Source organism: Epinephelus fuscoguttatus, linkage group LG16 (assembly GCF_011397635.1).
Source record: "Epinephelus fuscoguttatus linkage group LG16, E.fuscoguttatus.final_Chr_v1".
Lineage (NCBI taxonomy): Eukaryota > Metazoa > Chordata > Actinopteri > Perciformes > Serranidae > Epinephelus > Epinephelus fuscoguttatus.
The window spans coordinates 3,797,408-4,085,765 of NC_064767.1; the positions used below are offsets into that span (position 1 = coordinate 3,797,408).

Consider the following 288,358-nt stretch of genomic DNA (forward strand, 5'->3'; position numbering starts at 1 on the left):
ACCACAGTTAATGAACACAAATCGAGCGCCCTGCACAGCAGCCTCACGTCTCCCTGACCTGCCTTCTTTAGCAGCCAGGTAACGATAGTGAATGCCATTTCAATACAGCCAGCCTGATTTAGGCAATAACCCACCATTAAGCTTTTCAACAGGTAAGCTAGCCTGGCACAAAACCACAACGTCTCCCTCCAACTCTCTGGCAGATTCGGGTTCAACAGCTGCTCATGGCGAGTGGAGACAGACGCTGAATTGCTTTCCCGCTTCATGTCTTTTTAAACCAAAAGTCAACTGGAAATATAGTTTACATCTTCTATACCCCAGCTTTCGTAATTAATTTAAATAATTCTGACATGTGTTTTGGTGCTGCACGAACATGCCGTATGCAGAGTGCAGAGGAGCATGAAGCTGCAGCAGCTGCACGATTAGGTTCTCGAGGATTATTTAGTTAAAGCTTATTCATTCATTCATTCATTCATCTTCTAACCGCTTCATCCTCTTGAGGGTCATGGGGGGGCTGGAGCCTATCCCAGCTGACATCGGGCGAGAGGCAGGGTACACCCTGGACAGGTCACCAAACAACCATTCACACCTATGGACAATTTAGAGTCACCAATTAACCTGCATGTCTTTGGACTGTGGGAGGAAGCCGGAGTGCCCGGAGAGAACCCACGCTGACACGGGGAGAACATGCAAACTCCGCACAGAAGGGCTCCCACGTCCGGGATTGAACCGGCAACCCTCTTGCTGTGAGGCGAGAGTGCTAACCACCACACCACCGTGTCACCCCTAGTTAAAGCTTATTTTGAAGATAATTTTAAGAACCAGTATATGACTATTTAAAAAGGAAAGAGGAGGAGAAGAAAATGAGGAGGGGAGTGTAAAGGAAAGCAGGGGAGAATTAAGTGAGGAGAGGAGGGCAGAACGTACTTTAAGCCTGATTGTTGTAATTGAACATAGGCTGACTTGAAGGGAGAAATTTTCCCTGCTCATGTCTGTCCTGTGCACAAATATACTGCATGTATCTCAGCCTCAAGAGCTCTTCTGATGCTGGAGGACACATACAAACCTCCCGGTCGCAGGAGGGCATGCTTTGCAAGAGAACAAAAAAAATTCCTCATGGCCAGATGCAGAATTTTCTCTACTTGAGCACCTGTTCCTCAAAATGTCTGTGCACCGACTGCCAGTCAAGTATGGTCGCAGTGGTGCTGTACGGTATGTTTTCCAAAGTTGTGTAGCTATTAACAGAGTACTGCTGCTGTATTTGTTCTCAGTTCTATCCATTCCATTGATCCCTTAAGCCATCCACCCCCAAACTTCTCTTTCCACAAAAGACAAAAAATATATCACTATGCTGTTATTGCTAAAGTTGTCTCTTCATCTTGTTCTTATACATCACTCTGAGAGTGGCTCCACAGACACAGCGCCCGCTCTGCTCATCCATCAGCCCATCCATCCGTCTCCTCCCTTCCTCATTCTCACCTCCCCGTGTCCTCAGTGACACCTGAAAAAACCGACACAGCTGACAAATCCCCTGACGAAGTGAGAAAGAAAATAGTGACCGCCTGGAATAAAGTGGAAGTCTCAGCAGGCTAACCCACTCAGAATCTACCTATCTAATAAAAACTCTCATGTGTCTAATAATATATGATGTACCCTCACTGTTTTGAGGCAGTGTGTCCTGCAGGGCTGGATGGTGACACACGCCTGAACTGAGAAAATAAATAAATAAAATAAGGTGCAGAGGAAAGTGATACAAGACTGCAGAAAATAACCAAAAGTAGTCACCCCCTGACTTTGGATTGAAACTTGCACGCGTGCCTCTGTTTCAATTTTTAAGGTGGCGTGAATTTATTTTTAGGGAGCATATGCTTCTAAAATGTAGAGGCCTGTCTCATGCCAGGACTTCTCACTTAAGTGCATTTCAGAGTTTCTGTGCGTGCACGGACCTCCACGGGCCCCACAGGGAGGTTAAAAGCATCTGGGTCTGCTGAGTAACCCACAGTGCAGTCAGTGTTTGGCTTTGTCCACCCTGCTGCTGTTCAGACAATACAGACAGGAGAACTCAGGGCCACAATGGATGGTTGAAACTTCTCGGTTCAAAGGGAGAAATGTTTGGGACAGTCACATGTGCAGACAGTTTAGTTCCTAGCTCTTCTGTCATCATGTATGGAGTATGGATTGATGCCTATTGGAGTCTCGCCGTGAATAAATTACCAGGTCCAAATTCAAAACAAACTTTTCTCCAATCTAATTAAAAGCGCCAACACTAACGACGCACTGTCACACTTACCTGTGCACACCTGACACAGGTGAGGCAGGCAGGTGAGTTTTACAAACTTTTCTTTTTTATTTATTTATTATTTATGACTGGAAATAAAATGAATGCAAATAAATTCACTTTATAATCTTAGATTTCTTTTTTCATATCAGTGCTGCACTGCTCCAACAGTGTGGTCTTGAAATCATGACTGAGAGGTAGGAAGCTACTTCAAATCCTTATTCTTCATGTTGTTATTTTTCTTATTATCCCCGGTGGATGCAACAACTTTTCAGGAGTTCCTCTGTAGTTGCTTTCTCTGATTCGTCCAGGTCCTGCATGTGTGAAACTATTGTTCCCCCTGATCGTAAGATATATGACTGTCACAAAATGTTCAGATGAATTGTTTACTATAAAAATAAGACTCTGTAACATTTGAACATGTCCTCCAATAACATGACATCATCAGTCAGCCTATTGCACTCTCTCCTCCTCTCTCCTCTTCCTTCTTGCATGCCCTTCTTTGTCTCAGCCTCTGTCAGTCGGCTCTCTGGCTCTGTCAGTGATTCAAAACCAGAATTTCAAATTACATTTTTCACTCAATAAAACCATAATATATAAAAATTAATATCAACAATAAAAATAACAGACCTGAATTAAAACGTTTCTTGTTTTGGCACATTAGAACGTGAACATGTCCTGCAGATAACACATGACATCAGTATGTCTCTGTCTCCTCTCTTCATACTGTCCTCTGTCTCTCAGCTCGTCTCTCAGCCCTTGTTGTGTCTATTTCTCTGGTGTCCACTGCAAATCCATTGAATATAGTCTGTGGGCAAGACATGTGAGAGACACGTCAAGACGTGCAGTGTAGCCAATCAGAGGCAGAGTAGGGCGGGACTTGCCAAGAAAAGCCAGTAGCAAAAGCAGCGAGAAGAATAAACTGAAGAATTAGTATGTGATGTCACACAAAGTGCTACTCTCGTCGACATGCCTCAGTGTGGCGCTGGCGTCAGTCACATGACTTATCATCAGTTTTATTGTCCTTACTTTTATCCAGACCTCTGCAGAAAAAAGTCTGCTGCACGTCAGAACTTCTCCTGACAAAAAAGAGCTTGTAACAAATAATCAACTTGATGCTACCGCCCAACACTGCCTGAAACACACATTAAACACACATTAAACATGACTCAACAGAGACGCTTTCAAACACAAGTACACACATCAACTTCATTAAAGCTCACAAGGTTCACAGACATATCCCTTGTCTCTTGCTCCACAAATACAACATGCTAATGTTATTAGCACAAGGATATGGCATTTTACACTGTATAAATTAGCCTAGTGGCAACAGCAACAGCAACTTTTAACAAAGGTAACATTACAAAATTTGGCTCCATTACAACTCACAAGGTTCACTGACAAATTAACCGTTTTATATTAGACATGTTTTTCCCATTAATACAACATGCATATATTAGCATACACCTATGGCATTTTACAGTGCATAAATTAGCATAGCAGCCAGCAAAGTTTTTCTCTACTCATAAGAAGCCAGGATAAATTGCACACTAGAAGCACTGCAGTTAACGTCTTTGGCAATGCGGCTGCCTGCTGACATCAGTCTGATTAGCTGCACCTGTATGCGTTGCTCAAATTCAAAGTCGCACCATAATAATGCGGTTAACAAAAAATTACGCGTTATGTGCGTACCTTAAACGCATCGCAATTAACGTGTCAACGCTGACAGCCCTAAAGTAAACATAATGCATGAAGCTTATAGTATTAAATGGCTCATAATAAACGGTGGCTACAGTGAAAGATGACAATAAACTGTGTATTTCAATAAGTTTTTAAACACACCGAGGAACAAACAGATGTCTCCGCCTGAGGCTTTTATCAATGAAATGTCAGCTCTTGTGCTGAAAGCTTGACACTGAAACATTATTTGTAATGTGTTTACAAAACAGGCGCAGAGAGGCGACACATCCACTCTGAAGCGTAGCTGAGAGCTTCAGTGTCCCACAGCTGATTACATTTTCAGCAATAAAGCCGTTCACTTAGGAGACTTCAATCACTCTATATATAAAGGTTTTTAATGTCACAACAGCAATCGTGTGTTTATGATGAGGTGTACATAATACGTTTTTTATTTGGAAAAAATAATAGAATAAAATTGAAAACCTGCTGCAGGCTGTCAGTCACAGCTCTGCTGCAGGGATCTGCATTGCCAAACTTTTTTGTTTGTTTGTTTGTTTTCTTTTACTAACTTTATCTAGTTTTGGTGACATCGGTCAACTTAATTCACTGGTTATTGATCGTGTTATCTGTACTCCATACATCTGTTATAATGCTTCTGGACTTAAAATAATTATCAGGGGAGATTATCTGATGTAATTTATTATAGAGCTTATCCAAATGCTTTATTATTTATGTCTTCAGACTCCTCGAACAGGAAGTATAGGAAGGATTTCTATCCCAAAGGAATCTGATAGAACAGATCACTTGTTCACTCACACGTCACTGTATGTACATAATGTATTTTTACACTTAAGAGCTATTTTCTGTAGTTTTGTGAACATAACTGTAGTAATCTTTTACTTGTCTGTGAGCATTGCAGGTGACCTACACTTGTTTGATCCCATTCAGGCTATACGTGACTCAGAATTATGTTAGTTGAATCAGATTCATCTGTTTCATGTGAATATTTGAAGATTTGTACTTAAAGTTTTATGTATTATTACATATCTGCAAGCTGTAAATTCACCACTTCCAAGCAGAAGACAGCAGATAATGTTATCTCAGAGCCTTATAGTGGAAAGCTTCTCCTCCTCTGTGCTGCCGAATCACATCTGCAGCTTTCTGTACTAAAAATCAGCGTGAAAGTCAAGAGCGCTCACTTCGGAGAAATCTGGCAGCCAAAACGTCCCCAGGAGTACACTGCACAGCAATCTTAATCGACTGAGGGGTCTCTGACTGACAATTCAAATCTCCGACTTTCAAGGGGCATTCCTTGAATGCATCAGGTGTGGATATTGATCTGCTAATGGTTAGCTTTCCTGAGGAACGTCAGGCTTTTCTCATGAACTGTTTGTTTTTGCCTGAGTGTTCTGAACTCCTCAAGTTGAAAAAACTTCAACTCAGAGCAGAAACGTGCCCCATGTCATCTCTGCTTTTCCATTGTCTAATCAGATGATTTGAGAGGCGGGCCTTCTGTGGTGGTCATGAGAACAAGTTTACAGTTGGTAAACAACGGAGGAGAAACTGGTGGTAGTGGTTGCTGGATACCCAGAGCTATACGGCCTGATGATAGACAGCAGGTTGTCAAACTGCCCCTGAGTCATCCTAAAATCTGCCTGGAAACGTCCATGATGGAGGAGAAGCTCCTGGACCAACTGGTGGTACTCCCCATGATCCAGCCTCTTTTTTAGGGTCTCATGTACCCACACAGATCTCTGTTTATCTGCTGACAGCCTCTCACCCTCAACCAGAGCTACAGACAGTACCCTCTGCCTCAGCATGGCAGCAGCTACACACTGATTACTGCAGGATACACACAATAAATAAATAAATGGTAGAAGTTTAGGGTAAGGAGGTGACAGGGTAGTTTCTTGGCAACAATAAAAAAGGCGCAGAAAGTGTTTTTTTTTACCAGTGGCATTCAAAAAATACAAACAAAAAAAAGTAGTGCGGTGTGATTGAGGCCTACGTCTGCTAAAGAAAGCAGGTTGGGGTGGTGGATGGTCAAACACACACAGAACTTTCCCTGTGGAGACTGGTATTAGGGACCTTCTGAAACAAAGTGAACTTAGGTACGTCGTCACCATGTTTCTTTTCCCAAACCTAACCTATGTAACTTCACATTAAAGCCGCTACAAGGAACTTTTAACTGGATATGCAAAAGTCTCTTGTTTCTGCTGATGTCTGTGCGTGACCTACAACAGCAAATGAGACCATCGGTGTGAAGATAAGCTATTTCAATATAGTGTATATCCATACCTTTAGGAAACTGTCTCCGGGTCCGCGAGTCCGCTACATATATATATATATATATATATATATATAGATATAGATATATATATAGATATATATAGATATATATAGATAGATATTAGAGTGATGCATACTGTACTAGTTAAGTATTACAACACACAAAAGCATCCTCAATGAATCACAGTGTCCTTTGGCCCTATCTACTGAATGCTAACATAATGGACCTGAGTGATAAACCACTTCCATTTTCTCTCTGAGCTTGTTTAGTGAAGTCTGTGAGGAAAAAGAGGACAGAGCGACAGCGAGGAGAGAAGAGAGACTGTGATTGAGTGAGTGAAGATGAGAGAGGAGAGGCAGAGAATAGGGGATCAGGAGAGGTGAGACACTGAGGAAAAGCATGTTTATATTGCTGAAAGGAGAATGGTTATTAGATACAAATTATTCATGTGGTGCTTACGCCAATCCACATCTCATGAGAAGGGTCCATTTGTACCTTGAAGACAACATCAGGACCGAAACAAAGAAAAGGAGGACGGAGTGAGGAGCTTGCTGAGCAGAGTTAGATCATGGAAAATCTGTATATTATGAAAGTTAACATTAAATGTCAACAATGTTATTGTTGCTGAAATGAAGTGAAATGAAGAAGACAAATGAATACACAGTGCAACTAATGTGATCATATCATGGCTGTTGGAACAAACTACCACCATGGTGATATAAGTTGTACTAATAGTCTTTTTAAAGAACCATAAAAAGATCAGAAGTCTGCCACAGAGACATAAAAATCATATTTTGAGCTCCTGACTAAAGGAAACCTATGCCATGTCTTTGCTAAGTGGTTAAGTGTCTGTCTATGATCGAGTAATAAAAGCCTGCCTATAGCAATGCACCGTCTATCAGCACACTTCATTCTTTCCCATCTGAGTTGCCTTCCATCGAAACATTAGCAGCATACTGGAAGGGTCCTGAAATTATTACTCATAAAAATTTTTTTAGCATTACAAAATCAAGCAGGGCTGTAAAATGTGGGTATTTCCACTCAGTGTGCAAATGTGAAATTGTATTTGGGCACAGCGGTGCAGGTGACACCTGGATTGGCAAAATAGCCGGATTAGCTGAGCTCCCAATGAGTTCTGTCTTATCTTATCTCATTTTCAAGTTATAGCTGCAGGTTTTGAGCATTAATTAGGCTGCCACTCAAAACTGTTTCTCTTCTCTCACCCTGCAGATTTCAGCTGGATCTTTTCACTTATGGTTATTTATAACTTTGGTTGCCTCAAATGTTGGATGCTAGACCTAAATGGATACAGTAAGATTGTACAAAGTGCTGTGAAACCACAACCCTAACTGCAAAAGAATTAGCAGCATCTGTGCTGTTTGAAAAGGGATGCATTAACGAGCCACAATGCCGTTGTGTCTTCTGTCAGGTCCCAAGTACATCCTATAGTTTGGAATTATCCAGTCAACCTGATTGCAAGAGAAAAAAATGTATTGTACATTGTACATTGGTGCAAACCATGTATACATTATATTTGTGTGTCATTATGAGGCGGACACACTGACACCTTAGGTTTCAACATCGCTTAGGTTTCAACGTGTCGTCACACATCGACATTTGGTCATGGACTTTCCATGTCCACATATGACGTCCAAGGTACCCTGGGTGTGTTTGTCTTTGACAATCTGGGACGCTGAGTCAACTTCAGCCTGTTACATGCATTGTCTGTTTTCTAATACACGTCCGGGAAATGTGCAGTTTACATACAGTCTCTTTCAAAATAAAAGCACTACGTCGGTACAACACCGTGAGCTGATGTATTAATCCTTCAACAACAAACGCACGGGTTGAGTTTTTCAAACACAGGAACATGGTTGTGTTTAGGAAAGAAGAACAAGGTTTGGCTTTATCTTAATCTTACGGGAAGCAAACTCCTGCCTCCTGGGTGACAGCCAGTGGATGTTGGACCCTTCCACCACCCCTCCTACCCACCCTACTCAGACATTTGCTGCCTTAACTTTTGTTGTTGTCCCTTTGCGTTTCCCATCACGTGACTTCATTTTTCACATCCAAATGTTGCATCAGAATCAATGCTAGTTTGTAACTTATCGTGCCTCAAAACTACGTTCTCATCCCGAGTCGTCAAATACCGCTGCTTAGTCAGTGGACCTACGTGTCTAAATATAATGTGCTACGTACCATCCTGCATCTGTTTTAGACATTCAGCGACATGCCTTCCCAAAACATGCAGTATTCTCACTCTGACCTTGTCACATACTGATGTTTGGTCATGGAAACATCATCAAACTTTCCATGTCAAGATATGATGTCCAAGGTACCCTGGGTTGGTTTGTTGTTGGCGTTCTGGGACGCTGTGTCAATTTGCTGATACATGCATTGTCTGTTTTCAAAATACACTTCTGTTTTCACAGGAAATGTTCAGTTTGCATACAGTCTCTTTCAAAATAAAATCCCTACACTGGTATGACACTGCAAATTGATGTTTCTTTCCTTCAATAACAAAAGTTATATGGTTGGGTTTAGAAAAAGAAAACAGGGTTTGGCTTTATAATCTTACGGGAAGTGAACACTGACCTCCAGGGGGAAAGTTGATAGTTATTAGACCCATCCAGCTGTCTTCCAGTTGTCGTCTAGCTGTGTTTCACCCTGACGCCACCAGGCACTGTTAAACAATGACAGTGTCAGGCCACGTACAATGCTGACTCCAGAGTGAGACTGGGTTGTAGGTTTTGGCTTTCAATACACAGTCTTGGAAATGCAGCAATGTTTCATTAAAAACCAACTGCTTTTTGTAGCACTATCCCGGCTATGATCACATTGACAGGTTGCTCAAAAACACCCACATTTGGTGACTAAAAAGCCACTGAAAAACAGCGAGGACTCGCTAAACACAACCATGTTTGGTGTGTATTGGTCTGGAACAATGGTCTGCAGTGCTCTGCAGCTTCGTAGGCGTCGTGATGAGGGTGTCATGTCATACACCACCTCCCTACCTACAGATGACAAAGTCAGCTCACGACGTGATGGACGTCACTTTAGAAATGCTGATATGATACTTTATTTAACATACAAATGTAACGTATTTCTGGTTTGCAAAAACATACCATGCCAACAGTTCTTTCTGGCCACTGGGCTGCTTTAGTAACCTCTCACTTAAATCCCTTGTCCACCTTAATTGTGTCTGTACTACTAAATTAAAATGTTAGTATGGAGATACACAAGCCTGTGATCACCACTGTGTAGTGATGATTGTGCCCGTTGCTCTATATCCAAACCTCTTTTTTTGTTGATGAAATGTTCCTGAGAAATTGATGAGCTCTAAAAGTAAAAAAAAATCCCAGAGTCTTCTCCATTCCCACTTAAACGAGGCCTTATCAGAGTTGTCTAATAAAAGTTTTATTTAGCATGATCTCAACCTTTCCCTCACATTAACCACCCTGTTTCTAAAGGAGAGTCAAGCCGCTGCAGTACCCATGATGTCATGTGACCACAGTTTAGGGCTGGAAGGCAGATTTTATCACCTGAGAGATTAGCCTTTAGACTCCACTCCCTCATCAATAACCTCCCCCAGTAATCTATCAGCGTTGAAAGTGCATCAACCCCCCGTCTTACCCTCACTCATGAACAAGACATCAAGATATCCAGATTTCATTTGGGGGAGTGACTCACTCAACACAAAGCAGGCAATCCAGTGTTTCTAGGAGAGAACCGTAGCATTAACCCTACAGGGTCTGATCCCTATCCTGGTTACTTAGCTGGCAAACCACAACCCAGTAGGAAGGAGGTTGTGGTCTGATAAAGGTAGCAGGACTACATCAGGCATACAGCCAGGCTTTTGGTGGAAGCTAATCTTTTTAAACATCCTTTATTTCAGAAACAGTAAAAGCTGTAGGTGAGTTTTTACTGAGCGCGAGGTGCCAGGAGAGAAGGAGAGACACATGCTAGCTCAGCTGACAGATGTGAAACCGAAACCATGTTAACGTCCAAGAAATAGAGAGGTGGAGCGATGGATAGACAGAGACGGATGGGAGACCTAAGTTAAGCTGGCGCTGAAGGGCAAATGCAGCAGGCAGCTGATCAATGTGAGATGACTAATAAAGACTCACATCGTACGTGTGTGTTTGTGTGCTTCTGTCTGTTTGTGTTACCACACACAATGAGCGAGGTCTCATATATGTGAGATTGAGGGGTGACGCATGTGTGTGTACGTGTTTGTGTGTGTGCACATGTGTGTAATGTAACCTGAGAGATCAATGCAGCTCTCATTAATGAAGAGCGAATAGTTTCTTCGGATCTCACAAACTCAGTGGGGGAAACACACACACACACACACACACACACCTGGTTCCCTCTACACACACTCAGCATACAAATCTACATATGCGCATGATAGTGGTGCATGCACACACACACACACACACACACACACACACACACATGGAGGAGGAGGCGAAAGAAGTGCTCCAATGGTCCTTCCAGCTTCAGAGTCAGTTGAATAATTCAACACAATTAATGGTGGCTCAGGCCCCATCTCTCTCTCTCTCTTTCATTTTTTTTCTGTGTATTCATCTCCCCTCTTTTGTTTTCAACCACTCTCTCCTCCAGTCGTCCTTTCTTCCTCCTTCTCTAACTCTCTTTGTCAAGGGCAAGGATTTCTTGTACGTCACCACCGCAGGATGAGTTTTATATTTCAACCCAAGCTCCAGGAAAGAATGCTGGCTTTGTATGTATCTGCGGTCCACAGATACGTTACATTTGCATAATATTAGGCAGCAGAAACTCTACATTTCAGCAGCACTGTGGTTAACATGTAGTTATGCTCAGGCACAAAGAGCAGAGATGCAAATGTAAGATACTCGTGGTTTGCAGAAATGAACTGTGTCAACATTTCCGTCCGGCAACTGGGATGTATAGTCCTCGAAGCAGCAACAGCAGTCTGACTTATGTGTACAATTTTTGATACTTAACATTTATACGAAACAGAGAAAGAGTGTGCAGAGGCTCAAACTTTTTTCAAACATAAATCAAGTACGTCGGCATTTCTCACAAGCCGCCGCTACTCTTTTCTGTCCTGTCCATATCAGGTTCTCTCAGCAGTTCATAATGGCCCTAAATAAACTGCATCAGCCAGGAGCACTGTGGGCACCACTTGATTCTCACCTGGTCTTGTTCTTGCCTGCCTGCTTTTCCAACTTGGTCTCACTCTGAAGTTGCCAATACCAGCACTTCGTCAGTGACTTCCGCTGTCAGACACTGACGAAAAAAAGCTGTCCTTTAACGACAGCGTGATACGTGGCCAGTTGCTGTTATTGTCGAACGGCGCCTGGCAGCATCGGGGGGAATGGCGGCGGGAGAACAACATCAGTCAAGGTGGTGAAAGTCCAGGTAGGGTGGGTGGTAGGGGTGGCGGACAGGTCCAACAAACACAGACTTTTACTTGGGAGTCTGGTGTTTTCTTCCTGTAAGACTGCAAACCTAAACCCTCTTTTTTCTATACCAAACCACATGCATTTGTTGTTGAACGATGTCAACATGCCGTGTTGTACCGATGTAGTTCGTGTTTGAAAGAGACTGTTTGCAAACTGTACATTTCCTGTGAAAACAGAAGTGTATGTTGAAAACAGACAATGCATGTAACAGGCTGAAGTTGACACAGCATCCCAGAACATCAACAACCAACACACCCAGGGTACTTTGCACATTGTATCCGGACATTGAAAGTCCATGACCAAATGTCGGTATGTGATGAGGTCGCAGTGAGAATATGTTGGCTTTTCTCTGTCAGTAGATGTCGTCAGGTCCGGACTCTTATCCACAAGTGAAATTTGGAACAATTTGGACTAGAAACCACACTGTTCAACAAAAACTCGTCTATGTAAGTCTGCATCACATTACATTACAAGAATGTTAGCCTGGCTTCAAACCGGCAACATAAAGAGAACACAAACTGAGTCAGAAGATGACGCAACAGAGCTTTAAAAGTCAAAACCTATGTTACTAAATGCAGAGCTAATGTTCGTGCCACTCCAAGCGGGAAGAGCGTGTTGATGTAACTTCAGCATCAGTAAAGCTACCTGTGGCTATGCTAGTGATGAGAGGACAGGTTCTTGTGTGGGTGTGTGGGTTTGTGTCACCTGCCATGAGCAAAATGAGTCATGAAACGACTCTTTTGGTTCACCAACCCCCGACACACATGTCGACGTGTAAATAAGTTGAATCATGGCACGTACTTTTTCCGATTTCAAACACTGACTGTCAGGAAATGTGTGGGAAATGTAGAGCAAAGCTAACAAAATCAAGATGACTGTGTGCCAAAGGTGTCACCACAGTTGAAAAGAATATCTTGCACTTTCCATCACATTTTATGCAGTGCTAACAGGGTCGTAGCAACAATTACCAATGCAGATTTATGCATCTCTAATAATTCCATTTGTGCCATTAGGCTCTGGCAAAGAAAATCCTTGAGCTCTGTCAGTGTCAGCATTCAGCAGAAACCTTGGACCTATAAAGCGAAATCTTTTTCTTCTCTGAGTGGTGTGATTGATGCCAAGGTCTGTTTTTCTTTAAATGTTCTTCAGTGGCTTGACTTGGATCAGGGGTCAGGAATTGCATTTTGTACAGGTGAGAGTAAAGGCCAGCTGTCAGGCTAAAATCCAAAATTGGAGATACAAGTGAACTGTGGATAACACTGGCATTGGATCTGTGTGTATTCGTTTTGACTCACCTTCATCTTCTATCTCTTCCTCCCTCTCGCTCTGTCTCTATATCTATGGTGGCCCTGAAAGGTCGAACTTTGCCAGACTGTAGCGGCTGGCTGACTGGCTGAAGCGTAATCAAGCGTGCCAGACTATTTCCCCAAACTGAGACACACACACACAAACACACACACACACACAGGCCCAGCTAAGCTATTTCCTAGTGCTGACACTTTGTCATTTGTTACACAGACATCTCCTCTCCTTCACTGGCCCGGCTGGACCATGGCCAGAGTTTGTTTTGTTGTGTCTGCTGGCTAAATAGCAAAGGAGACTGGGGCTAGTGTGGGAGACAGAGGTGGATAGAGGGGGAGAGAGGTAGAGATACAGGGATAGATAAAGTATTATGTTTAGCAGTATCTCCAGGATAACGTGATGACTGTTTGTGATTTGAACAGAGTGAAAACTGCTGAAGTTGCAGCAAAGATGCACAAAAATCTGTCACCTTTTTTTTGCAACTGTTAAAAGAACTTACTGTCAGTACTCTTGTGTCATAAGTTCAGTAGTTGGGCAGGAAATTGAATGCAAATCTGTATAATTTTTTCTGAGGTATCCTTAGGGCTTTCTGCTTTATTATAATGTGTTGAAAACAAATAAGTTCCCACACCAAGCAGCCCCCATTTAGAATAATTTTAATGCAGAGTGATGTTTTGAGCCCACGGCTCTTTCTCAGACTTCTGATAAATGACAGAATGTCGCCACCTTAAGTACCCACAGTGCCTCAGCAAGTCATGTGACATGCCACACCTGTTGCCCATAGTCACAATAAAGATAAACCAAGGAAAAAAAAAAGATAGATAGATAGATAGATCTAGCTGTATACCCCAATATGGTACCAGAGCTACTTTTGAAAAACATATAAGGAGAAAATACCAGCATGTACACATTTTATATCTCACACACACATATTAAAAGTTACGTGGCTGTTGTACATTCATCTAAAAAGCACATCCTGATATGTCCCAGTTGCTGCTCACCAGCAGCAGAATGCATTACAATGTGAGCATGCATATTGTAGCGAGCTGGGGTTTCTTGCTAACAAGACGGCAACAGAGAGATGAACTCTGAACTGACCTATGGCTAAGCCCCGCCCTCAAACGCGATGAGCCAATCACAGTGCGTATAGCCATTCCCATACACTGGGACATTCTCTGCCTGGACGTCCATTGAAATGCATTACAGAAAGTCAGTTTGTTGGGTTTTATGAGCTTTTTCTGAGATTTGAAGTTTAAAAATGGTCAAACGGTGTGCATGGGGTACATGCAACTCTGACACAAGGTATCCTGAGAGGCTGGGCGACCAGGTGTATTTTTACACTTTAAACCACATCTCAACCGAGAAAAGTGTCTCCTTTGGATAAAGTTGTGTGGTAACGTTAGACCACAACATCAACTCAACGTGAATAAGATTAACAATGATGTCTACATCTGTTCTAAGGTAAGTCAACATTGTGTTTGAGGCAACATATTGTCACTTTGCTGGAAAGAAATATAAAGTTATCTTTAACATCTCTAGCTAACGTTAGCTAAAGTTAGCCTAACGTTAGCTCCTAGCTGCGTTGTTCATCATGTCACCTTGTTTGCTGGGAGTTCATTAGCCTATTTTGTTCTAGTTTTGTACTTTGGTGATGGTACATCATTGTTAGCTGTTGTCCAAAGGGCTCTAGTTAAGCTAACGTTAACTTCTGGAGCTTAGCTTCATTAACTTATCTGTAATGGCAGAGATAACAAAGGTTGGCAAACGTTATGCTGAATGATTCAGTGTAAATACTGTAGCACCAAACTAACGGAGAGACACTCTTGGTAAAGATGGTAAAAAGGCCGTTATCCTTTTCTCATATTCTGAGCCAAAAACCTTAACTTCAGTGGCACTTTAACTTGTTGTCTTTGATGGTGACGGCAACCAGATGCGGTTCACAAGCGTACACTGTGACCTGTAAATTTTGGCTTGTAATTTAAGCTTTTCATCGACCTTCTCAACAATAAAATGATGAATATATCCCTCCAATGCGTAGTTTAGGTCCAAAAATCATCAGTTGCCTCCTGTGAAATGCCGTGTACTGTGACACCTGCCATAGCGCCGGTCACTGAATGTTGATATTTTGTCTGAGTGAGTGGAGGGGGCGTGGCTTAGCCATAGGTCAATTAGGAAGTGCTCTTTAACCATGCCACACCTTCCCACTTGACTTTCATATATCCACACAGGCGGGAGGTCACCAACCATGTGCACAACTTAACACATTCTACAGTATGTCTCAACATTAACTGTAACCCACTACAGCCACCTTGAAATGCATCAACATCAGTCACTGCACAATAGGCAACATGAGTGATTCAGAACACATCCAAGTTTCCCTCGGCCCATGGCCCCAAACAGATTGTCTCACAGCCTGCTGAGAAACTCCACCCATTAAGCCCCCCACTGATTTGAAAAACATGAAAAGACAATGTTAGCCACACCAGCCATGTTAATGTGAGCAACATGACAGACATGACAATACAAAATGACAAAATTACAAAAATGGTCTAATGTCAGATTCCACATTGAGGCCTTTAGGGACCAAAGTGCCCAATGTACGTATCCAGAACAGTTCACGTTTAAGGAACATGGTACTTATATCTCCCCATCTGCATACGTATATGTTTGATTTCTTCACTTCCTACAAATCTGACAGAGGGAATGTTGTGTTTCATCTAGAGATGTACTGATACCACTTTTTCCTTCCCGATACCGATTCCGATCCCTGAACCTTAGGTATCTGCCGATACTGAGTACTGATCCGATACCAGCGCGTAAAATAAAAATGGATGGGATATGAATTGTTGTACGTCTCAACTCCTAAAACTCTATGTAAAATATTAAGAAATAAATACATAATAGTAGAATGAATGTCATAAAACTTTTTTTTATTATTATTATCCAGTGTTGACACAGATCAAGACACAGGTTAAAGTGCAGCCACACAATTTGGTAAGACAGACATTTTAAAGGCTACAGTAGAATGCTTTTTAAACTCCGCTCTGTTTCCATTGCGTTTGCCTGTAGTGTGTGCATGTGTAATGACATGAGGCATTACATGGTATCGGACTGGTCATAGGCTGTAATCGCCGATACCCGATACCGCATTTTAGGCAGTATCGGAGGCGTTTCCGATACTGGTATCAGTATCGGTACAGCTCTAGTTTCATCTGAGAGAGGCGCACAGTCACAGAGCTCGATGTTACAAAGTTGGGGATCGTACTAAAGCCAGGCCACACGGGCAATTAAGCATGTATATGACATGAGCAGTAGCACATGAAATTATACTCTTGATGTTGTATCTTTATCCCGTGTGGGGATGGGTGTGGACTTCTTTGTTTTGTACTTTGCCAGATGATTCTTTAGTCCAGCACCCACTCCATCGGACACTCGGGTAGGCCTGTCTTTCGTACTCTTTTATCATAATGAGTTACCAACGAGGGCGGCACGGTGGTGTGGTGGTTAGCACTGTCGCCTCACAGCAAGAGGGTTCCCGGTTCGATCCTGGGTGTGGGAGCTCTTCTGTGGGGAGTTTGCATGTTCTCCCCGTGTCAGCGTGGGTTCTCTCCGGCTTCCTCCCACAGTCCAAAGACATGCAGATTGGGGATTAGGAACTCTAAATTGTCCGTAGGTGTGAATGTGAGTGTGAATGGTTGTCTATCTCTATGTGTCAGCCCTGTGATAGTCTGGTGACCTGTCCAGGGTGAACTCTGCCTCTCACCCAGTGTAAGCTGGGATAGGCTCCAGCCCCCCCGTGACCCTCAAGAGGATGAAGCAGTTAGAAGATGGATGGATGAAGTTACCAACAAGCTCAGTTCATGGTATTACGTACATTGGAAACTGATCAGTTTAGGGGATGATTTAATGACCTTGGAAGTCAAGTTAACGATGTTCCATTGCAAGTCAGAAAACTTGAACTGGAACCATTTCTAGCCAGGTTAGCCGTCGTTAGCAACACCAGTTGATAGCAATGCATAAAAATAAAAAGAAAGAAACACTGTGGCAGCATTTCCACAGACAGTACTGTGTGTATAACAGTTTTGGTGAAACGCAAATATGACCATGCTGATAAATAGTGTATTTAATAGTATATCTCTCGACTGTTGGAGCAGTCATCTTGAACTGAGTCAAAAATCTGACTTCAGGGGGCGTTCCTACTGGGGACTTGGAAATTCTGACTTCCCAGTGCAAATGGAACACACCAATAGTCTGGGGGAAGTCTTGTTCATCCCGGAAGACTGCTAGTGGGGATTTAAGCTTCCTGACTTTGGCTCAAAAAAGTGTCTCAGAATTACTTACTTTATTTTCTCTCCTTGTGTGACTTTTTGTACTTTTCTTTGTTAACAGAATGGAGAAGGGATGGATGAATGGAGGTAGAGAATTCAGAAAAAAAAAGTCTTGATCTGACAAATTCAAGCAGGGATGGAAAACTAGTGATACATACAGCAGTAGTCAAATAAGATACATAGGTTGTTGAGCATTTCCTTGATTGTCGCCACACCAGCTCCTGCTATCAACCAAAAGATAAAATGGAAGCGGGGGAAGAAGGGAAGATGGGAGTTAAGGAGATAAAGTGGAATTTAGAAGGAAAAGAAGGAAGGAGAGAGAGATGAGTGGACAAGTGATGCATGGAGAGAGGGTTGGAAAAGGCTCGGCTGAGAGATGGAGATGGGGGGAGGTGGATGGAGTGAGGTGCAGATGAAGTAAATGAGGGAGGGAAAGGATAGAGGACTGTATGGCAGAGAGAGACACAGTCCATCATGCACCCTGTCTCGCTGTGAAAAGAGGAAGGACAAAGTTTAACCAAGATTTATCGCCTGTGTCTCAGCTCGAGATATAGATCATTATGGAGGACACATATAGACTTACATGCACCTGAGCTGGGGTCAGTCCACTTTCTTTTTAGAACATCCAACCACTGGAGCCAGTCCTGCTGAAACTGGGAGGGACAGTTATGGATGTCAATCATAGTTTCAATCATGATTGGCAGACATAATACAGCTCAACCAAAGTACTGTTTATCATTGAAGTCTGGATTTCCCATATTGTTTCGCAAAATTGCACTATGTTCTACCTTATATATTATTCTATTTATTCATACATTTATTGCCATTTCTTGTATTTTTGTACATTTGTTTGCATGCCTAGTTTTTAAGTTTTTAAATTTTGAAATTTTTAATCTGACTCTTTCCCCTTGACTGCTGTAAACACTGGAATTTCTCAATTGTGGGATCAAGAAAGGTGTATCTTATCTTATCTTATCTTCCACAGCTTTATTTAAACTTAATATGACAAGAGTTCATTCTGTTTTTAATCAGAAAAAACAACCTGTTTTCATTCCTAATACAATACTGACACCCCTCAAGGTCTCAAAGCAATGGCAAGGGCACCCCTGAGCATAGTGGTTCCCAACTGGTGGGTCACAGGTCCATTCTGAGTGGACTGCAAGTGACTCGAGAACGTGTCAAGTTTGTAAAAAACACACACTTTATTTTGAAGTACAGAGAATTTCTGGCACAGAGCTTATATTTTGAAGTGCAATTTCCTGCTGTAGACTGAGTGACTTAACAGAGACAGCAAAGTAGCTTGACGACATGGCCAAACGCGAGTATGACTGTGAAGATATTAAACTGAGTGAACCTGGAACTAATGACTAAGGAGAAATCTGGACCAGGTGGGAACCACTGCCTTAGCGTTTGTATGTGACGCACAGGTGAAACACATTGTAACACATGGTCAATGTTGTGAAACGGTCGCAATTGGGTTAGGTTAAGGTGACAAAACTACTTGGTGAGTTTCGGGAAAAAAAAAATGGTTTGGGTTCAAACTATACATTTGTTAAAGAACCGTAACACGTGTCAGTGCACGAAAACAATGCGTAAATTACGTAATTTAATGTTCATTTTCTGAATTTCATGAAAGGTTGCTTTTGGCGCCAGATGTCTGACGCCAAGATCACTGACAAAGCCGCAGTATTCAACACATTGTTTTTTGTTTTTTTTTTTGACAGAAGTGAGGCGGAACTTTTGTTTTCATTTTGTTGTTCCAGAGAACCTGTATGGGGGGCGTTGTTCCGCTGTTTTCCTCAGAAGCAATCTGGAAGGAAACGCAGCACACCTTGTCCTCATTGCCTCTGTTCTACCTGCTTCATACAGGTCGGTAAACTGTTGATAAACCACAACTACCTGTGTTAAAATGTCAGGCTTTATTAACATGACTGTTTGCTGGAAGAATGGAGCGTTTGTGGCGACTTTTACATGCATAAAAGAGCCGTGAAAACAGTTAGTGTATAGGAGTTTTGGGGGTGATGCCATTTTGTGCCACAAGCATGGCTGGGAGGTGTTAAGTGTTCAAAAGCTCACCGAGTGCACTGTGAATATTTAAAAAATATACTGTTTGTAATGAATATGCACTTTACTTAAAGGCACTACAAGGAACTTTTAACTGGATATGCAAAAGTCTCTGGTTTCTGCTGATGTCTGTGCGTGACCTACAACAGCAAATGAGACCATCGGTGTGAAGATAAGCTATTTCTATATAGTGTATATCCATACCTTTAGGAAACTGTCTCCAGGTCCGCCCCAGGTCGCTTCCAGGACAAAACGATTTACGACACTCAGACGGCACACGTCATCTTACCTAGCTGCTTACGTTTATAGTGACTCTTATAAATAGTCGCTATTCCTCCTCCTCAACCCAATGTCCGCGGGGAGTTAAAATAGCAGCAATCATCAGGTAAAAGTTCTGTGAAAGCACTGGACTCACCAACAGTCAGCCACGTCTCAGTCACACAGAGAAAATCCAATCCTCGGGAAGTCAGGAAATCCTTCAGGATAAACGTTTTGTTCGCTAGCGATCTAGCATTTACCAGCCCAATCCTGGCAGGAGCCGGCGGGTCCACGGCGTTAGCTGTCCGGGGAGCCACACACAGAGGCCGCAGGTTGCGCAGATTCACCCCGTGCCAGCGGGGACGAGGAGAGCAGGGGCCACGGGGCTGGAACACCTCATCCGGGCCGATGACAGGTACCAGCCAGGCGTCGACAGGGTCCAGCGAGTGCTGAGAAATAAAGAGGCGAGGCACCGCTCCATACTCAGTCCAGGAAGCCGTGGAAGTGCTCAACAAACAGGCCTTCAGCCTTACCAGCCGACCGCTGCGTTTACCCTGGCGGCGGTGGCACTGCCAGAGAGGTGGAGCTGGGGCGCAGCAGAGGTGAGCTGGGATCCCCGATAAGAGCGGGGGCAAAGTTTTCCCGTCTTGTTGTTTCATTCATCCCCAAAACAAACACATGCGCGAGCCAGGTAAGCATCTTTGCGACAATACGCACTAGAGCTCATGGGAAATGTAGGCTTCATTCTGGCAAAACACTACCGCTTTTGTCCACAGGGTCGCCAAAATCAACTCAAAATGAAAGTTCTACCTGCTTCATACAGGTTTACATATTTGTTACCGTGGCACTCATTCCTGAGACCCGTAACACATACATTTGTTACTCAACAATAACATAACATGCTGTAAATACATCTTGTGAGCAATGTCAGTGCACAACACCCGTACGTAAGTTACGTAAAAATTCAGACTTGGGTTTCACACAGGACTTGGATAAGAGTCTGGTTTTGTTTGGCTCATCCATCCCTCTTCCTCTTGTCCTATACAGACTTTATTGCTCTTTATACTATGTTAGCATCAAGTCGTGTCATAGATAGGTTTAAATCGGAGCTAGAAAGCCTGGTGTGATTTAAAAAATGTGAAAGGATGCATTTGCCATCACTAGTGTTGATATTTGACAACCTGGGGATGAGAAAGGGCTGAATAACCTTTATTGGAGATCTTGTTTTAAATATTTAATTACTACCAGATATAAAGGTCTTTAAATTCATGTTCTTTTTTTGGATCATTACTTTTCATCCTCAAATGTATATTTCAAAACTTCATCAGGAATCTCACAACACACAAAGAACAGAGTGAAGAACAGGTTCAGAGTGAGAACAACACAAATTGTCTGCAGAACAAGTTTCAAAGTCTTCACTGAAACATTTTGTTTTACTTCTGCGTCTGCCGACATGGAACAAGCTATGTGGAGGAAAGCTACGACTGGCCAAAAGATGGCACAGACTGCACAACAGGCTGCGAGAAGGATGAGAGTTGACACAATCCACTCTGACAGGTATTTGGATGAAGACCTCCAACAGTCAGCCAACTCATCAAAGATGTGACGGCAGCTAAAGGAAGCAGTTCATGTTCACACCATCATTTACTGTTGGCAAATTTAAATAAAACACACTGTTTAATATTCATTAGAGCAATTTAGAAGTGGTAAAATATTAATACAGTAAAAACATCAACAGGACTTAGGCAATACATGAATAATTATTACAAAGTAAAAACCCATTAAATTTACAGTATTTGCTGAAATTTAGGCTTTTGCTTGGAATGGATGCTGGGTACTTCTAATTTCAAGGGCAACATTAAACAATAACACCTTTTAGGATTCAAGTTTGGGTCCAAGGGTTAAAAGAATTTAGAAATATACAGTTTAACAGTTTGACAACATATCCCAAGTTAAACCAAACTCCTGCAAATGCCCAAGGTAACCAGTTCAGGAGAACACTTTGGATTCATGAAAGAGGCTGGAGGGTACAAACAAGGCCTTGCCGGATTCCTCAGTACTTTGTATGATTTTGAAGCAGGTGTTTTTAACCTTCGTTTACCCACTCAATAGGTATTCAAAATCATTTTTGCTCTACATAAACCATGGCATATTTCTGCCATGTTTTCAGGGTTGGTCACAAGGGGGATAAACAAGTCTGTGCAGTCATAATTTGTCTTAATATCCCTGGAGAACTTGAAGGTACTGTGACATTATGGGCCAGTAACTATTTCAGGACACTTACATCTGGAAGGACAGAGGAGGTACTGTGTGTGTGTGTGTGTATAAACAGTGGCTTTCTTGTGCCTAAGTAAGTGAAAAATCTAATTATGGCACTTCCTAGATGCACACTGGAAGGTAATGTGAGACTGACCTTATTCCCATGGTGGACTTTTTAAACTGTGTCACATGGGATTAAAATGCTCAAGCTACAGACACTGAAAAATGGGTGTTGGAATCAAGCCAACAAGCTCACGTATATGTAAGTAAACAGCTACTTTTCAGTAAAGTTTAAGGAGTCACAGAACAACACTGCATCATCATACCAACCCGTTCTCATTCCCAGGTCATCAGATACAAACACTCAACAGTCACAGTTTGGTTTAGGTAACAAAAGTACTTGGTGAGGTTTGGTCTTGGTGAAAATAAGTATGTGATGGGACATAAACACGACCAGCCCATTCTGCTCCCCACTCATCAAGTACTGCTGCTGTGTCAGTGATGTAGGCTTCAAATACCAACGCACAGAGGCCCCTTTCAGAGTGATATGATATGCACTGAGCGGTGGCAGTTTGTAATGCCATCAGCCACTACTGAATATAAAGAGCGAGAAAGTCCGTATGGGAAGGGTGGGAGGGGAGGTGGATGGATCAGACAAACTCCAGACTTTCAACCAGAAGTGCGCTCTTTATTTAAACCTAAACCTTACCAATTTTTGTGGAAGAAATAAACCAAAAAACTAAGTGTTCTATCTATACATCAAGTGTATTTTGAAACAAACATTAAATTACATGGCAGGTCTGAACGTCCAAAACACATGCAGGAGGGTACCCTGCGTGTCATATTTAGATGTGTGGGTCCACTGAGACTGCTCCACTAGAGAGAGGGTGAGGAGCTCGGACATCCGGAGGGAGCTTGGAGTAGAGCTGCTGCTCCCTCGCATCGAAAGGGGTCAGTTGAGGTGGTTTGGGCATCTGATCAGGATCCTCTTGGATGCCTCCAGTTGGAGGTGTTGTGGGCACATCCTACTGGCAATAGGCCCCGGGGCAGACCCAGAACATGATGGAGGGATTGCTTATCTCGTCTGGTCTGGGAATGCCTCATGATCGCCCAGTAGGAGCTGGGAAGCATTGCAGGGGAAAGGGATGTCTGCGGTGCTTTGCTAAGCCTGCTGCCCCCGCGACCTGGCCCCAGATAAGCAGATGAAAATGGATGGAGTTCAGATGAGAACATGCTGACACGTCATGTGAGTGACATAAGAATGTCACATACCTATATAAGTTACACAATGCTACGTTAGAATAACAGTGACTTTTGGTTTCACACGGGACATGAACAACAGTTTCCCGGGTGAAAGTCCATGTTTGTAAGACCCACCCATCCTATGTTGAGTTTCTCGCTCTTTATACCACGTCAGTTGCTCTGAGTATCAAGTACTGCCACGGATGGGTTTACATTGGAGTTAGTTAAAAGCCCGGTGCATCTCATGGACATGTCAAAGGGTACCGTTGGTGGTGGTATCACACGCTGAGGGGGCATGACAAAGTGCTGGTGTACGCCAAACTGGGAATGAGAACAGGCTCGTCATACCCTGCTGTGGCAACACAAGTCTTCTCAATTAGGGTTTTGCCTATTTTGGCATTAAATCACATTTTAGTATTCAAATAGATCAGTACTTTTTTTAAGCCACCATGCTGGCATTAGCTGCTGATGGTCCGTCCATCTGTCTGTCCCATTCTTGTGAACGCGTTATCTCCAAAACACCCTGGGGGAATTTCTTCAGATTTGACACAAACGTCCACTTGGATGGAAGAATAAACTGATTAGATTTCGTGGTCAAAGGTCAAAGGTAACTGTGACCTCACAAAACATGTTATTGACCATAACTCAATGACTCTTATGCTAATTATGACAAAACTTCACACAAATATCAAATAGGATAAAATGATGAAGTGATGGCATTTTATATCCAAAAGGTCAAAGTTCAGCCTCCCTGTGACATCATAATATTCTGCATAAAACACTTTTTTTTGGCCATCACTCAGCGTCTTAACGTCTATACGATTGTATAGATCTTCTGTGCTTTTGGGGGACAGTGGGTGTGGAGCGTCCATGTTTTCACAGACATAAATGTAAACTGTAAATGCAACTTGACTGCTGTGCAGAGGCACACAACCGCAAGATGGTAATTGTAGTTTTTAAATGTTTTTCTCCATCAATATGTGCTGGTCTTTATATTGTGTGAAGATAGTTCAGGTACATCCTTAACCATGCCTCATGTCTTGAATTAAAGCTAGTTTTATGCAAATGAACCACAATGAAGAGCATGCATTTATAAACCATTTGTAAATAGGGCCCAGGTAATCCTCTCAACTGCTGTCAACTACTGTCTGATGTTGTTTAGCTCTTTGCTAAAATCATTGCTAAGCCACAGCTTACCGGCCTGCGAAACCAAATAAGTTGTTCATCACTATCCAATTAGATGAAGCTGAAAATCTGCTGTATGTTCTTAATGAAGATTCTGAATGTATATATTCTAAGTAATGAGCTGCATATGTGTGTTTTCTGGGAACAAAACGGTGTGGGACTATTTTTAGAACTCAGCAACAACTGCTCCCTAATTAGTTTGTCTAAGTTGTCCCACTGACATGATGTGGAACATTTACATAAACTGCAGTGTTTCTCGGTTTCTACTTGTGGTCCCTTGTGTTGCCTCTGTGTCAACATACTGTGAAGCTAAAGGGTAAACAGTGTAAGCAATGCTATAGCTTTGCAGTGATTTTTTTTTTCCAGTGACAGAGAAAGTGAGACCTCGTCGAGCAGCATCGCAGCAGCAGCGAGTGACTGGCAATTTTATTTGGATGAGGACCAGTGAATTAAAGAGTGAAAGCCATTGTCGATGGGTTCAGTATGTTAAGGATTGTACATCAGACTCCATTATCATTATGGTGATTCACAACAGATGGCTGTGGAGAAACAGAAAACGGGAGGCAGAGCAGCGAGAGATGCAGAGTGAATGAGGAAGTATGGACGCTAGACAGAAAGAGAGAAAGGAAGAGGGGTGGAGGGAAATGGAGGTAGTGTGTGTGAGAGAAAGAGGATGTCTAGACGGCGGAGAGTGTGTGTGTGTTGCTCTGTGGGAGGGTTTCTGATTGTAATGACTGCAGTAAGGTTACAGGTCTAATTAGTGGAGGGGCTGCACAATCAGGCACCATTACTGTACAAATACTTTGGATAAAGTCAGTGAGGTTAAGAAGTTCTCTGTGTCTGACTTTAACTGCATCGGAGTCTGGCTTTCATTACGTCTCATTATTTGTTGCTATGACTGCATATATAAAATGAGGCAGCAACTTGCCATACGCTCTGGGTAGGGTCTTGTTTCCTTTAAGATGTTTACATGACCCTTGATACCCTGCGTTTGAACATAGCTGTGGATAAACTCATTAACAGTTCTCTCAGATTTCTTCCAATATGTGTGAAAATGATGACCCAAACTGTAATCTGAGCAACATTCACAACTTACCATGCTGAAATGTTACAGAACTGTTTGTGTAGGCAGCAGGAACTGTGTGCAGAGTTTGTTGATTTCATGACACAGCAACATTTTTATTAAAGTAAAAAATCTTGTTGAAAGGTTTTGCATTGTGTTGTAAATCATTTTTTGGTGAAAGCTACCCGTCAAGCTGTATTCCTCATATGAAGTACTACTGAAAACAGCTGTGTGATGTCTTCCACCGCCCCTGAGGGAGCTTTTTAACATTTGAAACAAGAGTAGGTTTAAAACCTAGTAAACTAGTCCATAGCCATTGAGTGCACAGTTGCCCACGTACAGTTTCACATGGTGTGTGTTTGGGACACAGGTCATAGGAAATTGCAGATTAAAAAGTCAACTGAATCCATTAAGAAGAGCAATGTATTCAGACAGAGTTTTTGTGGATTTGATAGCACGATTGCTTTATTGAAAGTACAGTAGTACCATTGCCAATAGTGGGATAGTTAGTTGAGGTAGCACGTTGAAAGGCAGATAGTTAAAGTGTTTATATGTTGTATTGACTTAAAAGTGGGGCACACTGGTAGTTCACATGGGAAAGGTGTGGCTAGCCGTGTTGCAGCAGTGGGGGTTGGAATCCGGCCTTTGCTCTTTGCTGCATGTCTTCCTTGCTCTCTCTCCCATCCTTTCCGTCATGCTTCACTGTCCTGTCAAATATAGGCAAAAAGTTTCATGCAGATCGCTCAAACTTCCTAGGAAGAGATTGATTTTAAGTGTTTTTCAAAAAAAAATCAAAATGGAGCAAAATCTATATAAGCGGAAGTTATGGGTTCTTGAGGCAAATGTGTTCCTCATGAGGAGAGGCATCTCTGTGCAAAGTTTCATGTCTGTACGACATACGGGGCATGAGATATGCCCATTCAAAGTTTGCAGTTTCAATCGGTTGCTATAGCGCCCCCCTTTGGCCAATTGATGTAATATTGCGGTCATGGACTTTTGCAGGACTTTCACTTAGAGCGCTGGTCCCGGTGTTATGATGCAGCTCAAAACTTCATGGAAATACATCTGTAGCCGTATTCACTGATCATTTATTACAACCCTCCCCTCTTCAGCTCTGGTCAGGGACATACATCCCTGCATGATTGGTGGAGGCTGTGTAGCCATCAGGCACCATTAGGGTCTAGTTCCACTGATAGATCAGCGAGATCAGATCAGACATCCTGTCTCACTCCCAACTCTTCAAATAGTGGCTCAGTGGATCTCAGATCAAACAGATGTGGGAATTTCACCTGGGAGCCCACAGTTCCTGTGTGAAACCAGAGGGCAATGGAGTTATTTTAATAACAACAGTGTGCTAGTATGTGTAGCATGCTATGCCAATGACATATGATACGTGAGGTATCTCATAATTTTTTTTTTCTAAATTTAGCCACGTTTTTGTTGCCTGTATGTAAGGAAATGAACCTAAAAACAAATGTTACCTATGTTGTGAGTGTATTTAGAAAGAGATGCATTTAACAAGCAGAAACTGCACGCTTCCTGTGAAAACAGAAGTGTGTAATGTAACAAGCAAAATTAACATGATGTCCCTGATTGTCCAAAACAGATGCAGGAGGGTCATCCAGCACATCGTAGTTTGACGTGTTGGGCCACTGAAAAAGTGGCGGTATTTCACGAGTTGGGATGAGAACATGTTAGATCAGAAATGCTTCTATGAGTAGAGGACGCGTTTATTTTTTTTTCCAACCCACTGCCGCTGCCGGTAACAACATAAGGCCCGTTTCCACTGAAGAAGTTCCTGGTACTATTTGGGGGGCAGGAACTACTACAGGAACGTCCTCTCGCTCGGACCTCTCAACCGCCATGTCTCCACTGAGAGAGAGGAGTAGGAGGAAGGTTCCTGTAAAGTTACCGGGCTCTGTATGTGACGTAATCGTTGAGCGACCATTTTGACCGGGGTGATGTAGTGGCGTAGGGACGCTGTTAGCTGTTAGCCGATAGCGGTGTCTGTAATAACTCACTAGACTCACAAAGTGGCCCATGAAAAAAATATTTTTTTCCAGCGGATGTCTTAGTTACAACATGATTGAGCTAACTGGAGTAGTTTCATGTCGTATCCGACAACGGGAGGCTTTTAACAGATGACGTCCTGATGTTAGCTTTGCTGCTGCTGTTAGCTGTCCCTGACAGCTGATGCTTTCTAGACATCGTGATTTCCCAAAACTGAATAAATACCACACATAACAACACAAAACTGCTTTGCTAGCTCAATCATGTTGTAACTAAGATATCTGCTGGAAAAAATATGTTTTTCACGGACCGGTTATTGAGTTTGTTTACATGGCGATGGAAGCTATATGAACGAGCTAACCCTCGTCTGCTGAGTTTTAAAAATGCCAGCTATTTTGTTGCTTTCTGTTGACATCACATCCCGCCTTGAGTATATCCAATCAGCACCAAGTAATCCCCAAGCCCCAGCCAGGAGTTTTTTGGGGCCGTTCTAAGTACCTACTCCGAGGCAGGGACTTGTTTAGCCCCTGTAAAAGTTCCGGAACTCTGTCCTTCGGGGGTGGTTCCTGCGGTGGAGACACACACCAACGGCCCCGGCCCCGAATTTACCCCGAAGATCCTGCGGTGGAAATGGGCCTATAATATAAGGGGCTGGAAAGTCCCTATAGGATGGACAGGAGGGGTGGTGGATGGGTCCAAACAAGGAGCACGGTGTTCACTTCCTGCATGAATGCAGAGCCAAACCATTATGTTTTTTTCTAAACCTGACCACGTGCTTCTGTTGCACAAGGAAACAGAGTGAAGTATATGTGTTTTACCAATGTTGTAAGTTTATTTTGAAAACTGTCCTCTGGAAACAGAAGTCTATTTTGAAAAGACTGCATGCATTAAACAACAAATGCAGGAGGACATATCTATATGTAGACATGAACGGTACTGACAAAGTGGTGATATTTGACGAGTTTGGATAAGAACGTGTTGTAGATACATGAAGTCAGAGTCAATCAGAGGGGCTTCAAACCCAAAGTCCAGCCTCTAATGGGAGGAATGAGAGCGAGTAGAGTTCCTCAATGTTTTTGGCAAAGATGGTGTTTAAAGCCACTGATGAACTCAAGCTGTGCCGTGTCACAGGGTACCCCGCTACAAGACATCTCTATGAGCCAGCACCCAACTTCCTGCGTGCCAGAGCAGACGGCTGGCAGCCAGTCACTGGGCCTGATGTCTGGCAGCCAGCTTTCATGATGCAGAAGTGGTTTTAACTAAAGTGGGTTTTTAAAATAATAGGACGACTTGTTGCTAAGGACAGAAAAGCCTGGTACCTCCATGTACTGCAAAAAATAACAGTGCCAAGTATCACAGAGCCAAAAGAACTTTCACAGATTATCAGTTTATAAATAGAAGTCTCCATGTAAACCCAGCCTCATGTCTGTATTACTCCCTTCCTTTTCTTCTACTCTTTTTTTCCTGACTTTGAGATTTTTTTCAGACAGCCTTCTTTACACAATCAAATGCTTTCAGGGCAGACTGAGAGCACCAAGTAATTCCTGCCGAACGAGACAGCCACAGCTGCACATCCCTGGCCTGATTTCCCTTCTGCACAGGTGAACTAAATTTTGACCGAGGTTGTGACTGGTGACGGTAATCATACATCATTTCGTGGATATGGACTGTTTTCAGGGAAGCTTGAACGAGGTCAGGAGGTCACTGGAGGGAGGTTTAATGAATGCCAAATTATCCTCTCTGCCACCGCCGCCCTCAGGGAGGCTGCACACACACACACACACCAATGATAACTGTGTCTGTTCTTCATTGTCCTCTCTGCTCTCTGCCCTGTGGGTGCAAACCTTGTGCATATGGTGGTGTTCCTGTTGTGTTTCCACTTAGGAAGGCTTTGTGTGCATGTGCGTATGGTTCTGGTTAGGGAGGAGGCCTGCATGGGTTATTCAGGGCAAGCACAAGGGCTGCTCTGATTTATGAAGAAATGCATTTTAGCAGTCAGCACGCCCAGGTCCCTGCTCCTGCCTGCCACCCAGCACACAATGCACCTGATGCCAGTCCCTATAGGTGGCATCAAATTAAATCAAACCCCATGGCCCAAGGCTCTGGCCGACGCTCAATGGCCAGCTACACCCCCCCCCCCCCCCCCCCCCAGGTCTGGCTCCCCTGTATCCCCATACTGGGCGAGGTACTCTTTTCCCCAGTGTGCCCTTTCATCAAGGTCTTCATGAACCACTCTTAGTCTGGCCCCTCCCCCTGGGACCACTTTGCCTTGGGAGACCCCACCAGAGGCTGTTAGCCCCAGACAACACAGCTCCCAGGATCACGGGGGCACAGAAACCCCTCCACCACGTAAAGGTGGCGATTCTTGGAGGAGATAAGGTAAGAATCTCGGACATCAGAGGGAGCTCGGAGTAGAGCCACTGCTCGTTCACGTCAAAACGTTGAGGTGGCTCGGGAATCTGATTGGGATGCATCCTTGGTGCCTCCCGTTAGAGATGTTCCGGGCATGTCCAACTAATAGGAGGCCCAGGGGCAGACCCATAATACACTGGAGGGATAACATATCTGGTCTCGCCTGGAAACGCCCCAGGAGAAGGTAGAAAACATTGATGGGGAGAGTAGCATCTGGAATACTTTGCTCAGTCTGCTGCCCCTGCAACCCGGCTTTGGATAAGCGGTTGAAAATGGGTGGATGCATTTTAGCAGGTTGGCTGGAGTAAAGAAATACTAAAATACAAAACCATTTCATATAATATCTTACAGCTGAGGGAGCTGCAAGGATGCAGGGCAGGTAGAGTCCTGGAAGTTCACTTACAAAGTATGAAATGTCTAAAAAATATTGGAGAAATATCCCCATTATATTCTATAAAACAGAACATAAATAACAACAGATTTGTAGCTCATAATGAAAAGTAAAACCTATGGTATTAATATTTGGATGTTAAGAAGCAACTGCATCATGATAAATCCTCAAACTACAATTCCCTTTCAGTTTGATTTACTGCGGCCGTAACCTGTCACACACCATTTAATGACACTTAACTGAGAATGAATGTGTTCTTACCAACACACCAGAGTTCCTGTTTACATTCTGAATTGATTATGAATGAAAGTGATTGACTCCGGGGATGGCTGGAGCTAGCGTGACTTGATCCAATACAAGGATTTGCTGATGATGTAATATGATGTCTGTGGGGTGGAAGGAATGAAACATTGCCCCAGCTGGCTCAGCATATTTCATTATTCACTTCTTATTTCATCATTTTATGTTTCAGCAGATTTCAGCAGCAGCAGTAGAATAACCATCTCTGCCTCAACAGAACGCTATAAAATGTTTCCCTTTGTTTCCCTGTCAGCGGAGGTCCTGTGGGCCAGCATACATTTACATTTATTCCTCACTGTGCTTCCTGTGTGGGTTAAAACACTGAACTGTAATTTATATGGTCGTATAAATATTTAAGAATATCTATAGATTTATTTTCAAAAATGTTGCTGGTGTTAAACATGTTGATGATCTGCCATAACTCAGCTGGGAGGTATGTTTCATTTGAACACTAAGTATCATGAATTAATCACTTTATATAGAAGTCAGGCTCACTCTGTTTACACACTAGACTTGCTGACTCACTGCCATGAACCATTTTACTTTACCTCATAACTGTGTCTTTACTTCTATTCTTATACTATTTGTGTGTGATCCCTGCGGAGATCAGTGAGAGCTTCTCTTATTTTATCTTAAATATTATGTCACCAAATCAACCTCAGAAACAGAAATACAAAAAGATTCATTCATATAATGCTAATTTCCAATTATTTCAGTCTTACATAGAGCTTTAAGACGTAGCTCATAAACTTTATGGTCAGTAATATCAGATAAATGATAAATAAATGTTTCTCGGGAAGTGAATGAAAAAAATGACTGTAGCTTCTGAACTGCTCTGACTACATGCATGCATGAGGTCTTGCCAGAAAGAAAACTCCCTCAAGTTTCTTGTGAAAGTGTCAGAAACACTCTAGGTGACACAGTGACAGAGTAATGGGCCTCTGAAGTCAGTAAAAATTGAAGATTGTGCCTAAAATAAAATAAAAAAAATGATTTTCAGGATGAATAACTGTCTGTGGCTTCATCTGAGCAGGTAAATGACACTGTGGGGCTGTAGGCACATTATCGATGAACACCTATTTCAAATTTGAAGACGATTGCTCAAAGTATGACCATTCTACAGTGTTTTTACCAGGAAAAGATCCAGGCGGAGCTCCAAATGACAAGTCGGTCACTCTGCTTCAAAACAGTACTATCAGTGATCAAACAACACTCAGCCAGCTTCAAACATTGTACCTTATTGAAATCAGGTGTGATTATGACAGCTGATGTTGTTCATGATGCAGAAACACCATAAAATATCACCAAATAAAGCCATAAGAAACGTGAAAGTCATGATCCCACTTTCTAGACGGTGTATCTCAGCCAAAAATAGTGGTAGAAGTGAGACTCTTACCTTTTATAAACCAGCTAAGTCCCTGCTAACGGCTCCACATAAGATCGCAAGTAATCCTTTAACTTTTCCCATCAAAGAATGGCATGACATGACTTGTCACCACTCATCGCGATTTTGGACTTTGTGTGTTTAGGCTGCTCTGGTGTGGTATGTTATTTTTGAAAAGTCGAGAGCTTCCTGAAATTGGCAATACCAAACATCACATGGTTTGATGACGCAGTGCGCCTGGGAGATACCATTTAACAGAGGAGGGGGGGAGCGTTGCCGTCCACTATGAAGTGACTTTTTTTTTTTCCTTCAGCAACATAAGTACATGGTTATGTTTGGCATGGTTGGGTTTACACAAAAAGAACAGGGTTTGGCTTTACAATCTTATAGGAAGCACACACCGGTCTCCTGGGTGAACGTCAGTGGTTGTTGGACCCACCCACCCTACTTCTGCCATCTTTACTTTGGTTGTTGTCCCGCTGCATTTCCCCCTGACTCCAAAGGACGGCTTGTTTTCATCCGAGTCTGACACTGGAAGTCACTAACCAAGCGCTGGATTTCGACAACTTTGAGGTGAGACTGGGTTGCCCAGTTCCCTCTCTAATATCTATTTTATATTGCTGTGACAACTTCAATACATTTCTCCTTTAAACAACTGTATTTATTTGTCTCTCATGCAATGTGCAACCATCAGCTGTTAGGTCCAGCTACCAGCTGCTAACAGCTAACAGCTAACGTAAACTAGCTCTTCTTCTGCATATGTCAACATGGATTTGTTGTTCACAATGTATCAGGGAAAACAAAGGGTGCGTCCCCTGACGTATCAGTAGTGAGTTTACTATGCCCTTTCTTCCCGAAGGCATCTCAGCGAAGATCTCTGTTCATCTCAAACACATTTTCTGATCTCCCCTGGATGACGGGACACCATTTGGAGCTGTGCTTTTTACCCAACACAAAACTGATGCGACACAACAGATAAACATTGGCCACTGCTATCGGCTAATGTCTTATTTGCAGAAAGGCCGATGGCAGTCAACGAGACAAATATTGGCTGATACCGATGTTCAGCATCCCTACTCAAAGTCCTAATTAATAATATGAAAAACAACTGATAAATGTCAACCAATCCCATTGAGGAAGAACATTAAATCCAAAATTGAATAAAACTATGATGTTAAAAAGCCAGATATTGAATAAAGGGTATGTGAAGCCTTTTTGGCCGAAGAGAAGAGCTAACATGGTTAATCATTTAGGAATACCTTGGTACATTTTAAGAGGCAAAGTTGCATCATCTGCAGTATTGATTCACCTGCTTCCACTCCTGCTGAGAGAAACACTGTCCATAATATAAAAACACAGCCAACCCACCCAGGGAATGTCTCAGTTCACTACTGCATCAGGACAGGAAAATAAACATCATAACACAATGAAAAGGAGTTCTTGTGACCTTTTTAAAAAATCTATTTAATTTCCTTTCTGCCACGCTGCTTTGCAGTTTTATATTTCATCTTGTCAGCGGAGCTTTATGGGACATTTCCATTAAGACGTCTTGACATTTGGTGTCAGTAGAAGCTAATCGCTGCACAGCATTAAAAAAGTTTCCACAGGCTGTTAGCAAAGCCCTCGCAGTCAGACAGGTAATTAGATAAGCAGGCAACTTTGCGAGAACAGTGTGAACAGGTGTTGTTGTGTCCCGGGCACAGATGTAAGCAGTTAATGACATTCGGATATCAGATGTGCTCTGTGAGATGTGCAGTGTTCACGCTGTGTGGAATCCACAGCCTCTTATTTCAGGATACTGCAACAGTGGAAATCCACCCGGTCTCTCTGGAGGGTTAATTTAAGTTTAAATGCCACGATTATGTACGTGTTTGAGGAGAGACACGATGACGGATTTTCAGCTGAGAGGGAGAAGCAGGCATTGTACATGGCAACATACCTCCTGTAGAAAAGGACACAGGGTCACAGTACACTTTTCATGAGGGAACCATGTCTCCATGAATGTTTTTAAAGCAAAGGTCAAAGGTATTTTCAGTGTTTGTCATTTATTGAAGTGAAAGTGAAAGTAACCTGAGCCCCTGCCTGTGTGCATGGTGAGATATAAATTGCATTATCCTATAATCGGTTTATTCAGTGTACCTGCTGTGTAAAGCACAAGGGTACACTGATTGTTATTTGTCATACCTATTAATGTCAATGCTGCTGAGTCAGCATTCACACTGTTGTTATCTTTGCTTTTTATGAGTGTAATCGCTCGCTATCATAATTGCTGTGACTTCTTCTGTAAGTTTTTCAGTCACCTACATCTGCAAACTCTCAGCTGCAATAACCATTGAAATGTCAAAATATTAAAATGGCAGTTCATGATATTTTGTGGTTGAATTCAACTTTTTTTCTACTTTCCGCACTTTCTGAAAATATTGAGCTTTTTCTGCTGGGATGGGAGAAATCCTTACATCCTCTTCAACCTGCTCCACTTTAAAATTCTATTACTTCAGTTTACTTTCAGCTACAGAAAACCTTGAAATGTCAGAATATTAACATGGGAAGTTATGACATTTCAACAAATTCTCACTGCGACCTCTTCACATATCGACGTTTGGTCATGGACTATCCATAGTGAGATATGACGTCCAAGGTACCCTGGGTGTGTTGGTTGTTGACGTTCTAGGACGCCGTGTCAACTTCAGCCTGTTACATGCATTGTCTGTTTTCAAAATACACTTCTGTTTTCACAGGAAATGTACAGTCTCTATACAGTCTTTTCCATAATTAAAGCACTATGTCGGTACAACACCGACTTGACTTTTTTTTTTTTGATTGACAGCTGGGTGCTGTTAAAGGACAGCTTTTTTGTCGGTGTCTGGCGCTGGCAGTCACTGACCAAGTGTCTGATGTTGACGACTTTGGAGTGAGACTGGATCAAATACTTTTGTTTGAATTCAACTTTTTTTAACCCCTTCCTTTTTTTAAAGCAGCTGTGCGGAACCTTACATTTTTGTTGATTATAGCGCCCCCTTTGGACGAAGCAGTATGACACCCACAGCCTGGTGTCGTAAAATCTCGACTGCAACCGGCAATTACCGCATGCATTTGTTTTGGAGAGCGAGAGGAAAATCATAAATGTTCTGGTGTAGCTCTGAATTTCTTATAAACTGAGGACAACTGCCTGCTGTGTATTTGTGTTGTGTGGTCACAGTCACAGATAATTTTGTGGTGTTTGTTGTAACGTTACTAGACAAAAGCGGTTCACATTAGCTAACGTTACATTTAGCTTGCGTTTAACTTCCATGTCGTCATATATTGAAGTGAAACAACGTCTAACAAGTTGCGGTATATTCTATAAATAAAAACAAAAATGACATGCCTGTCAATTAGGAAAAGGGCCGACTCGGGATCAGTTTTAAAACCTTTCAAATCTCTCAGCTCTCTCCACTTGGTGAATGCCCGAACGAGGTTTACACGTGTTTGGGCTTGAGCCCTATCACTGTCCCGTTTAGCCTTCTTCTGTTCTTTTTCTTTTAGATGCCGTATTCTGGTTTGCTGACTTCCGCTGTGTCCGACCCGAGCCAGGCGACGCTAAATAGCCATATAGAGAAAGGCTTTTTTGTCGCTGTTGGGTTCAAATAAATATGCGGATCTTCAAGGGGAGGTGATACGAACTAGGGACAGTTTTATAAATGGTAAAAAGTTTCGCACAGCTGCTTTAAAAAATATTATAGTCTTTTTTCTCTTCTTGTTTCACTTGGATGGGCGAAGTCTTTACTTCTGTGGTTTTATTATGTAAAACTATTTGTTTTTTATATATATTAAGAAATAAGTGAATCTAGGCATGTCAGCACAAGTGTTTTAATGTACGATATCTACGTGTGTGCATGTTGTATGATGCAGCAGCTCTGAGGCAGAAATTAATCTAACTATCTAACTAATCTTACTCCACTTTAAAATTCTACTACTTCACCTACAGACTTTATTTGAACTTTAAACAGGTCATATGACTTTAAACTATTACATTTTAATTCAGCTTTTTAATAATCTCAACTTTATAATTATAACAGTTTACGTGAATGCTATTGTCAGTCATTTTCTGAGTTTATAAGGTGTGTGCACTCTGAGTGTTACATGACCTGTAACATGTCCTGTGAGTCTCTTCTGCTGCTCTGCTTTTTCAAATTTTGATGATGACAGCTCTTGTTACTCCCACAACTTTTAATTCTCATACATAATTTATACATCAGAATGTAGACATTTTTCCAACTTTCACAAAATGTTACGACTCCTGTTTTAAATTTAAAATCTCAGTGAGCTTCCTCCTATCTTACTTCCCATCTTACTTTCTCTCCAACTTGTCCCCTCTCCTTGTCACCTTCCCTCCTCTCCTCTCTTTGTCACTCTGTCTTCTCTTTTTTTAAACTATTTAATTTCAAACCCTTTACACTTTTCACTTCAACTGACCCTTCAGTCTATTTTACCTGACACACTAAAAAGACCTAAATGCTCTTATGAAATCATTCACCACAACATGACTGTGCTTCCAGTGAGCAGTTCACCACCAGCTCTTACGGTAAAACCTCATGACTCAACCGCTGAGGCTCAGATTTGAGCCAAATACTCGACTCCTCACATCACTTTCACGTGTGATGACAGGGTTGGATAAATATTGAACTATAACTTAAAAGGCAGAAAACTGAAAAGTGCTATCAAATCGAGTGGAAAGTGAACTTTATTCAGCGCCACAACAGAGTCTGATTTTAATTTAAAGATCACATTTGTTGGTGCATTTAGGCAATGTCACTCATTCTGCTGAGCTGAATGGATGACTGTCTGCCACAGTCAGGTTCTGTGGCAGACAGTCTGGCCAGTTTATTGTCACCACTTGTGCAGAATATAACTTTGGTGCTTTAGTTTGATGCTGCACTTAAATTAAGTCAAGTTTAAATATTCTTATCTCCCTCTGCCAAACAAACTTCTGATATCACCTGGAGCTGGTCGAGGAACAGATACTGTATTTAAAATGAAAGTCAAATGTGATGGATCTTAGTTGGTTCTCAAACTGATATCCAACAGTTCAACATCAGGACTTTAAGTTTAAATAGCGAGTTTGCAATCATATGACGAAAATCAGATGGAGGGTAGGAGGTGATAAATCCACATACTGTCTGAACTAGAAATACAGGAATATGACTACATGAAAGAGTTGGATGAACCTGCACACAGCAGGTGTCATCAGAAAATTGAAACTGATGTTGGATGTGATCCATACAAAACAAAGACAAGAACTACCGCCTCGAATTTGTGTGACTCTGCACACCAGTCACGTTTCTCTTACAGTTTAGATCCATGTCTGTGAAAACATGGACCCTTCAACACATCTTCCCCCTCAACAGCACAGGAGATCTATATCAGCACAGTTTCAAGATGGACACCCAAAATTAGAGTCTCCCATCCAGGATCTGATCAAATGTCTCCCCTCCTGTTCCTGAGTTATGACGCTGAAGAATGACCAGAAAAGTGTTTTTGCAGAACATGATGATGTCATAGTGAAGTTGATCTTTGACCTTTTGGATATTAAATGTCATTGCTTCATCATTTTGGTGTTTGAATTCTTAAAGGGATAGTGCACCCAAAAATGAAAATTCAGCCATTATCTACTCACCCATATGCCGACGGAGGCCCTGGTGAAGTCCTCACATCACTTGCGGAGATCGGCGAGCGGAGCAGCTAGCACACCTAATGGCAGACGGCGCCCCAGACTAACGTCCAAGAACACAAAATTGAATCCACAAAGTATTTCTATACTGCTCATCCATAGTGATCCAAGTGTGCTGCAGCCCCGACATAAAAAGTTGTTTGGAAAAACGTCATATGAACTCTGTTTTTAGCCTCACTGTAGCCTGTAGCTCTGACTGCTTCTCTGTGCTCCGCGCTCACGTGTGCGCGCTCAGGGTGATCGGTGATGCACGGTCTCTGAAGAGCAGCAGTCTCGTCAGTACTGATGTCCAGATTCTCAAGTGCAGGCATCGCCAATTCCCAGTCTGAGCAGCAAAGACTTTCCTCATCCATTGGCACTGCTTTGCATTTGAAACAACTACACCACCAGGTTTCCAGTGCTCCACTCCGGTATTCTGCGGCTGGCTGAGGGTTAGGCTCATGAGCTGCGGCGGCTGCTTCGTCCAATAGCCTGAGTTCCGTCCGTATACTCGGGCTCAAACAAATATGGCTCAACAAAGAAATGCTGTTCCTCCTCAGTTTCAAAGTCTTCAGACATGTTGGGCTGTCCTTTGCTAAAAGACCGTAGTGCAAATTATCTTTTAGCTCTGTGGTTACTGTTGTCTCCCCCTGCGGTGCACATGTCACGTGATGTAAACACGGGTAAGCAAAGCTCACGCTTTCGCTGGTCTCGCGCAAGCACACACACGTGAACACGGAGCACAGAGAAGCAGTCAGAGCTACATGCTACAATGAGGCTAAAAACAGAGTTCATACGATGTTTTTCGAAACAACTTTTTATGTCGGGGCTGCAGCACACTTGGATCACTACAGATGAGCAGTATGGAGATACTTTGTGGATTCAATTTTGTGTTCTTGGACGTTAATCTGGGGCGCCGTCTGCCATTAGGTGTGCTAGCCGCTCCCTCCCCCCGCCGATCTCCACAAGTGATGTGAGGACTCTAAAACTTCACCAGGGCCTCCGTCGGCATATGGGTGAGTAGATAATGGCTGAATTTTCATTTGGGGTGCACTATCCCTTTAAGGTATGGCCACAAACATGTTTTGTGAGGTCACAGTGATATTGACCTTTGACCACCAAATTTGAATCAGTTTATTCTTGAGTCCAGGTGGATGTTTATGGCAAATTTGAGGAAACTCCCTCACGGTCTTCCTGAGTTATTGCATTTATGAGAATGAGATGGATGTAAGGTCACAGTGACCCTGACCTTTGATCACCCAAATCTAATCACTTAATTGTTGAGTCCAAATAAATGTTTGTGCCAAATTTGAAAACAAAAACAAGGTCACAGTGACCTTGACCTTTGACTGTATGAGTTCATCACTGTGTACAAGTGGATGTTGGTGCCAAAATTAAAGAAACTTCCTCAAGGCATGAGGTATCACATTCACAAGAATGGGACAGATGAACAGACAACCTGAACACATAATGCCTTCAGCCGTGGCTGTCACCAGTGCAGAAACATGAAAAGTGTTGCTTTCCACAACTTGACTGATGTTCCCAGTATGCCCACGATCATCTTTCCAAATTACCTCGTCCTCCCGACCTCCTAATTTTACCAACGTTACACAGCGAGCAGAAGAAAATGTTCAAGAGTCTGGTGGACTGTCTTGTTTTTGGTCGGGTGTGTGAATGTGCTTGAGTATAACATTTATATTTCAGCTCTGAACACGGATGCACTGCTGTCAGGCTAACATTACGAGGTAACGTTAGCTAACTTTATTAGCTAATTAGCTATTTTCTACCTACTAGATCAAACATTCCCAGTAGTCTGGTTAAAGATCTGGGGCTGGTTGCACAAAACACCTTTGTTAGTTTGTTCCTTCAGCATGACACTTAAAACTTAAATGAAATACCTCACCAATTACTGACTGGAAAGATCCCACTGCATATAACCACAGAGCAATCATGAATTGTAAAGAGACTGGATGACCACAGCTTTGCAAAGTTGAGTGATCAAAAACCAGACAGTCACAATCATAAATTGACTTCTGGTCAAATGTATAGCACAAAATCATTTGCTCATCATTAAGCGTGTCCATCGGGTTCTTCTGATCAAACCAACAGTTTAAAAAACTTGAAGCAATTCCTTAAGTACAGGACCAAGATACTGAGGAAAACTTAAATTGTCCATTAAATATTTTATGGAAACCTTAAGGAGAAGACTTCATGATGTTTTGTGTAACCAATTTTACCTTAAGGAAACCTGTATTTGGACTTTTAGGAAAATCTTAGCTTCAAGTGCTTTATGCAACTTGCCCCTGGGTCGGTTCTCATGATGTGGAGATGTAGCAGCAGACTGTGATTGCATTCAACTCAAGACATGTTTCACACAAAGCTTTAATGTTTGACATTAGCTGAATTCGCTCCTCCAGACTGAAGATGGAGTTTTTGATTCACATCTGCCACTGTCTCTCAGGGACTTCCATCCCACTATTTTGGGACTTAAGATAGTCTTTGTTTTCTTCTCCTAATCTGACTGATTGGAACAGCAATGAAAAGCACAAATCAAAGGCATTTGTGGAGTATTGGTAGTTTTTGCCTCCAGCTGCTCTCCATCTGGACAGCACAATGATGTATGACGTTATTTGCAAAGAAGCTGTACTACAGTTTTTCTGTTTTAGTTTCACTGTATTCGCTGAAAAGACTAAAAACCTTGCAAATTAGCGACTTTAATAGAGATAGCTGGCATTTTGCGTAGGCTGCCATGTTTGGATGAGCTTAATCACCAGAGAAGAAGATGAGTTTTGTCCTCTGGCTAGTAATTGGAGTACTAAGGATCATAATTGTCACACGTTTACCAGCAGCTATTCTAGTAGTCTCAGTTAATTAGGCCTAAAGAAGAGATAATGAAAAGCTCGGACAGTACACAGAGTGGATAACAGCAGTTACAAATTCACTTTTAATTAACTTTTGTTCTTGTGATGAACCCGGCAACGTAATCAGGCCACCTCTTGCCCAATGCGTACTGGGAATCTCAAACATGAGCAAGCTAATCAGTTTAGAGGTGCGTGAGCGAATAAATAATGTTTTTAGTCACTGTGTCAATCATTATGACGACACTGTAGCTGCAGTGCAATCTGAGACGTGTTCTGAAGGACGAGGAAGAATTGAAAATATTGCTGAGTGCTCAAAAACGGAGGAACAGCTGGAGTGTGGCTCTCTTGTTTACTTATAGGTGAAAACCGATTGTCTGAGCTTTCAGTCGGCGGGCTGACAGCGTGCTGCAATCAAATGTGTTAAATGCACTCACAGGCTACAGAACATGCACTTACACCGACTGTACCTGTAAACACTCCGGTAAAGTAGCAAAACAAAAGAAACCTCTGCAGCACTTAAGCTTTATGAGCTAAAATACTGCCGTGTGAATATATGTGATTATAACAGTGCTACTTAGCCAGTTGATTGATGTGCAGAGACTACCTCTCTCTTACAACACACACCCCCACCACACACACACACGGACAGCGAGAGGGGAGGGCTGTCTGTTTCAGTCTGTCCTCCTCCGTAGCCACCGTGTCCCTTTGTGTCATATTTCTGGGTTTCCAATGCGAACAGGCAGCCTGCGGGCAAACAGCGGCTCGGCCTGAACATACCTGCTGTTGCTACCAGCTATTTAACATGACAGCGGGCCGCAGAGAAGGAAAGGTCAAACATGTAAGTGTGTGCCTGAAAAACTGGGAATATATGTGTGTGTGAGATAAAAGCACAGGATAAATAACCTGTGCAAGTGTGTGTGTGTGTGTGTGTGTGTGTGCAAGGGGGAAAATACTCTGGTTTATGAGAGGATGGCGAGGTGTGTGTGTGTGTGTGTGTGTGTGTGTGCATAGATGGGTGTTTGGCTGTAAACATCTTGAGGCAATCTACATTCAACTTTTTGTATTGCCAGTATCATTAAAGTGTGTGTGTGTATGTGTGTGTGTGTGTGTTCGAGGTCTTCAAAGCAGCTTGATTTTCCAGTTAATGACTGTTCACTTCAAAGCCACACACTCACACACAGACACACACGCTGTCTTATATGTCCCCATCTGTGTTTCATCTCTTGTGCCTCTAAAAGCCACCACTCACATTTCTGGTGAACTCTCCAGCTGCGTGTGTGTTTGTACTCATATGTGCCTTTATGCATGTGTTCATGCATATTGGACGAATGAGTTTGTGTGTGTGTGTGTGTGTGTGTGTGTGTGTGTGTGTGTGTGTGTATGTGTGACAGAGACAGAGCGAGACGGAGCAAGACAGCTGCAGATGTTGTAGGACTGCTGAATCCACAATTTAAGCGCACACAGACAGACACAGACACAAACACACACCCACACACACACACACAATACAACTGAAATGATTAGTCATTCGAAGGGATGAAACAGATGTATGTGACTGGTGAGCAGTGTTTCAGTCCTTTAATGAAAGAATATACATCATGTATCTTTGGTCACATTTACTCATTCCATTTATGTTCGTTTTAAGCCACAAAAACTAAAAACATAACAACCTTTTATTGTTATTGTTTTTTTTTTCCTCTGTGAAATTTTAGTCTTTGTGTTTTTTGGGGGAAATAAGTGTCTCCATCTTTGTTGTGTTCAGTGGTGGAAGAAGCACTCAGATATTTGACTTAACCTTCTTAGAACCAAATAATGTTTGTTATGTCGATTGAAAAAAAGTCCTGACTAAAAGCTTAAAATCTTCCACATGATTTTTTTGACATGGATAAGTATAACATCTCATATTCACTTTAAACACCGTTTAAATACAAATTATATACTTTAACAAAATGACTCAAAGACTGAAACATGCCATGCATATTGAAATAAGGAGGCGTGGCTCCACAGCAGTCCACTTGAGATGATGTAGAACACTGTGATTGGTTGATAAACATCCTGTCAAATAAGTGCGTGCATTTGGGTGGAGTCTGATTACAGTAATCATAAATCTATACATCCAAGAAAATTTGTGTCCATTGAAACGGACGGGGGATCTGAACGGCTTACGTAAAAGTAACAATACCACAGCGTATAAATACTTTGTTACAGGTATGAGTCACGCATTAAAACTTAACTTAGATAAAAAAATATTTGCATCAAAATGTTCAATCACCAAAAGTAAAACTACTCATTATGCAGACTGACCCATTTCAGAATTTTATTTATTTATTTATTTATTTGGACTATAACTATCGAGGCATCAATGTGTTCATCACTTCAGGCTGTTCTTGTAGACTGTTTGTACTGTTAGTTTGTTTCCTGTAAGTAATGTCCCAAGGCGTCCCCCAGGGTTCTGTGCTTGGTCCTCTCCTTTTCATCCTTTACATCCTCCCCCTTGGTAACATCATCCGCCGATATGGCCTCCATTTCCACTGCTATGCCGACGACGTCCAGATCTACATCACCACCAAATCCATCACTACAGCAATCTGCTCCACATTTGCCTCACTGAAATAAAATCCTGGATGCAAACTAAGTTTCTACAACTCAGCTGTGACAAATCAGACATGATCCTAATCGGCCCCAGTTCCCCTACTAAAACCATCCATAATTTCAGCCTTAATGTTACAAATTCTACACTTTCTCCATCTCCACATCTACACAACCTCGGAGTCACTTTTGACAGCAACCTTTAATTTGAACCGCACATTAATCATATCACCAAAACGCTTTCTTCCATCTAAAAAACATAGCTGGGCTCCGCCCCTCACTCACCTTCTCCACTGCAGAAACTTTGATTCACGCATTCATAACATCCAGACTCGACTACTGCAATAGCATTCTGTATGGTTCATCTTCTAAAGTCCTCAACAAACTACAGTACATCCAGAACTCTGCTGCCGTCTCCTCACCCAGTCCCACTCCCGCGACCATATCAGGCCTGTCCTCCAGAGCCTCCACTGGCTCCCAATTCCTCAACACATTCAGTTCAAAGTCCTTCTCCTCACCTTCAAAGCCCTCCATAACCAGGCCCCATCTTACCTCACTGACCTGTTGCACCATCACACCACCTCCCACAGTCTCTGCTCCTCTTATGCAAATCTCCCCTCTCTACCACACAGGACCAAGCACAAAACCTGGGGGGACAAAGCCTTCTCCACTGCTGCCCCCTCCCTCTGGAACTCTCTCTCCCAACTGTACAGACTTAAACTCCTTCAAATCTTTGGTCAAAACCCACCTGTTCAGGCCCGATTCCTTCTCTTAACTGTGGTTTACTGCTCTTATGTTGTTTTTAGTGTCTTTGAGTGTTTTGAAAAGCGCTACACAAATAAAATGTATTATTATTATTATTAACTACGAGGCAACCCACATGTTTTGGAAGGCTACGATCATGTGACGAATGCACTGGTGGGATGAAAGAAGAAAACAGTATCCTATGGCAGCAGATTGGGGCAATGGATGGGTCAGAAAACACAGGACTTTCCCCGGGAGACCGGTGTTCAGAACCGTGTGAACTCTGAGTCATTTTGAGGTACATCATCACTGTTTCTTTTCCTACACCAACTAACTTTAACTGCCTAAACCTAACCTCCATAACTTTACGATGGGAACATAACATCATTTGTGGGGATTTGTAGGACATCATATGAACCGCTGTGAAGACATGCTGATTAGTTGGAGCTCACTCATCTCTGACTGCTTCCCACTGGAACATAATTTGGAGATCGGCTTTGAGGTCCTCTAAATGTGTGAGATTTAGCATTGTACTATATACGAGTCTGTGCAGAGCATATACTACTCCTGTTAGATTGTCCAAGATGGATGACAAACATCATGATACATGCTGACACAACCGTCACAACAGAGGATCTTTATTCCACCTGCTCTGGGACCGTCCAGCTGTTAAAACACTGGTTAGAAGCGATATCTCTTATGTCACAGTTTTTCAGTGTTAATTTCCCCCTAAAGCACGCCTGCTGGCCTTGAAATTGGACAATAATGCCACAGTCACTGTCGACTGACTGTGGACGTTGGGTTGCTTATCTACTAAAAGACTAATTCTTTTAAATTGGAAGGAGTGTAAAACAGCCTGCTTCACCAGGGACTCCAGCTGAAGGAATACATGGACTTGCTAAACATGGAGCGGCCTGCCTGTTGAATGACTTTGATAAGGGCCTGGAGGACCACTGGGACACTGTCTGTACACGTTTAAAACAGAAGCCTCCGATTTAAAACAGCTGTATGAGATCCAATGTATGTTACATGACATTATTAATGTCACCCTTGCACCCCCCGCACCCTTATCTTTTTTTTCCAGTCCTTCTTGTTTTAAGAAGTGTCTTTTTTTACCTGAGTTTCCTTTGGTAAATGTGTGTGAAGTCTTAAAGGGAATAAATAAATAAATAAATAAAAATAAATACACATTTAAAAAAGTTACTTAAAGAAAAAACAATTGGAGCATTTTAATGACTTTATGTTGGCTAAATGCATTGTTAAACATACTAATTTATAAGTTGGGTATTTTTTAATAATAATCAAATTAATAACATAGTAGCTGCTGTCAGATAAATGCAGTGCAGTAAATATTTAAAGTACTTCTATAACATTTAAGATATAATGCAGTTCAAGTATAGAATAATAGAAAATGGAAATGTTCTTCCTCTTGTTCTCTCTCCCTCCCTTTCCTCTTTCGTACAGTCATTGTCATGGTATGAATTATTAACTAATTGTCCTGGTTATATGAGTGGTATGCGATGCAGCGTGTGTCGGGCATATTGTCTGGCTAATGTTGCAGCTTCAAAGCAGTCTTGAAATTCAATAATGAGCTCACACTCCCTTTGTAGCTTCCCTATTTGGTATCATCAATCGTCTGTTAAATCCGATGCTTCCATGTACACAGACACAGTTACAAGTTACAAAAGCATGACTCTGTACATTTAATAAAAACAGCTTCTTTTATATCTACAGAATCATCACTAAATGATGAAGTTAATGTGTTGATGTTTTCATATTCCAGGACAGCGCTGTCTGCTAGAAACTACATTTCTATAGCACATATCCGTTGCTTTGTTTCAATGCTGTAGTCACTATAAATGGATATTATATTGTAAGACAGGATATGGTGACAGAACGCAGATTGCATATTATGTTCAGTATCAACATTTCTGATTTATGGGTTAGCAGAGAAGTAATGCGTCTGACATTATGTTTCCTTCAGAATATATTTCCTGCTGCATATTAGTAGTATGTAAACGCACTTTCCAGGATACACTCCAGGAAGTAGTTTGTGTAATAAATGCCTCATTACTATCTACTATAACTTCCACACAGAATGAGTTATGGTTGCTGTGTATCTTCTTCTTTGTTATTCCACAGTATCTCACAGTTATCTTCATGCAGAACGAAGCTGAGCGTCCATGTAACGAGCAGCCCATTGGTTTTTCTCGTTGGCTGCTCTTGCAGGTGGTGCTTTCCATTCAGCTAATTACTTTTATGCTCCTCCTCGCTCCTCCATCCTATAACCTGTAACGCACAAATCAATTGAGGTCCGCCATCATTGAGGCTGTTGCTATCACTCAAAAGAATCTCAGGGGAGATGAGGCAACCGGTTCTCATTCAGAAGTCATCAAATACCATCGCTTGTTCAGTGATTTCTGCGCAGACACAGATGAAAGGATCCTTTAATGCCGGGGCGGAGTCAGTTTATAACGCCAGTGGATGCTGTCAGCTTGAAACACAAGGACAACAACTTAACCTCAGAGACTGTAAAGTGCATTGAGTGTATAGGACGGGGTGAAGGGGCAAACCCTGGACCTGGTGTTCACTTCCTGTATGAATGTAGAGCCGAACCATGATGGTTTTGTTGCACAAGGAAATAAATGTACAAACAAGTTTTACTGACACAAGTTTGAAAAACAAATAGACATTTCTGAGATAATACATCAGAGATCAAATTTATTTTTCACTTGAGGCACTCAGTTTGCATGAACGTAGAGTTTACTTCGCCGGGCAAGTATCAATGCGGACAACCCAGCCTCACTCCAAAGTCATCAACAACCTAAACGTAGGTAGTGACTTTCAGTGTCAGACACTGATGACAAAAGTCATCCTTTCGTGTCAGCATGATATGGGGCCGGTTGCTGTTATTATTTAACGGTGTTCAGCGGCATCAGGGGGAAATGCGGCGGGACAAGAATGATAGTTAAGGCGGCGAAAGTCTGATGAGGGCAGGAGATAAGAGTGTTGGATGGGTCCAGCAAGCAATGGTCGCTTTCCATATGATTGTCAAGCCAAACCCTGTTATTTTTCCAAAACCAAACCACACGTGTGTGTTCACTAAACGTAACAAAATGAGTTTTTGTTTAAGAAAAAAAAATCAATTTGTGGTGTTGCACCGACGTAGTGCATTTATTTTGAAAGAGACTGCATGCAAACTGTACATTTCCTGTGAAAACAGAAGTGTAATTTGAAACAGACAATGAACATAACAGGTGTAAATTGACTTGAGTAATAAGATATGTACGACAGGGGACTTAACCAGCTAACATTACGAGGCAGCATAGTTATACTAGCTGGCGTGTTATCGTAATGTAAAAAATCCAACAATTTTGAAGAATAGAACAGATGACAGACGCCAGATAGTGCGAGCTAGCTAGCTAGCTAACAGGCAACCTGGCGACAGTAACGTTAGCTAGCTGGCTAGCTTTCTGTCAACTCCAATCTAGACGTTGTGAATAGCAATACAAACTTTTTTTTCCCGTCTTTTGCTTGGTGGTAGCCATGGCAACATCTACCCCTCCCTGGCATGTCAGCATCTGAAATCCCTCACTCCAAATGGTTAGTTTCATACCCACTACCCCTCGTTATGCCCCCTACCCCTACACACAAAAAGGAATTGGGACACCACTAGCCCTCGCGGGAACGTGCAAATCTAGGGGTAGGGCCAAGAGGCTAGGGGGGGGGTATCGGGACGGGCCCTTAGTATGTCATATGTAGACATCAAAGTCCACTGACTAAGCTGATATGTGATGAGTTTGGGAGTGATAATAAGTTGGACGAGGAGAAAATAGAGAGAGCAAGCTTCAAGAGAAGCAAGAACCACACGTGCATTCTATTATGAAAGTTTTTACACCTTTGATTATATTCAGCTCAATGATTGTTCAGCTGATCTGATGGGATAGCAAAAGGAACAGCTGAGCTGATGTGGAAAAACAAATATCAGAATCATTGTATGATTGCTGTACTGCTGATCAGGCTCACTAACTGTGGGAGCAGGAACAACCGCACCAACCACAGCTCTAACATTATCCATGTTTATTCATAAAAGAAACATTATTATTGAATCATAAAAGCACTCATGCACTCTTTGTCTGCTTCTTCTCCAGTAGCCAAAAGGCTTTTTATTTTCTTCTACTCTGTTTCAAGTGCATCTTGACTCATTCAGGAAAATCCACACTTATACAGCTAAACAGTCACAGTTATTATTAGACGAACAATATTTATCCAGGTGCTAACTAGTAGCTACTACACAAAAAATAAAATGCAACACCTCCATTCTTCTGTTACTTGCATCTCTCTCTCGTGTCCCCATTGGGAGGAGCAAAGACACAATGAAGGGAGCAAGTGAGAGGAGTGAGGGTGTCTTCAGCCGCACTGATCACCTTTGGCTGTTAGTTCAGTGTATCTGAGCTGCTGCTTTGCAGAACCCTAATTTGCTGCTTCTTGCAGTAGCAGAAAAGAGTTTAAAGGACACAGACTGCCAAATGTTGGACCTGATGCCAGGTCAGGGCTTTTAATAAGTGAGTTTTGGCAAGACACTTTTGGCTGTAGGTCGCTTGTATTTCCTACTTGCAGCTGTTCTAAATCATGCCTTGTCTTTAATAATCCCTTCTGGCTCACTGTTTTTTTTCTGTGAAGCCAACTGAATGCAAAGCTGGGAACAAACCTGGAGATTACTGAGACCTATAGTCAGGCTTAAAACAGCACTTCAACATAATTTCCACTGACATATCAGATTTTTTTCATATTCACATAATGAACAAGTGAGTAAATGTGGCGGCAAAACATTGCACTTTAGACAGACTATGATGGGAGTCCTGTGAGAGCACAAATGAATGTGAATGGAGAAACCGGTTGCCAGAAGAAAATCAGGGCTGTATTCAACCAAAAAAAAAAAAAAAAAAAAAATCTACATGTCTACATTAACACTTACACCAGGGCACGTAAACCCCCATGTCCATGCAAATAGAATGCCTTGTGTGAGAAGTAAATGTGATCCAAATTAACCATGCACTACAACACTTTTCCCTCTGAGCTCCCAGCATGAGTCCATCTCACCATGAAGTGGGACTGATGAGAACAATCTAACACTATAGACGTTATTTCTTGGGTTGATATCATATACAACAAAAAGTCACTAACCTTAATTATCTCTGTAACACTGCATGCCAGAGACGTTCTATATTTAGCCCAAATGCTAATGTTAGCCACCCTGCTGCTCAAACAAGCGCAACGGTGTGATCAAATCCCGTTCAGCAGTTTTATAATCCAACTTTGCACTGCAGTGTCTTTTTGGAGACTAAATAAATCCATCATGACAAAATCCAACCTGTTGTTATTTATTCATTTTCCACTCAAAAATAAGAGCTGAAAAATGTTTGAGTTTGGATAAAACACTGCGATGAACAACAAGTCCTGTTTTCAGCTGGGGAAAGAAACTTTGGCGGACACACAGCCTTTTTAAAGTCACACCAGCAACTGTCCAGCCATTGAGAATTCGGTCAGACCATAGCATATCAACCACGAAATCGGCTAACCAACCAGATGTTTACAGCCCTGAAGACAATGTTGGCATTGTACATTTCTGCAAACCCAAATTACATTACATTTGTACATTTCCTATGTATAATATCAGTGTTTCTAAAGTGACTTAGTGTTTGAGCTGAACTTGTCATTAGGGAGGTGGAGAGGATGGTGGACGGTGTGACACCTTGAAAACTCACCTGCCAAGCTGCAGACCAACAAACAAACAAACATGGTTGTTTTTTAGCAACTCATTGCTGTGTTCCCAGCAACTTTTAAGGCCCTGTTTAGACGACAACGGTTTCTCTAAAAATGGAAAAGTCTGTCCTTTACGTTTTAGAAAACTTCCGTGTTTATATGACAACGTTATTGAAACGATCTCCGTTCACACGGAGCCGCAAAATTGAGTAAGGTAAAGCTGCAGTACCGGAGGCTGCAGTTTTAGGACTGTTTAATTTTCCGGGCGGAGGCTGCAACCTGAAGTTTTTTTTTTTTTTTTTTGCCATACCCAAATACTACTTTCTTATTAAATAGTTATAATCAGTGTTGGGCAGTAACGCATAATTTGATTGATGAAGCCCAGGTAACTATACATTACCATTGCTGGTTCTATCCGCTCTTCTCACCCACACCTAAACGCCCGTTATTGGATACACAGTGCCGGCCCGCTTTGCCTGACCTCTGCGGTCCCTCTCCGCTCCTCTCACCCACACTTGAGCATCCGTCCAGGGAGGGCCGACACTGTGTATCCAATAACGGGTGTTTAGGTGTGGGTGAGAAGAGCAGAGAGGGCGGCACTTTGCTGGAGAAGCATTGATAAAATCAACAGGGTGAGCAGCACAAACAGAGCTCGGCACTGTTGTTGTGATGGTCGACTTTCTCGCGCGTGCCTAGTGACTGGAACCGTAACGTGCATGTGCAAAAAGTCTCCGTTTTCAGAGGAACTGCATATGGGAAGTTTACATGACAATGGATACGGTGTCGTTTCCAAAAAATTGCACTCTGGAACCCGTTTTCAAAAAGTTGCGTTTTCAGGCACCCAAAACGCAGCTGTTGTGTAAACGATCGGCCAAACTGCAACTAAGGTTTACTGTTTTCAGTTGAAATGGTTGTCGTATAAATGGGAACTAAGACACCAAACATGGGTGTTTTTTACACTGACACATTGCTGCATTTCCAGCACGGCTTGTGCTCTGAAGTGGTTTTTGTGCCTGAACCACGAGGTAACCACAGTGGTGTTGAAACGTGAAGTATAAATGAATCCATTACATAATAATGTGCAAATATAAAGAATCCATGGTTTGCTGAAATGTACAAGGTCAACATCTTTTTTTTTAAGACTTCCATCATTCCAGTTGTAAAAATTAAACACGTTCAAAATAATCTGAATGACAACAACAGGCACCGACTGGATCAGAAGATTAGAATCATTAAACACTACACACACTCAATGATTTTATTTCCCGGCTGTCCTCCCATTAAGCCTCCATTGAGGCACTAATTGAGGTTTAGGGTGATGGGAGCCTATCATTGTTGCTCCATTAAATAATTTAATCCAGCTTCTTTATTACTTCTCCTGCTACATACTTTTCAGATTCCTCCCTCCGCAATGCTTAAGGCAAAAGAAAAAAATCCTTTAACCCAACTTCTTGCTCCCATCGTACCACTGTTTCCCATGGGTGCTCCTTTGTTTCTTGTGAGCCTTCACACCTGCTCTTTTTGATTATTCCTATCAATCGATTATAAGTTTGCATAAAAACACAGCTACCGGTCTCTGCTGTGCTTTCGTCCTCTCTTCCACTCCCCCCCCCAACAGCCAGACTTTTCATGCATAACAATGAGAGCCATGTTTCTGTTCCCACCACTAACCCCTTTCTAAAATTTATTCAGCCTTTTTTTTTTTCTCCTCTCATTCACCAAATCCCCACACTGTATGGGTATTAAAATATGCCAGCCAGAGAGCGAGAGTTTGTAAAAGAAAGAAAGGGAATGACACAAGAATGTGCGCTTGCGTATGAGCGTGTGCAAGAGACAGGAAGGATGTTAGAGCGTGAAAAGAAGAAGGAGAGAGACAGACAGTGTGTGTCCTTAAGAGAGGATGTTCGAGTGGAGGAGGCAGAGGGAGGAGAGTCGAAAGCTCAGTCCTCCCTCACTAGCTTGTTAATCTCCCCGGACTTGACATTTGAAAACCTCCACCCTTCTCTCCTCCTCCTCCTCCCCCTCCTCCCTCTCACCCCTTACCCGACACCCTCCTCACACCTCCCCATACTCCCAGCGCAGTGATGTGTGTAAATCCAGCGCTGCCACTGAATAGACTAAACTTCTCCTTGGTTCTAAATCCCCTCTGAAACCTGGTAGGACGACTATTTCTCAGTGGTAAAATTCACCTTGAACAAATGACTCTGGCTTTACACAGAGACCATAATACTGGAAGAGGGCAAATTATGGGCAATGACATGCAGGTAATTTTTGGACATGAGCACAGTTGCCTTCAAGCCCAGTGTCCCTAGGAATTACGTTCGTAATGCAGATTCTGCAGGAACTGGTGTGTCATTGGTGTGGAGAGGGTGTGGAGGTCAGGGTGGTGCATGGGAATGTACCGCACTCAACTTTCACACTGACGATCAGAGTTTGCATCTGCCAAGGATGAATAATTAACTGTATTTTCACATGTGCTTGTAACACCTAAAACTTGGATCACACTGACTTAATTTGACGATCTCACTTTGCTAAGCTGAGGTTCTTCTTCTGTTTATTTCATTTATGCATTTATAATTGACACTGACTGTGACATGTGCAGTTTTCTGTGACACACCAGAGGAAATCTACCATAAGTTAAGTGTCTTGCAAAGTTTGGCTGTGAGGAAATTTTCGGTTTCGCAGAAAAACACAGGTATTGAAACCCAAATCTGAGAATGGAAAAGGTCTGTTTTCTAGGTAGGCTGTTCTCAAAAACCGTTTGTACATTTTCGTACAAAAAAAGTAATGCACCAGTATTCGTACATATCCCACGAAATCATGAGCATATAAATCATGCATAACCCACATATTTCAGGAGGCTGTGGTCACGTGACCAATATGCTGACAGGAGTAAATGGTACCGAGCGGTCTCGTGAGGAGGCAGGTAAGGATGGTGGATGGGTCACAAAACTCTAATTCATACATATCCCATGTATTTGAAAGGCTGTGATAACATGACCAATGCGCTTATGGCAGAAAACAAGACAGCAGTCCCAAGCAGTTGTAAGGAGGCAGGTGTGGGTGGTGGATGGGTCACAAAATAACTGACCTTTGCATCTGGACTTTCCCCTGAAGTTGTGTTTGGATCTGTGTGAACTCTGAGTGAACACTGGGTAATTTTAGGGTACGTCCTCACCATGTTTCTTTTCCGAGACTGAACTTCTGTGACTTTACCTGCCTAAACCTAACCTCCGTAGCTTCATTTTGTAACTGTACGTTAAGGACATAATGTCATTTGTGGGCGCAAGTTGGTGGGATATCTGGTGTGCGTGCATTATTTGTAGGATATCATACGAACATTTCTATGAGAATATGTTGTTCTAAGAGATCCCTTTGATCATCAAATAAAGGTCTACTAATTGTTCCTAAAATCAACTCTTGATCAGCTCATGGTGCTTTTAGTCATTATGGTCCAACTCTCTAGAATTCTCTTCCAACTAAACTACGGTTGCTACAACAGTGTCTACGTTTACTAAGCAAACTAAAAACATATCTTTTTCGCAAGCTTTTAGTTAGGTCTTTTCGTGTATTTTTATTTGTTTAAAGGAGCTATATGTAAGAAATCTAAAGCAAGTAGTCGTAAAATCCTCCTAATATGTCACAGAGACTAAGGAATAATGTTAATATAATAATACATTTTATTTATAAAGCGCCTTTCAAAGTTCTCAAAGTCACTTTACAGAGACGGTTCAAACACATCAAAAAACAATTTTCAGCAAAAGACATCGAAGACAAAGAGGAATAGCAATGGGAGTGAGAAAACAAATAAATGAATAAAAGTAGCTAAACATTAAAAGCAGAATGGAACAGGTGAGTTTTGAGTAGTGATTTGAATGATGGGAGGTCAGTGCAGTCACGGATGTGTTTTGGGAGGGAGTTGCAAAGGGTGGGGGCAGCAACGGAGAAGGCTCTGTCCTACCAGGTTCTGTGCTTGGTCTTGGGGACGGTGAGAAGGTTGGCACTGGAAGAGCGGAGGCTGCAGGAAGGGGTGTAAGGGTGGAGCAGGTCTGTGAGGTAAGAGGGGGCCTGGTTGTGGAGGGCTTTATGGGTGAGTAGGAGGAGTCTGAAGTGGATGCGTTGTGGAACAGGGAGCCAGTGGAGGTTCTGAAGGACAGGGGTGATGTGGTAAATATAAAAAAAATAAATATAACATACTGATCTCACCGACAACAATAGTACAGCCAGAATATTCGCATTTTTTAAAAAAAATTACGGTCTGCAAATCATGTTTATGTTTTGAATTTGTGTTTTGGTCTGTTGCGCCACCCACCGCCGTCTACCAGTCACGCAGTCAGTAGAGTCTCAGCATCAGTTACAGTTACGACTGAGCTACAATGGCTGACGGTGCCACTAAACCCAAACGACCTCGTTATGATTCCCAAAAACGCCAAGTTACGTTACCTGAATAAACCTAAAGATGCCCAACGATGCTTCTTTTCCCAAACCTAACCTCCCGAACTTTTAGTTTATTATGTAACATTAGGGAGGTGATGTATGTATGCTACAAATGCTAATTTGTAGAGTATCATACGAACCGTTCTATGAGGATACGTTGTTACAGGTTAGTCTCTTGCTTCTTGTACTAACAGAGGCGTACTGGGTATAAAGTATGACTCGTGCATGATGTGAGCATTTCATCTAAAAAAAATGTCTGATAGAGGATGAATTTTGTAATCAAAGAAACCCAGTTGCCATGATCCACAAATGGGTTACTGGGACGAACAGATCCGAACCTGATGACTTGTATTATGTTGTTCCAGATGACACTTATTCCATCTTTATTTACGTTTTTAATCTGTCAGTGTCTCAGTTACAAACACGATATGATCCCTGCAACTGCAAGTGCATTATACTCCATAGAATTTTACTTTGTAATTTTCATAACTGTCAAAATGCTGCACAGCTTTCCATTTCTTCCACTGCTCTCTAGTGAATTTGGCACAGCTGAATTAAAGTTTCATGGTGCTCTAGACAAAGTCAATGCTTTAGGAATCACGTGGGTTGAAAATAAAAACAAATAAAGTCTTGAAAAATGACAAGAGAAGGATTTCAGGAGAGAAATGATGTGCCATTTCTAAAAGAACGCAACCATTTGTAAATCTGTGCTTAAATGACACGTCATTGGTTTCATCTAAAGCCGGCTTTGGGGACCTGAAAGAAAAATTCCAATCCAAACAGCATTTTATTTCAGGATTTTATAAAACAAATATTGTAGGTTTAGCTTGGTCTGGAGATAATAAAACATTTTTTATATGTCTATGTGGAAGACAATATTGGTTTTCCTTGCCAATACAAACACAATATTGGTATACAGAATTGAGAACATGAACTTTGTGCAGAACTCTGCGGATATATAATGCATTTTCCAAATATACCATAAGTCATCTGCGCGGGGGGAAAAGCATGAAGGGTTTGGATGTGAATGGAATTTAAAGAATCGCTGATCAGAGTTCTGCTGTAGATTCAATCAGCTCAAAGCTGTGATGTGTTATAAGAAGTGGCAGTCAGACTAAATTGATTCCATAGATTGTATCTGTAGCAGGTGTGTGTGTGTGTGTGTGTGTGTGTGTGTGTGTGTATTTCACTATTCAATCTTCAACTTGCACTGGCCTGGTTACATAAGCAGCATAATGATGCCCATGGATGTAGAAGGGACAGACTGACTGACTGAGGGACTGAATGTACAGTATGCACTGATTGCAATCGTGACTGCTCACATGACACACACACACACACACACACAGCATACACAACTGACAAGGCAAGGCCAGACACCAGGTGAAGGACTCTAGATTTAACGTTGTTATTGAGGAGTCAATCACATCATTTGGGAATTTATTACATTAAAAGGCTGACTTATTAAAAAGATGACAGTATCTATGGTCACACTATTGATATCTGTGCCTTCTGGGTTCACAGAATAAAGTTCCATATCAAATCTCATCAAAATAAATGAAAATAAATGAAATTTTAGTTCAAATTCCATCAATTTTCCTGAAAATGAAGCGTAAAAAATGTCCCGACTTACAAACTGTGATGTTATTCACGTATAAACAGATACTTAGGCAGATTAAGTGGTGTCTAGCGGTGAGGATTGCAGGTCTCCTCCTCTCCAAACAAACAAACCAGCTGATTTAAACCAGTAAAGGCCAAAACACACCGGCAGCGAACATGGCACGTAAAAAAAAAATGCCCCTATTTATTTTCGATGTACAACCACACATCAGCAGTGGCTTGATGCATGCCGGCGCTCCTGGACAGACCACCTTGGACACTTCACGTCTTCTTTCCAGCTACGCCACCCCCAAAATTAAAAGCACTTTCCCCCCACTCTCTCCCTCTGGTTGTACATACTGGCTCTTGTACCAGCTCCTTTTCTCTGCCCCTATGGCAGCTCCACTCCTCTCCTCCCCACGGATGTGTTACGAGAGCTTGGAGAACGGATGAAGAGAGACTTGTTGAGTTCGAGATATATCCCAAGTTAAACAACCTATGATCCCATCATTGAAAAATGGCCAAAAAGATATTTCTAAGCGAGCCATAGCTCTGGAGATCGGCTCTTCAGGTGAGAAATCAACTTTAATTAGTGGCTGTCCACACATGATTTTAAGTCAATGCAGAGGTGGAGGAAGTACAGATCCTTTAGTAGAAGTGGTAATAACTTTGTGTGGTGGCCTGTTGACGAGCTGCAGCGCAACATGTCTGCGGGTCCATGTCACTGGTCCGACAGCCCATTGGTCCGATGGTCTGCGGTGCTGAACGGCTCCCGGCGGGCGTATTTCTACCTTGATGGTGCGCCGTGACCGGCTCTGGGTCAGCTGGGAAAGGCTTGAGGCAGAGCAGGCTCACGGCTTATGTGTTTGTCACTTTCTTTTTCATTTTAACCCACACCATGATCTTTTCCTGACCCTAACCAAGTGGTTTTTGTGCCTAAACCTAACCAGACCTTAACCACAGGGCATCATGATGATTTCGGAACAACGGGACTTCGGAACAATGGGTTTAATATGGTCGGAACAATGGGTTTAATATGGTCGGAACAATGGGATGTCGGACCAATGGGCAGTTCCCCATGTCCGCGGTGTGCTTGGGGCAGCACTTGATGTTTATGATGTGACATGACACGCCATGTTGGTGCTGGTGTGTTTTCAGCTTGGAAACACTGAATAAAGCAGTTTCATGTAAAAATAAATAAATAAAATAAAATAAATAAAATAAAAATACAATGTTTCTGCAACACTGTCCTGCATGTCGGAGACGGGCTGTTAGCCATGCACTTGCTATGTGTGCTCACCTCTTTTCTTTGGTTACTAAAGATCCAGGCGTTCAGGAGGTTTTTCTCTCCAACACAAACAGACCCCAGGATTTAAACTGGTAGACACACTGAATAAAACAGTCCATTGCTGCTAGTCGAAATGGTGGCTGATGCAAAAATGCAAGCTGCAAATGACCCTGTCTAGAGTCAGTGTCAGGGTTTGTCTATTTTGGGCAACTGTAGAAACACAGCGGTGACAACATGGTGATCTCTGTAGACAAGGACCTGCTCCCTATGTAGACATAAACAGGTCATTCTAAGGTAACACAAACACAATGATTCTTATTTTCAGGTGATTATACATTATTTATTATTATATCCTGCACACTGGACCCTGAATAAAGTTGGGTAAGTGAGTGAGTCTCACTGTCTCAGTCTGTGTATGGTTTATATCAAAGACAGCTGGATGCCAGCTGTCAATCACAGAGATAACTGGCCTTAGTACAAACACACACACAGGACCACCCAAGGGCCAATCTGTCAGAGTGTGTGTGTGTGTGTGTGTGTGTGTGTGTGTGTGTGTGTGTGTGAGTGAGAGAGAGAGAGAGAGAGAGTGAAGTCAGTTGTTTTCTGTCCAGCTAAAGTCACTGGCCCTCACCCTGAGCCATCCATCACTAGACAGAGAACGATGGAGATAAAGCCAAACATAGAAAGAGAGGGAGAGTCGAGGGCTAAATGGTTGGACAGAGGGAGACAGTAAAAGGGGGAGAGGCTGCGAGATGGGGGGAGACACACACACACACACACACACACACACACACACACACACACACACACACATGTACACACACAGCCAACAGTGAGAGTGAATGTACTCAAGGGTTCAGCAGACGAAGACACTAAAAGGGGGGATTGAGACAGACAAACAGAAAACAGTTTGTTTACACTGTGCTTCTTCTTTTTTAGGATCTGCATTTCTCACTAAGTTCCTCTGTTTGTAACTGAGCATCGAGAATGTTTATTTCATTTTAAAAAAAAAAGTCAAATACGAAGATTCCTTCCAAGGCCAGACGGGAAGATGTCTCTCATTTGTGTTCCAGCTGGTGTCTGCAGAACAAAATGTGATTCTGTAAATAAATACAAAAAACAGTGACAGTGTGTTGTATTTTCTTTCCTTCAAAGTTTTCAAAATTAAGGATCAAACATATTTGTAGATGATAAAACTTTGGTATGGTAACTGTGGTACCAAAGCACAAAACCAAGGACTTTAATTTGGTGCCAGACAAAGACACACAGCTGGAAAACTCTTGTCTGTACTGAGAGACAGAAAACAAACAGGGTTACTAAAGTGATTAGTGATTCTCTGCTTTAGTCAGACAGCAGCACACATTCAGCTGCTTTCACACATGCATTGTGAGCCTGAACTTACCCAGACATCACTCAGAGGAGCTGTACATGAGCACGCCAGTGTCTGAATTAGTTGGGTCAGAAAATAAACAGATTTTATCCTTTCAGCTCCTAGTACAAACTCTGTGTAACGTCCGACTGAGCCCACGTGTGAAGAGCAGGTCATTGACGGTGAGTGAGTGGGCATGTTGATCATGTTTCTGTCCTGCGACTGGCATGAAACCAGAAGACTACAAACATCTGGGGGTGAAGAGGAAGCAAACAACAGTGGAGAGACAACGAACTTTGGGAACTTCTGTCAGTGAGGGCTGTCTCTGAAATCATCAGACAAATTCAAGGAACGGCAAAATACTCTGGTTGTTTGTGACCAAATTACAAACCAGCTACAAAAATAAAACACTGTGATTTCCACTTGCGCTAGCAGCACTTTCCAGCTCCCTCAGTTTGGCTGGTGACGTATCATAACATCATAAATGGATGGCTTTTTTTGCCACTGCCTGGCGTGAAAATCACAAACCAAGCGGCAGTATTTGACGACTTCAGAATACGAACAGGTTGCACTTTCTGCGTCATGTCCTGTCACTTGCACACTCTAACGAGGCACCACCATTCGCCTAAACCACGCTACATGCTACATGTGTCAAAGGGCAACTTTGGACGTTAGCTGGTGTTCATATGAGAAAACGACTTGAGTCATACTTACGTGAGAGGTCATGGAATAGGGAGCTGGAAAGTCTGTACAGGGCGTGAGGAAGGGGGTGGTGGATGGGTCCAACAAACCCCAGACTTTAACCCAGGAGCCTGGTCCACTTCCAGCATGAATTTAGTGCCAAACCATTATGTTTTGTTCTGTTTTTAAACCTAACCACGTGCTTTTGTTGCCTAAATCATCAGGGCGGAAATCACCAGAGGATCCACGATACGATATTATCACAATACTTAAGTCACAATACAGTATTGTTGCGGTTTTAAATATGCTGCAATATGCTGAGTTTTGCGATAACATTTATTGCAATTTATTACCTTTTTGTCGACTGTAAATTATGTCCCCAAAAGAAAACTTTGTCAACATCTGTTTTATCAAGTAAGTTTTCAGTCCGATCATCTCACTTAAGCCATTTTTTTCAATTTTTCCCCACCCCTACTGAATCCAACCCTTTTGTCGACATCCTCACATTAGTTGGGGCGTCAACAGCAGATGCAGGAGGATGCCAAGTGCGTAATATGTAGACTCGAAGGTCCATTGACAAAGTAGTGACGGGCAAAGCAGTTTTTTAGATGTTACTGAATCACCAGAATCAGTTCATTAAAAAGAGACTAACATTTTAAGTCTGTTTATCTGGAAACTAAGTCTGTTAAAACAATGGGGAGGTGTGTGATTGTGTTTGTGTGGCTTGACTTCTGGTTACATTAGCCGTTAGCTTGGAGAAAACGGTCCCTATGAAAGTGTATCGCTGAGAAGAAATGATTTGAATCCCTCAGGGATTGGGGTTACGTTGTTCACCGAGTGATTGGTCACGCAGTAGGCAGTCCCTCCCTGCACCCTGGCTGCCTCGCGACTCACTAGTGATTCATCGTTCGCACGGACCGAATCGACAGTTCCACTCCCGGCGAACTGAGAAATGAATGAATCAGTTCTGGAAGTGATTCAGTTCAGTATGTTCACTCAACAGATTTGTTCTTCTGAACGATTCGTTCGTGAATGACACAACACTATGACAAAGCGGCAATATGTGATGACTTGGGATGAGAATGTGTTGACCATACCGCCGCAAACGGTGGCATTTGACATCAGTGTCTGACGCTGAAATCACTGACCAAGCGACGGACTGTATCAACACATGGTATATTTTATATGCTTTCTACCAATCCACTCTAAAATGTGGATTTTAGTTTGAATCACTTTCCAACAGAAAAGTTTGTTTTGTTGCTGTTGTAGCCTTGGCAGCTTGTTTGTACTCAAAGCCATCAAGTTAGCACATTTGCTCAGGAAGTACCCGAAAAAGTCAAGGCATTTAATCAAAACCAAGCAAGGTGAGGCAGCATTCAGTTATTATGCTCCTCACCTGTGGGACAAACTTCCTGTAGATCTGAGGTCTGCTCAAACTGTCAGCTCCTTTAAATCAGGGCTAAAAACACTATTGTTTACTGAAGCGTACTCTTAGATTAAATACTTACCTGCTGTATTCTACTGCCCGTACTTTTTAACTACACACTGCTGATTTATGCCTTTTATTATTCTACTTCTTTTCTTATCCTGACTGTTCAATGTATTGAGCCTGTTTTTTTTTTTATGTTACTGTATTTTATTATTATCACTATCATTCTCAATTTCTATTTCCCTTTTTAATCGACTGTTTTTATTGTTTTAAATTGTGTCTTGTTGCTTTTAATGTCTCTGTAAAGCACTTTGAATTACCTTGTGTTGAATTGTGCCATACAAATAAACTTGCCTTGCCTTGCCATAAAAGACAAAATACCAACACACACAGCTGTATTTTTACTGGGTGTCAGTCTAAGCAGGAACAAAGTTAACATGCAGGAGGCAGAGGTACGGCAAATTTTCACTGCCAAAATCTGTAATACTTGACATTTGCATTCATTTAAAACATGTAAGCTGCTGTGAAATTGTTTTGTCTCTGCCGTATTTTTACTGAGCTACGATTCCTGCCGAGGTGTTTCCACGGTCTGCAAACAAACAATGTGCGACGGAATTTGTGTTTCATTACATATTTAAACAAAAATTCCTAAAAGGTTACCTGAATCCTGCTGATGGCAAAGTCACTTGTGCAGCTTTACTGTGGTATTTCCTCCACCCATCTGCCGCTGTATACACTGTGCTTGTGAAGCAGACAACGGTGGTTTGAGTAACACGTGTAAAAACTGCTCGCTGAAGATAAGCCCTGAGCTTATCAGACAAGCGTTGACTTCAGGTAAATGGGAGACATATGCATCATGTTTCCGCTGCCTCTCTCACACCTCATGAGACTTGAAAACAATATCAACTTCGGATTCGATTTTCCAATTGACACCCGTGCAATTCTGGCATTTTACCTTTAGCAGTGGCTGTCTGACATTTTCTCACAGTCGCTGGCTGTGGTGAGAGGGATGAATGCTAATCGTTTCTACACCATGTTGCATGTCTTACAGAAAACATCCACACAAAGATGAGTCTTAATGGGAAAAAATATAATAGAAAAAGCTGATTCATACCTACAGCCCACATGTCTCTCTCTATTCATGCTTATGAAAGCATTCTGAGGGTCTGGACGTCCGCACAGAGGAGTACTCTAATGATTTTGAATTGGCTTGTCATCTGATCAGTGGCCTGTAGCAGCCTCATGTACCCGACTTGGCTATTTTTATTTATATACTTATTTGTGTGTGTGTGTGTGTGTCAGAAAAAAGAGAAGGGGGGAGAGCCTGCGCCTGCTTATGAGGATCTACATGGCAGCTTCATAACTCAAACAACTCCACAGTGGGTGGTTGTGTTGTGCTATTGTGTTACAAACATGACAAATCTCTAACTCACTGCTCGCTAATTGTCCCTCGGGCCCAGAATACAAGCGCCTGTTGTGAGCTAATTGTCACCCAAAGGGAATGCACAAATCCACTACAGTGAGGAGAAACAATATGCACATGGTTGAACCTCTTGTTATTAGAAAAAAAAACAAATCCATAATAGATTACTGATCACCTGAAGACAAATCTTACCCGGGAATCCACGAGGGATCCAACAGCTTCTTCAAAGCTGTTAACATAATGCCATCAGCTTGGATGTACTGACCCTCAAAAATTCATTGAAGTTGAGGTCAGCTCAACAGTTTCATTTAATTTGCACTCTCATTTGAGTCATCTAAAGTGGCAATTAACTGCGTCCCATTGGGAGCTGCCTTATTGGAACTAGGAACAGTTGACTTAAATACTCTGAGCAAACAGAAGCATCTTGTCCTCAAGAGGACCTTCAATATGCTGCTGGGAACATGCAGGAATGTGCATGTTTCTATACCTTTATTTACTTACTGTACACCTGTCTACCACAATTATATTTATTTTGTATTTTATATGTCATATTTTAGCCATTTATTTGTTTGTAACTTACTGTTATCTAGTTAAATATTTAATTTATATTTGCTATACATTTATACCTTTTTGCTATGTTACTTAAAGTAACTCTTAACTTTCTTGCATTTCACACAGCACTTACAAACATCCACAACTCCACCTCCCTCCAAAGGCCTACTCCCCCCTCCTCCATTTCGTCCTCATTACGTAGTCTGGGGCCGTTAGTGGCTGTTTTGGTAAGGAGCCAGAACCAGGGCAAGTGAGACAGGATCAGGAATTCGATGGATGCGCCTTTCCGTCAAAATAAAAGCACCAAGCTAATAAAAATGCAGTGAAACTTTAATTTAAAGAATATAATTTACAAGAAAAGCCCCAAGCCATTAAGTTAATCGATTTTCTTACACCCCTCATCACCCCAAATCAATGGTGCGCCAGAATTTAAAGTTTTACTTTGGTGAATTTGGTAAATTCCGCATCCGCTCTCTAGACCGGAACCAGAATCCAGACAAAATTCAGAGTGAACAGAAACCAGGCTCTTCACTTTACGTCAAGAGCCTAGTGACGCAAAGCTATCATTACGTCTATGACAGACGTAGGCGTTGGCAAGGTAACGTAAGATACACGGAAGAGGAGAGCGAGTGTAACGTTACAACCAAGACAGTCAGACGCAAACCCGGAGCTTTAAAACTCAACTGGAGTCAGTGATGACTGATGAGTAAGAAGAATAAGGTCAGATAGATAACATTAATGTTTCAGAGGCTACGCTACAGTAGGCTAACATTAGCCATTAGCAACTGGATGCTGTGTTGTCATATAACGTTATATGTTGTATTAGAAGCAAACTAAACATCACGTTACCTGTCCTGCACAGTCAAACGCAACCCCGGAGTTTTTACACGAGCAGTATGTCAGTCGATTGGTCGGAGTTTTCTTAGAACCATATGAGAATGGTACAATTATGAGTTTTTATCTCTGGTGGAATTCACTTACATTTTAGTGTGCCATCAGCTTATTAATAGCATTTTAATCTAAACAAAAAAATGCGTAAAATTTCCAGAAAGGTAAGTGTTGCTGTAAGAACTTGGACATTGCATGCTTTTTATTTGTACACCTCTTTGTTTTGCAACTGCTGCACAGCAATTTCTCTTGGAATCGATGACATTCTATCTTATCTGTTTAATCTTATTGGATGTTGGTGTGGTCCATTTGTACTGTGAAGCTGAAATTTCTAAGTTCCCAGTCAGAAATTTTAACTGGAATGCCCCCTTAAGTTAGATTTCCAACTGGGAAACTCAGTAGTACCTCATCAACCTGGACCTCAAAATCCAATATGGCCGCTCCACGCATCAACCGTAGTGAAAGTTGTGGTAATAAACAGTTTATTGGCACTTCTCTCATCTAATCTCATCTAAAATGTTGCTGCATTGTTTGTATGCACAAACTACAGCATAATGCATCGTTATCAACAGGTACTGCTAATAACGGCCGACCTGGCTTGAACTGGTGTCGCTAACCACATCTTGGTTTCCTGACGTGTTGTATTGGAACACAGTTAACTCAGGTGTAATGTCGTTCCCAGCCCCTGCTTCCTTGGTAAACTGAACACAGCATGTGTGCAGATGTACAACATTAACACCGACTATAAACATCAGGGAAGCTAGTTCACTACATTTTTTTTAAAGAAAGGTATCTTGTCACTCTTCAACCAGCCCTGACTCTCCCAATACAGGTCTGACGAATGTTTCACGCTGTTGCAATACCTTCATGTTGTATCTTACATGATTTCATGATTCACTGTTTTACACTTCATGTCATGATTTATGACTTTTTATGATTTATCTCTCTTTGCACTCTTTGCATCTTAAGGAGATGCACCAGGATACGTTGCAATACTTGATGCCGAGAAAAAGTGACGCAGAGTACAAAGAGCGAGGAAGTCCATGTAGGGTGGGAGAGGGTGGATGGGTCAAACAAAATAAGACTTTCACCCAGGAGACCACAGTTTGTGTCCTGTGTGAAACCAACACTCGTTGTTTTAGCGTAAAGTAATTTAACTCAAAACATGATATTTTTTCTGAACTTAACCAAATAATTTTGTTGCCAAAAAGTAGCTGCAAACGTTTGACAACATTAACTACATGTTACAGTTCAGCCATGCTTCACGTGGAGAGACTAAAGGGTGCCCTGTGCGTCACTATCAGATGCTGTGGGGAGTGACAAAGCGTTGGTATGTGACAATCTGGGAATGGTAGTGTGTTGTCATTTCTTATCTTAAAGACGAAAAGATAACATGGGTCCTGATGTAGGACGAACCAAATGCAATTGATCTTTGAGATGAGACCTCTGCTCTCTTCGCTGACGTGTATCCCTCCTTCCTTCAAAGACAGATGTACTTTAATGTTCACATATTAAACTGAATCCTCCAGTTTCTCTCCTGGATGTAACTGTGATCGATTATGAGTCATGAGTCACAGGGATGACCTTCTTCCACTGAATTATACATCTATTAAAATTGCAGCACACATCGAAAACAAGCACATAAACAGTCACACACACAGACATATGCAAATGCAAACACAGTGCAACATCCATTATATTCTCATCCTTTAAACAAAATAACAAATGAATGTAAAGCAGTTTTTATCTCTTGTTGCGTTTGTGTTTTTCTCATATTCCTGCCTGAGTGTTTCTCTCCTCCTCACTCTGTCTCTCCGCTGCCCTTCTGAGAGTAAATGTTGATTTTGACCCTGAGATGTCTTGCTGTTTGTTGTTCTTAATAAGTGTGTGTATCTCTATGCATGTGTGAGTGAGTACAATTTGGTGGTGTCTTGCTGTTAGTTGCTCTAGTTGTGAACCTCAGAGCGTCCGTCTGATTCATCACCTCATTAATTATTCGTTGCCATGGCATCCCACACAGAAGCTCTTCTTGATAAAGGCGCAATTCTCTAATTAAAGAATAAACAAAACAATGGGGCTAGATCCAGATGAATCCTGTATGTGCAGGGGCAGAGTTTGCCACACAAGTTTGCAGCGTTGCCTCTTCAGAGCAGACACAGAGTACCGTCTTGATGCAAATGTATGTTGATTGCTAAAGCTGCATTTTAACAGAGAAGTTGATTTGTCTAATTTCTAGTTTCCTCAGAAGATCAAATGTGCGACACTGCATGCTTTTTTTCTTTCTTCTACGGTGCAATTATTCCCCGCTGGTGATGAACTACTATATTGAGAACATCCGATCCCACTTCCTTTCTCGTCTGCTTCACACTCCCTGTAAGTGGCTGGGATGCCCACGCTGAGCCACGCTGTGAGCAATCATAATCGGAGCTCATATGATGCAAGAACGGCAGCGAAAATAAAATGAACAGATGAACAGACTTTTATAAATGGCTCTCTCGCTCTCCCTCTCTCTGGCCGCCTGCATGACCACGCTTGTGTTGCAGAACACATGGCACAAAACACGGATTTACTGAGGGAGGAATTTGTAACAGGCAGCAGTTATCCTCTGCTGCAAGACTGCAATCAAAATGCATGAGATCACGGCTCGGTGTGACACTGAGAGGCTTAAAGGAGCTGAAAATGTTTATTCTCAACCGTGTTCTTACCGTAAGTGATGGAAACCTATATGAACACACTATTTACTGCCACAGTGAGACCAGTTTCGGTCTTTTCACATGAGAGATGTCAGTGTTTCTGTTGGATTTGGCAACATTTGAAGGAGAATCTGATGACAGTTGGTGGATTGTTCAGTTGTTTTCTATCACATCTGATCAAATCAAAGTTTTTGAGTAACTTTCTTAAAAAAATTATATTAAAACTTAATGCAACATGAGCATTTAATGTTATGGAGAATGCTGCACCAGGCCTGTGGCATAAGACCATTACATTCTAAACTATTTTATCTTTAATTGTTCATTCATTTAATTTAATATTTTATATTAAGTGCTGGTTTGCAGGACATCCCTTTGTCAAGAGAACGAGAACCAACTGCAAGATGTTCTTCATGTCAACTATAACATTTTTTGCGAAACACAAAGGTCTCTAGCACAGCTTAAAAAAATAAATAAAAATGATGCCGTATCTACAGTTTAGGCTCTACGTAGACGCATACATGACGCTATGGCCCAATCCCATTTCTACCCTTAAATCTTCCACTTGGTATTGAGTGCCCTCGTTTGTGAGATAACCCTTGATGAGGGAAGTCAGAAATATTAGGGTCGAGATCTTTCCCTAAAAAATGAGACACCACTTTATACACGAGAGGATCGAACTGCAGACCTCCAGCGTGAAGCCGCTTCCGGTGCAGGCTCCCATCTCAAGCCTACCTCCAGTGTGAGGCCGGTTGGGACAGGAAGTGTGCACAAGAAACTTCAAAATAAAAGAAACTTCAAAATAAAATCACGTTATCGATTTTGGAAGAGGCAACTTCGTCGTGGATTCATATTTAATTAATCAACATTGTAATGTGAAAACCATTAGTTTCTTAAATGTAGAACACTTTTGATGTTGTCTATCCTTTATTTGTGGAAATTCCAAAATAACCTTTAACCTGCTGCATCTAGTTATAAACCTTTAACCTAAGAAAGACATGTGTTCGGTCAACCTGGAGTCCCTCTGAAGAGGAGTAGTTACATGAAAACATCAATCAACATGCTAACACTATGTACATTTGTTCAGAGCCTTAACAGCTCATGTATAACATTTATTTAAGGTAAATGCCTTTTTTTTTTTTTATCTCTATTGAATTAAATGATTCCACTCAGGTCTTCAATGATATACTTTACACCAGAAGATCTTAAGAAGATTGAAGCCAATCAGATTTTCAACTATGCTTAAATATAAAAATGTCAGCATTTAGGGAGGAGAGGAATAGATAAAACTGTAGTCATTTTCTTGAAATGCACTAACTCACTTGTGATCTTCATGGTATAATGAAAGGAAATTATTATGGCAGGCCTAAAAGCAATTAGGAAAACAGATAAAATTACACCTTTTCACTCTGTTCTATTCAGCCTTTTATTGAACATCATACAATACTGATATATTGCCCATCCTTATTATCCTACTCCATTTCACATTCAGTGTAGGTCATGTATCCTCTCTTGTCATTGACCTCTTCGCAAAAGATCCATGTCTTCCATTTTGTGGAATTTGAAATGGTCCAGGATTTCTTCTGTCTCCTGGTCATCGAGATGGCAACGTTCGTTTTCAACCCAAAGCCTTCTGTACTGCCTCACAACCTCTGCCAGTTCTTCCTCTCCCATAGTGAGGACACAGGGAAACTCCACCTTTCAATACACAAAGGCAAATTATACAAAACAATACAGTACGATACAATACTACAATAATGTTTGCAGTTTAACTTGATTGGATACTGCATGTTTTTTTTATGGAAGGCAATTAAGATAAGTGTTAAATTTTTATAGCAAGGTTTGTGGTTTGACTATATCTGTGCTTTTAATTATTTTACATGCAATATTGCCTTTGCTAGTGTGGGATAAAATGAAGTGGTGCATCTACATAACACAAAAAAGAAATGTTAAGTTCAATGTATATTTTTATTTCAGTTGGTAAAAGTGTAGACCATGTGAAGTGAATTATTAAACAGCTTTGGACTAATTGTGATGTTAGATGCTGTAACTATGTGACGTAACTTTGGAGAGAGTGAAACGTGTCGTCTCAGTAACACCGCAGCACAAATGCGCCTCGTAAAACGTAATGCCTTGTTTATGACAGATAACACTACACAAATACAAACATCGTAACACCTATATGATAACCAATCGACCCACTGTTTGATTTATCAATGGCTTCGTTAGATATAATGCACACGACCAGGAGGAGGGTCAGCAAAACAGCAGAGAAGTGACCGGACTTGCAGATACGCTAAATGATGCAATTTAGCCTATAAATTGATAAAAGTCGTATTTTGATCAACATTAGGCTATGTCTCAAATAAATTAAGAAATAAACCCCTTTGCGTCGGGTTTCCATTTATCCTGTCAGGGTTTATTTCTCCACAACAACCTCCTCACTCAACATTATCCCGTTCTTAACACAGCTCACCAACATACTGGTATGTAATGTATTTGGTAGTTTGGGTGCAGAGGGCAGCTAGTTCAACTGCAAACATAACTTGTGCATCGTCATTTTTTGGACTTACCGTCACAACTGTAGGTCGTCCATGTGTTTTACACAGGTTTCACAAAATGTCGGCGTCTCCTTCTTCTTCTTCTTATTCTTCTGTTAAAATCCCGGAGTCCCTCAGGAGGCGTAAAAAAAGTTTGTTATTTCCGGGCCTCACACTGGAGGTAGGCTTGAGACTGGAGCCTGCACCGGAAGCGGCTTCACGCTGGAGGTCTGCAGTTAGACCCCCCTCACTTTATGCAAATCGGCGTGGCCGATGTGCAGGCATACGTCACACGTAGTAGCGACGCAAGATACTGGTAGTCATTCAGGTTTGAAAATGCTGGCTCCAGCACTTGTGTTGTGGCGTGTGCTATGTTTATTCTTCTCCATCTGATGAATCAACGGAGAAAAAATGCTGAAACCAGACGGCGCCTATGACGTCTTCTAGTTCTGATCGATTTTGTTCGAGTAAGTTGATTTGTTTAAATATTTTGACGCTGGGTTCAGCTGAGTTGCTGATGAGTTTACGCTAGTCCAACCATCTGTTGTTTGTATAGCCTACATTCCGATTATACAGTAACAAATTGTTTTCCAAAACTTGCCGAAGGTGTTCTGGGAAATTTCATCTTCCACTTTGTTGAAAGTGTGGGTCAGGGCTCCCGTGGAATCTAGGGCTGGTTTTTAGTGTTGGAAACCACTTCCACTACCTCGACTCTGTTTCGGGACACCACTAGCCTAAACGTGAACGTGCACAACCAAGTGCAAGTGGGTATTTCTAGGAGAAGTGTGGGTATTGGGACAGGCCCTATAGCTTGACGTGCACCTCTCCAGAAATGTAATTACACGTCACCGTGACGCAAACACCCTGTATATTTTTGTAAGCTGAAAAACATTTCCCTCAGTGGAAACAAAGATTTTACTTACTTTTTTTTAACAAATAAGAAAATTGTTTAGACAATAAAGTCCCCACAAAAAAGCACTTTAAGTCCCATGTGTAAATGATCCTGACTTCATATGAGTAAAGAAAAGCTTCGCTAACTGCTCGGCTAATTTATGCACTGTAAAATGTTACAGGCTCATGCTGATAATGTTAGCATGTTATATTTGTTGGAAAAAAGTGGCTAGTAGAAGACAGATGTTTATTCGGTAAACCTTGTGAGCTCTAAGGCCTCATCTACGCCACAAGCGATGCGTTCGCATAGCGCTCGCAAACGGTCGCTGTTTACTCGCGTTTTCATTTTGGCAAGCATGTTAACAGGTTAGAGCATTCACACTGCATCCATTCTATGCTAGAGTGACCATATTTTGATTTCCAAAAAAGAGGACACTCGGCCCGGCCACGAGATAGCCTACTTAAACTACTCGCAGTTCACTCAAAGATGACTTATCATTTTAATATATTTAAAGTTTATATGTATGGATAGAAAATTCAGTTATATTACAAAATAATATCTCTCAAAGACAGAAATTCAGATAGACTCCTATAGATAGGACACACACACACACACACACACACACTAGAGTGTGGCTACCCGATCCGAGCCCGACGGGTCCAGACGGTAGCCTACCTGACGGGTCGGGCCGGGTTTGGTCAAAAATGTAAAAATTGTGTTCGGTCTCGGGTCGGATTCGGTCAGCTTTCAGTGAAAATGTAGTGTAAAAATAAATAAAATCCTATTGTCTGTCCTGTTTATTGCTTGGGCACTGTTATTTACGTGACAACACCTGAACACAACACACACACACATTGGCTGTTTGTTTCTACCTCTCCTCTCGCTGGAAGCCTCGGACCTCCCGCCACCCACTCCCGTCTCAAACACGGAGGTCTCCCTCTCCGCGGAGCACCCACGGTGCATGCCCGGCCTGTTAAATAGCCTGTCGGGTTTGGACAGAAATATGCGGCCCGTGCCGCACTCTAACACACACACACACACACACACACAAGGAAAACCGGACATTATCAATTTATAAAAAACTCAGCTAGCCACCAGGCTAATTTAACGTAAACGTCATGGGCCTATGCTAACCTGTGAACCTTGTGTATTATAATGGAGCCAAATCCCTTACGTGTGTGTAATGCTGTCACTATTAAGACGGGTTTTCGGTGTGTTTTGAATCACAGAAACTCAGCAGAATGGCACAGAAACCCCACCTCCAACTAGCATTGTGGAGGTGTGAGTGCAGAGCAACGGATACACCGATGCCCAAGTGGAAATGCTCACAACAGAATGTCACGTGCCACAGTGCAGGTTCAGCATAGAGCCGACACACGACTATAAACCCGCCTTAATACTGAGCAGTTCAATTTTCACACTGAAGTTACAGAAGTGAAATAACAGATAAGTTTGGGGGTTGAAGCGCTCTGTGGTCGCAGGGTTGAATGTGATCCATCTTCTTTGTTCCATGATCGTCCTTATCGTTCACTTTTAGCAGTAGCAGAGGTTTAGTCTTCTTGGCCATTATTAGCCTCCCTCGCCAGGCGGGGAAAATGTGGTGGGGAAACTGAACAATTACCATTTAAGTACCTTTGAGCAAGGCAACGCTCCAGTGCAGTTGCTTAGTGACCAGAAGGAGAAAGCTGTGGTTGCACTGGGAAGCCCAGAGGGTAGAGGACTGAAACTCGACCCACTGCCTGGAAAATAAGCTTCTAGCAGAAAAGAAAAGGCATAAATATGCTATAAACTAAGTGTTGATGAAGCAGCTGTGTGAACAGAACCAGGGAATGACAGAAGTTACATGTAGCAGCTCTGACGGACATTAACAGGGAGAGGGATCACAGTGTCTGTGTTTACTCTCTCATCTGCTTTATCGCTCCCTCACACACACACATGCAGGCATGCTCCACTCAGTCATCAGTGAGGGATAAGATAATGACAGGTGATGGACGAAGAGAGGAGTCCCGCTGAGAGAGGACATGCAGGAAAAACACAGGAGTGTGTGAGAGAGCGAGTGTGTGTACTGGTTGTGCCTGTGCTCAACGGGGGGTTACAGCTAAAGAAAACAGAAGTGGTTTTCACACATTAGCGGGCAACTAACAACACACACACACACAAGGAGAACGCAGGAGGCTTTCACACGTTAACCAGCCTAGTGGAAAACCTGACCAAAACTTGATTTAAAGGGACATTCTGCCACAGAAAAGGGCACTGCCAGGAGAAACATTCAGTAAAATATTGCTATTTCTTTCCCGAAACAGATCCAAATAAATTCAACCACAGCCGTAAAAATACACTGTGGGGCTGTTGTTCTAATTTATCTGTGCAACAATACCAACATAAATCTGTGTGGGACTAAATCGGCCTAAACGCGGTGATGCATGAACGCCTGTGTGTGTGTTCACATGTGGACAATTGATTAAATCTTTAATTACCTGTGCCGTTTTTTTAAGGAGGGCTAAAGTCTCAACGCAAACAAAATGGTGTCTCCCCCCCCCACTGGAAACCAAAACACACCTTTCACCCTTGAATTGATTGACTGAGAGGCTGATATGAGACCTGTGGGGTGTGTGACAGCTGAGGGGCAGGTCTGCTGGGTTTCAAAGCTGGCTCACGAGTGTTGGCGACGGCTGCAACGTTTGAATTTAGCTTGTTGTTATTTATTGATGAAAATGTGTGTGTGAGAGTGTCGAGGTCTTAGCATGAAGCTCTTTGTCTCCGGGCTATTTGTGATGGTGTGATTCATAAATACTGACTTGCACTTATCCGAAGTGATTTACAGTGTCAGCTGAATGCTTGAAGAGAAAATTTGCTTACCATAAGCTGAAGCAGAGCACATTCTTAGTAAGCATTGTTTTGGCTTGAACAGTGTGCTGCACTGATGCCCCCAAAAGCTGTTTTGACACCACAGGACAGTGACATAGCATTGTGCAAAATCAGAAGTTATGTTTCCATTAAAACACTGCCTATATTTTAAAGTTGAGAAATGTCAGCAAATAAAATGTGTTTCCATGATTAATGGAGCAGCAGTGACTCTGATGCATCATGGCATTTCATTGTTGCTTCCCACCTAAGATGGCATTTGTGCTTTTTTTGTTAATTAATTTGTCTCTTGGTGAACCACATGCACCCCGCCGTGTGTTTTTATCTCTGCTATGGTGCTGCAGAGGTGGGGGTTGACATGCAGCAAACCCCCCGTCTGGAATCGAATCAGGCTTTCTGCTGTAGTGGAGGCCTGTAACGATTAGTGGCAGCGTGACATGAATGTTTTGTCTGCTCGAAAAGAAAAGGTAGGTAGGTAGGCAGGTAGCACGACATCAAAGTCCATTCCAAAAATCTATTTGTCAGCTTTTGTCACATCTTTTCTGTTTGTGATGAGCCAACTTTTCTGCCTCAGTCATGAAAACTTTCTATGGAATATTTTTTGTTTCCGTGTCAGTGTTTTTTTCCATCCATCCATCTATTTTCATCCGCCTAACCCGGGCCAAGTCGCAGGGGCAGCAGACCACACAAATCACCCCAGACGTCCCTCTCCCCTGCGATGCTTTCCAGCTCCTCCTGGAGGACCCCGAGGCGTTCCCAGGCCAGATGAGATATGTAAATCCTCCAGCATGTTCTGGGTCTGCCCCGGGGCCTCCTACCAGCAGGACGTGCCCAAAACCTGGTTGCCTTCCCCGTCCCTAGAGCCAGTCCACAATGCCAGGGATCAGCATGCGCTGGGCCACACCCCTGCCTGGTGCCCAGCACACGATGCACCAAATCCTGATTCATCACCCATCGGGTAGTGAGCCCAAATGGGCCCCATGGCCCAAAGGGGAAAGGGTGAAGAGAGCTCGGAATAGAGCCGCTGCTCCTTCGCATCAAAAGGGGTCAGTTGAGGTGGTTCGGGCATCTGATCAGGATCCTCCTGGGCACCTTCTGTTAGAGGTGTTCTGGGCACATCGCACTGGCAGGAGGTCCCGGGGCAGACCCAAAACATGCAGGAGGGACTACATATCTCACCTGGCCTGGAAACGCCTCAGGATCCCCCAGGGGGAGCTGGAAAGCGTCACTGGGAGGAGGGATGTCTGGGGTGCTTTGCTCGGCCTGCGGCCCCTGCGTTCTGGCCCGCAATTCTTTCCTGTATCTACATCTCTTGTTTTTCTTTTTCTTTCCGTCTTTTTTTAAAATTTAATTTCTCTTACCATGTTTTCATTGTGCACCAACACACCAAAGCTAATTCACTTTGTATGAAAACCAGTTTGGCAATAAACCTGCTTCTGATCCCAAAATTAGCTTAAATAATGTATAGAAACAGAAAAGAATTGGTATTCACAATGACTTCAAGCCACTGGCAAAAGTTTGTTTCCAAGGATGTGCAAAGTATCAGCAGCAATTATCACTGCAGCATGAATTAGGAGCAGGCAACTGTGACTCGATCAATTTGGAAAACATTTACATCTGGTTTGGTAAAATGTGTTTGGATCTCCATTGACTTTCACTAGAAAAATGCCAGTCTCCTGCAGAAAGCCGGTCTCCATTAAATAAGTTAACCTTTGTCAGAGTAATGGAACAATTGAAGAGAGACTGAAGAGTGCAAACTTAACAGCTTGCATGCCGTTTAAAGAGTGAAATACTTTGGTTCCCCATTGACTGTGACTAGCGAATGCAAATAGGCCACGGCTGCCAGTTTGTCAAGCACAACAGCATGAAAACACTTTGGATGTCTTGAAGAAAAGTGTGGTTTTAGTGAGGAAAAAAAACACCTCATCGTGGCTAGGGATCTTTTGCAGGGACTTCTAAAAAAGCCCCGACCCATTCCTTAACTGCAGCGTGTAGCAGCAAGCCCTGTCAATATTTTCTAATTGGAATGAATTGAGGTAGAAAGTGGTAAAGGACATGCTGCGTCTGTGTATGTGAGAGGAGGGAGAAAAAGCCAGAGATGGTTAGACTGAGAGAAGGATGGAGGAAGACAGAAAGAGTTGCTATGCACAGAATGACACTTATACTGTGAAATCCAATAGTCAATATTTTGTCAGAAGCCTGATCTCCCATGTCTGCTGAGCGTGTGAGAATGCCATTTTGTATGACGTGGTGTGCTCTGCTCACTGTGTGTGTTTCTGTGTGTGTGCATTGCCTCTTCTCTCAGTCTCAGATGTCAGCTTTAAGAAAGACGGCGCTGGTCGGGAAATCTTGAGAAACAGTTTTACATTCCTCGAAGAAATGTTATTTCTGCATTCATAACATTGTGTCATTTTGAATAATTTGGCATCCAAAGTGCTCTATGTGGTAAATGCTGAAATTGGTACCACTGTATGGTACTTTGATCTGTGTGTGTGTGTGTGTGTGTGTGTGTGTGTGTGTGTGTGTTAGGATATGTATGTAAATTATAGGGCTGCTTCCCGCTGTTTGAATCAGAAAGCACTGGCCTAGTTCCCATCACTGTCTAACCAGCCATGACGTGCTATCAGAGATAAGAAGAGGAGAGGAAAGAGAAACAGATAGAGGAGAGATTGAAATCGAAAGGGTGGAGCAAAACAACAGGGGGATAGCCAGAAACAAGTACACATAGTGTTACACACATGGTGGAGATCCAAAGTGCTGTATAGGTTTGTGTGTGGAACCAAACCCCTGAGCACCCCGCCAGACTTGAACTGAGTGCAGACTTTCTACTCATTTCTGGTTTCCTGTTGGGCTTCAGTTTGTATTGATGAAGGCTCTGTACAACACTTTGACGAGCACTGACAGAACGGTTCTGACAACATGGAGCCTCATAGTTCAGCAGCACAAGTCACACACTGTCATGTGTATCCTGTATGTCCAAAACGTATTTGCTTGCATACAACAATAAGCTCTGCAGCTTCGTCTCTGATGTCAGCATTTAGTCGTACGTGAGTTAGAATTCTAAACGTGCCATTACACACGGGGCTTGTTCAGTTTGTTTTCATCACATGAGCCAAGCCACACCGCCAAATCAACCCAGTCTCCCTCCGAAGTTGTCAAAATCCAGCACTTGGTCAGATTGCTGTCCTTTCACTTTGGCATGATATGCACCAGGTCACCATTATTGTTTAACGCCACCCGGCAGCATCAGGGGCAAACGCTGCACAACAACAATGAAAGTTAACGAGGTGGAAGTCCAACTAGGGTGAGTGTGAGGGGAGGCGGATGGGTCCAACAACCACGGACTTTCACCCAGGACACAAGTGCTTGCTTCCTGAAAAATTGTAAAGCCAAACCCTGTTATTTTTTCCCTAAACCCAAACAAGTGCATTAGTTGTCAAAACATAACCACATGCATTTGTTGGTGAAGGGGAAAAAAGTCAATTTGCAGTGTTGAACTGACGCAACACTTTTATTTTGAAAGAGACTGTATCAAACTGTACATTTCCTGTGAAAACAGAAGTGTATTTTGAAAACAGACAATGCATGTAACAGGCTGAAGTTGACACGGCGTCCCAGAACGTCAACAACCAACACACCCAGGGTACCTGGGACGTCATATCTTAACTTGAATGTCTTGTGTGAATGTGAATTTCTTAAATCAAAGACATGATTATCAATACCATCAAAAATACAGATGCTGCTCCCTCTATTAAACTGATACGGAGATGCTGTATTGAGGTGATGCAGTGCACAGTATACGCCACCAGAGGTCACTCTCTGCCGTTGCAGAGCAGCCATAACCATTTGTTACAAGTGATTTAGAGTAAAATAAAGTCTGTTGAGCAGTAGTGTCGCTGCTGACTTTAACTTGACTACAGTGGTGGTAACGTCACTACTTTCTGAGTCAAAAAGCTTTTAAGTAACAAAGTTGATTAATTGACAGAGTAGCGTGGTAGCTTCCACAAAAGTTACAAGCTCTTTTCTGAGGAAAAGCTCTGAAGTGCAGCCGACTTTTTTTCTGCTGACCTCGGCATAAAAACTGAGGATAGTAAAACTGAAGGTAAATAATGTGACTGACGCCATTTTCTTGTAGCTTACTTTGATGCATTTCTCCGGGGATATCTTCAGAGTGGTGAAACTGGTAGCTTAGCTCACTACATTTTCCAAGTAGCCTACCCAACACTGAATAAAATCCAAACCCAGCCAAAAAAAACAGAGTGGAATGGAAAATGGAGTGTTGATGAAAGTTTACAGTCAGTTCATGATGAAGTCTAATGAATATCTTACAACCTTAATTAGAATTTTCAGATTTTATTGTTCTATATCCTCTACTGTTTACACGTCTGCCTACATTTCTATTTTTGTCTTCCATTTTTAAGTATCTCTATGCTGCCCCTTTGTGCTGCCCCTTTCAGCCGTTTTCATTTGCATCATAAACAAAATGTGTTTACTTCATGTCATAAGCAGCAATTGATTGGCAGAGGTGTCTGTTCGGTCCGGCCGCAACTAAAACATCCTCCCTCTTTTTATTTGGCTTCAAAGTCCCGAGTCCTCCCCGGCCCCTCATGTTTACTGCATCTCTGCTGCGCCATAACAAGTCGCCTGTCCTTCCCTTTAACTTCTAACTCTCTTTATTATCTAGCAGTGGACATGTTTTAATAAACATGTCAGCCGGTAAAAGTCTTTTCTCTCTGGCTCCATCCCTTCCATTCTTTCTCAATTGTATCCACTGAAAGCCGACTTTCTCCCTGCCCTTGCACTGCTGCACACACTAACGTATAAAGAGGAGGCTAATGCACGGAGTTAGGACGCTGATTAAATGAGTCTAGAATGTAGGAGGCGAGCTAATGTTTAGCATTGTCTGGCTGATTAAAGCATAGCAAACAAGTGATTGCTATGCAGCTCTGCTCCTCACTGCTAACTCATACACAAGGCTGCCCTCTGTTCTCCCTCTCCACAGCTCGACATCTCTCGATCTCTCTCTTTAATTCTCTATCTTTGCCTCACTGAATCGCTCAATCTCCCCTTCTCTCTGTGTCACTCTGATTTGCTTTCTCTCTCAATATCCCTAAATAAAGAACGCTTCAGTTCCATCCCCACATCCTCGCTTGTTTTTGCTCAGACCATTTATTTTATTAGGATGGCATCCAGCTTCACTATAAACTTGAATCAGACTAAACAGATATAGAATATGGATGCATGGACGGGCGGTTGAATGTCTTTCCTCCCCTCCTCGCCGTCCCTGCTTCCTGGCTTCATGTCCCTATTTCTCTATCTCCCTGCGTTTCTTGGTCTATCTCCAAATGAAACTCCATCCCTCTCCCATTCTCTGTCCCTCTAAGACGGTCCCAGCTCCCTCAATTTGCCCAGCTCAGTTACCGTGCCGACAGCCCAAATTCAATTATCGCAGACTGTGTGATAATCCCAGGCCACTGATTGGTCACTGCAGCCCTCCATTAAGTGGACACAGCGGAGACAAGGATGCTGGCAGAGAAAGAGGAATGAGCGGAGAGAGGGTTAATACGTATAAATAGTAAGAGTGGAAGAAAAGAAGGGAAGAAAGGAAGGAGGGGAACTTTAGACGTGGGTTAAAGGCATAAAACCAAACATGTGCCCTGCTCTTTTTATCCCCTCAAAGCCCCTGGTATCCTTCAGGCTCAGGCTAAAACAAACAACCTTGCCCTTAAAAGCCCAGTCCATAATCCCTGTGTAATCACTCAGACAGCCTCACCACACATAACCAAAACACGAGAATGAAGACAGATATATCTGTGTTTTTTGTTTAAAGTGAATTGGCTGGATTCCACATCAAAGGTATTTAAATGGAGCTCATGTAAGCGAGTGAGTGGTGGGCGAGGCGGAAGAGCATGACGGCAATAAAACACAAAGATGCTGCTGAGAACTTTATCTTTACGACTGAGGAGCAACAAATTGGTACAAGATTCTTGTTCGTTTCTTTATTAAATGTGTTTATAAACTACAGTTGGAGGGTTTCATCCAAATGCCATATTCAATACTGAATAAAACTTTAACATAAAAGGATCATGCTGTTTTCTAGATTTGTTTTTAAAGGGAAGCCCCTCTAAAAGAAAATCGCTAAAATGCCTTTTGTGTGATCAAAAAGCCATCAAGCATTTTGTTTCTGTTTCCTCAGTAGTTCCTTTTAGACTGCCTGCTCAAGGCAGGAATAACACGCCATTATTCCGCTTAGATGTTCTGTGTAAACTGTGCGATCGCTGAATGGGGGACAGATTTGTCTTGCCTCTGAGCCGGGAACAGAGGTAGCAACAGCTCCGAAATTATGTCTGCAGGACGGGACCGTGTGTGTGACATTTTGACACTGTGTTACACATGTGGCCCACTGCAGGTGATTTGAAAAGCAGCTGTTAGCAGTTAGCGGCTATGTCAAAGAAGACGAACCACTGCCAGGAATGTTTGCAAATTGGGAAAACAACGAGGTCCAGGAGCTCCTCACCCTCCTCTGAAATCAGTTGCCATAACAGAGATGGTAAATGATTGTTGTTGCCATGTTATGGCATTGTTATTCGTTAGAATGCACCACCGACATGTATGTTACGTATGAAAGTCCAGTTTTTGTTGGACCCATCCACCACCTCTCCCACCCACCCTTTCGGGACTTTCCAGTCCAACTTACGCTGTTATCATGCCGCATTTCAATGTGTTATAAACTGATGCAGGTCGGTGGCGAATCATACTGCTGCTACATATTTTTTTTTGTCAGTGTCTGACGCAGAAATCACTCTGCAAGTGGCGGTTTGACGACTTTGGAATGGGAATAAGTTGCGAAATATTCTTCTCTTTCCTCCTCATCCCTTTTTTAGTTTAGGTTGATTTTTAGCTTGTGTCTCTATTGTTTTCCTGATGTCCTACTGTCACGTACAGTGTATAATTTTGTGTGCGTGTGTGTGTGTGTGAGTGCATCCTGTGTGTGGCCCGGCTCACACTGAATCCTCCCTTACTGTTTGGGGTTTGTGGGTCAGCATGTTCAACAACAGAATCGTCTCTCTCGACTTCAGAGCTGCTGCCTCAGCTGAATGTCGACAACATGAGACTGCAGACTCCGCTGTGGCCACTGGATCCTCTAATGTGCACTGTTTCACTTTCAAATGCTCCTCGTGACATATGTTAATGTAAACACTGTGCATGACCGAGGAAATCAGTTGTGGTTAGAATTTTTTCTCGGTCATTCCAGGACTGAAAATATGCTGACTAAAGTCATATCACTGTTAACCACAGAGATGTTTTTACACATGGTTTTGGGATTCTATAAAGGCCCCAAAGGCATCCAAAGCATCCTAATGACACTCCAACAAGTCATGTCTGTACTTCATGTTCAGCTCACCCATGACCTGACAGCCCTCAGTTCATATTTTGCAGCACTTTACTCCAGAGCGCATGTTGACAGCTCGCCAGTTAGCAGAGTAAACAAGCACATGTCAAAGCAACAGTGAAGGCAGCATGAAAACTGTACGAGACACATGACTTCACAGCTTCTCACAAACACGTGTCATGACGGGGTGAATACACGTCATGAAAAATCGATCCTGATGAGATGATTTGGAACAAAAACAAAATCTTTGACGGATAGAAAATAAGGTCCATGATGAAAATGGTCAGAGGTTAAAGAGGTTTACAGTCATGTGGAATTTATTTGAGAATTAAATTATCTGTCATACCACACACTTATTATAAAACATGCCAGAATATGAATACCAAAAATGATCTGTCTCATTAATCATAGATACAAAATGCACAACACCAGAAAACAGCTCACTGTATATTTGCTCACTTGACTGTTTACACTGACAAATAAAGAAATAAATGAAGCTTATTCAAATCATAATTTTTACACCTCAGAAACGTAGTTAAGGTACGACCATTTCTAAATGAATAGGATGCTGAGAAATTGATTTATGCCTTAATTTCATGCTGAATCGACGACTGTAACACACTTTTTACTGGCCTCCCAAAAAACACCTTGATAGACATCAGCTCATACAGAACTCTGCAGCTCGGCTATGAACCAGAACCAAGAGAAGAGAGCACATCAAGCCAGTCTGAGCTGCTCTGCAATGACTTCCTGTTACATTTAAAATTGATTTTAAGCTCCTCCTCCTTGTATACAAAGCCCTACATGGGCTTGCACCGAGCTACATCGCTAACTACCTTGTTAACTATTTGCCTCCGAGAACACTGCGATCATCTGCTGCTGGTTTATTGGAGGTTCCCAGCAACAAGGTCGAAGAAGAAGAGGGTCAGGGGTGTGACCTTTGTCAGTCACGCCCTAAAGCTATAGAACACAGTACCTTTAGATATCAAAGAAGCCAGGTTACTTTAGCATTTAACTCGCTCTGATTTCCCTGATACAGGTCTAACAATCTGTTTTCACTTCTCGCTGCTGCAACTCTTTTAAAAATGTTATGTCTTACTTGATTTTATGATTTATTGCTTTACAATTCTATGACTTTATGATGTCATGATATAAGGCTTTTTTTATTTATTTCATCTCTGATCTTTTTAACACCCTGTTTAGTTAAAACAATTAAGAATTCCAAAATGTGTACAAGAGATTTGGCAGCTATCTAACAGGGTCGCACCAACACAGCTTCATAATGATCCTGCTGGGACACCACACTGACCATTTTTTCATCCAACCTGATCTCACTCCCAATTCATCAAATACCGACACTTGGTCAGCGACCCGTAGGCGTCAAACATCAATTAACAGACATAGCCTGTTGCAGCATTATGAGATGCTCAGGGCGGAGGTATTGTTGAAGCTTCGAGCAACTACCATACTTAAGAGTGAAAAAGTCTGCAAGGGTAGAGGAGGTGGACGTGTCAATCAATCTCCGGACTGTCCAGTGTAAAACCCAAAGTCAGCTGAGTTGTTTTAATGCTGACACAGTGTGCTAGTCCGTGTAGCATTCAATGCTTTTGATGCTGAGTTACGCTCGTAACAAACATAGTTATTTTAGCCAAACTAGAATGTTTTGTTGTTGTTGTTTTTTTCGGAAACCTAACTACAAGCTTTTCTTGCCGAAACCCAAGGCAGTTAACCTGACAAAATGTTTTTGTTTTGTTTTGGGTTTTTTGTTTTTATTTTCTTTTAAAAAGAGAGCGAGAGAGAGACCATGCACGTATAAATTGATATGCCATCCCTGATCATCCAAAGCTGATGCAGGAGGGTCCCTTCTGCATCATATTTTCATATGACGGACTACTGACCAAGCAACCGTGTTGATATTTGACAAGTTGAGAGTCACAATGTGGTGTCTTTGTGTTCAGTAAATCTGATTATTTCAAATCACTGCTCCAATGGAGATGTTCAGTTGACACTGGCACGAAGTCATGACATAGGAAAGAAATGTCTCAGGTTTCTGTTTATGTTTGTTGTAATACATAGGTAGGTAGGTAAATATAGACATAAATAAAAAAAGGCTGTTGGTTAAAAAGAAAGAAAGAAGCAGTTTAAAAATCCAGAGGTTTTTTTGGTCCAGACATTTTCTGGGTTGAAAATTGGTGGAACAGTTTCATCCTCACTCAGCACCAGCCAGAAAGGTAAGAGTGCGTACAAGCTTCAAAAAACCATGAAACTTCTGTCTTTGAAGAGAAGAAAAAAATCAATTCCTCTTTTAGTTCTTAGCGTTGCCTCGCTGCTCCTTCGCTTCGGCACTGAATATAAAAAAGAAAAAAAAAAGGTGGGGGATATGGAGAGATTGGGTTATGGACCAGGAGTCAATGTGCATTAAGAATTTTAAACACATACAAAGAGCGACTAATTTATTGTAACTCATGTTAATGTATCTGCATGCCAGACATCCTGAAATGCAGAGACTGTGGGCAAAAAAGGGGCTGCAGTTGTTTACATGTTCATTCATTATGGCCAAAAATACCCTCTAATTACATTTGACAACCTGCCCTTTATCTTAATCTAATTATGTCATTTTGCATCCAAAGTAATAAAGGCCTGCTGAATGCCATAATGAAAATCTGTGTTATCATCTACGGTTCCCCATTGAATGAAAGCCCCTGCTGTCCCTCTTGCAAATGAGCACGGAGCTTTCAAACCTCTGCCATTAACGCCCAGATACAGACACAAATGTACAAAGAGGACAGCTTTGAGTCATTCAAAATGCTTCTACTTCTTCTTTTAATTTTCCTAAAATATTTTAATGTGGCACAGAAGTGAGCCTCAGTGAGAGTTTTACAGAAGGTAAAAACTGATGATTTATTAACCACTGACATGTTGCATTGCTGGTTGATAAACTTGTCAGCAGCTCCTCCGAGAGTAGATTCTCTTCGTAGATTTGAAACTGGGCCCAGCCATTCATTTTAAAGAAGTTTAAAGAGTTTGTCCATGCCTGATACAACCAGACGTTTTCAGATCTGACGCCCCTTTAGGCAGGACGACAGCTTCATCATGTGACAACTCTTTGGTTAGCTTTAGGGGAACGTTACGAAAAGGATAATATTCTTGCTAAGTTGTTCACATGGCTAGTGAGAATTAATATCCCTGTGTACATGCAGCCATGCATACTCTGATTAACGTGCCCTAACATGTCGATTATCATCTCAAAATATAGAAAAGTGGAACAGCTGAAGCCGCTGATAGTATTTCGGTTCTTCGCATCAAAATAGAATTGAAACAGGAAGTTTCCTACCAGTGGTGGACTTGTTGAACCGTGCAAACACAGCCTCCCTCTGTCTTTCTTTCAGCCACCTACTTGAAAAGGTCAGCGATGCGATATCTGCGCATGTACGAATACCTGTTGATATTAAAGTCTTTCACAATGTTAAAAGTAAGTGTGTTTCTTCTTCTGACCAGAAATGTGGGCTTTTCTTTTGGGCAGGCATCTCGACTCCATCCTTACAAACTTGGGGAGTTGGTTTGTGTACAGCATATCCATGACAACGCACTGAGTTGACGGTTACCAGACAGAAGGCTGTGTGACACAAATGGTGGTAAAAGCCTGAAGTTAGAAGCGTGCTCAGCATATTTTGAATGTGCTGAATACACGTCAAAAGACTGCTACTACAATCAAGATAATAACGGCACATCCCATGTCTTAATTGGAAAGTGCTAAATTCAGAAAAAGGCCTAATTTGGAATATCCAGATATCCATCATTGTTTATCATATAATAATTATATATTACTGTATAATGTTGAAATATTAGCATGCATGTAAACATAGTCAGTTTGAACTGAAATATTTAGGTTAGGAGTAAGCCGGTCTCACACGCCACGTCTTGTTCCCTGTCCAGAACCAGCCCTGCCTGGCTGAAGCTGCCCAACAATTTCCTAGTGCTTCAGACGACTGATGGCATGGTCTCCAGTCTGTGTTGCATTCCACTTGTGTCCTGGCGTCTTGGACAGGCAGGTCAGGTGAGTCTCTCAGCTCCAACACAAGCCTGGCCTTCATAGCCCAAGCTAATGGACGTCAGTGGAAGCTGCAGGATGCTTCTCCCGGACAGTGCCATGTTGGAAAGACTTCCGTAATGGCTCAACCATTGCTGGCTTTTGAGTCTATCTTCAGAGCTGTTGTTGAAGTGATGTCACACAACTTCAGGGGCCACATCAGACGTTGGCATGAGGTGAGCTGGTGAAACCAGGCCCTGAATTTTCCCTGTAGGAAGCTTTGGTTGATTTTGCTCAGACTGTCCGAGAGCTGGGATGTGACATGTGTTTGTCAGACAGGTGGGTCACGTCAAGCCTTCGCACAGGTTGGTGCACCAAAAGCAGGATTTTCTCAACATCGACTGAGAAGGAGATGTGGTCGACTGAGAGACTGGGGGCCCTGGCTAGATTTATTTTCAACCCCAATGAATCCCCCATGAATCATTTTTTAGAGTGTATAAAATATAATCATATCACGTTATTATCGATACACACTTGACAAAACAGGCTGTTTGCTCCTGCTTTCAGTTTTTGTGATACGTCAGCTAAAACACCAAACTGAACTCCCTCTGTGTGGAACGCACATAAATCAAAGTCTTCCAATAAAGATAAAAAATATTGGAAATTCTCTGTCAGTAAAATTCTGGACTTTTAAAGTATTTTTTTTATCTATTGTAAATGGAAACAGCAACAAAAGGCGACAGAAGTTCCATCTGCAGCACACAGCAAACACTTATCGTCACTTAACTGATACTGTAAGAGACTCTGGTGGATAATCAGCAGCTGATTTGCTTTTAACCCCCGTTACCCTCTTAATTTTATGGGAGCATTTTCTGAGCTCTGCTCGCCAAAAGAGGGGCAGCTCACTGTGGTGAGCACTGTCTTCTGGCAGCAGCAAACGCCACAACTCTTGGACGTCAGAATGGCTTTAATCTGATCTGCTCGTTTGGAGAAATCTGGGTATTTTTCTGTGAAAATCTGGAATATATCCACATAATCCACGTAATCCACATGAAAGCTTTAAATGTCTCTGCCGCAGATCTGCGAAGATAAATTTAGGCACTCGAATTCTGACCCACAAGATTCCACGGAGAGTAATAACAAGTGTTGCTTTGCTGAACACTCCTACAAGACATAGTTGGAGAGAGTCATAAACCATCAGTTTCACCTGACTGACATGACGATGAGATTTTCTTTTTTTCCAGGAGTTTATTCCTCCTGTTTTTTCATTGGCTAGGAGACATTTTAAATGGGACTTTTATTCAGCCAATCGTCTCTCGGACAGAAGGGTCTTCCACAGCCGGCCCGCCCTCCGCACTCCCCTGCTCTCCTCTCATTGGCTGCCTGCGAGATTCTAAATCTGCTCTGGTGGTGGTTGGACGCTGCGATCAGCCAATCAGGACAAAGCAACTGTTGCATTCAGGGCCCCCCTCCTCCTGCAGGGCTCCTTCTGCTGCAGCCTCTCAGTCTGGGTTCTGATCTGGAGCTGTGAGCAGGGGCGCAATCACAGTAACATGATGTGATCTAAACATGTGTGCATCATGTGCAACACATCTCACTCAGCACAGGTGCTCTTTGTGCAGACCCTCAGAAACATACTTTAAAATCAATTTTGGAGATTCAGATCCCTGAAAGTCAAAAGGGGACCATCTTTGAGTTTATTGCATTCAGTTATTTTATATATGGTGCTGCCACTTCTTCCCACAATCCCATGACACGGTGTTTAAATATCGTCTTAATAACAAAACATCATATGATTACAGGACTGAATACACGGAGAGGAGAAAGTGAGAGGAGAGAGAGGATTACTCTAGTTTCCAACGCCCTCCATCGGCAGCGACATCCCTCTCTCTCCCTCCCTCCCTCTCTTTCTCCCTCACCCTCCCTCCCCCTCTCTCTCTCTCTCTCTCTCTCTCTCTCTCTCTCTCTCGCTGCTGCTGCTGCTGCGCTCCTGTTCACTTTCCCTCACACCGCTTCCGAGGCTCTTGGAGGGAGGACGGATAAACGGCGCTGACGGTACCGGATTTGATACTCGAAGGAGGGGAGGGATGCTACGGTGATTTCCCTTCTTTTCTCTCCCGACACACACCACCATCACCACTCCTCTTCATCACTTCAATCTCGGAACCTTAATCCAGACGCACTACTGCTCTTTTATTATTATTATCATTATTATTATTATTATTATTAATACTCATCTTTGAACCCATTTGGTTGGTTTTTGCCTCTGCGCTCCAGCGGATAAAAAAAAAAAAAAAAAAAAAAACAGAACATTTTGGGTTTTTTCTCCCACCTCTTCTCCAAGCGCACACAAACAGAAAAAAACTGGGTTTTCAATCAGTGGATGTGTTGGACATCTGATACAAGAAGCAATACTTGCTAAGAGAAGTGATCGTTTTCGGCTGGCTTGTATGTATTGGGGGAATTTCCTTGGAGAGACGGACTGCGCACGGAGTCTCTCACTTCCACTTCCACTTCCAAGGTAAGGACCGCTTGAGTAAAAAGGGCTGGGATTTTTGCTGTTGTTACCTCAACACAGTTCCATTCATCTCTTTTCTCCCCCGGTCTGCCCCTCTGCCTCTCTCCCCCCTCAGTGTCCGCGCGTCTCTCTCTGCAGAGGCTTTTAATGAGCGTAAAACAGGCGAGAGAGAGCGAAGGGAAATGTCTCGGTTCCCGGGATGCTGGGGAGATTCTGGTTCGACTCTGGATTAATCCACACACAGGGCTGCCACACAGACATTACACATATAAAAAGGTCACTGTGAGAGGATGTCGGACGTCCTTATGTTTGAGCAAATACGGAGTGAGCTAAGAGAATCCCACAGAGCCTTTGCGCATTAGCGATGGTAAAATATGAGGACTTGGGTGGATTTGTGGCGCTGCTGGCTGTGACAGTGCAGACTTTCTTCAGGTCCTCGGGGCCACAGGATGACGGTTGGATTTGTGCGGTTTTCACACAACACAGGCTGCATTTTCCCCCCTCTCACATATCCAGCGCAGTGTGTATCGGTGTGTGTCTGCATTTTTTTGCGCTCGTTTTGGTGTGTGCGTGCGCGTCTGGGTTTGTGCAGTTGTGTGCGCGTCCGACAGTGTGTGTACATGCGAGTGTGTCTGGCCACGTATAGAGGCTAATCTCGGTGTAGGCTCTCTATCCTTGTCTTCGGTGCCTCCCGGCGCCTCCGCGTAACGGCGACGCACAACTTTTCTTTGGCTCACCGTCAACACAGGCTCAGCGTGTGTGTGTGTGTGTGTGTGTGTTTCACGGTCTGATCGCATCATTCATAACGAATGGGATGCGCTTCAATAATTCAAGAGATGAACAGTCATTACTTTTTTTGGAGTGACAGATGTATTTGAATTGACTCATAAAGGCCCATCTCTCACCGCCATCTCCCGCTCAGCTAATAAAGACATTTTTACAGTTTAAATCATCAACTTCATCCTCTTTTATTTCGCAGCTGTTCTCTGGTGGACCTCTCTTCGCAGGGCTCATTATCGTTTGTGGAATTAAGATCTTGAAACGTGAATCCCTAAAGACTCCACACCATTTAGTATTCAGTCCGTTTGAATACTTCAGCCAGAGCTGCGTCCTTGCCCTTTCCGTGTGCGCCAGCTCTGGTGAAACTGCATAAAAATTGCATACAGATCACTTGCCCCAAGGGTCATTCAGGCTCCTTCTGCACTCAATTAGGTCCGTGCGTTTGGCTTATCGTCCCCGTTGGGCCACATTAGATCATTTCTTTAATTGTTGCACATACATCTACTGAATCCACTGCTGGTTTGAGTGTCAGTGTGAGTGCCGGTCTGATATGAATAATTATGGCTGCATGGAGTGCTGAGCTGCTGCTGAGTCGTTTTCAATGAAGAGTAAATGAGATATCGGTGTATAATTTGGGCAGCTGCAATTCCACTGCGTTTTCAAGGGGGGAGCAGAGAGAGGAGAGGGAGAGAGGCGTTGACTGTAGGGCTGTACAGTCTTTGGTATTCATGGCACAGCTCAAGATTGCTGCTCTCAAGCAGGCAATAATCTCTCTCCCTCTCACTCTCCACCTCTCTCTCCTTCTGTCTCCCACACTGTTGCGCTATGAAATGTCTCCCCTACCTCTCTCCTTCTTTTGCATTTCATCTCCCCCCTCTTCATCCCACTCCTCACCCCTGTCTCTGTCCAGTCTTGTGGGAGCCATTGAGAAAATCATGTTGTATTTTGTTCGACAGGGGGTTCTCACCAGGCTGGTTTGCAGGGCTGTTTCTTGCAGTGCCTTAAAAAAAAAAGTCTGCAGTCAACAATAGAGAGAGATATGCACAGAGAGCGACCCCTCAGAGGTGCTGGCTCCAGCTTGTTGAGGCTTTGCTCCAGTCTCACAGGCAAAAAGCTTTTTTTTTTTGACTCCTCTCTTGTTTCCAGTGTTGCAACAGTGTTGTTGTGGTTTTCCTCCACATCTCCTTATTATGTGGTTTCAGACAGCGCTGTGCTGTTTATTTTCGCCCCCTGCATTTTGTTAATTAGCCTACAGACCGGTCGACACTGTCGAGAAGAAACACAGAATTCCCCCTTTTCTTTGGTTCTCTGAGTTTACTTTGTGGTTCAGTGGCCATTCAGAAGACACATCACAAGAAAAGAATGTCCCTAATTTTACTTGTGTTGAATTGCTGCTTCTTGTATTCGCTCTGCGACTGGGCTTAACATCAGAGCCTACTCACTGTGGCTCCACTGAAGGGCTTCTGTAAAAAGCACCACAGTATTGGCCAATTTGTGCTTTAGGATGTTTGCTTAATTCACTAATTAATTCTTCTCGCAACAGTATTTCAGTTTGGATAGAGGAAAGAAGAACAGCAAGAGAGAGGAAACAAGGGGAGAGACAGCCGGGCAGGCGATCGGAGGAGCATAGCCAGATGAAAAAAAAAAGAGCATGACTCCTATCAGAATATGAAGAGGAGGCGGGGGAGAAGAGGAGGACAGCGTGACTTCTATCCGCACTGTATTTCGTCTCACTCTTTGAGAGCCACTGCCATCTGAGCTGAAACAAGACCTGCAGCCAGTCACTACTTGTCTTCACTCAGTTTTTCTCGGGAGCGAACATCTCACGGCTCCTTTTCCAGTTCCCACAAAAGTGCGGTTTTGTGTCTGGGAAAGCGATTGTATACTTTAAAAGCAGGACAGAAACACAGAATCCCCTTGTGCCGGTACATCTTTGTGCTATTTAGGGTGAGCGGTATACAGAAACCTGGCTTGGATGACAGATGAAAGCGGGGTGGGTGAGGTATCAGATATTTCACTGATGTTCAGCCAAGAAATGGCACAGAAAGTGACACAGACATGTCGTCAGATTTGTTGGATTCATCTAAGTGCTTTCAGGACCTGGCAATGAACATCTGCAGCTTCTAGTTTGTAGAGATAAAATTAAACCTGTGAAGGTGTACCTCCCTCCAGCAACATCTGAAAAGACACAACTAGGCCAGAGCAAGTTAAGCTGCACACTCTGATTACATTGTTTGTGGGGAGTACAGTAAGAGCACAATAGTACCGAGTCAACATATCCTTTAATTAAAGCCCTGGTGAGGTTAACAGCTTCATCTTGATTTGAGTTGCAGTCCTTATTCTCTTTTCCTCGTTGTTTCATCTTCGAGCAAAGGGACTATTTTCTGACTTTGCAGATGAATCATTTGCAAATTATCTTCTAAATCTGACTCTGGCTGGCTGTGAGCTACAAAGATGTCACGGTCAAAGTTGTGTTGATTTTTCCACATTCCTCAAATTTGCAAGACTAAATTTTAAAGAAAAGAAAAAAGCCTCGCCGACTGCAAAGAGTTTAAAGGCAACTGAGTGCAAACACTACTGACGTAGCTCACCAGGAGGCAGCGAGATAGAGGGATTAATTTATTACACTGTAATCGTTGTATTTATATTTAATTAGGCGCCAGCTGCTCCATTCTCGTGAATCGTGGCATTGTAAACTTGTGTCTTTGAAACTGTGAAAGAAGGGAGGAAAAGAAGAGAGGCTGGAGAGAGAGAGAGAGAGACAGAGGGAGATGTTGAAGATGAGGAGACAGAATTCAAAGAGGAGATAGAAAGAGGGGAATGAATGAGAGCGGACCTTCTCTTGGTGACGACAGAGGGAGCTGTTGGGCTTTGCTGCAGCGACGGCTGCTCTGCTCTCTTTTCTCTTTTTTCCTCTCTTTCTTTCTAATTCTTTCCAAATCTCTTTCTCTCTGTTTTTCCAGCACTCCCTCCTTTTCTCTGAGAGGGCCAGTCAGAGAGATGGAGAGGTAGTTAGGCTCCCCAGGGATGCAGGATTCAATCTGCACACCCCAAACACACACACACACACACACACACACACACACACACACACACACACACACAAAAGTCTAGTCTGTCTGGATAAGCATGTCCACCGTGACTGGCTTCTGTTACCTTCAGATTCACATTACCTCCCAGAGAGAGGGGGAGAGAGGGGGAGCGGCAGTGAAGGGGGGGGGGGGCTGAGGGAATCAGCTCAGTTTTGTTTTGCTTTCCCCGGCCGGTCTCTCAGTCCGTGAGTTCGAGAGAAAGCAAAGTCAGAAAACAGACGACTGGTTAAACCCCAGCTCTTCACTTTCTTTTTTATATCCGTCTCAACCCCTTCCTGCACTGACGTCTCCCTCAGCTCCTCACTTCCTGTCCTCCTCTCCCTCCCTGTTCAACATACCGGGAGGTCAGGTAGATGGTACACTGATTTATAATTTCCTGTGGCAGTGTGATGGGATTATAACTCCGGCCTCAACCAGATTAAATGACAGAGGCAGTAATTAGTGTCTTCGACCTCTAATCTCTTTACTTTCTCTCAGGAGGAGAAAGAAAAAAAAGACAGTGGCTGATTTGTTTGCATTAAAAGAGGGAGGACGGTGAGCAGAGGGTGGAGGGGGGGTTGGTTTCCTGGGTATGGGTGCACGTGAGCAGGACTGAAAGCACAGGTGGTTCGCTGTTGTTGACACAGTTTCCTGGCAGAATAATGTCCTGGGTTTAGTTTCCGAGGCCTTTAAGCGTGGGCTTTGTATGTTTCTTTTTCTTGTGGTCATGTGGTTTCAGTTAGTCCGCCAGCGCTCTGCAGTCCAGCGACATGAAAGTACATGAACTAGAGAAACTCAATTACCCACACATTCAGACAAGTCGGCCCATTATTTCTATTCCTGGCCTTTAAAGGGTGTCTTATTGTCCAAGCTTTGTCTCCTGGTGGACATTTGAAGTCATCTTCAGTCCCTCTTATTGTTTATCAATTGAGATAGTTTTGGTGTGAGTTGCTGTGAGTCGGCGCTATCGGCCATAGAGATGTCTACCTTCTCTCCAATTTAAATCAGATGTCACTCAGCATGAGGTTCTCAAAGCGCACAAAAAACATACCAGAAAAACTCAACTGCAATGTCTCTTTCCAGAAATCATAATAATTTTGTCTATATATCACCTTTCAAAACACAGTTATAAATGCTCTACAACAAAAACAATAATAAATTGAGAGAAAAAGCAGGTACAAGTGGGGCTGGGCTGTCCCAGACAAAATATGAAATAAACGTAGTGATATCTTTGGTACTGGCTCTAAAATGGTGGCCCTGTGTCGCACAATGAGAAAGGCACAAGGATGGCTGTTGTCACGGTCTGTGATCAAAGACAGCCTGGGATAAAATTCTGTCAGAAATTTGGGATGACCATCTCACTGTGTGACTGCTGTTACCACCTACGTCTGGGGCTGGGCGATATGACCAAAATCTCATATCACGATATAGGTCATTTCATATCCCGATAACGATACATATCACGATATAGGTCATTTTAATCCAATGAATAAAAAGTTGCACCACACCCCTACACACCTCCACTCTACACTGAGGCTGCACTCCACACCACCTGATTTGGTCTGAATATTTTCGCTGTCTCACTTGTCTGCTCTTTCAGACTGCGGAGTTATATAAACTCGTTATATTACTGGAAGTGCCGTAAAAGCTTTGCGAATTAAAAAGCCAAGAAGAGTAATTTATCAATGTGATCCATGCAAAAGATGGACAGACTCCAAATGACGAAAAATATTGCTGTAAAAACGATAATGCAAAAATAGAAACGACAGAGCAAAATATTGAACCACAGACATTTTTCTCTTGTCACACGATATATATCGTCATATCGCACAGCCCTACCTACGTCTACTAACCAACCAATAGAAATGCAGCCTGAAGTGACTAAATGTTAGCAGATCCTAATGATTACACTTCGAGCTCTCGTTGCAAAATTGGCATGTAAATTTGGCTTCTTTTCCCCGGCCACAACAGTAGCATGAACATGGCAGCTGCCTCAGCTGAGCTGTAGCGTTGGTTAGCTCAGTAGTGCTAGGTGAGCTAGCAATAGATGCACACTTCCTTCTGTGCAGTGATGCAGTTGGCAGGTGTAGTTGGGTAGAAAGAAAATAGTTCCTAAATTGAAGGAAAAAAGAATCACCATTAAGGATGCCAGCTGCCTCGTTCATGCTCAGCTCTTGCTCCTTTCATCTAAAAAAAGCAAACATTACAGAAGCATTAAACCACACAGCACTGTCTCAGTAACAGCTTCTTTTGGTTGTCTCAGGATGTGTGCCCCTTGTGTAAGGTGCAGAGTGCCGCTGAGCACAAGCATTTCACTGCGTTTTCAATACCGAGGACAATAAAGTTGAGTTTGAACACGGGGCAAGTCACACTGAAAACAATCCAGGTTGATAAACAGCACTACAGGTAAGCAGGAAACTAAGTATTTTTGATTTGGGGTGAACTGTCCCTTTGAAATATGAGAGAATAACCTATCTGTGTTTTCTTCCCCTGCTTTAAACATACTGCATGCTGGGATTCAATCCAGCCCCTGTAACCCTGGAAAGGACAGAGAACATGAATAAAATTAAACATCAAGCTAAAGTCAGTAAGCTGGAAAATGCTTTTCAGTCTCGGGCACAGAAACAAACGAGTGACAGCGTAATTCATGAATACGTCCCGTGCTCTCATTATTTGATGAGGAAAGTCACATTGAAGTCATTTTAAGTAGCACAAGCATGAGCTGGATGGATGCACAGAAGGAGTCGGAGACAGGAAACATCGCCACAAATAATACCAGAAAACAACAAGGACACCACTTAGAGCAATTAAACACAAAAAAAGAGAGAAGCGTGGCGGCACACAAACACTCCAGCATCAATTAAATGTCGACTTTTAAAACTGATTCGCTTTTTATCGCCTCTCATCCTCAGAACATAACGCCTGGAGCTGCAGCAGAGATGCATTGGCTTTTAATGTTGGAGCTCTGCCGGTTGTTCTCCAGGAGCAGCTGAATATTGCTCTTCAGTTAGTGTGACCTTTCCTACGGGACGTGAGGGAGTGCAGCTCGTGCAGAACAAGGCTGTGTGGATTTACTGCCACATGATGAGGCTGTGGTGTAATTGTGATAACGGTGGAGCCCAGATCGATGTTAATTCAGGATTAACGAGCGATTTCATCGATCTCGCTATTGATGATCGGAATACGCCGTTGACGGGGATATTGATCTGACCAGAATGAGAATTGATTACATCAGATACAGAGCCATATTGACCAGAGCACCTCGTGGTTGTATATGTGTGCCTAAGCTATCTCTTCCACGTGCCTGTGTGCGGAAGCAAATGTGATTTTTGCAGGTGTATATACTGTGTCGATTTTTGCTTGTGTGTGAGTGTGAGGGAGAGAGAGAGAGAGAGAGAGAGAGAGAGCATATCTGTGTAATCCAGTGTAATTTGTTTTCTGTGACAGTCGTTAGGTGCAGTCAGGTGGTTTGTGGTCTCATGACGCCGGTCACATGAGAGAAAGAAAAGCAAGGTTGTTTTTTTTTACTACCAATTTTAACTGCATATTTTATTCCTTTTTGCTTCGCTAGACAGAATTCAGCAGGGAGAGACACCGACACACAGCGAAGGAGAGAGAGAGAGCGCGGAGGGATATGTGATGAAGGTCAACAACAAAGTTCATCTCACATATGAAATTCAGGAGCTTTTTAATTTTTTTATTCCATCAGTTTGATACAAACGTGCTCCAGCACTAGGGTCAGTGATTTTGGGGGGCTTTTGTTTTAATGCCAATTAATAATTCACAGCTGAAAGGCTTCTGGTTTGACAGATTCTCTGCAGTCGAGTCAGTGAGAAAGAAAGGAAGGAGGAAACAGAGGCTGGTTTCCGCGTGCAGGTCAAGGAGAGATTTAATGAGTCGTTTGCTTCTCATTATTCAGGATAATAATTAACAGTGTGTTTTTTTTCTCCCCTTTGGATCCACCAGTGAAGCGGTCATTCATAACTGTCTGTCTTTCTACTGTCTTACTCCTCTCATCCTCTCCCCCCTTTTTTTTCTCTGCAACCAAAGATTCATTTCATTATTGATTAATCTCTTGGGACACTTTTTTTCAACCATTGCAACAGCAAAAATGTCCATCACAACTTCCGAGGACTCAAAGTGATGTCCTCAAATTGCTCTTTGATGAATGACATGAACAAACTAAAGGATTCCAACACATTTCCATGGAGACTGTTTCAAAACTTTTCCATGACTTCTCAAGGACCTGGCGTTTTTCCAAACGTATCAGATTCAGACGTAATTTCAGCTAGCACGCATTCAGGACAGGAGTGACACACCAAAGGGAGAAAATGACGAAACATACGTGATGGTAACCAACATGTTGTCACATATTAGAGCTAGATTAAGTCGACAGCTACAGAGCAAAGGTTGTCCATAGATGATTATTGTATCAATGTCATTAAACAAAACAATATTCAATGACTTCCCCAAAACTTGCAATGAATTTGACTTATTCCGAGACTTTTTCAACCCTGGAAAATGTGATTGTGAAATTCCATGACTTTTCCATGACAGTGGCAACCCTTATATTATTAATTATAATTTTTAAAACTGTATTTTCTGTCCATCATCTCACCTCTTACGTCTACTTTTTCTTTTTCTCTCGATCACCTCCATCCTTCTTCCTTTCTCTCCACTAAGCTTGCCAGTATGTGTATCTCTCTTTCTCTCTTTCTCTCTCTCTCACACACACACACACACACACACACACAATTAAGTGTGTGTCTTTCCAGGCGGTGTGTTGTTGATTATCATAATTAACATGGTTATGTTAATTGTACTGAGTTAATTTTGCTGATGGAACACATTCGTAAAGGTGAACTCTATGGACAGACGGCTATAGCCTCAAGTTACAGTGTGTGTGTGTGTGTGTGTGTGTGTCTTTCTGTTTGCATAGTGTCTACACATGCATGCATTCATACTGCACATGTGTGTGAATGTGTGTGCGTTCTCTCCCTGCTGGTGGCTGATAGATCGGCTCCAAACAGGTGTGTATCACCTGTAAACGGAATTTATTTTGCAGCACACACACACACACACACACACACACACACACACACACACACAGCCTCAGTGGTCAGCCAAAAGAGCAAATGCTGCATGGAGCTTATCTGATTATGAGCAGGGTTAGACAGAGGACTCTGCATCATCGGGGTGGATGAGGAGACAAGTAGACAAACACGCTGATAGATAGTTTAAATTTTTTAAAATGGCGTCCTGTTGGCTCAAAAGAAAACATTCGAGTGTGACCTCCGTCTGCTCATGAACATTCGTCATGCCTGTATGTATTCCCTTTGTTTCTCCACAGTGTCGACTAACAAGAAAGTGAGAAATTAAATTGAGTGACGCGGAGCACTGAGGACAGGAATAGCTGCATAATGAACACTAACATACAGCTTGAGGGCAGAACGCACGACAAATTGCTATGATGTGTGGTGTCCGATGTCATGGTGAGAGGAGGGGCCCTGGCGCCTGTTTGTGAAAACTTTCTCTCTGGAAACAAATGGCCTAATCTCCATGCTTACCATCTCTGCTTTGTGTTGTCGCTACATTATTTATTTTGCATCTTTAGCTTCCCATTGTGAGAGAGGCGTTCTTGAATATTTCCTACAGTGTTTGCTGCAGAGAAAAGCCTTCAGTGTTTCCTGTAGTGCTTCCAAGGAGGCACAAGAGTTATGGCAATAACATGTGGACTGATTTACCTGTAAAATAATTTTAGTGGTGGGATTATTTTGAGAAATGTCACAAACATTGAGTCACAGCAACCAATTTTTCAAGACAGAAAACAGTTTGTTTGTCCTTCCTGCCGGTGTACGGAGCTTGTTATGACAGTCCGACTGAGAGAAGTAGATCATGGTATAGTAGGAGTGGGTGTGAAGTAATGGGATTTTTACCCATGATTCACCTGTGTTGAAAGCAAATGAATTTCACGGGATGGAGACGATCACAATTCATGTTTTTGTCCAGTTATGAGACCAAACCGTGGGGAGGAAACTGTTTTTAGAAATGCAGTCTATCTTTCTGTGTGCATCACTTGGATGGATATGAGAAGAGACTTCTTAGTCACACATATTCCAATGTTTCAGAGTGTGTATGTGCATTTCTAGCATTAACCACTCAGCATGCTGGCAAGGCCCGCTCTTGATGTCAAAGTAATGCTTTGATCATGCTGGGACTTATCGAGTAGTTCTCATCCTTTCCCATCTCGTCCTCTCCCTCCTTCCCTCTCTCCTATTTCCTCCCTCGCCTATCCTCTCTTCTTATCTCCCCTCCCGTCCTCTTTCTTCATCTTTCCTCCGCCCGTCCTCTTCAGTATGCCTCGCTCATCTTCATCTCCCCTCTCTCGTCTTCATTTATCCCCAGCACAGTTTCTGGAAGAAAATGTTGGCATTGTGTGTTTCTGCAAACCATAAATACTGACACCTGGGCAAAACACCTGCCAAACTCTAGACCACTGTTTAAAACCAATATACAACAAAATCAATTGTGATTTAGCCAGCTGCATTTCCTTCCTGCGCATTTTTAGGCACCAAACATGGCTGTTTTGTCACGAACTGCTGTTGTGTTTCCAGCAGGCATAGTGCCACAAAAGTGGTTGTCGTGTACTTAGCCATCGCTCTGTTTCCTGCTCGAAAGTAGCACATAAACTTGTCGATTTCACTGCTTTTCCAGCGGGCTTATGTCCCCCAAAACTGGGTATTTTAAGCCAAAACATGATCTTGTCCTACCCACAACCAAGTGGTCTTGTGCCTAAACCTAACCACACATTAACCACAGTGTTGTTCCAGTGTAAAGTTTAAAAGTCTCCATGACATCACAACTTGGAAATTAAACAAATTGTTGGTTTGCACAAACATTCAAAGCCCACTTTTCTCTGCAGAGGGTTGTTAAAATTCCAAATAAAATTGCATTGCTTGTTTTTAGGGCATTAAGTGGTGGTCAGGCACCCCGATATCCCTCTGATATGCTTGTGAGCTATGTGCCGGCTCGACCACTAAAGGTCATCAGGAACAGGTTGCCTGGTTATTCCCCAAGTCCCTACGAATACTGGTGAAGGTGCCTTTAGCCTTTATGCTCCAAGCCGCTGGAACATGTTCCCTGGTGAGATCAGTAATGCCCCAACAAGATTATCTGTTAGTTAAATTAAAGACATTCCTTTTTAGCCATGCATTGATTTTATTTTATAGTTTATTTATCCATTTATTGTTGGTTTTAACTCAGATGTGTCTTTACTTTTACTGATTCATCGGTTTATCTTTCATTTTATCTTGTTGTGTTGTTTACTGTGTGTTACCATCTTTTATTTACCATATTTTATTTTGTTTCTAGTTCTTTTATTTATTTTTATCCATGTGTACTATCTTCTTTTAGTGGTCTACTTTTAGTACTATTATTTTATTTAATTTCAACATTGTTTTTATCTGCGCTGGCTCCCGTGCCTTTGTATCTTTTATTGGTTTATTTTTCAACTTAATTAATATTTCAGAAAGATTTTACTCTTCATTTCAACAGATTTTATTCACTGTTGAGGTCAGCTGCTGCCTTTGTTCTGTGCCTGCCACCTCTACCTTGCACTTTGCTCAGCACATTGTGATTCCACCTTGAATGAAATATGCTGTATAAATTAAGTTTTGCTCTGCTGTCAACAGACAGAACATAGTTACTCATGTAAAAAAAAATCCAAAAATAAACTTTATGACAGATATACTAAATAGTTTATTTAATTTAGTCATAAATACACAGCATGGCATAGTTACTAATAGCTATTTTATGGCACTATCATTTAATATGATGTTTGCTAAATTAAGCATCAGACAGGTACCAGAATCATCTATTTTCTCACCACATAATAAGTGTATTTACTAACGAGCCACTCTCCAAACACTATTTCAGCTCTGCAGATTGGACGGTGTGCTCTGAAAGACAATGTCGCCTCATTGTCTTCTGTGTACCTTCGCACGCTCTGTGACCACAGAAGAGGCCTTGAGATTATATAACCAACCGCTGTCGTAGTTCTCCACTAAACACACAAACAAGAGTGCGCACTTTATGATGTGATGGTGTAGTGGCAGATGATGAGTCATGCACATACGCGGGGAGAGAAATCGAGATAACAGTGCACTCTGACAAACACGCACACACACATAGCTCACACACAAAAGGCATGTTTTCTTTTCTACAAGACAGAGCATTACTGCGAGGTTGACCTCTTTACCATAATAACTTCTCTCTCCGTTCGCCTCCCTCCGTCTCTCAGTGTATATATGTGTTTCTGTATTTTTCTGCTGTCCCATCGCTCTCCCTGCTATCACTCTCACTAACTCCCACACTGCCTTTCAGCATCTGTCCTCCTCTTTCTGTCCCTCTGATGCTTTTCCGTCTCCCTCTGTAGCCATGCTTCATTGACCGTGACACTTGTAATGGTGTAATATGATTGAATGTGACTGCTGCTTCTTCATTGAACAGTATTAATTTCACTTTTTCCATGCGGACGGATTGACTCTTTGCCGGCTCTGTGCCTTAATCCTTGACCATGACTCAGAGACTTGTAGAGCAGCACGCATTTAAAGCAGCCTCTTTATTCTTCCTTTTGATCCGTCCTGTAAGTTTTACTTGGTATATCTCTCCTCTCTATCTTTTCCGTGTCACTTCTTCAGAATCGTCTCAATTTCTCATTCTCTGTCCGCCTTTATCTCCCGCTTCCACCGTCTCTTTAGGTTTCAGTTGCAGCTGTGACAGCGTTGACCTTTTCAGTGAAAGCAGAAGCGGTGAATGACAGATACAGCCTCCTTCAGGACCGGCTAATTGTTATTTCCTAATAGAAGGCTCCAGCTGTAAATACAGAGAAGTGGAATACAAAGCAGATCTTGACACTGACACTTTTTCTTGACTCAGCTTTTAATCGACACATGAAATATAATCAAAGGCTGAAATTCAAAGGGAAGGATTTTGAAAACAGAGTTGATTCTGCTCTTTAAATCTCGAGTATGTGAGTGAGTGGTGAAAGATGTGGTGTCAGTCTTTTTGTATTTTAGCAGGTGTGAATATGAGTAACACCTTAACACCTTCACTCAACTGTGACAGGTAGTATTTTTTATGATTCTGGATAACACTAACAAATCCATGCCGGCTGTAGAGTGCTTATCATCAGATACAATGCAGTGCAAAAGGGTTTTTCCTATTTCACTGCATTACAACCTTGTTTTTGTGATGTGCCTGCACAAAACAGTCAAATTGGTGAAGTTTAAATTAAATATTTGTTGTTAAATGTTAAAAAAATAGACTGAAAAGTGGTGCATGCAAATGCATTCAATCCCTTTGCTATGAAGCCCCTAAAAAAGACCTAGTGATACCAATTCAACGCCCCGTGAATGATGTTACATCCTTATGGTTACATAATTTAAGTTGTGGAGGTCAAGTATAGGCATTAAAAGTTACTGTGGTTAGTTCTAGGAAAAGAAACATGGTGAGGACATACATTAAGATGACTCAAAGTTCAAATGGGCAAGAAGTCTCAGGCGAAAGTCTGTTTATTTGTGACCCATCCACCACCCTAACCTGCCTCCTTACAAGCACTCTAACTGCTTCATTGTTTACTGCCATCAGCGCATGGGTCACATGATTATAGCCTTTCAAAGTACATGGGATATGTATGTATTTGGGGACCATTGCTTTTCATAGGAAAACATACAGAGAATTTGTGAGAACAGCCTGATATAGTAAATAGGAGGGGACCCAGATGTGACCCCTGGGGGACGCCACAAAAGAGAGGTGCATGAGAGGAGTACGCATCTCAAAGCAAAACAGAGAAGGGACTGTTGACAAAGACGAGATAAACAAATCTAAAGCCACATCACCGTTACTAATTACGTTTTTTAGACCCAGTTACTCGATATAATATAAGCTATGTTGTAAGTAGTTTCATGTCGGAACTTCTTTCTCCAGGGGACAGTCCCGGGCGAAAGTCACTTTTTTGTGACCCGTCCACAACCTCAACCTGCCACCTTACAAGTGCTCCGGACTGCTTCCTTGTTTACCGCCGTCAGCGCATTGGTCACTTAATTGCAGAATTGCAAAAATATGTGGGATATGTATGAATTTGGGTGCTTTTTGTCAGAAAACAGCCTGATATTGTAAATAGAAGGGGACTCAGATTTGACCCTTGGGGGACCCCACAAAAGAGAGGTGCATGAGAGAGGGGGCATCTCCAGCAAAAGCGAAGGAAATTAAATAAAGTCCAACATTCTGAGTGATCTGTGTATATATGTATATATATATATATATATATATATATATATACCTGTTCTGAAAGGAACCAAGTTGTTGTTTTTTTTAATTTATTTCCCAGTATTTATAAAACATTTTTTTTTATTATTGTTTTCTTTGTTTGTTTTCCCCCTTCATTTCACTTCACCAAATGTATTACCAATTTATTAGGTCTGTTACAAAAAATAATCTAAATAAAAATCCATTGAAATTGCCAGTTGTAATGCAGCAAAATAGGAAAAACACCATGGGTGGTGAACACTTGTTCAAGGCACTGCATTCTTTACCATGCTCTACATGTCTCTGCTGTTAATGAACTATAATATGGCAGTGGCTGTCAGTACAATTCATTAGAAATGCATGCAGAGAGTCGAGTCAGAGTTATTTTTAAATCTAGTCAAGTTGCTTTGAGCCATTTTCATACATTGTATGTGTTTTCAGTGTTTATGTGGAGTGACATCAAATTTGTCGCCACCATGTTTACTTTCATTGTGATGTTATGAAAGCAAGTGCCATCAACACTGTTTATTTTCTGCTGGCAAGGTTGAACAAACAAGGTCAGTGTGTGTGTGTTTGTGTGTGTGTGTGTGTATGCACATGTCACTCCAATGTGCCCGTGCATGTGTTGTCACACACTGGTGCTAAAGCTGACCACGCAAGGTCAGTGTGTAGTCTGTGTGTTTGTGCACACATGCCCGTGCACCTGAGCATGAGCATCACCACGGCGACAAATAAAAGTCGTTTCAGGCAGTCTGTCTGCATGTGTACGCGTCACCTAAAGGTGAGATGTGCAACTTCACCCTGGGCTCTGTGTGTGTGTGTGTGTGTGTGTGTGTGTGTTTGTGTGCGCATGTGTGAGTAAGTTTAATCGAGCATCTCACCTTGTGTTCTTATCTTCATGAGAACCAGATGTTTTCAGAACCAGACAAAGATGTAGAATTTACTCCAAAGATCAGACAAGGTGTTTTTAAGTTAGATGAAGCATCAAGTTGAGTTTAAGTTTGGTGCAGAAGGATCGAGTGTGGATTAGGAGTTTGTGAAGTGAGCAAAGTCCTTACAAATTTACTGTTATAGTCGTACTAAGGTGTGTGGATTGTGTGTGTGTGCGCGCACGCAGGTAAATACATCACCGCTTGTCTAGACAGTTGTTTTGACCTTTTTCATATGAGAAAATCGTCCTTATGTTTTATTCACAGAGAATGCTAATATTTTATTCAACAAGGCAACGCACCGATCTTTAAGAGCAGATTAGAGCAATAAGAGCTGCGTGTCATCAGGTTTCACTCTCCACATGAAAAGAAATATATCAAAGAAAATATCTCGCTGTGACATTTGGAGGCGAGAAAACTCCTCTCATTTGTGAGGGTTTCCATTTTGTGTTTATCCTTCAGACACAGTATATGTCTGCTGCACTCATTCCCAGCTACTTACAGAGTGGAGAGGGACAGGTTCGCTCTCCTAAGGACATTTTACCACACAGTGCTGCTGCTGTTGTTGAGAACTCAGGTCTGAAATATTAACTCTCAACTGCAAGATGAAGCTTCAATGTCTTTTTTCCCCCTTTTTTTCTTTGGCCTTGCACATATTCTTGTAAAGGTTTTGGGATCCTCATGGGATGCAGTGCAGCTCATGGTATAATAAAGAATAAATTGTTTTAAGCCATTTTACACGTTGCTAATTTGATATATCAAAATGTGTTTTACTGCTAACTCTTAAGCATTAGGCCCAATCAAATTTAAAAAATAAAAAAATAAAATAAGGGCACAAACACTGTTTTTGCATCAGTTTGGGGACCTTTGTCAAGATATGTGATTCATATGAGGGTCTTTGGTTCGAGGAAAGTTTGAGAACAACAGAGGTTTACTGAGGTATGTGATTGCAGCTCAGGACAACAAAGGGCCCTCTGTGTCAACCTGGAGAAAGAAAGGAGGGGATCTGGCTTCAACAGCCATGCAGTGGAGGAAGAGGGGGGTTATTATCAAGTATCCAGCACGTCCCTGCATTGGTTCGGAGCGGGATGAGGGGGAAAGGAGAATGGAGGCGGTGAGGAGAGGGTATCGTTTTGCAGGGGAGGAGGTTTTGGCACAATGACCCTTGTGTCCTCCAGTTTGTCACTGAGTGGAGTGTTTGTCGGGGGGGTGGGGGTGAGGGGGGGGGGGGGAGGACAATTCAGAGCGGTAATCAGGATCATTACACATGCATGGCAGGTGTAATGATCCGCAACATTGCTGATCAATTCCTCCCTCTTACTTCAACCCCCTGTTCCCGTCAACTCACTGGAAGCCATTCATCTCTGTGTATCAGTTTAGCTCAAGATAAGTTTCTCACCACTTTTCTGGTACAACTCATGAAACTGAACATGTTGTGTCAAAAGTTGCCGAGACATTTGCTTCAAATACACATGTCCCATACGGATCAATACCATGTTGAAGTGAAGCCCTTCAAGCGAGCATTATATGAAGCTGTGTACTTGGTGTGTCAGTGACAGGATCAAAGGTCAAATCAATCGAGGATCCAATCATATTGCTGAACATATGCTTGTTCCTTGTACAACCACAAAACAAGACCTCTATGTCTTTCTGTCCCTTTTTTTCTTTATTTTCTCATTCCTAATTTTATATTCTATTCCATGATAAGATGTCCAACATTGAACAGCTGACATGAGAGAAGAACTATTAAGTATTTATGAAGTTATTAGCGGTCCCGCGGTCTTGACTTTCAAAGGAATAAAGCGTTTGATGATGCACATACTGCTTTGAAATCAAACCCATCATTGCACTTTATCATTCTGAATAAAAACTGCTTTGGAGCCATAAAACCACTAATGACGTCTAGGTGAGCAGATCATGACCTGACTGCGAGCCTTAATGTTCGGCCACTAAGGTCTCCATGGGCTAATGTGAATGTAAATGGTGTGTGTCAGTTACTGGATAAATGGTGGGGGGGGGGGGGGTACATCCCAGGCTGAAGGGAGGTCTTTAAAGGCTTAGTGGCATCCACTAAGACCTTGTGTTCTGCCCCTTGCCTCCTCAATAGAGCAAAGCTAATCTGGGTCTGCTTAGGGCTGCTTCTGTCATCTCTTGGGCGACCGTCTCCCTCCTTCTCTCTTCCTCCTCCACTCCTTTCCATCTCACCCTAAGCGACTCACTGTCTCGCTCAAGGACACTTTGACTGGACACGTGGTTGTTGATGCACATATATTGCAGTTGAGGAAGCGCTGACCTTTGAGCCAGATCCGTCTGTCAAAGCACTTGATGAAAACCTGCTGCCAAAGGTACAGAGGTCTCCATCAACCTCAGTCTCTCCAACTCTGACATACCTCTCTACTCACTCTACCCCCCACCACCTTCATTTTAGTAGTTGGCTGCCATGTTTAAAGGCAAACACAGACTGTTTTGACTTCATACTACATGAAATTAACATCAAAAATACTGTGTAGAAGCAAAAATGTTCAAAGTTCCTTTGGAAACTAGCTTCCTCCAGCTCTTGATGTTGTTCTCTGCAATTGTTAGCATGGAACACTAATAACAGCTTCATGATTTATTGACCAAGATGTATTAACTCTTTGAAAATGGATCTCCTGTGGACGCCTGCAGGAGATCACTGTTTGCATGATCCTGTTCAAATCAATCTAAAGAAAGAACCATAATGGTTACAGCATTCATTCTTTTTGCAGCAGAAAGCTAAGGCCTTTGTCTTCCTTTTTATCAGACCATGACCTCACATTACCTCATCTTATGTGTGGTGCAAACAAGGTACTTCACCTTGATTACACTCGTATTTCCAATAATGGCCAAGGTCGATCGTTGTTTGCATATCCCTGTATGGATCTAAAATAAAAACCATGATAGCTGTAACATTTATTCTTTTCGCAGCACAAAGCTTCTGTCCTCTGTGTCATCACATTGTGCTTGTGATGACGTCATTACGCTTTTTTAAGTATGGTGCCAAATCGCAGGAATGGACGATTAATCTAACTTCATTTTGTAAAATCTGATCATATTTTTTATTCACAATATTTTTTAAGGACACATTTTCAATACTTTTCTCACTTATTATGGTTTATTGACACACATAACCTTTTAGCTCAGGCTGTACAGATTTTAGGGATATGAAGCATTTGAGGATACTCCAAGAAATGACATCACAACAAGCAAAAATACTAACGTATGCACTGGTGGACCATTTCCATTGCTGAGTTCAAAGGGTTAAAACTATCTTCAACTTGTTGAAATCATGCCTTTCTACTTAAATGTGACCGTCAGGAATATGTTATTCCAACAAAGATAAAAGTTGTGTCTTAAAAATGAATGCATCTCCCTCTCTCCATCTCACTATCTCTTCTCTCTGTGTCCCTCCGTGGCTCCCGAGGGTCATGGTGTCAGCTGTTGGACAATGGGACAGCTGTATCCAGATCAGCCAGAGAGCTACGAGCCCCCGGGGGTGGGATTAAGCCAATTAGTAGCTGTCAATCACAGTGACATATCACTGGACAGTTTGATCAATACTTGGATGAATGGAGGGAGGCTGGGACAGACAGACGGGTGGATGCTGGCAGGGAGGGGAGACTGGGTAGACTGAGGAACAAGTTGGCCGGATAGATGGATAAAGAGATGGAGAAAGGAAGTCTGAAGGATGCAGAATGGACACTGAGGATGGATGAGGGATGGTTGGAACATGAAGGGGACGCTAATGAAGGGGACGCTAATGAAGGGGACGCTAATGAGTAGAGATCTGATGGGTTTCAGAATGGTTCAGGGGATGAAATGAAGTATAAGAAAGACGTGCTGAGAGACAATGTGCAATATTGCCTTTTATGAAGTCACTGTGAAGAAATGACTAAAATAGTATGAAAAATTTAGCTTCAGGAAAAGAAAATGCAAAAAGAAAAGATGGTTCGATGGGAGCGGGAGAGGTAAAAAGGCATTTGGGGGGCAAAAATAGAAAAAAAGAAAGAGATGCGGAGAGATAAATAAAGTCTGCTGCCATAATAAAGCCTCCGCTCGCAACCCCAGGAGACGTTAAAAATGAATAGGTGTGCAAATCAGTTCCCCCTCTCTCTTCCTCCATCACTCTCTCCTGATCATCTCTCCCTGTCTCCCATCTGTTTTCCATTTAAGTATATGTGGGTGTGTGCTTTGTCTCCCAAAGAGTTTTGTGGGGGACATAGAATTTGTTTATCGTGGTTGGAGACATCAGAGGATCCCATCTCCTTCTGACAGCTACGAGAGCCCCAGTGGCGAATCAATAGGCCTCTAGAGAGAATGACAGGGAGGGAGGGAGGGAGGGAGGGTGGAGGAGGGAGGAGGAGGATGTGGGGGTACTTTGGAGGGAAGGGAAAGCAAGAAAAGATGCAAAAGAAAGGAGAGGAAATGAGAAAAAAGGAGGGGGATAGGGATGCAGATGGTTAATAAAGAAACACGCCATCAAATTAAAGCATGAAAGAAAGGAGTCTTAAGTAATTTAAATCAAGAAAGACCCACAGAATGAGCATGAATGATAGATTTATGGAATAGCACGAGGGGGAAGACATGGAATAGAGTGGAAAAGGAAGGATGTGGATGTTAAAAAACTTTGGCACATCTGTCATATCCAGACTATTAGGAAATAATTGAGAACGAATGTGCCTTCGACTGTTCCTTTTAATGTTTGGAGCTGATTGAGCCGCCAGTGAATGGACTGTACAGAATGCAGAGCTGCGCTGACAGTAAAGGGATGGGAGAGGACGGGAAAGAGAGGAGGAACTGGGAAGAAGAGGGAGAGGGAAAAAGAAGGGTGGCGTACAAACATCCAAACAAATTAAGGAAGGGGGAGAAAAGTGGAGGATGCAAGTGACAAAGAGTACAATGGAGACAAAATGGAAGAGGAATAAATGAGGAGGTTTTAAAAGCAATAAAAGATGAATACAAGGACGAGAGAGGGAGAAGAGGTTCTATAAAAAGTAGGAAAAACTGAATAAAAGGCCAGATGAGTGAGAAAAAGTAGGAAACGGGACAAAATAGCAGCAAACGGAGACAGGGGAGGAAAAAAGAGGAGGAGAGGATGTTGTTGTATGAATATAAAGCTTGGAACATCTGGCATGACTCTCAAAAAGTTCTTCGGCCTTTAGAAATTGTGTCTTTAAGTGTGTGTGTGTGTGAGAGAGAGAGTGAGAGAGAGAAAGGAGGGTACTGGGTGGGGGTTTGTTAGTCTAAAGCAGTGATGCACAAAGACACCAACCAGGCCTGCCACACTAACTTATATACGCCTGGATGGATACAGAGAGAGGGATCGAAGGTTTGAGGAAGAGAAGGGATGGAGATGAAAAAAAAAATGATGGGGAGAGGTGGATGGAAAGAGGGTGGAGAAGGACAGATGGGGGAAGGGGGGAGAGCAGGACGAGGAGGGAGGGAGTCGGAGGAGGGATTTGTTTTTGATTGATTTACGTTTTTCTCCAAGGCCAGTGAGTCATGTAATCATCAGGAGGATTTTTGATCTGCGCTCTTTATGGAAGGCATGTAACATTTCTTCAACACACCCGTGTGACTGCTGTGACATCAAATATATTTTCCTTCTGACATGTAAATCGTCCTCAGCGGGACTCTCATACCCCCTTTCTCAAACCAAGCTGCACCGATTCGTGTTTGTCAGTTTTACCATGCCGAGCTGCACCGGGGTACGGCCCAAAGCGCGCCCGCCTGCTTCCAGGCAGGTAGGGTTAATGTCTCGCAGACTGCCATGGCCAACCCCCTCAACAAGTAAACTAATAATGCAAGGAGGAAGAGTCAAAGCAGAAACAGCCACAGTGAGATGTTGATGAAGATAACAAACTCTTACTGCGCCTCTGCAAACAGCTCACCTCCAGCAGGTAAACGTCTTTTACCTGCCCTGCTGCGTGATTAAAAAAGAGGAAGCAAAAACACTTGCAACAGAATAATGGGAGACTTTTTAGTCATGGGTCACTTGAGACAAACCATCACACCTTCAAGTGGGTAGCCCTGTTGTAATGGAAATGCAGCTCCCTGCTGTGCTGGCCTGACGTGCCGAGTCAAAACAAACCAAGCCAGCACATGAGTATGGGAAAAGGGTGTCAGATGTCCATAGAAAAAGCTGTAAACAACATATAACCCAAACAGAAACATATTTTCTACATTAGGCTTTAAATTATTCATTGTTTTCTAGTAAATAATCTTTTTTTCTTCTATTTTTCATCAGACCTTTTGTGTTATTTAAATGTAAAGAAATGTATTTTGTCCCTTTAGTATTTTTTATTTATTTTTTCAAATCTTTTAACAAGTGTATTTTCCGCATGTTTTCACTCTTAAGGAGGCTCTGAATAATTCATGATGTTTCGTCAGTAACATATTGTTCTATCTTTTGGAGGAGAAATTATTCTTTTGTTGCTCTGTCTTTGAAATGTGTACTCGTATACCGCCGTATGTTTTACAATTCATAGTTTCTCTTTTACAGAAGAAACTCAGAATATTTACTTTTTCTTAAAATTGCAGCAACTTTCTTTTTCTCCTCTTTTCTCGTTGTATTTTTCACCTCTTTAAAAGTGTATTCTGTCGGCTCTTTGAGATCTTAACAAGCATATTTTCCGCCTGTTTTAACCCTTAAGGAGGTGCTGAATAATTCATTGGGTTGTGCTCCCACTAGTTTTGCTAATGGGTCAGTCACAAAGCCATACATTTGTAAATGAGGGTAATCCACCTTTATGAGCCCCTGTGTGTGTGTGTGTGTGTGTGTGTGTTTGGACGGGTCAGACTCTCAGGTTTTTAAAACAAGGAGCGTTTTGTCCGACAAGAATTTTGTGTTGTGTGTGTGCATGTGTGTGTTTTAGCTGTTGAGTGCTGCCAGGATTTGTGGCTGTGCTACCACAATGACCCTTTCATCCAAAGAACCATCTGATGGTGTGTGTGTGTGTGTGTGTGTGTGTGTGTGTGTGTGTGTGTGTGTGTGTGTGTGTGTGCGTGGTCTTTCATGCATCCGTGTGTGTGTGAGTGATTTTGTAGGCCTCTTTTCTGTGCGACCCAATCTCTTTATCTGTCCAGAACAATGAAAGACGGAAGCCTGAAGGCACAGACACAAACCAACAGAGGACAGACAGCTGGAAGATAAGCAGACAGACAGACAGAAACGGACTCAGACAAACAGACAGGGCTGTATAATTCAGGTCACCAGCATGGCCTCAACACACAAACACACCATCTTCAATCACAATCTGTCAATACAGGCACCGTCTCAATACCTGCCTCCCTGTCAAACCATTGAAATGTGCATGAGTCCCTTTAACACTTCCTGTTCAAGGCAGGAACATCACGCTGTTATGCTGCCTCACTGTTCTGTATAAAAGGTGCGATTGCGGAAAAGGGAGCCATGGACAGAAGTTGTAACAGAGCCGAAACGATGTCTGTATAAACAGGACAGCTGGCAGGATGGCATCATGGGCGGCACAGGTGTGACGTTTTGATGACGCGTTGTGTGTGACCCACCGCGGTAGACGTAAAAAGCAATGGTTAGCAGTTAGCAGCTAACTAAAAGAAGAACAGCAGCTGGAAACATCTGCAAATTAGGAAAACAATGAGGTCTGTGTGCTCCTTACCCTCCGAGCACAGGACGAGATCAGCCGCCATTTAACAGGGATGGTGAATGATTGTTACTGACGTGTTAATGCCATTGGTATTGTTTAAAAAACAGTGCTGACACATATGTTATATGTCACACTAGAGCCTGATGCTGTTGTGTTACATATCATGCCCGCAATGCCTCTTTTAACTCCGTGAATGCCAGCACGCTGTCTTAAATTACACGCGGGAGTGGACTGATGCCGGTGTGGTTCTGGCGGCGTAAAGACAGGACTTTATAGCGGCCCTATAGCGCCACCTCAGTATACAAACTCTTATGGACTATATCTTGCTCAATACTATGAAAATGATTTCTTGTCCAACGTGTGTGTTACTGCTCACCTTCTAAACATGCAACCAACACTCTTCCAGCAACAGCAGAATGTGGTAAATTTCCTAGATTACAACCGTCAGCAGCACGCAGCAGCAAGGAGTGCAAGAGTGAGAGCTGCAGGAGAGAAATGAGAGCAAAGCAGTGAAGTGGAAAAGCTTTTTAGCTGCAAGATAAGAGCATATTAGGGCAAGTACAGGTGGGGGGACCTGAGACGCTTTATTAGGTCTTGATGAGACGAGTTTTCGGCCTACAAGAACAAGCAGCGCTGTTTTACACAGAGATTCTGCAACTCTGCCGTAAACCAGATCCTCTAATACGCCAGCTTTGCTTTTTCTAACCTAAACCAAACAACGGCGGCAGGCCGCTGCCCGTCAGGGGTTCCAGAAGAAGAAGAAGCATGACGTGCTGTCCAGTCATGCCAGCTGTCCCTTTTACACAGACATTGATTCGGCTCTGTTAACTACTGCAGCTGCCTGCTTCACGGCAGAACAACTCTGCCCCCATTCTGTGTTTGTACATTTTATACAAAACAGCAAAGCAGAATAACAGAACATGAACAGGCTGTATCAAGGGGCTGAGTGAAGACTGGAGTTGTGATTGGAAAGGTTGTTTCCACCTCTGGGAAGCTGACAGACGGATCAGACTTAGATTATATCCACTTAAAATAATGTGTGTAACGCAGCGTTTTGTGGCTCTTTTGGTTCACTGCATATGAAAAATAAATGTTTTAACAGGAAGAGGAAGAGAGAAACAAAAAAAGGAGACAAAATGAGGCAGGAAGTGTTCAAAAATGGGAGATGAGGAAGACAAAGAATAGAAAGAAGAAATGAGGCAAAAGGAGAACAAGGAGTGGAAACTCTGGTGATGCAGACCTCGCTTGTTCATTCCAGCAGGGACATCTTTGTGTGTGTGTGTGTGTGCCAGTTTCCCAGCTGTGAATAGCTCTGTTGAGACAAACCTAGTCTGACAGCAATCACATACTCACACACACTACCTGCTTTGAGGGGATGCCACTTCGACTTCTTTCTCTCTTTCGTTGCAAACGTTTTTTTGTTGTTTTTTGTTTTGTTTTGTTTTTTTGGCCATCTCAGACCCCTAATTTGATGAGTTTTCCATGGCTGTGGCCCCCAGTTCTTCAGTGTGCATGAGCCTGTGTGTGGGTTTGGCAAAAGGTCCCAACTATTTCTGGCATCCTTGATTGGTTGGACATGCTAAGCAAAGTCTGGGTTGATTCCCCACCACTGCTTCTCAAATTTCACATATTCATTTGTTTTGTTTTTTTACTCTTTTTCCCCCCCGACTTCTTTCCTGTCGTCACTCACCCTTTGACTCCTTCTCTCCACTCCTTTTCTCTTTCTCCTCATCTTACCTCTCCACTAAACCACCTCTACACTATGCATTGTGTGTACGGAGGAAGTGACTCATTGTTCTCTTAAATGACCGATTATACCAAATCAAAATAAATATGCTGTGAGTCACTAAAGATATCTGGAGTTCTCGGTTAAAACCTTTACAAACAAGCATTTAAACTTTGTGGAGGAACTGAATCATTTTGATTTAAACATTACTACTTAAGGTAAAGTTGGAAATTGTATGTTTGTTCAAAAGAATCATTACACCCATCCACAGTCACTGAATCGAGCCCTTTTTTTTCATTTGTAGTGAATGTACTCAGTCATGTTTGCTTTCTGGGAGCTTCATACACAGTTTAACATTCACCTTGCTATCTCTGTTTATCAATTGCAACGTCTTTATATGCACCGAGAAACACCCCTCTTTAGCACTGTCCTCATTTCCACCGTATTATCATTGGAAAGGTCACACTGATGTGCAGTGCAGTGCAAAGAGAACCCTGTGCACAGACAGTCGGGGCAGAATCACAAGATTTTGGCAAAAGAGCAGCATGAAGAGTGGCAGTGCGAGCCTTAACCAGAAGCTTTCCAAACACATTGACAAGCTAATGAAGAGCATGCCGTGTGGTTGCAGTCGAGGCCAACTCTGATTTCATCTAATGGGTTCAAATTAGATTTCTGTCCTCAGCAGGACATTTGCCTTTTCAAAAGAAACACAGGAGCATTGTGACCAACTGGTCGCCTGTGTTAGAGCAACAAAATCCCCGGTGTGTCTCCATTTGACAGTTCACAGTATAGATCCATGCAAACACACCAGAAACGCCATGAATTAACTGCAGTTGATAACACAAGGTTTATATTAAGAACTGTTTCAAATTAGCATCCAAGGATAAATCAGCTGCAGTGTTTTTGTATGCACTCTTTAATTATGTACTTCTTTCGATCTGATTTGATTTGATTTAACTTTGATTACTTTAAATATGTGTTTAGATGCTTTCCAAGTGCATATAACTTTATGCTTGCTTCAGCTCTTTGCATGGTGTCTGTAGCTCTATTTGCGCAGGACTAGTCTTTCCTGGGGAGCACTGGTATTTTGTAACAATTGCGGGGGTTGTCTGTGATCTGTATCCTGTGTGAATCGGCCATGTCCTTAATTTGTCAAGACAAAAATCCACAGCAAATTACGGTCCTTATTTCACCAAACACAGAGGTCTTATAAAATTATTAGTCTTGTGCCAATGGAATCTTAGTCATTAGGGGCTGTATTAAGATTTTATCTTTTCTCTGCGCCCCATTTCTGCCTTTTTCCTGGTTGAGAGTTAGAATAAAAAACATTCCCCTTTCACACTGCCCGTTCAAGGCAGGAATATCACATCGGTACGCTGACCCTTGACGTGCTGTATATAAGGTACAATTGCGGAATGGGGGGACAGAGTTGTCCCGTCTCTCAGCCACAAAGGGAGGTATTAACAGCCCCAAAATGAGGTCAGCCGGCAGACTTGACCATGGCCAGGACAGGTGTGACATTTTGACAGCGTTTTATGCATGCAACCCACGGTGGAAGATGTAAAAAGTAGCTGTTGGCAGTTAGCAGCTAACTCTAAGAGGAAGAACAGTGGCTGTAAATTTTCGTAAATTAGCTGGACAATTACGCAATTGTTGTTGTTTATAAAGCGCTGCCAACGCGTATGTTATATGTCACACTAGAGGCCGACACTGGGGTGTTACATGTCATGCCCGCCATGCGTCTTTTGATTCTGTGATGCCAGCACGCTGCCTTAAATCACCCACTGGAGCACAGTGATGCCACTGTCATCTGGTTCTGTGTAAAAATGCGAAGGCAGTGTAAAGAAAGGACTTCATTTGGCCCTACAGCACCATCTCTGTGTAAAAGGGCTTTAGTCAGTAGTGACAGTGTCGTCTGGGTGGTCCTGGAGGAGGCAGGGCTATTGTTATGGAAACACGGGTTGGTAATAACTTTTAACAATTCCATATTAGTGGAGGGTGTGTGTGTGTGTGTGTGTGTGAGAGAGACAGTGTAGTAAAGTGTTTTGTGTTGGAGAAACGTCACTCATTTACATAACAGCACGGTGAACTGCAGTAGAAGGGACACTGATTGTAATGGTGTGTGTGCTGGGCCCACAGGGTGACACAGCAGGAGGGTAGAGAAGACACCACACACACACACACACACACACGCAGTAAACAGCTAACAAACGAGTTGAGTGTGATGTAAATGGTTGGTCTTTTTACGGTCTGCTGTTTGTTCCTGTTGAACAGTGAGTGGCAGCTCACACTGCTCAACCCTTTCACCCTAAACTTTAACCTCCCTGGTGTCTGACAGGAAGCCACACAGGCTGCTTTCTGATGCATTAAGATGAACGTGAATGTGTGTCTAAACGCGAATGGTCTTTTCTGCCTTTTTAAATTCAGTGTCTGTTTAACCTAGCATGTTGTGACACACCAAGAAAGGGCTCTTCCTGGTGTATCACAATACGCAGAGATGCTGACTTGAATGGAGGTGGACTGTTTGTTCCACTTAGTCTTTGCTTTCCCAAACAGATACAGAAAAGGACAAGTCTTGCTATCCTGCAGGGTGCAACTAGATGCTGAATTCAACAATAAAGACTTTTTTTTTCTTTTATTTGACTAGCTATCTACACAAAGTGGAAGACAGCAGATGTCACCTTAACTTATACAAGTGTTGAGATCATTTCAGAGCTGCATCTGAGGCTGTTTATGATCTTGTGTAGCTACACCCAAACTCAGGAGCCTCATTTCCACCAAGAAGTTAAGTTCACTTTGTTATACATTAGAATGATTATGTTTGTTTTTCAATTGTCAAAAAATGTGGACAGTATCAATGGAACTGCCCCTCTCCATCCTGTTATTTCATCAGCCCTCCGCTGAGGTACCTTGCACAGTGATTCAACACTAAAAAATACAGCTGGGAACACTCAGGTCTGTTGATTGGTCAAGACAATATCTTGGTACCCCACCAATGGTGACCAGCCTGTTCCTTTTTTGTTCTGAAAACGTTGGTGCACAACCTCGTTCCATGGACGATCAACAAGGATGTAGACGTTTCTTTGTGTCAAACTTGAAGAGGAAATACAGCAAGACCTGGACAGAGCAGTGAGTAACAACTAAGGCTGGGTACAAAATTCTGTACCTTGAAGGGTATTGACTGAATTATGCCGGTAGTACTGAGTGCTGATTCACATTAAATCCATAAGTGCCAAATTATAGTAACTAAGAGCGTGGGTGACAACGCCAGGTGTTGACAAGCAGTGAAAGTGCCACAAAATGTCCCAAAGCCTGGAACCAGCCACTGAGCTCCGAGGCCGCCAATGGAGCTCTGCGGAGCCACTCCATCGGCTTCCCAGTGAGCCATAACTGTCGCTGCAGCGCCAATCTGCCATGACAGTTTCAGTGTCTGGTCTGTGCTTTTCTAGTATCACTGCTAGACAAGCATTCGCACAAACATACCCAGACAGAGAGATATGAAGAATAGGCATAGGTGTGATCTGAAAAGAGCAGAGAGGCAGAATTGCTCTTTAGTCTACTACGTCACCCCTGAAGCTTGTTATATCATTACAGAAAAAGTAAAAAGGTACCATTATGTGCCGCTACTGAATTCCAGGTACTGAAACTGGTACCAGCATTAGTTCAAATGTGACCGCGCCAAGCCTGGTAACAACCCCGCCTACATTTTATACTGTCTACAGTGGAAACACAAAACAGATTAAGGGTCTACGCACATGTCCGTGTGGATGTAATCACTTCATTGAATGATCAACTAATCATTTCAGTGCTACATAATTCAATTATTGATGCTTGGAGATGCTGCTTTGTTGAGTTGTTGCCAAAGCTCTGTCTACTTTTCCAAAAGAGAGTTTGATATTAATATATAAATTAGCACCGGTGTATATACAGAGATCAGGAGAGGCAGACACAGATAGGATGTTGAATGGCTTGGTGTTGCATATGGATGTCATCATACCCCACTTGTGCTCACAGGTAATGATGCCTCTGCCTTTATCTTTGTCTTTGTGTGTGTAGACGTGTCTGTGTGTGTCAGGAAAGTACGACACAGGCAGAGAGAGTAGCCTTGTTCTACACATACAAAACGTTTCAAACAGCGTCTGTACACCCGACCACAAAGGGACTGGAGAAAGCAGGGAGGTGTGTGTGTGTGTGTGTGTGTGTCTGGGTGTTTGGGTGGCACAGATAGAAAGTTGGAGATGTGAGTCACATTGAGAAGTGAATGGCTGTCATTACAGTACCCTTGAAGAAGCCACTCAATGTTTCTCTTTTCCTTTTACTCTTTCTATACATGCATCACACCTGCAGATGTAAACAAAGCAACACTTCACTGTAATTTCCAGTTTTCTGTCATCAAGACTAAAATACGGCAAATGAAAAAGATAGAGTTCACGTGTGCTGTGATGCAATGTCTTGTTCCCACGTCAGTCTGACGTTAGATAAATGTAGGTCACCAACATTAAAAAAGCAAAAGTGGGTAAACAGTTTTAGAAAGTGGATAAATTGACTGTATGTGATTTTGTTCTGTATTTCACCTGTTCCTGCCTCACTCTGTTTCCCTGTCTGTCCGTCTCTCACACACAACCAACACAAACGTCTGAATGCTGAGCATGACCTCCAGTTGTTCGCTACTATAGAGCCTACAAGCTGTCCACTTGCTGGATTGATTAAACTGGAAGAGAACTGCCCTCAGCTCTGCTTTTCAGACCGCAGTGTAAAAGCAAGAACAGCTTGAGGAATTTAAATTACTGCAAGTTGCTCCAAACACTAAAATAGCTCAAAAAACAATCAGCAGGTTTCTCTGGAAATTGTGTGGGATTGCTGAAAGATGGAGAGCTCAATATAAAGCGAAAACTTGTCTCCTCAAGAAATACTGCAAGTCCCAGTGAATCAAATCTTCCTTGTCTTGCTCCAATACAGTCTGTGTGTACTGAAACAATTTCCTTTTCCTTTTTTCCAATTCTCCCCTTTGACTTTCATTTATTTCCAGTGTTTTTATAGCGTTTGTTGATCTGTCAGGCTGATGTTCCATCTGTTCTCAGGTATGTCTTGCTAAAAGGCTTATTAAGCCATAACCAACAAGTATGCTGGACCTGCCTACAGGAGGAACAATCTTACCTTAAGCCAAAATGTTTGGTTGCCTTATATTTGCTATAAAAGCCTGAGCTTTAATGAGCTTTATAAGCATTTGACTGCTTTTTATTGTGTGGGTTTTGGAGCCCTACTGCCAGACAAACTTCATGCATATTAGATCATTAGATAAAAATGGAAAACAGAATGAATTTTTAAGCATGAGATTGTTGACCCTGACTGTATTTCAACTCCAAAAGTGGGTGTTTTGTAGCAACCTGTCAGTGTTTATCCAGTGGCTTTTGAGGCTGAAAACAAGGGTGTTTTGTATCTGTGTTTTTCTGGCAGCTTTTAAAGCTCCAAACATGGATGTTTTGTAGCTGCCCATCTTTTTTGGCACCAAACATGAGTGTTTTGTAGCAACCTGTCACTGTTTTTCCAGCAGTTCTTAGGCTCCAAACATGGATGTTTTGTAGCTGCCCATCTTTTTAGGCTCCAAACATGAGTGTTTTGTAGCAACCTGTAAGTGTTTTTCTAGCGGTTTTAGGTTCCAAACATGGATGTTTTGTAGCCGCCCATCTGTCTATCTTTTTTTAGGCTCCAAACATGGGTGTTTTGTAGCTGCCCATCTGTGATATCCAGTGGCTTTTAGGCTCAATATCTGGGTGTTCTGTCAAGTGGTTTTTGTGCCTAAACCTAACCACAGGTCAACCGTTTTTTACATATCTGCTACATTATCACGTAGAAAAGAAACATGCCTGTGGTTTGCAGAAATGTACAATGCCAACATTCATGCCGGTGATTGCACTGTGTATTTTGTAACTGGCAGTATCTGTAAAACAGGACTTGTTTGTAAAGCATCTAAAAGTCCTCATTCCCCCTACCCAACTGATCTAAATTAGCAGGACTGACACAAATAAATCAAAGCCTTTGATTTCACTCAACACCTTGAAAATGCCTGAATACGTATTACTGTGAATGTGCTTTGAACTGTTGGATTGGTTTGACCTCTGCTCATGTTTCTAATCAACCTCCAACACTTAACCTCAATCGATTGCTGGAAGGGCTTCATTTCAAAAGGCCGTAGATCCACACAAGCCATCAGGCATCCTGGAGGCCACTGCAAACCTGCTAATGGCATCACCAGTGTCTCTTAAAGCCTGCTGGCTTTACAAATGATTCTGACTGTAGCCAGCTAATGTCACCACCGGCTATCAAAAGCACAAAAGATTCAGTTTAACATCACACTAAAAATAGGTGGTTTGCCAGAAAATCTGTGAGTGTGGGGGGGAACAGGTGTTTACCATCCCTAGTGAGTTTTGTCCTGCTTTTCGTTTCCTTAGCGCTGCCTCTCTCTCTGCTTATCTACAGCCCAGGACACACCCAGCGTCTCCGCTCTCCCTCCTCTCTTTATCTCGCCCTGGATCCCCTGAGGCTGTTTAGAAGGGATCTGTGACAGATTCGCCAGCGTGTGCGTGTAGCACTAGTAGCTCTAGTAGTAATGACAGGCAGATGGGGTTATTCATCACCAGCCAAGTCTCTGCAAGCAACACAGCCATCCTCTCTCTCTCTGTCTTTCCATCTATTTATCTTTCTATCTCAGTGATGCATCTGAATAATGGCAGATAAAAGAAAATCCTCTTTACTTCACTCCTAACGTAAGCTCTTTAAAATCTTTTTGTCTTCCTCCGTCTTGCGTGACCTTCTGCAGTCACAGGGGTATCGTCCGTGTCTCCACAGCTCTGCCCGCTGCATTGTGCTTTTTGTTGCTGATAACGTTAATGATCAATGAATTAAACATTTCTCTGCTGTTGCTCTCATTAGAAGTCGTTCTGGATAACACTTTCACTTGGATGTAAAAATGTAAATTAATTTGTCCATATGTGAAATCCATATGGGAAGACATTAAAACCAATTACAGCCTCATTTGGGAGATCATTTTTTGCACGTGTGCAAATGCAAATCACAGCTCACACCCTGTCTCTCGCTTTCCCCCTTTAAACACACACACACACACACACATACACACACACACACACACACACACACACACACACACACACACACAGGTACATTCAAAGTCACATCCGTCTTTGCATATAGGTCAGATCCCTCTGACCACAACCATTCAGAAATCCATTTACGCATCCGGGCTTAAAGACTACAGCGATGCACACTTTCCTACACAAACACAAGCACATACAAAAACACTCTTAGGAACACACACCCGCACATACAAACACACACATACATGCTGCAGGGCTGCACACACACAGCTCCATTATTTTTCTGAAGTGGCTTTTCAATTCCATGGCTGATGCTTGAGGGAGTGTGTGTGCACGTGTGTGTGTGTGTGTGTGTGTGTTTGTTCGTGCTATACTGTGATGGGTGGTGGGGGTGCTTGACAAAGATTGTGACATAAACCATTTATAGTGCCGCCCTAGTGTGAGAGTGCAGGCTCGTGTGTGTATGCGTATGTGTGTGCGCTGTTGACATTAAATACATGTCCAGTCCAGTTTGGCACAGGGCACATCCTGTGGTGAGAAAAATAAAAATGAGGGAGGAAAAGAGAGAGGAGAGGAAATTGTGGTTTATTATATTTTGCTCCAATCAGTAAAACGTGTCTCCTGTGCGCTCTTTACATTAATGCTTAATCAGTGCCTGAAAAAAAGGAACAGAATTACCCAACAGCGACAACACTTAATGACAAAAACAACCACGGTGCATTTTTCATACACAAACAGCTAATGAGCTGAATCAGCTGCCGTGTGGAGAGACGAGACGTGAGGTTTTAAATTTAAAGCACGCTCACTAATTTACACAGAGGTGGTCTAACCTGCTGTGTCACCACATGGGGAAGGCTTCGGGTTTACATCGACGTTACGGATGGTTAACAGGTAGTTTAACACCCAGGCAGGAGAGGAAAGTGAAGAAAAACTGTTTGGAGAAGAGGCTATGTGCACAGACAGCATAACAGGCAGCCAATTAAGGAAATAATATTTGACACTTGCAGCTTGGACCCGGCTTGTTGGCAAATCAGGAAAATCACAGAAAGCAGAGAAGCAGGGCAGAGTAAAAGTGGAGGGCACAAACAGATTGAAGGGAAATTGATTCAACTTTGTCCACAAAGCCTCGATCTGTGCTGCTCATACGGTAATTTTTTTTATTTTGAATCACCTTACTGCTGTCTAGGTGTACACAACCCGATCACCAGGAAGAATGTCAGCATTATACATTTCTGATATGCTAAAACTTTACATAATATGTGGTTAAGATTAGGCACAAAATACACCTTGTTATGGTTCAGAGGAACATCATGTGTTGCCTGGAAATACTCAGTTTTGGTGTCACAGTCCCCATGAGGAAAGCCACCAGGTCTGTGTAAAAATCATCTATTTTCGTGCCACTATCCCCGAGGGACAACAGCGACATGTCAGGGAAAAATACCCATGTTTGTTGGGTAAAAAGCTGCTGGAAAAACAGCAATGACTCGCTGAAACACAACCAATTCTGTTGTTTGTTTGTCACGAAAAGTGCTCTGTAGCAACCTGGAATCACTCCAAAGTCGCTGAAATCATCCGGCGTCTGATCAGTGACTTCTGACATCAGACAGTGACGAAAAAAGCTGTCCTTTCACGTCAGCATGATAGGCCGCCGGTCACTAGGCACGGTGTCAAGGGGGACAATTTGGCAGGACAATAATGAAAGTAAAGGAGGCAGAAGTCCGCGGTTGGAGGGGTGGTGGGATCCAATAACAACCAACTTTCACCCAGGAGGACGGGAAATTCTTATTTCCGAAACCCAAACACATGCTTTTGGGGCCTTAACCCAACTACATGACCACTTGAATTTGTTGTTGAAGGGATGAGACTGTGTGCAAACTGTACATTTCCTGTGCAAACAGGAGAACAAATTTTGAAAACAGATAATAAATGTAACAGGCTGAAGTTGACACAGCATCCCAGAACGTCAACAGCCAACACACCCAGGGTACCTTGGACGTTGTATGTTAAAACTCCATGACCTCCTGATGACAAAGGTACTATGTCACTTTAATAACCTGAAACGTGGGCTACAAATATAATGTGTCTGTGGTTTGCATAAATGTGTAATGCCAGCATTTGCTTGTCAGTCATGTAAATGGGAGCAATAAAAGTTCACGCTAAAATTGTAATAATTAAAAGCAAAAAAATTCAACTTATGATGGCACAACCAATGAAGTGTCAGAATGTGTGAAGGAGAAACAACCACAGTTAAGAAAGCAGGAAAGTGACAGAGATTCTCCACCAGCTGTTGTTTTGCCATTCCAGCGGCAGTTAGGCGTCTAATTGATTACGGCGACCCCTATTTTCTAAGTGCAGTCTCTTCATTGATCCAGTTACTGCTGCCGCTGCTCAGCTCTCTCCAAGTGATTCTCCAAGTCATTAGCGCCAAGACGAGGGCCGCGTCTTGCTGTGGCCTCAAAACCACTTTAATGCAAAACCTCAGTCAACTCTGGGAAAGAGTAAAACAGGTTAGCAGACCTGTGGTTGGTCTCTAAATCTAGATTTAAAGCCAAGTGGCAATTTAACCAAAGCTAATCTTGGAGCTGACATTTAACTGACAGCTGATTTTTCCCCTGTGACACAAAGATATACTCTTAAACTGAAGGAGTTAATAGATTAACCCTTTAAAAGCAAAGCTCCTGCAGACAGCCACGGGAAGTCGTTGTTTGCATGACTCTGTTTAAATAGCTACAGCATTCATTCCTTTCGTAGCAGAAAGCTAAACCGTCTATCATGCTGGTACCTTACATTACCTGCCATGCAAATGTGGTTTTTCACCATAATTACACCTGTAATGGCTGCAGGAGGTCACAGTCTGCATAATCCCATATATAGATCTAAATAAAGAACCACAATAGCTAAAGCATTAATTCCTTTAACAGCAGAAAGCTCAGGCCTCTGTCCACCCCGTCATCATGTCATTACCTTATGTGCAGTGCAAGAGTAGTACTTTGCTGTAACTACGCCAGAATTTCTCCACAGATTTCTCCATAATGGCTGCGTGAGATCGCTGTTTCATAAAAGAGTCTCAAATATATGGATTTAAAATAAAAACCATAATAGCAAGAACATCTTTTTGTAGAAGAACATCAAGGCTTCTGTCCTCCATGTCATCATGTTGTATGATCATAATGACGTCATTGCACTGCCTCACCTGGGATGTAAAAATGCGAGGTGGCACTCGAGGAATAAACGATATATCTATCAGAAGAAAAAATGAGCATGTCTCAAAAACTAAATAATGTGCACAATTAAAATAACTTACAGAGGGTTAAGACATATTTTGTTTATGTTTCTACAGTTAAAAAAATATCTTGTGTTTTTATTTTGTAAAATCTGATTAAAGAAAGTCATGCATAGTTTCTTTTAATGACACAATTTCAATATCTTTACTATGGTCTATTGTCTTACATTAGCCTACCTTTCAGATTAGGTAAGGTAAGGTAAACTTTAATGGGCCTGTGGGACAATTTCAGATACAGACAGTAGTACAACAAAACAGACAGTACAATACAAACACACAGAATCCAGTATCACACGCTGTCGGGGGTAAATCATGAACGTTAATGGTCACTGCAGGTTAAGATAAGCGATGGACAGAACAAAAGATGACCTGTAACACTTAGGCCATGTTTACATGAAAACGATCCACTGAAAACAGAATCGCTTCTCATTTTCGTTTTGAAAAAACTTCCGTGTTTAGACGACAACATTTTGATAACAATCGTCGTGCACATAGACCCGCAAAAATGATCAAAAACGCTGCAGTATACATGCCAGGCCAGTAGTTAGCGGTGTGACGCTTACGCTTCCAGACAAAATGGCAACCACACGAACGTTTGTCTGGACGGACGACAAGGTGGAGTTGCTACAGTAAATCTACACTATGATGGGGAAGTGTTGATAAATTCAACGGGGTGAGCAGCACAAACAGAGCTCGGCAGTCCGCCATTGTTGTTGTGATGGTCTTCAGAGGAATTGCATATTGCAAGTTTACATGACAACGGAGACGGTGCCACTTCCAAAAAATTGCACTCTGGAACCCGTTTTCAAAACATTGCGTTTTCAGGCACCCAAAACGCCGCTGTCATGTAAACGATCAGCCAAAACGTAACTAAAGTTTACCATTTGAGGTTGAAATCGGTGTCGTATAAACGGGACCTTGGTGCTACATTTTGGGAGGCAAAACCTGCGTCCTGATGGAAGCATCTGAAACTCAACATGGAGGGGATGTTGAGAGTCTGAGGCTATAGACCGAACTCTAGAGGTGACCCTCTCTTCATACAGATGCTGTGAGCTATTGAAAGTAACACCAGTGATCTTACAGCACAGCTTCACCACTTTATCCAACTTGTTCCTTTTTTAAGTTTCAGATTACCAAACCAACAGATGAAAGAAAGAACGGCCTCAATAAAAGCAGAATAGAACAATTTCATGACTGTACAGATTTTAGCGGTATGAAGCATTTAAAGATACTCAAATAAATGATATCCCAGTAAGCAGAAATACCAACATAGGTGCTAGTGGACCATTCAGAGTTCAAAGGATAAAAGAAGTGACGTGTTCCTTTGAGAGACTCTGACATCAGGAAGCCAAAGTCGAGGGAATGAAAAATGTTGAATCACTGAAAACATCAATGAATTTCATTGATTGTCTGAGTTAGCTTTTGTCTGCCACACCATGATGGAGAATATTTCTCCTCTCATACAATATACAAACCTACAACAGTAGCCAGACGCTCCACCAGCTGCAGCCTCATATGTTCTGCTACTTTACCTTGAAATCAATTTCATGTTAGGTTACAGTGTGTGTCCTCTAGCAGAGGTCACAACCTCTACCTGCTGACTGTGTCTCCTTTCCTAAATTAAAAGACTGCATCACATTACACACAGCACACACACACACTCACCCACAGCACATCGTATTACCTACATAAGGCAAAGCTATTGCAGCTCATGCAAAGAAACTCAATAGGCTTTTAACATTCATTTAGCCTGCGCGGCGGGGCTGACTTAAGCTATAGCAACTGGATCTGATAGCATGTACATAAAGAGAGAGGGGGAACGGAGATGGATGGAGGCTGACTTTACATTACAAACCCTCTGATAGCGCTGTGAGAGAGAGACGAAGTGCTGAGAGCGAGTGGGAGAGATGCAGAAACAAAGAGAGCGTACAGGAAAAGGAGGGCTGAGGAAGGAGAAATGGCTAAATATAAAACAGCTAGCTTCCAAAAAAGAGAGACCTGAAAAGGATCGTTGTGTTGGAGGTGTAGATCAATTCAGCACACACTCGCAGAGCCAATAAAAGTAACAGTAAATGGTCCAACGAGGTGCATTTGTTTCCAGGTTTACTGTATTGTAACACAGTAAACTGTCTTGTTTTAGGCTTTGATGGCCGCAGTGTGGGCAGGCCGGCGAGTGCACACAGCCTCTTTTAGCATCTTTCAGTGCGTCCTTGCCTACAACATGATATATACTGTAATTGGTGGTTTTTATTTTCAGCCTTTTGTTTTTTCTTTTTGGCTTACTTTCATTGAATATCCCGACTCTAATATCTATCTTTGAGGATCTGGCGAGTCATGTTAGGTCCCACAGCAACTTCCAAGCTGTTTCATGTGGCACGGACATCATTATATGAAAAGATCCACGACCAAGAATACTGGCGTTCGCTCGCGGTGCTATATTCGACAGCAGTTTGAGGACGTGCCAAATTCAATTTATTTTGGAGTTTACAGTCTGCCTCAGGTGAGGAGAAAGAGAGGGGGAGAAGTGGGGGAGTGATGGAGGAGAGAGGGAGACAGGTAAAGGTAGAGAGGGGAGATTGAGAGTAAACGAGAGAGATGAATGAACATCTGTAAATGCAACGCGACTCAGCTGTGCAGCGCGGAGAGGCTGGATGATAAAACAAACATCCTCATTTTTAATGGACTCCCATTTCTACTCCTGCTCCAGATTAGGGCCAAACATAACTCAAAAACATCAGTGTGTGTGTGTGTGTGTGTGTGTGTGTGTGTGTGTGTGTGTGTGTAGCTTTGGATATCAGTCCCAATCTATATCAGCTTGTCTTCAAGTAGAAACTAGAAAATTAGATGAGAGGAGATTAAAGGGGCGATGGCAGGGAATGTTATAAACCCAGAATATTAAAAACTACTTTGCATATATCCCATTTGTGTGTGTATGTGTGTGTATGTGTGTGTCTAAGCATAATTCAAGCCGATATCTCATATGTTTAGGAAACTGTGATGCGTACAGCATGATTGACAAATCCCTGGGTACAGCAGAGGACAAGTGAAGTGCAAAGGTTGTGTATGTTTGATATAAAGAGACAGAACACGTGGAATGTAAAGGTCATGAGGTCACACTGCTTGATTAACCCTCTGAAAATGGATGTCCCTCAGGCGGCCCCGCGGGGGTTGTTGTTTTCTTGATCCTGTTTAAAATGGATCTATAATAACAGCAGAAAGCTATGAGAACTAGAGCACTCGTTCTTTTTGCAACAGGAAGCTAAGACCTGCCTTTTGCACCATCACTTTACCTGTGTGTGATGATGTCATTCTGTCGTGCAAGCGATCCAAAAGATGGTGGAAACACGCAGTGACACCACAGTATTGTTCGTCATGGCTGCAGGAGATTGTTGTTAACGTGATCCTATTTGTAATCAATCGAAAATAAAAACTGTAACAGCGAGAGCATTCATTTCTTGCGGCAGAAACCAAAGAGGCCGTACACATGCCACGTCTTTCACCACCTTGAAAACACAAGGTCAGGCGCTGGGTGCTAATCTTGGGCCTCTTGAGCAACGGCAGGTTGCATCTGACATTGCTAAACAACCTCAACAAGCATTGCATCATAGTCTATTTACCTGAAATCCTGAGTGCAGAGCTGATCTTCTCCCAGGTGTTTTTTTGTAAGTGGCCAAAAAATATTGTCCATGGGACAGACATAAAACTTTGGCAACCCTTCTTCTTCTCCATATTTATCACAGACTGATATTTATAGAAGAAGGGAAAGATGTCTGTCAGCTGTGATTGGTTGGTACTCATCACATGTCACGTACTGCTGCATTCCAGAAGTTGAACCCTGTTAATCTCAGGGCGCTGCGTCACTCTGGCATTTGAGTGTGCCAGCTGTGCGTCTACGTTGAAAACAATACTTCTGAAGGTGCAAAACAGCGCCATGTTTACGGTCCCTTGGGCTTCAATCTTTTTGGCACCATGTCGTCCACTTGCGATGATGTCATTGCTACATGTGGTCCCAGAGATGGTGAAGAGAAGCAGGTCGATAGAGTGTCTGCTTTTAAATTTATGGCACAATTTCAATATTTTCTTATCAAGTATTCTGGTTGATTGACTTTCATAACCTTTTAGCTTTCAGACTGTAGATTTAGGGATATGAAGCTTTGCAGTCTACTCATATAAATTTGCATATTAAAACACTAACAAAAATGTACAGTTCAGTTAACTTACTGGAGTGTTAAGAAATATTTTGATCATGTTTCTACATTTAGAAATCTTTTGAATCAATATGTTTTGTGAGTTTATTTTTAAAATTCCATCAAAAACATGTCCGATTTTTGTAATTCTTTTTAAATTTGTGACATAATTTCAATACTTTTATTAATAATTATGGTTCATTGGCTTACATTACCTTTTAGCTGAGGTTGTACAGATTGTAGCGATATGAAGCATTTGAAAATGCTCCAAGAAATGACGTCACAATAAGCAAAAATATAAACAGCACTGGTGGACCGTTTCTATGAGTTCAAAGGGTCACTGTTCATCTGTCAGAGGACATGTCCTTCCTGTCATGTTTCACATTACTCATAATCTCGTGATCATGACAAGCACCTCATTTTGTTTAAGCAGTTCCGGGATTGACGTTGGCATGCATCCAGTCACGCACCCACCCACCGCTCCTGTAACCTCCAGGTCTCCTCTCATGCTATATAATGTTCCTATTTATGGATGTTTACAGGATGAAAATCATCCATCTGAGACACTCTGATTCTCCGTGACTTTTGGTTGATGGTCAGCTGATGTTTTGAGGGATGGCTGGCAGGAAGCATGTTTCTCAGTCAGGATCAAAGCATGAAAACTGAGCTAAAATCTTTCAGAAACATGAAAATAGACTTGCGGGCATGTTCGGTATAAATTAAACATCTTTAAGTGTTGCCTTTTTATCTTGGCCTCCAGATGAAAGTGCACCAAAACAACACTGCCAGCATGTAAAAAATGAGGACAGACTATTTCTGTGGCACAAAAATGACAAAAGGGTACAAAAGGTACAAATTCCATCTCGCATTGATAAGAGTTAATGCTGCTCACTGTTGCTCAGCTTAACTTTCCATTACTCAGGCATATGGTGGATATTTTTTGCTGATTTATCATTGCCACAGGCTTTCAGTGGATCTTAAAATAAACGGCTAAGACGCTGTGAGCCCAGAAAATCACCAGATGTACAGTAACTTTCATATCAAGCTACTTATTAAGTCTGCATGTTTTCATGGTCTCAGCTTAGAGCAGAAATCCATCGACTGTTTTGCAGCAGCTCTCCGCTCTCCCTCTTCCCTTTTTTTCCTCCTCCTCTCCCCAGATGCCTTTTAGAGTTGTCATTGGAGAGTGACCTGTATTATCTATCTCTGACTCTCTCTCCCCAGCTCTGTCTCTTTCTGCGTCTGAATGGAGATTTAGATAAGAGAGTCTGAGCTGCAAGAGAGCAGCCGCTGAATACCAAGAGACAGACCAAAAGAAAGCGAGAGGAGGCCAGAGAGGAGCAGGGAGTCAGGGCCAGATTTACTGAGCCATTTGCACCTTGTTTCAGACTCATCCTGCGGCTGGAGAGGTTCCTGGTATTTATCAAACAGGTGCAGCAGGCTCAAAGGGCAGTTTGACTGTCATCTGCAGCTCATCTTTGCCTGCCATGAGCGAGCTTCATCGTCTCTTTGAAGCATGCAAGGGAGGATTGTACACAGCGGGCTGTGGTCAGTTCCTTGTGCAGATTTATCTGCATCCTCCAGTTAATCTGTATCATATATAAATCTCAGTGACAAGAGATCAATGAGTACGCAGCAACAAAGTGTGCAAGCGAGCTGCACTGTCAATTAGCTCAAAACAGAAATAAAACAGCTCCTTTGGAAGAAAATAGAGATTTCATAAAAGATGAAAGGGCGAGTTGTAGTTTTATGGTTTAATACTCTTGTTAGGAATAAAAACTTACAACTTCATAGCCCGCAGTTCACCCTGTGTGTATGTGTGTATGTGTGTGCATCATCTCCCCGTCGTCTCCTGTTTTTGTTTTTCCTTTGCATGTGTTGGAGAGCTGTTCTCATCTGCCTGATTCTGCATATGACACACACACACACACACACACACACACACACACACACACACACGGTCCACCATTTAAAATGTCCCCAAGGTGATCGATGAGGTGGTGATGGAAATGTCATCTAGTGCTAATACATTTATCATCGCTCATCCAGCCTCATGAATTTCTCCTTTGGTTTTCAATCATTTTTTGCTCTTTTACCATGAGGCCGTTTGAATGCCGTGATTCATCGGACTGCCAGCGGTTTTCTCTGAGGAGGCAGACCGGCCGTGCAGGCATCCAGCGCTCTGACTGGACTCATTAATTAGCGGGCAGGACAATGATAGCCTGTGTTTACATGGACTCATGTGATGGGCCGGTAAATAAAGAGCGGGGAGATCTCCAGTCAGCGATCGTCACACAGAAAACAAATGCCTACATAACCGCAGAGCAGCTTCATATTCTAACACGATTTCTTGGGGAAAGTTTTTTTCATTAAAGTTTAACATCTGTGACCAAAGTCAAACTTTACTCAGTCTTTAATTTAGCTTCAGCTGTTTATTACTGGCTGCACGCTGGTCGTCCAAAATAAGTTTCTCACTGTTGGTTTGGGAGCAGTCAGATAATATGTTATTGATCCCTGGAGCAGAGAGAGCACGGCGTCTGGTAGGGATGAGTTTCTAAATATTGGGTCACAACGAGGCACGTGAAGAGAGGGAGGCTGAGGGTGCTTTGTCAAGGCTTTTCTTTTGATGAAGTCCTGCCTGAGGTCCGTATCAAGAAGAGCATTTAACAAATAATAATTTAGCTTTAAATAAAATGACGTGACTGCCCTCAGTCACTTTATGTCACACGATGACCCTCACCTGCAGCAGGTGAAAGCTCAGCTGTGACATACCAACACTTTGCCATACCAAATCGTCACGTCACTGCTAACGTGTGCATGTTAGGCGGTAGGTACCATGCTGCATCTGTTATTGACATTCTGGGATGCCGCAACCAATGCTGGGACATCAACAAAAGCACATGGTCAGGTTTGGCTCTACATTCATGCCAGGAGTGAACGCTGGGCTCCCAGGATTTGTTGGACCCATCCACCATCCCTCCCGCCCGCCATATGGGGACTTTCCAGCTCCTTATATTACGTTGTTACCGGCAGTGTTTAAACCTGTCGCCATGCAGGTGCCATCTGGCTGTGTTATGAACCGGCGCCGCCCACAGCACATCATAAAACAGCAAAAGGAGGCTTTTGGCGCCTGATGCCGAAATTACTGACAAAGCGGCGGTATTTGACGACTTTAAAATCAGAACAGGCTGCTTTACTTTCAAGTTTTCAAGAGCAAAAAAAGGTAAAGCCACCTTAAATGGCTCAAACACCAGAGCGACATCATCACGGTGCCCACGCATTCCCGTGCGTCTATTTTTCAGGGCACCGCCGTATTTTTGAAAGCTGGCACAAGACAAAACACAAGAGCAGCACCCAGCCTTGTGTCTTCCAGGTGGTTAAAGACACCGCGCGTGTACGGCCCCTGATAGGTTATATAAAGTTTTAAAGGATTCTTGTTCAGGGTGGTCCTGACTATATCTATGAAAAAAATTCATGTGACACTGTTGATAGATTTAAAGGGAAAGTCACCTCAAATTATTTCATTATGCAGGGGACAATGATGATATTATGATGCGGTTTGTTGTAAGGTTTCATGTTACATCCCATTTGAATATGGCTTGATTTAATTCCACAGGTTATGTTGTAAATTATGTTGGTGTTTTGAATTATTGTTCTACGTGCCCTCTTTAACTTGGAGCGCCTCCCCCTCTAAAGGTCTCTGCACAGCTGTGGTCACGACCCCACAGAGGGTCACGCATACGCTAATGGAGTCACATGTGGTTATTTAACTGATGTACATGATAATAATGTGATCATAAATAAACAGGAAGTGGAGCGAGGAAAGGTTTAGTGACTCAGTGTGCTGCTGGAGGACACTGAAGCACAAAATGATGCTCGCCACTTTCCAGGCTCTGAATGTTCGGCGTGTCCTCCAGCTGAAGGACTTTCTCACTACTTATCCAACCGGGAGCGCATAAAAATGGAAATCAAAATTAAAAAGAACATTTCTAGGCTAATATTCCAGAGATGGTGATGATATTCACTCCTAAATATGTAATTGATGGAAATTATCTCTTCATCTATTCGTGATGTGGTGTCAGTGGGAGCAGCGTCCTGATCTGATTGAAGGGTTTTATTTTCATCGCAGACGCGAGGTTGGTTTTATGCTCTAAACAGACATTAAAGAGAAGCGTCACAGTGCCGAGCCTGTGTCAAGATACAGTTGTGAGAGATCATTACATATTCATGTGAGTGTGTACTTGTGTGTGTGTGTGTGTGTGTGTGTGTGTGTGTGTGTGAAGTGCTGGCTGAACGGCTCTATGAGTAAGAGAGCGTGTCATACAATAACAAACTATCTAAATGAAAATCATCGACAAGTGAGGCGAGTCATAACTGAGTGTGCACGTACATAGAGAAGCAGCGCCGCCATGCAGAACTGAATATGTAAAAAGCATATTTACTCTCTGCCCCTGCCCTCCGCCTCCTCCTCTCCCTCTCCCCTCCTTTCTATCCATCATCTCATCTCTCCCTCTCCTCGCTCTTTATTCCCCCTCCCCACCCTGTCAGTTAAATGACTCTTGCTCGTTTTTCTCTGTCTCTCTAAGTCAACATGTCAACTCGAATATATCTCTTCCTTCGGTCACGTCTTCGGTAACACACGCCGTCATTATTTGTTTATATAAGTACTGGCTGCATGCACGCTGGCGTCTCTGTATCAAAGCATGGTGAAGTCTGTACGTGACTTTGTGCGAAGTGTATTTTTATCAGATTTTGATTAGTGTGTGTGCGCATTACCTGTTTGTTGTATTTGCAGTATCTGTGACCCAGTCACCAGAAAACATGGTATGTGACATTTGCACGTTATTATGTAGCAGAGACGTACAGACCCAGTCTTAGGGGCGTTCTGGGACGCCTGTTACATGCATCGTGTCTTTAGAAAATACACTTAGATTTCACAGGAAATACAGTCTTTTTCAAGATAAACTTAAAGGTAAAACACCCCATAATTACGTTTATTTCCTTGCGCAACTAACGCACATGGTTAGATTTAGAAAAGAAGCATCATGGTTTGGCTCAACATTTATACAAGAGGCGAACACAGGGCTCTTGGGTGAAAGTCCGGTGTTTAACGGACCCATCCATCACCCCTCTCACTTGCCCTTTGAGGACTTTCCAACTCCTTAAGTTGTTCTCTAACACCGCCTGGCAATGCATCATATTGCCACAAAAGAATGGCTTTTCTCTACAACGTCTGACATGGAAATCACTGACCAAGCAGCAGTATTTCACGCTTAAGAATGGTAAATGGACTGCACTTGAATAGTGCCTTTCTAGTCTTCCAACTACTCAAAGTGCTTTTACAGTATGAGTCACTTTCACCCACTGACACACACATCCATACACTGGTGGCCGAGGCTACCATACAAGGTGCCAAATGCTACTCCGTTTTAACATACTCACACAGTGATGGAACATCAGGAGCATTTTGGGGTTCAGTATATTGCTCAAGGATACTTCAACATGCAGACCTTAGGAGCCAGGGATGGAAGCACCAATCTTCCGATTAGTGGACGACACACTCTACCTTCTGAACCACAGCCGCCCAGTGACAACAGGTTGAATGGTTCCAGGATTTAATTTCAGCCAGACAGGACATAATACAGACAGCATCAGAGGAACCAGGCTTTAACGGGACATATAATTTGTCCGAGAGGTAGCATGTATAAGATGAATAGAAGGGGTCCCAAAATAGACCCCTGGGGGACCCGCAGATGAGTGGAGCACAGGAGGACAGCTCAGATACTACGTCACTTTAGTAACATTGATATGACACGTATGAAATGTACAATGTATTTGTGGTTTACAGAAACACACAACAACATGAACCATTTCTTCTGGCATCTTGGCTAGAAAATGTGTATTTGTGTCTGGAGGGCTGTGTAGTAAAGTGTCTGCCTTAGATGTCACAGTTTTATTTTCCTCTCGCGCTTCCCACCTCTTTATGTCTCTCCATCAGCCTTTCACCTATGGCACGCAGAGCATTTATTGCTGGCTCCCTCTGTCTCCTCTTGTTGTTCACACCAAGTTACACATTATTGGAGAAGCGAATAGTGACACAGAATACAGTGTCATTGCTCTGTAGTTTTCATACAGCAGGCAGCACACAGACTGCTTGTGGAAACAACAGAAAAAAGCAGCCTGAGATCCATAAGAGACAATCTCAGCAAATGAAAGTCTCCTATTGCACCAGTTGGGTGCACCGCCCTTCACATTTATACTCCCAACTCCAAATGAGCTTTGCATTGCATCCTCAAAATGAGTTTTTCTTTGAATCCCACAATGAGGAGTTTTTGGTTTGCTTATTTTATTCACGCAGTGACAAACAGGGGAAGGAGAAATTAGTGATTGAATTGAATGTGAACACACAATGAATATACGAGATGCAAATGACTCGTTTGTGCAGATAAGAACCTCGAGGGGCTAATAAAAGCTCCTCACCTTAAAGCAATAAAGAAGTCTGTGGCCGTGGGAACGCCGAGGGTGAAGACTTGAGTTTTAAATTACGACTCCCGTTTTAAAACATGAGCAGCTTTTTGTAAATGAGCAGCATCTCCTTCTCCAGGGACAGAGCCAAATTAAGAAGAAATCAATGTGGAAAATATAATGAGCTCCAATTTACAATAGCATCACCAAAGGGCAATACTGATGGCTCACAGTCAAGTTGCTCATCTACAGTATGTTGCTTTTAAATAGTTCCCTGAGTCCTGTGGTCTGAAGATGTCACCGCAAAGTCTGGACAGTCAGTATGTTTACATGACCTCAGAGAAATCTATTTGTGGTGTTAGTCCGACTGAAATCCTACAAATTTCTCAAAGTCAGACTAACACATCCAGATAATGCAGTTGGGAGTCAAATTACTCCTGCATGTATACAGTCAAAAAGGTCCAATACAAACAAGTCAAAAGGGAGCATATCGCCACCGATCATGGCGGAGTCGGACATACTTTGCTCAATCAATCACTTCCCCTCTTGTGCTTGTATACTGGAACAAGGACAGGAGTCTAATTAAATGGCCTGATCGAGCTGTAACCATAGCTCAACTTAACTGTGTGTGTAAACATCCTGACTGAAATCATATCAAAAGCATCCGGCTGGACTTTCAATGACACATTGTCAACTAAAGTCCCTTCTGCAGAGTTGTCTCACCTTTAAGCCAGCATCGGAGGTAGTAACAGCTGAAACGACGTGTGTATAAACAGGCCAGCCAGCGTTTTGACATTTTGACGATGTATTATGAGTGCGACCCACCACTGAAGATTTTAAAAGTAGCTGTTAGCAGCTAACTCAAAGAAGAAAAACAGTGGCTGAAAATGTTTTCAACGTGGGAAAACAATGAGGTCCAGGACTTTCTTACCCTCTGAGCAGAAGACGAGATCAGCTGCATATGACAGAGACAGTAAATGATGTTATTGCCATGTTATGCTATTGTTATTGTTTATAAAGCGCAGCCGACACATGTTCTGTCACACTAGAGGACAACTCTGTTGTGTTACATGTCTTGCCTCTTTTGATTTCATGATACCGCCATGCTGTCTAAACTGACACGCTGGAGCAGCGTGATCATGCTGATGTTTGGTTCTGTGTAAAAATGCAAAGGCAGCATGTGTCACCATGTTGGCAGAGCAGCGGATTAGCAGTTTGCAGACGTCTGTAGCAACCTATGCTAACAATATACTTCATGCACTTATGGTCATAAAACTTTGGATGAAAGTGTTCAAGCATGTTATATTTGGGCCTCATGGTTTGCTCTGATGACTCTTGCAGTACGAACTGTTTCATCAGAACCATCACTGGTTCACATCAGTGCCTGAGAAGGACAGGGGAGCAACACAAAAGTTCAAACTCTTCCAGCTAGCCGCGGCTGTTCAGATCAAACTCCGCTTTAAAAGGCAGACAGCAACAACATGTCAGCCGGCGACCTTACACCCACGCCTGCTGTTCACATTTCTGCAGATTTAGCAGTAGTGCCGAGTGCTTTCAAGTGACTGCAGCTTACTTCAACAGTTAAAAGTACATTTAAATATCCATTGGACTTCATGTGTGTTTGCATTTCTCAACAGTATCTTTTCGTGCTTACAATTAATAGATTGATTGATTGATTCAGTGTTTGCCGATTGAGTCAATCGATTCTGACAATCAAGGAATAGTGATCAAGGAATATTGAAAATCTGTAGATTGTTAGACATTGTTGTTCAGACACAACAAACAACCTAATCTTAGTTTGATTTGGAAAAACAGAAGGAAGTCATCAGCAGCACTATCAGCACTTTGATTTTTCAGTATTGCACACTGCCTGGTGGACGGGAAAAAAAAGTGTGGGGGAATATTCGTTTCTTTCCTCAAATATAAACTTTAAAGCTGTATGCACGTCACTGGACTGCGGCCACAGGCTTAAAGAAGGTGTACGTCACACAGTTATTTGTCTTTCCATGATTGCAATGTGTCTATTTCAGTATGTATAAGTTTTCAAGGGTAGACAGAAAGTTATTGCCAGCCACTTGAGATGGAGGGGAAAAAATCATACTGACTTCTATCTCTCAGGCTTATCTAACCACATGCAGCTATTTCAGAGCATCTGACAGAAGCTTGGCTTATATTTTCAGATGAGGAAGTGGAAAAACACTCGGCTGTCTAGAGCAAGTGTTGTAGGAGTAGCACTATTGTGGGAGCAGGACGTCTGAGCTCAAAGATAAAAAAAAATAAAATAAAAAAAGGCCTATAGTTACCAGCCAATCCCCTGTAAAATAACTGCCCGCCACTTGCACCTGCATCTCCTGAGTAGCAATTTATTTTAAACTCAGCAATGAGTCAGAAAGGAGGTGAGAGGAGGAGGAGGAGGAGGAGGATGCTTGCCTACAGATAAAATATATGAAAGGAACTGTGCACCAAAAATAAGTTAAAAGAGTGCAGATAAAGAAGAGTCACGTGGTGAAAACTGTCATTTTACAGACCACTGCCAAATTTAGACAGGTCTAATAAATTGCTGACCCATCGCTTGGCTCACGCTGAAGTTGCCACTTTTTTCCACAAAGCATGCCAACCTGACTCGCCTCATGGAGGGAAACTTAAGCAAGGCGTGTGTGCATGTGCATGGACCGGTACATGGTAACACCTGAGCAGCCTGTATATACTCATACAATGAAATGCGACTGTGTGTGTTTGTCTATGTGCCCATGCACCTGTGAATGCATACTGGCGCATGAATAATACTGACACAGCTGGGATCCACCAGTCCCTGCCAGCCAATATGTGTGCGTGTGTGTGTGCGGCTGCCAGCTGCGCCCACTGTGCTGATCCTCAAAGCCGCTATCACATTCTGCTTGCATCATTTCACCGCAGTGGTACCGAGAGCATCAAACTCATGAACACATGCTCACAGTTACCGGGCCATATTCACGCTCACACTCATGCGTATAATCACTTTCTTACATAAACACTCCTTCTGTGACATGAGATATCATGATCACATATCATGGGTGTTTTAAGTGGCTGGCTATCAAACATACGGTTTATAAATTTGATTTTTGTAGTACATGGTTTCACAGCAGTCACCATTCAACTGAGCCACACACACACAAAAAAAAGACAAATCTCATTTTAAACTTTAAAGGGGTCGATTTCAACAGTCATGCATCACATGTTGTATATTCAACTGCTGTGGTCAGTCAGGGTGTGTGTCCATATGGCAGGAAAGAGGTGGCAGGGTGCCGGGGAGCGCTTCGTCCCAGCACTTCATAAAGAAAAGTGCTCCCTGCTGCTTTCTTGATGAACACGGGTTCATCTCAGTACCTGATCTCGCATCCACATTTGCACACTTGCATCTTTGCTCCGCCGTCGTAAGACACAGGGGAAACATTCGAAGATGATATGTGAGGAGAGACGGAGGAAATATGCCTTCAGAGAAATGAGACGTCTTTTCTTGTGAGGCGTCAGGTGAAGCGACGTCCATTTCTGATGATGGTGGCAGCTGCTTACAGCTGGATCAGCCATCAGTAGGCTTTATTACCAGCTACAGAAACGTTTACTGGAGTTTGTGTCTGTGTTGTGTTTGTGCTGTGAATGATCAGCCTCACGTGTCACTGAATGGACTCATGTTAAAGTGTTTCTTGCTGACAGAAACTAGATGGTGGTGGATTAGAATGAAATAGAAAGTGAGTGGGAGTGATAAACTTCATTTTCATCTCTTATCTGTCTTCCCTTTGGTGTAAAACTCTGAAGCTGTGATAGGATCAGCCTGATCAGTGTCAAATCAATAACTGATATCCAATTGGGGGGGGTGTCGGTCAATAAAAGACTTTCGCAAAGGCTGCACTCGTGTATCCTCGCTTCCCTTTCCTCTGAACGCCTCCTCGACTCCTCTGAACACATTTAGTGAATCGGGACGTCCTACAAGATGGCGGTCTTGATCAATTTCCAGGTCAAGTGATCGAGATCGGAGGGATGTTGGATGAATCCCGTGAAATGCTATGACATCAATACCTTGACATTAACATTGGCTAGGTAGCTAACATAATGCTACACAAACGGTGAATAAGCACAACACTTAAAAGCAGCATTCAGTGTCCAGCCGATCTGTTTCCACAAATGGGCTTTCTGTCTTTACTGTTATTGTTTCATACAGCTCAGACAGACAGTAGCTAAAGTAGCGGTAGTGACAACACCGGCACCTTTCTAAAAAGTTCGGAGATTTTCAACTTGAAGCGCCAGAAGCAGCCTCAGGGTGGCCACATATAAACGCATATGTCTTCTCCTTATTGGGAACAGCTGATGCTGGGGAAAAAAAAACAAGTACTATATGGAAACAGACCTTTGTGCTGGAGAGGTTTTTTTTTAGGACAATCCTAGATGACTAACGCTTCCCAAAAACCAACCAAATCAGCAGAAAAACTTGTCTATGTACCTTTTTAGCAAACCACAATTCTGTTTCATTTGCATGCTATTGTATAGCGGAGACTTTTCAACAGTGATGCCGTTAACATAGTTAGCTTAGCCACAAAAAACACTTGGTTACAGTTGGAAAAGATTATGTTTTGGCTTAAAATACCCAATTTAGGGGACACTTTCCTGAATGCTAACACAGTGAGGTGTCGGTACAACATCAACCTCTGGAAAAATAGCAGCGGGACATTAGAAAACAGCCACATTTGGTGCCTAGACAGCTGCTTGAAACACAGCAATAACTTGCTTAATTTTATTTTTTTTTGTTGATGATTGCTGGTCTTTAACAGTGGTCTGCAGCTTGGCAGGCATCTCGCCAAGTTCACCACCACTGCCCAATGGCAACGTAAGCTCATATACAGCGCTACTTTCGGAACACTGATATGATGCATAAAAAAATGAGTCATAAATGTACATTATCAACATTTCCTTCTCGCGGCCAGACTGCAAAAAACATCCATTACTTTCAAAAAGGTCAGCAGAGGTCAAAAAGCTTCTTAAACTCAGGGTCAGGACTGACTTCAGGGATGCTGCCAACTTCCCTCATGTAAAGGTCAACTGCTATACTGCCCTATCAAGCCAGAGAGCAGTACCTGTATGAGGAGGAAAGAAAAAGCTTCAGAGTTCGTCTCCGGTCCAGACAAACTATTAAAATTTGGTGTTTTCCTTAAACGATTGAATAACGTTAGGCTTTCCTCCAGCTTTTGTTTTCAGTGTTGAGATTCCAATTGGCTGCTATCATGGAATAAATCCCAGCATCTTGATTTAGAAACTAGATGAAACACCAGATTTTAATCTGAGAGAGTGTAATGTGTTTGGATAGAGCTCAGCTAGAGGACTATAATCAGAATAATTATTCTGGTCTCACTCCAGCTTCGGGCCTTTTAGCTAATGACAGATGCAACACTAATGGCTGCATTTCAAGCTGTCTATTTGCATGTGTACATGAAATGTGTGTGCAAATATTGTGTCTGTGTGTGCGTGTGTGTGTTTGAGCAGGTCGGCTTGCCTACAAAATTTGCAGGCTGGTCCAGAAATATTAAAAAAATAAAAGAAAATGTGATTATTTTCTGCAGTGATGGGTAGCTAAGCTGAGAGATGATGGCAGTCTGTATCCTTAAATGACCTTGCTCCTGCAGCTGCAGCCAAATATCATTTCATACCTGCTTTTAGTCTTTTGCTGAGCAGAAGAGAACAGAACTAATACAACAAGCTGAGGGCTAAGTGCTGGTGTTTTGCCACTGAATGCTTGTTGTGCAGTGTAATGGAGGACAATAGCAGGGGTGTGCAGTGCTTTGGATGTATAGATCCACATGATATGACAGTCTGACACATGCAGCAGTCCTATTAGGGACACACACTGCAACCAGAACAACAATCTGAACGGCCGGTCCTCTGTTGGAGTGTAGTCATACATCATAGCATCTTTCAAATGTTTTTATCTTGATTGTTATTTATTGTTGAAACACAACACGAGATCCGAGGGTTCTCACCATGTAAATAAAATCACTCTTCAGATATGAGTGCAATTCATCAAAATAAATCAATACAAAATATCATCACTTTCTGAAAGCCTGTGTGCAAGCGCCCAAATGTGTGCGCGACAGAGTCGTTTGCAGTGGACTGCCGATCAATAGGCCTTTATTCATGCAATGCACATTTCACACAAGAACCAATTCAAACAGCGCTTTATAATATTGACAGTATTGTCTCAGGGTCTCTTGCAACACCACAACATGGTGAAATCCATTTTCCCTCTCATAATGAGCTGTCATTTTCTGGTTGGAATGCACTCAGTCGTCTCTGCATACAAAGCAGGCAGATTTAGCTGCAGAATGATAATAACAATAGCACAATAGTGATTGGTATAGTTCCACAGCGACATTGCCGATATCACACAATAATGATTAGCGCAGGGCTTCAAAAAGCATGCCTCTGTGTAGTAACGTACTGTTGCTATAAACCCACGTGTGCTGCGTCAGCACGTGCTGCTTCACGTACTCTGATAAGAATCTATTTCTTCTTCTTTAACAAGGTGAGCAGAGTCAGTGTTCCCTGCATACAAAACAGGCCGATCTGCTATGTGATAATAATGATAGCATGATGATGATTGGTGTTATACAGGAGGGATATTACCAACACTGAATAATAATGATCTGATATAATGTCCCACTGATGATGAAGGTGTTTGTGGCACTCAGAGTTATGCCCATGATACTGATGGGGTTGTAAATTTCATCCCACTGCTGCTGTCACTTGCTTACAATGCAAACAACTTAATACTTATTTTTAATACACCCAGACATACATACACCCACATCACATGTTGACGTGGAAGTCCATGACCAAACGTCGTTATGTTAAGAGGTCAGAGTGAGATCATGTTGCACCTTCTGTTCCTGGGATATGACACTGAACAATGGCCAGAAAAGTGTTTTATGCAAAAAAGTTATGATGTCACAGTGAAGTTGACCTTTGGCCTTTTGGAAAAACAATGACATCACTTCATTATTTTATCTTGTTTGACATTTGCATTGAGTTTTGTCATAATTAGCATGTGAATTATTGAGCTGTGGCCAAAAACAGGGTTAGGGTTAATGCATGTTTTGTGAGGTCACACTGACCTTGACCTCTGAACTTTGACCACACAAGTCTAATCAGTTTATCCTTCAGTTCCAGTGGATGTTTGCATCAAATGTAAAGAAATTCCCTGAAGGTATTCTTGAGATGTTGTGTTCATTTGAGACCGATTCAAGGTCACATTGACCTTGACCTTTGACCACCAAAATCCAATCAGTTCATCGATGAGTCAAAGTGACCGTTTGTGCCAAATTTGAAGAAGTTCCCCCAAGGTATTCTTGAGGTGTCATGTTCACAAGAATGAGACAGACAAGGTCACATGGATCTTGACCTTTGACCTCCAAAATTTAGTCAGTTCATTCTTGAGTCCAAGGGCACAATTTCCTCATGGCGTTCTTGAGATATGGCGTTCATAAGCATTGCACAGATGCACAACAGGACAACATAACGCCTCCGGCCACAGCTTTCGCCAGTGCGTCGGAGTACCGAAGGAAACACTGACTTCCTTCTTGATTTATATATGAGCAGTAATTATGTTTTTAAGTGTTTGAGCAACTTATTAAAATTGTTCCAGTCTGTTCACAACATTTGCACAGAACAGAATAAAATGTCTACAAACATAATTTCCCCAAGAAAAACGTGGGTTGAAGCAAATTAAACACAACAGATGAGATATTAATTCACCATGTGCATATCTGGAGTCATATTATGAACTGCTTTCATCTATGTCAGAGATGAAAGCTGCACTTTTCAAGGCACTGACTTAATGTCTAAATGTTGGAGAAATGTAAAAATCGTCTTTCTGTTCTGGTTGTTGGTGTGGGGAAAAAAGGAACATAAAACAGACACATTAAATTTCCTACAAAAGCCTGTTTCGTTAAAGCTACTGGTGCCGATCTTTAGTTCCTGCTAAAAATGGAGGGGAGGTTAATTATTGCAGCGTCTCGGTCCTCGGAGCTGTGTGATCTCTCGCTGCACATTTATAAAGACGTGGATAAAAGAAATGTGGCACAGAGGATAAAGGCAGTTTTTGGCCTTTTGATATTTAGCCATTACGACGTTATAAAATATCTCCCGCGCAGTATTTTTCCTCATCTCTTCACTCATGCACCATCACACCCACATAATTGCTAGATGGAAGGGAACTTTTAGAAAAATCTCATGTTGCCAGACTGCTTCCTTCTGTTTTTTTTCCACCCTTATTCACCCACTGAATTTTGTACGAATCACAAATTTTCATTTTCAGTGAACGCCCCGCTTCACACTCACGCAGGGGAGCTGCACTGTACAACCACTGAGCACCAGCACAGGCCCTGAGCTGCTCCACCGGGACAGGCCAGGGTTAAGTGGCTTGCTTGGGGGCTTCTCACTGGTAGTTACTGATGGAGGCGAGAGCATGTCCTGTTCATTTCAGGTAACAGCTCAGGTGAACTGGGAATGCAATGGAAGCATAAAGGCAGCTGCCTCCTTTACAAACCTGACCAATTCTAATCTTCTGTCATCCCATCTTTGGACCCTGACCCAGACATCAGTTGTGTTTTCACACCATCAGTCACCATTATATAACAGTAACTGGCTATTTAAAGCTGAGATTTAGCCGCTTGGCTTTGGGTTACAGACAGTCTGATAAACAAAGTGTCTCGGCTGCGTATTGAAGCGTCCTTGAGCACACTTCACCTCTGCTCATCTTTGAAGTGCCACTTCAAATGTAAGTGTGCAGCATGTAAGCAGTAACACGTTAGATGTCCTGATATATGAAAATAATGCATGAGGTGGAAGAAAAGAACAAATGTCTGACATTTTCTTGGTCTGCACGATATCTTGTTATACGATCACTGAAGGAAAAGGTTCAAAGCCTTTTTTGAAAGTTTGTTTATAGTCTAGAAGATTCATCCCACCACAGTGAGTTAAGAAGATACTTTGCCAACTTTCAACCGGCTGTGTGTCATAACAGTGTGGTTCGTATGTGTAAATAAACTGTGCTAAACTCCCCTCCATGTTGCCAGCGCCCAAACCTCCCAGCTCTGATGTGTCATCGGGTGGATTTTTGCTGGCTATGGGACTGTTGCTGCAACTACAGATTGTTGTACCACATTTTTGTACACCTGCCAACACCACAGACGGAGAAAAGACGTGGAGTGAGAGAGAGCCGCCCATCTTATTAGTGGGTTTACCTGTGTTTAATGTACTCCACCCCCACTTTGTAGCAAAAACGCCTAAAATGACATACCCAAATAAAAATGACTGTAGCTTCTGAACCGCTCTGACTACATGCATGCATGAGGTCTTGCCGGAAAGAAAACTCCCTGAAGTTTCTTGTGAAAGTGTCAGAAACACTCTAGGTGACACAGAGACAGAGTAATGGGCCTCTGAAGTCAGTAAAAATTGATTCGCCTAAAATAAAAAAAAAAATAAAAAATGTGTTTCAGGATGAATAACTGTCTGTGGCTTCATCTGAGCAGGTAAATGACACTGTGGGGCTGTAGGCACACTATCAATGAACACTTGTTTCAAATTTGAAGAAGACTGCTCAAAGTATGACCATTCTACAGTGTTTTTACCATGGAAAGATCCAGGCGGAGCTCCAAATGACAAGTCGGTCACTCGGCTTCAAAACAGTACTATCAGTGATCAAACAACACTCAGCCAGCTTCAAACATTGTACCTTATTGAAATCAGGTGTGATTATGATAGCTGATGTTGTTTATGACACAGAAACACCATAAAATATCACCAAATAAAGCCATATGAAACGTGAAAGTCATGATCCCACTTTCTAGATGGTGTATCTCAGCCAAAAATAGTGGTAGGAGTGAGACTCTTAACTTTTATAAAACAGCTAAGTCCCCGCTAATAGCTCCACATAAGATCGCGAGTAATCCTTTAACTTTTCCCGTCGAAAAACAACATGATATGACTTGTCACCACTCATCGCGATTTTGGACTTTGTGTGTTTAGGCTGCTCTGGTGCGAAATACATAATAAATAAAAGAAAAACGATGTTATTTTTGAAAAGTCGAGAGCTTCCTGAATCCGGCAATACCAAACATCACATGGTTTGATGACGTAGTGCGCCTGGGAGATACCATTCAACAGAGGAGGGGGGAAACGCGGAGGTCAGCGTCCTGGCGGAGTTAGAGAGGTTAAAACCTGCTTACATGCACTAATTTTGGTGGAAAAGGCCTATTACTGGTCTTAAAATCTTTCTGAATTCTGGTCTTTTTATGATGATATTAAATAAAAAGTTGACATGACACCAATGATGTTCTTTATGCTGAAACCAATGCCTCACATTAACATTTAATATCTGTAGCAACTTTCATATGTTATGCTTTAACCCACAGTGTGCACATGAAAATGAAATGCAGAAGTCGGACCCAGTTTATCAAAACCACAGGTTTGACAGCTCTGGTTCAGATGTGCAATTTTTGAAGACACCCTCTGGCCAATCGAAGAGTTGACAGGGTGTGATGTAAACTGTAATGAATCAGGACAACAACAGCAAAAGCTGAGTTTTGAGTTGGTATATATAATGTTAGGACACTCTGAGCTCTCACATCAGGCTGTATGGTGAAAGTCTTAACAAGCAGAAAGTAGCTGCAGGCTGGTGCACTGTACATCCAGGAAGTGGCTCGGTGAATGTAGAGCAGCGCCGGCTAAGTCAACACATGAATTAAATATCTTTTATTTATATTTTACTCGCTCCATTCATGCTTTACTACAGTGCGGTTGTTTTGATACAAGAGCGTGGAATGCAATAAATTCGAGAGGGCAATGTGAATACTGTTTGAAAATGCCAAATCTCTACAGTATCTCTGCTGGAGTGCTGTCAGCCTGCTGCTCTCTTTGTTGACGTAATTCTTTAATGGCTTGGAAGCATTTTTTTTCAAACTCCGATATTTATTGTAGGAGCCAAAGAAAGGCGGATTAGAAAGAGTATCTGACAGCTTCACAAGCATCGGGGGGTTAAAAGAGGTTTGTTTGTTAAGTTGCTAATGTTTAAATTTGCATATGCATATCTTAAGCTTTCTCAGAAAGCTTAGTCTACATCTACACGCCCTTGCTTCATATTTGTTTATGATTCATTTACTTTCATTTTTGTCCTTCTCATAAATATTCTGACATAAACAAGCCGCGCGTCTCTCCTCTTACTGTCCCTGCACTACACGCACAACACGAGAAATACAGAACATTCAATTAACATGTATATAATCATAATCCTATAATATACAATGTCTTTGAACCCTTTCCTCCTCCATGAATGACAGTTCTTGCATGTGATTAATCTAAATTCGCCCTCTCCTCTTTCTCTCAGGCAGATCTGTGTCGCCGTGCAGAGGAGAAAACCCTCAACGTATCCGACACCAGTAATGAGCTAAAGGTGCGTTCAGCTATTTTTTTTCTTCTTGTGGTGTGCGTGCATGTGTGTGTGTGTGTGAAATCAAAAGGCCTGTGGATTGGCTTTGACACATCAGGCCCCTCTTGCCTGTTTAGCATTCTGTTTAACTGGCTCCCTCTCTTTCAGAGATATAGAGAGCAAGTGAGAGTGATGGCTGAAAGCACACACAGAGCGTTATCTCTAATTCTTTCATTTGGGATTTTATGCTTCATTCCTTCATTATATTTCTCTGTTTGTTTGTTCTTTCTTTCGCTTTCTTTCTTTTTTTTTTTCTGAAGACTTTTTCCTGTTGCCGTCTCTCTCAGTGAAGACCTTTGTCCTTCATGGTTAATAGAAAATTATTCTGAATTGTTTAGCTTGTATTTGCCTACAGCAGCTTGTTAAAGAGGACTTGTAAAAGTGCATACTTAATATGATCTAATGCCTGAAAATGCGGCTTACAATGCATTTGCCCTCTGGGCACGTGTTCCCAAAGTCACCGTATCGTGCACCTCGCATCTCCCATACTAAGCATTTTTTTTTTTTTCATTCGCCTGGAAAAGTTGAATAGATTAAAGGCAGATCTAATCAATCCTGAGTGTGCTTATCAGTGGCTGGCAGGCTGACGAGCCGATTTCAGAACAGCACATTCTAATCCTTCAACTGCAGGCTGGAAACTGGAGAAAGACTAATAGGTTGGAAGAGTCGGAGACAGTGGGTCAGACAGAAAGCACGGGGAAAAACAAATCTTTGAATATTTAGGTCTGAAAGAGCTGTTTGGGTGTATAAGACGACAGACAAGTAGATTATTGCACTGATATGTTCACGCAGCCCAGTCGCCAGAAGTAAATGTTGGCAATGTGTGTTTCTGTAAACAATGGATAACTTGCATTTGCACATTTAATACATATCAAATTTTGACATTGTATATGAGCTGACTTTGTAATCTAGTGGTGGACGGGATGGTGGATGATGTGTCACCAACACATTCACACTCCAAACTTTCACAAATAATGCACTCGGTATCCTCGCTGCGTTTGTTGTTGACGTTCAAGACGCTGTGTAAATTTATGCTCCTTACATGCATTGTGTCTTTTTTTTAAATAAACTTACAGCACTGTAAAGCACATATTTCCCTGTGAAAAAACATAATTTGGTTAGGTTTTGAAAAAACATCATGGTCTGACTCAACATTTATTTGGGAAGCAAACACCAGGCTCCTCACTGAAAGTCCAATGTTGTTGGACTCATCCACCACCCCTCACGCCCTATGAGGACTTTCAAGCCCCTTAAATTATGTCATATTCCGGTGGCGTTTCATACTGACGCCATCCGTCTGTGTTACAAACTGACGCTGCCCAACAGGGTATCATACCACCGCAAAATTATGGCTTTTTCGTTAGTTTCTGATGGATATATCAAAGACAAAGGGGCAATATTTGATTACTTAGGAAAGAGAAGAGGTTGTTTCAGCCCTCAGAGGTGTGTGATTTTGAGCAGCTTGTGCCACGAAAAGCTGTTGGTTTTTACCGAGACATTGCTGCTTTTCCAGTGAGACTTGTGTCCCCAGATCTGGGTATATGATCTTAACCAAGTGTTTTTATAGATTAAACCTACTGTGAAGTATTAGGGCTGCTGTGAAACTCTGCAAGTGTAACGTACCCATGATTTGCAGAAATGTACGATGCCACCTTTGTTTTTGTTTTTTTTTTCTTTCTGGCGATTGGTTTAGTTTAAGCACTTCAAATGAAAAATGGAATATAATGATTGACAGTACTAATATAAGCAATTTAAATGACCAAGTATCAGTGCGCTACTCGTGATTCTGTGTGTGCACACACTGATTTTGTTGATGCATTTCTTATGTATAAGCATACTGTAATGTGACTTGAACTGTGGCCAAAGAGGAAAACCAACACATTGAGCTAACATTCATTCCAACAGATGAAACACACAGTAAACTGCCAGTGCAACTGTTATTAAAAAACAGACATCAGTCAATGGGAAAATCAGCCGTTGGGGAAACACCGACTGTATTAAGTGTCAAGAATGATCACATTTATAGCGACTGAATGCAGAAAAAGTATCAGTTATTGGAGGCTTAAATGCTGTCCTTTAAAAACTCTTATCAGTCAGACATAAATGAAGACTTAAGCTCTTCCTCCATCTGGATTATTCTTATGAAATGTGTCCTCATCGACATCTATTGATTCCGCCTGTAACTTATTAGGATTCTTGGTTTCAAAGGTTTAGCTACGCCACGTGCTGATTGGATGTTTAACCTTTTGACCTCCAAGCCGAGATCTGAGCACATATCCCATAATAGCAGGCATTCATCCAGATGACCTCCTCTGTCACCGTGACAACTCGGCGGCAGGCAAACTGACAAAGAGTTTCTGTGTGTGTGCGTGTCCTTAGATTTGTAGAAAAAGAGATAGAGACGGAACAAAAGTGCTTATCTGAACCAGTCTCAGGTCACATCACCCCCTCCTCTCTCTCCGATTAGTGCCTTCTCCTCTGCTGCTGAAAGGAAGCAACAGATTTATTGTTCTGTGTGTGTTTGTGTGGCTGTACGTGCATGCATGTGGCAGCCCTGGGCCACATTTCTCAGTAATTTCAGTCTATAGCAGTTTCACACAGAGAGACAGCAGGAGGATATTAGCACAAGCATCCATTCTCTCTCTCCGCTTGTTGTGTTTTCATGATATGGGGAGATAGTTTCTAAATTGCGCTCTATTTCAGCTTACAGGCAGTTCACCACAGATTTCTGCCTCAACTAATGCCTTGAAGCTCAGTAAAATCACTTTTGTCTGGTGGCAGAACTGCAAACTTTAGCTGCACAATCCTCCACACACCAGTTTCCATACTGGTCACCACGGTATTTATGGCAAAATGTCAAGAGTTTCACACTGAAAGCCGTGTTGCTGCTACAGTACATTACTGCTTTGGCTTTGTCTGCATGCTGATCATGTATCCAGTGCATTTATTTGACTTGCTTGCTGATTTTGCATGCATTAACTCCAGCAAATGTAATGCTTACAGCAGCATCATTGCAGATTAAGTGTAGCTGCAGTGTAACGATTCCAAAATGAGATTTTGAAGTGAGAATTCCCCTGGAACCGCAGCGTGCTGCTGCCAAAGGTTTATACCAACAAACATAAAAACTCAAAAGGCTTGTTTTCTGATCTGCTAATGATCTGATCTGCTGTGTATAAGACACTTGTGCCGCAAAAAGTGGGTCAATCAGGTCATGATTGCTCCTCTCAGCATCTGTGCCTCATCGCTTGTGCATTTGTGGATACTTGTTCCAAGTGTGGAGCACACTGGAATCTGGCAGTGGATGTGACTTCATTAAATAATGTATAATAAATGTGTTGATTGTGTAAGAATGAGGAAAATATCAACTTGAGAGACCAAGCTGTGATGGCAGATGCATGGTGAACCATCAAGGATGTAGATACCAGGAGCATCTTTACTCAGCTGTATCCCTCTGCGGACCAGTCAAGTTTCTTTGACAGTTTACATCCACGTCTGTGAAAACATGGACGCTTCACACACAGAAGATCCATACAATCAGCACAGTTTCTGTTCCTGAGATTTGATGTTGCTAGAAAAGTGTTGTGTAGAATATTATGATGTCACAGTCAAGTTGACCTTTGACCTTTTCAAAATAAAATGTCACCAGTTCATCATTTTATCCTTTTGAGTAAATTTGTGTTATCGTAAGTGTATGAGTTCTTGAGTTATAACATTTTTTTTTTTTTGAAAGGTCACACTGACTTTGACATTTGACCTTCGACCACAAAATTGTAATCATTTTATTCTTCAGTCCAAGTGGACGTTTGCGTCAAATAAGGTATTCTTGAGATATTGCCTTCACCAGAATGATGCAAATGCAGGGTCACATGGACCTTGACCTTTGACCATCGAAATCCAATAGTTTATTCTTGAGTCCGAGTGAACATTTGTGCCAAATTTGAACTATCGTGTTCATGAGAATGAGATGAATGCAAGGTAACAGTGACCTTGACCTTTGACCCTTGACAAACAAACTCTAATTCGTTCATTCTTGAGTCCAACTCAACCTTTGTGCCAAGTCTGAAGTAGTTCCTTTAAGGTGTTCTCGAGATATCACGTTCACAAGAATGAGATGGATCCAATGTCATATTGACCTTGACCACGAAAATCTAATCAGTTTGTCACTGAGTCCGAGTCAATGTTTGTGCCAAATTTGAAGACATTTCCTCAAGGCGAGATATCACGCTCACAAGAATAAGATAGATCCAAGGTTAAAGTGGACATTTGTGCCAAATTTGAAGGAATTCCTTGAATGCATTCTTCACATAGGACGGATGGACAGACTAACCAAAAACACAATGCCTCCGGACATGGTTATAGCGTCTGCTTAAAGTTCTGTTTAACGCTACACCGGCAGTTAGAAATTATTCCCTTAATGACATTTGCAAAACATGACAAACTTGCAACAATGAATGTTAACACAACAAGCAGAACATGCAAAGTGCAGCTGTGTGCATATACAGTACTAACACAAGGTCACTGGAGAGGGCAACTTGGTCCTGATAAGCCTTCTTTGAGTGTGAAGTAGGAAAATGCTGTTAAAACTCATTAACTATCAGGCTCATATATCTTCAAAAACCTGACACTGATGGGTGTCTGGGAGGACAGATAAGGGCCAGGAATTAGGGAGAAGAAGATTCCTTTTCCAGGGATTTACACAAACACACACAGAGTGAGTTTTAATGCCCTCTACCAGTATTGATTACCCAGCAGTCTGACTGATTGAGAGCTAGATATAAAAAAGCACACATCAATAAAATACTCTGGAAAACCCGTGGAGACTTTTAAAGACACTGCCCTTTCCCACCCACTCACACAAACACAAACAGTTGCCGTGTGAATCCAGAGGTCCGACAGTGACAGTTTGGGAGGTTGTTTCTCCTGCTAGCTGCTAGTAAATAAATGTTAACGTCAGAAGTTCAAAAGCAGGCAGATAAAAAATAAATTAAGCCATTTGAAAAGACAAGCTCACCACCTGCTCGGTTGTGATTGGTCTGTTTATAACTCAATTATAGGTTTTGCTTGTTTTCCATATCCTCGCTGCTTCCACCCCCATCCATCATCTGACGCCATCCTACTGGGATATGGAGGCTGGAGTTTGTGTTTGTGTGTTATTGGTTGTGTAGTTGTGGATGTGCAGTGATGAATCAGTTGTGTGTTATTACCCAGTTTAGTCACCAGAAGAAAAATGCTGGCATTGTACACTCTTGCAAACCACGAATGTTACACCTGCACGTTTCATAGTATCATATCAGAAAGTGATGTAGTATATGAGCTGATTTTGTCATCTGAAGGTGGACGGAATGGTGCGACACCTCAGTGAGACGCCTGTCAAGCTGCAAACTACTTTAGGCAACAAATGTGAGTGTTTTAAAGCAACCTGTCCAACCTGGTCTCACACGGAAGTTGCTGCAAACCAGGGCTTGGGCAATGACTTCCAGCGTTTGTCAATGACGAAGAAAAAACAGTCGGCCAGTCAAAGTTGTTGTTTAACAGCGCCCAGTGGCATCAGGGGGAAACGTGGTGGGACAACAACAAAAGTTAAGGCAGTAGAAGTCCAAGTAGGGCAGGAGGGATGGGTGGTGGATGAGTCCAACAACCACCAACTCTCACCCCGAAGGCTGGTGTTCACCTCCTGTACAATTGTAAAGCCAAACCCTGTTCTTTGTTCCTAAACCCAACCACGTGTGTGTTGACAAAAAGTAACCACGTGTGTTTGCGCGTATTATAAACCAAAACCTTAGCACACTTTAACAACAGTGTTGTTGAAACATAGTTTGCAATCACGTACGATGCCAATATTGTTTTTGGCATGCAGTTTGTAGTACCTGTTGACAGGCTTAGCTGTTGGTGCTGACGACAGCTGGGTGGATGAATCACCAGAAAATACTGAGGCATCTTTGGAACATCAGTCCGTCCTGCTGCCATCACTTCTCTGGGATCATTTGAGGGTAACAGAAGCGTGTCACTACAAATGCCGTCTGGACGCTGACCGCGGCTTTGATGCCTCTTCGGATGTCTTTTGTAATATTTGCAATGCCGTGGTTTAAGCTTACACAGCTCTTGCACTCAGCCTTTCACCATCCTGAATAAGAGCATCAGCTTAATGCGTAGAAATGAGTGCGAGGTGCATTGACACTGAGGCAGAAGTTTTGGAGACAGACTATTTCAGCTTTAGATCATTTTCAACTGCGCAAAAAAAAAAAAGAGTGAAAGGCTTCTCTTTCTGGACGGCGCAGTAGTCTTTAAGTGAGCAATAATGAAACTATTGTGAGGATTGACACACTTACAAAATGGTATAATTGCAGTCTCATTTCATTAAATATCTGGCAATTTGAAATCCTCCCTCTGACAGAGCTAACACTGGCAATAAATTAAAACTTACAATTGAATGCCACTGACATTTTTTCTGCTTTTTTGTGCCCAGGGCACCTTCAGTTGAGTGCTGAATTCAAATAGCAGCTGAAAACTGTGAACCTCAACCTGTAGAATTTTCAAGCAACCAAAAAAGATTAGAAAAACACCTGACGTGGTAATCCAGCTTTCTCTGGAAGCATTGATGAGCTGCTTTTCAGAAACCGTTCATATTAAACTCCCTCATTACCTGTGGGCAGAGAAGTGCAGATACCTGACTCCAGAGTTCCAGTTGGCAAACAGGGTGATGCTAACAGCGTCTTATTTAGGGGCTTTGGGAAGCTCTTCTCTGTCGCAGCCTGATTTTGTGTGGAAAGCTGCCCCGGATGTTCGCTCCTGAAACAGCGACACAGGTGATGATGTAATCATGAGAGCTTTGGGAACACTGAGTGATGAGATCAGGTGACAATGTTTAATTTGGAAGCTTAAGGGATGTACTATCAGGAGAAAATGGCATTTCAGAATGGAGGGAAATTGCTTTTTGGGGGCTCAAAGGATGCAAGATATGGAGTTATCCTCCAATATGAGATTACAGGCTTGGCTTGATCAACCAAGCTTACCGTCACAGAGCCACCTGCACTGGATTTCCACTAGAACTGGGGAGGAAGACAATACTTTGTGACCCAATTGTTTTTTGCTTTTTAACCCTCTGAAATCAGATCTCCCACAAACAGCTGAGGGATACCATTGTTTGCATGATCCTGTTTAATTCGATCTAAAATAAGAGCTCTCACTCTGCTGTAGAAAGGAGCATGAGATGGATTTGTGTGTGATGCGGGCGCTGTGCCAGACCGTCATGGTGAAGAGCCGGAAGGCAAAGCTTTCAATTTCCTGGTCCAGCTGCGTTCCAACCCTCACCTATGGTCATGAGCTCTGGGTAGTGACAGAGAGAATGAGGTCGCAGATGCAAGCGGCCAAAATGAGTTTCCTCAGAAGGCTGGCTGGGCTCAGCCTTAGAGATAGGGTGAGGAGCTCGGACATCCAGAGGGAGCTCGAAGTAGAGCTGCTGCTCCTTCACATCCATAGGGGTCAGTTGAGGTGGTTCAGGCATCTGATCAGGATCCTCCTGGTCACTTCCCATTGGAGGTGTTCCGGGCATGTACCACTGGTAGGAGGCCGTGGGGCAGACCCAGAACACCTGGTCTGTGAACGCCTTTTCAGGAGGAGCTGGAGCTTTCTTTGATATCTCCCGTCTGCTGCCCCTGCGAACCAACTTCGGATAACCGGTTGAAAATGGATGGATGGATGGATGGATGGATGAAATATGAACTGTAACAGCGAGAGCACTCACTCTTTTTAGAGCTGAAAGCTAAGGCTTCTGTCTTCCCCATCATCACCTCATTACCTTATGTGACCTCACCTTACATGTGGTGCAAATGTAGTATTTCGCTGTAATTCTGGAATAATTTCACCAGGAATTTCCCAGTTATGTCCATGACAGTGGCACATAGATATATATTGATCTAAAATAAAATCCATAATGGCTACATTCAACATTCATTTTTTTTGCAGCTGAAAGCGAAGGCACCTGTCTTCATCATTGTGCTACGTGACGTGCGGTGCAAACCATGCGAAAATATGCAGAGGAATGAATGACAAATCCTTCAAAATAACTTTGCACTCTGATCCTACAAACAAGTGTTCAAAAATCTTTTATATATCAATAAGTTTTATTTTGTAAAATCCAATGGAAAAAATTCCATTTTTGTACTTTTTTAGTGATGTAATTTTAATACTTATATTAATTATTATGCTTTACTGACTTACATAACCTTTCAGCTTAGGTTTAGCAGATTTAAGGGATATGAAGCATTTGAAGATACTCCAAGAAATGACATCACAATAAGCAAAAATACCTGGTAAAATACTTGTAAACCATTTCTATTACAGAGTTGAAATGGATGAACACAGATAAACCACTACACATGGATGGATGGATGGATGGATGGATGAGTTTTTCTCATATTTTTAGAGATCAGATGAGACATACCCCTGCATGGGGGCCTCAGACAGGTTTCATTTTAATTCTGCTCTGCTCTGCATTGGCCTTTATCTGTGGCGTTGTGCTCTGAATCTGTATTCACCGCTCTCCTTCGTCTCCTTCATCTTGTCCGGCTCTTCTTTGCTCTTTTCTGTCCTGGATTTCACGGCTCCATTCTTTGCTGTCCCCCCCGCCTATATGTTCTGCGCAGCATGCACAAATCAAATGTAAATATCCCATAAGCATCATCACACAGCTCGCAGCCCTGCCGAGCAACAAGACGAAGAAAAGAGAAGGAAAGGAAGAGAAAGAATGAGCAGATAAATGTGTTTGCCGTGAGATTACCATGCATCATAAACCCATAAACCCTGCAAGGAATCAGAGGGATGGAGGGGAGAGAGCGAGAGATGGGGGATTCGGGGACAGAGGGAATTCAACAAGAGAAGGACATGAGGGAGAGAAAGAAGAGATGCAAATATGGATGATGGTTAACAGCAGAATGAGAGCAGAGAAACACAAAGGCAGAATGAGAGGGAGGAAAAGCCAAGATCAGGAGGGAGCAGAGAGAATGTCAGAAGGCAGAGATACTGAAATACAGAGAGATAGAGAGAGAAAAAACAAATGTAAGCCCCTGAGGATTAACTCTCTCATTTCTCTATGGGGAAGAATGGAAAAAAAGAGGATTTCCACCTCCTATCCTCTCAGCCTCTCTTTGATATCTCCCTCTCTCCCTCTTTCTCTCTCATATTCTAATATCTTTAGTCTCTATTCATCATGTTGGAACAGACTTGCTGAGCTCGCTAAAGCATGAACACACATGGCTAACCTAGCTGGACACAAATCCCTCTCTGCTGGTCTCTTTCTTCCTCTCTTCCCCCTACCGCTCCCCATTTCCAGTTGATCTCTTCATTCCTCTGTCGACATCATCCGCTATTTGTTCCCTCGTAATTTCCCTTGTTTGCGGTGGACCTGAAGGCAGCATAAATTCTTTTTTACCTGCCTCTGTTTTCTCCATCTGCGGCCGTTTGGCAGCTGCACAACTGTTGCACGGGGGCCAATAACACACAACAGCGCTCATCATTGTTGTGGTCGGTTTAACGAGCTTTGCTAATAAGATGAACGGGCTTCCTGCTGATCAGTTAATGGTGCATTCACTCGTCCTCCACAGTGTGGTGATTCACAGTTTTCACGGTTTCTACATGAAAAACGCTGGACTGAAGGACGATTTAATTACTAAAGTCAAAGAATTTAAAAAGTGCAGTTTTACAGCAGAGGTGCTCTGGCAAGGCAACACATGACATTGAGCTGGAGAAGAAGGGTTTCCATAAGAAGCCTCACACACACACACACACACACACACACACACATCTGTTTCTTTGTTTATTGTCAGTTTGATTGACTGCATTCACTGTAGAAGTTAGAGGGAACTCACACTGAAAGTCGTAAGCTTAAAAAAGAATAAATACATTAAAAAAAATAATAAACAGCACATAAACCCAGACCAGTTACAGTTGATTGAATTGCACGGTTTGATTTGATTTTTTAACCACTCTTATCTGAGTTTAGAGACTCTCTAAACAAAGTTAATAACATTGAAAGTAATTAAAAAAGACACCAAGAAAACTTTGTTTCCTGCATGCTGCCACAGTGAACGAAGGAGTTTAAAGCCCCTTTTACACCCACCGAATGTTGGGCCGTTTTGCCAGCAAGCTGCGAGCGTTTAGACACACAGAGCCGGATTGGCGAGTTGATCCGAGGTGCCCAGTTTTCCGCCTCGTAGGGTAGACATATTGGTGGAACCTTTTAAGTTTAAACAGAGCGAGGTGCCCTTCCGCCACGGGAGGGGCTGTTGAAGACTTGTGGGAAGAGCTGTTGATGACACAGCATGTGCGACCCACTGGCGGTGGATAAACAGGAAACAGCTGATAGCAGGAATTAGCGAGCAGCTAGTAGCAAGAGGGAAACACAAACCTGACAGACACTGTAAAAATGAGCAACTGGGGAGACAAGGAATTGCGCACCCTCCTTGTCCTCACAAACGAAGAGGCCATTAACCGTCAGATGACGGGGACGGTGAAGGACGGGCCGACTTACGAGAGAATCACCGAAGGACTGACCAGCTGTGGCTTCCCTCCCACGTCACTGTTTACGTCACACGCTGAGCTACACATTTTGTTACTTGCTCACGCCCCCCATTGCCCCGAAAAAGGCACATTCTGTATAAACAAAAGTAGGTAGGCGGCATTTTGCTGCACTCCCTGATTTTGTTTTTATACTGCCAATGCTGAAAAAAGACTGATTGGGCTTTCCTGCAAATTTGCACCATTCCTGTCTAAAAAGGGCTACAGGCTCAATGAATTGAAAAAAAGGCAACCATGTTTAACAAAACTATATCAACACATCTGTTTGGAAACTCTCATACAACTCTTGCAGTGTGATCCAAGTCTTATTTATCAGGTCATATGCTCAGCACTAAAACCTCACAACAAAAGACTCTACACTCGTACATATGAGTGGTGCGCCCTGAGCAGGGTGAGTAACTGATGTACAAATGGTCATTTCAGGGGGAGGAATTCCTTTAAGAGGACACTTTAGTACCTAGTGTCAAAAAAAGCAATGTTTCAGTGTGACCATATAGTCATGTATGTTTTCTGTGTGTTTCATTAGATTATGTTAAATTTTTGCCATTTTGCAGCGTCTGTGGTTCAGCTTCGTTTGGATCCCCTTATCCCGGTACATTTCCTCCACGTGTGGGGAACACGGTGCGAAGTTGGACACGCGCACACTGCTGTTGAAATGGGATAGAAAATAAACAGTTTCACAGCTGCAGTGTGAAAAGGGTTTTAAAGTGAATCTCAAGCCACTGCTGCAGCGTCTCAAGTTACTCTCTGCTCGACTCCCTTTTTCCCTCATCCTCCCTTCACTCCAGTTCTCCACTGTCGTTGCTCTACGTCTGTCCTTTTTCTTCTCTTCGTTGTCTCATGTATTTTCTTATTCTCCCCTCTGAGTTCATGGTCTTTTGTTCATGCCTACACTAAACCTGAATTATGCTTCTGCATTGTGGTGTTGCTGTAGCTACTCTGCAGGTGACTACAACAAAGTGAATCATTCATATTGCTGCGTATTGCTTTGTGCATTGACTGGCACGTGTTTTTTTTTTTTTTGTTGTTGTTGTTGTTTTTCTACATCAGCGGACACAAGGAAATACAAATCAGCCCATTCTTACCATGTCCACGTCAGGGATGCTGCAGTGAGGAAATATCAACGTCGCTGTTACAGATTAAAATGGACATTTTTCAAGAGAAGTTACTGCTAATGCAAACTCACAACTTTCCTACTGCTGCAGCTGTTGAAAGCGTTTAACTGGTTAACTTTGAGTTAACTTTATCAGGAAGTAGTACGCAGAATGTGTTTGTCAGTGAGATTAGCACTACCACTACTACTTTAAACAAATAAGTGTTAGCAAACCAAGATGAGAGTCATTTTCGGTATTTTTTCACAACGGATCAGTTTGAAATATTGCAGGTAGCAAAGGAACGAGAAAAGGCTGCAGTGGTGTGAACTGGCCCGTCTGAGTTGACTCACATCGGCTAATGGTGTCACCTGCAACTCAGCTAGTAAAATTGCTGGCAACTGGTTTTACAACGTAAAGCTGTAAACCTGTTTCAACAGTCAATCAGCTTGTAGTGAAGTCTGCTGGTCAATTCAAAATGACCACAGACAGTGTGTTTGCTTGCTGCAACAGGCACTCCGTCTCCGCCGAGCCCTCTGTTTCTGTCCTCACGGTGTGCCAGTGTGTTTATATTATTGTGGCATACTGACTATGAATACAGTCCATCTGATGCTTGCTTGTTTCATCACTAATACCAATGCAGCTGTAGCAGTGTCTCACTATCACTATCCTCATCCATATTTTAGGAAGCTACAAATTAAATTCAGCCACCAAAGTACAGAGCAAAGTACATCGTTGTTGCAGAATGGGACATCGCAAGTTGTTGCCTGTTTCGACTCGTCTCGTCGCAAATCTTTGATCTCAGTTGGGCTTTAGATGAAGAACTGCAGGTGACAGGCACCTCCAACTTCTTAGCCATGTAACTAACTAGTTTTCACTCACTGATTAGGGTCTCGATTAGCATTTGATTTAAATCCAAAATATTGCCAAGTAGGCGCTTTTGCTTTTCACCTCAACACCAAATCTTCCGCTGTCATCTTGTTGGTGAACACTTCTTAGTGAAATCTGACCCCCGCTTCCTTGTGCTGTAACTCTGCTGCTGTGCAAATCAGACACTTTCAGTTTCGAATTTTAGCATCCCAAAAAAGCGACATAATGGCAGGCAAGTAATATAATCGGTATATCATCCACTGGAAGCACAGACTACCTCATCAGGCCTCATCCTCATCTGTATAACCCTTTTATTTTTGAAGAGCTTTACATAAGATCCGGCCACAGTGCACTCATGGCGACCTCACAGACTTTATTGCAGAAATATAAATCCTTCTATACGTCTGCTTTATACCACTCTTATTTCTTTTTCTCTTTTGTGGTTATGTGGCCTCTCTTTTTCTCTCTCCTACCTTTCTTCATTTCTTTGTGGTCGTCTGTCCCCGCTCCCCGAGCCTTTAAGAATCTGAAGTATTTTATTTTTCCTTTAGCCTCAAATCAATTCCAGACGCCACTGTTTCCTGCCCCCCCCCTCCACCCCACCTCTCCTTTTCTCGCCCTCCCTCAGGGGCTATAGACCAAAACCACACACACACACACACACACACACACACACACACACACACACACACACACACACACACACAGAAATGGAGTGAGAAAGACAGAGTGAGCAGCATCGAGAGTCTCGGGTTTTGCTTTCTTTTCCATAGCATAAATTCCTCAAACTTTCCTCCCTCCCCCATTTCTATTCCAGGAATTGTGTATTTGTGTACGTCTCTTTTTTCTGTGATTGAGCAGCATCTCTTCCACAAGATAATCCCCCCTTTTTCCTCTGTGTTTGTCTTGGCATGTACGCTGTCATACTCATCAGTCTTTTTCTCTTTCTCCAAGATTAAAAAGGTGCAGTGACAGTTTCCTGACTCCCTTGTGATGGAGAGAGTGTGTGTGTGTGTGTATGTGACTGAACTCTGAACCTCTACAGATGTCCTCAATGAGTTGCTCTTGAAGTGCTTCATTCATTAACCATATGTGGATGTGTACACACACACAAGAAGAAGAAGAAGAAGAAGAAGAAGAAGAAGAAGAAGAAGAAGCCTGGATGATTGATTCTGGACATTTTTTGAAAGCAGTGTCGGAAAATGTCTGGCAGCTTTTGAGGGTCAGGAGCCGCTCTCTCAAAGCGGGAGATAATAAGCAAAATGAGATAAACAAGGACGGGAAAAAAGAAAAACCTGTGATGTTCTGCAGCACCATGTGATTATCCATATTCATTTTCCATTCCTAAGTATATTCTAAATGTCTCCCACAGTAATTACAGTGTCACTCTAAAGCTGTAATGCAAAGCTATAATTGCTAAGATGGATCCTACTGGACTGTCGAGTGAGGAAGGAAAAAGAGGGAAAGCAGGAGGAAGAAAAACAGATGATATAACCAACAGAAAGGGAGAGGGAGAAGGACAGAGGGAAAATTAAAGTGCTGGTTAATTAAGGACGCCCACCACATTGTGAGGTTTCCGTTTAAGACAGTGACAAGTCAGTTCTAGCATAGTTTTTAGTACAAGGCCCTGAAACAACATGGCCTCCTTTGTTTTTTTATTCCTCTGCACCGGCGAAAGCTGTGACCAGAGCCATTATGTTTCTCGGTTGTCCATTGCAGTATTGTGAGCGCATCCCTCAAGACAGCCCTGAGGCATTTTGTTCAAATTTGGCGCAACTGTCGACTTAAAGCCCAACTTGCAGGTTGGAGACCATGGTGAATAAATGTGTAGGAAAATGATGTAGAAACTCAATTAAAACAAAAAACAAAAACATAAACACACTACAGTGACTTTTGGGGTCGTTTTTGTGAGAGAATTTTGCTTCTGCATCTAAAAACCCACTAACCGGAAGTGACGTAGCGTAAGGGAGTCCAGCCGAGTTCAACTGAGTGTAACATTAATAAACATGGATCCCAGTACTAGTTTTGAGACTGAAGAGGTTGAAAATGTACATTCATATGCATATGACGGCCCACAGGCTTATAATTGTGAGCCTGCTAGGCGTCCAAGAGACCAGGAACAGATCAGGGTTAGGAGAAATAATGGCCACAGGAGAGAAATAGAGCTGTGGTGCGAGGAGAACCAGTGGAGAACTGGGCAGGTGTCTTGGTGAGCGACCAGCGTTAGCTAACGACAGCTAACGATGTCTAACGCTGTGTTCACATCACAACATTAAGTTTGCCAACGCGTATTAGGTTATAACAAAGCTACCAATAGTTCTGACACTATTAGATAACTAAAGCTACTTACCCAGAACAGAAACTAATGCGCAAATATCAGCTTGTATCAGACATATCTTGCTATGCGTGTTATAACTCTGCATTATGGTGTATTGACGTCCGCAGGGGAGAGAGAGAGAGAGAGAGAGAGAGAGAGAGAGAGAGATATGACGATTTCCTGATAATGTTTTGTATGATAGGTGCTTGTGTTGGAACTGCCAGCCCATGTCCTCAGCTGTGGAGAGTATGTGCTGCAGGGAGGTGGATGCCTTCTGGGCTCTGGTGGAGAATCTGACCCCCAGACCAGACATAACATGCCTCACACTGCCCATCAAGCCTCACGCCGCCCGCTCCCGTCTCAAACACGGAGGTCTCCCTCTCCGCGGAGCCTGCCCACCCATTGCCCATTGCGCCTCTTCACCTGCACAATACGCAGGTGAAGTCTGTCCTGACAGACTCGAGTTTGTGCAACCTGCACAAACACAACAATTCGGCATAATCACAAATGGTGAAATGCACTGTTAACAACCAAAAAAATACTAACTCACAAGTTTACCACCACTCAGACTCACTACCACCTACTACTGCGCGTTGGACAGAGGCAGGGCCAAGGACGCAGAGTCCCTCTCGTGACGTAGTATCAGGCGATGTTGAAAAAAAAAAAAAGCGTTTTTAGAAGAGGAGCTAAAAAGAGCCACTTTCTCCTCTGAATTTGTGCCCTTATGTCATGTAAACCATAATAAATTCTGAATTAACTTCTCATATGGTAATTTTCAGACAAGGTTATGTATATATTTAAAAAAAAAAAAAATTAACCTGCAAGTTGCACTTTAAACTCAGGAATGAACTGATTTGATTTTGGTGGTCAGAGATCAAAGGTCAACGTGATCATACGTTCGTCTTTATCTCATGAACACAGTATCTCAAGAAAGCCTCTGGGGAATTTCTTCACATTTGGCACAAATGTCGAAATGAGTATTTGGTAGTTAAACAGCAAAAACTGCAGCGTTAGTGGTGACAGTAGACAAATCTCTCCACTCACTATGACTGTATTTTCCTACGAGACGTTTCTTTGTCAGATTTAGAATCAATAGCCAGACTCACGAAGGAGATTTAAGCTCAGCCATTGCTCTTGAGATTTGGGAAAAACTCAAGTATTCACACAATTTCATAGAAATGCCTAAAAGGATAAAATTATGAAGTAATAACATTTTATATCCCAAATGTCAAAGGTCAGCTTCACTGTAACATCATGATGTTCTGCAAAACACTTTTGTGTATTCAACGTCACATCTCAGGAACAGAAGGGGAGACATTTGGTCAGATACTGAATTTGTGACTCTAATCTTGAAACTGTGCTGACTGCATAGATCTTGTGTGCTGTCAGTTGAAGATAGGTGTGAAGCATCCATGTTTTCACAGACATGGATGTAAACTGTGAACGCAGCATGCAACTGCAAAGTGATAATTCTGGGCTGTTTTTGTTTCTCTTTAATTTCCACATATTTAATCTGACATTGGGCATTTCGGAGATTGCTCCTCATAATTAACTGCAAATGTGGAGTTCGTCTGTCCAATTATCAGAAGTGAAAAGCCTAATAGTCACAAAGTTAAAGTCAAGCAAGAGGGCATTCCCATGCAAGCCAATAAACAGCGGTCAGCGGGCTAATTGGAGCTACATTGTTTTGCCTCAAGCTTAACTGCAGCTCATCAGCCCGCCCGTTGTTTTACTGTCTATTTTGGCCGCTCATTTGGAGGAACACAGAGAGAAAGCTGACTGGTTCGGTCATCAGCCCAGAGGATTTCCTTCCAAATTTAAAGGCCAAATCAGGAACAGGGGAGTGACGCACCCAGCTGAAACATTCACCAGCATTGTTTATGTTTTCATTATGTCTCACTGCAATGAAAACATATTTTCTTCCCCACATTCATTGTCAGAGCTTTTATTTCCAAGGAGGAGGTTTTTGTGAGTGCTAAAATGGAGCAGACCTTAACTTTGTGCAACAGTACAAGTTACCAAAAGCATCCATTTAAAACCATTCTTTGGTGACGAGTGGTACTTGAATTGGTTTAACCATGCAGAGAAAATAACCTGTCTCTCCATGAGGGGGATTTTTTTTCTTGTAACCGGTCTGTCCTTTGATTGCACGCAAGATATAAAATCATGAGGCAGCTGTCTTTTTAGACGTGGACTGTGGTCACAGCGATATAAAACAGAAGACAACCAGTGCGAAAATCTATTAAAAGGAACAAAACATGTTTGCTAAATGGTTTTAAAAAGCCATCTCTGTCTCATTAGCTGAAAGAATTGTTCTGATTGCACATAATTCACCACAAATTGCATATTATTTCCATACAAATTAGTGTGATTCGCAGTAATTGAGGATGCTAATCAAAATGTGCAAAACAAAAATGTTCTCAAAATACACATGTAAACAAAGTTTATTTTCATGAAATAAGGCACTTTACACAGAGTGATTTAGCTCTGTGTGAGAATTAGACCTCCCAAACACAACAATGGCAGAGTTAATTAGGTGCTAGTTAGCTGAGTGCAACAAATGGAAGTCAGTGTGAGCTGTCAGCACTTGGTTTGTCTTCTTCATTATCAGCTTTGTTTATTTAGCATCCTTCAAATTAACATAACGTGATTCAGACGCTTTTGTTGTGGCAACAGTAGTGTTGGAGAAGTTGCTCATTACTAATTTTCTTTCTCTAAGTTGTAGTAATAGCCTGACTGTAATGAGTACTTTGATAAAAAGTAATTGTGCAATTACTCCTGAATTCACACTATTGGAAAGGAAAAAAAAAACCCTGAAGGGAAAGTCTGGTATTTTTTAAACCAGGACCCTGTTCGCCATGTTTTTGTGTGAAAGTGACTCAGGGGAAGAACACTTTTTGAAAATGATCCATTATTGAGAGACAGCTCTGCAGCCACATTAGCACAAGAGGCTGCAATGTAACCACCTGGGGAAATGTGCCTCGTCATACATGTACATGATTTTGAGTATCAAACCTGTTCTCAATCCATCAAATTCCACCACTTTGTCATTGATTTCCACGACAGACGCCAACGAAAAAACAACTTGATCACATTTTGAAGTTGTTAAATACTGGCACTTGGGCAGTGACCTCTAGTGTCAGACTCCAACAAACATCAGCATGATACATGGTTGAATGTCGTTATGTGTGTAACGGCGCACGGCGGCATCAGGGGGAAATGTGGCAAGACAACTGCACACATTAAGGGGGCAAAAAGTTTGAGTGGGGCAGGCGAAAGGGGTGATGAATGGGTTCAACATACACCGACTTTCAATTCCCAAAAAATTTTGAAGCTTTTGTTGCCTGAACCCCACCGTGTGTGTTTTGGCTAAACATAACCAAGTGCATTTGTTGTTGAAGGTGAAAAAAAACATTGTGGCTTGCGGTGTTGTGCCAATTTAGTGCTTTTATTTTGAAAGAGACTGTATGCGAACTGTACATTTCCTGTGAAAACATAAGTGTATTTTGAAAACAGACAATGCATGTAACAGGCTGAAGTTGGCACAGCGTCCCAGAACGTCAACAACCAACACACCCAGGGTACCTTGGACGCCATATGTGGACGTGGAAAGTCCATGACCGAACATCAATATGTGATGAGGTCGGAGTGAGAATGTGTTCAACCCAACGTTGCCATAGAGTCGAGGATGTCAGTTTTTTCTCTGGAGTCCTTTTGAACACGTGATGGTGAGACAGACACGTGCCCGCAGCCCAGCTGGAAAAGCTCCTCCTCAATGATACGGTACACAATTTATTTATGTGATGAGGACGGAGTGAGAATGTGCTGTTTATTCATGGTTCATGGTTTTCTAGTTCATGTAAAATAAGACATCCAAGGACAGAGGGATGCCGTATGCTGTGCAGCCCTCGAAGGCAAACTGTGATTTGGAATATTGGGCTTTATAAATAAAATTGAATTGACTTGAACTGATTTAAAAAGAAAATTGTTAACAACAGGGGTTTGCCTTTTTGAGTGCGTATAGCATATAACGAAATAAACGAGGTGGCAATCTGAATCATTCACAAGCCCCTCCACCTCACCATCCCACAGGCCCCAGTGTGACTGTACTGCCTGCTATATTTACACCCCTGAGCCAAGTCCAAAGTAAGAACAGGTATATCTTTATCATCACTGGATGTGACTGCAAGAAGTGGACACTCTCAGTGTCACTTATTCTTTACCGATGACAAAGCTCTCTTCCTGTAGTTTGAGCTCCTCCTGTGAGAGCTTGTACTCAGCTCTTTTTCCCCAAAATCATTGACCGGTTTCTTTACTGTTCTCCAAGGCCTGCGGCGTTATTTACCAACAGTGTTTACTTCTTCGGAGCTAAGTGAGTCCATATTCACTCGCAATGATTCTGCCGCTTCCACACAAGGGCATCAGTTGATGCTTTTGTGTCTCCCAAGAGGAAACAGATCTGCTTCACTGAGGAAAATGATCCTCTTTCAGACTGTTCTCTCTCCGTCCAAAAATCTATCAAAGCTCCGTGACACAAAGTGCATTACCTTCAGAGACACCGCTAACAGGTGACTACTGCTGGTCTCAACGACTACCACTACTCCGCCAGGGGTGTGAGCCTTCGCCCACCATGTGTTCACTTTGCCACGCACCTCTGACCACGGTGTTGTCGGAGTCAGTGATCATGGTGTGTGCGGTCGTGTCATGAGCCTGCGACTGGGCTGTGTACTGTGTGCCAATGATTCAGGAAGAGAAAAGTACACGAGATCAAAGCTGAAAACAAAAGCGCACCTCTCACCCGTAATTTCTGTCGACTGTGTGACGAAGAAGAAGTGCTGCGGCACAATAATTATATTATGTAATAATTAATAATTTCTTAATTTAGATGTACATGTTCTGGACATTAAAACAGCACTAAAACATTCATCCCCTTCCACTGTAACAAGATACTAATGACGCTGATTAGAGATAATAGTGCACGAAGAAACTCTGTGTGTGTGTGTGTGTGTGTGTGTGTGTGTGTGTGTGTGTGTGTGTGTGAAAACAGCAGACGTGGGGTCTTGTGGGTGGTAATTAGCACTTGGATTTCACTAATGGCTGTACATGAAAACCTCTACACACATTCTTACAAATTCATAACACATACACACACGTGCACACACGCACACACATGCACACACACACACACACTGCGAAGACTAACTTTGCAGTAACTGTGTGTCTCTGTGTGTGTCAGAGTTGCTAGCCTCTCATTAATACCTATTTTGCGAATGCTGAGAAAGCTTTTGCAGCTCTTTCTTAGTAATCGCTTCGCCACACACACACACACACACACACACACACACACACACACACATAGGCCTATTAGTTCCTCTAATTGAAAGGCAATTAAGCCTCAGGTTTCGCGGTGTGAGCTAAACGCTGGGTGTCTGTTTTCAGCACCGCTCTGTTTTTAAGCTTTTAACAGACCACAAAGAGCCGGCCACCGAAACGAGACACCTGACGTGAACTTCAATACACTGACTCTCTATCTCATCTATCTGTGTGTCTTTTAGTTTTCTGTGACCCCCTCTGTCCTCTCACTCTGTCTCTCTGTAGTCACCGGCATCCATATGATACTTTCTTTCCCAAAATAATGACAAAGATGATCACTGACCTCAGGCTAAGGGTAAAGATCTACTTGAGCAGCCTATATTATTTGGTATAAACCTTTCTCAGCATCTTTCCCTCCTAACTTTTACGAATTGAATGCATTTGCTTCAGCTCAGCAGATAGAGGCAATGACGCCTGAGTGGTTAAATCTTTGCAACACTCAAAAGTTTGTGTTAAATTCTCCTGACAGTTGTTGGACAGAAACACGATCACTCTGTTTCTGTTGGTTGTCTCTTTCTCCCTCCTTCCTCCTGCTCTCTGGTTGGTTCATTTCATCCATCGCTCATCGTCTTTAAATCTCTCCTCGCAGAACATGATGCTGGAAGGGACCACACATTTGAAAATAAGAAATAAAAAGAGAAAGGAAAAAAAAAAATCCTTGCAGTCCACAGCTTTGAATCTACAGCAGAGGAGCCGTGGGATTTGTTTTGGAGAGTAGGAGTGGATTTCTACAGTAACAGAAAATCTCATTTTAAACCTCACATGACCCCCTTTCTCATCCCAGCAGAAACACGGAACAAAATCTATCACATCTGGTTTAAATAGTGTTTAGGGTTACAGAAGGGTCCAGTGGCTGGAGGAGGTCTCGTGTGAATAAATTGTTCCAGGTTCGGTCCTGGCTATAGCCAATCGATGTGTGTTTGTGGTGTCCTCCAGTGCGTCTCTGTGGGCGACATCTTAAACCAATACTGGCTAATTTACTGTAAACAGCAAAGTTCATTTCAGATCATAGCAGACATGCCCCCATAAAACCCTGATGTAATGTGATCTCACAACGTTTGTCTCACAATCTAAAACCTTTAAAACTTTCGTTACAATGTACGTGTGTTTCTGTGTCAGCATTTTTATTCTTATGCCTCAGTTAAATTCAAGTTTAAATCAAGGCAGCAGCCCGCAAGTCTCAGTTGTACCGCCATCTTTGGTCATGTCAGAACAGACTCGCCACCATGCCAAGTGACACTAATGTGGCAGGAACAAACGATGACACAGCGACTGTGAGAACACAGAGGGGACAAATGTCGCCTTCAGGCTGCGCTGAGGGAACAAACAACACATTTTACATCCATTTCCTGTTCCTGTCGGCCGCTCAGCTAATTCAGACATAATCCTTTCGTTCTGTGGCTCGGGGAGAGTTCATGTTCACTGTGGTCAATTCAGAACAGAAACAGCAACTTTCAAAATGTGTTGAACTCTGTGAACATGTTGACGACAAGTCATCGCTGCCGTGACGTGTTAAAACTCATAAATTATTGCTTCCCCAGTGTTTACAATCGTCAACATCAATTATCTTAACAGCTTTATGGAGAAACAACTCCCCAAACAATGATTAAATAATAAAAACTGGAGTGTCAGCTCTGTTGATGAATGTTGGATCACGTCTGGTTTTCAAGATCAGACAGCGTCTATGTTTGAAAGGCCTTCTCCAGTGAAAAGGAAAGAGGCTGCACTCGGAGAGTTCACAATAAATAACGCTGCTGCTCTCCTTTCTCCTTTAATTCTCATATGTATGTATCTTTCCTTTTGTACACACTGTGCAGACAAGGAACAGTGAGACCATTGTTTGCCGATACATCCCTGACACAATATGTGGAGACAGGGCGGGAAAAAAGTATGAAAAGACACACACAGTCAGCTACGTACACAATCACACAGTGTGCCAAGGTAGACGGGGATATATATCTCATTCGTACATGAATGAATCACCGTTATTACCACTGACCTCCAGGGAAACGGAGAGAGAAAAAGTTGGAGCGGAGAGGGAAAAAAGTCGGGTCAAGTTTTCTCCGTATAGTTTCCAGTCATTTCTAAAGTTATTTCAGTGCTGCTGCTGGAGGTTTGGCTCACCATGGAGAGAGAAATGAGAGTGAGGCGCAGTCCAGACAGAGACACCAGAGGGAGTTAAAGATAGGCAGTGGGAGTGATGGAAAGAGAGAGAGGGAGCAAAACAGCTCTCATTGTTGTTTAATGGTTGAAAGTCTCCCACATGTTGAAAAATAGAGACATAAAGAAACGGAAAAGAGTCTCAGTGGTTGAAACGAGCATGAAAACTGTTTTGGGGCAATACTGTTTGTCTTTATTGAATTCTAGATTTTAAGTTTAATTAGGGCCCGAGCACCGAACAGTCCATCCATCCATTCATGCAAAGTATTCCAGATGTCCCTCTCCCCAGCAACACTTTCCACCTCCTCCTGGGTGATCCTGAGGTGTTCCCAGGGCAGACGAGATAAATAATCCCTCCAGTGTGTTCTGGGTCTGCCCCGGGGCCACGTACCAGTTGAACATGCCCAGAACACCTCTAACAGGAGGCGCTCAGGAGGATCCTGATCAGATGCCCGAACCACCTCAACTGACCCCTTCTTACACAAAGGAGCAGCGGCTCTACTCCGAACTCCTTGCCCTATCTCTTAGGCTGAGCCACAACACTCATTCCGGCCGCTTGTATCCACGATCTCATTCTTTCAGTCACTACCTATAGCTCATGAGCATAGGTGAGGGTTGGGACGCAGAGCCATACTCTAAACCCAACAGGAAGTCAGCCATTTTGGCATTGTACTTTAACAAACTCCTCCTAGAGATTCCGCTGGATCGACCTTTCATTTGGGCAGTACAATCTAAAGACCTTATCCATGCTCAGCTGGAAAGCTTCAGAGTTTTTGTTGATGACGAGGCATCAAACTTCCATGATTTGCCAAGGAGTACTTTGTAACTCTACTGTACATAATTGAATCTCCCCCAAACTTCACATGTTAACAATAATAATCCTCTTAGCTTGTTGACCAGCTCCACCTCAAATGTGGTCAGAAAAGCCTGAAGACCTTGGTGATGCCTTTTTGTGAAAAATCTGAGTTGTCATTGAATTGAAACATTCCCCAGTGTGCACACTGAAGCTTTAATATCGACAGACAATTTTTCTGGAAAAGCTGTATTTGTCAAAACGTGTGAGAAAAAGTCTACCAAAGATCATGCGTTGCTGAGTGATTTCTGAGAAATGTAGTGCACAAACCCCACAACCATGCCTGATTAGCACCAAACATTAGCTTGGAAATCCAGACCCAAATCTAGACAGATTTAGGGTCTGGCTATGAGTAATGAAAATGGCCCAACTCGAGGGGCGGCACCAAGCATGCATTTGAAAATATCACTGCACGCAATTGGATAACACTACAACCAATCAGAATAATACACAGGGTGATGTATACACTTAGCTACCAGCGGAGCTAACTGGTAGATTAGACTCTTGCCGTATCCGGTCAACAAAACAGCAAAAACATCCTTCTTGCAAAGGAAAGATTCGAGCGCCGTCTTCTGTTCCTCTTTTAGAGAAAAAGCCAAGTCTAACTCGTTCATTGTAGCGGCCAAAGCCATTTTAAACAACTGGTGTTCATCCGTAGCCATCTTGCAATGATTACTGACTGATTCTGGACTTCGTCGTCGCAGCGCTGTCGTCATCTGTTCAGCTTGCCTCTGGCCCGCCTATATCAGATACACCGATGTGATTGGTGCAGCTCGGCTCCAACGGCATGGGTAATGAGCATCATTACTGACTGCCAGAGTGACTCACTGAGCAAATTCAAATTGTGCTCTTGCGAGAACTCTGGATTTCCAGGGTAACCAAACATACTAAACTGGTCAATATACTGTCAACACTGGACATCAATAAATCTGCATGGTGGAGAATTTAACTGTAAACCACACAAACGCCTCATTTACCATGGCTGGAGACTGCACCACTTAGAAATCTTTACTGGGTTGCGGCGTCACACCTGATCCACTCATGAGTACTTCACATTGCGTTTGCATTTTTATGCATCAAAGTCCAACATAAACCTCGCAGTATCACACTATGTGAGTGAAAGCATTTCCAGTTTTGTACACTCTTTGTTACTGACAGCAACATGTGGAAAGTTCCAGGGTTCAGCTTTAACTGCAGAAATTAAAAGCACAACCTTTGATCATACACATCTTGATTGTGCTAATGAAACCTAGAGACAGACTGGAGTCATCTGAACCAGACAAAATGTGAAGGCACTATGAAAGAAAACTAGAAAAGCTAAAGAAATTGTCTCCATTTATTCACAGTTGGTGGAATAGTGCTCTGTGCTGCTATGCAGAGATAGGCACTGAGATTGCAGCTGGGCTGCTGTAACAGCTACTCTGAGTGAAGAGGCACAGCATGAGACAGAGCCAGAAGGAGAGCACGACAAAAGAAAAGCATTTACCTACTCAAACAATCTTTCACTGCAGACCCAGATTCTCTGTTAAACATGACTTGAATGACTGTTTGCTAACCATTGTGCTCCTAATGGGTTTTGGTGCAGAGGAAAGGAATTCAAGCAGGATGAAGATTAGAGGACTGATTCCAATTCAGAACCATCAGTCAATATCAGGAAATGACAGATTCTTACAGGGACAAAATGTGAACTTAACTTTGACCATCTCGCCATCTTACTCAACACAGGAAGAGAAGAAGCAGCAATTTACTTGTGTGTTTAGTAGAAACACCCAACTCACACACCAGTCCAACACGTTCTCACTCCTAACTGGTCAAATTCAGAAGCTTGGTCACTCAGTGGTCCTATGCTTCAAACGTTGATCCTTCAGGTACCCCTCTCATGTGAGTATGGAGGTGAAAGGTTACATGTCAATTTCTGTTTGTCACATGTTACAGTGTCTTAAAAATTACTGTTTGTTACAGTAACTTAAAGAGTATGCCACCTAACGACTTTGTTCTGTGATCAACTCCAGTAACTACGTCACTCAAATTAACTTTGGGTTCCTGCAGGACATGAATACCTGACTCCTGGGTGTTTGACCCATCCACCACTCCCTCGTGTCATACTCTGTCTTTCTCGCTCTTTCTACTGAACTATTGCTGCAGACAGGTTCACACTGGGGTGTGATGAAAACCTGATACATCTCAAATACCCTTTTTTTCACCAAAATCTGCACGTAATTGTGGGTTTTTAAAAGCAGGAAAACCTGCTAAAAATAGACTCCTTTCCCACTGCCAGTACGCCAAAGCCATGCACACAGTGTGTCACATTCAACATCACAAATGTCCTGGAAAACAGGGTTAGCAGACAGCCAATCAGGGCCGATCAGAGCTGGAGCTGACAACCGCAGAGTAATTTTTCCTGGGACTGAATGACTGTAGCCTTTTCTATTTAATACAGAAAGCAGATGTTAGCGGGTGTTCGTGGGGTTTTTTTGTGCAGTGGTAAAGGGGCTAAACAGATGCTGTAAGGTGCCTTGTGTGCTGAAGCCAAGGGCTACTGACCAGGCTGCCGTGTGGGACGCTCTGGGGATGACAACAGGTCAACGCACCACACATATACCTTGTTATCATCACTTTCTTGTGCTGCTTTTTGACGCCTTTTGCAAGTATTTAAACTATGAACCTTGAAGTTAATGCAATTTTTTTCAAAAACAAGAGAAAAAACAATGACTTACTCATTTCCTTGTTTTTTTATTTTCTGTTTTTACTAATTTCTTGATCATTTTTTGGGTCATATCGTCTTTCTTGCTCACTGCTTTCTTCCCATGCTTTTAAAAGACATCCAGCCAATGTGCTCAGGTTTCATAGGGTTATAAATACACACATGCTCACACATACACACATTTAAAGACACACTCAGTCATAGTTATTTTGGAACAAATGCACAAATGCAATGTGATTGGTCGGTGAGTTAAAATATGTCAGCCAGCGAGGCATGTCGCACTACTTCTATTTTTTTTTTAACCCCACCGCTGTGACCTTTGGGACACACACACACACACACACACACACACACACACACACACACACACACACAGTGTGTGGGTCCTGCTACTCTCTAATGTTAGCCAATGAATCACAGTAGTCTAGTCCAACACTTGACTCATGGATTCACAGCATCGCTATGAGCCCAAGGGAACAGTGCGCACACACACACACACACACACACTGTTCACTATTCTAATGTGACTCTTGAGTCATGTATTCAGACAGAGGAAGTGGTCTGGCCAAAAGGCATGCTCGCCCTGGGGAGTCATTATCACTGTCTGTTTCTGGGTTGCATTCTCTCTCGCTCTGTCTGTGTGTGGAGCTCTCTCCGCCATTAAGGATGTCAGGAACAGAAAGGGAAGAATATTAGACACAGGAACTATGTGAGAGATTATGCAGGATTCCCAATCCATAAATGCTGGCAATGTTTTTAACATTTACCTCATTTAAAAAAATATTGAAATATTTCAGCTGTTTTGTTAATTCCTCATCTTCAGTGAGAGGGAATAATTATCTAGCAGTTTCTTTATTTTAATTTGACAGCAGGGTCATTTCACTGTCAAACAAGTCACACGTTATCATATTCACAGTCACAACAAGTATTTCTGAGCTGTCACTCTGCCCGCTGCTACCAATCTGTTTTATTACTGTTGTTTTTTTAACATGTTTGACTTGACAGTTTTTGCGACAAATAACAGATGACCAGTAGCAGGGTTTCAGGATATTGGTGAAAGCAATTTATTTTGGACTTGCTTTATTTTTTCTTGCTTGTTAAATAAGGCTGACACTTAATTTGACACATTAGTGACAGTTTGAGAGCGTGTTAATAGATTCTGCAGAGCAGGTGTCAGCTCGTCGCACAACAAGTGCACGTCGGGTGTATAATTGTGTTGGTGTTGTTGATTTTAAGACTCGTTTGAAGTTTTGAAATTCAGAAATGATTTCACCTCCAAGTGACAACTTCCAGGAATAGATTTGTTTGTGAATAGGTGTTACTTTGGTTTGCCTGTGATAAATTGTTAGCAACTCACAATTTCTCAACTCAAATTTGACACAGAAAAAAAAAGGTAACATCAGCTCTTTACAGAAGTTAATACTGCCTTCTTTCTCTGGTTTCAAGGTGCTTCTGAGTCGATGAAAAATATAAACAAGCTCATCCTCACATAGTTGCATCTTGCCTTTCATCTCATCTCTGCTGCTTTGGTATTTGTCTCTGATTTATTTTGAATCCTTCAAGGTAATTTCACTTTAGTCCCACGTATGCTGTGGCAAAGACAAAACTAAGCTCTTAAGCTTGCACAGATAAATGATAGACAAGCACCAACACACATACAGAAACAGAAACATCAATCAGAAGACTCAAGGATAATTAGCCAGATGATGAGCCGGTGTGGGATTAACTGTCAACACTTCCTGGTTGGCTGGTCATGTGGTCAACGGGAGCCAATGAGCCCTGAGGGAAATTCTCATCAACTGAGCTACTGAATGTTAAACACACACTCGCATGCACATGCTTTATTTATATATCAAAGACAGAGCAGCAGAGAGGAGGTTAAGACAGAAGAAAATCAGACGAATTAGGTTGAGAAAGGAAAAGAAGCCCAGAGAATCACACAGCTGCAGCAAGAAAAACTCATTTGTACCTGTTGTAAAGGGATTTGTGAACACAATCACTGACTGTCAGTGTTTGCTCCTTGCATGTGTTGAATGATTTCTTGGAATAATGGCAGCTTTGGTGCAATTCTTTGGCTGTTTTGGCACGGCTGCCTCTTCAGTGAGAGGCACTGCAGGTCTACGTGGGATATAACATGTGCAGCTGTGTCCCAAATCTCCTGTCAACCATGTCAGGTGCCATAATGGAGGTTCACTGGAGATGCAGCTATGTGCAAATGACGCATCAATATATGTTAACCAGTGGGCAAGGAAATGGGATATCTGACACGTAGGTGTGTGTCGATTAGGTGACGTTATTGCCTTAATGAATGTAATTAGGGACACTTGTTTCCAAATGTGCATCAGTGACACAGTAACCTTCGTCTTTTGTCTGACCTTCTGCTCCAAGTTTCACCTTGACATGAGTGAAAACAGTAAATGGAAGCCAGTCCAGTGCTCTAGACATTATGAAAGGGTGACCTGACAAAATGAAGAAGCTAGAATGAGAGCTGTCTGTGTGCTCAGAGACTCGACAAAGGCAACAATGCTTAGGAGACCTGACTCAGTGACACAGTAATATTGAAAAATGCTGCAATAAACGTATTGTGTGTTCTGGAGTGCTGCCAAATTGTCATGAATAATTAATGAATAACATAATGGAGATTCGTGCAACAAGCTGCTGCTGTCACCAGGAAAAAAAAGGAAGACTCTAAATTTAATTGAGAGAACCCTTTCATTAAATTATCAACTTGTCTACATGAATTATTAGATCAATAGTTGTTTTTTTATTCCCTGAATCTGTGAAAATATTCTAATCAAATCACTTATGTAGCCTCTTATTCCTGCTCGTAGTTATTTAAAAAAAGAAAAAAAAATCATCCTGTTCATTATTTATGTGCTTTCACTTGTCACTTGTACTTAATATGCTAATTTCAGTTGTGGATTGTCAACGCCAGCAGGCGCCACCCCTGGAGAACTTTGTGATGAAAATATCTAAAAACATGCATGTGTTGTTTAGCTCCTACAGCCTACTACCAACAAAAATGATCCAGAAAATGATTTAAACACTGTAGATAAGACACAGTCATTTTGTTTCCTTTCCTAATGACAGAAGGTTGGGTTTCTGAACAAAAATAATCTGTTTAAATGTTGAGTTTTTACTTTTCCTTTCATATTTGCAACGGGTCATTTAAACAGCTTTGAATTAGGCCTGATTCTGAATGTAGCGTTTTCCAATTAAGACATGTGGGACATGCTGATATTTGTCGGGTTTTAGCAGCATTCTTCTCAACTGGGAAGTTTGCAAAATACCAACCCGGTCTCATTCCAAAGTTGCCGAATACCGGCGCTTAGGCAGCAACTTCCAGCGTCAGACACAGATGCAAAAAGGGTCCGTGTACTTGGCGGCCATTCATTTTTTCTTTTCGAAATAACAAATTGAAACACAGAAAACCAACCATTACCTGTTTTTTGTTTTGAAATGACCAAATGAAAAAAATGATCTGTCTCCTGTTCTTTATTTGATAATAAAGAAAAGAAAAATGGAAAACGAATCATTATCCATTATCCATTATCCGTTATCCGATTTAATTTGGGAATTAAAAAAAAAAAAACCTGTGGGAAACTCCTTTCTCTATTTTTGTTCGTTTCTTCTGTGACCAGTAAGTTGCATTCATGTGGTCTATGAAATGTACATACAGAGCATGTATATTTCCTATAACTACTAGAATATTACTTTACCTGACATGTTATGCTAATAAATAACTTTTCTAACTAATCTAGGTCACTCTACATGGACAGCAACTAACGGCATACCACATTACACATTACATGTCCGCAAAAAATGATATGCAATACGTGACTTAATAAAAAGTTTTATTACCATGGACCAAACGTTCCTTTTCGTCTGCCATTTTTCTGTGAAAGTGACATCAATTTCGGCAACTCCTGTTCCAAAATTATCTCTGAGTTGTTTTTCCGACATGAGCGGGCGTTCATGTGTATTTTCCCAGTCAGAAAGTCATTTTTCCATATTATTCCGAAACCACATGAATGCAACTTACTGGTCACAGAGAAGAAACGAACAAAAAATAGAGAAAGGAGTTTCCCACAGGGTTTTTTTAAATTCCCAAATTAAATCAGATCATGGATAAGGGATAATGGATAACAATTTGTTTTCCGTTTTTCTTTTCTTTACCATCAAATAAAAAACGGGAGATCGTTTTTTTCCTTTTCGGTTGGTAATGTCAAAACAAAAAGCGGATAATAGTTGGTTTTCCATGTTTCAATTTGTTATTTTGAAATGCATAACAAATGGTCGCGAAGTACACGGACCAAAAAGCCATCTTTCACACTGGCATACGTGACTGGTTGCTGTTGTTGTGTAACAGCATCCGGTAGTGTCGGGGAAACGCAGCAGGACAACAGCATAAGTTAAGAGGGCTAAAGTCCGAGTAGGGTGGTGGATGGTTCCAATGATCACCACCTTTCTTATGAAAAGACTCCAGACCGGAAGTTCTCAACATGCTGATTATGTCTCATAGTCACTGGGTCACTTACTGGCAATGGAAAGTAAGCCTGGTGTGACAGTTATTTGATTTACATGAAATCTACATGGTGTGATGTACACCTAACATACAGCAACGTGACATTTAATTACTGTGTATTCTCCAGTGCCACACAGATGCATAGGAAGTGGTGAGAAATAACCCGGTCTCACTCTGAAGTTGTTGAATACCAATGCGTAGTGTAGTCATTGATGTAGTTCAGAACTGAAATTTCACCCATTCTTATCAGGTAACCCTTTGTCCTGAGTTTGTACTCGCCATATTTTCAGACACAGTTGGCAATAAAGCCAGAAAACAAGTGAAAAATGACAGCATTTGTTTTTCACTGCAAAGGTGGAAGTGACATGACATTGTTATACTGCTGTTGGTGGTTTGGTGGTCGGGCATACAAATGTCTGACTTTGTTTCTTACCAGCATCTTACATTGGGACCACACACTTTCACTCCTCTTAACCAAGCAGTAGAAGTCACCCAAACATCTGAACTTTGACATGCCGTAACCATGCGGGTGGCAGATTGGTAAAACTTTGGGTTGGTTGTTATTTAAAGGGACTGACAAACAAATTCAGACTTGTTGGTCCTAAAATCTAACAGAAGGAACTAAGCCTGCCTGTTTTGTTCTGTTTAGAGATGCAGCTCCAGGCCTGATCACCTTTAGTCCTCTGTTCAGTGGATGTCAGCATGATTTGATTAATTCCTTCATTGCTCCCATCACATTTATTTTGCTCATATGCCAGAGTATATCGTTAACATTTCTCTTGAGGCATTTCGATGACATTCATCTATAGTTTCTGGCATCAGAGGTCAAGTGTTGATGGACACATTGGATTTTACACGGATCAAATTCGTCTTGTGCTGTTTAACATATCAAACTGTAAGCGATTTAAAGGGGCTTGAGGGAGAGTCAGGATACCTTTAATGTCTTTCATATGTTCCCATGTTTGCTTTACATTACTTTTGTTGAATTTAAAAGGGCTATAAAAAGAGCAATACAGCAACCTGGCGTTGCACATGAGCTGTACCTCTCACACTAAATCACTCTGTGTCTAATTGAATTAAAGCTAATGACTTTACAGACAGCATCGTCTGGGTAATTAGTACAATGTCCTAATCAACACAACAACCATTTAAGAAGTCAGATCTCCAACTGCAGTCAATTAACATTACCTCTTATAACAGACAGGGAAGAATGATCACTGAACTGTTTATGGTGTTTTTGCTGTCAGTGTTAAATTCATCACTTTTACAAAGATTAATCTGTTTGCAGGGGAGAAGTTTTATTAAACTGGATGTAAATTTGCTCAATTACGTTGTTTTTTTAAGCAGTGTTTTAATTATGTCTCCTCTGCTCTCTTTTAGGCCCTGCCATCAGAGGAGAGAGGGAGTTAACCAATTGTGAGAGAAGACGAAGAAGAAACGAGGAGAAGAAAGGCAGTAACGTGACAGTCGGTGATGAGTATCCGCACCAACTGGCCCCTTCTCAGCTAATGAACTAGGAAGTTCATCAACAACATTTCGTTAGCAAAAACAGGATACTGCCTCAGTGGGAGCGGAGCTCCACTGAGAGGAACCAGAAAGTAGGGGGCGGAGTGAAGTGTACGGTCGCTCAGGTTGGGCACGATGGCGATGCGGCAGGGTCTTGGGCCGCTGAGGGCCTTCCTGGTGCTGGTGGGAGTTTCTGCGCTCTGTAGCGTTGCATTAGGAACCCGGAAAGGAAACGCTTCTTTGGATCAAAGAAGCCACAGACACAGACATCCAGGTAAGACTAAAGCATCCAGGTCCTTATCCTTTGACTTTGATGGTGTCTCTCATACTAGGTATAGCTCTTAATCTGTCTGGATCACATTTACGGCTTTAACTTGTAATTGTGATGCAGTCAAAAAAACAGTTTATCTTTCACCTGTCAATGCACAGATGGCCACTGTTTTTCATGATAGTTATGTATTTTAACACTGACAGTGACCCCTCCCTTGTGACCATGAGTCGCTTTGGACTTCACAGTATTGACAGTCCATTTTTGACAATTACTGTGCAGAGCTGTTGCCGTCCAAGCTGTGAGGCAAATATTTACTTGAACTGAAATGTTCCTTTCCCTTTACATTTATGAATTGGAAAATCACTGCATTCACATTTTCTTGTCAACAAAGTGATCTCTTGCTTTAAACATCTCCCAAGAGGGTTTGGATAATCACGTCTTATTGAGTTTATTTACGCTAAGATTTTATGCATTTGTCTTCCATCCACTTGCAATTTCAATCCTTTTTTGTTGTACTTGTTCTTACATAGCAAAGACTTATTTAGCAATTCATTTTTTCCATCAAGGTCCCTCTCAGTTACAGATGTTCACACATGGCAGCTGCTCAGTACAACCACAGCCTGCTCCTGTTAGCTACCCAGCAGCTGCACTGCAACAAACAGAGGTTAAGTCCCTTGCAAAGCGCCACCTCAAAAACTACTTGTTCAAGTGTGTGTCTTTCACAACATCTGCCCACATTATCTCCACTGGGATTTGAACTGGTGACCCATAATTCAAAAGTGGGCCTCTTTGTTCACGAGGTCACTGCTCGCCACCCACTTTTGAATTCAGTCTATTGAAAATATTCTCAGACAACAAACTGCAGTTGTGGGGACAGACAATTCACTCAACATAGTGATCCAAATGAGGGCCCATTTTAAATATAGTATAGTGCACAGAGTGCATTTAGGGCATGTCCGACTCTGTTTTTGTGAGTTAAACGGCACACAATCTGGGTGCAAAGTAAGGCGAAAAGGGGCAAGGGTTGTATTTAGTCCGTTAATTAAACATAGGTGTATCTTAAGGGAATAACATGCACTCAGCCAATCTGAGTGTCATCTCTGATCGCCTTTAAAAGCCAGGCATGCCAACTTCTGAAATAATCAATGAGGTTAGGCTGCTTCTTGAGCGTAAATGTGCAGTGTCTCTCGAAATGGGGAGTCGGTCAGCAGCTCTGCTCTGATCTCTGCTATGTTCACATTTAAGAGAATGTAATTAATATTTTCCTCATTAATAATGTTTTATTTCAGCAGGCAGAGTGTGCGCTCGCTCTATTTGGATAATGCTTCCATTAAATCACAGGAAAATACTGAACCATTGTGACTTTATACCAGGTTTTTGTTGGTCAATGGCGCAATCACATTCTGCTGTTTCGAAATAGCAATATGCAACAGATGGGCGCAAGTACTTACACAAAATGGCCGCTGGCCATGAAAATGACAACTGTTTCTGACTGAAACTTGCAACGACAGTCACGCTGAACTATGAGCAGCTTTGCACCAAGTGTAAGATAAGGCCTTGAGACTTCTGATATTACTTCTTAATCTTTGAAGATTTAAATTGGTTTGCAGAAAACTATAGCACTGGTCTAAAGAAATGTATCGATGCTTGTTTTTGTGCTTGTAGGTCACTTGTCGCTGCATAGACACAAACAGAGGGCGGGGAAGGAGGGACAGGTGCTCCACAGGTCCAAACGAGGATGGGTCTGGAATCAGTTCTTCGTCATTGAGGAGTACACTGGGCCTGACCCAGTTCTGGTGGGCAGGGTAAGTATAATAAAACATGACTTAAGATTCTTGAATCTCCTCTCTTGAGACAAACAGAATTAATACTTAAGTCAAAAAAAATACTGTTCAATTCATGGCCAGACTGCCCTCCAATCACAATCGTGGTGGCTGCACACAGTGTGACAGCAAAATGACTAACTCCAATAGGATTTAAATGTGTTTTTCCCATTTGTCAAGGGGAGAGAGAAAACTAGAAAAAAAAGGGAGGTCATGCTCACATTCAAGGTGAAGATGATTGGTGGTAGTCCTCCACAACAGCAGCATCAGTCAAACCGAGCAGTGGCTTTCACAACAAACAACAAATTATGTTTACAATGCATCATATTTCATAGTCTAGGGGCTGTAAAGGAAGAACAAGACTTTAATTGAATGTTGAACATTCTTCAATTTCTTTGGATGACAACGTTTTAAATCTCTTACTTATTAGTGTTTGCCTGTCTCACACAGCACATCTACGAGCCCGTCGATCTCAGTCTCCCCGCTTCTTTAATTTGTAGACTTGAGAAATGGATGCCTCATGTCACATCTGCCAAGCAGCCGAGATACAATACATATTCCAGTCTCGCCTGTCGATCAGACTTCCTGTCTCACTCTGTAATCAGCAGTCTGTCTCTCCTTTTCTATAAGTTCCACACCATCTGAAATCCAGATGTCCTGCCTTTGCATGTCGCTGTTTTTGTGTTTTTCTTCTAGTTTCTCTTACTCTCTTCTGTTCTTTCCCGATTCAGCTCCACTCAGACGTAGATTCAGGCAATGGCAACATCAAGTACATCCTGTCCGGCGAAGGTGCGGGTACGATCTTTGTCATCGATGACAAGACGGGCAACATCCACGCCACGAAAACCCTGGACCGTGAGGAGCAGGCCCAGTACACTTTAACAGCCCAGGCCGTGGACAGAGACACTAATAAGCCTCTGGAGCCTCCATCAGAGTTCATAGTGAAAGTTCAAGACATCAACGATAATCCTCCTGAGTTTCTTCACGGGCCGTACTATGCCAGGGTGCCTGAGATGTCCAATGTTGGTGAGTAGTACAAGAGAGGGTTAAGGGAACAGGAGGGGAGGTTAAGTTTGGTGCTGGGGAAAGGGTAAGACCTTGGTTTAAGGTATTTAAAATGCATAACAGGAAAGCTGCAAATTGGTCCATTTCTTTAGGGGTAAATACTGTGGACTAATTGTGGTATAGTAGAAGACTAGGACATCGTCTTGGCATTGTTTTTTACAGTGTTGTCAGTGCAAAATGTACACTTTGTGCTTGAAGTTTCGTTTGAAGGTCTAGTGTGTAAGATTTAGGGGGATTTAGTGGCATCTAGTGGTGAGGATTGCAGATTGCAACCTGCTGAAACCTCTCCTGGTTTGGTTATCATGAGCTGAAATAGCCGCAGAGGTCTCTTTCGCTCTTAAACAAATGGATGCAGTCATTCAAACTGTTAAAAACACAACCCCATGTTACGAATTAGTGTTGCTCTGATGCCATTTGGCGTGCTGGAGATGGGCTGTTAGTCTGTTACCTGCAAATCTGGCATACCTTTTTTATTTTAATCTGATAATGTAAGATCCAGCACTCAGGAGGTTTTCACAGACAATATAATCTGCAGAGGTGTCTCCCTCTCCAAAACAATCAGACCAAGTAATTTAATATAATATAAATATATATATAATTTCATGTTGAAAAATCTGTGTTTTTACAACATATTCATTGTGAGGAGGCTGCTAACTCCAGCGGCTGATGCAAAAGTGAAACTGTCCACATCTAGATCCAGTGTTTGGTTTATCCATTCTGGGCTACTGCAGAAACATAGCGGTGTAAGTTATTCTAAGGTAACGAAAACACAACACTTCTTATTTTCAGGTGATTATACATTAAAGGACACTTCGGATATTATACTCTATTTCTGTCTATATACCTCCTAAATCCTACACACTGGACCTTTAAATCTTCGTCCGAAATGCGTCTTACATGCTCAATTCTCTCGTCTTAAATGAAGGTATATCTGTGAAACTGACCAGCAGATTTGTTTTTTTGTTTGTCCAAATATCAAACATAATTTGATCGCAACAGTGACACAGAGGAAATAATCAGTGGTACTGAAAATCTCTCCATTGCATAGTAATTGACGTTTCCTAATGAAGTCACTGATGGAGTTCATCGTCAGTGTTGTTTGTCTGCTAAACAGCCTTTTTCATACATTATTAATTATGACTGAAATCCAATCGCAGGAAGTGTGACAGAGAAGTGGATAACAGACGGCACCATTAGCTGACACAATCTGCTCCTACAAAGCCCTTTCACCTTTTTTCCCTTTCCTTTATCAACTGTACAAGAAATCTGATCAACCAGAGGCAAAAGCGAGGAAATACTTAGCACTAGTTTGGCACAGGAAAGAACTCGTACCATCTCCTCAGAGTCTCCTTACTTAGGGCTTCTGATGTTGATAGATTTTCTTTCCAAATATTATGTGGTCTTGGAGAGTCTTCAGCCCCTCAAGGCCGACCTGAAATGAACCACACTGGCAGTGGTGCTGCCTGCCAGAGAAATCCCTTCTCTGAATGGGCTGGACTTCCAAAGAAAGAACTTCTGAAAGGACTTCTGAATGAGTTCTGTTCAGGCTCCCTTTTTTATTTTTTTTTCCACCCATCCGCTTCTTAAGCAGAAACATGAATACAGAAGCCTGGCAGGGAGGGGCCGCCGGTTGCCATCATCCTCAACCACAGAAGTGGAACAGAAAGAAAAGCTGTAATTTGACTAACTAGGTCCGTGTTCCCTCATGGATGTCAGAATTAGAACAGATAGAGAAGACAGTCTCTTTCAAATTAACATTCCTGGTAATTTACCCTGTAAGGTAGCGGCCACATCGAGACCAAGGTTGAATGAAACTTGATTACAGTTATAAACCCAATGGATTCTGTGAGGAGCAGAGTGGTGGTGCTCATATAGCTGCAACTGGAAACATCTAAACAGCATATATGAAACTGAAAAGATTGTGAACCAACAAAAACTGTGCTATTGATTTGAAGTCTCCAAAGGGCTCAGCCAATATAATCCAGCTGCAGAAGGGTCAGCATCAGCAGTTTTAGACCAGCAGTTCTAGTCCAGCTTGTGCCATCAAAAGGCAATGGATATATCCGCTCCAGTTTTATTGGTGTTTTTTTGCTCAGATTTTGTGTTTTATATTTGACACTATTTTAAGAAAAACATGAATGGATAAAACCTTTATTGCCCCAAGAGGAAATTAGCTTTGCACAACTAGTCTCTGTTTGGTCAGTGACCTCCACCGTCGCACACTGACAAAAGAAGCCATCCTTTCATGTGGGAATGATACGCTGCCAGTCGCTGTTATGCTTTAGTGGCCCCTAGCGCCATCAAGGGGAAACACAGCAGGACAAGAACTAAGGTTGCGGCAGCGTCTGAGTCTGAGTAGGGCGGGCAGGAGTGGTGTGGATGGATCCAACAACTACTGACTTTCATCTGGGAGGCCAGTGTTCAATTCCTACAAGACTGTAAATCCAAACTCTTATTTTTTTTTCCTAAACCCAAATGTGCTTTTTTTTGTTTTTTTAATACTTATAGTTTATTTATTTTCACAATAATATGATACATAAACAGAACAAACAGCAGGTGCCAGTCATTATATTGTACAATGTAACAGGCCATACCTTCATGGTTTGTAGGTAAGGGTACATTGGTAATATTATTCATACAGTGGGTTGACACAGAAATAACAAAGTCACCAATGGTGAAAAATAATAATGCATGAGAAATAGGGGAGTTTGATCATCTCATTCTTCCTATCTACACATAAGGAAATACAGATATTCATACAGGTACAGGCAAAGGGAAAAAACAAAACTTGGTTAGCACAGGATAACACCACATCACAGTGAGACAAACACGTGTTTTTGTTGCCTAAACCCAACTACATGCGGAACCACAAAATGTAATCATGTGCATTTGTTGTTGAAGGAAAGAAACATCAATTTATGGTGCTGTACCCGTGTGGTGCAGTTATTTTGAATGAGCCTGTATGCAAACTGTACATTTCCTGTGAAAACAGAAGTGTATTTTGAAAACAGACAATGCATGTAACAGGCTGAAGTTGACACGGCGTCCCAGGTCGTCAACAACCAACGCACCCAGGATACCTTGCATGTTGTCTCTCATCGTAGGAAGTCCATGACCAAACGTCCAAACCTTTTGACAGCACTCACCGTGGTTGGGTTTGAGAAGAATGAAGTGGGTTCAGCTTTACAATCTTGGAAGCAACACCAGCCTGTCAGGTGAAAGTCGGTGGTTGTTGGACCCGTCCACCACCCCTCTCACTCACCCCAGTAGGACTTCCACTGCCTTAATTTTGTTGTTGTCCCGCCACGTTTCCTCCTGATGCAACCGGGCACAGTTAAACAATAAAGGCAACCAGTTGGGTACCATGCCAAGGGAAGGATGGCTTTTTTCATCAGAGTCTGATGCCAGAAGTCACTGAGCCATAAATGTTAAAATTAAAGGCAAAATTATTTTGTGGTGTTATTTCACAGCAACAATGTGAAACGCATTTTCATTTAAATAATAACAGTCATGCAATGGTGTCCTATTAATATTGATATTTGTGAGAAATAAAATGTAAAAACACACAAAAAACTGCTAGAAAAAGAACAAAACTACAACCCCTGCCCTGCAGGTGGTGCACATGTTGGGTGGTGTTTAGGCTGATGACAACATGTACATCTGCAGATCTAAACTGCTGTTAACATTATTACTTTTATCTGACATTTTTAGTGAGTCCGTTTTATGAGTTGTGTCACACCTGAAAAAGTGAATTTGAACAATTATGCAAAGTTAAAAGAATCTACTCCTGACTTCTGCAGATTTAATTTATTTAGCCTATTTGCTCAGCTTAACTGTGTCAAGTTCAGTTAACAGAGATTTACAGGAAGTAAATTGCTGTCGTCTTGTTTTTGCATTTTTCAGATTAGCCAATAAGTTTTGAAAGGGTTTCATAAATCCTGGGGTTGTAGGACTCTGTCACAGCATGGAGGGAATGTAATGTTTTATTTAAAACACGAAAATCACCAAAATTGGAAAGAGGATGTCTCCATCCGACAATGATGAAATGTAGAGAAATAAGTGTGGAGACTGGCCTCACAGGAGCAGTTCAGCTGCAGTGTCTGAGAGATTTTTTCATTCCCTTCCTCATCCAGCCGGTGCAGGCAGGTGAATCGACACGCTCTCTGTGACAAGCTTGTTTGTCAAACTATTCTTGAACCGAATCGCTGAGGCAGAGTCATCGCCTGACTTGACTGTCATGTCTGTGTGTCTGTCCTGTAGGTACGTCAGTGATGCAGGTGACAGCTACAGATGCTGATGACCCCACCTACGGCAACAGCGCCAGGCTGGTGTACAGCATACTGCAAGGACAACCCTATTTCTCTGTGGAGCCTCAGACAGGTGAGGCTGAAAACAGAACCCTGACCTGGGTCAACAGACATCGACGCCACAACCAGATGTCTTTGCATCATGCAAAGACACAGACTTCACATAGCTAACAGATCCAGCACATGCAACCACACTGAACAGCATCCTGTAAACAGACAATATAAAGTCATGTGCAGCAGTAAACATCTGCACATTGGTAAGTATTGGCTCCGTTAGCCAGACAGATAAGCCACACAGGGCCTTCATGAGGAGTGCATATCTCAAGACCTGTCATGTTCAGTGCACTAAGAGCTTCAGTTTTGTAGCTCTGCAGTTAAATCTTTCACCTTCATTTGGTAACTCAACCAGGAGATATAGACAAAAACAGTAGAATGAAAAGAAGTTGTTCTCATAGCTGATGGTCACACATCTAAATTCTAACTTTGAAATTCAGCTATGAACTTTTGTTTTTAGGTACACTAAGCAGAAATTATGTGTTACTGCTTGTAAACGGTATTGCAGCAAAAGCAACAGTAAAACCCAACCCCAGCTCAACGCCACATGGTGTTTCAAACAATTCAATATAATCCAATGAACTTCATTTGTCCCGAAGGAAATTCTTGTGCCAGAGAATGCTACACTTTACAGTAACCACAATTTAACGATTCATAACCAGTAACAACCAGTGGGTTACTTGGGTCAGGGTTACTGACTGGGCTCAGTTTTATGACAACAGAATATTAAATCAGCCGGAAAAGGGTGGATTGTCCACTCCAGGTCGGGGGGGAAGTCCTTCCTCAGGTGGAGGAGTTTAAGTATCTCGGGATCTTGTTCACGAGTGAGGGTAGGATGGAGCGGGAGACTGACAGGCGGATTGGGGCAGCGTCAGCAGTGATGCAGGCGCTTAACCGGTCTGTTGTGGTGAAGAGGGAGCTTAGCCAGGACGCGAAGCTCTCGATTTACCGGTCGATCTACGTTCCAACCCTCACCTATGGTCACGAGCTCTGGGTAGTGACCGAAAGAACGAGATCGCGAGTACAAGCAGCCGAAATGAGTTTCCTCCGCAGGGTGGCTGGGTTCAGCCTTAGAGATAGGGTGAGGAGCTCAGACATCCGGGAGGGACTCAGAGTAGAGCCGCTGCTCCTCCATATTGAGAGGAGCCAGTTGAGGTGGTTCAGGCATCTGGTAAGGATGCTTTCTGGGCATGTCCAACTGGGAGGAGACCTCAGGGCCGCCCCAGGACACGCTGGAGGGATTACATCACTCAGCTGGCCTGGGAACGCCTCGAGGTTCCCTCGGAAGAACTGACGGAAGTGGCTGGGGAGAGGACTGTCTGGGCTTCTTTGCTGAGGCTGCTGCCCCCGCGACCCGGACCCGGATAAGCGGAGGACGACGAGTATGAGACAAGAATATTATATATCTGGCAGAATATACAAATAAACAAGATAGAGGTGTTTTCTAGAAGCAAAAGCAAAAACCAGTGCCTAATAGAGTAACAGTAGGAGTATGATTAGTACAGGAGTTACTAAAGATGCACTAAAATGGTGGGAAAAAGACTGAAGAATAATACTGTGCATGATGTGAAAAATATTGCACAAGACATAAGCAGTAATGTGCATCATATAAAGTAACAGTGCAAGTGTTTTACCTTGCTGCATTTGCTTTTTTTGGTGCTGTGTTTGTGATTTTTGTAGCTTCTTTTTGAATGCATAGTTCAAGATGCACAGTCGCTACCTTTTTATGACGGCACCTGCATGCTGCGCCCAGGGCTGTCCTGAACACAGCAAAATAAAAATACATTAAGAAAAGGGGCAGAGTCTCTGCAGATAGATCTACAGGCACACACTGAGAGCGGGTCATAAGTGATGATTGAGAGGGATTACTTCAGTATGAGTCTTTGATTTTAGGAGAATCCTACATTATATACCTTTAAGCTCAAACCACAGTGGGAATACCTGTGTTTTCAGAGATTGACAAGATCCAAGAAACCAAACTTAGTACTCACATCTTCAGGTCTTAGTCATTATGAAAACACGTTGAAGCATTTAAAAATAATAATTAAGAGTTTTCTGCTTGGTTGTGCACCCCGGTGTTGTAGACAACAAGCTTTCATTGCTCTATCACACATCTTGCCACTAAACTGAAGCCCTGTTTCTTTCTGCAACATTTCCACCCTCTCCTCTCTTAATATAAAATGCTAAGCATTGGCTGCTGCAGGGATCATATAACAGCAGGTCCTCTCCACTGAAATTGGTGAGGGAAAGAAGGCACTGCTGTAAAAAGAGGTCCCCAGGGGACATTCAGCCTGGTCTCTGCAGAGCCCAGGCCTAATATTTGGGCTCGCATTAAAAGGAGAAATTGGATGTAAGCAGAGAGGTTAGGGCAGACATGGAGCTGTGTCGGGTCAGAGAGGGTGAAGAAGAACAGAGAGAAAGAGGTTAGGGTAGAGGAGGAGAGAGGAACTGCTTTAGAGAGAGTGAGTTCATGGAAAGACAGAGTGGTGAGGGCACAGAGAGGGAGAGAGATTTGGGCAGAGTAAATCTGGCTAATCAAACCAGTGTTGGGTATTTGACTGGCTCAAATCCATAGCTCACATTTCTAATTGGTTTGGAGATTATCAGCTTTGCATGCTGTCACACACACACACACACACACACACACACACACACACACACATATACGCACACACACACACACATATACGCACACACACTTGGCATAATATGACAGCAGAAATCCTCAACTCCCAGACACTGCAGCGAGACATGTGGAGAAAGAAAGAGAGCGATGGAAAGAGAGCAGCCGGTGATGAATTAAACAGAAAGAAAAGATTACTGGGGCTTGAAATGGAGAAAAATAAGACTTCACACATGTTTAACTGGAGTTCTTAGTTATATGAACGATGACTGATGGTGTGTGTTTTCTTGCAAAATGAAATATCTTTAAATAAATGACACCCTCTCTTAGGAAAAGAAATTACATTTTAAGTTTCTTCTTTAGAACTTGTTTTTCAAGCAAGACCTTTTGAAATATTAAACAACATTTCTGAATGACGTCATTTAGATTGATAGTGAGAAAACAGTCATAAAGAAAATGTAATGTGAGTATTAGAGAAGTATTTCCCCACTGGAAAGATGGTCTTCTCATGAAACTACGCCGTCAATGTAGTTCAAAGATGCTGACACTTTTTAACCTCTTGTACTCCACCCCCATTTTGTAGCAAAAACTCCTAAAATGACATACCCAAATTAAAATGACTGTAGCGTCTGAACCGCTCTGACTACATGCATACATGAGGTCTTGCTGGAAAGAAAACTCCCTGAAGTTTCTTGCGAACGTGTCAGAAACACTCTAGGTGATACAGAGACAGAGTAATGGGCCTCTGAAGTCAGTAAAATGTTGAAGATTTTGCCTAAAATAAAATAAAAAATGATTTTCAGGATGAATAACTGCCTGTGGCTTCATCTGAGCAGGTAAATGACACTGTGGGGCTGTAGGCACACTATCAATGAACACTTGTTTCAAATTTGAAGAAGACTGCTCAAAGTATGACCATTCTACAGTGTTTTATCCATGAAAAGATCCAGGCGGAGCTCCAAATGACAAGTCGGTCACTCGGCTACAAAACAGCACTATCAGTGATCAAACAACACTCAGCCAGCTTCAAACATTGTACCTTATTGAAATCAGGTGTGATTATGATAGCTGATGTTGTTTATGACACAGAAACACCATAAAATATCACCAAATAAAGCCATATGAAACCTGAAAGTTATGATCCCACTTTCTAGACGGTGTATCTCAGCTAGAAATAGTGGTAGGAGTGAGACTCTTACCATTTATAAACCAGCTACGTGTCCACTGACGGCTCCACATAAGATCGCGAGTAATCCTTTAACTTGTCCCATTGAAAAACAGCATGACATGACTTGTCACCACTCATCGCGATTTTGGACTTTGTGTGTTTAGGCTGCTCTGGTGCCAAATACATAATAAATAAAAGAAAAACGATGTTATTTTTGAAAAGTCGAGAGCTTCCTGAATCCGGCAGTACCAAACATCACATGGTTTGATGATGTAGTGTGCCTGGGAGATACCATTTAACAGAGGAGGGGGGAGCAAGGAGGTCGGCGTCCTGGCGGAGTTAGAGAGGTTAAAATTGGTCCTACACAACCAGAGAAAACTGTCAGAGTGCACTGTGCCGTACCGGACCAATAAACGCTCCTGCTGGTGAAATACCTTTATGTGTCATGCAAAATCAAATAACTTGTATTGTCAGTGATAGAAGTCGGTAAGTACAAGGGTCTTCCATAGACCTTTTAATTGGGCCCCCTTGGCCTTGGGCCGGGGTCATCGGTACCCTTTGACCCTCCCTGACAGCGGGCCTGTGTTTAACACAACATCAGATCCAAGAGGCTCCTGGTGCAGCACGCACATGGACAAAGACATACCAAAAACTTAAAGTAACAGTGCAAACATTCAGCCTTCTATAATATATTTCACACATTGTACAGTTCTGTCCAACACTGAAATCTAAACATTTACAAGGTCTGGATCATATAGCATCTCAACCTTCAAACACTGGAGCCTCCTCACATGACTGCATGCAGACAGTGAAGGACTCTGAGGCCTCTGAAAACACCTAACTATGGAGAACCTTACATTCATACAGTTATTATTCAGGATGACATTCATATACTATTTATGCAATGGTTAGATGGAGCAAGGTTAACACAGTTCATTTACACATATGACCCTAATTGTTTGGACACAAAGCTGGTTGAAAATCAGCGAAGTATCCCTTTTAATTGCTGTTAAAATCCGTCCTCTCAGGTATAATCCGTACTGCCTTGCCAAACATGGACCGTGAGGCTCGTCAGGAGTATGATGTTGTCATCCAGGCCAAAGACATGGGCGGTCACATGGGTGGGCTGTCAGGGACCACTGAGGTTAAAATCACCCTCACAGACGTCAACGACAACCCTCCAAAGTTCCCACAGAGTGAGTACCAGCACCTTCACCCTGTCTGTGATATCCACTGTATGACTTGATGTCTTTTTCCCTGCTGTGACATCTCCCTCAGAGGTTATGAGTGCTTTCCTACTTCCATCCTGCGCTTTGACATCATTTTCTGCACCACACATCTGTGCATGTTGGTGTCGGTCCACATACATGTGTGTATGTTGTTCTGTGTGTGCTATATGTGAATGTTTGTGTGCGTAACCCAGAAAACATGCTGCGAGCGAGCAATATAGAAGCCAAGAAAGTCACCGTAAGAGGCACAAAAGGTAACTTAGGAAATCAATTATTGAAGGTTATTTACTGCCCCCCTGCAATGTCCTCAGGCGTGTGTGTGTGTGTGTGTGTGTGTGTGTGTGTGTGTGTTTTGAATCACTGATTCGAAGTGGAATATCTGATGTTTGAAGAGGAGATCAGACAGAAAGAGACAGGGCATCTGCTGATGACGAACTTGTACCTTTTGTTTTTTCAAATAAGGTGTTTCTGCAGGTGTTATTCCAAACTATTCTCATATTATTGTGCAACTGCAAAAGCAAAATGTGATTTAACTTTCTTCTGCCGCTGTTGAGACAACGTTTCGATCGTAATCGGATCTTCATCAGGTCAGAAAGTTTAACAAGTAGAAACCACAAATGCATTAAGCCTCTATGGTGCTGTGTTGACTCGAGGTAACATGTTATTGGCTGTTTGTACTCACACAATACATCCTCAATTATGATGCAATACTGTTTCTACTGTCACATGACTCTCTGGAGGCCATGTTGAGTCCCTTTTTCAGGGTCGTGTTTCAGCTCCATCAACTATCTCCACAAAAATGGCCTGAAATCATCTTTTCATGTTGTTTTACTTTTGGAAAAAATAGACTCACAATAAGAGATGTGTAAAGTTTACTTTTTAATTGTTTAATGTGCTTTATTTGATGATTAAATACTAGAAAATTGTTAACAAGCAAATGTTGCCTTGAAGCAACATTGTACATTTATGGAATCATTTTGTGTATTTAGGTTTGTATGACTGCATAACCGTCATCTTGATGCTCTCTTTATCTCTCCAAATCAACTGTGATACTGTGCAGTTGACTATAACAGTGACACATTTGTGAGTCCTCTCTACAGAGAAGACTGTATGCTGATATTTTACACACATTTTTCTTCCATTTACAGAATAACTGCGGTATTGTTAATAAGACTCTTACAGGGTAAAATCAGCACTCCCAGTCGATGTTGGTGAGATTGAAATTAGAGTTCAGTAGTTTGGACAACAAGGTGCTAACAACCAGCAGCATCACACACATTACACTGAAAACAGGGATTTAAATGTAAGACAAATCATCAAACACTGAGATATAACTCTCAATCTTGTTCTGCAGAGGGTTTATGATAATTTAGTCTGATAAATTGTTGATGTAAAGTTTGCTGAAATAAGGCGACTGTCTTTAACCCATTCATTCCTACAGGCTGTTCCACAGTGGCACAATGTTGAGGGAAACATTCAGACAAAATAAAACTCATGATGAGAGTTAATTTTTAATGTTTTACACTTTAAAATATTTTTCACAAGTATTGTATTAAATTGTAGTAAAATTTAAAACGCTAACCCTTTAATTTCTTACCATTATTGTACAACATGGCCTTAAGGTAACGTACTTACAATGTACGATCCCCCATCCATAATTTAGTTTCTTTAAATTATGTTTACTTAGTATATTTTTAACCAGCTGGCATTATAATGCTTGCTATGATGCACACCAATAAACTGGCAAGCTTTATTATAGCAGGTGTGGTTAAACATCTTACTGTAAGTACCCAGCATGATAAAACAACTGACAATAAACAATTCAATGAAGCAGAGAGGGAAAAAAATACATGGATTAAAAGAGTTGTAAGAAAGCTGTACTTCAAAATATGAAAATCTGAATTTATAACACATTATATCAGACTAATCATCCCATAAATCAGTCTACATCACCTACATTCAAAAATATATTAAGTTGGAGGTGAAAACATGTTCAGAAATTGGGTGCAAAACACCTTTCTTAAAAACTTCATTATTTAAAATCCCAATAACGGAAAAGGTGTTACCAACCTTTATAACAATGCGATCAAGTAAAGAAATCACAGTTTTCTGATTGAACTGTTGGACTTACAGAAACAACCACGCAGGAAGGAAGATTGTTATACGATTTTAAATGACTTAATGCTTCAAATATGCTCCAAGACTCGATCTTTCTCTGGTGCACCACATAGAAACAGGAGCAACATAAACCTCAGCAGTGATTTGCACCACTGTATTTTTATAGTCTCCCGTCTATATCAATGTCCAACACCCCCTTCCTCTGTATGTGCTTCTATCTTCTCCTTCACCCTGTCTTAGTTTCTCTCTGCCTCTCTGTTGTTGGTTTTTTTTTTTTTTGCTTTTTTGTTCCTCCACGTTCTCCCCTCCCTCCCTCCTGTGGCTCTGTGCTGAGCGACTCCTGGCAGAGATTCAGCAGAGTAGCTGCAGGAGCTGGATGGAGAGAAGACGGGAGGAGAAAAGAAGAGACGAGGGCTCAGGATTTAGCCTGTGGAGAAGCTGAATAGGCGAGGAAAGACAGAGACACGAGCAGAGGCAGCGAGGGAGGGAATGTAAAAGACACAGAGATGCAGAGACGGAGAGAAAGAGACTGTCAAAAGCATCACTCCAGTTCTGGTGTATTCCAACACGCTGACTGCGTACCAGTGTCTTGCAATGCAAAGCTAAACCCTGACTCTGTTGGTCACGACTAACTGACATTTTGAAGGATTTTTTTTTTTTTTTTTTTTTTGTAGCTCAAATGGAACAAAAAACATTTCTCTCCAGCAGATTGTCTTCAGTATGTATAAACTGTATGCATGGAAATTATGTCCAGATGTTTCTATGATGCCACTGGCTCTTATATAATGATGGATAGCACAAAGCTGAAACACACACTCAGTGGTTAAATCTAATGCAATCCCAGACCTGCTGTAAGAAGGGAATATTGGCATTGCAGATTTCAGCAAACCGTGAATCGATGAAAAGTTGCCATGGGCTGATGCGGGGCAACAGCATGGGACACACCGCAAACACTAGAGCAACAACGGCTCAACATTGACCGGCTTTGTGCATCACGGCTTTTAACTGAACCACACGTCAAAAACAGTCTTGTTGAAACAGAAATTCAATTCAGCAGCAAAAACGTACAATGCCAACATTTATTCTGATGATTGGTTGTGCAATCCAATCCAATAGCTCAGCCATAAATTCTACCTCTACAAAGACAACAAGTGTTTAGTGACTACATGTTTATTACTGAGGTCAACGTGAGTGCGAGTGTGTGTTCATACCTCTCCCACTAACCCGATCTCACTCCAAAGTTGTCAAATACCTGCGCTCGGGCAGTGACGTCTGACGTCAGACACCAAAGATAAAACCTGTCCTTTCACATCGGCATGATACACTGGCAGTCGCTGTTTTGTGTAACAGCACCTGTCAGCATCGGGGGAAATGCGGCAGGACAACGTCAGTTAATGCTTCCCGTATGACTGTAAAGTCAAACCCTGCTCTTTTTTTTAAACTCAAACAAGCTTCATTTGCAGTGTTGTACTGACGTAGTGCACTTATTTTGAAAGAGACATGGTGAGATGCCTCCCAAGCTGTAGTCCAATGTAATTCCATTGTTTTACAAGTGGCATTTCAAATGTTTTTCCACCGGGGCTAGTGCCATGAAATGCTCGTTTTATACCCAGAAATCGTTGATATTCTAGGCAGGATTGTGCCCCAAAACCAGGTATTTTAGGCCAAAACATGATTTTTCCCAAACCATAAGCACATGGTTTTTGTGCCCAAAGGTCCAGACATATCAAACCGACATCAAAGAACAAGCAGCGACAAAAGCAGCTGCATTGCCTGGAGGTGTCAAGGGGTAAAAGGTAAGGGTAAAGTTCCACTGATTGTCACACATACTGTGTGAAATTTGTTCTCCGCATGTGACCCATCCCCTGAGGGAGCGGTGAGCAGTAGCAGTGCTGCGCTCAGGAATCATGTGGTGATCTAACCCCCCAATTCCAACCCCTGATGCTGAGTGCCAAGCAGGGAGGCAATGGGTCCCATTTTTATAGTCTTTGGGATCAAACCCACGACCTCCCAGTCTCAGGGCGGACACTCTGCCACTAGGCCACTGAGCTGATAAAAACCCGGGGAAACGTGGCGGGACAACAACAAAAGTTAACCGGGCGAAGTCAGAGTAGGGTGGATGTGACGGGTGGTGGATGGGTCCAGCAACCACGAACTTTACCCGGGAGGCCAGTGTTCACCTCCCGTATGATTGTCAGGCCAAACCCTGTTCTTTTTGTCTAAACGTTGTTTGTTAGTGAAGGCAAAAAAAAAAAAAAATCAGTTCACAGTGTTGTACCGACATATGCTTTTATTTTGAAAGACACTGTATGCAAACAGTACCTGTCCTGTGAAAACGGATTTTTTACACGGCATCTCAGAACGTCAAGAACCAACACACCCAGGGCACCTTTCATGTCATGAAGAAATGGAAAGTCCATGACCAAACGTTGATATGTGACGAGGTCGGAGTGAGAATGTGTTTATCGAACACTATCAATTTAAAACTGAACATTGTCTTTGTAAAGGTAGAATTTACAGCAGGGCTGATGTGTTGGATTGTATTAGATTAACACGTACGCCTAATAAAGTGGTCACTGAGTGTCGTTGACTGGGGCCTTAAATTGTTAAAAGGACTGGTGGCAAAAGGACACAGTATGAATAGTAGTGGAGAGTATTTCCGTTCTCAAATCCAGTATTCAACTTTTATTTTGAGACAGCGTTTTATTCTGTGTAACAATTTATGCTTCTACAGCAACGTGGGAAACACAGTTGTTGTGAGGAGTCAGTGCGGATGGGCTCTCTAACCACAGGCCATCCTTCTGTTCCTGTATCCAAAGCGGATATAAAACATTTTTCAAATAACATAAAAAGGACAAAATGGAGGTTTTACAACCCAACATATCAGTCATAAGTGTTTACAAAGTACCCCTTTGCATTACTTCTGTGCATCACAGGCAGTTTACATCTGTGATACAAGACAACACATCAAATAGCAATATGTTGTGGTAGTGGCTACCCGTGTAAAAGAAAAGGAAAAAAAGTGGAAGCAGTACAAACACCTGCAAGAAAAGCCTCCCAGATGGTGTGAATGAGGACAGTGATTACTTATTTAGTAGTTGGGCAGAGTGAGAGAGAGAGCGGGGTGGAGAGAAAAAAGGGAAATCAGATAAGCAAGTCAAGAAAGAAAACAGAGAAACAGAGGCAAAGCAGAGAGAGAAAACACAAGGAAAGAGATAAAAACAGACAGGAAAAGATATACGGCACAGCTTGACTCCTTCTCATGTGTTCCAGCAGCTTTTCAGTTTCCATTCAAGCTGTTATATTTCTTCTTTCACTCCGAGGCTTGATCTCTCTGCCTCTCTGTGTTTCTCACAGACTTTCTGTCCTTGTAATTCTCTCCTTTTCACCTCATTATCAAGCATCTTTGCCACTCTGAGAATCCATCACGGCACAGACAGAGGGAGGGCCAGAGAAATAAAGACAAAAAACAAGCGACTGTTCTTTAACTCTCTCACTTCAGTGTGTATTCGACCAACATGACAGCGGTGGTTTTGTTGAATATGGGTAATATGTGTCAGCCACCGCTTCGCAGCCTGCTCGACCTCATTCTTGTTTAAACATGAGAACAAAGCAGATAATAAAAGACATCCGAGACTGTGAAAGATAATCTACAGGATGGTATTTGCACATATCATTTACCTGCAGTGTTTTTTTAGGATTGCTATTATAGAACCGTCTATTCTCATCACCAAAAACCAACAAAAATCAGTAAGAAAAAAAAGAAAAAATATGAAACCTGGATGAGGAACTTATAATTAATATCTGGCCAGAAATAAAGGGCAATATCATGTGTAAAATATATTAAAACCAAGAAGACACCTAGTGTATCAACGATCCAAAAAAATATCAACACCATGTCGACTTTTCTTGAAAGTCGTGGCGCATGTACAGACCTGAAAATGATTGTATCCAAGCTATTTTTGGTACTAAAGAGACTTTCACACATTAAATCACAAGAACTTGCAGTTACAGAAATGTGTTTGACTTTGAGTGCACTTTATTGAGGGCAGTAAATTTACTACCATCATCAAAAGTGAGGAAATTACAGCATGTAGCAACTCTGAAGCTAAATGGTCCAAATCATGTTTGAATCACGAATATGGAGGCTGTGACAAATAGTTTTAACAAAAATTGGCTCTCCGATGGCGGCATGGAGGGCTGTTATAGCTTTAAAAAATTAATACATACAGATTTCTTTACATGCAAGTGGTAAATTTGTGAATGTGTCTATTATCTGAGATTAAAGTGGTAAATATATGAAACAAAAACAAACAAACAAACAAACAAAAGAAAAACTCGGATATGTTTTAAAGTCAAAGTGGTAAATTCATGAGAAAAAAATTAATATTTTCTGAGATTAAAATGGTAAATAAAAAAAACAAACTTGGATATTCACTGAGATTATAGTGGTAAATTTACGGGAGAAAAAAATGCATATTTTCTAGACTTAAAGTGGTACGAGAAAAAAAAAAAAAAACACTGCCAGTAAGTCAGGTGACAAAGTCTATGCAAGGAGGAACGTACCAAGAGATCGTGTGAGTCAATAATGAGTGCGGTTACATGATGCCTTTTCATTCAGAATTAAATAAATCTGACTGAAATTGTGATTCTGAAGTCTTTCCAGGTAGTTTACATGGGAAATATTCATTCTGAATGAGGGTTTACACAGAGATCAGTTTAATCGCCTTTATTCAGGTCTGCACAAAGTTTGGGGCAGGGAAGGTTTCTGATTGGATAGGGGGCGGGGCGGATGTTACGTGTTTACGTTTACCGGAAGAAAACACTGTAGTCCTCGCTCCGGATAACAAGATGCTTGAAATGAGGAAACGAGCATGCGCAGAAAGACTGTAATGAACTTAAAGAGAAATGAGTGTAAACAAGTGCGAGAAATTCTTTCATCCGGAATATGAAACGGAATATTCCAGCCCCTTACATCGGATTGAATTTTCCACTGAGCATTCAGCACCCTAAAAACTGAAAATAAGAAGTCAACTTGGTCTAAAAATTATTAAACTAACACTGACTCACACAGGACAATGATGCTGGTCTCCTAAATCAAAGTCCTGAACTTTAACCAATTTACCCATCATGACGTCCTTCCTGTGTGGACTGTTAAACTACGTCACCTGCCTCTCTGGCAGCATATTTGTGATTTTTAATCACATAAATCTTCCACTTAGAGAACATCCATGTTTTTCTTCTTGTAAATTTACGATTTTAATCTCAGAAATTCTGAGTAATTTCTTGAAAAATGCAACCCCCTGCCCCAGCTCTAATGGCCCTAACACACTGTCACTCTGTTCACCAAGAATATTTTGTTGATTAAATTAATAGGTCTCCTTCAGGAATCAGTTTAATACCGTTCACCACAAAGCAAAACTCTGAGCTGATTGTAAGTCCACACCCACCACAGCAGAATTACAGCACACCGCAGAGACATATTAGCTTTACGCATGAATAACAACTCTCCGGTTAATAATTGGCACTTAAAGAAATAAATCCATAAATAGATGCTCAGCTTGTTTTGAGAAAACAACTCTTCTGGGAGAGACGCAATATGTTTCCCAAACTATACTAAAGCTTTGTTAACCAGTCCGCCTGCCAAGTTTAAATTACTGATATATTCACCACATTCAATATAAAATGCATCTACAATATTGTCAGTGATAACACATAAAAGTCTCCGCTCATAAATTACAAAGTAATATCAGGCATTATTGTTGGTAATCCCATTAAAATTACTGATCTAAGAGATTGCGGTCATTACATGAGTTACATTTATGAGCCTCTTTATTGGTGTTTATATCTAAACTTTGCTGGTTTTATGAGCTCTTCCTTCGAAGACTGGACATCTGTGTGAATACAAATTGTGCAATCATTTACGGGGGGGGGGGGGGTAATGAGAGCATCTAATGACTTTCTCAAACTCTCATACTCGCTTTCTCACGGAGTAACTGGTGGAGAAGAACATTGGATTTTACTGAGGAAAACAAGTAGTGGAGATTTACGAGTGCGTAGCTTTTATTTTCCAGAACTCACATTTGCTTCTACTGTGGTCCTCGATTGTAAATATACATTTCCTGTATGAGCTGTGCCTCATTTTAGCCCGCAGCCAGGTACGCCAGGCTGCCTGTGTGTCCTGTCATACAGTGTTTAACTCAGCTGCCAGGAGCCATTGAAGTTAAGCTACTTAGGAAAAGCAAGAATGGAACGACAGGAGAAGAGAGGGAGGAAGAGGGCAAAGGGAGGGCAGGGAAGAAATGAGCTTTTAGCCAGAAGAGGCAGGCAGAAGGCAGGAGGAGGAGGAGGAGGAGGAGGAGGAGGAGGAGAGGAGGAGGAGGAAGGATCGACATGAGAGAAACGGGGCGGAGAGGGGGAGGAGAGGTGAGGATGAATGAAGAGATTTAGAAGGATGCTGTGGAAAGGAGAAGCAAATGAGGGATGGGGAGGGAGGGAACAAAGTTACCGAGTGAGAGTGGAGCAGTTTGGAGAGGAGTTTAGAAAGCAGGGACAGAGATGAAGAGGAGAGATGGAGACGAGGGATTTGGCGAGGATTGGAGGAGATGTGGCGGAGGTGGAGGGTGGCAGGAGAGATTTGGGCTGGATGGATCAAGTCCTGTGAATCGCTCTCCTCTCCCACTCGCTTCTGCTCTGAAGCCACATGGCCAAATGAATTTCATGATTCACGGGATTGCTACACCTGGACAGGCAGGATAAACATGCTAATGGTTCACAAGCTATAAAGTGATGAGTCCACTCTGTGCTCAGTGCCTGAATCATAGAAGAGGAAGAGGAGGAGGAAGAAGGAGGAGGGATTGTGGAGCTCCAGAGAAGATGGAGGAGGAGGAGGAGGAGGAGGAGGACAGATTTGAGGGAAAAAGTAGATGTAGGATGATGAACAGAGGTGACATATGATAAAAGTAGAATTTCCGTCTCATGGTCGTCTGCCTCTGCGCACCACTCAGGTTTCTTTTACAGTTTACGTCCATGTCTGTGAAAACATGGATGCCTCCCACTCATCTTTCCTAGGCAGCACAGAAAATATACACACAGTTTCAAAATCAGAGTCACCAATTCATCATCTGATCAAATGTCTCGCCTTCTGTTCCTGAGATATGGTGTTGAGTAATGGCCAGAAAAGTGTTTTCACAGAACATTATGATGTCACAGTGAAGCTGACCTTTTGGATATAAAATGCCATCACTTAATTTTATCCTGTCGGATATTTATGGGAAATTTTGTCATAATTAGCCTGTGATTTCTTGAGTTATGGCCAGAAAAACATATTTTGTGAGGTCACTGTGACCTTGACCTTTGACCACCACAATCTAATCAATTGAGTTCAAGCGGATGTTTGTTTCAAATTTGAAGAAATTCCGTCAGGCCGTTTTTGAGATATTGTGCCCACAAGAATAAGATGGACGCAAGGTCACAGTGACTTTGACCTTCAAACACAAAATTGTAACCAGTTCATTGCGCAGTCTAAGTGGATATTCGTGCCAAATTGGACGAAATTCCCTCAAAGTGTTCTTGAGATATTCCATTCACAAGAATGAGACGAATGTAGGGTCACAGTGACCTTTGACCACCAAATTCGACCCACTTAATCGTTGAGTCCAATTGGACGATTTTGCCAAATTTGACAAGACAAAACAATTCCCTGAAGGTGTTCCTGAGATATCCTGTTCTCAAGATTAAGACAGACAAGGTCAGTGACTTTGACCTTTGACCTATGACCACTGAAATCTCTTCAGTTCATCCTTGAGTCCAAAAAAAAAAATCCCCCAGAGCATTCCTGAGATATTGTGTTCACAAGAATGAAATGGCCAAAGTCACAGTGACCTATGACTACCATATTATAATCAGTGTATTGCTAAGTCCAAATGGACATTTGTGCCAAATTTGAAGGAATTTCCTCAGGGCTTTCTTGAGATATCGCATTCACAACAATGGGAAGTACGCATGGACAACCCATGTTTCAAGCCACGGCTAACGCCGGCGTGGAGTCATTATGAGACAAAGGAAATATGAGTGAGGACTAAAGGTTTGGGGAAGGAGAACATAAGAGATGAGTGAAAAGGAAGAGGATAAAAAAAGGAGAGAGACATATGGTCCTACTGCTCTCATTCTGCAAACCAGGTGTCTACTCCCTCAGACACACACTCACCTGACACTATAGGGGGTATTAATATCCTTTGGGCCATATGAATATCCTTTGGGCCATATGAGACAGATGGCATGGTTCATGTTAATGCTTTTCTGCCCTCCAAACTGACCCTGCTTCAGATAGTAAACACAGTGGCAGCCAGCCAGGAATTCTCTACAGACTCTAAAGAGTGAATACAAAAGTGAGCTGCGACCAGAAGCTGACACTAACATTGCCGACCAGCCAACCAGCGCCTAGTGAATTTTATCTGCCTGTGTTTTCTCCCAGGTGTGTATCCCATGTCTGTATCGGAGGATAAAGTGCCAGGAGAGGAGGTGGGCCGTCTCAAGGCCAAAGACCCTGACCTCGGAGACAACGGGATGGTGAAATATCGCTTAACGGATGGAGATGGACTGAGCATGTTTGAACTGAGCACTGACTCCGAGACCAAAGAGGCTGTTATTAAACTGAAGAAGGTAAGGAATGACAGAAAGAGACTTTTAACTACAATGAAATGCGTCTCTGTCTGTCTCTCTTTGTATGCATGTCTCTCTTTGACCAATCATCTGATCAACTATACATTTGGAGTGTGTATCATCATAGTCATGTATTGTGAGAGGACCCCTATTAAATCTTTAGTCCCATCCAGACCGTCACGTCAGCCTTGTGCTTGTGTAACAACAGTGTTCACACTGACACTGCAACACATTCTCACTCCGACCTCGTCACATGTCCACGTTCGGTCATGGACTTCTCACGTTGACATATGATGTGTAAGGCACCCTGGCTACATCAGTTTTTGATGTTCTGGGACACCGTGCCAACTTCAGCCTGTTACATGCATTGTCTGTTTTCAAAATACACTTCTGTTTTCACAGGAAATGTACAGTTTGCATACAGTCTCTTTCAAAATAAACGCACAAATTGGCATCTTTTTTATTCAAAGTAGTTACGTTTAGCAAACACACACACACGGTTGGGTTTAGGACAAAAGAACAGGGTTTGGCTTTACATTCACACAGGAAGCAAACAGCGGCCTCCTGGGTGAAAGTCGGTAGTTGTTGGACCAAACCATCGCCCCTCCAGCCTGCCCAACTTGTACTTTCACCCCCTTAATTTACGCTGTTGTCCGGCCGTGTTTCCCCTGATGCCGCTGGCCACAGTTAAACAATAATGGCATACCACTGCATACCATGCTGATGAGAGAGGACGGCTTTTCTCGTTGGTGTCTGATGCCCGCAGTCACTGCCAAAGTGCTACTATTTGACGACTTTGGAGTGAGACCAGGTTGGTTTATGTCCATATGATGGGTGTCATGGGTGTCAGTCCAATATTATTTCAGTCTCTGCCAAGTCCTTAGGGTAACGCTCTACTATGGGGCACCTGGTGGGTTCGTAGGTAGAGCAGGCGTTCCATATATACAAAGTCAGTGTCCTAGCTGCAGCAGCTGTGGGCCCAATTCCAGGCTGTGGTTTTCCATTGCATGCCATCCCATCTTTAAATGCTCCACCAAGTTCACCAGCTCGTCCCTAACTGTGTTTGTCTGTTGTCCACCACAATTGCTGGAGCTTTTTCTCTGAGAACAGCTGCCTGCTGCTGCTGAAAACGACACTGTGAGAGCAGTGAGAGTGAATCCAAAGAGTAAAGTTACAGCCAGACAAGGGCTGCTATCAGTCAAAGTGTCCCTCAAAGGAATGAAAACTGAAGGCTTATTTTTGGTTGAACAAATGTGGTCATCCTATAATTGAAACTCCCTTTTGAAAATAACTACAATGAAGGTGAAATTCTCCGACCAGTTGAATTTTCTTCAATTTCGTAGATCAGCAAATAGTATGATTACCAGTTTTCATATCAGGGTATATACTGAAACTGGTACACTGCTGCAGCCCAATGCTGGACAGCAAAATGATGAGTTGAATCTTTGTATATAGCTCCATAAAGCCGAGGTTCAGCAGATACAGGAAATGATTCTCCGTAGGCTCATCACTACAGCATTGTTTTCACATTAAAAAATCATAGCCGCTTTAAGGAAAGGCAGAAAAGGGTAATTTGGTAAAGGAAATGAGCTTGAAAGGACAGAAGAGACACAGTCGAAGCTACAAAAAGTTGTTCAGATGCATGAGTTGTTGGGGATAAAGTAACAGTATGTTTTACACCATAGAAATCTAAATGCTGCAGAGCTGACAGGAAAGTCAATATTTAACAATTTATTTATAGCTGACAGCTCGCAATGACAGCAAGATCCACAATGGAGGGAGAGAAAGCAGCAGTGGAGACGTTGGCTGCTTTTGTTTTTGTCATAAAAATCCTGTAGACAGAACATTCGATTGGTTGAAGCAGTTTCTGGTAAAGAACATTGGTCAAAATTAGCTAATAGTGGCTGCTCTCTGGCTGCACGTCGTCATCCACTTTTTCAATTTGCCAGCACAGACATGTAGCTGGGAAGGCACTTTTTCTCAAGACAAAGCAGTTCAGTGTGAGCCTCGTATAGCCTGCACTCGAGTCCAGGTTGTCGGTTAATGTAATGGGTTAAAAAAAAGAAAAAGATGGGGGGGTATGAGGGTGGGTGGGGAAGCAAAGTGTTGTGTTTCCTTCTCCGTCGACCCTCATGGTTTCTTATTGTGTTTGATGTGAACACTGACTGCCATGGTAGTGGGGCTGAGTGTGAGAGAGTGCATTAACTTTCATGCTTCCCTAGGCCAGAGAGCTCATCTCCTGCACTGTGACTGTAACTCACACATGCACACAGACACGCACACACACACACACACACACACACACTGTAGCTTTCGGTGATCCAGCTCAGCACACACAATTACTTTTTCTTACTCTCTCTGTGTCTCTCTAATGCACACTCACACACTGTCTCTTATTCTCTCAAATACACACAGCGCTCTGTCAAATACACAGAAGCCCTCTCTCTCTCTACACACACACACACACACACACACACACACACACACACACACACATTGTTGTATGTGTAGCTGCAGGTCAGGATTATGAGCTGAATCTTCCAGCGAGCTGTGGTAGCCTGCTTTTCCCTCCCGGGGCGTCCAACCTCTCAGTCTCTCAGTTAAAAAATAATAGCATTTATAGTTGAGCTATCAATGTGTGGGGGAAATAAGAAGGAAATGTACACCAAAGTCAGTCTCTAAAAAAAGGCTGGGGTTTTCTTTGGATTGTTATCCTAGAAATTAAAAGAGGACAGTTTTAGGTTTGCCAGACATTCAGCCCACAGAAACGCAGCGTGTCCTTATCTGCTGAAAGGCCTGGCATTCAAATATGTAATTACAGCATGTGCTTGAAAAGTGTGATGGCATCAAGCTGCATTTCCTGCCCAGACAGCGAGGACGTAGCTCAGAGGAGCAGCCGGCCTTAACCCACAGCTCGTTTTTACTGATGCTGTGGGAAAATCTCTGTCTGAATCAATCGATAGAAGTCTGTTTCATGCTTTTTTTCTCACAACCGTCTGCATGAGCGATTCCTTTGGAGCTCAGCGCTGGAGTGCGGCTTTAAGACTGCCAGGGTTAGGGACTCTCATCCCACTGGTGTCACCAGGACCGAGCAGGGAAATGAGTGAGTGATAATGATGAGTAATGCGCCCTCTCCTCCCTCAGTGATGTGTGTGCCCTGGAGCAAGGCAGTTAACCCACAGATCAGCAGAACAGCAGAAAACTGCGTGATTGTAGTGGGCAGCGCTCAGGTGGGAATTTGTAAGTTTGACCGGATTTGAGTAAGAACTGAAATACAGATTGCCTCTGCCAGACAAACTGTAAAATGAAGCACACATAAACAGTTAAAATGTGCAGCTTACAAGAGGAAGATCCCTCGAAGAAGTTGTTGGAAGCAAACCAAGTTAATGTAGTGATGAGCAAAGCAGGACAGCCCCATCAAAGCAATGAGAGCAACTGATTACACTCAAGTGGAGCACTGTGTTTGTGTGTGTGCATGTGTTTGACTGTAAACGAGCCAAAGGCTGATAACTTTGCTTGAGAAGCATTAAATGCATGAAAACAACTTACGCTAAACTCACTCTAAAACTATGCAGGACCATTGACCTCATTGTAAAAAACAATTCACACACACACATACGCAGCACAGTGGAATGAAGCCACATGTAGACGCAGACATTAAGCTAAACTTCAGTCTTTCTAGAAAGCAGTAACACTAAGATAACAGCTGAACTGTGCATCATCGGTGACTTGAAATGAAACAACTGATCTTTTTTTTTATTATTATTATTTAAAGGGATAGTGCACCCAAAAATGAAAATTCAGCCATTATCTACTCACCCATATACCGAGGGAGGCTCAGGTGAAGTTTTAGAGTCCTCACATCACTTGCAGAGATCCAAGGGGAGAGGAGGTAGCAACACAACTCCACCTAATGGAGGCTGACGGCGCCCCAGATTCAAACGTCCAAAAATTGAAACCACAAAATATCTCCATACTGCTCGTCCGTAGTGATCCAAGTGTCCTGAAGCCCCAACATAAAAAGTTGTTTGGAAAAACCTCATTTGAACTCTGTTTTTAGCCTCATTGTAGCCTGTAGCTCTGACTGCCTCTCTGTGCACCGCACTCACGTGTGTGCGCTTGCGCGAGACCGTGAGACATGGGCACCGCCTTCATGTGTGTTCACGTGCTTTCGCTGGTCTTGCACTTGGTGTACACAGAAACAGAGCTACAGGCTAAGCTCCGAATGACTGACATGGTATACAGAGACCGTCAAAAACCAGTGCTAGGACACCAACAAAACGGGCTGTCCTTTCATGACAGGATGATAGGCCGCCGGTCCCCATTATTGTTTGACAGTGCCTAGCACCATCAGGGGGGAAAAACAGCAGGACAACAACAAAGGGGACAACAAGCAATCTTGACTTTCACGCCACTCTTTGTCACAGACACCTGCAGACACAATGCAGCGGCACAGAGGAGGAGAAACTTTCCACCATAAGGCTCCGAGATAACATTATCTTCTCTTCCGCTTAGAGGTGGTGAATTCACAGCTCACGGCAAATTAATATGACACAGTCTCTGGCTTTTATTCAATATCTAGCATCGGCAAAAAACGGTGTTGGGCATCCTAATCCATCGTTAGCGCTGTTAGCTCGTTTACTATATTATGCGAATGCTTAGCCACAACAACTAGTCTAACTACGATTACTCGGCCAACTATCCAGTGCTCGTCCCTTTAATACTCAGTTTTAAAGGCAGCCTGGTCACTTATATATATATATATATATATATATATATATATTTAATATGAAATCACGTAATGGTTCTGTGTGTGTGTGTGCGTGTGTGTGTGTGTGTGTGTGTGTAAGCCCACTGACTGACGGCAGGAGCTATCGCACAACAATCCCTCTACACAGATCCCCGTGTCTCATGGAATAATAGCTTAATAGCCTGATGCCGATTTGAACTGTGTGTGTGTGTGTGTGTGTGTGTGTGTGTGTGTGTGTGTGTGTATGTTTATTATGTCGTGATGCCTCTCGGGGGAAATCAACACCTTTCGCCCCCTGAAGGCAGTGTCACACAAAAATTAAAGGCCAAACACAGCACATAAACACGCACACAACAACACACACAGAGTCGCACCTAAACACACTTTCAAATCAGCGTTGGGAGTAGCCTTCACTAATCTCTATTCTCTCACTCTCCTCACAAACACACACACACACACACACACACACACACACGGGGATGAGCTTTAATCAGCTATTCTCTTTCAACTGTGTCCTGACGAAAGCAGTCCGCAGAATATTAAGGAGCTGAGTGTGTGTGTGTGTGTGTGTGTGCCAGAGACAGCGAGGGAGGGGGGAGGCATTATTGTGAATATTATTATCTCACACTGATTACACAAAGAGGGAGAGAATGAAGAGAGAGCGACTCTGTAGACTGAGAGATGGAGAGAGAGGGCAGAGGAGACGGAGGGAGCGTGACGAAAAAAAGGGAAACTGAAAGAACTGGGTCACATCTATCCTACTAGCATTGTACCTGTCATCAACACGTTAAACAGCGACACCACAGAGTCAGATGCCGCTGCGACTGAATGAGCCCAGAACAATCCATTGAGAGGAAACGTCCCTACAGCATTGAGTCATTTGGCAGCTGCATTACATGAAAACAGCTCTGAATCTGATCACATTAAAGAGCCTCTGCATGCTGTTCTCAGAGGTGTTACCTGCAGCTGATGAGGACTGGCCACCATGTTTGATCCCCGACAACAGAAGGGAAACAGTATAATAATATAATTCAGTGGGTCAATAAAAAAGCAGGGTTGCTTCAATATAACATAAAAAGATGAGACATTCTTTAATGTGAAATCTCATCCATCAGCAGCTTCCACCCATAATACTCAGTGTCCTGGTGACTATCCTAACTCCTGGTAAACCTTGTGTGTTAAAGTCATAAATCTATCGCAGCTTCACTCTGCTTTTACAACAATTCACACAGGGCTTAAGAGCCCGCTCTCCTCCCAGTGGGATTTCATTAAGTGATGGTAGCCAGGAGATGAAAAGATCAAGCGTGCTCCTGGGAATCTGCCAATTCAGCTATACTGGCTGGAAAAATAGTGGTGGGGTAAAGTGGTTATTATCTGGGTTCATAATACAGCAATGATACCCAAAAGAGTGTTTTTTTAACGGTGATTACGGCTTTGACGGAGCTACGGATGAGCGCATGGTCCCAGCCAAGTGTTGTTGGCAACGCACAAGTCCTCATAATCATGGCAGAGAGCATCCCTATGGTATTATGGCTTTTATACAATGACTGCCAACACATTTGTTGACTTAAAGGTTTTCCTTGCTGCACTCAGCACAGAAGAATAGAAGCGAGGAGAAAGAGGAAGAGTCATTAGACGCACAACTATCTGGCTGAAGGTCATTGCTTTGTAATTGCTGCGACACTTTCTTATGGCTGAATGAGAGTGTGTGATGTCTGAGTGTTGAGCGGAACACCTCAAAGCACACACACTGAAGTCGATTCAATATCAAGGCTATTAAAGTCAATGGGTTTCCACCAATATAGAGTAAGTGAATTGAATCTGAGTTCAATATGACTGAATTGAATCTCAGGGTTACTATGTTGGCCGAGCAAACTGTGATATCAAAAAAAGCAATGCCAGAGAATTTGAATAATAATTAAGTCTTAACTCAGGTGTCTCGACAGCCACTTTGTTGATGATGTCGGCATCAGACATTCGACACACAAAGGCACCCTTCTCAGCGATATGATACGGACCAGGCAGTGGCAGTTTGTAACACCGTTGGCAGCTACCTTGATATAAAGAGAGAGAAAATAGGGTCAAGGCGAGGGTTAGGGTTACGGTTAGGGTGAGGGTGGTGGCTGGGTCAAACAAACCCCAGACTTTCATCCAGGAGCCCGCTGTTCGTTTCACATGTGAATTTTAAGCCAAACTATTTTGTTTTTTTCTGACCACATGCTTTTGTTGCTTAAACCTTGGTAAATAAACCTTAAAATTAGTTGTAGTTCATTTTGAAAAAGACTGTATGCATTAAACCCTTTAAAAACAGACCTTTGACTGACAGCTGTGGGAGATCGTTGTTTGAAAGAACTTGTTGAAACAGATCTAAACTAAGAAGCATAATATCAAGAGCATTCATTCTCTTTGCAGCAGAAAGCGTAGACTTCTGTCCTCCCTGTCATCATGTCATGACCTTACGTTGCCTTACCAAACATGCCGTGCAAACATGGTATTTTGCCGCATTTCTTTCCCAGTAATGGCTGCGAGTAGCGATGCAACGGTATGAGACTTTCAGGGTACGATAGCCATCTCAGAAAATACTGCGGTTTCTTGGCATCACGTTTTATTATTATAACTGAAGCTTGAAACCATTTTGTGAACTGAAGTTTGTGTCAAAAGTCTCACTTTCGTAAATGACTAAAATAAAGGGGAGATTCAATGTCCAGTTGAATTTTGTAGCTAGGCGTATGTAGCCTACATGGCATGATAACCATCAATTCATATATCACCATATACCTTGATACCTTGAAACTAGTATATTGCTGCAACCCTTGCTGCGAGAAATCACTTCCATAATCCTGTAAACATATCAATTTAAAGCTAGGGCATTCATTGTTTTTACAGCAGAGAGCTAAGGCTTCTATTTCCCCCGCTGTCATGTCATGACCTTATGGTACCTAATGCACACAGTGTTTTGCCAAAATTCTTCCAGAATGGTTGCAGGAGTTGTTGTTTGCATAATCCTGCATATTTAATTTAATTTTATTTAAAATAAAAACCACACTAGCTAGAGCATTCATCCTTTGTGCAGCAGAAAGCTAAGGTTTCTTTCTTCCGTGTCATCACATTGTACGCTCATACTGATGTCATTGTGCTGTTTTACATGTGGTGCAAAAATGCGTAGTGGCACCAGAGGAATGAAGGATGAATCTATCACAACGCCTTAACACTCTGCCTATAAAAATGAGCATATCTCAAAACTAAGGGATATGAAGTATTTGAAGGTACCCCAGAAAATCATCACAGTGAGCAAAAATACCAGTGTAGGCACTGGCAGACCATTTGTATTGCTGAGTCCATAGGGTTAACAAACAGAAACTGTACATTTTCTATGGAAACAGAAGTTTATTTTGAAAAGACACACTGCATGTAACAAACGCAAATTGACAAACTATCCTTCAACGTCCAGAACAGTCGAGGAGGTTACCAAGTGTGTCATATTGTGTGGTATTTGAGAAGCTGGGATGGGAACATGTTGGTCTCCATTAAAAGGGCAGAATAAAAGGAAAACTATACAGTGTCACTGTAGTTCTTGTGGCCTGGGACTTCTATCCCATCCCCACCTGGTCAACTAAAACACTTGCGACTCTCTTTTTATCACACAGCGTCCCAAACTCCCAAACCTAATCGTGCCTCATTAAATCCACGCTTGCACTGTTTTCATCGGATGATAAAAAACAAACAGAAACAACCAACTGGTTCATTTTGGTCCCAAAATACTCCCTTCATATCATAATACATCAAACTAACTGACGTGAGAGTCAGCATTTGGGTTACTCCTGGTTTTGATGGTGTGTAACAGCAGTGATAACAGTTGGACTGCTGCTGTCATTTCAAGTGATAATGTCCCTGTTGTCATTCGTGCAGCAACAGCTCCCCCTAGCAGAGGACCAGGACACAGCACTGGTCACTCACTGCATTTCACAAAGTCTGCAGTGGATTGCAGAGCATTTTATTCACATTTCAGATGTCATTACACCACAGAAAGATGACACATCATTTAAATGTGTGTTTGAAGTTATTATTTGATGAAGTGAGATGAATTCATCTAAGTGACCTGTCTGCTCTCCCTCTCGCAGCCGGTGGACTTTGAGACTAAAAGGTCGTACACTTTGAAGGTGGAGGGATCCAACCCTCATGTCGACCCTCAGTACCTTGCTTGGGGGCCTTATAAGGACGAAGCCACAATAAAGGTATGCATGTATAAAAATAAGTTTGTCTGTTTGAAGGAGGGTGTGAGTGCATGCGTTTGATTGTGTGCAGGAGTGCACTGATGTGTGTGACTAGATAAATATCACAGGAGCCTTTTAACTGTGTGTTTGTGTGTCTGCAGATATCAGTGGAGGATGCAGATGAGCCGCCAGTGTTTGTAGCTCCCAGTTACACTTTTGAGGTGGAAGAGAACGCGCCTGAAGGCACCCTGGTGGGACGAGTCCACGCCAAGGACACTGATGTTGCCAACAATCCCGTCAGGTAACACAGAAACACTCGCTGTATACACACACAAACACATCCACAGAGTCTGGCGTGTAGCTGTGGGAGAATTTCAATTTTTCACACCAGTGTAAATTGGAACGTCGCCAGAAAAAAAAAATCCCTTTTAAACAGTGTTCCTTCAGCTACACTGAACAAACAATATGACTCAGAGAAACTCGGCTTTTCACTCATATTGTTATGCAGAAACACAGATTACATGTAAAAAAGTTTTCAGCAGAATAGGGAAGCAAAATAGGATTACAGAAGCATAACCAGACACATTTTATAAAAATCAAGTGAAAAACAATCACTGAATCCAGACTTAGAAGCTGTAAAACAATATACAAGCCTCACATTGTTTTAGTCTCTCCGTACAGTAATTATGCACAAACAGCTGTTTGCACAGTCGTTTCCTTTGGTAACCAAATGATCTCCGCACTAATCTAACAGAAAGCTGAACACGTCCCTCTTTAAAGTTCCTCTCCAGGCATTCATTAGACCCTGAAAAACTCTCGTCTCAATTCTTGTCAGCCAAATACGGCATCCTACTGTCTCTTTAAGACCGAATCACAATTTTTATTTGCAATAACTTTGAGGTAGAAAACTCCCACGTCACGTACATAAAAGCAAACGCTGCCTCAGCTGCTTAATTTTTCGTCACCTAAAAAAGCCTTACAAAAATCTCAGTATCAGTATGTGTGCACTATATTTATAATATTTCCACCACTCTACCTTGCTGTCCGACAGCCTGATCCGACAGGAAATCGAAGCCATCACTGAAAACAATTTGCTTTTGGCTGAGTGACTCGAATCCCACTCACTGGCTTCATTTATGAACAAACACAGGCAGAGTCCAACTTATCAAGTTGAGAATTGGTGTTGAATAATGAATACAGGCAGGGAGTTACAGCACAGGCAAATAAATGATGTCGTTGTCCACAGATCACAAGGACGCAACAGGTGAGGGTGATTGATGATTTATTTTTCTGATGGTTTCTAAAAGACGACAGAAAAATAAAGGGATGAAAGCAAAAGGCGTTCACCATAAATGTAGCTTTAATGGCACAAATGAATCACAGTGACATTAAACAATGGTCATAACACGATATTTGAGGCAGGAAACAAGGCGCTAAAAAGGCATTAACTTGCAATAATTGCCACGATTAACATTTGTGAATATTAATTTACTGAACAAAGAAAAAAAAAAGATCAATATCTAATTACTGCTAATGTTTCACTAAGCTTAGCAACACATCATGAGCATCCTGCATCACAGACAAACAAAATTAATGAGTGGTGACGTGGAATGCAAACCCGGTAGCGTGCCAGTACAACACATATCAGATAAATTAGATTCAACAGGCAATAATCAGCCTCCTTGTTCCCAAGGGCAAACAGAATGTTAACAGTGGACTTCCTTGGGCAAGGCGTCATTGGGTCAGTCAATATGGTCAGAGGATTAGATCACATGGGATGACATGAATCGCGGCCCTCAGATGCTTCCTCCTCATTCATGATTGTATTTAGTGCATCCTGTGCATCCAGGCACTCTATACTGAGTGCACAATGAATGGGAGTGTGCAGTGAGACAGCGGGAAATCTTGAAATCAGACTCCATTGAGTAAAACTTGCAAAATATGATCTGTACCTCCACCTTGCTTCTCCTCATATCAACGAAGCATTATAGAAAACTCCATCCTGCAAGTTGATGGGATTGGCGACGTAACAAACCCTGGTGTCGGACTTTTTGAGAGCTGCAGGTGTGAGGCGGAAATGCGCAGTCATGGCGTTGACTGCTTATTTTGCTCTTAATATATCTTGTAGCATATAAAAGAAAACACCATATGGATATGTTAACAAGTTGGATTTTCACTGGAGAGGATCGTCAGACTGAGAGGATCACGCAGCTGCTGTTTGTTTTCCTGAATATCACTTCAGTGTTCACTCTGGACACTGAGTATCTAGGTCTGAAAATGGAAGTTATAAATGCGATTTGATGCACATTAATGCATATTTTTTTCAAGAAATCTCTTAATCCTAACTTTTATTATGTATGTGCGTTCATGCTCTGTACAGGTACATGATCCCTCTGTACACAGACGTCGAGCAGTTCTTCAGCATAAGCGCAGATGACGGCATGATCACCACGACAAGACCATTGGACAGAGAGACGCAGCCCTGGCATAATATATCTGTGTCAGCCACAGAGATAGGTTTGTATGCACAGACTAGACACATTTTAATAGAACTGAGACTGAATCAGATATACGGTGACACGTGGGTCACGGAAATGTTGGCACTGTACATTTCTGCAACCACAGACATGTTACATTTGTACATGCCACAGGCATCATATCAACGTTTCTAAAGTGACGTAGTATGTGAGCTTATCTGGAGGTGGAGGGGACGGTAGATGTGTGACACCTTAGCGAGATGCCTGCCGAGCTGCTGACTAAAGTTCAAGACCAACAAACAATAAAAGTGGTCATTTTTAGTGAGTCATTGCTGTGTTTCTGACAGCTTTTAAGGCACCAAACGTGGGTGGTTTTTAAGGGGCCTGTCGCTGTTTTTCCACCAGGGGTTGTACAACGAAAAGTAGCTGTTTTTCACTGAAACATCACTGCATTTCCGGTGCAAATTGTGCCTACAGTGCTGGGTATTTTAAGCTGAAACACAATCTCTTTGTAAGCATAACCAAGAGGTTTTTGTGCCTAAACCAAACTACATGTGAACTACAGTGTTGCCGAAACATAACGTTGAAATGTATCAGCAACAAAATGACGTGTAAATGTAACATATGTAAAGTAACTTGTCTGTGGTTTGCAGAAACGTACGATGAGATTTTCTTTCTTGCAGACTGCGTTATATCTATGGGCTATAACCTTCCTTTCACAATCATGCCATGAGCTAACAAAGTTTTTAGACTGTGACTCATCACTGTTTTGTCTCCACACTCACACCTGTTGCATATGTAAAGTGACACAATGGCAATGAGACTGTCAGTGTTACTTCACTGATATATTCAGCCATTTTAGGAGAACACTTAGCTGAAGAGCTACAGTCTGGCTGTATTTGAACTTGGCTGTTGAGCCATTTGTGCTACTGTAGTGCTAAAGTGTATATTCTGATATAGGATGGAGAGACAAAGTCAAAACTGAACTCACAGATGGAAAAATCCCAGACAGCCACCAGGCTGTACATTTGCTGGCATCCAGAGCCCAACCTGTCATTCTGTGGTGCTGGATACACTCCATGACATCTTATGTACAAAATTTAAGTGGATTCAAGCTGCTGCCTTTAATTTTTTTTCCCCTCTGGGTGGGACTAAAGTTAGAATATCTTGCTGTGAATGTCAGTGAAGAACTGCCTCAGTAAACTAATTATATATTCAGCTTCGGCCAGGAGGGATTGGCTTCATGCAGATGCTTGGTGGTATTTTTTTTGCAGAGTGCAACCAGCTGTTAGCCCCGTTAGTGTGTCGAGGGCCAGTGCAGGGAACTGTTGCATTCATGTGCACTTTGTCTGCATAGTTTCTTTTGTTGTTTTCATGTAATGTCTCAGAAATAGACACAAACATGGATCTGCTGTGTTTGGTTGGCTGCTGACAGAGTTATCTGAGATGTGGCCGACTATGATTTTCACTTTTTCCGACTGTTAGTTTTGTGAATTTGACACACAAAAGACATGGTAATAAATGAAGCTCAAAAAATGAGATAAAATCTGAAGGAGCTGTTGATGCATCACTGAGATTTTAACTCAATTTAAAGTGTGTCTCAGTGAGTGAGTGAGGTGGTTACAACACAGACGATTGGTAGGGAGATGCTCAGTGACACAGATCTAAACCCTGATGCAGTTACAGAGGAGTGAAAAACTCAAGTTGAGGCACCACTGAAACTTTTAAGTATCCATCTCCACCACAAACACTCCTGCTAACTGAGAGAGAGAGTGAGGGGCGGAGAAGAGGCGGATGATATTCGACCCACAGGCCCTCCGGAGCTTTCTCTCCCCGGCTTCGACCCCACAAACTCTCCAGCCAGCGAGCCACGGTGGCCCCACCCTGGTATTCTGTGGTTGGGGCTCAAACTACCAGAGCGCCGCGTGGTTTCCCTGTGGCGTGCAAGACGCCAGACGGCCAGATGGAAACGGGCTCGCCGCCCACAAAACTAGGACCATTGCAGGCTACGCTAACCGCTAACAGGCCCTGGAAAGCTAAATAAATGCCTAGTAATGACAGGGTTGTGGAAAAATCATCCTGACTAGAATCACAAATATGCAGGGCAGTACAATGTAGAAATGGAGGGTTGTGTTTTTCTTTTTTAAAGATGAATGGATAGAAAAATACTCCGTTTTCGCTCAGTCTTTCTCAGTTAATATTCAGGAGTTCAGGTTTTCCGTATGTGTCTATTTTGGCTGTTCAGACATCATTCTGTCTGCATCACACTTTTTAAAACAAATCATTTTAATCTTCAGCAGGCATAACTTGACATTAGTCACTTTAGCACATCAAAATAGTTTTGGTCAAAAAGAGTGTGGGAGCAGGCGAAGGCAGTGGCACACTGTCTGACGGGATATTTTGATGTCTCACAAACTCGTCTGTAATTTTTGCAAATCAAAAATAAATAGCTGGCTGAGTGGCTGACTGACTGACAGGCAATCTTGCAGGAAAACATTCAGAGTTAGCTTTGTGTTCAGCCAATGCCAACCATGGATTACAACACAAATGCGCAAGCAATCTCACACACACACACACACACACACACACACACACACACACACACACACACATTCAAATGACAGTCTGTTTTAAATGACTTTGACACTGACTTGAGTTTTAACATGCAGCAGAATACTGATGATTTTGTCTCATGCTGTGTGTGTGTGCAGGAGGTCATCACCAAGACACCAAAGTGCGTGTGAACATTAAAGTTAAAGATGTGAATGACAACGCCCCGGAGTTTGCCACCAACAACGAAGTCCTCATGTGTGAAACTGTCGCGCCGGGGAAGGTACGTCTGTGTGTGTGTGTGTGTGAGGTCAGTAAGCAAAAAGCAATGGACTTTATTTCCTTTGAATTTTTTTATTTCCCGGGGGAACAAAACAATGTTTTATTCTTTTTGGTTTTTGGGTTGTTGTTGTTGTTTTTTGTTTTTTTTGTTTGTTTGTTTGTTTTTAATTAATTTCATTTTTTACTAACAGACTACATGGTATATTATTTTAAATATCAGCCTCTACCAAACACTTCAGTCATTTCATTATAACTATAAAAAGTAAAGAAAAACATCTAAATTACAAACAATATGTTGTTATAATGCTCGTAATATATCAGTATACCTACATATATCAGTATGTTACTATGGCATTAGTAGTATTATCAGTACTTGTATCATTTCCAGGTGTTTATTATAGATTTTTACCATTACAGTACTTAAATAACACCTCAGAAATTGTGACAACTCAAGCTGATATTTTTTTCCATCAAATATATAATGGAATAACATTAACTATATGGTGTTAACAACAGTGATTATTCTTGATCCTTAGTAGACTTTTATTTTTTTTTTCTGTATTAAGTTATTCCCAAGGGCAAACAAAATATTAAATATTCCTAACTCTAAAAATCCCACCACATAGAGCCGTCATGTCTGGAGTGACTTTTTTATTACTGAAGCATCCTGCAGAGTTTGATGTCTGCAGACTGTATGATAGCAGCTAATGAATCACAGGCCACATGATGTGATAGCTTCCCATACTGAGTGAGCAAGGATGCTGCACAGGTTATTACTTCTCTCAACTGTAAAGCTCAACATAGAGGGGCACATTAATTAATAAGCTCAAGTTTTGTGGGCACTATGTACTGCAGTGTTTGCTGTCTGCTAGGTTGCTCACCTGGCATCTGTAACTCCATCTCTCCATGCTTCGTTCTTCTTTACACAATCATAGCATCCCTAAACGATAGATAGAAAGGATAGAAATAGCTCGATCTGGTTGAATTAAGTTTGACAAATATTTCATTATGATAAACAAAAGAAGTTTAGCCACAAACAGTACTTTACATTAATGTGTTTCTTTCTGATTTTTGTTTCAATGTGTGTGTGTTTGTGTGTTAGGTTATTGAAACCGTAAGCGCAGTGGACAAAGATGAGATGGCTCACAGACAACACTTCACCTTCAGCCTCGCTCCGGAGGTCACCCACAACCAAAACTTCTCCCTCAAAGACAACAGAGGTGGGTGAGCTTTAAAATATCATTTTCTTTTTATTCCTTTTCTTCCTGTTTCCAGCTCTTTCTAGCAGCCGATCTAACTGTTACTTCATCTGCCGTCTCTTTCTCTCTCCCCCCTTCTCACTCAGATTAGATCAAAGCATAACCAGATGGAGGCTCACACTACCTTGTAGAAAGCAGCAGGTGCTCTGAATCTCTCTCGCACACACGCGAATGCACACATGTTGTGCGGGCTGTATTAATTGCAGTGGGGTCTCCGTCCGTCTGTACATATATCTTAGGGGGCCAACTGATTGAATTAAGTTTTGTGAGTGCTGCGAGACAGACTGAAAGGAAGAAAATGAGACACTGAGAGCCCGAGACACAGAGAGAGGGGCGAGCGCAGAAGAATATAGATAGAAAGTGGAAGTGTGGATTATGTTGATATGATGTAAAGAGGAGGAAAGGGAAGTGTGTTGAGCATACAAAACCAAACTAAATCAGGGAGAGTATCTCTGCTACACCTCCAACACCACAGTAGACAGACAGCCTTGGATCAGAGCCATTCTCAGCAGCATGTCGTGCGGCTCGCCTTATACGTCTCGATAACGACGGTCGTTTTTTGAAAAACGATCTAATATTGTTTATTCAATATTTGTTATGAGTGGCCTTTAACGATCACCATTTCCCATAAGCCATAGATCTTGGCAGGCTAAACATCATGGCTCAACAGAAGAGGCGAGTCCATGAGTGTCTCAAGGGTTCTCAGCTCGTTCAGACGTGTCTGTAGAAACAGCAGCTCAGAGTGAGTTTGGACAGCAGAGATTACAAACTGATAAAATTACTTTGCACGAGAACTTTGGTTTTATGGATATGGATGAAACCAAGTTATGATGACACAAGTACCCACAGTGCCACACTCGATTTTTTTTAATTATTATTTATTATTTTCAAGCGAGCTGCAGCTTGTTCTGTGCTCTAAGTAAATGTCTGAAGTTACAATAAGACTGATTTTGTTCTCTTTGGCAGCACCTTTGGCAATTTGTTGTAACTGCAGTTGTGTTTTTGGATCTAACTTTCCAGTGTCACCTTTCCCAGCAAAGCTAACAAAAGCTGGGAAAAAAACAGTACACTGCTTCACACACAGTTGAGTCTGTTGCGACAAATCCATCTACCCTGTCTGGCAGACCAACCACCCCTGTGTGATGGTTAACGCGTCAGTAACTGTGCCGATTGTGATTTTTCCCAGGAATGCTGCCACAGACCCCCAGTTCATATGACTGCAAATGCAGGGGCTTTGTATGAGTCGGCCACAGGCTCAGTCACCAGATGTTTAAAAGGAAAATGTTCAGGATTACCTCTTAAAGGGATAGTGCACCCAAAAATGAAAATCCAGCCATTATCTACTCACCCATATGCCGAGGGAGGCTCAGGTGAAGTTTTAGAGTCCTCACATCACTTCACTGCAGAGATCCAAGGGAAGAGGAGGTAGCAACACAACTCCACCTAATGGAGGCTGACGGTGCCCCAGATTCAAACGTCCAAAAACACATAATTGAAACCACAAAATATCTCCATACTGCTCGTCCGTAGTGATCCAAGTGTCCTGAAGCTCCGACATAAAAAGTTGTTTGGAAAAACATCATTTGAACTCTGTTTTTAGCCTCACTGTAGCCTGTAGCTCTGACTGCCTCTCTGTGGACCTTGCACACGTGTGCACGCTTGCGCTCGAGACCAGCGAAAGCACATGAACACACATGAAGGCGGTGCCCATGTCTCACGGTGTCGCGCAAGCGCACACACGTCACGCAGTGTACACAGAGGCAGTTAGAGCTACAGGCTACAATGAGGCTAAAAACAGAGTTCAAATGACGTTTTTCCAAACAACTTCTTATGTCGGGGCTTCAGGACACTTGGATCACTACGGACGAGCAGTATGGAGATACTTTGTGTTTATTAAAACACAAAATACATACTTTTCATACAGCAATTTATTAAATTTTGAGATATTATGTGTTCTTGGACGTTTGAATCTGGGGCGCCGTCAGCCTCCATTAGGTGGAGTTGTGTTGCTACCTCCTCTCCCCTTGGATCTCTGCAAGTGATGTGAGGACTCTAAAACTTCACCTGAGCCTCCCTCGGCATATGGGTGAGTAGATAGTGGCTGAATTTTCATTTTTGGGTGCACTATCCCTTTAAACGTTTTTAAGCCGACAGTCAGACGTTGGTCAACATAGGGCCATTTCTGAGCGTCTGTTGTCCCAGTTGGTGTGGTGTGTCCTGCACTGCCCACCAGCAGATGGAGACATGAAATACAAAACTTTTTAATATATGTAATATTCATTCATTGTGCAAAATAAGAAAAAGCATGTTGGCCGATTCTGATAGTTCATTTAAAGCCAATATCAGCCATTATGATCATGTTTCCCTGTTTACTTCCTTTTGTGCTTTATTATCCTTTTTTGTTTGTGCAATCATTATGGCCAAAAAAATAAAAAATAAAAAGGAAAACTGAAAAACAGACAGAAAACTAAAAGTAAAATCAGCTGTTTCTGGCCCAGGTGTATGTGTGTGTAGATGTGGTGCATCCATCCTACAGTGACTCACAGCTGCATTAAGAAGAGTGAGAAATCCAGTAGAATCAGCAGAAACATAAGTCTGACTCAGAGGATGGAGACTGTGGGTACAAGCCTCCAACTGGTCGCCTGTTTTACACAGAACTTTCCTCCCCCTTTGCTATCTCCTGACATTATTTTGCAAGGGCATCTTGGCTGCATCCTGGTCTTAGCCCCGGCCAAGATGATTGTAATTGGTGTAATACAAATAACCCTTTTCTCCTTTGGTGCAGGAATTATGTTGGGTTGAGCCAGACCTGTCTGCAGCACTGGCAGTGCACTGAAATGAAGTGTTGTGACAGGTCTGGTTATTTACAAGACTACAGAAACAACAGAAATCTTTTGGTTAGTAGAACGCAAGATTTTAATAAATGAGGAGCAGAACAGAGAGGTGCTGCAACAAAAGAGAAGAGGGGATAACAGTGATTCGAATAAACAAATTAAGGGTTAAACTTGAGTTAATTTAAGATGGGTGCAAAAGGTTAAGAAACAAATGCAGTCAGTAGAGACCCTCACAACTATTGTAAGTTCCTGCAAAGTTTGTCCAAGAGTAACTCTGTGTACATTTCATATAATTTGCTTTTCATACAGCAATTTTAAACTACTTTCCTTCCATTGCTCCGAGTGTCGTGCTCAGTGCAGCACAGTAGTTTCAGTAGGTTTCACTTATATTGTTCCGTAATGTATTTTTAATGTGAATGTAAGAGATCGTTGATGAAGCTTCTGAAATGCCCCCAAAGAACCTCATCTCTTCCATAGTCGGGAGGGGAAGAGATGATGTGATGAAGTCAGAGCTATAATAAAAGTCTGTGTGCGGACTTTAGTATTCAAAGTGAGCAGTAAGTGTAAGTGAGCACTTAGTGTCTTTTATACTAACTTACCAACATCCTTCTCTCTGTGTCCACAGACAGCACAGCCAGTATCTATGTGCTCCGTAAAGGATTCAGCCGGGTGACCCAGGACGTTTTCTACCTTCCCATTGAGATAAACGACAACGGCTTCCCCGCCATGAGCAGCACCAACACCCTGACCATCAGAGTGTGTTCCTGTGACAGCAGAGACACCATCCTGTCCTGTAATGTGGAGCCCTACGTCCTACCTGCTGGTCTCAGCACCGGGGCGCTGATAGCTATACTGGCCTGTATTGTCATTCTGCTGGGTAAGGAGCTGAAAACTGAAATTAGAGATGTGTCAGGTTGGGAATGCCATAAAGCTGGTGGTTCAATTTAAAATTCAAAGAGGTCCAGTTACTAAACTTTCCTCCCGGGAAAGGTCCGAACCTCATAATGTCTGAACTGCATCCAATAGCTTTTGTCTATCAAATAAAATCAACACCGCACATTTCCTTATCATTTCAACAATATTTATTTTCAATTTTCAAAGTACTATACTACAACTATACCCTAAATGAAATCAGTCCTATAGCTAGCACAATGAACTTGAGGCCCACATTGCAAGTGAAAGAAAACAGAGCCACATTTCTTCTCAATACAATAAATAAAAAGTGCCTCTTTCAGGAAAAGTGCAAAAGAGCTTTAAGCAGTCCTTTTTCTCTTCACATATTTTCTACCTCCCTTCCTTCCTTTCCTTACGCAGTGAGCACAAAAAAGGCAAACATTTCAAGCAAAATAAAACAGGACTAAATCTTCTCAATAAAGTAAATTAAAAAGAAAGTTCGTCTTTACAAAATAAAGGGCAAACAGAGCTTTGGGCAGTGCCCTTTCCCTTTTCTTTAAATTCTTTTGTACTTCCTTACCAAGTGAGAAAGTTGCAGCAGTGTGACCTGGCCACTTCATATTATTGTGGCATATTTATTACAAATACAGTCCATCTGATGCTGAATTTGTTTCTGTTTTGCACAATTTCATCACTACTACAAATGCACCTGTAGCCAGTATCTCACTATCACTATCCTCATTCAGATTTTAAGATGCTACAAATTATATTCAGCCACAAAATAAGTCTGAAAAGCTGCAAATCAGAACGAAGTACAGAGAGTTGTTGACTAGAGATGATACACCGTCTCATCTAGTTGCATTGGTGTGAACCAGGAGGTTTTTAGAGTGTTGCAGAACGGAGCATTGTAAGTAGTTGCCCGTTTCAACCCATCTCATCTTTGGTCTGAACTGGGCTTTAGCATGAATGGAGTCAGTGCCGTTCTCACCTAAAGGAAGTAGGTACTCATTTGAGTGAGGCTATGATCAAGGTAAACGATTGCCGTATTGCCTGGATTAGCTGCGCCTGCTGTCAGTAGCTGTGACCATCAGGAGGAAACAATGACGCTCTGTGAAGATTATTATATTTCCTCAGTCTTAAGGTTCATTCTCATTGCGGCGAAATGTGGGATGGATTTGCGGAATATTCGCGCAGTGCCTTTCCACGCTCAAACCATACACACAGGTGCGGTACGGACACGGTGAGGATTTTCGCGTTGTTGTGTTGCAAGTCCGCACTGCATGAACGGGTGCGGATGAACATGGACGAGAGTGGCAGCAGCAGCAAGCTAGCAAGCTAATGCTTAACAAGCGTCAACATCAACTTTCTTTAGCACCAGACGTCCTTTAATTCACTGTTCATAAAATCACTGTTCTGCCGGCGAATTCCGCGGGGGGCTCAAAGTCTGGGCGGAAACTTTTTTCACCGCACAAAAGTTCCGCCCCGGTGTGCAAACATCCATAAGAACCCATCAAATCAGCTTTTATATTTTTCCGCAAGAATAATCCGCGCGGATATTCGCCCTCAGTGAGAATGGACTTTTATATCAGAAATTGGCCACAGGTCCGGAGAGAACTATCACTTGATCCAGGCTCAGACCTCGGTCCACCACCTGGTGATGCTGGCAATAGAGGATTAACATAAGATATCACCAGAGAGGATCTGGCAGTCTTTTTTTTATAGTCTTTTAACCGAGTTGGAGAACTGAGTCAAGCTGTCCACCTCTGTTTGTTGCCCTGCATTGTTTGAGTTGCTGTTAAGGTCCTGAAGTCACTTGTGTATCAGCGGCTACAGCAGTACTTCTCCCCATCTTTGCATAATCACTTAGAGTGGGCACATTGTTCTCAGAGTGACAATCTGTTTTTGTTATTCTGTGAAAAATGTGTTCACAATGTGCTTACAAAAACAACAAATTTTCAAAAGTCTTCCACTGTGTCGCCAGATTTAGTTTTCGTCCTCAGCCCACTGCAGGTAACCCACACTGCAGCTGTTATCTGTCTTCCTTTTTTTTCCCCCTGTAATGTACTTGCACATTGTATCCTCACAGCTGGAGTTTACACTGCGTTCCACCAATACTACCACACAACTGAGAACCCTTTAGAAGTCTGACATGTTGATAACCACCTGCAATTAAAATGGCATGTGTGTGTATAGCACAATACAGTAATGATATTAATTAAACTGTCCAAGGTCTAATTACAGTATCTCCCACATTGCACACTAATTATCAAATGCTCGCTTTTCTCTTTTTTCCACAGGAGATTGTGAGGATTGTTATGTAAACATTAAATGCACAACACTTTTTGAATTGTGCGTTTCTCTTTGGCAGCGATTGTGGTGTTGTTTGTTGCACTGAGGCGTCAAAAGAAGGAGCCGTTGATAGTGTTCGAGGAGGAGGACATCAGGGAGAATATTATCACTTATGACGACGAGGGAGGTGGTGAGGAGGACACGGAGGCTTTTGACATTGCAACACTGCAGGTAAGAAGAAAATCATCCCAGTATATTTTATGTTTTGGTTGAAGGAGATAATAAGGACAGTACATGAAGTATTTCTATTTGTATGACTGATTTCAGGCCAGTCGTCTGAAGACAATGTTGGCATTGTATATTTCTGCAAACAATCATCAAGTATCATATCAATGTGTCTAAAGTGACATAGTGTGAGAGCTGACCATGTCATCAGGAGGTTTAGGGGATTGTGGATAGTACAGCAGACCCAGACCCCAGTGTCACAGCCATCTGCAACAATAATTCTTTGCGCTGCTCAAATGTTAACCCAGCAGACAGACGCACCACCAGTGTCCAACACAGGACCACCAGCCTGCAGTTTCGGCTGGAGAGCGCCCATTTCTATCAGATGCTCTGTCAGAATTTTCCTCACATTCTATTTCCAAAAACAACACTCCACGAACTCCTCATGGAGCCCTCAAAAATTCCTCCACAGTAATAATAACTGAGAATTACACTCACCTGCCCGAATAAGCAAACCACAAACTGATGTGCCGCAGATGAACACCGCCGTTACAATAACACCCTTACCAGCCGGAGTTCAAACAGCCCATACACAGCCCAAACATGACCGTAGCCCCGTCCCAATGACTGCCTAACCAAAAGCTTCCTAAGCTACCTCCTAGTCTTCAGGAGTTACCTGTGGTGGGTAGTGGAGGGATCATGCCACCAAAACCGGGTATTTCAAGCCAAAGCATGATCTTTTTCCAACCTTAACCAATTGGGTTTTGCGGCTAAAGCTAACCTCATGTAAACCACTGCGTTGCTGAAATGTAAAGTTTCAACATATCCTGGTGTAAATGTAACACATCTGTGTTTTTCAGAAACATACAATAACATTTATTCTGGCGACTGGATTGTGATATTTTACTTTGCTGTATCTCATTCGTCAGCTGTTTCTCTGCAGCTTTTGAAAGTCTCTCTCCAACTTCTATTAACTAGTGCTCTCTTCCTATTTGTTCAGAACCCAGACGGTGCCAACGGTTTCCTGCCAAGAAAGGACATGAAACCGGAGCTTCAGTATCCCATCAGGCCCGGCGGCCGTCCTGCAGCCAACAGCGTCGACGTTGATGACTTCATCAAGACTCGAATTGCAGAGGCTGACAGCGACCCGACTGCGCCGCCCTACGACTCCATTCAGATCTACGGATACGAGGGCAGAGGATCATTGGCTGGGTCACTGAGTTCCCTCGAGTCTGTCACAACAGAGTCTGACTTGGATTATGACTATCTGCAGAGTTGGGGGCCGAGGTTTAAGAAGCTGGCAGATTTGTACGGGACCAAAGACTGCTTCCTTAACGATGGTGACGATGGTGAAGACTCTTAACAGCGGTCTTTTCTGAGTGGACGCCCCAGATTTCTGATTTATTGATTCCATGAGGATTTGTTAACTGAGGGTTAACACTCCCCAGTACCCAATTGTTACCACCTGATCGGTTCATGCCAATGTGTCAACGGACGTTAACAGCTCTCCCTTCCATGGCGCCTCCCTGGTCCTCCAAGATGATTTGTTAATGAACACATAATAAACGCTTGGACTCCGCTCCCCCAAATCTCTCCTTCCCCGCCTACAGTATGTCTCCTTCCCTCTCTCTTTCTACAGACTTGAGCATCGCAGGGCTGGGAGATTTGTTATGTCACCAGTTTGTCAGTTTGAAAGTAAATTGTTGGGAAAAAAATGTTGCTGTGTGATCAAAATGACTTGCTTATAGCTAACTGTTTAGTTTCTTAGAGGTTCTATATACTTTCTGTGGACTGGATTCACGTACATCCTCAACGGTTCCTGAGAGAGATTTTATTCCCTTAACAACAGGTTCCTGAGCGGGTGTGCTTCACTTAGTTGCTCTCTTTGTGGTGTACGTAAAATACACACGGAAAGAGAGGACGAGAGATACAAGCTGATGAAAAGAAAAAGTTAGAACGGGATCCAGTAACTACCTGAAGTTATGAAAGAGAAATAAAAGGTAATAATGATGCGTCGGTAAGGTGATACAACAAAATGCTTTTTTTCAAATTTTTTGTTGTGTGTGCAGAATTCAGCAGGTACTGTGGTTTAGACAGCATGACAGACTCTGGGTTGTTGATACTTTGAAGGCGCTCACAGCATCTTCACAGTATGGTGGCCTTATAATAAATAAACAACAACTCCAGGGGTAAACACAACAAGAGTAACGATAGAGACCGCTAGCTTCAGTAGCTACACAGACAAAATGAACCCACGCGGACTGAGTATCTGTGAAAACGCTACACGAATACCTTTTTTTTCTACTCCCAAAAAGACTCAACTTGGACTCAATTTAAAAAGAAACAAACTGTGGATGATTCTTTGTTTTCATTCTTCACTGCAGAGAAGACGTGAAAAGAAAAGCTGCCCTTCTCCACGCCCCCCTGTGTCCCCATTCCTCCCATCAACAATCACTTCCCATACCGAGTCCACCAATGAATGATCACTTCCTCATTCAGAGTCCACCAATGATGATCAATCACAATGAGTAAAAACCTGTGAGCTCTAAAAATCGCCTTAAACTTAATGGACACTCTTGCAAACGCAGTGCATTCTCTTTTTTTCTCCTTTTTGGTTCTTTTTGTAACTTGAGAAGTATATTCAGAAAGCAAAACTATTCTCCATGTTAGGTATGTACAGAGCAATGTGCAGACATGTGATATATCACTCTGAGGATCCAACTTGCGCCTCGTGCACTCTTAAAATAGGATGCGCAGTTTCTGCCAGCACGGTAAATGTAGACCGGGAAAATGTGCATTGTGTTTTTTCCCCAAACACCAGCTATGTTGGCAGCAACACATGTTGTATCAACACGTGTTGCTATTGAAACATATAATGTGCACACTGGAAAATAACACAAGGTGTGTTTTCTGAGCCGCATATACAGAGAGGCTGAAACCAGAACATCCTTTTTAAGCGTGCAGGTTCTCGTTCAATCTCTTTTTTAATGTTATTATTATTATATTATTATGATGATTATTATTGTTGTTTTTTATTATTATTATTATTATTATTATTATTATTATCATCATTATTATGACAATAATTGTTCTTTCTTTGGCTGCAGCTACACGGGAACAAATTCATGTTTAACTCTTTGCAGATTCGATGCTCTTACGGTTGTCTAAAGATGCTGAGACTACATAGTTTGACGGCTCTAAGACATGTACTGCCAAAAGTTAAACATCAGCTTTGGTTTATGCCTGTGTGAATACAACCTCTCTCATTTCTTTTGTTTTATGTTTCTTTTGTTTTTTTCATTATTTGGCGTTTCTTCGTTCTTTCTCCCTGTTCAAGAGGAAAACTAGCAATCTGTGTTTGTTGCAGTGAGAGAACGCCTCGTTTTTATTCTCTGTCAAGTTTTATGGTACCGATTTGTACAATTTTAAAAGTTCTTATTTTAGTATACATGCAGAATATTCCAGTATTACAACAAAAAACATGTTAAGAAGATAAGATTAAAAAAATGTTACAGCATCACACTTATATTTTCTGAACATTGTAATGTTGCTTTACTATGTGCTTCAATCTCCGAAGCGAAAAAAAAGAACAAAAAACTTTGAAATAAATGCTCTTTTTATAAAATGATACAGAACTGTGTGTGAGAGTAAACTTTGTGTTAGATTTAAGGTACTTCACTGCTTATATTTATACTGAAAGGATACCCATTAGCTGATGCAGTGGCAGTCAGGTCCTGCGTGACAACATAAAGGGAGGGTGATTTTCTGCAGTGTCTGCCAGGGGCAACCTAAATTGTCTGACAAGTCAGTGAGGTTAGGTAGTAGGTATACACTAACTTCACATTTCAATTTTCAATTTCCTGTTACGACAACACTGTAGTTAATGTATGGTTAGGTTTAGGCACAAAAACTACTTAGTTGGGGTCAGGAAAACATGTTGTGGCTTAAAATACCCAGCTTGGTCGGTACAGACGCAGCCAGAAATGACCCAAACTCTTGTTAAAGAATACTTGCTTTTGTTGGTCTCAAACAGTTGTCTGCTGCCTGGTGGCCGTCTTACCCAGCAAACCGGTATCACTCCGAAGTCATCAAATACTGGGGTTTGGGCAGTGACATCCGCTGTCAGACACTGACAAAGAAACCCATCCTTTCACATCCTTTCGCTAGTTGCCGTTATTGTTGGTGCCCAGCAGTGTCAGGGGGAAACACAGCCAGAGAAGAACCTGAGTTAAGGGGGTGAAAGTGTAAGTAGGGCAGGTGGAATTGCTGATGGATGGGTCCAACAACCACTGACTGTCACCCGGGAGGCCTGCGCTCACTTCCGGTATGACTGCAAACCCAAACCCTGTTCTTTTTTCCTAAACCCAACCACATGAATGTGCTGGTTCAACATAATCACGTGTGTTTGTTGTTGAAGGAAAAAATCCTCAATTTGCTGTTGTAACAACGTAGTGCTTTTATTTTGAAAGAGACTGTATGCAAACTGCACATTTCCTGTGAAAACAGAAGTGTATTTTGAAAACAGACAATGCATGTAACAGGCTGAAGTTGACACGGCGTCCCAGAATGTCAACAACCACCACACTCAGGACGTCCTTGGACGTCATGTGGACGTGGAAAGTCCATGACCAAACGTCGATATGTGACGAGGTCGGAGGGCACGTCGGCCTGATAGGCAGCCATTCAGCGTTTTTGTTTAACAGCGCCCTGCAGCATCAGGGAGAAACGTGGCTGGACAGCAATGTAAGTCACGTGGGCAAGTTTAAAGTTGAGAGTAGGGCGGGCTGGAGGGATGGTGGTTGGGTCCTCCTCCACTTAATGAGAAGCTCAGCTCATACACATGAAATCTGAACCTTGTCATAAATATGAGACATACAAATATAACATATCCGTCGTTTGCAGAAACACACAATACCGACGTTTTATCCTGGCGACTGAGCTACTCTGAGCACCCACTGAGACTCTACAGCCATGACAGCAACTCTCATGTCAGCATGCTCACATCTGCCATTCAGCACTAAACACAGTGTGCAGGTGAGGCTGATGGGAACTAGTTTGATCTCAGTATCTGGTCATAAATCAGGATCTTTGGCCACATCACAAACTTTGCATACAGAAAGGCACACACACACTTTATAGTTTTCAGCAGTGTAACAGAACCTTATTTTTGCCTGTGTTGGTGCAGGAGGACAAATTATTCAGGAATTGTATTTTTCCATAATCACTTTCACGCTGTTTATTAAGCCACTGGCTACACAAACACACCTTTAGACAGACATTACCATTTCCATTCACCTCCATCATGAAGAAATGTCATGTGCAAACGTGTGCACACAAAGTACACAAAGAGATGTATATACACACACACAGATTCCATTCAGTCACTCCTCGGGGAGCAACACTGAGAAAGGTCAGGCTGCACTTTGGATGCACAACAAAAGCGTTGATATAGAAGGAGAGAGACAGTGAGAGGACACAGAGAGAGGAGTGAAAGAAAAGAGGGGAAATATATCAGAATGAGCAGGGAGTGAGAGGACTGCTGCAGCAGTGCTGTTCCTTTGACCACTTAAGGAGACTTGCAGATAGTTTGCAGATGTGAGGAGGACATGAGTGAGAGACGTTTCTGATGTCTCTGACCTGGCCTGAATTACAGTATTGGGGTACAGTCACACACAAGCGAATGCAGACAAGTAACCTCCCCTGCCAAGGTGATATTTGTGCTGAATGTGTGCAGCACCTGATAAAACAGAAACGGAAAGCTAGCTTGCTTGCTAATGTTAGCTAGCTTTCCCATAAATATTGTGAAATATGATGTTATTAGTACGTTTTTCATTTTCGTATGTTCCATGTCTGTCTGTCGACTCGCTGCCTGCCAGTCAGCATCAATCATGTGGGGCAGTTTTGTAAATATCACAAAATATAGGCTGGTTAGACACATCAACAATCAGTATCTCCACCACATAAACTTATTTGCTATTGGTGGAGGCTGTGACTTCGCTGGTCAGAGCTCACCGTGGTTGAACTCGCGATGGGAAAATGTGAATCTGCTTTGCAAGTGAATGTTTTATAATATAATATAATATAATATAAATTTGGCAACATCTAGTATCTTCTAAGGAGAAAACGGGGAAAAAAACGGTAGAAACCTCAGGAAGAGCAACTGAGGAGGGATCCCTCTTCCAGGACAGACAGACGTGCAATAGATGTCGTACAGAACAGATCAACATAATACAGTAACGGTAATCTGTATGACACAATGAGACAGAGAGAGAGAGACAGAGAGAGAGAGAGAGAGAGAGAGAGAGAGAGAGAGAGATGCAGGACAGACGGTAATGACAGTAGCTTACAACAGCATTAATTAAAGTAATAATATTATAGTTATAGTTCTGGTTACTGCGGTACAATATGTTGAAAGTATGTATTAATATCTGGCAGTATACATGTGTGACAATAGTCGTGTATAATAACAGTAGAAGTATGACAAATGACTAATGATGGCAGCAGCAGCAGGAGGCATCTGGCAGGACCACGGCAGCAGCACAACCACACACGTCACGCTGTCCAGGCACCGCTGTGATATGAGTTAATCTGAGAGACAGTGGAGCACAAAGGCTCCGGAGAAGAAGCCGAGTTAGTGACATGCAGTACAACCGAGCTAGCAAGATGCAGTAATAGAATACGAGAGAGAGAGAGAGAGAGAGAGAGAGAAGGAGAGAAGGTGCCCGGTGTATTATAGGGGGGTCCTCCGGCAGACTAGGCCTAAGTCAGCCTAACTAGGGGCTGGTACAGGGCAAGCCTGAGCCAGCCCTAACTATAAGCTTTATCAAAGAGGAAAGTCTTAAGTCTAGTCTTAAATGTGGAGACGGTGTCTGCCTCCCGGACCGTAACAGGAAGATGATTCCACAGGAGAGGAGCCTGATAGCTAAAGGCTCTGGCTCCTGATCTACTTTTGGAGACTTTAGGGACCACGATCATGCATTACTGGCTATATTTTTTAATCACAATTAACCCTTTAAACTCAGTGCCAACTTTGTGCTTATTGTGATGTCATTTCTTGGGGTATCTTCAAATGCTTCATATCCCCAAAATCTGTACAACCTAAGTTAAAAGATTATGTGAGTCGATAAACCATAATAATTGAGAAAAATACTGAAAATTCCAAACACACAAAACTTGGATGTTTTTGCATCAGATTTTTGAAAATAGAAACACAAAATATAATGATTCAAAAGAGTTTTAAATGCTGAAATATAAAGAAAAGATTTCTTAACACTAATGTTTTGTTATTATGTTTTTTTGTTTGTTTGTTTTTTTAAGATCTATTGAAACAAGATAGTGCAAACAACCTTTTCCTGTGCCCGTCCATGGGAGGTCCGTTTCACAGGGTTTATGCTATTACTGAATGTAACTAAACAGTACTTGACGATAATTTTTGTGATGTCTGTAGAACATGTTAATCTATAAAATATATAGTTCAACAGCAGGAGAGAACTGCTCCCCACAGTTCATCATGGAACCAACAGAGGAGAAAAAATTGGAGAAGACAGATAAGTGACATTGTACATGAATAATCAAGCACCTGCGATAGAAGGAGTGTAAATAAAAGAGGAAGAAAGATCAAGAAGAAAGGTGGAAAAAGAAGTAAACATTTGTGCCTCCTGCTAACCATGTTCCCACCGGGAAAGAGGGAGGTGGAGGGAGGAGAGGTGAACTTCTGCACCTGACTGAACCTTTCCTTCTGTGTCCCACTGGGAGACAGAGGGAGGAGACAGACAGAAATCGAAGGAGAATCAATCAGAAAAAAGGAGGAGGACAAGTAAACTATTCTGTGTGCCAGCCGGAGGTGATCGAGGGGAGAGGAGGAGGACACAGAGAGAAGCGGACGTGTAGAGGAATGAGTTTGAAAAGAGGAAAGGATTAAAAACACAGAGGATGCAGCGAGGAGGAGGAAGAGCGTGGAGGTGAACTTTTGCACCTGTTTATGCAAACTTCGCATCTCCAGCTGGGAGTAAGACAGATGCAAAGACAAGGACAATCAAGTTTGGATGGTTCAACAAAGAAAATGAAAACATTTTAATAGGTAATGGGCCAAATTTGATGTTATTAGAGCGTGTAATCAGATTTTTTGGCAGTTTAAACAGCCATCAGAAGATCAGCAGGCTGCTGCACTAACAATGATGCACTTACACTTTCCATAGTTTTTTATTTATTTATTTATTTATTTGCTGTTTTCAGTAAAGACAGAACGACAGAAACTTTTTGTACAACATCAGAGAAGTGTCACTTGGGTTTATCTATTAATTTATTTATTTTTGCATTTTCCAATTAAGGGGTATATGTGATTTTTTTTTTTTTTAATGGAAAACCATCAAAAAAATATATAATTAAACTTCTATCTATCTTGAAACTTCCTGGACAACCCAATCAGCAGAAAAAATGTTGGCATGTGTTACCCCCAGTTTCCACCAGATACGTGTTGGTTGCGTCTGCGCTCCGGCACGGCAGCGAAGCCGATACGTTTCAATTCTAGTAAATGTGTGTGCTTCCACCAGCTGCGGCTGTGCTGCGTTCCGGCTCCGCCTCAGCTGTGGCGCTCCGGAGCCGTCCACAACAGATACACAGGACTTCTATTTTTGCCGGACAGCGGAGCACAATGCAATTCAGCACAGAGCAGATCGTGCGGGGCAGGAAGTCGTACACAGAAACAAACTAAAACATCCAGTTAATATCAAAAATAAATAAATACACAGTGTTCATGGTGGATCATATTTCCCTGCACTACACCAGGTGCACCAAGATGTCTTCTGGCGGGGTGCTCCGCTCCACACAGCAAACGCAGCCGGTGGATGTTGACGGATGGTGGAGCACGCAGTGGATAACCAGTGCTGCCGTTCCACAATGGACGAACATCCAGTGGAATTCCAGCGTAAGGTTTTAGAAGATAATGTTATCTCACCACCTTGTGGTGCAGAGTTTCTCCTCCTCTGTGCCGCCAGTGTGTTATATTTGTCCGTTACTATGTAGCACATACAGTTAAACTAGGGCTGTACCCGACTCAGTATAATGCCGGTCAAATCAGATTTGGCTGTTCACTACAAATATTCTGTTTTTTTCCTGCTTCCATATCAAGTTTTAAAGCAGCAGGACATTCAGCGTGACAGCAACATTCAAATAATACAGTAAACAAGCTAATGGCGTGAAAGACAGATAGCACATGTTCAACAACATTTTTTGCAGACACTAGATATCAACCACAAGTCAGAGACTGTGTCATATAAAGTTGCTGTGAGCTGTAAATTCACCACCTCCAAGCAGAAGAGAGAAGATAATGTTATTTCGGAGCCTCATGGTGCAGAGTTTCTCCTCCTCTGTGCTGCTGCATTGTGTCTGCAGCTGTCTGTACCAAACAGTAGAGTGGAAGTCAAGTGCACTCACTCTGCAGCTATTTCTAGGGACCAAAACACTAAGGGGTCTCTGACTGACGCTTTGTAATTTGACTTTCAAGGGGCAGCCCTAGTTGTAGCTCTGCCATATCGGCAAATCACAAATCTTTAACTCACGTTTACAGTTTTGAGAAGGCTCTGATGTGATTACAAGAAATTTTCAATATGTTCTCATCCCAGATTGTCCAATAGCGACATTTTCTCACACCCCTCAGCATGTGATACTGACACCCAAGGCACATTTTGGCATCTCTATTAGATGCATTCTTTAGCATTTGTATGTGACTCACAGCTTTCTCCTGGGTGAAACTCACAACGGGATTAAAAGTGACTACGTTTACATCGAAAAAATATCAGTTTTTTAACTTATTCTGACAAACACAACAAACACATTTCGAAGCCTTGTGGTGCAGAGTTCCTCCTCCTCTGCACAGCTGTATCACATCCACAGCTGTCTGTACCAAAGGGTAGCGTGCAAGGCAAGAACGCTCTCGGCGCAGCAAAATCTGGACAAAAACTGCTCAACTTAAAGCAGTCTCAGTCAAGTTGGGGGTCTCCAACTGATGATCGGAATCTCTGCACTATCGCAGCAGGAAAAGCAGTGAGGTCTTTGCAAAAAACAACCACTATTCATGACACTATCCTCGCAAATGGGTCATCACAAAACACCCATGCCTGAAAAGCCGCTGGAAAAACAGATGTCTCAGTTACAAAAATTACTGGTTTTGTTGTTTGTTGGTCTCGAACAGTGGTCTGCACTGTAACATATTCGTGATTTGCGAAAACATATAGTGCCAACCTTTTTCTTCTGGCGACTGGCCTAGCCTGGAGGGGACTGTTATATTTAGCATAAAGTGTAAGTAGTGACAATAAAACTAAACAAAGTGAGGTGAGTGTGGAACTAAATAGTTACGACCGGCTGGTAGCAGATGAACGCTGCAAAAAGTTTTAACTTTGCATCCCGTCCCTGTTTCTTTCTCTCTCCTTCTCTGTGTGCACGCTGTGTATGACAGTGAGTGTGTCCCATATTGTATTATTTAAATCCTTAAATACCTAAACTCCATGAGTCCCCTAGGAGCCAGACTCCACTCTGCTCCACAAAATCTCATCAACGGACACTGAGAGAGAGTGTCTGTCTGTGCGTGAGGGGACGGGATGATTGTGTGTGTGTGTGCGTGTGCGCGTGTGTGTGTGTGTGTGAGTGTGTGTGAGAGAGAGAGATATGTGAGAGAATCTTTTTGCGCTCAGGTTTGTTTGTGTGTGGTGTACTAAAGTGAAATCATTAGTATTCAAGATGAAAATATGGCAGTTTGCAATAATATAGTTATTACTTTTTCCATTTTGTGAGTTTATTTTATTCATTTATTAGACTGAAAAATGAAAGGTGTGTTCACACATAACGCAAAGCTAATTGCCATGTTGCCTCACTCACTCACTCATTACTCATAAATACAGCCACGGGAGTGTTTTGCAACTGGTGAATATTTGTTCTTGACAGCAGGGTTAATGGTTGTGCTTACTAAAGCAAGAAATCTCCACTTGTTGCTAGGCTAATTTATACACTGCTAAATGCCATAGGCTTTTGCTAATAATGTTAGCATTTTATATTTGTGGAGACAATGTGTCAAGCAAAAGCAACACATTCTCACTCTGACTTCATCGCATATCGACGTTTGGTCATGGACCAGATACGATGTAAAAGGTACCCTGGTGTGTTTGTTCAGGTTCAGGTTCAGGTTCAGCCTGTTATACGCTGTGTCTGTTTTTCAAGATACACTTCTGTTTTCACAGGAAATGTACAGTTTACATACATACTCTTTAAAAATAAACCCACTGTCAGTACAACAACACAAATTGATGCTTTTTTTTCTTACAACAACTAACACACGGTTCGGTTTCAGCAACAAAAATAAATGGTTATGTTTAGGAAAAAACAACAGGGTTTGGCTTTATTATCTTTCAAGACACAAACCCTGCTCCTGTGTTTGTTCGACCCACTGAGCTGCACAGACACACAAGTATAAATTCGCCTCAACTGGGTAAGGCAGTGAAAAGATAACTTGGTTTGCAGTAACAGACAACTGGTAGCTGGAATCAAGTGATGTAAACAAGGTGAACACAGAGGCTCTGTGCTATGAACCAGCTTGAGCTATGATGGCAGCACTATCACTGTAAGTATTGCCACAGCAGTGCATTCTCTCTCCTCAATCCTTCCATTGTTTACTTTGCACAAGGGGGATACCCCACACAAATACTGTAATTTACGAGCACGCTGTTCCAAAGTTGTCGAAGTCCGGCGCTTGCGCAGTGACTTGCAGCACCAGAAACATCAAAAAAGGTGTTCTTTATCGTCAGTATGATATGCTGCCGGTTGCTGTTATAGGTTAACAGCGCCCAGCAGCATCAGTGGGAAACGCAGCGAGAAAAGGACGAAAGTTAAGGTGACAAAAGTCTGAGTGGAGCGGACGGGAGGGGTGGTGGATGGGTCCAACAAACACCAACTTTCACCCGAGAGAGCGGTGTTCACGTTCCGTAAGATTCTGAAGCCAAACCCTGTTCTTTTTTACCTAAAGCTAACCACTTCCTCTTGTTGCCTAAACCCAACCATGTGTGTTTGTTGCTTAAGGGAAAATAATGAATTTGCAGTGTTGTACCAACATAGTGCGTTTATTTTGAAAGAGACTGTATGTAGGTGTAGAAGAGAACATGACACGGTGTCCCAGGGTACCTTGCACATTGTATGTGGATGTGAAAAGTCTATTACCAAACGTTAATACGTGACGAAGTCGGAGTAAGGATGTGCAGCATATACCGTATACACTGCTGAAATTTCAGGAAGACAAAAAGGTATGCAAAAATAGATCCCTCCCAAGCCTACTATCTACGAAAGAAAAACAGAGAGAGGTCTTCAGGAATTTGTTTCACCTGGACAAGTTTAAATTGTTCATGCTTTCTCTCTTTCTTTTTCTGCTTCCTGTGGACCTGTACAGACAATCTTGCCATGATTACTGTGACAACTTCAACGCCAACCTCTCTGATCACTCTCACCTTTCACACAAAGGAGCAAAATCTCTATCCTTGATCCCACGATTGAATTGCGCAGGCTTGTCAATTTTCAAAGTGTAATGAAAAAGTAATGCAATGGCTACATAACAAATCACTTCCCCTCAGAGGAAAGATTGCCATTTTGAGTTGAAGCTTAACGTTTTCCGTGTTGTTCTTGTTTGCTTGCAGCAGCAGCTCTTGTGCACTCCAGCACTGTGGGAAGAAAGAGAATAAAGCATGAATCAGCAGCTTGAGAGAAGGCCGAGTGGAAAAACACGAGTCATTTTAAGTTGTACTTTTCTTCTCTCCACTTTGCACATTTAAACCTTGTAGCTGAGCTTGAGGCCTCCACGAGCAGATTTAGTTTCAGCCAGGGACCTTTAAAATTCACAAATATCTGACAGAAACTTGCTTGATTTATGTTGAGTCACAATCTGCAGCCTAACCAAACAGGAAGCCGCCATCTCATCTGTGCTAATGTTATATTAGAGTAATGCACAATCACCAAGGCCAACAGGCTTTTAACAGAAGCTGCCTTTTTCCTCTGTTTACCTCCCTTTATCTCATTTTTATGATCTCTCTGTATCTGACACCACTCCAGCTTTATCACCTTTCTTTTCGTTTTTCCACCTGACACCTCACCTTCCTCTCGTCGTTTTACTTTCATCCTTCCTCTCCCTCCGTCCGTGTCTCTCTGCCTCTCGCTTCTCACTCCCCTGTTAAGATAATTACAGTTCATTCTGTGTCAGTGTGTAGGGGGATCCCAGGCTGGCTGAAGCCTGATTAGTTTTTAATCATGAAGTGGCACTTGAGTAAACAGGGAAATATTCTTCCCGTCACTCCAGAGAGAAGATGTGTGTATGTGTGTGAAATAGTTTGTGTACAAGCTGGATGGATGTCCTTGGGCGTGCTACAAACAGACAGACAGTAAGTTAATTAACCAGTCAGGCAGCCAGTCAGTAATGTAGTTATTCATCCAGTTTGCCAGTGAGTCTGTAAGTTGGTTAGATGCATGGGGAATGTGTTTTTGTATCAGCTTGATGTCCTTCAGTGAACTGCACACAGTAAACACAGCAAACACGCACTCACACAGCAAATTAACCCATCAGTCAGTCACTCAGTAAGTTAATTAGTGAAATGGAAAGCTGGTTATTTAAGGAGTCAGCCAAATAAGCACGTTATCTTCTTTGTGTGTCTATCAGTCATTGGGTTTGGCAGTTGGACTGATCTTTCAGCATGCACCTTAATCCAACAGGCATCTGACAGATGGTAAAATGAGGGAGTCCGACACAATCCAAAAACCTGCAAGCTCTCACATTACCATGTTACTCAGCTAAGATAACTCTAAAACTTTGGAGATGTATTATGTTTATGAAGGTTCATTGTGGTCTGTGTTAGGACACTTTCACACTCGGTCCTTTCAGCCCTCTAAACGGACTCAGAGTAGTGACTCAGCATTTTCTTTTTTTTTGCATATGTGATTTCTCCAAGAGAACTAAGACCCCTCTGAAGCAAACCGTACTCAGACCTCATCACCTGCCATTGTATTTAGCCCTCTAGATCACGTGCTATTGCACTGGGACGCTTGGTAAGACAGATGAAACCATGTCGGCCTGTGACGTTTGCAAGGATGCAGGACGTTGAGTAGAAAGATACTGCACGTCTCCAGATGTGGAAGGTAGAACACATCAAATGGCAACAGTTTACAGCACAGACACACTAAGGTTTTCCTCCAATTTTAAGTTCATCTGAAAGTGAAGGGCTTCATGACCTCACTGCAGCGCCACGTCAAACATCAGTATATATTATATACAGACTATAGCGTGAACAGAGAGAGGACTGAGGCCTGTCAGAGCTGAAGTTCACCAGAAAGAGAACTTAGTCCTCCTTAGCAGTATGGAGATATTTTGTGGTTTCAATTATGTGTTTTTGGACGTTTGAATCTGGGGCTCTGTCAGCCTCCGTTAGGTGGAGTTGTGTTGCTACCTCCTCTCCCCTTGGATTTCTGCAAGGGATGTGAGGACTCTAAAACTTCACCTGAGCCTCCCTCAGCATATGGGTGAGTAGATAATGGCTGAATTTTCATTTTTGGGTGCACTATCCCTTTAAGAGGACTGAGTATGTTTTGTTCTCAAAGGACAACATGTGAAAACACCCTTCAATTTGACAGCTATTTAAGGTTGAGTCTTCCTCTTGAGACAAAAATGCTTACTGGTCTTAGTCACATTTTAGCCATTTTTATCCTTTATGGTTTTAGTCCAGTTTGAGTCGACAAAAGTGTACAACATTTTGGTCAACTTTTAATCATTATGTTTGTGGGATTTGTTTGTTTGTTTGTTTGTTTGTTTGTTTTTACCTTTTAACTAATCCATATGTGGTGACAGGTTGTATAAAAAAAAAAAAATTTAACATTTTTTTCTACAACTACAACTACACATAATTTCTGCACAAGAAAAAGTGAGTAAATCATGTGGAAATTACTGCCGTCAAAAATAAAAAACTTGTACACTGCAGTACAAGTACGGCTGGATATCATTACCCGATACCTTCATGGTATCAACCCAAATAACCAAGTGCCAAGTAGCATCAAAACATCTCCAGTCAAACGAAACCTGCATTCCAACTTTTTTGTACCCAGTTGTTGAAAATATTTGAGAATATTTGTATGTTTTTTTCTCAGCCAATTAGAGCTCTGATTAAACCCCAAAACTCAGGCCTGACCCCTGAACCTTCACAGTTTCTGTCTAAGACCGACCCTACCCCAAAGCATGGCAGCAGTTTTGGGCCCAAGCCTTTTCAAATACCCGAATTTCTACTGGATGGATGGATGAATGGATGGATGGATGGATAATATATTTTTAAAACGGGTATTACAAGCTGAGGGCTGACATGTTTCCTCGGCCACTTCTCCGCCTTTTTTCAATAGTCTGTTGTGTCATGCACGACATGTTCATCAGAGTGGGCGTCAAGTGTGCACGGCAGTCCATGGTGATGCAGTGTGCAGATCTCTTCACTTTGTGTTACGCACATTTCTGGGGAGGCAGAAGCAAACGCTGCCAACCGAGTCACCTTGGAGCCCCCCAACCCCTCTCTCTTTTTCCTGTTTTCCATCCCTGTGTCCTCTCCTCTGGTTCTCCACCATATTGTTCTGTTGTTCCACAGTTGCAGTCCCCCATCATTGTCTCTCTTTCCCTCTTGATTCAGTCCATTAAAACTGCTGCCATTTACATATGAGAACTGCCAGTTTTATAGAAAAAAGTTATTAATTAAAAATTCAGATTCAAGCCCCGGGGATGATGACAAATTACAGCATGGCCCAGCCTGGACGTGGCAGGTCAGGCACAATCGGGCTCAGGCAGAGGATCAGAGCTCTACAGCCTCTCACTGCACCGTTCGGCTTCTACAGCAGCAGATACACCCCTACAGTCTGTGGTGTGGTGAGTGGAGCACAATGCACATTATGAAGTTTGCAGTTCAGCGTGCCGAGATGCCACAGAAACATTTTGGGTGTGTAGTTTATCCATCCACAACTGAATACTTCCATTTACTTGATGGATATTGAATGTGGTAGAAGAAAAAAGTAGCAAATGAAGAACTCTGCTGCTATCTGTATCACCCAGCCCCGAGGACACTGCAGCAACAGGTGAGGTCCAGTCAGCTCAAACTAACACTTTCTTCATAAGACTAAATGATTAGACAATAAAATCCATCTTTAAGAGCAATTCTGGTTGTTTTGTAAGTATATTTATGTTGAAAGGTAAAACTGTTTGCTGATAATGACGTTGACTGAGGACACTGTCAGGCATGCCCTCAGGTGAGAAACCGTTTTCTATGCACAAAGATCATCACAGCAGCCAACTCTGGCCCAAACACTGCAGCGGCGAACTCTCAGCTGTGAGCTGCACCTGCTGCATGTCCCGGGGAAATACCACAAAAAGGGGGGTTTCATGCAATTTCAGAGAAATTGAAGGTTGTGTTGGCAATTAGTTGAGATAAAAGCTTAGCGCTGTTTGAAGCTACCAGCTGGACTATTATGTGTCAGAATCTGGGTTGATGCTCAAAGCTGTGTCATGGGAAGATTAAATGGGTCCCCAAATGATTGAGGACAAATTGGTATTCAAGCCTATTGGCAGACTTATTTTGAAATACCTCCCCAAATGGTGCAGTGTGGAGGGAAATCAAAAATGTTAAGTTAAAAAAAATGTGCACCCTCTGAGGAGATGGCTGTGAATGGATTAAAAAACACCTTTTTAAGGAATTAGTGTCACAATGCAGGTAACTAGTGACAAGTTAATTCTACGAGATGCGGTGTTGATGTGATGGGTTTAATTCTACTGGCAGAACACCACCCAGTACATTTACTATGTCATATTAAACGTGAACTACTAAGCTAGTTTTGAGGGTCTGGTGTACGAGCGTAAACCAATTTGATTTTATGCAAACTGGCTGGAGTGGAATGTGTCATTATTGCATGTTTTGGCCAATTAAAAAAAGCAGCCTACATCAGCACCATCCGTCCTGACGATGTCACTGTGCCAAACCCGGCATGTATTAGTAAAAGGCAAGATGATAACATGATTAACATAATATGATGTTTATAAATAGACTAAGGGACCCACGAATGTCTGGGCTTGCACAGATTACTACCGAGCCTTGGCCGGTGTCTGCAACATGAAGGAGATCAGATATCAGCACACGTTTGTTTATGAGAACGCTCATGAGTTTTTTGGGGTGCTGAGAGGAGACATGGCGGAGATAGTCTCTCAGGAAAACTAAAACTGTGCCTGTATGGCAACATTCTGGCTTTGAAGCTGACGAAAGAGGCGTCCTAACTGGCTGTACGCTTGTCATAGTGACTGTTCTGTTTGTTGTGCTAACATTTGTTTATTGTGTTTCATTTCATAGGCCCACAAATATTGATCCATATGTCATAATTATTAGACTTTGTTCCTCTGCCTGACCCTCTCTGTGTCTAATTGCATAATGTTTCTGGTGATTAGACGGTGTGCAAACAGTGGACACTACGCTGGCATGAATATATCCCACATATATTCCCCATAACTGATTAGCGTGAGCAACCACAGATGGATACAATCCGACTGGCGCCCCCTGGTCCAGCAGCAAGGGTATGGAGGTAGGCTGAAGGGAATAGAGACCTGGACATGAGCTACACAGTGTGCAAGTAAATTCATCTGTTTATTTAATTATGGATCACTGCAAATACAATATGCTACATTTTAAATTTTTGCTGCATCAATAATCATTTTATAATTGAATCATGGTCCTCTGAATCGTAATCGAATTGAATCATGAAGTGCCTGAAGATTCTCTACTCTACTAACAGGTGCCTGATTCTTGATATAGCATGCATGAAATACGAGATCTTAATAGATACGCACACACGGGGAGATCTCTTGTGTGGTGGGTCAATTTGTCAACTTTCCACACAGTCACACACAGTTAAAAAACATGAATGCAAAATCATGCAGATACACAAAGAGAAGCGACAGCCGGCTCTCTTGCGGAAGTTTTCACCTCTGAGGTCTGATGAATCAAACTGCAGCTCTCTGCTTTTGTGTTTGTGGCCGAATTTCGATGTGTGTCTAAAGCTGAACATGAAAAATGAGTAGTTACAGAGACGGTACTTTTTATACAGGAGACAACAACAACACGTGTGTGTGTATGTGTGTGTACGTAGGTTTGAAAGTGAGGCGGAGGGTGACGGAGCGCTACCGTGTCTCAGTGACTGAAGGTTATGTAAAAGCAATCAGTGGCCTGTTTAATCTTTCAGAAAGAGAGCTTGCTCATTTCCATAATCATCATCTCTCTTTCCCTGATCCCCCACGCTGCTTTGCAGCAGAGCCACCAGTCCAAGCCAGCGAAGCACGTCTGTGTGGGATCCAGTGAGGGAACACCTCCTCCACCCCTCGTCTCCTCTGGTCCTCCTCTGTCCTCATAATCCTCCTCTGGTGTCATCACCCAGCTGCACTCAAAGGTGGAGTGAAAAGCCTGCCATCATGGGGACATAGAGACGGCTCAGACACGATAATCTCAGTCAGTCTTCTCCTGGGTTCAGAAACTGTCCAACAACACAGCAAGCATTTTGACTGGAGAATACTGACACCTTTAACCAGGATGCAGTTTGGCTATGAGCTGAAATCAGTCAGTTAAATCATATGCCCTGTTCCATCTCATAATCAGTTTCTAAATTCAGTGCCTGTGTTTATGCCTCCTGGCCAGTTTAGGTAGGAGTGAGTTCATCTAATGCATTTCTGAATCTGTGTTTACGAGAGACAAGGCTGTGCATGCTCCTGTTTCATTTCTTACCAAACCAGAGATCGGATGGAGCATTTCTACCCTCATGTATGTTAGCTCAGCAATTAAGACCAGACAGCAATGATAAAATGTGATTTTTAAATGTAGATAATGTAAAAATTAAATGACTAACATCATTCTCATCTGTTTGTTTTAGGAATAATCATACTCGATTTGGATGTCAGAAATCATTTAAATTGAAGAGTTACTGTCGCCCAACGTCCCAAATGTGAACATGAATATCATTTATTTATTGTTTGCACTATTCAAAGTTGGAAAATTTTTATTATTTGTGAAGATGCATGCAGTGTAATGTTTTGCTCAGTGCATCCTTGCCCCGCTGTCACTTGTCACCACTGTTGCCTCACAGCAGGAGAGTTCCTGGTTCGAACCCAGGGTGGGGGGGCCCCTCTGTGTGGAGTTTGCATGTTCTCCCTGTGTCAGCGTGGGTTTCCTCCAGGTGCTCCAGCTTCCTCCCACAGTCCAAAGACATGCAGGTTAACTGGTGACTCTAAATTGTCCGTAGGTGTGAATGTGAGTGTGAATGGTTGTCTGTCTCTATGTGTCAGCCCTGTGATAGTCTGGTGACCTGTCCAGGGTGAACCCTGCCTCTCACCCAGTGGCAGCTGGGATAGACTCCAGCAGTTACAGAGAATGAATGGATGAATGAATGAATGGTCCAACCATGTAACAGCAGCATCAGAAGGTTTGCTGATTTTTCTCATAATCTAATAATCAAACTGAAGCCTGTTTGTTCAATAAATGAATTTCAAATTGCACTTTTTCTCCCACTGTTGGCCAACTTGCATTCCTATTCTTAAGTTAGATTATTTTGTTGTGAGTACTCAAGTACTCTAAAATAATTTAATGCTACTTGAGTACTTTTTTTTATTTATTTAACCAGAAAAAACCTTGAGATTAACAATCTTCTCGAAGGGTGTCCTGGCCAAGACAGGCAGCAACAGAAAGTTACAAACAGACAACACAGAAAAATACAAAATAAAATTATACAGCTCTAAAACAAGCAACATAAAACACCTAATGAGGTTACTACAAACAAAAGCCACAAAGTGTGTTGATATGTGCTAGAAGTGAATCATAAAAACATAAAACAGGCAACTTCACATGATTACAAAGACCAGCTAAAATACATCCTGGCATTGGCATAGACATGATTGCATAGAAAAGTCCTGCAACAGTGCTTTGAAATGACTGAGAGGAACTAAGAGTGCAACTTAAAGTCCTTCTGCAGAAGAGTCCACATATAAGAAGCTGTATACATAAATGCTTGTTTGCCAAACCCCTTACTGCACGTTCCATTGGTGCAGACAATAAAAACATGTACTTGAATTTGAAAGTTACTTAAAGCCCCTACAAGGAACTTTCATTTTGAGTTGATTTTGGCGACCCTGTGGACAAAAGCGGTAGTGTTTTGCCAGAATGAAGCCTACATTTCCCATGAGCTCTAGCGTGTATTGTCGTAAAGATGCTTACCTGGCTCGTGCATGTGTTTGTTTTGGGGATGAATGAAAGAACAAGACGGGAAAACTTTGCCCCCGCTCCTATCGGGGATCCCAGCTCACCTCTGCCGCGCCCCAGCGCCACCTCTCCGGCGTAAGTGCCACTGTCGCCGGGGTAAACGCAGCGGTCGGCTGGTAAGGCTGAAGGCCTGTTTAGCAAGCACTTCCACGGCTTCTTGGACTGAGTATGGAGCGGTGCCTCGCCTCTTTATTTCTCGGTACTCACTGGACCCTGTCGACGCCTGGCTGGTCCAGTTAAAAGTTCCTTGTAGCGGCTTTAAAATGCCCATCCCTAGTGTCGGAGCCAGAATATATGTTTAACCTCTGTTTATTATTTGTTTAGGCTGCACACGTTATTTTGGTCACTTCCACTTCCGGTAGTTGCACTTGGCACAGGGGTGTGGTTTCATATATTATTTTACCTGTTCATTCAGTGGCATGGCGGCTCTTAGACAAAAGGGGGTGGGTTTTTGGCTCCAGTATTTTCTGCTGACTGTGATAACACAAGACATAATATTTAATTTCTTTGTATCTCTGTATGGATTTCTTTGAACGAGTCACAGTTACTCAGCCTCTTAGCGGCTTTTTTTTCCATTGATGCTAGTTGCTACACCTAGTTTGTATGTTCCAAAATAACTTTTGATGTGTGGATGATTGGAGCAGTTTCCTGTGCCTGCATGCGTCAGATGAAGGCTCTGTTTGTGAAATGAGTTTACTTGAAACTTTGTGCAAGGCTATAACCTCATTGTCTCCCACTGGCACCTGCACAAAGATAAGAATAACTGTGCAAAGAACTTGTCTCACATCCGTCTCCTCTGTCTCACATAATCCAGCACACAAATTGCCATCCTTTCTCCTGCCAGTCCTATAGCCTGCACACACCCTTCTCCTTTCACCGCAGCTTCTATCATCCCATCATCCCGGCATCCATTAGGCGACAGGTCTGTAACCACAAAATTGTTTTTTGCTCATTTTGTTGCTGGATCTCCCAAAGCCATACATGGAAGAACTCTGGTTTGTGTTGTGATAAGACTGTCTTGGTACTGCAGCCTGGAGGCTGGGCCGCTGTAATGGAAGGAGGAGCAGAGAAAAGCAGTGTAGACAGCCAAAACAATTTTTGGCCAAAGGATGGCACACAGTGATGATCTCTGCAATTTAGAACAATGCATTGAAAAGTGTGTGTGCAGCCAGAGTCACCTGGTAAATCAGCATGTTAAAATGCAAATGTGCAGTCCACAGGGCCAGACTCCCATCTCAGGAATATTTAACTGGACAAACAAACTGCATCTCACATCTGGCTGGAACAATTGGACCTCTGATGTTTGATTTGCCCAATTCAAAGCCCTCTGATTGGACGGAGCAAGAATCTGTTATCTGATTGAATCCACTATAAAACTCTAGCGCGTGACTGGTTTGTGCCCGCACTGATCAGATCAACTACTGGGCCCAAATAAGGCGTCTCCAGTGGATGGACAGGCTGAAAGGATAGGGCTGCACCATCATGGTTACATGCGACACTGATTCTGACACAAAAGAAGATATTACAGCTATTTGAGCTGTGATACTGCCGGCGCCAGAGAGGCAGTAAAGGCAGGAGAAAAAAGGAGAAGAGAATATAAAAGGAGGGGCAGGATAGAGAGAGAGTCTAGATTAATCTCTCCCCCCTTCTTCCATTTAGCATCAACTGAACCCGCTCATATTTAATGCATTTTTAATGAACTGATCTTTCATTGCAAATCTAAAGCTAATTTGGTGTGTTATGAATCCTCTTTGCTGGTTAGCCAATGCGCTAAAGCTGACGGTTGCTGTGGAGTGTGTGTGTGAGAGATTGCCGCAGCGATGTGTGTACATGCGTGGGGTTCTCCGTGTTTCTGTGCAGTCATGACAGTTGTTTTGGTGTGTGTATTGGTGAGGAATCTGCTGTGGCTGTGTGTGGCTCACAGATGGGTTGGATATGCAGCGTGGGCACAGAGGGGCTGGCTGAGCTACAAGCCATATCAGCCAATAGCGTCATTACTCACAATTAGACCCTAAACAGATTAAAGAATAGGGTGACATCCAGCCAGCCAGCCAGTCGCGCAGAAAAAGAGAAATTGTATCATTACTCGCCCTTTGTTCCACATTTAAGTTTATTTCTCGTGCTTTGTTCCTTCGTTCTGAACCCAGCACCATGACGTGTTTGTTCCTTTTTTTCTTCTCATCATGATGCTTTCAAGTCATTTTCTTTGGACCTGCCTTCATAACTTTGACTTCACCTCTACACAGTGGAGCTGCTTTACTTCTAATGGTTACACATAAATGCAGGCTCAAGCTCTCCCTGGTTATTAGTATTACCACGGGACACTGGTAATTTGGTTTTGCCCATGCACGCCAGTAATTTCCATCCGTCATCCAGATGGTAAAATTATTTACTGGGGAGGTTTATGGCAAACCAGGGACCCAGCACACCAGCACACCAACAGTACAGCAAAACAGGCTCAACTCTGCACAACTGTTGCTGCTCTTTCCTGCCACTGTACATGTTCTACTGTGTGTGATTTAAACACCTGCTGCAAAAGTCAGAGAATGTAAACCTCAAAATCACGATCAAGGTTGGATTAAATTATCCTGGGGTGTCAGTGTTACATACAGATAAATATCAGATTCTATCAGGTCCACTGCTGCCTTCAGTCTTTAGTGGTGGTGGGCGATAAAACGATAAAAAAACATTAGATATAACGTTCGATAATGCTACAGTATTCTGTGCAGAAAAAACACGAGGAAAGCCAAGTTACCCTCGGAGACAGGCTGTGCAAGGTTGGTTGCATGAATACACTCACTTGCTCCCTGGTCACGCAAACAGCTAACAACATCAGGTTTGGTTGCACCATCCTCGTGTGTGAACACAGGTCCGCTTATAAGCCATGACTTTGGGTTTGTTTTTTTTTTTTTTGTTTTTTTTTTGGTAAAGTCGCCTACAAATATTGGTAGTTGCGGGTTGCGTTTTTTTGGGCTTGTTTTTAAAGTGGAGTTGCTCTTGCTCTCTAAACGTCGCCTTTCTCTCTCTATATATCCGTCTAATGAGTTATTTAAACGCATGACAGTATATCGGACTGCAGGGTGTTTCCACAGCTCCGCTCCCTCCACCCCTCTCCTTCTCCGCATACACACAGGTGATGGTCAGTCAATGAGACTTTTCACATTTAAATTGCGCAACTAATGGAGGTTCTTTAACTATTTCGCTAACAAGTGGGCGAAATATGGAAAGAATACAATAAAGATTTGTAGAAAGAGAGAGGATTAAAAGATTCCACTTCAACAGGGGACGATTCAAAGGCAGTGTGCAGATTCAGATTCTGCGTGAAATATGTACTCATCATTCACATTTTGTTCAGCATACCAGCACTGTTACACTGAAAGTAAAATGGCTCGTTATATGTTGCATCTTCTTTGCTTTCATTTTCATTCATTCATTTATTCTTTCCACATTTTTGGTCGGCTAGTTGGTTTGGTAGAGTTCAACAGCAGTGGATATAATGTATTTGTAAAGTAATTTTGGTTGCTGGTCCTGGTTGCTTGTTTCTCTCCCAAGATCTGGCAACACTGAACACAACACAGCGTGGAGTGAGCAGCAAGAATGAGCGCAGATAGTAGTTTTTATACCATCTTGTGTATGTTTATTTATTGAGTGTTTTCTAATGGTTGTGTTGACATCACATTTTCCTCTGTGTGCCTTTATGACCGTGATTGAAATCAGAAGAAAGCTACTGAGTTTAGAATAAAGGTGTTAAAATTTAAAACATTTATTTTAAATCCGTTACAAAGAAATTATTGATAATTATCGCCATCGATCAATATGAACCAGCTATATCGTGATATACTCTTCAGCCATATCGCCCACCCCTAGTCTTTACATGTGGAGCTAGAACAGTGACAGTAAGTTTTGGCATTGAAAAGGGAAACAATGGCACTGGAAAAAATTCCCCTGGAAAATAAAAAAAAAATAAAAAATAGAAACAGCCATTAAAACTTGTTTGTTTGGGTTTTTTTTAAATTTGGAGATATTTGACATTCTGGTGTGATTTAAAGTGACTATTTTCTTTTATTATATGTCTCTTTTTTGAGCGTTTTATTTTTCTCTCCACGCCAAAAAAATACAGAAAGTTACTGAAAAAAACTTTCTTAAAAAAAGGTAACACTGAAAAACTAAAGACTGTCAGTGCAAAACACATCAAAATGCAAAAAAACCTTTTTTGTTTCATTTCTGTTTTTTTCCAGTGTATTTTCTTTTCAGTGCCAATCTTTCCTTTTTCGGTGCCAAACTGTATTTCTGATGCCAAAACATTTGTGGCTCCATATTTGCATCTCATTCACAGTCAAAATGTGCAGTGGGATCAAACAATATAAAATGCTGATGGCACCACAAACCTTGCTCCCAGCTTAGGCTATAAATAAAGCCATAAGCTAATTCATTTACAAAAATATGTACCTGTATCCCACATATAGTATTGTTGAAAATACTAAAATCATTGTTTGTTCTCCATGATGTAAGAACTGTGAGCTCATATGCTAAATTTACAAATTAAAGAGGTTAACAGGAAATTATATTTTATTCAAGTCTGAAAATATATATATTTTTAAATGTAAACAGCTGTAATATCTTCCCTGTAAATGTACTGTATCCTGTTTCTGGGGAAATGGGGTGCTGATTTCAGTTTTAGTTCAAATCCAGTTTATAGTAGTTTGAGTGGAAAATTGCTTTGCTTTTGAAACACAGCAGTCAGAAAATATTCAATCCAAACATAAGGCTGACTGACTTGTTTTGAGGATGATAAGGTTCACGTTAGACTGGCAGAGATTCAACGTCAATTGACTTTTGTATGCTTCTGCAAACCAGTGAAGTTGCACTTAGAGTTTATAATTCATGTCTGTGAAAGCATGAATGCTGCACACACATCTTCCCCCCAGCAGCACATGAGATCTATACAATCAGCACAGTTTCAAGATTAGAGTCACCAATTCAGTATCTGACCAAATGTCCTTCTGTTCCTGAGATATGACGTTGAGTAATGGCCAGAAAAGTGTTTTTGCAGAACATTATGATGTCACAGTGAAGTTGACCTTTGACTTCTTGGATACAAAATGTCATCACGTCATTATTTTATCCTGTTAGATATTTGTGTAAAATGTTGTCATAATTAGCGTGTGAGTTCCTGAGTTATGGCCAAAATCATGTTTTGTGAAATTCTGATCAGTTCATTCTTAAATCTAAGCAGACGTTTGTGCCAAATTTGAGTTAATGCCCTTAATACCTTCTTGAGACATTGTGTTTGTAAGAATTAGATGGATGCCAAGGTCACAGTGACCTTGACTACCAAATTCTAATCAGTTATGTTGAGTCCAAGTGGACGTTTGTGCCATATTTGAAAGGTGTTCTTGAGATATTATAGTCACAAGAATGAGTAAGACAATATTGAAGTGTCCTAAACCTTTAACCATCAAAATCTAATGAGTTCATCATTAAGTCCAAGTGGACGTTTGTGCCAAATTTGAAAAAAAAACATCTCAAGTTTCCTTGAGATGTTTCGTTCACAACACTGGGATGGAAGATACAGCCGCACAAAACAAAATGCCTCCAGCCACATCCATCAATTACTTACAGCCCACAGTATGTGGATGTATTCTAGAACGATCACTGTATTATATGAAGAAATCAAATATATTTTCACTTTCAGTATCCACCAATCTGAGACTTTTCTTCCAAACAATACCATTTAATTTCTTTTTGGCTACTTCAAATTCATTAGTCATGCCTCGTGGGATGCTCTGCACTCTTGGCACTGCGCTCCGTTGACCAAGTCATATTTTGATGTGACTCTGTGCAGAATTAAACTATTATAATAATGTCTAACAGTGGCTGAAATTCACTCGCTGGGACCAAAAGGTAACATCAATAATTCCCTTTAATTTCACTCTGAGGCTTTTCTCCTCACTGTACACTTTATGTCCACGCAGTAAAAAAGAAAGAAAAATGTTCCTTCAGCGGGAGAGATTAATTGAGCACATGGTGATGTCTCTGGAGGGTTTGATGTGACAGGTTATACTGAGGTGCATAATTGAAGCTTCAGGCACACAGTAACTGCAGTTAAGACACTGCTAATTGATTTGTCGGATAAAGCTCTGCAATGAACAAAAACTGTTCAGAACACGGTAACAACACACGGGACTATTGATGCATTAATAAGTCATTGGTTATGATTTGTTTTTGATTCACGGGGCTTCAGGTTCAGACTAATCCACTTATCATATTAAAGTTTATCCTCAAACATGTCAATCGGTTCATTCAAATATTCAACAAAGTTTGTGGCTGTTTTTCCAAAGTATCTCCCAGACATTTAACCTTTTCCTTCACATTAAATCAGAGGAGACAGAGGTTGAGAAAAGTTCAGTACATTAAAATATTAAACACGTTATAAAATAATGGAATATGAGAGTTTTTTCTCAAACTGCACAAATTATTTATAGTTATTTGAACATGAAATATAATATGACACATGATAGTGGCTGTAGGAGACGAACCCTGAGGAAACAGGTATTACTACACAATGTCAGAGCACACAGGTTACGTCAGGAGAGATGCAGACAGAGAGGCTGTCGGTTCAAACTCCTCTGTGAGTTTAATCTCACATCAAGCTGTTTGAAATGAGGTTGAATTAGGGACATAATTCCATTTACATCCTCACTCCTGCTAGCAGGCTAACACAGCTGCCTCGAGTCTCCTGTCGGTCAGCGGTTTAGCTTGTTGTTAGCAGAATACATAATGGATTTGGCTTTTATTGCTCCAGACATGAATGAATTTGAGGATGTAGTTTGATATCAGTGGGTTAATTTGTATAGAAATTCTATTTAGAACCCAAGTGCCAGGAAAAAATGTTGCCATTGTATATTTCTGCAAATTGCAGATGTTTTACATTTGCATGAAAGTATGTAGAGGATATACGGTGAACGTGTGACGTAGATTAAGGCACAAAAACCACTTGGTTATGGAAAAAGATCACGTTTGAGCTCAAAATACCCACTTTTTGTGCCACTATTCTCTGTGGAAACACAACAATGGGTCACTACAAAACACCGGCCTGTTCTCATTCTGAAGTCATCAAATACCACTGCATTGTCAGTGATTTCAGTTTCCGACACTTGATGCCAAAAGCCACCTTTCGCAGTAGTATTATATGCCATCATGTGATGTCAGTTTGTAACGCTGCCAGTAACAACATCAGGAGCTGGGAAGTCTCTATACAGCAGGTGGGAGGGTTGGTGGGTGGGTCCATCAACCTGAGACTTTTACCCAGGAGGTGTAAGGTTCTTGTATAAATATAGGACCAAACCATGATGGGTTTTTTTTATACCTAACTATATGCCTTTGTTGCCTAAGCTTAATAACATGCTTTGATGCTAACTCGATTAGGTTTATTTTGTCTACTCAATTAAACAGTTTAGAGGTTTTTCTTTCTTCAGACAAAGAGATTAGGAGACGTTGCTTTACCTTGACATGTTTCCACTGTCAACTTCAGTCTTCTTCAGAAGCATCATCTGTCAGCAGATCTGTCAGATTGCCAGGCCGGTCACGCCTTCAAGGAAACGCCAGCTGATAGAGACACGTCACGACGCACGTCAGATGACGCTTCTGAAGAAGACTGATGTTGACATTCGAAACATTTCAAGGTAAAGCAACACCTCCTAATCTCTTTATCTGAAAAAAGGTTGGTTGTGGCATCTCTGAACATCAACAGCAGATGCAAGAGAATACCTAGCATCTACTGACTCCACTGACAAAGCAGCTATCTGTGACGACTGGGGATGAGAACATGTTGGAAACACCCACGTTTGGAGGGTAAAAAGCTGCAGGAAACAGTTATTGTGGCTTCCAAATAAGTTCAAAATTAGCTGCCCACAGACGCCACAACTGGAGTTATGATGAACTCACTGTCTTTGGTTTACTTTCACTCAGTGCTCTTGGTTTGGTTTTAAAGTTGACTGATTTGCAGAGTGTATGGAGAGTTGCAAGGTGACACTATGAACTGGTCGTCTTGACTACAGCTTTAAAAAACAAATTAAAACAAAAACCCCCAAACAAACATTCCCCAAATCAACAGGTCTTTACATAACAAAGTTCAAATCACTGAGGTATTAAACTGTTTCATCAAACAATAAAAAAAAAAACTAAGATTACCCAAACACACGGTGGTTAAAGACTGTAACCCCGTGGCATCCTCCACGCTGCACACTCACTTCAGCACACCTGCCTTTAATTAAAGCTTCCCGAGATGCCACGTCAGGTGGCGCATTAGAGTGATTCAAATAATCATAGGAAATTAGGACTTGTTAGAAATGGCTTGAACAGCAGCAATGACTCACCAAAACCACCAGTCTGGTTGTTTGGTGGTCTTGAAGAGCGGTCTGCAGATGACAAAGTCAACTCAGACGCTATGTCACTTTGGAAATGTTGATATAATACTGAAACTCAGGAGATAAACACAGTCTTGATCCAAAACGGAGAGTCTGGGAGTCCTGTGTAAACTCCCAGAAAGGATTGAGTGGAGTGAATCAGCTGACAGTGTGTCAGCTCTCTAGTGATCACAGTGACTTTGTGATTATGATATGTATGAAAACGACTTCTTCCTGTTCAGGTTAGTTATCGCTTCAGTCAGCGCTCTTAAGACACAGATAAACACTTTAGTAAATCCTCTGGGATCCAGATTAGACACTGTTTAGCTCACAGTGTTTGATAACAGATTTCCCATAACACCTTGAGAGCTCTCTGACTCATTCATCATCGTAACGGCATGTTTAGCACAAATCTGCTGCCAAAGTATTTCAAAGAGAAAGTAAATTTTATCTTTCAGAGTTATTACAGCAAACCAAGCAAGATTCCCCAAATGTTGGTGAAGGTATGTGCAGTTAAACACAGATGCACCTGCTTCTCTTTTCAAACCAGGCTGCATTCTCACCGAGCTATTTTCTTCACTCAGGAGGGAGCAGGTAACAGTGTGCAATTACTTCACCAAATGAATGCAGCCCAACAGTCGCTGCCATGTTGAGACTCAGTGTGAAGTCTGTGGAGTGGAAATGATGTGGGCAGGGTTGAAAGCATAATTTCAACACCTCCAGTAAATGTACACCTGACAGAGCGTTGGGGGTGTTTCAACACCGAGTTCTGGTTTTACCAGGAAAACATGTTGGCACTGTACGGTGGAGGAGATGGTGGATGATGTGTCATCTAGATGAGACACCTGCCAAGCTGTAGAACGCTGTTCAACACCAACAAACATCAAAGCAGGTTGCGTTTTAGCCAAACAGCAACCTCCTGGCTGAAAAATGAAGCCCGACGCCAAAGTGATAAAAACTGCAGTTCCTTGAATGACCACTTGAGGCTGGCTCCAAAGTTAGTAAAGTTAAGTTAAGTTAAGTCAGAGTTACAGTCTAAAATTGGTTAAAAAAAAGTTATCATGGCTTAAAGTTAAATGTAATTAACCCTGTAAACTCTGTAACAGAAATGATCCACCAGTGCCTACACTGATAGTTTTGCTTATTACAATGTCATTTCTTGGTGTATCATAAAGTACTTTATATCCCTAACATCCATACGACGTTAGCTAGGAGGCTACGTAAGTCAATAATGCATAATAATTAATAAAAGTTAATAAAAATTGATGATTGAAAAAGCATCCTAAAAGAATAATACACAATCTGACATGTTTTGTCAGATTTTACCAAATAAAAACACAATAAAATATGATCCAAATGATTTTTAAATGTAGAAACATAAATATTTCTTAACATTACTTCACCCATCTACATTATTCTTGAGAATTTGTTTCTCTGGCGCCATTGCAGGTTTTCGTGTAGTTTAGCAGCACATGCAACATGCGCAATAATGCGCAATAATGTCATTATGAGTGTACAACATGATAACATAAAAGACAGCAACCTTGGCTTTCTGCTGCAAAAGGAAGATATTTTCTAGCTATCATGGTTCTTATTTTAGATTGAAATATACAGGATTATGCAGGCAATGACCCCCGCATATGCATCTCAGGGAAATCCCAACATAATTACAGCAAAATACAGTGTTTGCACTGCAGTAAGGTACCAAAGTAATGGCTTGATGAAGGGGAAGACAGAAGTCTTCGCTGTCTGCTGCAAAAAGACTGCATGCTCTGGCTGCTATGGGCTGTATTTCAGATCAATATACAAGATTATGCAAGCAATGACCCCCCGCGGCCATCCTGGGGAAATACCCATGTAATTATAGCAAAATACCAGGTTTGCACAGCACATAAGGGAAGGTAATGTAAGGCCATGATGTGCTGACAGGGAAGACTTAGCTTTCAGTTGCAAAAGAATGAATGCTCCAGCTATTATCTTACTATATAATGATGAAAACTCTGTGTGTTCCACGTTTTTCTCCTCACTGACTTGGTCAATCCATGTGAAATTTGGCACAGTGGTAGAGGGTCATGGGAGGATGCCAATGAAGCAATATTACATCAATTGGCCAAAGGGGGGCACTATAGCAACCCATTGAAATTTCAAACTTTGAATGGGCATATCTCATGCCCCGTATGTGGTAGAGACATGAAACTTTGCACAGAGATGCCTCTCCTCATGAGGAACACATTTGCCTCAGGAACCCATAACTTCCGCTTATATAGATTTTCCGCCATTTTGAATTTTTTGAAAAACACTTCAAATGGATCTCTTCCTAGGAAGTTTGAGCGATGTGCATGAAACTGGGTGAACATAATCTAGGGAGCAATATCTAAAGTTCCCTCTTGGCAAAAGTTGGAAAACTTACTAAAACTGAGCTTCTATAAGGCAATGAATATTGCGGAGGGCGTGGCTCATCACATAAAGGTGTATAACATCTCAAGGGTTTCACCCATCACCACGCAACTTTGTAGGCATATGACCACACATAATCTGAGGGGACCCCTCCATTATTGACCCCATCAAACAAAATGGGGGCGCTAGAGAGATCATGTCTTATCTGGGTCTAACCGCCATATGGATTTTTACTAAACTTGGTAGATATGTAGAACAGGACGCCTCAAGGTGACTGGAGAAATTTAACTTGAATTGGCAACTGGGTGGCGCTATAACAACAGAAAAATGCTTCAAAATGGCTAAAATGCGACCAATCGCTGTGGCTCCCCCTGTGGCCGAAGTCATGGTATGGTATGCTATACTCAATGGGTATGGAGGAGTGGGTTATTATTTTAGATCCATTTAAACGGAATCATGCAAACAACGATCTCCCATGGCCGACTGCAAGAGGTTGATTTTTTAAAAGGTGAAGGACAGCTTGAGTGACAGACCTTCTCTTCTCTCCTCCATAGCCCCACCCTGTCATCCAAATATGGTCACTTTAGGCTCAAAGAAAACAAGATGGCGACAGCCAAAATGCCAAACTCCAGGCCTCAAAATGGGAGTCACAGTTACTACAGCCATTATTTTATACAGTCTTGTGTTTTAGCACACTGTCACAGATATTCCAGCTGCTTTTTAGCCACCAAATGTGGGCATTTTGTAGCAATCCATCACTCTCTTTTTTTTACTGGGAATAGTCCCACAAAAAGCAGAAATTTTAAGCCAAAACATGAGCTTCTCCTAGACGTGACCAAGCATGTTTGTGCCTGACATAACCACACATTCACCACAGAGTTTTTGAAATGTTGTTCCTGCCAGTTTCACAGACAGGAAGTGTTAACCAGCACACTCAGCAGCCGATTCAGGCTAACTGTCCTAATTGTCTCCCTGTGTGGAAGTCTTATGGCTTAAAGAGTGATAATTATAACACATGAGGAGGGTCTGAATTCACCAAATTTTCTTGTCTTTATCCTGTCACTTTCTGTTTTGCTGTATTCTCCCTTTCTCTCCTCTTTTACCCCCTCGCCATCTGAGATCGTCCATTTTGATTTCTTCTCCTCTTATTTCCTCCTCTATTTCATCTCTTCTGTCCACCCATCTGCCCTCCTTTCCTCTCCTCTCCTTCCCTCTCCTCCATCGTCTGTCCTCGACATTTTCCCCTCTCCTCTTCTCATTCTCTCTTCTCCCTCTCGTCCTCCTCCTCCTCTCCTGACAGAGCTATGAATAACAATTAGAGGATATACAAGTCACAGAGAAACCGTTTAAAAGTTTGAAATCACTTCTCTGTAAAGTATCAGCCTGTTTCAGCCTGAGGGAGGGAGGAGGGGGTTATGGCTAAAACCAGGTCCGTTGCTGAGGATACTGAGAGAAAAGGGGGGGAAATTATTATTTCTCCTCCGCCCTGCTGCCTGCCAGTCCTCAGTAAAGGGGAGATTATTTATCAGCCGTTCCTGTCTGGTACCCAGAGAGTTCTGGTTATCATGTGAGAGGCGCTTGAACAGCAACACAAAGAAACTCCTCTGATTGTTGTCGTCATGCCGCTGCAGCTTTAATAACAAGCTGGTAACAAAGAAACGTCTTTGGCTTGCTGCTTATTAAACAAGCTGCTTTGACAACACGCGTGAAGCCGAGGTGACGGCAGTTTTATTTTAGGTTGGGATAGGATCTGTGGAGCAGCCGCACACCTTTAAAAGTGTGAGAAGATTATAGAGTAAGTTTTGAGAGCAGTGAGATGATGGCAGGGCTGGGTTGGTTTTTATCTGACATAATCTAAGGGATGACTCGAAGATTTCTTAACTTTAACCTCCATAATAAATGAAGGTAAACTACAAATGACAAACAAAAATATTCCTATTTCCAACATGGTTGTTTCATCATTAATGCAGACTGTTCTCATGCACTGTTAGGACTTTCTCCTACAAGAAGTAATGCACCAAAGTTTGTACATATCCCATGTAATAATGAGCCAGTAATTTGTGCCACATAATTTGGAAGGCTGTGATCACATGACCAATGTGCTGACAGGAGTCAAGACTAAAGCAGGAAGCGGTCTCGTAAGGAGGCAGGTCGGGGTGGTACATGAGTCACAGAACAAATGACTTCACCCTGGGACTTTCCCTCAGGAGACCGGTAATCAGATGTGGAGTGAATTCACCATTTTCTTGTCCTAAACCTAACCTCTGTTACTTTATGTTAGATACAGAACATCATTCCTGGGGGTGCTAATTTGTAAGACATTATACGCACTGTTGTATGAAGAGGATACACTCGATCATGACACTAAAAATAAAAACTGATGTAATCCAATCCCAAATCGTGGCACTAAAAAAAACACATCTGGGTTTTGAAGATCAAGACAAGTTCATTCATCTCTCTGCAACATTTGGATTTCTGTTCTAACTGTAAATGAGCCGCTGAGCATTGCTATTTGGCACAGACTTTACTCTCCAAATCCGTTGTGCATCTCCTCCGTGCACAAGTCATCAATCTGTTTGGCTTTGGCACTCATTTTTGCAGCGCCAAACTATTGGAGCCAATTAGGTTGTGTGAAACTTGATGACAGGACACATGTTTGAGCTCCACATGTCAGCTTTAAAAACCGCCACGGCAACATTTTTCCAAGCATTTTGAAAAGAATTCACGAGCGTGCAGAGATGTGGGACAGCTATTTCGTGTCGGTTTGGCACCACGTGAGGCATGAGATGTTCAATTCAGCGTGGAAACCTCATGGAAAGAGGGGCTGGATCTCCACCACAATAAATTCCTTAATCACTTCCCCTCATCAGCTTTGCTTTGTTGTTGTCTGAGGTTTCTCACGCCTCTTCTTTCCTTCCAACACGTCTGTTTCCCCCCACACTTCTCTTGATTTATTGTAGATCCCCATCACGTTCTTTTGCATGGTGCGTCTACCAGTGTAGATTTTGCCAATTAAATTTCTCCTTATTTCCACTGCACAAAAAAACCCACAACCACATCCACAAGCATATGGATTTATAATGTAATGGAAAAGGTTACAATCAGCGCTCACGCCTACCTCAAGTGACTCTGCTGCCACTGAAGTTGGAGTCCAGGATACACATAAGACTGCATTTGCTTTTCAAAATAATGTGTTAACACAGTGTACATACATAATGGAAATAAGATCAATTAGATTACACTCACAGGAAGTTTAAAACACATTACCTATGCCCCTTATAATTAAGAAATCCCACTAAATTCTGAGGGAAACCACTTTATTCATTGCTGGAAAAAAAATCTGATAATGAACACTACTGACGGAACCTGCAGTTATTTGGAAGAGATCCTCTGAGGCTAAATCATCCCAAACAAATTAGGAATTCGACACTAACAGCTAAAATTAGAGCAGAAAAATAAAAAGCCCAGATGTGAATCACTTTATTTGACAAAAGGATGAAAGGTTTTCTTTTATAACAGTATTAAAGCACTTTCTTTGATTAAAAAAATAGTGTTGTGTTAGATCAAGTTCATTGATAGTCATTAACTCTTTGAACTCAGCAAGAGAAATGCTCTGCCAGCGCCTACATTAGTAGTTTTTTGTGGTTAATTTTTTGAGTTTCTTCAAATGCTTCATATCCCTAAAATCTGTACAACCTAAGCACAATATAGATGGTAACTGGTAAAAGTATTGACATTGTGTCATAAGAAAATTCAAAAACTGGACGTTTCTTTAATCAGATTTTATGAAATTAAAATACAAAATATATTAATACAGAAGATTTTTAAATGTAGAGACATTAACAAAACATTTCTTAACACTTCCCATAAGTTATTTAAACTATGCACGTTGTTTAGTTTTTTGAGATATGCTCATTTTTATGAGCAGAGTGCAAAGGCAGTCTGATAGATTCATCGATCTTTCCAACACACTCTCACTCCAACCATACCATACCATATCGACACTTTGGTCATGGACTTTCCACATCCACATATGACATCCAAGGTACCCTGGGCGTGTTGGTTGACGACGTTCTGGGACGCCGTGTCAACTTCAGCCTGTTTGTCTGTTTTCAAAATACACTTCTGTTTTCACAGAAAATGTACAGTTTGCATACAGTCTCTTTCAAAATAAAAGCATTGCGGCAGTACATGGGACATGTCAAAAAACAGAACAGGTTTTGGCTTGACAATCTTACCAGAAGTGAACACCAACCTCCGGGATAGAGGTGTGGTGGTTGTTTGACCCACCCACCACACCTCTCGCCCGCCCTACTTGGGACTTATGCTGCCTTAACTTTTGTTGTTGGCCCACCGTGTTTCCCCCTGATGTGCGCCGGGCACCATTAAACAATAACAGTGACCAGCAAAGTATTATGTCGACATGAAAGGACGGCTTTTTCCATTGGTGCCGACACTAGAAGTCAGTGACCAAGTGCCGGATGTCAACGACTTCAGAGTGAGACCAGGTTGGTCTCTACTCTGGTGCCACTCACAAGTTTTGCACCACAAGTAACGTAGCACAATGACATCATCAGGAGTGTATAAGGTGATGACGCAAAAGACAGAAGACTTGACTTTCTGCTGCAAAAAGAACAAATGCTCTGGCTGATAAGCTCTTACTTTAGATCTTTTTAAACAAGATCATGTTAAACAAGATCATGCAACAACAATCTCCTGCAGCCATCCGAGGAATGTCCGTCTTAAAAGGCTTAAATTTTGAATATTTTCTTACTGAATTGTCCAAATGTTATTAATTCACCACATGACTGGACCCTGCCTGATAATAAAATGTGCTTAAACTGTAAAACACAGAATTCACAAAAATTAAAGCAGAAAAAATGGAACTTGGGGAAAAAAATTCAAACTGATTTCATTGACATCTTCACAAAGCACAAAGGAATGAAGCTGCATTAACTCAACAGCTGGAATAAAACAGGAAGAGTGAACAGAGCAGCGTGGTATTCAGAGCAGCTTCCCGAACACCACCGATCCCCCCTCCACCCACCACCGCCGCTATTTTTGAATCCCCCTCCACTAACCAATTTCCACCACAGTCACCTCTGTCCCCTGCACTGCCTCACGCTGGCTAATTGAAATTGGCACATTTAATTTAGCCCCACAGCCAGCTTCATTCCAGTGATGGATGGCAGTGGATGAGTGTAATTGAACTTTGGAGAAAAGAGGAAGGAAGCAAAGGAGGAGACATCAATTAGCATAACCTGACTGGCCACTTCATTTATCAGCAGGGACTGAGGGCTTGGGATAGAACAGAGCACAATAGAGCAGAATAGAACACAACAGAACTGAGCAGAACACAATAGAGCAGGAATCAGTGAGTCTAATGTAACTGTCCACTTCATTTAGCTGGCGGCTTTTTTGCTTTTGCAGCAAACAGAAAAATGCAGAAGTAAAAGGGAACAGTGCAGCATGACTGACAATTAAGATCTCTGGATTTCATTTCATCTCTCAGTACCACAGAGGGAGGCTGTGCTGCGTCTGTCTTTACGGCTCCTTTTCTTTCTTTTACATAAAGTTTTATTTTTGGAGTGCAGCTTCCTGTCAAACCTCTGCTTGTCCGATACCTCGCGTGTGCATTTTAATAATCCTGTTTTCCTTTTTTCATTCCTTTCTTTTACAAGCAGTCACTGCCATCAGCCCGCACTGACACCACAGTATATATACTGTATATATTTCTGCTTTTATAGGAGCTCATTTGCCTTTATTTCATTATTTATACACGATTTCAGGACTGGATTCATGCTCATGTCTCTGCGATGTTTGCCAGAGTCAGGCTGATATTATTTCAAAACTGTCAGCTCTGGTTAAGCTGCAGCAAAAAAAAGGATATACGGCAGGTCTGCGTGTCAGCACTCACAAGAAAGAGGCGCCTGTGCTTGTAACAAAGTAACAGTGTGGTTGAATGTGAACCACAGTGCTGGCACATGGCACATGGCATAGGTAGTATAGGAGAATGCTAAGGGCGCCGTCATCCATTGGGAGCGCCACAAAGGGGGAAAGAAAATAAGAGCAAAATTTTTATATTTCACTATTTTTTAGTTACACTATCACTGCTTGTTACACATTACTACCACTACACTACTGAGAGGAGTGGATGTGCAGAGAAAAAACATGAAATCAGGAGGAGGAGAGATGGTTAAGTTAGCTGTTAGCAGTTAGCAGCTAGCAGCTAGTCATTGTTACCTCTAAGCAGCTGGTGGCCGCAACGAACAGCTCACTGAGGTTGCATGGATTTAGATTGTGAAGCGTTCAAGCTCTACTCTACAAAATTAGAACTGGGCAAAGGTGAATTATAACATTCTCACGATGTGTTCAGTGTAATCTTGTAAAATGCAGCTTTTGGCGAGAAACTTGAATAAATCAGCTGTTTGAAGGAGAGATGTGTTGATGTTTTCACAGCACTATAAAATAGATATTAGAGAGGGAATAATGATGTATCATATATAGTAAAAAGGCTTTTTGCTTATTTTTTTAAAGACATTTTTCATGTGAAAGAAGGTTGTGTTAAATGTTGTTTCTTAAATGTGCATTATTGAATTTGTGCTCATTCAAAGGTAGTGTAATACAGGACTGAATGACTTTAAAACTGTTCATTCAGTTACGTAATTATCTGTAATAGTGTAGATTTTTGTGTTTCCCTGGAACAAGAGAAGAATAACAAAAAACAAACAATATAAAAACATTGGACTTAGCTACTGGTGAAATTGTTATTCTAAAACATTGGTGTCAGTATCAGCCCAGAATTCAAAATTGGCGATTCCTCAGTTCAATTACAAAGTTCATTTGTACATTTTATTATCATTTTACAATGTCATATATTATTTTATCGTTTATTTTCATTAAGTAGTTAATTTGTAAGTCTTTTTTAATGATTATTTATTTATATCAGTGTTTCTGAAATGGTGTGCTGTGGGATTCTGTGATCACCACACATTATTATTGCAACAGATAACTGGGCCTCTACAAAAAGTTATGAATGCACACCCAGTTCCTAATAAAGAGGCAAACTAGCTAAAAAAAAATGTAATTTAAATTAATTTAATTGAATTTAAAAAGCATTCATGAGGAACCTATTTGTCATTGTTCTCACATGGGAATTCTAAGTGTGTGACACATTAAAGTCCTGACTGGCAGCCAGTGTGAGGGATGATTATATTTAAACAGATGAAAGCCGTGAGTGGAACAATTGTTCACATTATTGTACGGGGCAAATTACAACAAAGCACCAGCGAAGATGACACCAGAAGAAAAGAGAAAAAAATGTCATGATAAGAGTGATGACACATGTTACAGGAGCTATTGCACATAAAAATAAAAATACAGGTGTGCCTTGAGATTTTGGCTTGGCCTTTGGTATGCCTTGGGCACAAAAAGTTTGAAAACCACTGATTTATATGATATTATGACACATAAACAAATCAGCACATACTTTTATCTTATTTTTTCTTGTTACCTAGGTTGTTTATTTGCATGTTGGTGATTTACGTGCAGTACTTTGACTGTTGAGCCCCAGCAAACAACCTTTTTTTTTTTTTTTGCAGGGTTTAGGAGGTGAGGTTGGGGAGTGCCAGCAGTGAACTGTATGTGTCTGTGCTGAGGTTGTAGTACAGTAAGGCTCAAACCAATGTACAGTCTCTTTAAACCCAACCCAGTCACATTAATAATAATTATCATTATCATAGAACAAGAAATACAAATGTGATTGCAGTGTCAACTTCTCACTGTTGATAAGACTATTAAAGTTGTTCTGTACCTTAAACTTTCCTTCCAGTAACAACATAGTCTTTTTTTTTTCCCAGATACTGATTTCTTCTTCAGTCATGCCATTTTTACTTCATTGATTTTGGTGTGTGAATATGCATGTAGGGCGAGTTAACAAGCTACTAAATGTCAGAGAAAGTGCTGAAAAGGTCAAGACATGCTGCACTTAACACAATGAATTGTTCGGCATGCTCTGATTTAAGGAAAATCTAATCTGACAAAGGAGCTTCCTGTTGGATCTGGAGCTTCCCAACAACTCATTTTACAGCGTATATCATTAGAGCTGTTAATTTCTCAGTGACCAAATTGTATTCTAATGCAGCTGCAATGTGTGGCTCCTTGCACCCTGCATTATAAACACTGCACTTCATCCTAAAAAAATTCCAAACTGCTAATTTACTGCAGAGTAAATTACTCATCTTTTTTTTGTCAACTTGGCTGCTTGTCATTATCTGCCTGCCGCTGTTTGACAATGGTAAAGACTTTCAAAATAAAGGCGCGACCTAAAGATGATGACATGGATCAATGTCTTCAGTTTAAATCTGTAAAGGTAGCAACATCTAGTTGTCTTAATAACTAATCATGCACAGCCTCTACTTGGAGGAGTGCAGCTGGAAACTAGAGCTGACACACAGAAGGGTTCAGAGTTAGGATGGAAGTTTGCCCAATATTGTTTTATAGATAAAATATACCAATGCTGTTGTCACACTGAATCAAGGCTTCATAAAATGGAGGAGGTTGCATGCATATACAATATGTCACCATAATCAATCACAGGCTAAAAAATAGCTTCCAAAAGTTATTTTTCCGGCTCCGTCTCAGCTGCGGCGCTCGGAGCCCTCCGCAACAGATACACAGGACTTCTATTTTTGCCGGACGCCGAAGCACAACGCAGCAATTCAGCACAGAGCAGATCGTGCAGGGCAGGAAGTCGTGTACAGAAACAAAATAAAACTTCCGGTTAATTTTCAAAATAAAATACACAGTGTTCACGCCGGATCATATTTCCCTGCACTACACCTTGAAAACGTCATAATGGGCGGAGGCAGGCCTGAAGTCAACAGGTCAGAGGTTTTCAGACGTCATTTCACCCCGTTGACACCATGGACGAGGAGATGTTAATCATGGAGGTGCACCCAGATGTCTACCTACTACTCCTCTGGTTTTGTGGTTCTGTTGATAGAAACTACATCTTGTTATATCGCGTAATTATGCGTGAATTCGTGAGATCTCGTGGGTCCTCGTGACTCCCGCTGTCCGGCGGAGCTGCACCGCTCTGCACAGCAAACGCAGCCAGTGGGTGTTGACAGACGGTGGAGCACGCAGCGGATAACCAGCGCTGCCGTTGCGCAACGGACACACATCCAGTGGAATTCTGGCGTGAGGGCACCCTTTCAATGGATTAACCATCAGAAGTGAAGATGCTAAAATCATCGAGCAACTGTGAGTGAGCTTTTGAGAAGACCATGAACTTGGTTTTCTGAGCATTTAAAATCAATTTTAAACTCAGCAGCAGTTTGAAATGACAGAAACGTCGTCTGAAGCTCATGCAATGCCTGCACATGAAGCCAGCATGCGTGTAAGTAACAGTGGTTGGTTGGTTTTGTTTTGGAATAACAATCCTACTGCATCATACACAGTGTGAGATTATCAGATACACAAAAACACCATCAGGTCGTAACATGGATTACCAGTTTGACTTCCAGGTGCTGTTTTTAACCACTGGATGAACTGACAGAGTTCTTGCCATGTGAACTAGCAGGAAGAGACAGGCAAACAAAAACATCTGCTTTAAACATGACGACAATGTTACTTTACAATCCGCCAGAGACACAGCCTATATATGAATATTGCACAAGCAGATGTACACATACACAAACACACACACAGTATGGAAGTCATGCAGAGAGAGTTCCGCAGACTCAGGAAGTAACTCTACGACAAACACTGTTTGAAGAGTGTTTACAAAGCTTCCAGGCAAAACACCACTTCCACACTTCTGTTTCTTCGCATTTTTTTTTACATTTTCCTCTTCCTCCCCTTTTCTCCATCTCTCTCCTTCTCTCCGTCCTACTGTTCTCCTTCCCATCACTCCATCCCCTCTTCTCTCTTCCTCCCGCTCCATCTCTCCTCCAGCTAATTAGATCAAGACATATAGAGGCTGTGTGACAGTATTCTCCATAGAGCGCAGGGGCAATATGAATAATTGAGAAGCTATTATCCCCTGCTATTACACCCTGAACAGAGCAACAGGGTTGGCTGACACGGATAATACCACAACCACTGTCATTTGTCATCCTTTGTGTCCGCTGCTAATGAATAAGAGGACATCAGTTTTCTTTCTTTTATCCAAATTATTAGTATTAGCAGAGCTGGAATTCCTTACATTGTTAGTATTGTGTTGAAGTCACGTGTGTTTCATCATGCACAGTGTTGCCTCTGGACATGACACTGATAACACTGTGTGTGTTACTGTCATGTTAAAACTAGCAGGAGCTGCCTGCATGCTGTTTTTGCATCGCTGAATCTTGTTCCTGTTCCGTTTTTGACTCTTAATCGTCACCCAAAAACAAACACAATTGTATAGTAAGAAAATTAATCATGAACGACACTGTTAACCATCCGTCACAACCTTCTCCATCAGCATTAACACTGACGGGCCGACGCTACAGCTAGCTGCCATTTCTTCAGGGAACATCAATGTTAATTAAAGCTGCCCATATGAACATGTATTAAAGCCTTTGCTGTCAACAGGCTGGAATATTCTGCTATTATTTCAGGTAGTGTGATGTATTTCTATCTGAAACCTGAATACAGCGTTTAATCCTGAGAGGGATTTTAAAATTAAATCCTACAGAACCAACACATTCTCCTACAGACCTGATAACATATCGACCTCTGGTCATGGACTTTCCACGTTGAGATATGACGTGCAAGGTACCCTGGGTGCATTGGTCGTTGACATTCTGGGCAACCCGGTCTCACTCCAAAATTGCAGAGCAGCGGCACTTGGGCATAAGTTAAGGGGGCGATGATGAGTCCAACAACCACCAACTTTCACCAGAAAGGCCAGTGTTGACCTCCCGTAAGATTGGAAAGCCAAACCCAGTTACTTTTTCCTGAATCCAACCACATGCTTTTGTTGCCTAAACCCAACCACGTGCGAGTATTGGCAAAACATACCTGCTTGTGTTTGCTATTGAAGGAAAACAAACATCAATTTGTGGTGTTTCACTGATGTAGTGCATTTATTTTGAAAGAGACTGTATTTAAGCATTACATTTCCTGTGAAAACAGAAGTGTATTTTGAAAACAGACAATGCATGTAACAGACTGAAGTTGACACGGCATCTCAGAACGTCAACAACCAACACACCCAGGGTAGAGCTTAGATCGGGCCCAAAAAATCCAGCCCAACCCCACCCTAGCCCGTGCATGTTCTGTCCAAACCCAGCCCGGCCCTTTAATTGTAAATACGAGCCCGAGCCCGGTTTACACCAGACATTTTTTTAAGGATACGACCGTGGACACTGAAGGCTGACTTTTGTCTTTCTTTCCATGGCAAGCCTTCGCCATGCGCCTCTTAAGTGTCGAGTTCCCCGTCTTTTTGCTGTCATAGCAGCATCGTGCTGCACTTGGTTCACTCGAAGCCGACACACACGTTGTGCGTGGCCAGTAGCCCCGTCAAGAGGGGGCCGCAGTTCCATAGCCTCGGTTTATTATGAGGAGCCCGACCTGTCCGATCTGAGGATAGTGGTGGGAAATTATGGCTCGGGTCGGGTCAGGGCTTGGGTAGACTGTTGTGCCTGTTGTATGTCAATGTGGAAAGTCCATGACCATACATCAATGTGTGGTGAGGCTGGAGTGAGAATGTGTTGTTCTGGGACGCTGTGTCAACTTCAGCCTGTTACATGCATTGTCTGTTTTCAAAACACACTTCTGTTGTCACAGGAAATGTACAGTTTGCATATAGTCTCTTTCAAAATAAAAGCACTATGTCAGTACAACACTGCAAATTGACTTTTTTATTTTTTCCTTCAAGAACAAACACATGGGGTTGTGTTTAGGAAAAAAGAACAAGGTATGGCTTTACAATCATTTACTAAGGCCTCGTGGTTGAAAGTTGGTGGTTGCTGGACCCACCCACCAGCCCTCCCACCAGCCCTACTCGGACTTTTGCCCCCTTTATCTTACGTTGCTTTCCCGCTGCATTTCTCCCTGATGCTGCCGGGTGCCTTCAAACAATAATAACAACCGACCACACACAATGCCGACATGTAAGGACAGCCCAAACAAATTCACATAGCCTACTTTTTACACTAAGCTTGATATGGTTCTTATTACAGGCTTAAGTGTTGTTTTGTCGTACCTTGACAGTTTGGACGACTGCGTCTGTCGTAGGGTTGTCACGATACTAAAATTTCAAACTCGATATTGATACCCAGGAAAATATTCAATACTCTATACCAGTTTCGATACAGCAGCAAAAAATGAAGAGGCATGTCATTTTTTAAATAAAGATCAGAACAGTAACATCAATGATAACAAAAAAAATCCCTCTAAAATAAATAACAACCAGAAACAAGATCTGTCCATACAAATGTATTTATCTACAGCTCTGTTTATTTTCTGTGCTTCTGGTGAACTGGCACCATATTTTCGTTGCTGATCAAATAGAGTTGGTAGTTTAGGCTCAGGATGCTCCTGTTTCTACCTCACTATGTGATCAGAGAACCAGGAGTTACGGGAGAAACCAAACGTTGTTTCAGCTTCAATCTGTGACTTTACAGTTGACATAACTTTCAGACACACATAATTGTGTTGTCCTGTTAAACTAAGATTGTCTATTAATGTTACAGACGGGCATGACTGATAAAGTTTTCTGCTTATTTTAGTTTGATGCTGGCGACACCAGCTGCTCAGCTGCTAGTGAGGGGAGGGGCTGTACCTGCCGTCTGCAGCGTGCTGTGTTCACTTCACTAAATATTTCCAAAGAGCGCTTATTCATTTATCATTTTTGACCAAAACTGGCTGCTCTGATCCTCCTGCAGCCGCGCTGGCCCTATTACAGCAACAGAAATGTGTGCATGCATGCACAGTGACGACAACAAGCCGGGTTACAGCGAGGGCTCTGTGCCTGCCAGACGCTGCCTGCACAGCGCGTGTCCGTCGGACCGTCGCACGCACCCGACAGGCGCTGAGGTGGCGTGCACTGTTAGTATCGATACTTTTGTAAATTAGTATTGTATCCGGATACAGTGTTTGAGTATCGATACTTTTCAGAGTATCGATACTTTTGACAACCCTAGTCTGTCGTCATCATCAGAATCGCCACGTGCTGTTGTGGTGACGTGTCCCGTACATGTTTTATCCAGGATGTCATTCCACCTGAGTGGTGGATCGACAGTGGGGACAGCGGGGAAATCCACAAGCGTGCACCAAGAACTGTAAACCGCAATGAGGGAGCATACCAACTATGTCACACCTGGGATGCAGTGTTACAGAAGTGCTCCCTGCCGTCTGTAGGACTGTCAGATGGCGGGGGCCCCACCCCCCATCATCTGGAGGAGCAGCGGATGATGGGGGGGCCCCAACCCCTGTCATCTGATGGGCTGCTGGATAGCAGAGAACCCCCTGACACCTGGCACCAGGGGCACGGTTATTCCACTATGGGAGGTAAAGATATGATACAACAGTAAAATGCTCCACCTGTATGACTTGTGTTAAGGAGATGCAACAGATCCACCTGGTCACCATCAACCATCGGCTGCTACAACAGAAAGCCTGGATTAAATCATCCCGTTATTTATTCTTCAAAAGTTTACGCAACTTTTAAGGAGAAACTCTTTGAAAACAAATCTTCAATGTGGCAGCGACGGGACAGGAATACTTTTTTTGTGAATGAAGATCTCCTTTCAGATTCAGCCTTAAAAGAAAACACACACTCGCACACATACAAACCAGCGATGCTGAAAGAAATCCAATCAGAAAAGGTATTTGCTTTCTGTAATGGGGGCAGAGCAGAATCTGACTCCATTCTTTTGCTCCTCTATTTTTCTTAAATCAGTTTTTTTCTCTCTTCATTATAACTCTGTCTCTCTCTGTCCAACACTGCTTCTCTTTATGTCCTTATCTCTCCACCACCTTTCTCTTTCTGTCTGCACCTCTTCTTCAGCTCGGACGCCGTTCTTTTTCCATTTTCTCTCTCACAGCCACAACACACCATACCCCATTCCATATGGCTGAGTGCAGGTGATACCAATTTAACTGGCTGGACAGGAGATAAAGTGAGGGAGAGAAAGAGCGTGTATGTGTGCAAATGAGACCGAGAGCAGGTATCTGGAACCCATAAAGCCCTCAACACTCCCTACTGAAGAGCAGCCATATATAAGCAAACAACCCTACACACACACACACACACACACACACACACACACACACACAGAGCCAGGCAAATGTATGCAGAGTCCTGGAGTATCAACATATATGTTGCTGCAAATGAACACAGAGACTGCAGTGTCTGATCTAATGAAACAGACATGCAGAAAATAAAGGAGGAATATATATCCATGGATAGACTTGTCTAAATTTACACATGCAAATATGTGTTTTGTTGCAGTCCATGTTTCAGGAGAGCTGCTGAAATATGCACCAGCTGATTGTTTGACAGCCTGTCTATGTGTACAAAATTGACGTAGGCTACTCACTCTGATTTTACTTCACATCTTTTATGTCTTAATTGGAGTGAAAGCACCAAACTTTATGCCAATTTATCCAAATTACAAACATCACTTCTTGCAATCTTCTAAACCATTCTTGTAAATTTTTGAATGTGCTATCTTCTGCCGTCCCATCAGCCAGTAGTTTCAACATTTCTGTACGTTACAAAACACGTTATTAACACAGTGTTTCCTTTTGCTTCTGTGAAGATTTAATTTGAATAATGCCTGTGCTGCATTTGTGTCCTAAAACTAACCTACTTATTGCTGAAATCAGGCTTTTGATATCAGGTTTATTGGCGCATTACTATGTCTTTACCCAAGCGATTGTTAACAGCCTGCTGCACTGTAATGTCATGTGTCGAGCTGCAGCTCAGTCGCCACAAGACATTGTACATTTCTGCAAACCACAGGTATGTTATATTTATATTTGTATGTTTCATATGCATCCTATCAACATTTCTAAAGCGATGTAGTGTACAAGCTGACTTTGTCATCTGGAGGTGAAGAATATGGTGGATGGCACAACACCTTTTGTGCGTGATGCCTGCCAAGCTGCAGACCACTGTGTGAGTACGCTGAGGAAAGCCAAGTGCTGAAACGCATCCATTTGTGATACTGCTGTGCGTTATTAAAAGACTGATATATATGATATTTGTGAGTGCTGACATTTGGATTTATTTAGTTTGTGAGTTTTGGGTCGGCACCCTGTGATTTTTCAAACGGTGAGTCGAGCACGTCAATTCTTTTGTTTTTGTAGACCACTGTGTGAGACCAAAAAACATCAAATGCAGTTGTTTTTAGTCACGGCTGTGTTTTCAGCAGCTTATCTGCCTCTAAATGTGGAGCAACCTGTCGCTGTTTTTCCTGCGGGGTTCATGCCATGTGAAGCAGTTGTTTTCTGCCAGATAATATCATGCAAATGTAACATATTTGTAGTCTGCAGGAACGGCTGTTTTCATGATCCCACATTTTGTTGTACTTTATTTCCTGTTTTATTCTTGAAGTCCGTCTTCTCATGTGTCATGTCTTGTGTTACTTCATACCTCTGTCTGTTCCCCACCTGCCTTCTGTCAGTCTTGTTAGTCCTTCCCTGTCTGCAGAGTTTTCCCTGCACACCTGTCCTGTATCAGTCTTGTTTGCTCCACCCTAGCGTTTCCCACCACACCCTCATTGTCAGCCAGTCCCTGTGTTTCCCTCCAAACGCCTACTCCAGCTGTGTCTTGTTCTTGTGATGAGTTTTCTGTGTATATAAACTTGTCTTTCCTTTTGTCAGTTCGTCTGTGTTTATGGGTTCATTCCGAGCTCTGTTCCCCCTGCCTGTGTTGGTCTCTCATGTTCTGTGTTGGACTGCCTTCCTGAGTTCATCCCTGTGTTCATCTTGACCGGTCCTTCTTTCTTTTGTGCTTTGAGTTACATCTGTGTGTAGCCTACCTGTTTGGAGGTGTTTCACCTGCTGTATTAAAGCTCACCTTTTGTTTAAACCACCTTCCTGCTCTTCATTCCGCTCCCCTATTGAACTTAACTGTAACCGCTATGTTAGTTTCATGTAATACTTTCCTCCTTGTTCACTTGCACCATATCTACTCACTCTATAACTTGGGATCAAACCACTGATCTTCCAACTGGTGGATGACCCACTCTACCTACTGAGCAACAGCCGCCCCAAACCACAGTAAATAAAGAACAGCTAATGCAACATCCTGTACGTCACTAAAAATGATAATAATAATAAAACATGTACATGCATTTTTTTTCCCCTCATATCTTAATTCTTATATGTTTGAAATTTCCAGTTCACTGCATATAGTGTGATGAGATTTCAGGAGTTCATTCAGCAAAAAGCACGAGATCCCGTGTTTGTGCCTTTCACATTTTCCTGCAGCTTGTTCTCACAGTAGCGCGGGGATGAAAGAGGATCTGAACGTGTTGAGTCACAAGATTCATCCAGATATTTTGGGAAACTGTCAGATCTCTGTCCCACAAAGTTACAAGTTCTAATTGTTCTGTTCCTGTGAAAATCAAAACAGGATGCAACAGTTTTACAGTTATTATGGGATGGAGCTGCGTGTATGTGTACCTGCTGAAGCCCACAGGTCACATGGGAGCAGATTAAAAGTAGGCCAGCCAGGCACAAGTTGCACCTGACTCCGACTACTGAAGCTTTAAAACATGAAAATAAAGAAAGATGCATGATGTGAAATATTCCTGCCGTGCCACAGGAGATCTGCTGTATGAAAACAATTAGTCTCATTTCTGCAGGTTTGATTAACACTCTACCTCATGTTTAAGCCCCGAGGCCTTAAGGCCACAGGAGACGCTGCTAATTAAAACATATATCCTCGGCCTTCCACTGCTGGCTAATTAAAACATATAGCACCTTCAATCGTCAAAAATAGCTATTTTAATCATATAATACTTTCTGTGTTGATTGCTGCCTAATTAGAACATATTACCTTCAGTCGTCATTGCTGGCTAATTAAAACATATACCTCTGCTCTTCATATTTGGGAGCTCTAAAGGAATACTGATGCTTTTCTTGGATCTTCTAACCCGTCGACTCTGAACCTTTCCCCCACCCCCTCACCAGAAAATATGAATCTGTGGAAAAAGTAAAGGTTGTGCTGAAATGAGGAGCAAGAGGAGCTGTCAGTGCTGCGGTCAAGGACTTGGTGTTAAATGGAAATGTTTAGATATATTTATGGAGTTCATCTTGAGATATCTTTGATTTAAAAGACTAAATTTCTGACTTATAAATATGAAACAGATTGAACTGAACAGTTTTCCCGACTAGTTACTGACTTTTTATGAAAAGTGAAAAATACTAACGCTGTTTTAAATCTGAAGAGTTGGGCAGGAAGTGTTTGTCCTTGTTCTGTGTTCCAATTTAATTTCTTTTTCTTTAAACAATATCCCAAATGTCACTGAACACAGAAACACGTTGACTTATGTCATATTCACCAAGAGATTCTCACTCTGACCTCGTCACATATGGATGTTTGCTCATGGACTTTCCACATCCAGATATGACGTCCGCTACCCTGGGTGCGTTGGTTGTTGACATTCTGGGACGCCGTGTCAACGTCTACATGTTACAACATGTAGGGTTTGGCTTTATAATTTTTACGGGACATGAACATCGCTCTCAGCGTTTGTTGGACCCATCCACCACCAGTCGGAGTTTCACTGCCTTAACTTTCACTGTTAAAATATAATGGCAATTGGTCGCATATCATGCCAATGCTGCAAGTTACTGCACAAGCGCCGGATTTCAATGACTTTGGAGCAGTGGCGGCTGCTGGTCTTTCAAACAGGGGAAGCTCACGTTAAGTTTACATCATAAAATGTGTCATATTGTAGCAAGGCAGTAACTTATAAAAGGAACATTTAGTTGAGGCCGTTTTTTAACCACACTCATGCCACAGAACCACAGCAACACACACCTCAAAGAGTTTCAGATGGGTCTGAAAATGAGCTATATGGCTTATGGAAATAAGAAACTATGGATGGCACTCTGTCAGAAGACTCCACTCACCGATGCCGGTGTGTATTTCCAAAGCGCTGTCAATCACAAAGAGGTTCAGCCTTTTAGACAATTCCTCCAATCATCATGCAGACACTGAGCGTGCTCTCCTGCCTACCGCTTCATTAGGTCCCAGGGAAGCTGAGCCTCCCTGGATGTGACGCTTTTGTCGCATTTATCCAATGACCGTCTCGCTTTGCTGCATGAAAAAAACCTGCTCAGCGCTGTCTCATAGGAATGCTTGGAGACTCTGCGTCCACTGTGCTGACACGAGAATGCATGACAGGGAGGTCGCGTTTGAAAACTGGTGGTTAACATCATAGTCATGATGTTAAACGCATCCTAGCGCACGTTTAATGCAATGTAAATTCTTATTTTAATGTAAATTCAATGGTGCATATTTGACCATTTCTTCTATGAACTTTTAGGGGAAGTTCAGCCTCCCTTGTTGTCTCAGAGCAATCACCCCTGCTTTGGAGTGAGACCGGGTTATAATGGCAGTGTTTCCCCTTATAACTGTAAAGGACTGGGGGCCATCAGACCAAAGACAAAAAATTTGAATGCCAAAAAACACAAAATATCCACTCCAGTGTTTAGCTGAGCTAGACCAAAGAATAATCAGTTCAAATAGATCAGTGATGCTGTTGCCCTCATTGTTCTTCATGTTAGTCAACCAGTTTAAGTTTATTCACAAAGAAAAAGTTTAAGAATTCAAGTACAATTCTTGAGAAATAATGGAGATGTGAAATGGAGCACTGTGATAAGCTATGTTCATGTTCATGAACACATTGTCAAGGTTTAAGAAAAAGAAAGTACATGCAATATATACTAAGATTCACAACTTACAAAACTCTAAATAATGTCAATGCTTACTACTTAATGGTCCCATTACATTTATTTCATTAGCCTCAACATTGGTTATATAGATAAGATATCATAAACTGAGACATATGGCAGGTGGAAATAACAGTACAGTGTAAATGGATTTAAGAGTAACTGGTTTAGAAGTCCCCAGCTGTTTGGGGTGTTCAAGCTTTAAAATATTTTCGTCGCAACTGTTGCCTAAGGCTCTTTTGGGGGGAAAAAACTGACCTGCAAATAATACTTTACTTCTAATGAATATAATAATACTTTTAGAACCAGCACCACTCAAATATAGCTCATACCACTTGGCAACTCTATAGCTTAATATTTTAAAAAAAATCTTGCATGCATCCTTGCGCCCTGCATGTAGAGATGCAGGCGTGTTGTCAATAAAACAGTAGAAGCACGTGGAAGAGGGTCAACAGCATCATGTTTAGACGTGACGTATGAATGTATACAATCATCTCAGCTGTGTGCCAAACCTAGATTCAGTCATTTCTGGAATGCATCTTGGCATTATCACTGATGCTGGGTCAGCCTCACAGTTTCAGACGCAAATACAATATTTGCAATTACATTAAAAAAAGACAAATTTATCCTCCGAGCATAAAAACCGTTGTTTGGGATTACTTGCACAGGATTAAGACTAACAAAACTATATATAGATGCTAAGATTTAGTCCACATCCCATCTAAAAATGGACGGCTTGAATGTAAATTGATAAACAGGGGATTAGTGTGTAACGGGCCGGTGCATTTTTTTGCTCCAGCTCCAGCTCATGGTTACCAGGGATACACCTGAAGTAAGAATCAGTTTGTAAAAGTAAACATTGACATAATTTAATGAAACAGTAACAGATAAAAAAAAAAGGTCTATTTAGCTCCTCACAAACATTCTGGAGTGAGATAAAGGATGAGTGTAAATCCTGTCAGAGTTTCATCTAACACCTCTGCTTCTGCATCAAATGTTCTGAATCCTGCTTTCTATCCAGCCTGGTTAAGAGCAGGAAACAGTCTCATGTCATGTGTAGGAGTCCCTGAGAAAGACAGCGTGTGATGCTGATAATCACTTCAGGATTCCAGCACAATATGTAATGCCTGGCATGCTGACATGAGGGAGCAGCATGCAATTCAGAACTGTATTTATCCCGAAACGAATTCTTGTGCCAGGAAACGCTTCAAGTACAGTAACACAATTTGTAACAACTATTGACATTCACAAACCAGAAGCACCCAGAAAAACCAGTATGTTCCCAGCGTCACAGTCACACCAACACATTCTCACTCCGACCCCATCACGTGTCCACGTTTGGTCATGGACTTTCCACGTCTAGATATGACGTCCAAGGTACCCTGGGTGTGTTGGTTGTTGACGTTCTGGGACACCGTGGCAACTTCAGCCTGTTACATGCATTGTCTGTTTTCAAAATACACTTCTGTTTTCACACAAAATGTACAGTTTGCATACAGTCTCAGAACAAGACAGCAAATTGACATTTTAGTCACACTTGGTTACGTTTAGCCAACACACACACACGGTTGGGTTCAGGAAAAGAGAACAGGGTTTGGCTTTACAATCTTAAGGGGAGCAGACACCGGCCTCCCAGGTGAAAGTCAGTAGTTGGTGAACCCATCCAACACCACTCCCGCCCACCCCACTCGGACTTCCGCTGCCTTAACTTTTGACTTCAGAGTGAGACGGGGTTGGTCACACACTGGGCCCAGTTTTTAAACAGTTTTAAGTTTATTTGCACATTTAGATATTAGGAACAGAGAGAAGTAAAATATAAGAAAACAGCTTATATGTGCAGGTGAGGTAGAAACCCAGAAAGGGCTTTTTATGGTACCTTACCTAAGGGGAAGAATAAAATATGCATAGATTTTAAAATGCAACATGATGCAAAGTAAAATGTTAATAAAGATACAAATCTTCCACACAATCAACACTACTGAGGAGAAATAAACATAACATCAAATAAATCAGTACAATGCAGAAACACAGCAGCCACACAGCACAGTGATGATTTACACAGCACCAAATCTTTTTCTCATCAAACCAGCTTGGAGTTTCTTTTTCTGTTGGGACAAAAAACAGAGAAATTTAAAGAGTAAAAGTTCCATAGTTAAGCTCCATGGTATTTCTTGATGTACAATGCATTGATAGGTAAAGGTCTTTGATTTGTTTAGTTGGATGAGTAAACCTGAGAATTAGAGATAAAAAAAAAAAAAAAAAAATCATTAAAGCTTTCTGGTAACTCAGTGTTCATGTACTTCACTCTGAAAATAAAAGTACAAATTTGAAGAATGTTAATATCAGAAATAGAGGAGGGGTTGCAGCACGTCTTGGAGCAGGTTGCTATTCTAGTAAAACAAAGAGTATAAAGTATGTCAAAATATTTACAAGATATAAAGTGTTCATTGAGCTGACAGTTCTTTGGGAAGACTCAGTAGAAGAAGCCTATGAAAGAAAAAAGCTTAGATATGCAGACTTAGGAGCAGAAGCTGAACGGTGAGGATGGAAAACTAGGATTTGTCCAGTGGAAGTGGAGTGTAGGGGATTCATAGCAAGATCAGCTGTCTTGCTCCTGGGGGAACTCGGAGTGCGGGGACAGAGTTTGAGGAAGACAGTGAAGGAAATGTCAGATGAAGCAGCCAGAGCTAGTCAGTGGATTTGGATGAAGAGGTATAATGTCAGTTGGGGGCCAGCAAGGGGAACTAATAAGCAGGGTACATAACTCCTTGAGATCAGGTGGAGAGATCCACTTCCTCTCAGGAGAAAATCCAGGAAGAGGAAGGTTATTTAAGTGTGGGAGTGGCCTATTTGAATCCTTTTTGTTTGAGACCATGGTGCAAGGTGAGTTTATCTATCTCCTTTAACTTTAGCTTATATTGGAGTTATGCTATGTAGCATGTGAAATAGAGTATGGTGAATGTGCTAGGAAAGGTAGTATCAGCACTGCTTCTACCTGGAGTTCGCATCAACGGAGCCTGGGTTTGTTGAAGGTGGCAGTGCTGTTTGGGCTGAGAAAGCCACGTGTAAATAAGGTAAAGGAGGTTATTGGGTTGGTGCGGGGAGCAGTGAGACCTGGCATTAGGGGAGTGTCTCTGGGGCACCAGAGGTCACTGTCTAGCCTCCTGGAGGTGTTGTGGGACCAACTGGACGAAACACTGGTGAAAGGAGGTTCCCACCCGATGACCCCAAAGACATGTTAGTTATCACTACTCAGTGGTCTGTTCAGTTAAGCCTTGCCATATTAGCTTATCACAGGGCTTAGGAGGTGATTCACTGAGTGCTGATCCTTTCTCGAGAGCACAAACTTATTGTGTTTATTTGAATGAATGTTTAAGGAGAAAAAAGCAAAAACCAGAAGTAAGATAAGTACAAGAGTTACTAAAAATGAACTAAAATGGTGGCAAAAGGCAGATTGTCACAGTAATATTACACCAGAAATGCAAAAGTTCATCATGTAAAAGTTGTAGTGCACCTAAAGTAGGTGAATATTGTTGTCAGAGTCCTTTGTTTCAGCTCTCCTTCCTCCAGGAGTGGGAGGAGTTACACAGTTTGATGGCCACAGGTAGAACAGGTCTACTGTGGTGCTCCTCAGTGGTATGGATGCTTTCAAAAAGGTCATCAGTATTCACGAGTCATGTAAACTTCTCCAGTATAAGACAAAAGCTGTCCTTCTAACTGTACAAATGTCCCGGTGTAATCTGTGTGTGCACAGTAACACCTGGGAAGTGTCTGACACTGTGTGACTGCTTCAATCACAGAGATATCGTGGCTTCCTCCAGGAACAAACACCTTGAATTATTTAGCAAATTCTTACATTTAATGCCTCTAATGGCAGCTCTGTCCTCGATTCATCATTCCTGTTTGTTTTTCCGGTAGAGGAAATTCATATCCACTGTACTGATATTAAATAGCTAAGCGTATATGATTATCTTGACTCTTCCAGTTGGCTGGAGGGCTTTTAGTTCTGCGACTCCGCTCCCCATTCATCAGCTAATCACAGGCTGTAAATCTCAGCCGTTCATTCTAATATCAACACCGTGCTCATGCAAAATAGAGAAGCAATGTCTGTGCTGTGTCTCTAATGCCCTTGGTCGTCACGTGTCTCTGATTTCATTCGATTAACACGAGAGCAAAAATGCATATTTACAACAATATGAGATTAATCTCCTATAAACACCAGTGTCATGCAAAAATATAAAACAGACACTGACATGTTTTTCTTTTTGTTCTAAATGTTATAAGGTTTGAGTGCTTGACATATTTGAACCAAAACCAGCTCTGTGGCTTCCTGGCATTGGGGCACTTCACAGTGCTCCACTGTGTCCACTGCAGAGCGCCCCGAAGCCAGAAAGCCAGCCATGGAGTTCTGCTGCTGGCTTCCCAACTTCAGGGCGCTTCCAACTTCTCTCTGAACCCGAAGTTCTCACCCAGCTGCACTCTTAGGTACAGAAATGTTGGGCTGTAGTCTCCTGGTCGACTAGTCGATTATTTGATCACTATGCTCTCGTCTGAACAAATTCTGATTGGTCGAATAATCGCCGTGTTACTTTCATAAGGAGAAAAGTGCTACATCAACGGCTTTCCAGGATTAATCCATTATTTCCTGCGGCGGGGGGACAGGCTAAGTTACCTGTGAAAATGGGGGTGTGTTCAAAACACCCCTTTGTTTACACAACATTGAGGAAATCTATGCTTGTCGCTAGGCTAATTTACACAATGTAAAATGCCATAGGCTGGCGCTAATAACGTTAGCATGTTGTATTTGCTTGGAAACCATGTTTAGTATAAGACAGTTGTTTTGTCAGTGAATGTTGTGAGTTGTAATGGAGCCAAATTATGTGCCATTACCTTTATTACACGTTGCTGTTGTTCCTGGTGTTATATGAGAGGAGAAAAAGATCGCTAGCTGCTAAGCTAATTTATACAATGTAAAATGCCATAGGCTGGCGCTAATAACGTTAGCATGTTGTATTTGCTTGGAAAACGTGTTTAGTATAAGACAGTTGTTTTGACAGTGAATGTTGTGAGTTGTAATGGAGCCAAATTATGTGCCATTACCTTTGTTACATGTTGCTGTTGTCGCTGGTGTTATATGAGAGGAGGAAAAGATCGCTAGCTGCTAAGCTAATTTATACAATGTAAAATGCCATAGGCTGGCGCTAATAACGTTAGCATGTTGTATTTGCTTGGAAAACGTGTTTAGTATAAGACAGTTGTTTTGACAGTGAATGTTGTGAGTTGTAATGGAGCCAAATTATGTGCCATTACCTTTGTTACATGTTGCTGTTGTCCATGAGTAGAGGAAAAGATCGCTGGTAGCTAGGCTAATTTATACAATGTAAAATGCTATAAATTTGTGCTAATAACATCAGCATGTTGTATTTGTGGGGAAAATGTGTCCAGATAAAGACAAGTGTTTGTCTGTGAATGCTGTGAGTTATAGTGAAGCTGATTTGTGTACTTGTGTTTGAAACTGTTGCTATTAAGACATGTTTAATGTGTGTTTAATGTGTGTTTTGAATCAACTAACCTTTACAGCACTTAACACAGTCCTCCACCACCGACTAGTGTTTTAGAGGTGTAACTGCAGAGTGACACAGACACACCACCGCAGAAGTAAAAATGGGTAATTCTATTAAACAGGTGCCATTTGAGTCCACAACATTTGGTGAGATTCATAAAGCATAAAAATGTGTCAAATTGTATTTCCAGAGTTTAAAGTTATTAATTGAAGTGTTCTTAATCACATAATATGAGACAATGCTATTCTAAAAGAATAATACACAATTTTTAATCATTTTTTATTAGTACATGGCCATTTTTGCCATGTCCGCAATGGCCAACATGGAATTTGCATGTAAATTATCAACAAAAAAAACTTTTTTTAATCAAAATTTTATTATTTTTATGATTAAATACAAATCCATGATACTATAAACTATATTTATACAAAACAGAAATATTATTTTTTAGTAAAAAAGTTATGATTTGTGTGTGTCCCTCAATTTGACTTACCACCCCGTCACACTTACTTTTTCGGTCTATAAAAAAATGTACTGTTGCTTTAAATTACATCACAAAGAGGAAGTGACATCATTTGAGAGTCTGGAGGAGCCAAGTTCAAAAGCAGGTAAGTTCCCACATTACTTTACATTGTTTATTTGTTGTTTTTGTATGTTGGATAGGGTCCGTCAAGCTTAACCTAACCACCCCGTCACGCAAAATAGATCAGGAAAATGTTTTTTTAAAAAAAAAAAAAAAAAAATTCAGTATTAATGCAAAGAAAATGGTATTTCAAGTTGAAATCATAGGTGAGGAAATATGTTTTCTTGGAGGTTTAACATGCCTCATATTGTGGATTTTTTTAAAAAATGTTTGCCCTTTATGAAAATTTTGAAAATTGCAAAGTGGAAATGGCACCCGTTTCATAGAATGACCCAAATAAAGATTTTTTCCCCCACAACTAATTTGGTTTGACTACAGCCCTACAGAAATGAAGCCCCAATTAATTCAACATGAATTCGTACTCAGTAGTACCAATGTAATGTGGTCAATACCCTTCAGAGTTCACAATTCTCTACCCAACCCTAATGGTTAGCAACTTAGGACCAAAAGAAACCACTAATAACGAGGGAAAGTGTACATTTTATTTTATTTATTTAAAGACAAAAGGCTGGAGGTATTGGTGACCACATTCTCCTAAGAAAGGGACAATAATTCAATCATTACAAACGTGCAGCCTACAGTAGACAGTATCATGAAAATTTTATCTGCTTTCAAAGGAGTACTAAAATAAATTATTTGAACTCTTTCCATTTCTATACTGAAAGCTCATTAGCTGCATGCAGCGACTCAGTAACAGGTAGCCCTTTGAATATGACAGTATGTCTATATTTAGAAAAGCCCTGCATGGAGTATGTTAAACCCTGCGTAATCCAGTTATGCCTTTTATAAAAAGGCTGCTTTAATGATAAAGCATGTGATCTGGATAACGCAGGGTTAAAATCAGCTGTTATATTTTCCTGTGGGGAATCCAGCTACCATTCTCTAAGAATAGTGTTCATTAACCTTCTCTCCTCTCAGTTTCCTCGTTCAATAGATCTCCATTTTTCTTCTTTGTCCATCTCTGCTACTTCTTTACCACCATCGCTGTCGTTCTTCATTAATGGAGAGGATGCTGTGAAACAATCCTTTCAGTGATAGTTATGGTTCAATTATATTTGGTATGGTCTTTTACTTTTTCCATTCAAACAATTTTTGACCGGAAACTGATTCCTGCATCACGTTACAGTAGTTTTCACTGATTACAGTTTTTTTTTTTTTCTCCTTTTAAATTCAGATTTTGTTTCCCCTTGAATCTCATCCATTAAACACAGTGGTTGCACATGAGGTGAGTTGATGCTGCATTTGCCCAACCAGCACACAGGTGGTTCCACAAGAGATAACTCTGAATAGTCAAATCATTTTGAATTCATTTCAACATGCAAACAGTAAACCACACAACATTTTGGACTGCATACACAGGGTGTCTACTTGGGATGCGCACCATTAACCGTGTAAACGATTAAACGTCCGCCCCCTCACTAGTCAGAACCAGAAATATTAGTCAGTGAAACCAGTTAGCATTTTATTCATGTACAAGGCTGCTTAACTGTCATGCAGCTGCCCACCACTAGTGGGGGCAACAGAACCATCAGACAGCAGTCCCCCTCCCCATGGTAATGCTCGAGTAGACTGGAGTTTTAAAACAGCACGGTGGGAAATTGAAGAGATGTGCTCTCACAAAACCAGCTGAAATTTAATCATAAAATAGATGATTTATTAACTCTAAAGTAAGGCTGTGCAATTAATCGTCTGGTGATCGCGATTACAATTTTGAGGTCAAACGATTTCAAAATTAATGAAATAGAGGGTAAACGATTTTTGGTCACGGAAGCCTGGAGATGTGCAGCTTCCATAGAAGCCGCATGCTCACTCCACAAGCCAGTCAAGTAGGAGAACTACAAATAATGCGAGGGGCAGGTGATTGCTGAAGATTTCAAAAACAGCGTGAGGAAAATGGCAGAGGGAGAGCGAGAGAGGTTGGTCTGTGCGTGTGTGTGCACGCGCATTGGGGGCCGAACTCCGCCATGCGTGATACAGAGAGCAGAGGAGAATCGTAAACACGAGACAGAAGTTACATGCCGTCGTGTAAACAATATAAGTCATCACTTGCGCCGCATAATCGTTTGCATAATCGTGAATTCAGTTTTGACCAAAATAATCGTGATTAGAATTTCTTCCATAATCGAGCAGCCCTACTCTAAAGTGAACACCCACAGTTCTTTGCATGTCATATCTGGATATGTAAAGCCCACCATCGAACATCAGTATGTGATCAGGATGGAGTGAGAATGCGTTGCTTCTTCTGCTTCTTTCAATCAGTGGAAAGAAAACACCCAAAACATCATGTAGATGTTTATTTTAGTTCAGATTTATGATCTGGAAATTGATGCGTAAAGCACATATTTCAATTAGATAATGCCACAATTGCATATTTAACCCTCTGAACTCTGCAACAGAAATGATCCGCCAGTGCGTACGTTGGTATTTTTGCTAATTGTGATGTCATTTTAGGAGTTTTCTCATCAGATTTTACAAAATTCAAACATATTGATCCAAAAGATTTCTAAATGTAGAATATAAAAACAAAACCATTTGAGCTTGACTTACTTTGACAAAAAAACATTAAAAGACAGATGTATAAAATTAGATCAAATGTTTGTGGCAATAACAACCTCACAAATTCAAATTCAAGATAATTTAATTACTTTTAAGGTCTAATGTTTCTAACACTGAATTAAGACATTTCAGACTTTTTAAAGACCTGCAGGAAACCCAAACAAGGGCTCTGTTCATTAATGCCAGATTATTCTTTACGTTGATTAATGTCTGTTGCCAATTTCTCTTTAACCCTACCTGTAATAAGCCTGCGATGGTGTGACTGTTACAGTAAAGGTACAGACTGAGTCCCTCTCATTGAATTAAGAGATGTCAAACATGTTAAGCACCCTAAATAGATTCTGTATCATGGCATTAGGTATCTTTTTTTGTTGCTCTCATCGGGGAAAGTCCTCCTAGTCTCTTACTTTCATCACTTCTAAAGACGTAGAGAGCACGACGCAGCAGTGGAGCAGCATTTCTGCAGATTTATGCTCCAGCGCAGACATTCAAAGACACGCTGCATATCATGAACAGAATCAAGACGTTGACAGAGCGAGCAAGAGGCCTGGCGTACATTAAGAGTCAATAACTTAATGTAAGCTGCTATGATTGAATCGTTAAATCAAATGCTCATTTTGCATTCCAGATATATGTTGCATACCTCCAAATCTTTCCACAGATACCGGAGGGAGCCGGACTCATTAAAGCAGAACTATTGTTGTGCAGACAGAACGAGGTCTGTGCCTTAATGTATTATGAGTCCCGAGCCAGAGGAATTCACCTCCATGAAGTCAATCTCTCTCTGCAGTGGGAGACGGAGGACTCCCAGTAGCAGCGTCAGTTTCTTTTTAATGGTAGCTTTGTCTCTACAAGTACAGACTTTACCCCTTTAATTGGGTTTAATTAAACCGACCAGCATCCTGCTGTGCACAGAGGAATGCATCCCTTTATAAAATAACTATATATAAATATTACAGTGAAAAAATGTTTGAAAACTTCAGGAAAAAAGGGGCTTCATTTTCATTTTGATGACCTGGACAATTTTTGGATGTTAATGGATTTTATGGGCCCTGGGTCGTGGATCTGACTCAGCACATCACTCGTCAGGTAAACTTTTGATTCAATTAAAAAGGTAATCAAAAAAAGGTCAAAACTGCAGTAATGTGCTTTTCATTCAAGGCAACAATATACCCTTTGATGAAAGGTCACCTTTGCTAATGAGGCTAATTAGCGTAAGCCAGTGTCTCTTCCAAAGCATATCTTATGTCCCCTTTAACAGTTACCACTGGTAACGGGGTTAATTAATAGCCAGGGCCTTATTGTTGGAGACAGCGCTGAGCAGTGTGAGATCACCATAGCAGCTTTAGAATTCAAATGTTTTGATTTTAACTTTCCTTAAGTGTCTCAGTCAAAAGTGCATTTGAACTCTTTCTTGCCACAACTCTCACTCTGACCTTGTCACACATCGATGTTTGCTCATGGATTTTCCACGTCCACATATGACGTCCAAGGTACCCTGGGTGTGTTGGCTGCTGACGTTCTGTTACATGCATTGTCTTCTGTCTAAATACACTTCTGTTTTCACAGGAAATTTACCATTTACATATTGTCTCTTTAAAAATAAACACACTACATCAGTGCAACAACACAAATAGACGTTTGTTTTCCTCCAACAACTAACAGACATGGTTGGGTAAAGCCAAGAAAAACACGTGGTTGGGTTTAGGGGAAAAAACAGGGTTTGGCTTTATATTCTTATGAGGCCACTAACACCGCCCTCCCAGGTGAAAGTCTGTGGCTGTTGGACCTATCCACCACCCTCTCTCTCCCGCCTTAACTTTGGTTCTTGTCTCGCTGCATTTCCCCCGACGCCACCGAGCGCTGTTAAACTATAACGGCAACTGGCTGTGTATCATCTCACGTTAAAAGACGGCTTTTTTTTTGTCAGTGTCTGACACTGCAAGTCACTGCCCAAGCACCTGATTTGGACGGCTTTGGAGTAGGGCTGCCACGATTAGTCGACTAATCGATGACTAATCAACTATTAAAATAATCGGTGACTATTTTAGTAGTCAACTAATCGGAGTCATTTTTCATAGAAAAGCACTATAGAAGTACCCCAAAATACTCTTATTGCAGCTTCTTATGTTCAGATATTGGCAGCTTTATACACTCTGCCATGACAGTGAACTAAACCCTTTGGTGTAAGTATGAAACAAGACATTAGATGACATAATTTTGGGGTTTGGGCGAGACAGACTGACATTTTTCAACATTTTAATACATTTTTCAATGAAATGATTAGTCGACTAATCGAAGAAATAATTGACAGATTAGTCGACAATGAAAATAATTGTTAGTGGCAGCACTAGTTTGAAGTGAGACCAGGTTGGCCACAACTGCCACATCTACCATGAAATACTTCAATTATCATCTTTTTAATCATTTATGGTCCAAAATACAGATCTAGTTTCAGGTGTTGTCCACACAGAGGACCTCACATCCAAGCATATGCAGAGCACAGGCTGTTCTCATACATTTATTGCATCCTATCCTACGAAAAGCAATTTACGCAAAGTCGTACACACATCCCACGTATTTTTAAAAGCTGCAATAATGTGACCAATGCACTGACAGCAGTAAACAAGAAAGAAGGTAAACATGTCACATCAGGACCTGGAAAGTCCCTATAAGACAGGTGGGAGATGTGGTGGATGGGTCGAATAGACTTTTACCTGGGAGGCTGCTGTTCGCTTCCTGTATGAATGTAGAGCCAAGCCACAATGTTTTTCTTACACTAATCACCTGTTCTTGCTGGCTAAACTTAAAGGCGCTGTATGTAAGAATGTGGCCAAAACAGTTACTGCACTCAAATTCAAAATACTGCCGCGAGTCGTGTCCGCCCCCCCTGCCCTACAGATTCGAGGTTGCTCCTCTGTGCTGAATTGCTGTGTTGTGCTCCGCCGTCTGGCAAAAATAGAAGTCCTGCATATCTGTTGCGGAGGGCCAACACGCATCTGGTGGAAACTGGGGGTGATTTGTTTGCCCACGGGCGGCTGCCATGGCAGGGCCATGTCGCCGCATCCTTGATCTTCTGTTTTCCAGCGGGCCGCTCGAGCATGTCCAGCTTCTCTGCCGCTGCTGCCGGGATACAGCGGAGGAGGAGCCGGCTGCTAATGCTATGTACCAGGACACTGCTAATGCTGCTTGCCGTGCTGCTAACATTTGTTTCTCAAAAACATCAGTCGGGTTGATGACCCACCTGCACATGGGCTACAATGTATGATCGAAAATGAATAACAGTTGAAAGTATTCGAAATGTCCATCCCTGTCTAGCTATGATGCTAGTTAGCCAACTTTGGCTAAAGCTTACCTGTCGAGGAGAAGAGTAGCCACTTCGACATCCGATTTCAAATTCTTCTCCGCTTTCAACCGTCTCCACCGTTCAAAAGCATCTCCTATATAGACCCTCGCTTTGCCTCGAGTTTTGTCTTGGTGTTTTTTGGGAATCATAACGAGGTCGTTTGGGTTTAGTGGCACCGTCAGCCATTGTAGCTCAGTCGTAACTGTAACTGATGCTGAGACTCTACTGACTGTGTGACTGGTAGACGGCGGTGGGTGGCGCAACAGGCCAAAACACAAATTCAAAACATAAACATGATTTGCAGACCGTAATTTTTTTTTTTTTTTTTTTTAAATGGGAATATTCTGGCTGTACTATTGTTGTCGGTGAGATCAGTATGTTATATGAACATTATTCCTTAGTCTCTGTGACATATCAGGAGGATTTTATGACTATTTGCTTTAGATTTCTTACATATAGCTCCTTTAACCATGAGCTCCTGTTCATGTCCTGGTGTTGGTTGCAGCATCCCTGACAGGAGGATACCTAGTGCAAAATTTGTAGGTGTGAAAGTCCACTGACAAAGCAGCGATATGTGACGATTTGAGATGAAAATGTCCCTCTCTGTACATGGCTATGGCTAGGCTCTATACAGAAAGGTTTCAACAACATGCACATGCAAACTTGATGGACTGCGAGGACCAGCGGAAACAGCAGCAATGTCACAATTAACAAGGTCACTCATCAGGATTCTTAAACACATAGCGGTAACGTTACTGAGGCAAGGCAGCAGTGCAAAGACACAACTTGGTCTAACTGGCTCAGAAAAAATCCATGGTTTGAACCAAGCAACTGTCATTTTGGAAAATGAATTTCAGTCACTACTGCATGTACTGGGAGGGAGACCAAACAACCTCTCAGCAAGTGAGGACAAAGCAGTCCACTTACATCTAACAGACAAGGGACACAGTCTACACATATGACAGAGAAGACAGGTGGTTTGAAAGAGGCGTAAAGGAGGCCATGTATGTCAAAATTAAACAACTGTCACTCAGCAGAGAAGGCAACATAACACACCATATATCAGCCACCTATAACACTGTCCTGACATCCCTTTCCAGGCAGTTTAAGACCCATTCATACCTCGGCTGATGCGACTTCAGTGCCTCTCACATGACACACAAGTGGACTAACATCTGCAAGAATTTAAATCAAAGCCAGCTGCCTTTGACTTGATACTTCTGGAAAAGTCATGAGCTGGGAAAAAAGGAGAAACTGCTAATTGGTGGTATGCACAGACATTGTCAGGGAAGTGAATACCGTGAGAAAGATGAATGCTCTTCATAAGGTTTGGATTTTGTGTGTGCACATTACACATTACCTGCTGGTTAAAGACTGCAGGCTTAACAACTCCATGTTCAGCTGTGGGTATGCTGCATCATTAATAATTCAAAAGAGAAACAAAGTCATGGTGGTGCTGATATCAATATTTCAAATGAATTAAATCTTTAAAAAAATAGATACTGCTGTGCCTTATGGGTTAACCATAAAATATACATAAATTAGTGGTAAGATTAATCGGCTTATCGAAAAAATAACTGTTAGAATAATCGATAAAAAAATAAATAGCAGTTACAACACAAAACAGCTCCCATTGTGTCCCAAAACTTTCCCATGTCTCTGCTGACAACCAGGAATATTTGAGACATTTGTTCTCCATATGTTGGATGCAACTTCACTCATCTTTTTCTTCCGGTCTCTGTACACACACACACACACACACACACACACACACACAGATGTTCCTCACATGTCTAACAAATCTCTGACTGATGATTATGCAGCTTTTTCATTTTCTCCCTCCTCTCACTTTATTTCCCCCGATCACAACTACACACAACACAAACATAGTTTTGTTTTTTTACTCCATATTTCCCATCTCTCGTTGCGTCTCATCTCTTGATCATTTCCAGGACTCTCCCATCTGGACAAACCAGGAAACATCAAACAGACACATACATCTGGCCTCGTCATGTTGACATCTGTAGAGTGTGTGTGTGTGTGTGTGTGTGTGTGTGTGTCCTGTCAGTAGTGATGCAGTGATGATTTATTGCTGCATGTGTTGAATCTATCATATTGTCAATGCATACATTAGGCGCACACACAGACACACACAGAACACATGATGTGAGCATGTTAGGTTAATACTGAATTGATCTCAGAGGGAAGAAAAAAACAGCACAAGGTACAGCAACAAGACAAATCTCATGAACGGCAAGACAACTTTCAAAACTGCTGGTTTCAACGACTGACTGACATTTTTCCTGTCAGAATGTAAAGAACTTGTTTAATCAGGTGACAAATGAAGGTTAGATCTGGAAATCTGTACTCACTAATAAGCCTCAAGGGTTAAAACACACCAGCTGCATCACATGATGTTCCCTCACATGACACTTGATGCTCATAACACGCTGCAGATACAACACATAAACAAAGACGGGTGTTTTTTCCTTCCAGAACAAACACACATTGTTAAATTTAGCCAACACACACACACACACGGTTGGGTTTAGGCAACAAAAGCACATACAGTAGTTGGGTTTAGGAAAAAGGAACAGGGTTTGGCTTTACAATCTTACAGGAAGCGAACATCGGCCTCCCAAATGAAAGTCGATGGTTGTTCGAGCCATCCATCCTTTGGACTCGCCCTACTTTAACTCTCACCCCCTTAGCTTACGCTGTTGTCCCACCATGTTTCCCTCTGATGCTGCCAGGTGCTATTAAACAATAACGGCAACCACTTGCGTATCATGCCAACATGAAAGAACAGCTTTCTTTGTTAGTGTCTGTTGTCGGAAGTCACTGACCAAGCGCCGGTATTTGACAACTTCATATTTATATATCTCAGCAGCTAAAGCTAAAAATAACACCATACCAAAACAGCCCAACAGCTTTTATCCTATGAACCCTCCAGAACCCTCAGGTCGTCTGGTCGTGGCCTTTTAATTATTCCCAAATTCTGGAGAAAAACGCACGAGGCATCTTTTTATTATATTATTATGGTCCTCGTCTCTGGACCAGCCTTCCTGAGGACCTGAGAGCAGCAGAGAGTGTTGATATTTTTAAAAGCAAACTTAAAACATACCTTTTTAATTTGGCTTTCAATTGAGTTTTACTTATTTATTAGTCTGCCTTTCATTTTCTATCTTAGCCTGTCCTGCTGCTCTTCTGTTTGTTCTATTTTATTGTTTCTTCTTCGTAACCCACTTTTTATGTCCGTTTTACTTTATTACTTTTATTCTTTTACTCCTAATATCTCTGGTTTTACGCACTTTATTCTATAGTACTCTTTTCTTTTATGTATTTTTAAATCTTAATTTTACCTCTGGTGTTTCCTCATCGCAGATTTTTGAGAGTTATGATGGCGTTCTCTGAGTTCCTATTTTATATGACTTCCAATGCTTAATGCTTTTTTTTGGTGCTAAATATTTGAAGCACTTGGTGTTAAATTGTGATGCATGAAAAATGCTATAAAAATAAAGTTTGATTGGTAGATTGATTGATGAGATGGCGTGACTCCTGGGCAGGAACAACAAAACTAGTTGTTTTTGTTTCCAGCGGCTTTTTAGTAGGGCCCAACCGATATGGATTTTTTGGGGCCGATGCCGATTCCAATACTATGGAATAAAAAAATCCGATAACTGATATATCGGCCAATTAAATATTTACGTTTTTCACTTTTTAAAAAAAAACCCGAAATACCTGCTTTTGATGGCTTAAATATAGTTCAGACACTCGTTACAAAGACATAAATTGAAGGAGGAACATTTTACTATTTTCAAATACTTTTATTATCAGAAATTGTGTGGAACAAGCAGCATATGAGCAATTTGAACACAAAATAAATCAAAAATATGATGTACAAAAAGGCAGTAAACATCTGGGAAATAAAATAATCATGCAGAGTCTATATGAATTAAGACATTCACATGTATGTTCACAGTACCACAGTTATTATTGCCAATTTAACAGAGGTAGGTTATAGTGCAAAAAGTAACACAAGAACATCATTTCTAAGTAAAACACCATATTCCCTGCATTTTATTAGTGATGAAAATATAAGTGCTAACATCGGCGTCAATCGGCAAACTGTAGGCTTTGCAGTAGTCACAGATATTTATCGGTTCCACCTCCAATCGGCCTTGATGGAAACACAACACCCAGGTGAACACACCACTTTTAGCCCCTTAATCGTCAAGATGCAATAATGGGATGCCACAAATACCGTACCACAAAAAATCTCAAGCAGCGCTCAAACATCATTTCAAATTAGACTGCACCATGTTTGAAAGACAAACCGAGTAAGTATGAGATATATAAAGACAGGTAACTACTGTAAAGTTTTTACCGACCTCCATGCTGCTTTCTACTCTTTGACCTGTTTTCTGGCCTCATTGTGACGTCAAACATGACACACTGGAAAACAAAATAGAAAGACGTACTCCTCTGCTGCAGATTGTCTAGTCTATTGGCATATTTTTAGGAGGTTTTCACGTGTTAAAAAAACCCTACATAAGGGGCATTAGTAGCTTAGTGATAAAGCAGGCGCCCCATGTCCTTGCTGCAGCGGCCCAGGTTCAATTCCAGCCTGGCCCTTTGCTACGTGTCACTTCCTCACTCCCTCCCCCTTTCACACTGATCTGTCCTATCCATTAAAGGCAAAAAATGCCTGAACAAATAATCTAAAATAAATAAATAAACCCTGTCTACATGCACCAATTTTGGTGGAGAATGGGCATTTCTTTCTGTGTGGACACACATAGGACAGTGAGTGCTGCTTTGGCTCTGGCTGCTGTTGTTCACGGCGGTTAGTGTTGTTTTTAGATGTGTATTTGCACACGATATCAGTAATCCTACACCATGGGCTGTAAACAACATCAATAAAATTTACACAAGCCCAAAAAAGGATGTTGGTGTATCAAGAACTCCGCTTGTAATTAGGAGCTGATGTTTAGACAAAGCCTAGAACATTGATCCTAATCAGTTCCACATACAGAGATTTACAGAGTTTAAATTTAGGGGACAAAACATCAGTGATACTGGACAGGAACTTGGCATCAGCTGAGTGTGGGTGTCTGTGTTGGTATTCTGGGAAAAACAAATCTCATTGAGTTTGGGCCCAGTGTCTGTACATGTTTCTGTGTGTTGGAGTTAAACAAAAGAAATGTAGCCAATCAGGTAAGTTGCTTGTAGGCCTATTACTTCAGTCGATATAACAATTACTCAAGTAATGATTTTGGCTCAACATGAGGCTAATTTATTTGGCTATTTGAATCGGTGTTGATGAAATTGCCAAGGATGGATACGAAGGCAGCAAAAAAACAGACAAGCATCAGACAGATTGCAGTCCACACTGTCCTGTTTAGGATGACAAGCAGAAGTGCCTCAGTCAAAGAAAGCCTTGTATATTTGTTGCCTTTATTTCTCTTTAATCTCCCTCCTGGCCGCCTGCTGCTATCAGTCCAGCAGGTTTGCTTTGACACTGCACCATCACCGGCTTTAATTAGACACAAACCAATTTAATTCACTGCTCATACACAAGAGGGGCTGGCTAAAATAAAGAAGTGCACATTTTGTTCTCACTCCTCCTCCTCCTCCTCCTCCTCCTCAACCTTTTTATTCTCCGTCTGCCCCCTCACCTTTCTTTTCTTAGCTTAGATACAAATGCATGCAAATTGAATATTCCTGTCATCGATGCCAGTGAATAGAGACTCGCTCCCACAGCAAAGCATGTCAAGCTCTCTGTTGTGGCTTTCAAAGTTACTGCCAGCAATAAAAGCCAAACAGCCTTGTTATTGCTGCGTTCCTCAGAAGAAACAACATTTATGAAGGTGGATTCATGAAGTGGCCAAGCTAAGATGACTCAGTCAGTTATTGTGCTCTCCGTCTTATTTTAATGCATGCACACTGGTGGCATGTCATTGTTATTTGGTAGGAT

At 42.1% G+C, this 288,358-nt stretch overlaps 1 protein-coding gene across 2 annotated transcripts; it reads left to right on the plus strand.

The window, feature by feature from the left end:
• The first annotated feature begins 85,624 nt into the window (after window positions 1–85,624).
• On the plus strand, window positions 85,625–222,660 carry cdh11 (cadherin 11, type 2, OB-cadherin (osteoblast)). Of its 2 annotated transcripts, none has more exons than XM_049600516.1 (16): window positions 85,625–86,142; window positions 143,057–143,122; window positions 175,007–175,406; window positions 177,069–177,208; window positions 177,958–178,252; window positions 182,552–182,671; window positions 187,472–187,639; window positions 198,267–198,454; window positions 207,326–207,439; window positions 207,580–207,719; window positions 209,799–209,935; window positions 212,607–212,728; window positions 213,830–213,947; window positions 217,446–217,697; window positions 220,083–220,234; window positions 221,229–222,660. In XM_049600516.1, exons 3-16 carry the CDS (start codon window positions 175,268–175,270, stop codon window positions 221,589–221,591), a joined length of 2,448 nt encoding a protein of 815 aa, XP_049456473.1. In that variant the 5' UTR covers window positions 85,625–86,142; window positions 143,057–143,122; window positions 175,007–175,267; the 3' UTR covers window positions 221,592–222,660. The 2 variants fall into 2 exon arrangements, with proteins under 2 accessions (XP_049456473.1, XP_049456474.1); XM_049600517.1 differs by having other exon boundaries at window positions 85,644–85,716.
• The last annotated feature ends 65,698 nt before the right edge of the window (window positions 222,661–288,358 follow it).

Excerpts from the sequence above, each read along its gene's own strand:
- cdh11 (XM_049600516.1), top strand. The coding sequence starts at position 175,268 with ATGGCGATGCGGCAGGGTCTTGGGCCGCTGAGGGCCTTCCTGGTGCTG. Across the intron at positions 177,209-177,957 it reads ACCCAGTTCTGGTGGGCAGG|CTCCACTCAGACGTAGATTC; the intron begins GTAAGTATAATA and ends TTCCCGATTCAG. Across the intron at positions 187,640-198,266 it reads CCCTCCAAAGTTCCCACAGA|GTGTGTATCCCATGTCTGTA; the intron begins GTGAGTACCAGC and ends GTTTTCTCCCAG.